Genomic DNA, 254,434 nt, shown 5'->3' on the forward strand with positions numbered 1-254,434 from the left:
TTGTGATGCTACGTTGCTAGCGTTTAAATATATCAACTACAATGTCAGCAGATGGCCTTACATGTTTGTCATGGCAGGAGAATGTCTGCAGTCACACACACGGAATACTCATACAGTATACTCCGGTTTACCGTACATTGTGACCGTACATATACTGCATGTAGCTAACGAGGCTAGCTGTATGCTAGCGCAAAACAATGTATTCATGCAAGTTACATTGTATGGTAGCAGAATACCCGTATACGATTGCAATTATAAACACGTTATTGCTAGCCTAATATGAACCACTAGCTTTTGTTCATAGTAGTTTTATTACACTGCATTATAGTTGCCTTTCCTCCAAGCTAACGTTCATATCGTGTTAGCTACCAAGGTAAACAAAGCTAGGTTAGCATATTAGCAGGCAAGCTGTTCATTACACAACTACTACTAACGAATCTAAAACAACTAAGTTTCTCTAATATTTTGTGATTTGCATTTGATTTCGTCCAGCCAGATCCTGGCGGACAATCCATGACGGGGAAGGGATTCTACTACTACTGAGGCGTCGTGCTAAAAGGCACCGCACCGGCTGTGCGCAGGCAAGAGGAGGAGGAATGGATGATATACCGTGTATATATGTATATTTATGTTCATTTTGTACATTTCTAAAAATAAAGTTTAATGGAAATACTTAGTAGGCCTATCCTTTCTTCCCTGAATTCATATATAGCAAACCATGATTTGATTTCTCATCAAACAGTAGTAGTTTATAACGGGTAAAAATAACTTACTCTTTGTTATGAGCGGCTCGTAGGCCACAAAGACAAGGAGACATACACGAGTTTACAAAACCACGGCACATTTATTGTGGTAAATGCAAAGATAGGTGGTTGAGAGGATCGCAGAGTTAGTCTTCCTGCAGCCGCTTTGGAGAGAGACTGGGGCCGTAGTGTCCGGAGGTGTCCGTGATCGCGCTGATTACCCTCTTCAGCTCCACCCCATCGTAAGACAAAGGCCCTGGGGCCGTCACACTCTTCTATAACAACAGTTAAAAATATATATGTATATAAAATATACCGCTGTACCGACGCCATGATAAGACTGATGTTACGCTGAGAGCAGCCGGGAAAAGCACTGACATGGGCGCAGCCTCTCTGGTGGTTGACTAATCAGAACGAGTGGCCGAGCTGACCAATCGGAGCACACTAGGCTCACAGGGAGGGGGGGGCAAGAGCTCCAACGAGTCGTTTAGTGGAGAAAGTGAATACTGCTGAATACACATGCTTGACAGAGATGCTGTATGCGAAACCAATGTGAGTTTGGAAAATTGCACAGTATAAATCTATTTTAGTATACCTCAACAATGTAATTATGATCAGTGGAAATGGCCATGACATGGGCCCTTTAAAACCACAAGGGCACGTCGTCTGTGCTCCACCAGGGAAATCACACCCACACTGAGATTCTCCCTGTTTGGTGCAGGGATGATATACTTTCTATTCTATTTATTTTTGTGTCCTTGGACTTCACTTTGTCTCCCTACTTTCTGCCACATCTCATCCTGCTTACTGAGATGTTGCAGGTTCGGGTATCCCATGTCCTCTGAAGCTCAGTGGTCAGAGCGATACACTAACTCTGCCAGGATTAAGGGTTTTATTACATGTGTAGCTCAATAGATAGAGCATCGACCTGACACCACCAAGGTTAGGGGTCTGCTGCTGTTGTGCGACAACCTATCATCATCCTGATGCTTTAAAGAGATTAGTCTGTGTATAAGAAAACCACATGTTTTCACATATCCATATAGAATGTATTTTTCTCACATAGCTGCCAGTTTCCAATGGCAAAAGGTTTTCACATGGTAGTGAGAGTAGCAAAAAAGGCCATGGCATTCTGTCTTATACTGTTTATTTGTACCTGATATACACTTTAAGAATCTGAATAGTTTGGAAAGAATAGCATCCTTGTGCTCATGTTTTTTCTTTTTTATAAAACAAATATGCCATTCTTCTGGTTCCCCAACACCCTTTCAACTACAAATAGAGGGTGTTTCTCAATGTCGAGGAAGGCTGCTCCAGAGCCACTATTTCAAGGATGCTTACGTCATCGAGTCCCGCCGAAGGACTGTTCCAATGTCCAGGATACTTGGAATTCTACTGAGGCCGGCGTCCTTCGTTGCGGGAAATTTCGAGGTTGCACATGTGTATCCTCCGCGGTCTTACAATCCCCACAATGCTTTGCGCATGGACCAATTTCCAAATCTTTGGCGGAAATGACGCTCCATTTAAGGCGGGGCCTCGCATATGACGCACACCTGCACACCTGTTAGCCTGTTCCACCAGTCTTCGTTTTCCGAGGCTAGGAAGGATTCTTGCCTCGGTTCTGAAGGAAGTGACTCGGAGGGACTTGTCCTACCAAGGAAGCGTCCTCGACATTGAGAAACACCCACAGTATCACAACCTTCCACGTTATTATTATTTATTTCACGTGTTTCAAGTATGTCGTTTAACAAAAGAAAGAAGGGAATGACCTTAACAATTTAACGTGCAACACAAAAAAGGCTAAGAGTTTGATAGGAAAACTAAATTCTCCTGACACATCTGTCACATGTTGCCCATGATTTCTAGTCATAAATTACATTAACAAAACAACAGTCCCTGTATTAATTCCATATTTAAAGGGGACCTATCATGCAAAATGCACTTTTGTATGTCTTTTATACATGAATATGTGTCCCCGGTGTTCCAGGGAACTCACCAAGTGTCAGAAAACACAACCCTCTGTATTTTCCTCCATACCCAAATCTCTAAAAAAGGGGCTGCAACGGATCTGATAAAAACTGATCCAGATTTGAACACTGTCCTGACGCTACGGCTATTGGGCCAACTCCACCAATCAGGAGGAGACAACCACGGCATTGCCGTTCGAAAGCGCTGGAGACATTGTAGTACATATGCCAGGCCTCTAGATGGTGCTGTTGCTCACAGAATCAACCCTTGCTAAAACAGATCTAAAAAATGTCAAATTGAGCAAAATGAGGCATGGCTAAAATGCATGATCTGTTTGGTATTTTGAAAAAAAAAAAGTATAAATATGCCTTATATAGGTATGGTCCTACACTATATTATTCAAATATAGCATGATAGGTCCACTTTAAGAAAGTTTCTTTTAAAGTTACGGTTGCTGTCTTGTATTTTCCTAATAGACAACAACCCAGTTAATAGCACAAACTGTCTTTTTGTGAAAAAGGAAGTTGGAGATGTTAATTTAGCGGTGCTTAACTCTACATGTTCACCTTAAGTTAAAGCTTCAGCAGTCAAGTGATCGTGGTGTCCAATTACATTAACACTAACAAGTACAGTACTGCTGCCATTCACAATCAATTTGGAAGACCTTTACCTGCTGCCAAGCCCCACTAAACGCCATCAATAGCACTGCGGCGTCTCATGCTATATTCTATATCTGTCGGCTTGTTTACCAACCTTTTTAAATTGAGTCCTGTATGAAATGTGGGCAGCGTCAAAATATTCATTGCCATTGTCACTTTGAATAGGATGCTTGAGATGTGTATGGTAGAAAAACAGACAGATTTCTCCCGCTTCCTGCACCGAGGAGGTTGGAATTGGCCGTTTTCTGGAGTCTAACTAGGTATTTAATGATCAGTCAGTCACACATCAGAGACGACACCCGGGTAGGAGCGTTCCTCCTCACACTGAAGCTTTCCCCGCTGCAAGGAAACAATTGGTAATGGTTGAACACAGGTAATCGGAAACGGAAAATATAAATTTAAAAAGGGGAAAACAACACCTAAGTGCTTTGTTAAAGAAGACATTCCTAAGAGATAATGGCACCACCTTGTTATTTTTTATTATTCCGCTGCTGGAAATAGTCTCCATTACATTTACTGTGTGCTCTTGTTTGAGTTGGAACTGAACGTGCTTCAGTGATTTTTTTATTATTCAACTAACTAAATCGAAACTATGACAATAAACCATTTGAATCCTTTTTAAATCAAAAAGTAAAAAGTAAAAAGATTAGCTGGTTTTGAATTACTTAATGATTGTGAATATTATATATTTGGGTTATAGTGGGCTTTATCAACAAAATCAGGCATTTCAGGACATCCTTTATTTTTTACATTTAATAGAAAAAATGATCAATGAATCTTGTAAATGATCCTTGTTAGGGAATAATTTCACCCTGCATGTCCTCCGTTGCCCTCTGACGCAGCTGACCAACCTTGAGCAGCCGTTATCTCCCTTAAAGGAAACCTATCATGCTATATTTAAATGATATATTGTAGGGCCATACCTATATAAGGTATATTTATACGTTTCAGTTTTCAAAATACCAAACAGATTTCGCTCTATGTGCTGTTTGCTGTCTACGGGTCTGATTTTGCTGACCACGCCCCCCTGCAGGAGAGCGGAGGCGTGCTCTGATCAGCTGCTGGGCTGTCAGAAGAGGGGGAGAAAAATAGATCTCCGTCCTCCGTGTTATTATAGGCCTATAGAGTCGTTATTCATTTGTTTTAAAGCTCAATACATAACAAAGAAGACCTTTGACCGGCACTTTTCTAATTTTGTCCGGAAGATTTAAACTTTAACGGACATCTTGACCGGCGAAAGAAACTGAAACTGAAACTCTGCCGCACAGTCCCCTCGTTCCTTGGAAGAGGCGGAGAGGTGGGTGTTTGTCATCTGCTGGTGGACTAACCGGAGATAATTACAGTGCTTGCCTCGACGGGGAGGGATTGCATTGAATTAAAGCAGCAGGAGCAAACGCTTGCCTCGGGGAGGGAGAAAGAAAGCCACAGCGGAGAATAAACAGAAGGGTAACCATGGTAACCAAGTCTTCTTCGCTGCTTTTGTGGCAGACTACAGCGCCACTTACAGGCCTGGCATATGTACTACAGCGTCTCCAGCGCTTTCGAACGGCAATGGCCGTGGCTGTCTCCTCCTGATTGGTGGAGTTGGCCCAATAGCCGTAGCGCCACCGTCCTGACGTCAGGACAGTGTTCAAATCTGGATCAGTTTTCATCAGATCCGTTGCAGCCCCTTTTTTAGAGATTTGGGTATGGAGGAAAATAGAGAGGGTTGTGTTTTCTGACACTTGGTGAGTTCCCTGGAACACCGGGGACACATATTCATGTATAAAAGACGTACTAAAGTGCATTTTGCATGATAGGTCCCATTTAAGGAGGGGCTGCCCTAGCATTTTGTTGTTGTTACCAGTTTATGACCGGGCAACTCTCGGTCAGAGATAGTTATTGTTGTGGGACACCTGGAACACATAAGCGACAACAAATGTGATTCAGTGTTCTCAGCTGTTTAGTCTTTCTATTGAAGAATGTTGATTATTACACTCCGAACTAGTAATCAGAATTGATTGTGGCATCTCAACCGCGTGGTCAACTCGTGGCCCGTGACATACAATAAACCGTCAGTGTTTGCCATCGAAGCTCCAGCTCTCCTCGTGTCTCTCTGAGTCCTATTTCCAATTGCTTCAGAGGTTTCCCCCACAATCATCAATTATTAGATAATAAACAATTTGTTAGCTGCATCCTTGTTTGAATATGGTTTAAAGCTACAGCGCAAAGCATTTTAGAATTAACTGAGGATATATAAAACAAAATACTTAACCGTTTAAGAATAGTGAGAATATTGCATTGCTTGTTTAGTTTTTTATGGAAATGCTGATTTTGAAAAACACAAAATAACAACACCCTAATCTTTTTAATATTGTCCAACAGATGCTGAGGTTTGCTGAAACATTGATAATCCAAAGCATGTGTTAAAGGGAAGATACATGTATACCAACAGTATATATAGTTCCTGGCAGTGTGTCACATCAGTAATGTACTGTAGGCAGCACCATGCCCATGCAGCTGCATGCATGCACTTATAAAAACACTTTATGTTCATCTCTTTATGTTCCATCTCGCTCCTCTCCGGCTCACTCCTCACTCTGGAAAGCTATTGATTGAGATTACTTGATCCTCAGTGCTTTGATGTTTCTCATACTGCCGTGTCCTGCAGGACATCTTTGTCTCCTCCACCGGATGCTCTCGTCAGCTCCACCCTGTTGAGAGATTATCTTCCAGCAGGTTTCACTTTTCATCTCACAGACACTTTGCTTCATGTGAGAAGCAACGTGTTCAAAAATAAAACCGATGACGTTCGGAGGCAGCTTATGCCTTACGGTGCTTGACATTATAGTAATTGTATCATCAGTTGTAGCATAATTAGAATATTTAATACAAAGGAAATGTGTTCGTGGCAAAAGTCATTATGGGAAAAGACATCTTAATTAGAATCACTGATATACTGCAAATGAAAAAGCAACAGTGGAAGAATCTAAAATGCAAATGGTCATATTTTATTTATCTGTTGAAGCATACACCACAAAATCGGTGTCTAAAGTTTTTGTTTGATTACCCAAATTCAGATGGGAAATGCTTTGCAGCAATTTCTGATGAGCATACAGTAACCATTGAGTAAACTATCATATCATGTAAATGTAGAGTCTGCTGTGAGTGAACATAGCTTTGATTTATCAAATTCCCTTTCAGTAAATCAAGCGAAAGTACGATCACGCTTTGGGAATCTTCTTGGCGGCCTTGGATTTGATGATGCCGTTGTCAGCCCCGCTTGTTTTACGATGGGGTCTAGATTGGGTTTTGTTGGTGAGCCTTGATTACAACTGCAGCTCTACTCATTTCACAAATGAACAGCTCAGCAGACACACCACACCCTGTTGTATCATCGATGATGGCTAAAACTGCAAAAAGGTCCTACTGTTGTGGAACAGCACCAGCTGGTCCTTAAATCTTCTTTTAGTTGTCAAATTGAATAGTGCAACAATGAGTCTGTACACCTTAAAATGAATTGGCATGTTACCACTTCTGGTTTCCTTGTCTCAAAGTCAACATGTTCTTGGTCAGATGCCTGAAATCAGATCTATGGTTTACACAAGCTTAAGAGATTTTTATGTTTTGTCTATGACACAAAAATACATCAGTACATAGATGTCTGGATCTTCTGTGTCATGGTAAAACAGCAGTTGCTAACAAATAGCCAAATGAGACTGTTTTAAGTCATCACGTCCCACATTAGCTGCCTTTAGCTCAGCTTAACAGAGGTGACGTGAAGTTTTTCATCCGTGTTGCAGCTCATTTATAGCCCAACGTTAGCATTTTACTTCTAGAGGTTGCATTTATGCTTCAAAATCTGGTTATGGGACAAAATGTGTAAGTATTATACGTGTTTACCAAACATCATTTTTTCTTCAATATTCCAAGATCCACTGAAAAACATTGCTTTTGTTGACAGAACCCATGCTGTGCAAACCTCCAAGTCGGCCTGCACATATGTTTTCACTGCACCACTCTATTGAAGATGTACTGTATCCAAGATCAAACGTGACAAAGGAAGAGAAAGACATGTGTTTTTTTATACACCTAATGTGTTGCAAGACATTTCAACAACTCCTTCAGAGAGTTTGGCGTTTTGTCTCAGGAGTCCTCTATAGCTGTTGGACATGTCACTTACTGCCTGTGTTTATTTGCTTCAGTGTAAATGGTATGAACAGCCGGTTATGAGCTCCCACCCTCTAATCCACTGCTGGAGCTATTTCTACTGCTGTGTTGTCACTGTGGATCCAATCTCACCAGGAGTCTGAGCTCCAAAAACAGTAGTCATTGTCATTGTCAGTCTGGCTCTACATGCTGTGCCTTGCTATACTCCTCACCCGCCGAAAATACCTTATCTCTCTCCAACACATACGGCGGGGATCGAGAAAGAATAATGCTCCTTTTTAAAAAAACATCATAAAGACAAATCTGATGTGCGTTTGACCTTTCAACCCAGCCCAAGGTGGCAAGACAAAGATAGAGAGGGCCTGTTGGAGCTGCAGTTCATAAGCAGGCGAGTTGAGGCTCAGATATGGTGTCTGGGGAATACAAGTCTCCGTTTGTTCCATTAGTCTCCTCCCTTGGCACATCCTATTCCTTCTGGGAATTAGCCTGTCGATAAGACCGCATCAAACCCGCAGCAAAGGATGGAATCCATTTAACCAGCCCTTTGTTTCCGACATTTTTCAGCCGCCATCTGGAAAATGTCATGGCAACCTTATCAGAAAAGTCACACACTGTAGTGTCGACATTCGGCATCTGACAGATAGAAATTGTTGGAAATAATGTGACATGTCAGTTCAAATATGCTCTAACCGAGCTCTTTCCATTTTCCTGAGTTTGCCTGAACGGGGGATGAGTGATAATGCTTCCAGCAGAGCAGCGAGAATTGTGATGTTTGGTTCATACAAAGGGGCTGCTGTGGCTCTTCTCCACAGGTTGTAGTGTCCTTGAGCAAGACAATGAACTCCAAGTTGCTCTTCATGAGCAGGCCGGCGTCTTGTAGGGCAGCTCTGCTACCATAGGAGTGTGAATGGGTGAATGAGAGGCAAATTGTAAAGGGCTTTGTCCGGTAAGAAAGAAAGGCAGTATATACATACAGTCCATTTACCATTCACATTTTGTATCATTGTATTGTGACCTTTTGTAGCACCTATTGACCTTGAATGGTGATTAGAGTTGACTGGTATTAAATGGACTGTATTTGTATGGTTGTAAATGGACCGTATTTATATAATAATTTATTATAAAAACAGAGCAGGAGCTTCCCATGGAAGATGTCACCTGCTCAAGGAAGCTGACATTCACCAACACAGTGTTGATCATGCCATCGGTCAAGTTTCTTGCTCAAGGATACATTGACATGTTGACCGTAGGGCTGGGGTCGAACCCACAACCTTTTGATTGGAAGACAACCACACTAACTTACAATCACAGTTATGTTTATAAAATCCAAATCCAACCGAAAAAGTAGTAATAGCAGTGTATGTACACTAGTAGAATTATACCCTATGCTGGCATAATTACATGCACTAGCAATGGTAGCAGCTAGTAAACATATTTGTGTAGATGTAGTGCTGATTGTAGTAGTAACAGTAGTGGTGGTAGTAACAGTAGTGGTGGTAGTAATATCTGCATGAATATGAATGGATCAGTATACAAGTTGGTAGAATAATAAAGCTGAAATTGTTAGTAAGTTAAATGAGTAAGTTAGGTAATTAGGTTACACACATTCATACACTGTTTTCTTAGTCAAAATGAGTTTTCTAGGTTACTGAACAATAAAAAATCAATGCAGATTTGGGGACTACGACTTTTAAGTGCAAGCCTAAAAACACAATACAACACACACATACAGTAATTGTATTGGAAGCAGGATTAGTTATAAAATAGATGTTTTTTAATTATACTAATGTGCAGTGGTAATTGCAAGTATATTTTATATTAGTTGTATAAGCGGCGTAAGTAATATTGGTGCTTCAACAAAATAGTTGTAAAACTGTTGACATTAAAGTATTAGTATTGGTAGTTATTTGATAATTGTATACTGTGTGTTGTTTGTTGTGCTACCTAAAATAGCTGTATTACTGAGAGGAGTGTTTGTAGTAGCAATCATAATAGTGCTAGTCGTAGTTAGTCTGAATTCCTTGCTGCCTGGCTGTGTTTCCATGTAGTGTATCATACGGAAAGGTGTACTATGTTCTTTTGACATTTCTAAGCTATGTTGGGGAAATGAAAAGCTCCGCACAGCCCATGATGTCTCTATTTCAAACCGGCAGCTCTTGAAGACAGCGTCCCCTTTTATTCTTTTTTTTTTAAAGTGAGTCCTCCTTTCAGCAATTGCAGTATGCCACGGTGCAGCAGACAAGCAATTAGCTCACAAAGGCCAGACAATTACAGAGACTGCAGCAACACTTCAAAGAGTCCAGGGCATAAATCCTTAAGGGCACAGTAAGCATCCCCGCGCACATCTTCGCTGGTTGGCAGTTTGTTATTTTGTCTGCAGCCTGTGCAGAGAAGCAGCTGGGAAGTGTCAGTCTGTGGCTCCTCTGTGCCCTAGGCGAGATAAAGCGGCGCGATGGACCTGGAAACACGGAGAGAGAGACCTGTCAGTTGTTTTGGAGGAAGGCTGCCTCCCCTGTGCGGTTAGCGTTAGCTTTCCTGCTGCGGCTCTACAGACTTAGCCTGTGCCGCGTCTGACCTCTACTCGATAGACAATTGCATCCGATTCAACTGATTCTACCTTTACACAACATTTCACTTATGGAAATCAAGTCAGTGTTGTATTCAACTTAAGCATCATTCACATGATACTCGGAAAAACAGCTCTGTGCTTGTGTTGCCGTTGTGTTTCAATGGAGAGAGTGGCTCCAACCGACTGTGCAGTAGCGCTCAAGGCTCAAAATTGTTGCCAAGGGCTTGGAGTTCAAATTATTTCAATGTTTAACTTGTTTACTGCTGACCTTTCCACGTGCAACCAATAAGATAACAGCTATATGTAGCGGGGCAAGCTAGCAGGGGAGATAACCATCAGGAAAACGAGACTTAAAGTGGACCTATCATGCTATATTTGAATAATATATTGTAGGGCCATACCTATATAAGGTATATTTATACGTTTTCTTTTTCAAAATACCAAACAGATCATGCATTTTAGCCATGCCTCATTTCGCTCTATTCTGCTCTCCTCCACCCGGTCTTTGCATGCGCTGCAGCTGACCACGCCCCCCTGCAAAGGAGGGGGCCGAGTTAGAGCGTCGTGTTACCATACTGTTACCATGCCACAGCAACCTCTCATTCCCCTGATAGGTCAGCTCCTCCGTCCTGACGTCAGAGAAATGTTCAAATCTGGATCAGTGTGTATCAGATCCATTGCAGCCCCGTTTTTAGAGATTTGGGTATGGAGGAAAAGAGAGAGGGTTGTGTTTTCTGACACTTGGTGAGTTCCCTGGAACACCGGGGACACATATTCATGTATAAAAGACGTACAAAAGTGCATTTTGCATGATAGGTCCCCTTTAACTAGCTGTTTTCACCGCATAGCTCTGCGGCCAACCTCGAAGTGCAAATAGCGTATCATGGGAACGCAGCTTCAGTGCTGCACGATAAATATAAATGTTATCAAAATCCCAATATGTCTTAATATAAGAGAGCGCAGTATTTGGTCTACTCAAAATATGTTAAAATATAATTACAAATGAAGTCTTGTGGTGCTGCAGAAAAGCCCCAAACCTGCAAATGTATCAACCGGACTTGATAAAAGATCTTTGTTCGTTACTGATCCTCTTAAGAAATCACCCCCCAACAAAAGTAATGTACTTTTCAATGATCTGTCAATAGTGTTTCAAAAAAGATAATTAACTCTAATAATCGAGTCATACTGCAACTGCAATATCAGTCTATATAATTACATTTAGTTATTTCCGTTAATCTTTTTGCTAGATGTTTGCTGACTCGCATCCAGTTTCCCCATTGTTGTGTAAATGTATTGCAAAGAAAAGGATATAAGGAATACAGCTAGGGACGTGACAGTGGGGGGGTGGAAACATGATTTAGTTTCCCTGTGATTTAAAAAAAGAAACATATAGTTGCATCTTCATGAAATCAAGAGAACAGTGTGGTTGTGTTGTTTACCTTGAGTAAAAGATTGTGAGAAGGAGAAGAGCTGACGATGATGAGAAGCTGCTGCGCTCAGCGTCTTGCCAATTGCTTGATTACACTGTTGTTGATTGGAGGAAAAACACTATCATTAGATCAAATTACCCTGATTTGTTCAAATTGCAGTCTCTGCTACGTTGTCAAGTATTTGAGGTGAATTATGTCGCATAAAGATTGCTGGAAAGAACTGGAAAAATGTAGCGCTCAATATTTTTAACAGACTTGGAATTTGTGAGTTTTCAAACCTTCTGATACCTTGTGTTCTTAATCCTCCTGTTCGGGTCAAATCTGACCGATTTACTACTTTCATCAAACATAACTTTTTTGTTTTACATTCGATTGCATTAAGGCTTTATGATATCCTTCACAGTAGACATTTGAACATATAAAATTGCTGATCACCACTTTCATTGAATTTTGGATGATTTAGTCAACTTTGTAACAACCATGGTGTTCCCGGTCAAACATGACCGCCATAAAGAAAAGGAATTAGTAACCATCCGGATCAGATAAAACAACACACACACACACACACACACACACACACACACACACACACACACACACACACACACACACACACACACACACACACACACACACACACACACACACACACACACACACACACACACACACACACACACACACACACACACACACACACACAGAGAACAATTTGACACATGTCCCGCTCTTATGTGCCCATCCCCCCACATGGATCACACCTGGCACACACAATACATGTTCAGTGTCTATTCTTTGTATATGTACTGTAGTTGTTCATGTATACCAGTAGTCTGATACAATATTTACAGTTTGAAAGGGTGCTAAATGAAATTTGGTGATGATTAATGTTTTTTGTGTTAATAGCAGTTAAAACAGGACCGGTATAATTTGACCGCAAACACCAAAGTAAGGGGGGGGAAACGAAGACAATAGGAGGGTTAAAAAGTCTGTCAATCAATGAACGGATACAAATATTTAGATATTTAGAAATGTAGTGATATGTGGGGTTTTCCCAATACAATAGGGTTGAAATATGTAAAAATGTTCGAACTGGCCACTGTCAGCAATTGCATATATTTAGGTTTGTGTACAGTATTTCAGATAACATATACATAAAACATATCTTGCCCTAATCTCAACCAGCAATCTATTCTACTAGCGTTATGAGGTTGTACGAACTTAGTTTAGATCATAGCTTAAATCCTAATTTATCTTTTATTCAGTGTCAACATGTTTGCATAACGAAGCCAAACAATCTCCAGAACATTCACTGCTGTATTTTCCCCACTTTAATGAAAAAGCAGTACGTTTTTTTCACATTTTCTCCAAGCTCAGTAACTTGGAACTGTTACTTCCTATCTGGAGCCAGACTTTTGCAGTTTTGTTGTGTGCATCTTATCATGCAGGAAGACCCTTTTTTAAATGGGCTTAGTTGGGAATAGTTGTGTTAATTGTCGGCATCTGGCCTCTTACACGGCTCATGCGCTGCTCAGGTTTCCGGCTTCATCGAGGTAATTGTCTGTCACATTGCTGCCGTTTAGCTCTAATGTTTCACTGTGGATAGTCCATGCCAAGTTCAACACAGTCATGGGAGTTTAAATAGATGAAGAAACTTTGCATTGAGTGGATGGAAGTTATACTGTGCTAATATATTTGGAAACATTTGAATAAAGGGAAGGGTTGTGACACTGTTCTCCACCCAAATCAAGTGATAAGTAGTTACTTCCAGTTTTGAACACATTTGAAAGGGATAGTTTTGTTTACTTTCTTTTATTTGTGTTGTATGTATTACCTAGACTAGAGTAAATCACTGCACGCCTCAGATTTGGAGAAGCAGACAGGAAAACCATGATGAAAGATAATCAGTGTACTGCTGTGGACCGGGGCTACATCAAATCTTATTTTAGCCCCCTAAAGAAAGGCCCACCATAAACATAACAATTAAAAATAGTATTGATGTATGTTACCACTTTACCTTCTTCATCAGACAGCCCTTTCTAACGGGAACCTAAGCTAACATCTACTCTCGTTTCAAAGCCACCAGACTCCATTGACACAAACAATTGTTTTACCTTGCATAACACAGGAGTTGCTGTTCTACCCCTGCCTTGAATGGTTAATTAGGTTGGGTTCATTTGTGACTTTGGTGAATCCAAACTAACCTTTTGAAACATACAGGTCACACTATACCACAAAGTACCACAAAATACTGTTTCTGTCAAAGGAGCCTGGTGGCTTTAAAGAAAGCACATATAAAGACATGAAATGGCTTTCTGAAAGCAAGGTAAAGCAGTTAAAGTGTTCAAAATATATCGTACACTTAAACTGAAAGAGATTTAAGAGGCTATAATAGGTTCTTGGATCCAGGTTGCTTAGTAACTCTGAATAAGTAACTCACACAACACTGCTTCAAAAAACTTGAACCATCCATTAAGATTTTGAAATTGAGCACTCACAGTCTTGTTAGTGTATTTAAGATTATAAAGACTCTTCTCAAGTACGCCGTGCTTTACCTAATGTTTCACTATTATACCTTCAGCTGAGTGGGGACAGTTTCAGGTTTCTTTATAAAACACATATTTATCTTTCATGTGATCAATATATCATAAAAGATGCCATGTATTGTATACAAACCTTGAGAGCCATCGTTTTATTTCCACATTTTATTTAACTTATCTCATTGTCCTTAGTTTATACAAGAACTAGAAGAAACCTGAGTATAACATTGCAACTGTTCACATTATTCCATAACAAATACTCTTATTCATCTTAAAGGTCCCATGTCATGGCCATTTCTACTGATCATAATTCCATTGTTGAGGTATACTAAAATACATTTATATTGTGCAATTTTCCAAACTCACATTGGTTTCTCATACAGCATCTCTGTGTAGTATGTGTATTCACTCTCTGTCCTAAACAGCTTGTTGGAGCTCCTGCCCCCCCTCCCTGTGAGCCCAGTGGCCGTCTGCGAGACAGCGAGACACAGCAAAACCCAGCCCGAACACACACACACCCGCAGCCTGGCTGGGAGTTTGTGTGTGTGCCCAGGCTGAGTTCTGCGGTGTCTCGCGGTGTCTCGCTGTCTCGCCGACCCCGCAGCAGCGAGCCTCGCAACGTCCCGCCGAGTGTGTGTGTGTGTGTGTGTGTGTATGTGTGAGGAAGTCTGCGGATTGGTCCAAACGTAACGGCTCCGCGGACGTAACGTAACGGCTCCGCGGATTGGTCCATTTGATTTTATTTGGACCAATCTGCGGAGCCGTTGCGTTACGTTACGTCACTATACCCGAAATACGTCACTATACCCAAGAAGTAAACATTGGAAAATGAGAAATCTCCAACGAGGCGTTCTGGGGCAGCATAGACAGGTCTTTTCTGTGTTAGAGTTTTACTCGCTACAGGGTGTACTTTGAGGGTTTGCAACTCTGCAGACCGTTTACATGCATGAAAAGCTACATAACACACAAGGGGACGTGTAATAACCAGAAAAGCATGACATGGGACCTTTAACCCATCAATAGTGCCTTTTCAATGTAAATCAAGTCTGTGTTCCTTTAAAAGACTTTGGCATTTAAGCCAAAATAACCTTTACAACATTTCAAAATAACCCTATGTCAAATTCTATCCACGTTTGAACTTCCATCTAAAAACTACACATACAATTGTTCTCACATAAATCCTGTTAATGGAGGACAAATGTAATCCTCTAGATTTGCCAGAAATGGCTCCAAGTCTAATTCAACATGAAAGTGCTCAGTTTAGAAAACCGAAAATCCATTAGGAAGCAAAGAAGTGTGACATGTTTTAATTTGGACAAAAATTGAATATGTAAACAGACTTTTAACATCTGAAAATGCTTGTTTAGATGATAGCAATTGTATAGTGTGTGGTGCCAAAGAGCGGATTTTTAGATATAATTAAATACCTCCAGTTGGGCTTTATTTGCTATACTAAATACTTCAGATAAAACCATTCACCCACCAGAAAATAGACCCATTTTCTCTCTTTCCTTTGTTCTCCTCTGACTGCTTGATTGTCACAGTGGTGCAGTTATCATGTGAAGGAGCTGCATCCGATAACGAGAGTATTCAGCATAAAGTGTTGTATAAGAAATTATTACAATTAATCCAGCTCCCGGAGGGCAGATATCTCGCCAGGAAATTAAGCCACTCCAGAATAGAAATCCCATCCGTCACTCAGCGGAGACTTAATGTTGACATTTTGGGTGGTCCCATTATTTTGACCTTACCTTGTATGTAATCTATCATAAAAGGCGCCCTGCGGATCAGATAAGCTGTCGGTTTCAGCTTTGAAACATATATATCAAAGAGCTTTTCTGAAATCACTGGAGTGCAAAATTACAGCACCATTTACCTGACAGAGGCCTATCAAGTTTGTGATTAGGTCTCAAACCTGAATGTGAACTGATATCGAGTTGTGATTGTTCTCTCAGCAAGCGGGCGACACTTTGTTGATCATATGTCTCCTTTTAAATACAGATGTGTGTCCTTAATAATTTGCAACATTTCCATCTGACTCATAGTTAAAGGGGTTTAAAGCAAACCAGTGACACTCTGAATATTCAAAGGGACCGTGATGCTAATGTTCAGGTTTCATATTGTTATTTTCTCTACAGTGATATGTTCACATGCTTTAATGTTCAAAAATATATTTATTTTTCTCATACTGCCTGTGCTGCAGCACCTCTTTTCACCCTCTGTCTGAAACCAGAGCCCAGTCTGCTCTGATTGGTTAGCTTGCCGGCTCTGTTGTGATTGGTCAACTGCTTAGATGTCCCGCCCCTAAGCCTTTCATGTACAAAAGAAACTCCCTCTGGAGGAAGCTCGGGGATTTGAGCCTTTGCAGGCCATTTTCATTTTTAGAGTAAATTCAACCTATTTAGAAGTACCCTTTCATCCTCCAAATACCATGTGATCAATTTGATTCACTCCTTGAATTTCTGCCGTGTTTACTTTAAAAGAAATCCCATTTATGTCGACGTAGGTCCTCTTAAAGCCAGCACAAATCATTTTTCTCACAGGTTAACATCTTTATCTATTACCGAGATGTTGCTATTACCGTTGTCACTCCATACATAATTGACCGGAGAAGCAGAAAAAGGGAATACTACTTCTCCAAACTGCTAAAATGAATAGTCGTACATCTGAGCACGGTGTTCTGCTCGACTGGATTTGTCTGCCTGGTTGCCTTTGTCAGAGCCCGACAGAAACCACGAAAGAACGAGAACAAATGTGGAAAGCTAACGCTGCCAAATGCTCCACCTAGAAGAGACAAAAGGAAGAGCCAAAAGGGTTCAGGGCAGCGAGATCATTCCTCCTATGTCCTCACCTCATCTTTCTTCACTGTCCTTTTCACATGCATGGCAGATGTATCGTCATGAGCTTCAAAGAAGAAGAGAGGAAGTGAACTGTAGCTTCCTTGGGTTCCCTGGATAAAAGCTAAATGAGAAAACCCTTAAAAACCCAATTGTCTAAGAAGAACTAAGACCCTGACAACCAGTCTTTTACCAAAGAGAGGTGTCACACTTTGGGTGGTGGTTTTATTTTGTAATTAAACCCTGATTACCACATGGGCAAGCTTTTAACAACACAGACTCTCATTTATTCAGTTAGAGCACCATGTATATTCGATTAACAGAAACCTGTACCATTAACAGTGCATTGTGGGAAGTGGTAAAGACAGACTGTGGTAATAATTCGTTTTTCCCGTTGCTTTCTAATGACTTTCAATGAAAGCAAGTGGAAACACAATAAATTAAACCAGCTCCATTGAGATTAGTAGAGGTTTTTCTTTGTCTGGAGTTGCAGGATAGGCAACAATTCATCATTAACATCGGCCGACCAGCAGAGTTGGAAGTTGCCAGTGGAAATCTAATTTAGGGTTATTTGTTAGGCAAGCACTAACTTGCAGTGCAGAAGTAAAGTAGGATTAGTTTGGAGAACAAACGAGTACATAGAGCAGATGAGAAGGTAAGGAAATGTCATAATGAGAGAAGATAAATAGATCGGGAATACAATGAGACGTGGGACTACTAATCCTATATACTAAATCAATTTCAATGTAAGGCGCTGCAACCCACAACTTTTTTAAATGTCATTAACTGTTGCATGTTTTTGTTATAATATTGTATGTAATTTGATTCATTCTAAAAAAGGGAAAATACACCTCAAGTGATATCTTTAAAGATCGTGGGTTTGTATGTCCCAAAAACCCAAAGTAATGAAACTTCCAATGATATGAAGCAGGAAAAGAGTTCCAAATGGTACAAAAAGGGGAGGCTGAAAATGCTATTTTAAATATTTTTGCTTCTGATACCAATTACCAATCCTTTTTGTTGATTCATTCAGTGATAAAATGATGAATCTGTTCATCCTTGTCAGCTTTGGTAATCACCTTTGTATAGTATCACTGATCAAAATTAGATCCGTATCAGTGTCATTATAAATCAGTGTTCCCACAATCAATCTTTTAATTACATTGAGCTACCGTTAAGTTTGGAGCACCAAATCAATCTCTGGCATCCTTACCTACAAATTATTGAAATATGATGCACAAGGATATCTGATAAAGACTTAAAGTTCACTTATTGTGCAAAATCCACTTTTCCATGTCTTTTATACATAAACATGTGTGAAAAAGATTCGCTCACTTTTTGTCCTGATCCATTTATATAAAATCCTGTCTGAAAATGAGCTGATCAGATTTTGGCCACTTTATGATGTCATAACGATGTTTTGGCTTGTGTAACCATTAGCCAATCACCAACCAAGGTAACCCCCCTTATCACCTGAATCTCCTCCTAGAGCACCATTCAGTTCTTTTTAACCAAATCTCTCTCATACCCCTTTCACACCAAGGCTTTTCCCCTTCTAGCTCCGTGCTAGAGCTTTTCTGGTTCAGAACCGGTTCTTCGGTTTAGTGCCGGCTCTTTTCACACCGCTCAGAGCCCGACTGGTGCTGCCGCTGCTGCGTCATGACGTCACAGTTTACGTCGCTGATTTTCTCCCCAACGGAGCTCACCTCACAACAACAACGGGCCGGGGACTGCGTCGGGTCGATGATCGTGTTGCTTTTAATCATACGAAGCCAGATTAAATTAAATAACGACTTCTCCAACCTTATACTTTTCTCCAGAGTGCCGTGGTTCATTGTTTATTAATGTGTTTCAGCGGCATTTACCGACCGCTGCAGTGCTGGCTGCTCTTCAACGGGAGTGTATTCTCCCGTTAGCTCCGGGTTAGCTCACACGGCTCTAAAGTATTCACTGTCTGACTGTCACACAAGCAGCTGATACATATCCCCAGTTCCCCTTAAGTGAATGTGTGTCAGTCTGAATTGACGCTGTTTGGTGTCAGTCTGAATTGACGCTGTTTGGCATCACAACGCTGGTATGAAAGTTTCTCTGGTATAACATGGGTGATGTTAGCATAGCAACCGAAGCTAAACTGACTACTTGCTAAGCCGTTTTCTACAGGCACTTTTTACCGGCGTATTTTTCATTATGATTCTACTTGGGATAGTCGGACATGACAACCTGTGCAGCCCATGTATTGATTCCATCCGATAGCTGCTATAATAACAAACAAAACGTCTGCCTGCTCTCCACAATGATCAATAACAGCGAACGGATGGTCAAAGTAAGGTACAAATAAACAGAATCACACGAAGCCTGGTTAGTGTTGCCTGACTTTATAAAGCGTGTTTTTTTTTTACAAGTGTGTGGTTGCCTTCTAGTCACTTTGCTCAGCACTACTGCTGGTTACAACTTTTATTTGCCGTACTCGCCTTAACTGTTAGCTCAGGTTAATCTCGCCCCCCTCCGACGTAAGCGTGACGTATGCGGTTCTTGCTTCTAGACGGACAACTTTTTGGTGCTCGAAACGAACCGGATTCCGGAGCTTAGAGGCTGCTCCGCTGCGGTGTGAACAGGAAAACCCGGTGCTTTTCAAGCTCCAGCTCCGAACCGGCCCTGAAACACCGTTGGTGTGAATGGGGTATTAGAGGGGCGTGGGGAGGGGCTCCTTATGTTCATCTAAAGTAACAGACAGAGAATCAGCACAGGAAACAGGGCTGAAACAGAGGGGATTATGGGATGCTGCAATGATCTGTTTGGTGTTTGGAGCCAAACACTTCAGAGACATGTTTTGTATATATCTGAGACCTATACTATATTGATGAAAAACAGTATAATAGGGGACCTTTAAAATGTAAAATAAAGACAACATGATCTGATCAATACTGAAAGGCGAGATGAGGAAATTGGGATTTTGTGAAAGAAAGTTGTATCAAAGTGTAGAGGAGATGGAAGTAGGTGAAATGAAGGGGGAAGTGAAGAGCAGGTGTGAGGACAGGAGGAAAGGAGGAAAGGAGGAAAGGAGGAGAGGAGGTGCTACAGGACATATTTTTGGATGTCTGCCCTGTTAAAGCAAAGCTGCCAAATCCCCTCCTGGACCCATGTGCTTCTCGAACAGCTGAGACTTACTGTGGGAGGTTCTGGGACACGGTGATCCATCTCTACTGAGGGCAAGGGAACATCAACAGCAATGATGAAGAGGCAGGCTATCGTTTTCATCTGGATATTATTAGATTATTCTAAAAGTGATGCATTTCACACAGCACTTTCTAAACTAGTCAGATTTCATCGCACAGGCAGGAAATTAAAATGATCATCCAGACAAGCTCCGGTTTAATCGTCTGTGTCTCTGTGGAATTGTCAAAGCGATATTTATTTATGACCGCTTCATCTTTGTCAACAGAACGCATGATAAAATGCAAGATAAATGCTCAACCTGACATCTTATGATCAATGGGAGTTTTCCTCTGAGGAGTGCTTTCACCAAACAAATGGTAGGCACATCTGGCACATCTAGCACATCTGGTACTGCTCTCCAGCTAAATTGGTTGCTTTTAGGCATTTCTTGAATCTTGATCCTGTCCAATATTCTTGTTATACTGTTTGGTTTCATTTAACCAGTCCTCTCAGACAGTGCCGATTCTAGAGTCTGTGGGGGCCCTAGGCAAACATTCACTGGGGGCCCCTCGAACCAGCTTTTCATCACCACGCACAGCCGACAGCACCGCCCCCCCCCCAGAGCGGAGCAAGGAAACAAAATTTAAAATAAGAAGCAGCATTTTATGGCGCGCTATGCATGGGGCCCTGCTCTCAGACCTACTCTAATGATATGGTCCAAGATAATCTAAAAAAGTATGGTTCAGGTTCTTGTACGTTACTTGATTTATTTTCTATGTTATGCAACGTTATACTTTTATGCATCTTTGTACCTAAGTGTACAGTTTCTTTGCCAAATATTGTATTTGTCCCACTTGTCTGACAGCTTTATTTGCTTATAAAATGTAATCTCTTTTGTCCGGGGTACATACACATTTTGTAATTTGTAATTTAGATATCTCTGATGATGAATTTAGATTTGCTCCATTACATTTAGCTTCTAATATATTATATTTCTGAGGACTTTAAACACCTACAGCAATAAAATGAAGCATACAGTACACACCCCAGTTTTATATATTCAAAGAAATCATAAATATTGGTATAACACTGAACATGGAAGTGCTGATAATTCTTACACACCTTTTAATTAAGAAATGCAGGACTTTTACTTGTAGTGCAGAATTTTCACAGAGTGTTAAAAATACTTATTTCTTAAGTAAATAATCTGAATTATTTTAGGAACCAATGCTCTTTCAGGTAAGTAAACTAAACACTTTTACCCAGGAGACAGCCTTTTTTTGTGAAACCAGCAGTTAAAGTTGCCTCTTTTAAATGTGTCTTTGTTACTTAAATGACACGCATATCGATTGAATTAAATCCATGATCATTTGCTAAACATAACCAAGTAGTTTTGTTTCAATTCACAACATTCCTAATGATTAGGTTTGGCTTTTCACAGATGTGAACCCTCTTAACAAGATGTTTAAATGATAAACATTGCATTGTGAGAAGTGGCCACAAAATACGTTTGGGAACCTACAATATCTAACCCATACAATATATATATATACTGTGTTGTCAAACATTGGCAAACAAGGGTACCATGAAATTATGCTTTGGTATTTTACAGTTTCACAGCATTGTTTTGCCAATTTCATGTTTCGTTAAGACTACGAAATAAAATAAATTCCTGCTGGTCGATGCAATATTACATTACATTACGTTACGTTACGTGTTACTTGTTAGATGCTTTTATCCAAAGCGACTTACATACTCAATACTGTGAGCAATCCCCACAGGAGCAATTTGGGGTGAAGTGTCTTGCCCAGGGACACAACGACATGCTGACTGCAGTGGGGTTTGAACCTGTGCTCCCCTGATCCCAACACCAACGCACTAGACCACTGCGCCACACACCTCCCCAACATATATCCACAACAGAAGACCTTTTGGACTACCCAACTAATTGATATTCCATTCTGATAATCATCCCATTAGCAGTGATCTTATGACATCTCCGCAAAAACCTTTTAAATTCGCCTCAAATGTGATTGTGTCTCACTGACTTCATTTTTGCATTGACTTCTCTCAACCAATCGTGATACCTACACAAGCAACAGAAGTTCAAGAAATCAATAATTTACCTCATATATGATCCCGTGGTACTTTCTATTTATAAAGGATAAGGTCGGCGACACTGATGTTTCATGAATATCACAGTATCATTACACATTTATGTAAAGTCCTGCAGACAAATGAATTTTTTAATTGAATATGCTTGCAGAATAGATGGAGTCAGAGCAGGTTTATCAGTCAAAGTCTCCTCCAGTGTGTAATGAGTTTCATTGATAGTGGATTCCAGATCGGCCGGTTGAAAAGCAGATGTGCAGCCATCATATTTACTCTCTTCAGCTTCCCCGTCGGTCCAATAAAAGGTGATCAGATGTGTTTCATGCATGCATTAAAACTTTAGATAAGCACAGTAACCGTCACACAAGACTCAGGAGACATTTTTAACTGTAGACACAAAAAAGTTTACGCATAATAGGACAAATAAGAAAAGGGAAATAAAGTGAATAGTATGTACTCTACAGAGACATGGCTGGATGATAACATTTAAGCAAAGATGTTACTTATCCTCTGCAGTTATATCAATTTTAAATGTTTTACTGAATTGCAATATATACTGCAAATGATCATGAAAACCTTTACCAGCAATAATGCGTTCTTTTTGGATAACTATACTCAAAATAGGCTTCAGCTGACAATTAACCAAAGCTATCCTTAATTTTAAGCTGTGTTTGTTTAAAACAGTAATGTACCACAGCTAACTTTCCTGAGGGAAAATGTGCTGTGCAAATGATAATTTATTGCATTTCTCTTGCAACTAAAGCAACTTGGCAGTGACAATCAGTCTCATCACTTTCCAGCTCTTACGTTTCAAACTAAACAACAAGGGAACATATAATGAGAACTTGTTTACAGGCTTGAAGTGAATTTATTCAACAAAGAAGCTGCACAACACCCGATTCTCTGACTGTCTGCCTCTGAAGCGTGATAGTGACAGTTGATAAGGATTATAAACAATATGTGTTTTGTCTGGCAGCTCAACAAGGCTTTGAAGAAGTTAATCTCAAGTGATCTTAAATTATATTACATTCACAATGGAGATTCATGATATTAGTAGCATCTACAGCTGACACACGATCAGTCAATTATGTTAAAGGGCCCTATTATGCTAAGTCTCAGGTTCTAATTATTATGTTGTGTCTCTACTGTGACATGTCTCCATGCTTTAATGTTCAAAACACTATTTATTTTTCTCATACTGCCTGTGCTGCAGCACCTCTTTTCACCCTCTGTCTGAAACCAGAGCCCAGTCTGCTCTGATTGGTTATATGGCCGGCTCTGTTGTGATTGGTCAACCGCTTAGAGATGTCCCGCCCCTTAGACTATAACGAACAATGTGTTGGAGCGCTAGCCGATAGAAGTGTGAGTGTTACATACAGTAGTGATGTCATTATGTTAAAATAGTAAACAAAGGAGTCCAATGGAGGCGTGCAGGGTGGGGGAGTGTGTGGGATAAAAACTCACAAAAACACACACAGGGATTTTAGCCTCTGCAGTCCATTTACAAAAACCTTTATGACACACTACAGAAAAGGGGAAACTATAAAAAGCATCTTTAAATGACCCAATCTATGACTTATTTGACTGCCCTGTTTCAACCCATGCTTGTGCTGCAGATCACGTTTGATGTAACCACAATCAGATTAAGATGTGGAGTTCTGTTCTGGCCTCACTAAGCTACCCCTAAATCCTTCATGCTCAAGAGGTTTCGTTAGAAAGCATTTGTTAAATACCGGCTGATTCCAGTAACCATCTGCTACAACTTATCAGCAATATGCTGCTTGTCAGTTTCTTCCCAAATGCCAAAGAAAGACAACTCAAAGGAGGTTTAAAAACTCTATCTTAATAGTAGTTTGAAAATATGTGAAGTAACGCTTTATTGACCAAACCGTCCACCCCAAGCTTGTTTTGCAATTTCTCTAAATGCCCTGACACACCAAACTGACACCAAAGAACACGTCCCGACGGACCTGATTGTTGTGTCGCCTCACGTCTCCTGCGTCTTGGCCAACAGTCGCACTGGAACACACCGCAAAGACTTCAGCCGACGGCCAAGAAGCACGTACGCAATGCGCATGCGTGAGTGGCAATAACTCTCCTTACCAGCAGGCGGCGGTAGTGTGTATTCGTCAGCCAATCAGAGTGATTTATTTTGCCAACAGCCTCCGCTGTCGATTCAACATGGCTGTCGGAATGGCCGAAAAGACACGACAGTGCGGAACACACCAATCAGAGTAGGGCGACAGGACGCTCATCGACGGCCAGACATCTATCGACGGCCGAAATCGGCTTGGTGTGTCAGGGCCTTAACAATACTCAAGTGCTAATTATAACCAAACCTCCAGATTGAGTCTTGGTAGTGATGAAGTCAGGTGGGATAAACTATTGCAAAAGAACAGGAAACAAAATGATAACATCCGCAGTCGAAGCTTTTACAGAGAAAACATTGTGGAAAACGTTCATGGAAATATTGTATTTCTTTTACTTTAATGTTATTTTTAAAGGATTTATTACTCATTGGTCCACGTATATCTGATGTCTCTTTAGTTCAGTGTTTCTCAAAGTGGCCCCCTGGGGGGGCACAGAGGCATGACAGGAGTCAAGAGACCAGGAGGAAAAATTGTTATGACAAATAAAATAAAGACAAAAAAAAAATAATAATAATAATATACTACAGTACAGTACAAGTACGTCTGGGTCTCTGTGTTTCATTCAAGCTCGGCTGTGTGTGTGTGGAACGAGCCATTTTGTGTGTGAGAGAGAGAGCGAGAGAGAGAGAGAGAGAGCGAGAGAGAGAGCGAGAGAGAGAGAGAGAGAGAGCGAGAGAGAGAGAGCGAGAGAGCGAGAGAGCGAGAGCGAGAGCGAGAGCGAGAGCGAGAGCGAGAGCGAGAGCGAGAGCGAGAGCGAGAGCGAGAGCGAGAGCGAGAGCGAGAGCGAGAGCGAGAGCGAGCGAGAGCGAGAGCGAGAGAGCGAGAGAGCGAGAGAGCGAGAGAGCGAGAGAGCGAGAGAGCGAGAGAGCGAGAGAGCGAGAGAGCGAGAGCGAGAGAGCGAGAGAGCGAGAGAGCGAGAGCGAGAGCGAGAGCGAGAGCGAGAGCGCGAGAGCGCGAGAGAGCGCGAGAGAGAGAGCGAGCTTTTTCAACAACAAGGTGGAGGAGAGTCCTAACTTTAGTCTAAGTTATCTCAGTGGGTCTCAAACGGTTTGGTCACGATTAATGTAAACAATTATTTCCGAGGCACACCTTCATATGATCGTTATAGGTATAAAAAAAACAAAAGAATAAATGAAAATACTATATGACAGTAAAGCAAGAATAAAGTTTAAAAGGGGAGTGATTTGTCAAATATCCATAAAGAAAAAGTAAATCTGTTTACAGGTCTGTTTCAAATGGGTGTTGAGAGAGGTATTCATAGACCTCTTCATTTTGCTCTCAAAGTGCACCAGATTGATGCGTTTAACTTCAATATTTAAAACAAATCTTCCCGGGGAGCTTGCCCCCGGACCCCCCTAGAGGATGTTAGGTCCACCATCCACTTATAAAAATAGCACTTTACCCCTGCTTACACCTATATGCCGTGAGCTGATTATCGAGCCTTCATTGTAACAGTCGCGGGTGCACTGTGTGTGTGTGTGTGTGTGTGTGTGTGGGGAGTGTTGCAGTAGAAAGTTCCACTGTAGCGCCCGGTACCTTAATGGGAAACCCTAAATGTTTGAGCACCCTCTATGAAACGTCAAGCTACCCCACAGCACCCCCAAAAGAAATCGCTGGCGATTGCAACCCCGTTTTGAAGAAATGTGCAGTGCAAAACAGGCTCATTGCAGCCACTAATGCTGTGATAAGACACACTCTTTTGCCAAATATCAGCATTTTCTTTCTTTTCATTTTCTGTGCAAAGTATTATAACTTATTGTTCTAGCAAAGGGATTGCACAATTATATTATGTATTTATTTTTTTGAGCACACAGACTTATGGAGCATTGTTTTATTATCATTGTTCTAGCAAAGTGATTTTTTAAAAAATGTTTAAAGGAATGCTCACGTTCATATTGATGTATTTTAATAAATGTTAACATGGCCCATTACGTGACTATTTGTGTTGGGGGGGGGGCCTGACTTTTTTTTTTTCCGAAAGGGGGGCCTGACAGAAAAAGTTTGAGAACCGCTGCTTTATAGCTTGAGTGACGTGTAATTAGCAAGCTTCATGTATTTCATGATTTATTTACTGTTAACCTTTGCATGTTGTTTTCAACCAGAGTACCACCACAAACATACAACAGTTTTTGCACAAATGCACATGAAAACAGTTGGATGAAAAAGCACTCAGTTGCTTTGTCACCTTTTCTATATATAAAGGTGAAACTAATTAATCTCACGACTGCAGGGGAGCGCTTGTTAAAAAAGAAAAAGGTCTAACATAGGTTGCTAACTTTCAACGCTGACATTTCTCTGTGAAAAGTTAACTTACAGGAAGAAGTTTAAGTAATGAGTCAAAAACACCTTTTCTAATGTTCTGCACTGCATATATAAAGTGAAGCATGCATGACCTTTTAATTGCATGACCTATTTCATGCCTCGTTTAGATCACATTTCACAGTTTCCATAGGAGCATGGGTTTCAAGTTATAAGAATTAGAGATAAAGACCGGTGACAGAAAAGTACATCCAGGCAGTTGTAGGAGGGACTCGTGTTCAAGTCAACACCTGTTGTGCCTTAAAGGGGACCTATCATGCATAATGCACTTTTTTATGTCTTTTATACATCCCCGTCCCCGGTGTGTCAGGGAACTCACGCAGCGTCAGAAAATAAAACCCTCTCTCTTTCCTCTGTACCCAAATCTCTAAAAACGGGGCTACAGCGGAGCTGTTCCAGATTTGCGTCCGGTATGACGTAATATCGGAAATGTAGGCTGGCTTTACACCCACGGCCCTATCAGAAACGTTGCTATCAGAAACAATGCCTGACTGTTTTGGATGTAATATGGTCGGTGTTTACATTAGCATCGCTAACACTCAGAGCTAACCTGTACTGGAGAGCATGTGTGTGAAGAAGCAGGAAATAAAAAGGAACTCACCTTGTGGTATAACCGGCAAGAGAGAAAGCCTTTGAGCTCCATACTGTTTCAGAAAGAATCCTTGATAATCCATGATATGGCGTTTCATCACTGTAGTATTTAGTTTAGACCAGGGGTGTCAAACTCAATTTCATCGCGGACCACATTCGCATAAAGTTTGCACTCAAAGGGCCGGTTGTAACTATATAAATATATAATATATATGTAAAATAATGTATTATATTACATTATTGCCTCTGAATTGGATTATTATCGGATAGGATAATAACTTAGTAATTAACTACGTCTGAAAGCAGAAGTCCAGGGCAAATAATTGCAAATCTCTTCAATGCGCATGTCACAAAAACGAGATGCATTGTGGGACATGTAGTTTATGGGCAACCTGCTTCTGTAAAGTGTCATGTAACCGTATAATAAACGTATTATATTCTTTGCAAGCTCTTGCGGGGCCGCATAAAATGAAGTCGCGGGCCGGATTTGGCCCCCGGGCCTTGAGTTTGAGACCCCTGGTTTAGACAGTGGCTGCCGGGTCCCGCATGAGCTCAGCCCCCTCCTTTTTTTTTATGATCAATTTCCTTTTTTAAAAAACCTTTTATACCCAAAATCAGCACCTATGAAACAGGAAGTGAAATAGAGGGATATGAGGCATGGCTAGAATGGGTGATCTGTTTGGTATTTTGAGCAAAACACTTCATAGACATGTTTTTTATATATTTGTATATATCTGAGACCTATGCTATTGCCTAAAAATAGCAATATACTGAGTGAATGATTGAGAGCTTGTTATAATAATAAGAATGATTGGAAATCAAAGTGTAATTCTTAGCAAGTATCTATGTTTGCATATATTATGTTACATTTTCAGGAAATAGTTCGAGATTTTGTATTTTTGCCTTCAAGTGAGTTAGAGCAGTAGTCTGTATTAAATTAATGTCGAGTGCCCTCCTATGTCTTTTGGCTCCATTTTATCTGCAATCAGATCCAGTAGCAGTAATCCTCAGAGACACGATGGCGAGGCATTGCACTCAGAAATGATTTTCTTTTTTTTATATATGAAATGGATTTCACGCCTGACTTGTCAAGTGAATTGAGGATTATAATTTACATGGCTCTTCTTTATTCATAAACCTCAAAATTCAATTAATTCAGCAAACACCTTTTTAGAAAAATACATGTAATATATTCCCTAACCGAAATGGCTGAAACTGTTCTTGTACGGTTATAGAATCTTACTGTTGATGGTGATATATTCATGATTACCAATCCGACTTTGTTTGTGACTGAATCTGAAAAAAAGACCCAGAGGCTAAAGATGTTATGGTTGCAACCTGCTACTGTGTATTCTTAAATCATGCATAGTTTTTCAACGCCTTTTCATCTTTCCGGCATTTATGGTTGCCAATCTCACATGTGAGTAGGGACTGTATGAAGCAGAGCTCTTAGTGTCCCACTGAGTTAACGATTCACTTTTCTCCTTTATGCGAGCAGGGAATCTCGAGGAAGGTGTGATTCAAGTTCTTTTTGAGCAACAACACAATTATTTCAATTGTTTTTTTTGAAAAGAGATTATTTCTATGTTTGTCCTTTCTAAAGCATGTTGCCAAGAACAAAGAAAGTGTGGAAGAATCTGCGCCTTCTGGTTTCATGAGCCTATGTTCATTTTTCATATTCTGAAATGTCTCATAAGGAAGAAACAACATTTCTGTGTTAACTATGCACTCAGTGTCTGAGTCAGACTCACACTGTAATGGCTGGCACATCCTTAAACACAAGAACAAAGAGGGTAACCAACGCAATGTTTTTTCTGTGCTTTGGCAAAAATGATGTGTCATTTCCAGCGTATCCTCGTGTAAACTGAGAGAAAACACAAAAACAAACACCTTAGGGTTTTTCTTGAAGCAAAACATTATTATTTATTTGTTTCTCCTTCTGCGCGAGTGAACATGTTTGGGATTTCAGTAGTGTCCTTCCAATTGTAGCTTACCAACCATTAAGGCATCACACACAGTATATATCTGGTTTTGCATTTCTCTAATACTCAAACAAATCACAAGAGCTAAATGATAAAGAACTTGGATAACAATGCTCGTATCTGCTTTAAAACCTGTACTGCAATCATTTGCATGTTCAACTAACTAGCTAACTAGCTGTAGTAATAGCTAAGCATTATTTCCAAGGTCATACAATATCCTTCACTAACGAAACTATTTTGTGAAGTTTCAGGATTACTCTGTTTACTACTAGCACATCCACTGTGAAGTTCCCCCAATGTGTTTAAGCCAATCCTGGATGCTAACAGAGTTTAAGCTAAAGCTAGCAGTTATTTCCTGCTTTTTATTGGATTTGGCGAAGTTAATATGCTAACTCATTAACATTACTTGAGACATCGCTTGAGTAGGACCTTTTCAGCTTTTAGGTATGGATACATTGTTATTTTCTCAAAGGCTTATTTTCTTGTAATGTTACGATAAACATACAAAAGCAAGTAAAATAATTAGTCCATAATAATACAGTATGATCTTACATGTTTTCTTATCATACTACATACATAATAGGTCTACACAAAAAAGTAAAGCTGCTCCTTTTATTCACATGTCTTCTTTGTGGATAATCAGCTGGTTATAATGCTGACTGTTAGCTTGGCAGCTGTAGCCTCAGTAATGTAGCATTATATCATGTAACATCTGGTTATTCTCATTAATAAGTCAGCTTGCAACATTAAAATGTCAGCCGGAGATGGCATTTTCAACAAACTCATAAAGCTAACATTTAATTAGCCTGCTAGCTGCAATATTGACAGCTGAAAATGAGAATCCTGCTTGTGTTGAGTGCTCTCTGAAATCAAGCAGCCATTGTACAAAAAATAACAAAGAATGTCAAGTGCTACATCCAGTGCACGTGTACACACACATGTGAAGTGCAAGAAAAAAAAGCTTGACATGCGTAGCAACATTCTCTTTTTGTTATCATCATGCTTCCAGAATCAGCAGCCCGTTGACGGATTCTGCGAAATAAGCTTGGTATTCATCCGTTGTTTTCTGCTGCTTTATCACTCCAGGAGTTAAAGTCTCAAACATGGAGTCAGACAATGCATGTCTATTATACTATGTGAGTAGTAAAGATAGGCTTTTGCATTATTTGCATGCAAATTTTCCTGACGCAGTGAATGAAATTGGCAGAGAAAATAGAGAGCGCCAACCTGGCAGCAGAATCTCACGCCTCGGTGAACTCTGAGGTGTGTTGAGAGCGAGTTGGCAGAGCCCTGATTTACATTCAAGGCTGAATGCGGCCAATTCTACTGAAGGATATACAATTCATATAAATTCATTGACGAGAACAAGTCTAGATAAATGCCAAAGGGATGAAAACTGTCTTCATGGTGCCAGAAGTTTTGCAGCACTCTGGCATCAATTCAGCCGGTGTCTCTACATGTGATGTTATTCAGGGATTTCACTTCACTGAGATTATCAGAGTGATTACGAGCGGTTGTCAATACTAACACACTTCTCCAGGATCTGATTCCTATTTGAAAGGATTGCCATATCCATAGACAAATATGTCTTTTCCATTTAATGCAACCCTTATGTGAGCCATTCTCCTGACTGGAGAAGCTGTTTTTATTGGTATTGAACTAGCACAATTTGAGCATTATTGCGATCTGAGAATGATTAAATGGTCTCTTTAAGTGCTTGAGGGAAAAACACCAGACAAAATGAAATCCTACCCTCACCTTCTTCACACTTCAACAGTTTGGTTTGCTATCAAAATGTCACCCACAGTGATTGACAGTTTCTTCTGTATCTGCATTTGGACGTTTTGTGATAACCAATGCACAAACAGTATATTCAGATTAAGGTGGAAAAAGAAATTGCTCTGGGAAATTGTTAATACATGTACTGCATACTGTAGCTATGTTTCAACTATGCATGTTCAGGGTTTACATAACTATAGAACAATACACAATTAAAGGCACCAAGCAATCAACCATTCATAAAAAACAAGACAATTTATTTAGGAAATCTAGTTACAATACCAACAACAATGCAGTGCTAATGAACCCATTAATGTCAATAAACCCCAAATAGGACAACAAATAGAATCAGTGGGCTTAATAATCCACGTTCCTGAAAATATTATCCCGGGAAAAATAATTAGGTTCATGATATTATCCCAATAATGATAATAAAAGCTTACTTATTTTGTTAAGAAAACACTTTTTTTTTATCACCCCTCTTTCAATGAACATCCCTTTTATCGAAAAACAATAAATCACTCTTAAAGTTGGGGTAGGTAATTTTGGAGAAACCAGCTTGAGTGCGCTAGAATTTGAAAATACACAGCCGGAAAAAATCTGCCACTTCCTTACAGAGCCCCTCCTCCAACACACGAACGCGCACATGACCAATGAGGGCACGAGATAAATTTGTGCCCCGATGGAAGGCTGACAGGCAGGTAGGCCATCCAGTTATTTTAGCCGGGCCGGCTAAAATGATTGGTCGTGCTTTTTACAGCACTACGGCTTCCACAGATGACATTTTTTTATGGATTTTTTGTCAAAGCACTTAAGATATTTATTGCTATCGGGATGTTAAGAGCATTCCATGGAATATAACAAAAAGTGTATCTCGAGCCGGTTTCTCAAACTTACCTACCCCACCTTTAATGAATCTTTTATAAATCAAAAGGTCCCCCTTCCTAAAATATGTATTAACAATCAACAACATTGTGTGAGTCTGTTCTTTCTTACATAATGTATGTATTCAAAAAAATATAACAAGCTAAAAATATTTTTCAATTCCCTTTATGTAAGGACTTTCACGGATATCCCAAAGGGTTTATCCCGATTAGTGATGACATCTTTTATCGCCCGACGCTACACCTATTTGTCCCTGTCATATATTTAAAAGGGTGAGAGTAAAGGAGCAACAAAGTTTAGGCGCTCAGTGCTGCTGTCATGTTGAAGGTATTTATTAGATTACTTTAAAACCCACAGTGCATACAGCTACACATTTCCCCGGCTTACAGACTTTAATTTCTGCCATGTTGCTGTCATGGAGAGTTGAATATTGTGCAGCCATCCTCTGGTGGAGTATCCAGGGCTTTAGATGTGCTTTAAGGGAGTTGTTATTCCTTTAGACGAGATGTTTCAAGGAAGGGAGCTTGAAATATGACTTTTAATTTGGACTGATCTCTTTATACGCCCTCATTAATCCACAACTCTGCCCTACAGTGACCCATTAAAGCTTCTGGTGCTGAAGTAAAGAGCGATAGGCCGCTGTTTAATTTGTAGAATTGTATCTGACTTTAAGGAGAACATATGGAGGGAAGTGTATGGTTGGGTTTGCTTTCCTTGTGTATAGTGTTCAACTGTGTACTTCTCATTATCTCTGTAAATGGGCTCTCTGTGTGATAATTAAATGCAATTCTGCAGCGGAAAAATGCAAATGAATGGGACAAACAGAGCAACAAGTCTTGATGGTTCCCAACAAACATGGCAAGCCAGGAAGTTATTTAGAGGCAACAAATGAAGCTGTCCTCATCGTCATATAAAGAGAAGAGCTCTTCACATTTATCCTGTCCTCTGCTCTTGAACAACATAATGAACTACTTCACTTTGTTTTGTAAAGCGCAAGCATCGACTTCCTGCACTCGTCAAAACAAAATGAAGTGATGTTGTTTTGACAGTCAGTGTCACAATAAAAATGATTTCAAGAACGCCATACATTTTCTGATAATCAAATAATACTCCGCTTAAGGGTTTTAATCCAAGACCCATTTCTAGTAAGCTATTCCGCACGATGGGCACAGTAATTCCCCCAAGGTCAAAGTAATAACATAAAAATGCAGGCTTCTCGATATGCATGCAAATAGCAGAAACCCATCATAGTAAATGTATTTTGCGGTACACAGACCCCTGGGGGGGGGTTGTGAATTTCAAAAGATTAAAATCGACAGCACAGCCTGTGAAAAGTGAAACAGATTTTGACAGATGATGATCGTCAAACAAATGTCAGTTACATTAAAAGACAATAAGACATGACCTATCTTCTTCTGTCGTTTACTCTCTGTGTCTTAAGACAAAGTTTGGCTTAACTTTTTAATTTCCTTAAATCAAACTCACATAAAGGTTACACACTGTAAGTTAAAGGGTAAGGCTCAACTTGATTTATTTGTCACTTCCAGTATTGTTTTTGGTTGAGATGAAAAAAGTGGTTAATGGTGATATGTGAGACACGCTATAAAGCAAGACAGAACATTTGGAAATAACCATCCATTCTTACGGAAATGTGGCACTAGGAACTACTTAATCTAAATGTAGACTTGGCACAGACAATGACAGAATTACGTTATAGTCTATATCCCTTATAAAAACCGTCTTTTTTCATCACCATAACATTAAATGTATAGTAACGGTGATCACAGTATCTGAGTTTCTGATGTGTGTCTTTGATTGTTGAAGTCAGTACTCTTCCTGATAATATAGGATATAGTTTCTCCATCCGACAGTAGTGACAAAATAATTCATGCAGGAACCAACTTTAGCAACTTTTAAAGAACAAATACTATTTCACAATGTCTGTATCAGACTTTAATTTAAATGTGATCATAACTGTTAATCATCATAATGTGTAAATGTATGTTATGTTAGGAAAATGCATTGCACACAAATCCCCTTTCTTGTCTCCATTGACATCAGGACAGCAGAAAGCTTACACATCTTCCGGCGCAGACTAAAAACTCATCTCTTTCGACTCCACTTCGAGCGATAGAATTACTAACAAAGCACTTATATACTAACTAAGCACTTATATACTAACTAAGCACTTATATACTAATAAAGGACTGGCTTATCTAAAGCTAGTTGAGTAGCACTTGTTTTGGCTCTATGAAACCTGATGTACTTATATGATTCTGTCTTCTTCTAGTTTGTATCTTGCTGGTCGAATGCACTTATCGCTTTGGATAAAAGCGTCAGCTAAATGCAATGTAATGTAATGTTCTTTCCACTGGTATCTTAAAGAATAAGGTCTAAGTGCTCTGGTGTTGTCGTTACTTTTTTTTGTGCTTATTGTGCGAGATCAACAAGATGAATTGTCACAACACTTAGCATTCATGGTTACAAGAGGATGAACGGTAACGCATGTAGTTATTTTCAGACACTCCTCTAATGCCAACGTTAGGTTATGGTTTTATGGTTTTATGAGCATTGTTTGAACTATTATTTTAGATGGATAGCCATGAAATGTAAGACAAACAATAATGTTAACCGCTGAATTTTAATAACTGTGTTAAGTGTTGATTAGCTCATGTTTACAGCCTAAACTAAGATAGTGAACATGGCACATCTGCTATGATACATCAGCATATCTTCAATGTGAGCTTGTTAGTATATGATAAAATCCAAGAAAAAACCCATCAAATAGAAAATAGAACAACAAACAACCCTGCCCTTTCTTTCCCATGCATGCAGCGTGAAACAAAAAAGCACCCAATTATATTACCTTTCACACATTTCCTTTATATATGATCCTTTTTATGGGATCACCCCTTAACATTTACACACAGCTGTATAAAATTGCAGACCTAAGAACTGGTCACCATATCATTTCCTGAAGGCTGTTGTAGGACTTTGCAATAATAGATCATGAACATGCAGCCCTCAGAGGTGCTTATGTGTTCAATAAATTCCAAGGAAAAGCACTCAAATCCCACGTGAGGGGTCACAAGCTGCAGAAAAATGCAGGAAATGTTGGTTGACGTTTATTATTTTGGGAAATATAATCTTGCTTGCTCCATTGAATTCAAATTGCCACAAACTCAACTGTGCATAGCATTCTCCTGGAGCGAATAACTGTCTATACGTGTGCCATATGTGCTTACCATAACAAAAACACCTTTATATTGAGCGCTATAAAACGTAGCTCTATTCTCTTTCCAGTGTAAGAACTATGCCTTGGATTGCGATGTGTGAGACAAAGGATTAAGACGGTGTTACAGTGTCAAACATCTGACAGCTTTATGGCTGCAAATGTAAATCAAACGTCCCTAAAAGATTTGAATGCCAAGCACAACCAATTCCCCTACTTTACTGCACAACAGGCTGTCCTCACTGCCTTTACTGGTGCTAGTACTTCACCTTCGGGTGGTTAAAGCAGGTGTCATGTAACTGAATTCAACAAGACAACTGGCTGTAGAAGAGACACACTCGAGACAAGATGTGCATCCTTTTTACAAGGTTCTAGTGGTACAGCAGATATGTGTCGACTGCCTCTTCCTACTGTATGCATGCAGTCGGACAGAAACAAGAAACTCTGATACCCATAAATAAACTGTACGCATCAGATGATGTGTGCTCTGGTGTGAGCGTGAGCATCAAGACGCTGACTGCTGCTCATGTAATTCCTCCCGTGTCATTAAAGATTAAGATTTCTGATAGTTACACAGAGAACTTCTAAGGTAAAATATCAAAGAGGACACATTATGCTCCTTTTCCGGTTCATATTTGTATTTTGTGCCTCTATACTGTGAAATGTGTACATGCTTTAATGTTCAAGAAGGTCTTTCCCCCATTCTGCCATACTGTCTTTTCACCCTCTGTCTGAAACCAGAGCCCAGTCTGCGCTGATTGGTTAGCTGTCTGGCTCTGTTGTGATTGGTCCAGCGCTTAGAAATGTCCTTAGCCTATCAAGTGCAATGTGTTGGAGCGCTAGCCAATAGATTTGCGAGGGTTACATAGTGATGTTAGTGATGAAACTCCCTTTGGAGGGAAGGATGTTAGCCTTTGCAGACCATTTACATGCACATGCAACACCTTTAACTGTAACACACTACAGGGAAGGGGAAACTCCAAAAAGCATAATAGGGCCCCCTTAAACATATCTCAAACTATTGTTGTCTAGATTAATTTTTGCGATAAAAAAACAACAATTTATCCGTTAAAAATAAGGAATTGTGTTACACTTGCGGATGTATAGTCTGCCAGCTGGTATGGAAGTAAGTTCAGTTATCGTCATGAAAGTAAAGATCTTCAGTCATAGATATGTCAGGGTAAAGATCATAAACCCACCGTCTGTGCTCAAAGATGATCTCTGGTGTTGAAGTGAAGAGGACCTTAGACTTCTTCACTTCTGGTCTGGTGTGATGCTATCTGTGTCAGTGAGTGTTCACACACTGCTGTGGAAGTCTCTCTCCTGGGAAGTCCTGTCTTAAGGTACAGCATCAGATACAGTGATAGTGTTAAATGGCTGTAGTGTAATTGCCTATTCATGGTTTATTGAGCATTGTTCGTATGCTGATATTTGTAATCTGGTGTCAACTGTTGCCTGGAAACAGCTGCTGTAAGCATGCGATAACAGAGAGCAGGGAGGACAGACGAGGGAGCGAACAGGACAGCGGGTGTCTTTGAGAAGTGGAAATACTCTCATTATTTTGAATTACCTTCACCGAAAGATGAGAAAATAACTGAGATACAAACCCGACAAGCAATCCACAAGCTTAATACACCTCTGAGATTTATTCAGGGTCCATCCATTACAAATTAAATTATTTATATTGTGGTCTCCTCCTTCGCGTCGAAAGGAGCCAGTTGAGGTGGTTCGGGCACCTAGTAAGGATGCCACCTGGGCGCCTCCCTAGGGAGGTGTTCCAGGCACGTCCAGCTGGGAAGAGACCAAGGGATAGACCTAGGACCAGGTGGAGGGATTATATCTCTTCGCTGGCCTGGGAGCGCCTTGGGATCCCCCAGTCAGAGCTGGTTGGCCAGGGAAAGGAACGTTTGGGGCTCTCTGCTGGAACCGCTACCTCCGCGACCCGACCACGGATAAGGGGGAGAAGATGGATGGTTGTAGCTCTCCTTTCTTTGATTTTGAGACCAGTAAAGCATTAAATTGGCTTAAAAACAGTCCTATTACACGGTTATTTTAATAACTTCTCTAGGGCCTTTTATTATTTCACATGTTTGTTGTTGTTGTAGAAAATAGCTCTTTTTCTCAACTGGTCAGAAGTGAACTTTAATCCTCAGCTTGAAGCCAAGGTGTCCTCAAGAGTACTAATCCTCTTTTGTGAGTAAGCAAAGATTTGTGCAGTACATTTTTGACTTTACGTTTTAGCTTTGGCCAGCTACTCCATTGGTTGGCCTTTCCACTAAAATGTCCCCACAAGGTTCGCCCTAGGAGGCTGAAATTTGGCAAGGAGGTCAAGTGTGGGACTTAAGGTGTGTGTCTGTGCCAGTTGGCAAAAAAAAAACGCATCTGGCATTGAGAGTGTCCTTTATCAACAATATGCACAACTTGTAAACATATTTCTGTACCATAGTCAAACTTATGTGACATTTGTTGCAGACTCTTCTTGTGAGAATCATTATTGGTCTCAACAGAGAGTTACTGTGTCAATGGTAGGTTGGGGCGCCAGGATTTGGAACCTGTATTGCACCTTGGGGATTTTGATTTACATGAAAACAGCGTTGAAGAACGTGTGTGTGTGTGTGTGTGTGTGTGTGTGTGTGTGTGTGTGTGTGTGTGTGTGTGTGTGTGTGTGTGTGTGTGTGTGTGTGTGTGTGTGTGTGTGTGTGTGTGTGTGGTGTGTGTGTGTGTGTGTGTGTGTGTGTGTGTGTGTGTGTGTGTGTGTGTGTGTGTGTGTGTGTGTGTGTGTGTGTGTGTGTGTGTGTGTGTGTGTGTGTGTGTGTGTGTGTGTGTGTGTGTGTGTGTGTGTGTGTGTGTGTGTGTGTGTGTGTGTGTGTGTGTGTGGTCTTTCGAACAACAAGCAGAGTAAAATTATGAATAAAAAGTAAGACAGTAATGTAAGGTAATTATAAATATTCATTAAAACAAGAACATACCTTTATTATAATGCTACTTTTGGTTCAGGTTTAGCTGATGCTTTTGTCCAATGCAACTCACAATACTTACAAAAATACATAAGAATACAAACTCAGCACAACAAGAAACATGCAAGTATATTCTCTTCAAAAAAGCCAAAGCATTGTAAGTGATGGTGCATTAGCTTCAAATGGGCTTAACCTTAAGTGCTATATTATTTTTCTTTTAAAAAAAGTTTAATTGTCAAGGTACAAGCAAAACAAGTGGGATTTTATTTTGTGAAGGAAGATATGTAGAATTTCTATTTTCCTATCAATCATTCCACCATTTTTTAGCCAGGATAGCAAACAGGTGTGTTTTTGTTGAGGGGAAGCTGGCTCCAACCCACAATGAGGCAAGCCAATTGGCTGATGCAGCATGAAGTGCATGTGCTGAAGTGTTAAGTTGAACTGTGCTGGATGTATGAAGCCCTGGGTCCCTTCACAGCACGATAGGCTGGTACCAGTGTCTTGAAGCGGTTTCGTTCAGCCAGTGAAGGCAGCAGAGCAGTGGTAGTATGGGAGAATTATTATTAGTAGTATTAGGAAGATAAAATCACTCGAGCAGCTTCATTGTGAATTAGCTGCAGACGTTGAAAGGCACTTGCAGGTAGACCAGCCAGGAGGGAGTCGAGTAGTCAAGACGTGAGACGGTCTAATGTTTCACCGGATAAACCTTTGGCATGACTCTGACATTGTAGGAAACTTCCAATCTTGCAAAGCACCCTTATTTGATTTTATTTAGCAAAAAATAATTAAGCACAAAGATGAATCACTCTGAGGAAAACATTTGTATGTGTTTTTTTTGTCTTGTATTAGTTCCACCTGTCAGTAGCTTTATTCACTGAACCAATGACTCGTGATAAAGTGCAGAGAGAGAGATACGGTATATAAGACAAAGGTGAACATCCTCCTCCACTTCCTCTTCACTGGAGAGCGTTACATGTTGGAGGAGTCCCTCTCGGGCCAGAGAACCACAGGACTTCTTCTCCTCTGCACTCAGACTGCCTCTCCGAACAGCTGGCTCTGTGGCTGAGGGCCGTGGAGCTGCAGAGATCCGTGCGATGTTTCCTCCTGGCAGTGATGGAGCAGCTCTGCAGAAAGCGTCCCCTCGGTGCGGGATGCGTCTCGCTGTGTTTGGCAGCCCAGGAGACGGCTTCACATCTGGTCCTTTCACTCGGCAGCGAGGAGTAAATTCTCCTAATGACGAGCGGCTGGCCGACGGCCCGATGCGCCGGGCGGCTGTAAAGATGTCCTCCTGCTCTAGTAGAGGGAGACATCTAAAGATGGAGACCGTCCATGATTTGTGAAACGTTGAACACATGTCACAGGGTTTTATGGCCTGCATGGAAATGAGGACGGCTTGAAGCAGAGCATGAAGCAGCGAGTTGCTCTCTATTGTCTGACATTTCACTCTGAGGGTTCATTTTCTCCAAGGTCACACAGTGTGGACTGAGAGAGGTGGAGCCAGGTGGACAGTGAGCCAGATAGAAGATGGATGCTAAATCTCTAAATGATTAATTCAAGACCATAGGGATTTATCTTACAGCCAGTTCATAAAGATAATTACAAACACGCTTTTGCCAAGAAATCAGTACGCAGTTTTCTTGGCTGGTGTCTTTGACTTGTGTTCTTATTTGTTCATCGTAATACCTAAAAAGGAACACATAGTATCTCCCCGTTAATGTATACCACGGAGACTGCATATTTAATATTGATTGAAGAAGCCATGCTGTTATTTCGTTGCTGTGAGTACAGTCTCTAAAAATAATTTGCAGTCCCGCTTCAGTTCCAATGCATTGTGGGGATTTTGTGACCTGATCGCTGGATTTTCAGTTAAAATGTTGTTTAGAAAAGTCGTTAAGAAAGAACAGCTTGTGTCTCCTAGCATGGGAATGGGGAAACATCCACCCGAAGGCCAAAAGCTAGACTGCTGTCTCCACAAACACATCCGAAAACAGTTCCATCTACTTAAAACAATCTGCAGTACGTATACTGTACAACGAATATTTCCTTACAAAATTGTCAAGAATGTTGTTTTCGCTAAAATACCTGTTGATACAGTGGAAGCAGGATGATTTTCCTTAAACATTATCTGGTTAAATAAATACAAATAGAGTTTGAAATGTGCTTGATCAGCTAAACCTGAACAAAATGAACAACAGAGTTTCACTTTCAGAGAAAATCTAACATCAAAGGCATTGCCTAAAAACTTCCAAACAAACAAATCAAACACTCTTAGCAGAGTACCAACATATAGACAGCTCACATACATCAACCTCATTTCCCACAGACATCCCAGCTGGATATCTGTGAAGTCTGCGGTGATGAGATACTGAAGCACAATGCACTCATGTGGCTACAAATGCATTTCTGAGAATGCTGCAGAGCTTGCTTACAGAAAGCGATGGTTATTTCATGCTTTTCTACAGATCCAATCCTGAACACACCCTGAACTGCAGGGGGCGAACTTTCTGTTCAAAGGCTGCATGTTCAAAGAGTCTGTACAGATGTTAGGCCAAATCAAATACAGATTTTATTTTATTCTGCAGCTTACATGTCTGTGTTCTGACTCTGGTTGAACTCTTAGATTGACAGAGTACATACAAGTTTGAACGACAGACATAAATATCGCTATTACAGTTTTAAATAGCCAAAATGTCCTATTGTTATATTAGGGGTTTTATAACGTTGTTGCTGTGGGGTTTAGAAGGGCTTTTATTATATTGTCACTCACACAATGCATCACAGCTGAAACAATTGGTCAAAAAGGATTAGTCAGTTAACAGAAAGTGATTTTACAATTAATTGAATGCCAGAGGATTTTCTGATTTTCATTGTTATAAATTTGAAATGCGGTGGTTTAAGAATTGTTTGTTAATTCCCAATCAATGGGGATTTATTATTCAATAAATAATGATTTGATTTAAAAAGCAGAATTGAATTCACAGATGTTGAATATCCTCCACAGTGGCAGACGTATAATACAGTTAAGTTATATTATTCCAAATGATAATATAATATTCAGCAGCAGGTCTGGGCTTTGTCTGAAAATCTATACTTTACATACAACACTTTGTGACGCTAACAATAAACACACATTTGTGATCCATACGAAGCCTCTCATGGCCATCTCTAGCAACAATTACTTGTGCAGAAATCTATTGTGAAAGGATGTGAAGCATGGCTTTACAGAATTTTAAAATCCATCGAAGTAGTACACAAGCATTATTGATGCAATACGTTACAGTATACAGAGGTTATACATGTAAATATATAAATATGTATATTAAGAGGGTGATAGGAGCTAGAGTTTGAAAATGCATACATATGTATATTAAGAGGGTGATAGGAGCTAGAGTTTGAAAATGCATAAGTATGTTTGGGGAGATGTGAAGGGGCTCAGTCGTTTGATGCTGTCTTCAAAGACATACAAATACAGTAAGATTGAATCTTTTACCTTCTGGAGTGTGTGGGTTGTGGACAGGAGTTGTGTAATCTCTCAGCGCTCAGGTTGAATCATGGGAGTGAGAGTAAAAACCCAACAGGATAAAACCAGTACAGTGTGAAACAAACAAACAGCGTGCTGTGTTTGTGAATCCCTGCTCTCACAGCACCGATGTTTCCTCCAAACAGACAGAGCGAGGCAGGAAAGGCTTAGAAACAGTTGACCTCTGGGTTTAACTTTAAGACTTGTTTCTCTTTCTCAGGTCGACCTTAGGGAGCGCTCCCTCGCTGCCTTTTCGCCGCACACTGAGCAACAGAAATACAGAAAGGTTGTGTGTGAAGCGAGGTCTGCTGCTCCTGTCATGGTCGACCTGGGTATTCCTGTCACCGCTGAGTCTCCACAGCCCTCTGAGCATTTCTGGACTAAACACTAAACACATTTGTGAACCTGAAAATGTGTATTATATTTCCTCTGTATAGTATTGCAATGTAACTTGGTGTTTGACATTCATGGTCCCCAGGAAATGACTTTGTTTGACCTCTAAATGTTTACCTTGCCATCCAGTTGATCCACATTCATGGTTCTCAGATGATGTGTTTGACCTTTCCTCAAGTGGACATGCATTAGATGCACACCTTTTAGGAACATACCTATACAACTGTTGGAGAAATGGTCATGAAATGTGGTTCACACTTTGATGTTACCTGTCAGGCTGAAAACAGTACAGCAAGACACAAACCAACACTGTGCTGTGTTTGTGAATTTCTGCTCTGAAAGCCCTGTATTGCACAGATCAAATCTGGCAGGAAAAGGTGTAGAAACAGTTGACTTTGAGACCTGTTTCCTTCTTGTTTCTCTCTCTCGGGGCGACCTTGAGGAGCGCTCCCTCGCTGCCTTTTCGCAGCACGCCGAGCAGCAAAAGGACGGACAAGTTGCATGCTAAGCGGAGTCTGTAGCTCCTGTCAGGGTCGACCTGGGCGCTATCAGGCCGCGATCAGTGGGCCGTGTCTGGATGGCAGGACGCGTCCCCGTCACCGCTGAGTGTCCGCGGGCGAAGTGTCCCGACAGGAAGCTCAGCGTGACGACAGGACGGCTAAAGGGGACGTCCGCTGTCTGCAGCTCACATCACCATCTGTCCTCCACTCTGCATGTTAAAGACTCACCTCCAAACTCGGATAAACATACCAGAAAAAGCTAAAAATAATCATCATTATTCAGCAACTGCAGTCAGCATTAAACTGTGACTTTATAATGTCGCAAAGATTTATCACATGACCTTTTTTAAAGTTCTGTCTTTTGCACAGACATGCGTCCAGACCGGCTTAATGAGCCCCTAAAACTCCCATCTGTTGAATCAAGGAGGTCCAGATGAGACCCCAGGAGAAAGTGAAGGTGTTACATTTTCTCAGGAGTGATGAGGCTATTTTGTAAAAGGACATTTCACATGAAGAAATGATTTGTTAATCAAGTAATTGATCAATAACAACTGAGGTTAAACTATGTGTAACGCTTCATGAACTGTAGCAATACAAAAGGTAATCCATCAAAACACTGATTATCCAATTCTTAAAATGTTTAAGGAAAGGAAATGTTTAGCTTTTTTGCTTCATGAATACCTAATAGTTTGAATACAAAGAAATATCAAAAAACTCCAAGGCACTTCAAATGTGGTCCAGACTAAAATGTCTTAAATAAATTGCAAAAATAGCATTGCCATGATTTAACGAGATATTCATGGTTCTAAGTGGATGACTTTGTTTGTCCTCTAAATGTTTCTTTAATGCCACCAGAAGCTTAATACATCTTCCCTTACTGTGGTGTTATGGCAGAATCTTTATTTCAGCGTATTTCAGGCATATTCATTAAAGTCACATGGTAAGCTATATGATGTGTGTTACTGAGTTGGGTCACACAGAGTTAGAGAGACAATGGTCGTTCTGAATTATCAATGGATGTATTCATTTTAAGTGAGCTGACACGAGGTTGAAGTTCAGAGAAGGCCTCAGGTTCTAAAAACAGTTAACCTTTGTTAGTTTACTACTCCTAAGGATGTCATGAGATGATGACTTTTCAACATATACAAGTATGGCTTTCAGAGAGAAAAACATGTGACCTTTGTGTGGTAGGCTGCATGATAACATGTGTGTGCGTTCATTGCAGTGGCTATATATGCTGTATGATTGTTGCTACTGTTGGGGGGCATTTCCGCGATTGGCTGCTGTGGCAGCAGGTGATGTACTCCCCATTGTTGTTTGTTTGTTGCAACAACGAAATAATGATTACTGATCAACTATATCTGTGTTTGTGTTTTATTGATTCCTCTTGTTTCATTCTTTCCTGTTGTGAGTGCTGGATTGCCACAACAGTGGGAATTAATGGCTAATTTATAAAAATGGTATACAACAATCTATATTTTCCACATGATGAGTCATGCAGACTTTTCCTCTAGTGGACTCACCAAGAGATGTTTGACTTTTAGGAAACATACTTCCATAGCTGTTGGATAATTTGTCATAAAATATGGTTAACACGTTCACTTCCCCCCTCAAGATTAATTGTAATAACTTTAGTCTTCCCCTGACTACATTTTAATTTTCCCAGTGCTTTTTATTAGATTAAATTCATGCAAAACTAATGACATTCCTATCAGCTCTACTTAGTGTGGGGATTGGAGCTAAGGGCTAAGTTAACACAGTCTAATGATGGATACGTTTAACACTCTTTTAAGCATTAATAAGTTAATCAATAAAAGTTAATAATCCCTCCAGAGAAGACAACAATTATATATCCTGTTAAACTAAAACCCTTGAAATAATTGGCTGTTATATCGATTATCGATAAATATTAAAAATTATTTTCTTAATGCAAAAATGGCAGAAGATTATGTTTTCCAGCCTCTCTGTATATATATATATATTTCCAATTAAAACAAACTATATGTACTGAAACATGAAGATTTTTATTTTAAAAAACAGTAATGATGGGGATCGATCCCTTAATTTTTATTTATTTTTTGGTTAAATGTTCTATTTAATGTATTTATTGTGTTATTTACTTTTTTCATATTTTCTATGCTTTTTGAGACCAACAATTGTTTTTGACTATAGTACTGCCATTTTCTAAATTGGCCAATAAAAACATGAATAATACCAAAACAACTTCATATACATACCGAGCAATAACAACCAACACAGTTCACTGATCATTCATGTAATGCTTCTTTATCTACATAACCAGATGATTTTGGAACTGAGGAAAGGCTTCAGTCCCTGAGATCAAATCTATTATCTCTCAGCGATCATCTGATCTCCTCACTGATTGTCCCTGAGGCGGGCGGACCCTCACCGTGCCCTCAATCAGTCTCCGGGGGGGGGAGGGGGGGCAGCATGATGAAGGAGCTGACTTTGTGATTACGCTGCGATCTTTATGAATGGAATAACAGAGAGCGGTGTTAAATCCTCCTGATGGAGGCGAGGGTGTGCTGGGTGGAGCCCCTCCCATGTGACGGAGGAGATAAAAGACTGGAGATAATGAAGCAACTGCCTCGACTCTTTCTCTACTCACACGGCTGTTTCATTAAAGGAAGTTCTGTAAGGACACATATAATATAAACTACCAGCCTGTGTGCCTCTGAATATAAATTGTGTGTGTGTGTGTGTTTATCAGCAGCGCAGGGGGGCGTGATGATGGCGGCTGCTCACTTTTACACCAAAGTTTCTGCTCTGATGGTCTCTGGGGAAATTACTGAACTCATGAACAACTGAAGTTACTTTCAGGCTTTACACATTTATACTGCCCTTTGTACACATTTATACTGCACTATGTACACATTTATACTGCCCTTTGTACACATTTATACTGCACTATGTACACATTTAAACTGCACTATGTTCACATTTATACTGCACTTTGTGCTTTAAAAAAATATGTATAAACATTTAAAAAACTGAAATAGCCTTTTCTGTTTAAGTTCAATAACGATACTTGAAGTCTATTTTCTTTTTATTAAAATAACTTCTTTGCTTTAGCTTCAGTTTTCTGTATGTGAGAAGGCATGAGTATTGTCTAAATATTGAATTATATTTTAAGTTATTCATATGTGTATTCATTCATATATATCTCTTAATTTGTGCTTATCTTTGTATTGGTTTTGTGAGTAGAATGTGCAAACAGGAGTTCAACTGTTTTTCATTCACTGCAAGTACTGCAGTTTTAACACAAATATTAAACAAATAAGTTAATGTACATGTATACATATATACCAGAGCAATACAGCGTACCAACCTGGACAATTTCTTTATCTTGCCCTTTTTTAAACACATGTCTTCTTCAAATGCCATGATTGGCTTTTAATGTCACTATTCATTTCAAAAGATGTCGGTGTCTGCTGGTGGTCAGACTAATGGTGCTATAATAAGTGACTTCTGAAAGATATTGAGTCAGATTAAACAATAATCGACCTAGCTATAGAGCGGCTTTAGTGGTGGCAAAATCAAACGATCCTGCAGTGAGTACAGAGGAAAGTGTCGGACGTTGTAAATACAGCAGGTTTTTATTACCGGTGTAACATGTGTATCTGTTGGAGGAGTTGTTCACATGGAAGCATCTCTCCACGTGGATCCAAAGATAAGTGTGCAGCCTCGTGCAGTTTGGAGGATGCTTTTATCCAAAACGCCTGACACAACCTGCAGCCACATATATTTTGTAAGATGAATAAACCCGGAGAGGAGAATAACACTCGCTCTGAAAGTGTCATTGACTGAAACATGTTGAAATGTTTTCAGCACGGAAATGTTGCCTGAGCATACATCCTTGAGAGAAAATGGCTTGCGATCGGTGAGGCACTGAATGTGTTCTTTCATGGTTGTGAATTTGGAAAACATGCAGTGGATGTGTGACATTCTTTTACAGATGAGTTATTTTGAAATGTTGTAATGTTCACATCTGACCTTGAAGGCACTAAAGAAAGTCTCCTTGTGAAGCTGAACTCTTTGTCAATGAACTGGGTATGCTTTTTAAAAACGAAAAGAGAGAAACATTAAAGAAGAAACTGGCTTGGGTCAGGTTCTTTGTTCTCAAATATTATAAACATATCTGGGACACACAGTACACATATATTATGTTAGACCCCCCCCAAAAGTTATATTTTTATACATATGCATGATATAGACTTACAACTGTACTATGACTTCTATACTGTGAGTTAGTAGTACCAACCATAGTATAGTATGTCATAAAAATATATTGATATCATATCATATACAAAAAAAAAGTTATATTATAGTAAAAAAACATAATATACTATGACTGTTTTTTTCATTTATATAATATACTTTAATTTAGTTTTATCCACATATCATAAATACTATAAAGAATTTTCTTTATGAATTATTTTACAGTGATTTTTTTGACATACTAAACTCTTCCACGCAACTATTTATACTTCAATATGACTTGTTCAATGACATACTATCTTATGACTTTTATTTTTTATAGAAACCCATGTCCTAATAATGTCCTTAAAAAAAGTCACATTAATTCATACTATACTATTCATATGTAATGACATTCTATAAGATTTGGAAACTGTAATGACATACTTCACTTACACCCATTTATTGTTTCATCAATTTATGACACACTTTACCGTTTTCGATGTTATGACACTAGATACTATGCTGACTATAACTTGTTCAGTATATATTTGACAGATGTCTTTATATTATACTGTTCCATACTCCTTTTATGTAATTCACTTCAGAAACACTTTTTGTTATATTCCATGGAATGCTCTTGAATAGCAATGAATATCTTAAGTGCTTTGACAATAAATACATACAAATATTTCATCTGTGGAAGCCGTGGCGCTGTAAAAAGCACGACCAATCATCTGAGCCGGCCCGGCTAAAATAACTGGATGGCCTACCTGCCTGTCAGCCTTCCATCTGTGCACAAACGTATCTCGTGCCCTCATTGGTCATGTGCGCGTTCATGTGTGTTGGAGGAGGGGCTCTGTAAGGAAGTCTGGAGGAAGGGGCAGATTTTTTCCGGTTGTGTACTTTCAAATTCTAGCGCACTCGAGCTGGTTTCTCCATTCTTACCTACCCTACCTTTAAGAAAGGTCTGTCATAAAGACCTCATTAAAAAAAATCACAGTATAACATGGTTTCTTATAACTTACTCTGACATTTCTTGGGACATACTATACCATGCCATTTTATGCCACTCGTTTATTTAAAATAATATATTATATTTGTATGACTTTTTTTCAAAGACCTAGTGTACTAATATACTAATTGTTTGTGACATCCTTAACCAAGTCATGTTTTAACGACCTATTAATTATATTTGTATAACTACAAATGAAAATAAAATACAAAGCGCTTACTGTATAGTGATCAAAAGGCTGGAGAGTTATTCTGTTTAAATAACTTGCTCATACTTATCACTTGTGGGTGAGCTGTAGTTGAGTTTGGTTCAGAAGCATCCTCAACAGTTCAGGGTTTTCCTACATTATTTAAATATATTTGACATAAAATGATAAGCTACTATCACCCATGCTGCCCTGCTTTCTTTGTGATTAAGGTTAGAGATCTTCATGTTTAACAATTGTATTTCCTCTGTTTGCTAATTATAATTATACGTCATGCCTCTCTGCAAGATACACAGACCCGAAGGCACAACTGAGCCTTGACCTTGTTCTTGAAGCATAATAATTGGCAACCGGCTGTTTTAACTCCTAAAGGAAACGTGTCAATGTGTGATTTGTGTTCCAGGATTTAATGAGGAAAAGAAGAAACAATAACACACTTTCTTTCATGGTCTATCTTTTATTGTTGGGTAAAATGACAAGCGTGTTTTCTCTATATAAATAACAATCACATGAAGGAACGTACAGACATGGCTATGTGGCGGTGAAAGCGGTGATAGTGATCACAATGTGCCCGTACAGGATGCAGATAATGAAAGCTGTGTGTTGTGTTTTCATTTCTTAAAAAGGAGAGTGTTGATTGTGAACAGAACCTGCGTCAATCAGTACATACAATGGGAAAGTAATGGACTCACGGTCCACCGCTATGTACAGAACATAGAGAGAAACGGTCAGAGGTCATCATCAGCAGTACAGTACAGTCAGGGAAATCAAATTAAAATATATTCGAGTTAAGATTAAACAGGAGAGACGGAATTACTAATCTGTACAACTCAAAAGTCCTTACTAAATGTGAATACAGTTGCCCATTGTGATTCACAGAGTCAGAGTGCTAGGGTGAAAATGCATAGAAATGTGTCCAGCTAGGAAACCGCTTCACTCTCCGGCTACGTGTCTACAGCAGGAGCTTCCAGAAAGAGTTGTTTGTCAAAAGACCCTCTACTTAAATACAACTACCCCACCCTCATTACTTCACATCAAAACATGCTGCAAATGCACGTCATCAAAAGCTCACTCTAAATGCCTTTCCTATCTTCTTTTCTTTTTGGTCCAGAGATGTTTAAAGTTATGATTTTCTTCCCACACACTAGTGCTCTAAATCCCTAGTTTCACAATGTGGAGTGTATAACGCTGGTACGATTAAACTAACACTGCCACCGACTGTCATGTTTCTGCTTTGGACTAATAAAAGGGAAAACAATAAAGATATCATTCAGAACCGTCCAACGCTGGTTATACATTTTGGATTAAAGGTTACAGAGCGTAATGACCACTCGGCCTCCACTTCAAACGGGATAGGATCACAGCGAGGGCTCGTTTTAATTAGACTGAATCAGGGAGGGGCGGAGAGACGAGAGCGGTGGGTCTGTGAGGAACCACGCTCACCACGAATGGAGGGTCAAAGGAGGAGGTGCAGTCGGCAGTCACACGGGGAATAATTACGCTAATTCCTCTGACGGAGGGGAATTTTCCTTGAAGGCACAGGAAAAAGTTGGGATGGGAAAACTAAAAGTACAAGAGTAAATTCGCACATATACAGTTCATATATATATATCTATTTCTGCCAATTCAGATAGATATTAGTTTTGTTTAGAGATTATCTACAGCATTCCCACACACTAAATATAACCGATTGTGAATAATAATGCAACGTTGCACATGTTTACCAATTTTCCTGAAAAAGATCACCAGCAATAACTTTATGTTGACTTTAATGTGAACCACCCATGATTAACTTGGCTTTAAGACATTAACAATCAATTACTCCCTCATGTGTATTTTCTTTTTATACAAATCGTCAATTTGGTTTCTGAATCTGTGGTATCCACTATCACGTTCCCACAAAATTAAAACATCTGCAACAGAATTCAGTGCAACAGTACCTTTTGAGTGAAACAAAGCTCATTGGGCGTTCTAAGACTCGCCGACCCACACCACCACGTTGCCTTTGAGGACGTCGGTGATCTCACAGTTGAGCTTGTTGAGCCGTCCGTCCAGAACGAAGAGGGAGTCTCGGGAGGGGGTCATGAGGTACTGTCCGAACAGACCGCTGCCTGCCATCACCCTGTTCCTGCCGCTCCACGGCCACTCGAACGCCTTGGTGGCCTCCTTCAGGCTCTTGATCATCTTCACTTTGCCGCTGCTCAGCTCCACGAACAGAGCGTCCGTCTGGCGTCCCGAGCTGCCGAACACGTTGTACTGGTGGAGCTCGGTGAAGGAGCGCTGGAAGGCCAGGTCGGACAGGTGGAGGTTGGTGTGGATGTCGAAGGGCTCCTGGATCTCTCCGCGCTCCGAGACCACCTGGATCCTCATCAGGCCGTCGCTGTCGTCCACGGTCACCAGGTAGTGGCCGTCCGGAGACACGTACGGCGTGCCGGTGACGTCTCCGTTCTGTCCGATCAAGCTGTCTGTCACACTGTCCACGATGAGCTGCGGCTGCGAGGCGCCGGTGGAGTCGGGCCTGCAGTTGACGAAGTAATAACCGCCGAGGTGTGTGTAGGCTACGGACTTGGGGATGCAGTTGAACTCCCGTAGGCTGATGTTTTTCACATAGGACATCGTCTCCAGGTCGATCTTGTGGAGGACAGGCTCATTTCTGTGAAGAATGAGGCCATATCTGTAGACAAGAGAAAAACAGAGACAATTATTTAATCAATATCACATTTTGACTTCTTGTGAAGGCGAAATTGTGACAGATTTTCCGCCATGTTAACATCATGGCTCTAGAGATGGCAATCGGTTGAATGACCTCTTTAGTCCAGAACAAGTCCAACATATATTGGATCGAGAGCCATTGAATTTTGTGAAGAGATCCATGAGAATGATCCTTAATATCCAATGTTATATGTTTAACATATCTGATCATTTAATGAGTAAAATACCACCATCCCATCATCTCCGTTTAGTGCTACCTAGCATGCTTAACAATCTTAACAAAGAGAGTACAATGGGAAACATTTTACCTCTTAAATCTTACCTTGGCTGAAGTGTTTAAGAGAATCTAACAATTAAAAGACAGCCACACTTAACAAGAAACACATTGAACTAAAATACATTTTAATTGTGTGCAACAACACTCTTCTTAGACAAGACACCAAAGTTAAAGTAAAAGCAATCATGCATTGTGTTAGAACATCCACTTAGAAGTCAGGAATGTGTCAGAAAAAAAGTAGTGATTCATTTTGCTTAAAAATAAATCCACACATCAACTTGAATTACCTATAACTTTTGCTTGGTATTGTTGGGCTGGCAACCCTTCTTTAAAGACATGTTAAGGGAAAAATCCAATAGTTATCTGAGAGATCTATTAAACTAATAGCAGTGGTCCCTTTCAATCTTCACATTGACAGTCTAGCATCATCTACACGTTCCCCTCTAATAGAATTATTGCAGTTTTATATGTGGCCATGGATCAGTGGGAAAAGTATTCATTACAAAAACCCAAAGAATCCTAATGGCACATTATCTTTTAACAGCTGAACAAGTAGACGGGTAATATGCAAGGAGCCGACATGCCTCAATTAAATGTGAATACCAACTGATCGATGCTGACAGCCACTTCAATCTTGCCGTCATTCATCATTTTTCATGCCATTTGAACACCAAGCTGTCTGTACCTGCGAACAGAAAATGGCTGTTTGAAAGCCATATTATTATCCCCGCGGAGGGAACCATTGATCCAGAGATCGTTCTGACCACTGGGTCCAGACAGGAGGCAGCGCTGAGCTGATTCAGACAAAAATGAGGAGACGATAAAGGTGATCTTTAAAATGGTGTGATGCCAGGTAGATGTTTTTCGGATTACGTCCAAATTGTATTCCAAATGTCTTTTCCCTTTCTAAGAATTGTTGTCCTTGGACTATCTGGTGGGTTTCTGGCATGTCAAAAAGTGTGTTAGGATTTCTTGCAGTTACAGTAGTTCTGTGATTTCCCACAAACATCTGCTATAAAATATAGTGAGCTTGTTTAAACAGTATTGGAATATTTCTCCTTTGTTTACACTTAAGAAATTGAACTTAAAGGGGACCTATCATGCAAAATACACTTTTGTACGTCTTTTATACATGAATATGTGTCCCCGGTGTTCCAGGGAACTCACCAAGTGTCAGAAAACACAACCCTCTCTCTTTTAGTCCATACCCAAATCTCTAAAAACGGGGCTGCAACAGATCTGATACAGACTGATCCAGATTTTAAATTGTTCTGATGTCAGAAACAGGGAGCTCCGCCTATATGGGCAACTCTCCACCTATCAGGGGAATGAGAGGTTGCCGTGGCATGGTAACACGACGCTCGTGCCTCGCCCCCCTCCTTTGCAGGGGGGCGTGGTCAGCTGCAGCTCATTTGCCACAGAATCAGCCCATGCAAAAATAGGGCTGGAAAAGAGCAAATAGAGCGAAATGAGGCATGGCTAAAATGCATGATCTGTTTGGTATTATGAAAAAAAAACTTCACAGACATGTTTTATATAGGTATGGCCCTACAATATATTATTCAAATACAGCATGATAGGTCCACTTTAATGAAGACATTTAAAATAGGAAACTATAATTGATGATTTGCTTTTAGCTAACAGTGCTAACCTGTGGGAGAATCCAGGGTTGTGGGTTCTGCTTTTCTACATGACTCCCCTTTATCTTGTATAGCTAGGCTGTGTGTGCCGCTTTAATAATGCTGTGAATGACATAGAACATTTAACAATGAGGAGGTTGTATGTCTTGACTTTATGTGAAAACCAACCAAATTGGCTTTATGTGACTGTTATCTGTCAGTTGGAATAAATCCAAACACAAGCGCTCTGACACTTATCAGGTTATTGATTGTAGTTTACCCCTGCACCTTTATCATTATAAAAAGCTTGAAAAGACAAATATTGTTTTATTTTTAAATGTCCTGTGCAGTTTAAACCCGACATCTTTTTCCTCCACTGTTAAAGACCAATATTCCCGCTCCGTCAAACTCTGCTGAGGAAGCTTTGCCATGGATTGGATTTAATCTGTTGTGACAGATCAATGGGCAGCACACACTTACTGTGATATAAGCAACATGCTTGGAAGTTAAAAGGTCAATGCTGCATTGATCCTGCTATGAAAAGATTATTTTCACCAGCAGCAGGATGTGTTTTCATGTAAATTAATAATCAGACATTGTTTGGCCTCACACACAGCTGGGTTGCTTGGTTGGCAGACGCAGATTGCTCTCAGCAAACTGACAGCTGTTGTTTGTCTTTTGTACCGATGATTAATACATGAAAGGTTTAACTAAAGACACATCTACATGACAATATTTTCACTTTACGAAGTGACTGGGTCTCAACACTTTGGTCTGCAGTTCAGTTACTGCTCCTGAGGGCTAAATTAATAAACAGGGAATAACTGCTGCATACTTAAAAATATCGGTAACACAGCAATTCTTGTTCAGCTGGTGAAAAAATAAACGGATTAACATCTCCCCCAGCTTGTTGTGTCGTGAGGCAGGCGGAGGAAAGGTGCATCCAGCTGCAGGGTGCTGTACAGCCAGTACAAATAATAAACAACAGGGTTTTCTGCTGACATGCAGAGTTCCCTGACTGTAGGTCGATGGTTTAATGAATGACAGCCCCCAGAAGTTCCTGCTTGCTTTATAGTTGCTGCTGAGGGAATCCGAGTCATTAAACAATCCCCGGAAGTTGCTGAATATATGTCTGCTGCTCACACTCTGCTCATGTTGCTAAATCGCCTAATCAATGCTGCGTTCCTGCCAACAGACAAATGGCTGTCTGGGTACAAGACCCGGAAATATAAAAATCTTGCCCACGAGGCAGGACATTTCAACTTTTCAAAATGTCTGCAAAACAACAACATCCATGCACACATTGATCTAAAGCTCTATGTGTACTTCAACTGCATACTTTTGAATGTTCAGAGTAAATATACAGATTATGTCACCGTGTAAAAGAGTCTAAATTTGTAACAACATTGGAACATGCAGAGCCAACAGCGTCTAAATGTGCTTCCTCCATCTGCCTCGGCATAATGCAGCGAATCACATCATGAACAGAGACCCAAGCTAGTCAGAATAAACCATCACTGAGGACATGAGGACATGAGGACATGAGGTGGAAACGTTTCTATAACTTTGACACAATCCAAGAAAACATCCCTCTGAAGTACGGGCCAAATAAACCGTTTTATGTACTTTATGAAGAAACACTTCATATTGCAGGACTAGTGTAATGTACAGTATGTACTACATTACTTGGTGTAGGTTGTTTTTGTCATTTTTTGGTCAACTGTCAGTACGTTTTTTTCATGTTTTACTTTAATAGCTTCCAAATAATGAGAATTTGCTGTAAAATGAATATCTTTAGAATTTATACTGTCAAACTTTTGAAAGGTTACAATGGCAATTTTCTGACTAAACTACAAAACGTAATAATTTGTTATTTTCTGTAAAATAAATACAAACATTTGTGGGACTTTTGTGACAAAATGACCTAATATCAGTTGAATGTTGCTATTTGGTATTCATGCTTGTAAGGTGAATACATCAACTACCAGGCAATGAGCTGACCCATGTAAGATGCAAAACATTCAAACAATGTAAAAGCATTGTGATTTACATTTTGCCACTTAAACTTATTTGAATGGACCTGGCAGTAGCAGTTAAAAGATATTTTCTAAGAGCTTCGAAAATGATGAGCAACTAGTCGGTAAAAATGGCCATTTCCAAACACCACTGTTTTGTTTCCTGCAGGTCTCACTGGGTCTGATTACAGTCGAGGCAGAAAACCCCCCACACCACCCTGGACCCTCACTAGGGGAACGTTAACATCCGGAAGTCCTGCAGACCTCCTGCTTGTTCCTGGACTCTCCGTGACCTCAGTCTAACGTTAGGGACCGACTTTACTGTCCAAGTTTAACCTGAGTGAGACGACCTCAGCAGAATGTCTGTGCTCGATTAACTGAAATGTCAGAGGAGGAAAAGTGCCCACTGTCCCCGTGTGGAAACATATAGCTTTATAATTAGGGAAATAAACATAAATAATTAATGCAAGACTAAGTGCACTAATGACCTATTGAATTACTTTTATTGGGAAAAGAACCTGCCTCTAACCATATGCCAACAAACCTCAGCATCAGCACTGAGGAGGTGTTGTAATTCAATCAATGTGTCTCTGATAATGTTTAAAAGAAAAATGCCAGCAGCTATTCACATTCTGTCTAATTCAGTTTTTCTTTGAAAGTTTATAACAACTGCGTGTGTATGTACATTTAAAGAACGAGCAAACACAAACCTGCATGGCTTTTGAAACGAGGCAGAGCTGAGTTACTGCTGCATGTACTCATCATTCTGGTGCTTAGCAACATAATTGCACTGCCTACCTTTGTGTTATAAGCATAGCTGGTTACAGCAGTGTGCTCAAACACTGAGAACCTTCTTCACAGCACTCAGGTTTCTCACAAAATAAAACCAAAAAAGAAAATGGCAAATAAATATCTGCAAATGTGCCATTATGACCTGACATTTTGAAGACTAAGAAATGAATGAAGAAAATAGGCATTAGCCGTAGTCTTTGTGGCTTAAAGATCAGTCTTATGAACACCTAATCTGTCTGAAAGCTTCTTATGTTGAAGGTTGTTTTGATTTTTTAACCTTCGCTCAGAGGAAGTTTTCATCGCTTAGATCTAACTATTCTGATTCTGATAGCAAAACAATAACAGGTGGTGTGTTTAGCTTAACTCAAACAACCTTTCTGTGTCTATTTGGAGAATTGTGCACGAAAGCAGCTCTAAGAAATAGATTTGTTTCTTCGATGTGATACATTTTTAATCAAGAACATGTTCTATGGGGATCAGAGTTAGTAACTGGCTTCTGGATTTAAAAATGGGATATAAAAAGTTAATTCCACAGCTAATGTAACTAAGGGTTTATTTTTAGATCTTTTCCAGGTGATTGGCTACGGTTTCTGCAGCCCAGACGACCGCTGGGCCGTTCTTCAAAAAACTCCCATTAACGCCGTAACAGAGCGGCACACACACTCCGTTTCACACCAAATGCCCGTCCAAATCATTATCACAGTATTGAGTCTAGCAGAAAAAAAATTCAATGAAATGCCAATGGGGTGAATGTAATTTGCAAATCAATTTGCATTAGCAGCGCTCTTGGATCCTGCCGGACGCACCTGATGTGGTTAATGATGAGGCTGGAGGCGGGGAGGAAGAAGTCGTCCACCCGGTCGAAGCGTCTGCCGATGGGCTGCGTGTGAACCGTGTGATGGGAGACTCGCCCACTGGCCTGATTGATCACCTGGTGAGCACCAACAAAGAAGAAGGTGGGCGTTAAATATGAGCGTGATGAATACAGTCAGTGCTGCAGGTTTAAGTCTTTAAGTCACACTGTAGCTTATCACTTTTAGCTTATGAGTTGATGTAGTTGAATATACAGGCAAAAAACTAGGCATTTATTAGGTAATTCACCTGCTAAGAGAGTTATTATTATGAGGGTATCAACAACATACTGTACATGTTTTGCTAAGAAAAAAACGGTAAAATCTGTAATGGAGTATATATCAGCAGTAATTAACATACAGCTTAGAAAAGATCATGATCACATATCTTAAAAACTGAGGAGGTCTTATTCTGCTCATTTTCAGGTTCATATCAGTATGTAGTGTCTCTCCTGTGACATGTCTCCATGCTTTAATGTTCAAAAAGCTCTTTATTTTTCTCATACTGCCTGTGCGCACCTCTTTTCACCCTCTGTCTGAAAACAGAGCCCAGTCTGCTCTGATTGGTTAGCTGGCCGGCTCTGTTGTGATTTGTCAACCACTTAGAGATGTCCCGCCTCTTAGCCTATCACGCACAATGTGTTGGAGCGCTAGCCAATAGAAGCGCTAAGTGTTACATAGAATTGTAGCCTTTGCAGACTATTCACATGCACACAAACCTACATAACACTCTACAGGGAAAATGGAAACATATAAATAGGGCCTCTTTAAATTATATATTTTTTTGTCCCACTATGGATATCAGCACTTTATCTAACTCCAAATGTGCTGGAGCTTAAACAATTGGAAATGTGTCACTCTCCAAATATTTACCCAGTGAACTGAAAGTGATTATTAAGCGCCTCTCATCAAGCAAGACAAACAAATCCAGGATTGGAAATCCCTGAGAGGCTGCAATGATTACTGCAACATTCATTCCATATTGGAACAAAGGGAACATCTGGTCATTTTAATAGTTAGTTCCCTGAGAAGACAGTCATTTTTCGGGTGATTTGAAATAAACTGTACCTGTGTTGCTGAGAAAAAGATGTTGCAGGTAAAATAAAGTGTGAACGTAACTAATCATTGTGTTTGTATGACTATTACATTGTTTTGTTGACAAACCTTTATATCAGAGTCTATGCAAAGAAATCATTTTGATATTGTAATCAGCGCTTGTCGACTGATGTGAAATGTTTTTTATAATGATGGTAATCTATTCAAATCAGTACACGTCATGACTTAATCGTTTGAGTCCCTTTTGAAGCAATGCCAAACGTTTTGCTAAAATAAGCTTAGAGGAATACTTGTCATTATTTTTGATGTCATGTAATATTGTCATTCTTTAAAACCAGTGACCAGTTAATTTATTGCTATTATGTAGATTTCTGATGTGAGATACAAGCCCTCAGTCTTTCTCCTTATTTCTGAGCTGTGTGAGCTTCAGAGTAGGGCTGTGCGATTATGGCAACAATCATAATCACGATTATTTGGGTCAATAATTGATATCACGATTATTAAATACGATTATTCATTGACTTTGAAAAAATCCATTTATTGAACTTTAAAACAAATTCAAATAATAATTTGAACAGTATATTTTTAACTGTTGATTACTCTGAACGTATAATTCAACTGAAAAACCAATACAAAAATAAATAAAATAAATGATACATTTAAATAAATAATATCAAAATAATAAATACCAATAAACAAGATCAACAAATATTTTTGGAGCGCACTTCCCCAAGCTACTAAACATATATAAATATGATAAATACAAATAAATGAGACCAAAATTAATTAGATCAAATATGTTGCACTGTCACAACCTAGCAAAGCTAAATAATTGTTTTTTTCGATTATGTTGTTTTCGTAATTGTGGCAGGCCAAAATCGTGATTGCGAATACGATTAATTGCACAGCCCTACTTCAGAGTGTGCGCTGTTGTCACCACTTTCTACATAACACTTGTGCATGCAGAGCAGACATGTGCAGGTCTGCTTTGATTGTGCCACAATGCACAAAGCAAATTTCCACAGACCAAACCTTGCATTATGAATTTCTGTGCAGGCGATGAAAAGCTGAATTTGTTAAGCAAGTAAAACCACTCGAGCTGCATCGAGATGACCCTCAGAGGAAGAAAAATATGTTTTTATTTGAAATGTATTACCATTTCATTACATATTTATTGATTCTATTTGTAGCATGATCTTCAAATCTGTATCAGGGTGACACAGTCTGTAAGTGTAAGGACGGTGACTCTTCTATTCAACATGAAGTTGTTTACACCAATATTTAGATAACATTATATGACTTCTAACCATGTTTTTGACCTGCTGAAACATATATAAATATTTAACTATTTCCCTATTCGGCTATCATTGATGTGACCACTATGGTGGACCGCTATGCTGGGTAATTGGACTTGTTGATGTTCTAGAGTTTAGCAGTAAATTGTCCTTTGTTTTTCTCCGGCCAGAGAGAATGAGGCTTTTGTTTTTTATTTGATGCAAAATCAAACCCTCCTCCATGTTTACCTGTTGTCTTGTTAGATCAGTAAAGTGTCCATTTCCACATCACCAACACAATCATTCAAATGTGACTTTTCTATTTCCTAAACAATAAACTCTTCCCTTAGACTTTTAATGTAAAACGTTTTGAGTATTGTTGACATCCGTTTAAAATATTTCACAGGCATGTTTAAGAAGATACAATTAATTTGAGTTTGGAAACTTTATTTCTGAGTCACTTTTCAAGCAAGAATGCCAAACTTTTTGCTAGTTCAATTTGTGATTAATACTTGTAATGAAAGATTTATTGTTGATGTTAAGATTTCATTTGCTGATTATTGTGTCATGGCTTGACCTTGATAAATAAAGAATTCAACATGTTGATATTGTTAACAGCACTAGATGGTGAATCAGTTGAAACATTTGAGTTGTTCAATATTTGTAGGACATTGCAATCTAAAGCCATCACTTTGGCCGTGATGGACATTTGTTATCACTCGTGAAAATAATTAACATATTTTGTGATATTTTGTCAAGAAGACACTCTCACATATTCCAGCCCTTTACGAATTAACTTTTGATCAAATCCTGACAATGCTGAACGTCATCATATCAGTGCTTGAGTCTCATTCTCAGCCTTTTCACAGGGATACATCTCTGCAGAGATACTGTATATATCTAGTTAGAGCGGAGCACGACTCCTGACTTTTCCTTGTGTTTTTATTTTTATTTTGTTTTTTATATATATCTGTTGTAATTTATTGTCGTTTATTGTGATTGTAGTAATGTGTTTTTATTACATGTACAGCACTTTGGCTCGACCAAAAATCGCTTTTAAATGTGCTATATAAATAAAACCTGATTTGATTTGATTTGATATATCATGTGGGGGTTTTATTCAGGACATTGTGGACTCACCTGGAGAGTGGGGAAGTTCTTCTCCACGTCTCCCCAGCTCAGCAGCCACACCTGGTCATGAGATTTGTCGTAGTGAAGCTTCACGGGATAAGGGTCGGTGCTGAAAGTCTGATGGGACACACACACACAAACACACACACGATCAAATCAAACCAAAGTGAGCCTTTAAAGACAGCAGGTCCACAGCATAACAACTCAAGGCAATCTAGACTTTGCTTTTGAAGAGATCCTTCTTTGATGTGCAGTGGTAATGCTTTTGGAAAGTTTTCCTGCAGACTAATGCATCAGGGGTTGACAGGAGCGGCGCTCCTTTAACAAGGCTGTGTGGAGGTGGGCTTTTTATGTAGAAGGTGTTTTTGGTGTCGAGCTGCATAGCAAATCAAGTGGTGACAGACACAATTTCTTCACCACACTGAAATAATGGCTTTCAGTATTTATCCGACACACGGTGGAAATACTCTGAGAGAGAACAATGGATGAGTCGCATGTGACAGAAAACCCTCCTCATGCATTATGTCCACCTGAAAGCAGACAGCTCAAAGAGAATAGGCAGATCACAGGGGACAAGCATGCATGCAGTAGCTAACCACAGCGAGAGAAAGCAATCATCTTTTTTAAAAGAAAATTATTGCCAGCCTGTATTCCCACAATCCCCTTTGACTTACTTTATTTGCTATTTGCTTCACAGCGCTAATAGTATTGTTTACCTAGCCAAAATATATATTGTATCACTGAGCGCTAACAGCCCCTCAGAGGTTTATTGCACATAAGATGAGGATATCTGTTGAATCCTAACTAATCTCTGAGCATGTAGTCATCGGAGGAAACAGGTGTTCCTGTTGTTCTTTTCTCTTCACTAACAACTTGTTTCCGGCTGAGGAAGATTATGAAGATCTGCATCCAATATGTTTGTGTAACTTTACGATCTGACAGCGAAGAAGAGCGGAAAAACTCATCACAGTGCCGTCAAACATTTACCTGTGTGCACTTTGCAATTAATTGGTAATAAAATACAATCTGCTCATTAAAAAAAAGTCTTCACAGAGCATTTAGTTGGTTACAAATTGCAGGATGCTATTTGCTCATTATTATGACTTTACGCACGTCAATCATATTAATAATTCAGTGAAACCTGGAACTGGAAAACCAAAACTCGTGTCTCTCGTACTATTCCAGACGAGAGGCGGGTTCAGGTGGTTAATTAACAACTGCTAATATAATGCGATGAAGCTAAAGCTCCAGGCACCTGAATAATGAGCCTGTGACAGTCTCTGGGAGCCAACCTGTTTACTGGCAGGTCCCCGAGAGGCTGGCAATCTTTAAACAGCCAACACGGTGTCAGGAACATCTGCAGGGATCTGTGCAGCCCTGGATTACCATGGCACTCCCTGAAATGTACTGACACCCAGGATTTAACTCAGCGCTGCTCGCTAGAACTGTGCTGAATGTTGTCATGTAGGAAAGGAGCTCCTTCCTGAGAATGCCTCGCAAATATAAAATTCCCTCAGGAAAATAACTAACTCTCTGCAGGGAGGCAGAGAGTTAGAGGAATTGCTTCTTGCTGCAGTTGTTAAAATATCTATGAAGGGTTGCCAGGTTACTGTATCCGTGCGTCTTGGGGTTACTTGGTTACCACATCGATGGGGCGGTTAAGTGTAGGTCCTGACTTCAGTGGTAAGTATGAAACCGGTCAGGTGAACTAACGGATGAAAAACGGATCTTAAAGCTGGATAAACAGCACTTCAGATCGATACCCTTACAGGGCTTTGGAGTGGAAAACAAAAACACATTATAATGCGGAAAAATCCAATAGATGTTGAACCTGACGAGACAAAATCCTGTAATCTGGTGTCCAACTAGTGTAGGGGTTTATCAAACCTGAATTTATTTTACATTATTATATTAAATTCATAAGGTCAACATGGGGAGGTAAATACAATTATACATCAAACACATTTTAACAATAAATCATTATTGAGTGGCAGCCTGGTTAATGTGTCGGAAAATGGGATGAGCAGCAGCAGATGTAAAATGTTGATTGAATGTACATCACATGTTTAGTGTTTCCCATACATTGATTTATTTGTGGCGGGCCGCCACAATTAAATATGGTCCGCCACAAATGGATCTCGTAAAAAAAAAAAAAAAAAGGTCTAATGGATAGTGAGGTGGGCTGATGATCGGAAGGTTGCGAGTTCAAATCCCGCCTGGAACACCACTACTAGTGTGCCCTTGAGTAAGGCACTTAGCCCTCAGTTACTCCAGGGAGAATGTCCCTGTAATTGGTCATTGTAAGTCACTTTGGAATAAGGCGTCTGCTAAATGCCTAAATTGTAAATTATATTTTTGGGAGAATAAACCCCACAGATCCTCAACTCCGGTGTGTCTCACTCATTAACAACGCAACACAGAGCAACAAGAACGTTGTCTACAGTAGCCATGAACTCGCATGTATCTTCTTATTCGAGGGGGGGGTGGATGCGTCGGCCACCCGAATAGGTTAAGGGGCCTTTGGCGTTTCTTGCCGGGGGGGGGTGCGGTGCCCCCACAAATAGAATCAAATTCTGTGGGAAACACTGACGTTATAATAAAAGGGGACTGTATGCATTGTAAGGTCCAAATACTAGAGGTCTTGATTTTAGTGTGACATTTTGATATTTAAAGCAGCAAAATTGCAGATTAAAAACTTGCTGCTTTTTTTCTACATTGCTAAAAAAAAGGTGAGCTGTTACGGAAATGTTGCAAATAAGAACAGCGCTTAATGACAACAACATTGTGACATCTATCAGTATCAGGTAGAGCCTCTAATCTGATATCATTGGCTGGAACTGAAAGAAAATGTAAGATTATTTAGCCATGTGTCGTTTTAAGTCGACCACCATGTCTGCAGCACACTACAGCACTCACTCTTATTTATGAGGATCCTACTAAATTATAAAACAAGTAGAATTTTTGAAGTGCAAGCGTAACTAATGTGCAAGCTGTTCCAAGAAATACAAAGTTTGATTTGCATTTTTGGTAAAAGTTTGAGCAAGCAGTTCAACATTCTCAAATCATAGTGAAGGACAATGTATTGTATCAAAATGAATCCTCGAGTCAAAGGGGACCATTTTGTGAAAACAGTGTCCTTCATTCCTTCAATGTTGTGTTTAAGAAATGTGGCCGTGGGAACATATGGGAGTTTTTTATTTGATTGTTAGAATAAGATGGAGAGAAGTAATACACTTTCCTCCTCCAACCTTGAGTTTTTTTTTACCCATATGGAGGCCAAACTTAAAAAAAAGAAAACGGAAATACTTTGTGTAAAACTCCTCCATCATCAAACATTGTTGTGCGGAGCTGACAAATCTGCCACGGACCTTGTTTTCCAATTTATCCTGAACCGTACCTGGATAGCCTTCTGAGACTGGATGTCAACTATGAGCACTCGATCCAAGGTCGGCTGCGTCACATAAATAAACTTGTCCTTGATGTTGACCGCTGATGACCACACACACCTCTGAACCTCCTCTCCTGGCGAGGTGGGGCACACCTCCTCCTGGAAGAACAAAAAACACACACACACATTCTCAGTTAATTGTTTTTCATATCACAGGGAAACACGTCTCATTAAAAAACAATTATCTTCATCCAGACGTTACTGTGTTGTTTACGACGAGCGGTCTTATCTCCCGTGCTGATGTGAGTCGTGTTATCTTGGCAACTTAGATAAATGAGCTTTGCAGGGTGCTGAAAAATCTCTGTAATCGCTGCTAGTTGTCCATATATAATCCACACGGCACAAAGCCTGCATACGACGGTTCAGCTTTCAGTCCTGGCAGCTCTCACGTTCCCGGTCAACAAGAACCTCAACCGGCCTTCTGTCTCTGGAGCTTTCCCTCCCCCTCCCCTCCCCTCCTCCCCCTCCCCCTGGTTAAACAAACCTTCAGACCCTGTAGGACGATTTAGCGAGCTGCTGGCCAGGAAGGATGAATGGAGTGCTCCGGCATTGAAGGATGAACTCTTTCTTCCATATTTACAACCTCACAGTCAAATGACTTTCCACAGGGCGACAACACCCATAGGGTATACTGTATATGAAAGCAACCCATCTGGGTACTTTCCCTCTACATCAGGGCTCTGACCCCTTTTTGGGTGAACATATCTTCTGTCATTTGACTGCCGGTAAATACAGTCTCTGAGGTCTTTGCCAGTTGGGTACAAAAACATTAACAATATGGTGCCCACTAGTCTCTCAGGCAAACAATTTCACAATGTTATTAAGGATCAATGATTAGTGTCAAAACATGGTGAAATTATAAGTGATATCACAGGGGATTGATGTCCAATCAGTCTGTCGGTGGAGGAGTGGACCAATGACCCGAGTGTGATGTGGTTGGTTTTTAACATTATAACAGTTTACTTTGACGAATGACCTCATTAGCATCCTAATTAACCTGTGATGAGGGTTTTCCCACAGATGTAACGACTGACTGACCCATTGTTTCAGATTGTTGTCCTCTCTGTGGATGTCCTAACGCCACACATATTTTCTTTTACTGTCCTTATCGCCAAGTGAAAGTAAAGAAAAATCTCTGGACCTTTTGTTGTTGTTTGACGTGCAATAGATGACACTGCAGATTTTTTTAAATTCTTCATTTTCACCCTCACGATGCCAGGCAGTGACGCAGCACTATTGAAACATTGATCATCATATATTTCTTCTTTGGTTTGCCCCCTGCTTATGTTTTATCTGTTGAAAGGAAGGTTCATTTGGGAAGGCATGCAACACTAACATCTAGAGACGTGGTGTTGTTCAGAATACTAAACGATGGCAGTGCTTTGGCATTTTTGGCTTCACAACAATGTCAACAGTGTCCATTTGTAGCACCATCTGTTAGTGTTTTAGATCTGAAACAAGTTAGGAAGGTCTGTTTTTAAATCAGATAAATCCCTGCTCCGGCTGAAGTAATCGTTGAGTCACTGTTATTGAACCCTGTGAAGCTCCTGCAGTCCCACACTGTGGCCATTTTGTGCTACTTGGCTGTACATATCTGACTTTATGCACCTCAAGAGGAGAGAAATCAAACATCTGATACCCAGCTGAGGGTGTGAACGGAGGCGGCTGTAATATTTCACTGTTGGTGTTAAATATGTCTGTAAATGGGTGGGAGAAATGCATGTATATGATTCATGTGGTGACTGACAGCTTCTAAAGAATGCATATATGTATTATTTTCCCTTTATTATGGAAATGTCCTTAGAAAAAAAGCACTGTGTATATTTCATGGATTCACTTTAATCCATACCACATACGGCATTATGCAGCACTGGAACCATGCCAGGGAAAACACAATGCTGCACTGTACAGTATTGTTTGGAAAAAAGAAATCGTAAATGCGTATAAACTAGTGCTTTATATTGCTCTCACTTGTAAATGTGATGATATTTAAAGAGCTGTGTTGACAAATATGATGTGTTCTGCTTCTCCCCAGCTATGCCACTGGATGATTTGTAGTGCTAATATATTTGTCACACAACATCAACAACGTTATCTGCGGGGAGGGAAACTGCAGTAACAAGTGAAACGGCAACATCTCAAATGTCAGAAAGAGGAACTTAACAGCAGCAACACTCGCTTTTATTTCTTGTTTCTGTAACGTCTCGATCCAAACTGCTGTAAACTTGCAGTATGATGGGATGTGTCGGGTTCAGAATATTTCAGCATGTGCTGTTTGTCAAATGGGTGACATCTCAATTGGAATGTAAGCTTACAACCCTAATAACCACATTTTTAAATAACCCTAACCCAATACATAATTACCAGACAGAAGGCTATGTACACGACGATCATTGTTTATAGATTTACACCCTGATTCTTCTTTCTTTTTTTGTTCTATACTAAATTGTGAATCACCACAATGGAAACATTAGGAGCTCAGAAAAAGCTTCTGTTGAAATTGATGGGTAAGAGCACTTTTTTTCGGTTAAGCTACAACAAGAAAAACAGCGTCTACCCATTAAAATGAAATTTAAAAATGTACAATTATGCTGTATTTTTATTTAAATTATCATAATGCAAACTTTCTGTGATTGGACCAAACAGATTGTATTATACATGGTCAACCCTTTTTCCTACAATTAAACTGCATTATTGACTGCGTTTCGAGTTTCATTTTTAACACACGTAAATTGAATCAAAACAAAACCGCATCAAAACGACTTGGTTAGATTTAGTATAACATGAGGGTGTGGCTTAAAACATGTACGTTAGGAAGCTGACTTCTGGTTGCACACAGGACATGAATAGCGGCCTCTTGGGTGAGCGTGTTTGTTGGACCCTCTCATCCACCCCAACCTCCTTCCTGCACTTTGATTTGATTTAGGTTTTGGGAAAGTCATTTTTATGAGGCCAGGCTAACATGGTACATTTTCAATACATACCCACCATACTTCCAAATGTCTGACTAATAAAGAAAACCTTTGAACATCAAAAGAGGACTCCACACAATGCTGTGGCAGCTTGAAAACATGGACGCCTCTTATCGGTCACAGAGGGATGAAAGACAAATATACCTTCCGGACCGACTTTACCACAATTGGACATCACAGTGTTTTTCCCCGCTACTGTGTGTATCGCAGTAAAACACTCTATATGGTACTTAAGGATAATGGATTGGCTGTGCTATTACCATAAACAAATCAATCAATGCTCCTCGGTGATGGAGGAAACGTGAGCTCCATGTGTTCGTGAAGCAATCCCCACATGACAGAACTGGAGCTGGCATCACAGCGCTCGCAGTGATTGATATCCTAATACAAGCACACCTCTCGGAGGAACGCTCCGCTGATTGTTGTGCATTCATGGCATCGCTTCATGTATAACAGCCATCCAATCAGCAGCCGGCTCCTAGATGGGAAGCTGCTCAGGGGAAAGCGTCCATTCAAGAACACATGTAAATCTAACAGGTATCCATCAGCGACTCGCTTTGAATATTTTTCTGCTTAGAGGCTTCGGGGATAAACTGTGTTTTGGTGGGGGAGGCCGGGTGTAAAGACTCCTCTGAGAGGTGAAACCGCCTCTGACTGCCTGTGGTCTTTAAATAACAAACACACTAGTGTACGGTGGCCTCCGAGTCCACTGGGCTTCGTTTTCTGGAGCTAGCAATATGAGACAGAAGAACTTGTGACGATCTGCCCGGGGAAATCAGGTCGGCTGAATCAGTGATTACATTATACGGGTAATATATCACATTTCTGCATGGACATTTAAAAAAACAACTAGTCTTATGTTTTATAATATGTTGATTTAAACTTAGATTATTCCAAATGTATATATAACAATTTTCAAACCCAGAAAAACGAAATCTATTTAAGCTAAAGGTACATTTCATTTATTGTCCTTTAAGGGCGTACTCTTTTACCTGTTTGGACCTCGTTATGCTTGTCACATATAACTTTACTTTTTAACAAGGTAGGATTTAAGTCATCAGACAACTCTTATATATGTATTATATATAGAAATGACGTGAGCAAATTTGGCCTTTAGCTAGTAGCTGTCTCATACCGGTTCACGTGGAAAACACGTCTTTTTTAAGAAGCACAACTGCTCTATTTTTCGTTTACCAACCCTCCTGTTGTCTTCGGGTCAAATCTGACCGATTTACTACTTTCATCAATCATAACTTTTTTGTTTTAGATTCGATTGCATTAAGGCTTTATGATATCCTTCACAGTAGACATTTGAACATATACAATTGCTGATCACCACTTTCATTGAACTTTGGATGATTTAGTCAACTTTGTAACACCCATGGTGTTCCCGGTCAAAAATGACCGCCATAAAGAAAAGGAATTAGTAACCATCTGGTTCAGAACACGAACACACACACACACACACACACACACACACACACACACACACACACACACACACACACACACACACACACACACACACACACACACACACACACACACACACACACACACACACACACACACACACACACACACACACACACACACACACACACACACACACATGTTTTCCCCCCCTTATGTGCCCCTCCCCCCACATGGATCACATCTGGCACACGCAATACATGTTCAGTGTCTATTCTTTGTATATTTACTGCAGTTTTTCATGTATACCAGTAGTCTGATACAATATTTACAGTTTGAAAGGGTGTTAAATGAAATGTGGTGATGATGAATGTTTTTTGTGTTAATGTAATAGCAGTTAAAACAGGACCGGTCAAATTTGACCGTGAACACCAAAGTAAGGGGGGGAACAAACACAATAGGAGGGTTAACCAGCTCTCACCATTTGTTTTGGAGAGGAGGAGACGTCTGCAGATAATTAAGCTCCCACTTTATAGCTGCACTAATCAATAGTTTTAAAGTGTACAGAAACATTTACTACGCATTATAAGAAAGTGGTTGCTTGTAATGACAAACCCTCTCAGCTCCATCATACAGCTCTATGGATCTTCTTAAATCTACAGCGCACTTTAGCATCTTTCAGGTCATTCATTTGGTGTTAAACTTTAAAAGGTTTGCTTCTGTCTGACCCCGATCAACAGTAGCAGCTTCCATATAAATAATAATTCTGATAAACCCACCGAACAGCCAGATATATCCCTCAGGAGTAAGGGAAGACCGAAAACAAACAGCGCTAAGAGTGAGAGAGTGAACGTTGGAATTATAAGGCGGACATAAACAAGACACAAAATGAATGCTAATGTTGCTCTGGGTCTGCTGGATGTGTATAGGGCTAACAGGCAACACACACACACAATAACAACTTTATAATGTGACATTTCTATATTATGTATCTGTTTGCACCGACTTCTCTGTGCAGCCCTTCTTTCAAAACATACACATGTTAACGTTAAATGTCTATATTGTGTGTCTGCAACACCCTATGTGTGCAGCCCCTTTTTACATAAAGCTGAACAAAAACAAAACAACTTTTCAAATAGTTTTTAATAGTTTCATAGCACTTGGGTGTTTTAGTATTATAATTGTTTTCTATATATATTTCTAGTGTTCTATATCCTTCATCTCTGTTTGATGGAAACCATGCATTCCTTAAATCCACAAAGGAACATAATTTGACTTGTAGATCACAACATACATTATTTTCATTAAAGAAAATATTGTTATTCTATGTGGTAAATGGTGCCACACCCTAATGAGCTATTTGTATAAAGATTTCCAAACTCGTTGATATCATATCAAACAAATCATGACACATTCATTGCACTTCAACACATTTACGTGTGTGGCGCAGTGGGTTGTGCGTTGGTGTTCGAATCAGGGGGTCACAGGTTCAAACCAGTCAGCATGTCGTTGTGTCCCTGGGCAAGACACTTCACCCCAAATTGCTCCTGTGGGGATTGTCCACAGTATTGAGTATGTAAGTCGCTTTGGATAAAAGCGTCTAACAAGTGACATGTGATGTGATGTAATTTACAGATAGAGATCATGCAGGTTCTCTTAATAAATAAAACACATTTTCTGTGTGTAAATCATATCTGTATGCACTTGTATATGTAAGCTGTTGGCATGATGTTTAAAGGCTGTGACTACATTTACAAGTGTACATCAATAGCAAAGTGTTTCTAGGTCAGGACGCTGAGTCTTTACCTGCTCGGCTGCATTAGAATAGGAATCCCAGTATAAACTATATTGACGCTCATGATTGATTTCAGTAGCTGTTACTGGGTCAGCCAACAGGACGCACGTCAAGGCCAGCGGATAATGAATCACACCGGTCACACATTAACATATTTTACCATTCCCAGTTAACTGTTTACTCACAGTGGTTCATCGTAAAAGAAAAGGATTTATCATAAATGTTTTAGTATTTATTGCTTCATAGTGCAACATTTAGACTTTCTGATTTATGCCAGCTCGCAACACATCGCTCACTTTTTCATGAGATTTTCTGGTTCTTTTACAAGGTTTTCTAATGCAATTAAATAAAGATTGTAATGGGGAGTTTTTGCCAAGCATCAATAATTCAATTTCTTTGGACGAGAAAGATGTCCATGTGTTTTGCACACTGATTTCTTAGATACAGGGGAGGCGTGTGGCGCAGTGGGTAGAGCCTTGGTGTTGGGATAAGGGGGTCACAGGTTCAAACCCCACTGCAGTCAGCATGTCGTTGTGTCCCTGAGACACTTCACCCCAAATTGCTCCTGTGGGGATTGTCCACAGTATTGAGTATGTAAGTCGCTTTGGATAAAAGCGTCTAACAAGTAACATGTAATACAGATTATGTTACAAATGCTTGTCTGATTTTCTTAAGATATCCACATTTCAGGTTTTAAGCAGTAAATGTGCTGTTCATTGTGTTTTGATATAATGTTGAATATAATGCTTGAATACTAGTGACACCAAGGGAATTGTCAAGCTAAATATAAAAGTCAAAAGCACCAGCCTTGAACAAATGAATAACAAGATCATTGACACATATTCCCCCTGTCTGCAAACAGCTGCTGTGTTACAACCCAATATGCTCTCTTCACGGTCTCCACTAACTCCCAAGAAAACATTTCTTTCTGCTGCAAACCTTTCTTTCTGCTGTCAGGTAGCATACTGTGGGTTAATTAGAGTTTGTTCTTGTTGTTGGTTATACAAGCAACACAGAAATGAGCTGAAAAACTAAGCTGCTTAATGGAAATGACAGAAATTGTAGAATCACAAACAGGATGTTGGTTAAAAACCATCAGAGCTTAACATGTCTGTTGCATGCCCGAGTAAAAGAGGGGACATGTTTAAGTATGATTTGTAAAAAACCTGAAGTACATTATTTACATGTTTTAAGGTTATTCTTACATTAATTTCAAGGTTCAAGGTTCTTTATTGTCAAACTAATGTAGCTACAGAGTAATTATGTCGTTGAAAATCTTAGGTCACAGGCTTCTCCAACAATGCAACACAATAATACAGATAAGCAGACAATATTAAAACAATATTATATTAAAAGTAATACAAAAAAGAAAAATAAGTTTTTAAAAAAGTGAGAAAAAAGAAAAGAAAAGTGGAATAGTGCAATACGAGTCTATATTCAAGTTATTGGAATTATATATTAGATAATAGATAAATAATTACTAAGTAGCAGATGAATGTTATGAAATGTCTTTCTAAACCATAACAGCTGAGGATCATGGGTACTGTACCAAACCAAATCCAACCAAATGAGTAGAACGTGACTAATAACAAACTAACTTGAAATAATAAAGATTGATAATCAAAAACAGAAGTTAAATTAACCAGGTGACTGCTGTGTTTCCTGTTAACTTAAAATAATATAAAATAAACAGTAAGATATGGAAATAATAACATCAGTAAAAGATGATTTATGTGAAGTGCTCCTCACAGCCTCCATTTACACAGATGACTAAAGGTATTTCAGTTCAGAAGAATCACTATAAACACAACATTAACCCTCCTGTTGTCTTCGGGTCAAATCTGACCGATTTACTACTTTCATCAATCATAACCTTTTTGTTTTACATTCGATTGCATTAAGGCTTTATGATATCCTTCACAGTAGATTTGAACATATACAATTGCTGATCACCACTTTCATTGAATTTTGGATGATTTAGTCAACTTTGTAACACCCATGGGTGTTCCCGGTCGAAAATTACCGCCATAAAGAAAAGGAATTAATAACCGATCAGATCAGATCAGATCACACACACACACACACACACACACACACACACACACACACACACACACACACACACACACACACACACACACACACACACACACACACACACACACACACACACACACACACACACACACACACACCACACACACACACACACACACACACACACACACACACACACACACACACACACACACACACAAGATGTTCCCCCCCTTATGTGCCCAATCCCCCCATGTGAATCACACCTGGCACTCACAAACACACACACACACACACACACAGAACAATGTGACACATTTCCCGCTCTTATGTGCCCATCCCCCCACATGGATCACACCTGGCACACGCAATACATGTTCAGTGTCTATTCTTTGTATATTTACTGCAGTTTTTCATGTATACCAGTAGTCTGATACAATATTTACAGTTTGAAAGGGTGTTAAATGAAATGTGGTGATGATTAATGGTTTTTGTGTTAATGTAATAGCAGTTAAAACAGGACCGGTCAAATTTGACCGCGAACACCAAAGTAAGGGGGGGGGGGGGGGGGGGGGGGGGGAACGAAGACAATAGGAGGGTTAAGGTCTAAAAACCTTTCTTTAAAAAAAAAAGCCTTTTTATTAAACTTGTGTTTCTTTCCATTACGCCTCTTGTAGAACTTTGGGATTGCTTTTAGCAATGAAAGTTGCTTTACAAATACAATTTATTATTATTATTATTAACTCATCTTTAAAAAAAAAAGAAGAAAAAAGCGGACTCACCTGCAGAGCTAGCAGCTTCTCACTGGGCTTAATGTGTCGCTGTATCTCACACGCCACAGGCTGAATGACTTTAATACCATCTTCATAGAACACATAGAACATGTTTCCAATGCCGAGACCTGAACAAAAAAGCAAAAACAGACTTGTCACACACTGTGAAGACCCCAAAATAGCTCATGAGACTGCACATTGTGAACATTTGCAACGGAAATAAGCCGACAACATTGTTATCTACGTTCAAAGCATCAAATCATTTAATCCCTCTCATCACAGTTCAGTAACCCCATTACAAAAATTCAATTAACTCAGATTAATGAATCCTATAGTGAAGCAGAAGCAGTCTAGACGTACCTTCTTCTCGCCACAAAATGTTTGCCACTGTGAGGGAGAAAAAGAGGAAAGCGTGGTTAAAAATCAATGCAAGAATCAATGGGGTCCCTTTGTGAGAGCTACCCGAACACTAACTCCTATTGAGGCAAAGAGGAGAGCGGGCCGCATGAAAGTTTTATGGAAACTGTCTCTCTGACACCACACCTCGTGGAACAAACAATCGATAGAGCCCTCTGCTTGGAAATAATTTGATACCAAACACTGGAAAACAGAGTGCAGTCAACACAATACAAGTACTGTAAAGCGTTTATGGTTTGTGCTGCAACACAAGTATGCTGAGAGACATGAAAATAGACTAATAAATACTAAATCTAAGACATCAGATCATCAATATGGGCCGTATGGATAAGACGCCTTAGACACCCATGAGTAGTCCACAGGCTTCAAGCTCAGATGATTATCATACGTCATTAAGAGGGATTAGTGTGTTCGTTCTTCGGTGGCAAACCCAGTTCCTGCTCCTATAGCAGGTAATTCCTCATTAAATTCACTTAAAGGTGACTAATGACGGGGAAATGTCGAATGAAAGCCGCACATAACAACCTGAGTGCTTTAGTGGCTGACCAGCAGCTGTTTGATTTCAAAAGCAGCCAATTACTTAAAATTACATGACTAAAGGGTGATGTGCTAAGAAGAAAAAGTAGAGCCATCATAAAGTTATTTTGCATGTGAATTCTGCTGCTCAATCATTCTTATCCTCCGCCACAGCAGCTGCAGTACTATCCTCTCACGCTGGCTTTTTAACCGTGACCTTCTCTCTCATTGTTCATCCGTCCCCCCGGCCTTCCCTTTGCTTCCCCGTCTTCGGGCATTCTCAGGCTACAAACCAATCTCCAGCTCAATTCACATCCGATTCTAATCGCGCCTCTATTGCAATGCTCATTCCCGCAGCCTCGTGCTCGGGTGGACAGATGCAGAGAGGGAAAAGGGGAGACAAAGCCGAGCAGACACCGTCGTGTCGTTAGTCAGCCTTAATCTTTCAAAAGTGCTTTGTCAAGTGTTTCCTGTGCACTCGTGCATACCTTTCAGCTCATTAAAAGTTACACAAAAAAGGAGTAGGGTCTATAGATAGGAGGGACAGAGACGGAAGGAAGGGAAGGGAAGGGAAGGGCAAAAACAATACCATTTATTTGAGATGTGCCAAAAAATGGAAAATGGAGAAAATGGGAAAGAGGAGTTGAGATGAGATCTCGTGTGCCCGGGTCTTTTCCAATAGCCCACAGTATTGATGCTATTCATCACTTGGCAGAGAGACTGTGGCTGTTCTGCTCATACAAGCAGCCCATACATCAACTTCATCATCCATATAACAAAACAAGCCGGCTGCCACTGTAGGCGGTGAGTTCACTCTTTCTGGCCGTAATAACTGTGTTTCCACCGGGGTCCAAACATTGGGAACGCCACGCTCTGCCCGGACTCTGCACTTCCTGCCCGTCGGCAAGGTTACATAAATCCAATTTGTTTACGGGAGCAGTGACAGTGGGCCAAAATGCCTTTGGTGTTTACCATAGTGGCATGGCAGGAAGACAGCGGATGCATAATAAAAGGTAGAGTGATTGTGTCGGAGTAGACGCGTATGCAGAATGTAACTCTGGAGCCTGCGGTGTGAAGGCTTTCCACGTCTTCCAGAAGTTTCTTGGAAATGTTCTGCTTTAATCATAAGGACAGATACTTTATTATAGAAATACTGCAAGTGCTGTAGTCACTTTCTATGATGAAGCAGAACAGAAATGCAACTCCAACGGGGAAATAAATATCTCTCAGTCTTTTTGCTTTTTCCTCATCTGCATTGATACAAACAGAGACTGTTTCAGTGCAGTGACTCATTGCATGCAGCCCAGGTAAAGCAGATATCCATTTCTACAGCAATGCCAACAAGATTTCAGATGCAGCTGCCAGCGCCCACTTAAAGCACATTGGATTAAAATGCCTCAGGACCCCCCGCCTTGGGTTTTAGCTAAAGCCTCTAAACCTGAACATCAGCAGAAATGTGAATTTATATCAATGTCTTGTCTTTTTCTAATGTTCTCACTATTGATTCTCTATAAAGAAAGTGTCCTGTTTATATTTGTTCTTATTAGAATCAAGGATTAAGAGGACTGACTTTCTTAAGAGCTGTGCAAATAAGCTTCTTACTAAATGCAATGGGGAGCTACAATAACACAGTTATTTCACACATATATCGCGCATGTGTGTGTCTGTCTCTCTCATTGTGTGACTATAGTGACAACATGTGACATTACAATGAAAAAGCTGAAATTCTGATTTCACAATTGTTGTGTGTGTGTGTGTGTGTGTGTGTGTGTGTGTAGGTAAGTTGTATGCAGTGGGAGGTTATGATGGAGCGTCCCGTCTGTGTCTCAGCACGGTGGAGGAGTATGACCCCGTTGCTGATCAGTGGTGCTACGTGGCTGACATGGGCACACGGCGCAGTGGAACACACACACACACACACACACACACACACACACACACACACACACACACACACACACACACACACACACACACACACACACACACACACACACACACACACACACACACACACACACACACACACACACACACACACACACACACACACACACACACACACACACACACACACACACACACACACACACACAATCTGTTAAACTGGTGACTTATCAACGTTGCCTGCGAGTTTATGAGTGTTATACCTGAGGATGTTTTACCCCAAAAGTTTACTTTGAACTTAGACATGTTTTTTTTTCATTTTATAGAAAAATACTTTGATTTGAAACAAAGTTTAAGAGGCTTTCAGGTATACAACTGGTGATACCATGTTTTTTTCTTAGTAATAATAACATTCATAATGATTACAATTATTTGGAGGCACTTTATATGACACCCAAGGACAGCATACAGTTCATAAAAACTCTACAAGACAAAAACACAAGAAGGGCAACATAAAAAGACATTCAAGGCAGACCCAAATGAAGGGAAAAGGAGAATAGCATTGAAAGGAAACAGAGAATGATGAATATTACAGTGTCAACCAACCCTAACGATCATAAGTCACAATGTGCCGGTCCATACCTATACTATTTATTCTACCCTGTATGTTGCTTTTAACCCCAAACCCATTGGTTCCTACAGTTTTTAAATATGTCTGGGCTTTGTAGTTTAATTTGACTTTACTCAAACTGCTGTTAATATTGTTTTTCTGAGGACTAATGATATGAATATTGACTATTTGTCAGACATTTTTTGAATATTTTTTTTAACAATGGCACCTTTATTCAAATATTTGTATATAATTAGACGCACATAGAATATCACCAGCCTTATCTGAAAAATAAAAACTGCTTATTATGTAGTTTACAAAAGGAAAGGTAGAAAATGAAACATCCAGTGCAAGGAATTGAGAATCATAATAAAGCATTGTGAAGTCTTTCTTTGCATCAACTTGAAAGCACCCTGATTAATAGGGGGTCAAACAGGAAGTCATGAAACTGTAACTCTCCGAACAAAAGCAGAATTACAAGGTATATTGTCCTGCATGATTAGCAAATTGAAAGAGATAGTTTATACAGTAGAGGAGAAGTCTCAAAGGGTAATTTAAACGGGGAGATATTTCATGCCCAATTCAAAGCGTCCACCAACTGCTGGTGGCCTTTCTAGTGCGAAAGCGCTTCACTACTTTATGCTTCTCACCTGACTTCCTCTCTCTGCTCCACATAGTCATGACTCACATAGTGATCAAGTCCCCCTTCTGACAAAAGTCTTTCAGCTTTTATGTACTACCCATCCATTTCTCAGGCAGAACATTCTTCAATACTTTTCTCATTGCTTTTAGCACCTCTGGAAAGATTGAGGGCCAACTTCAACGGCAAGTCCCCGGCAGTACAATTTACAGGCAGGTAAGAGTCAGGAAGCTTTCAAAAAAATGAACTAGACTGACTGCGCTAGAATTAGAGCCGGAAGCCTGTGGAGGACTGAGGGCTGTATCATCTTTTTATGAGGACAAGTATTCAACAGACTTAATCCTTGGAGAGAAATGCCGGAGAGTTATAAAAAATATATAAGCTACTGGAGAGAGTTTGAAACATTGAAGCATGAACAATAAAGTCTCTGTCATCACAAACGTAAAGTGCAATAGGAGACACGGAGAGTTAATATGAACCGCCTTACAATGATAGGAAAGGCCAGATTTCTTCTAACAAGAGTGGATTTTCAACATTTCAAGTCACAATATCAACATGACCTTTTAGCCAGGTTATGTTAACGTTATTTCTGTTTTATTCTGTGTAAAGTTATCATCATAAATAAGGATTTGTACATTTTTCTGAGATTGTTGTGTGCTTGCTTTGTCCTCCCTGCTTTATGTTTAGCATTGATCAATTCGTTTTGGGAGTATTTTACAGAATGCATGATCAAAAATGTTCTTAAGCTACGCTGCTGTAACCGGGGATTGCATGCATTTTAAACTTCCTGTTGGATTTACAATATTTATTTCGCAAAGCTCGTAGGATGAAACTCAGCCGACAGTCGGAGCTGCTGGGACTCCTTGTTGCTGACAGCGTGTCCAACACCGTGTGAAAGCCCGATGTGATGGGGAGGGACGCCTCTGATGGGAACATGGACGCTATTTTGGCACGAGTTGATGTTTTCTATTCAGAGGATGAGGAGCAGACAGCATGGCGGACAGACTAAAACAGAATATTTGAGCAGACTTTAGAGTGGAGTGGTGGTTTTCATCGTATCTGCCAGAGTGATTGCATTGTTTTCTCCCAACCAATCACTTCACCAGCTGATGTCCCTGATTAGATCTTCCTCTCGGCCTGGATGTGTGAAATTAAACTGTTTGAAAATGTACAAAAAGGTAAAATGTAAAAAATAAAAAGGTCTGTAAAGACGAATGTAATGGTGGAAGAAGTACTCAGATTTTCTTGAGTTCAAGAAGTCCTGAATGAAATTGTGTTCTTAATTATAAGCACAAAATGATTTGCTTTCAAATCTACCTAAATTACCAAAAGTACTTAATATTCATTATGGCACATTAAGGAATCCTACATTTAATATTATTAGCTTTTTTTATTATTGATGCATTCAAATGTGTTTATCACTTAATTGTTGCAGATTGAGCTCAGTTGTATTACTTTATATAATGCTGGGTAACGTAATCTTTATCAACAAACCATTAATGAGGTTGTATCAATAATATGAATCTGCAAAAACTAGTAACTAAAGATGTTAAATTAATATAGTGGAGTAAAAAGTACAATATCTCCATCTGAATTGTAGTAGAAGTATACTCAGGTAAGGTCAAATAACCTCAACATTGTATTAAATACAGAACTTTATTAATGCCATTCGTAACATTTCAGCACTGGGCAGGTGAAGTATGTCGAATATATATTTGGGTAAAGTATAGAGAACACATAGCAAAGATTTCATAGTGTATACGAAGAAAACAATAAAAGGCTGAAACATGATTCATGGTTGAGGGAGGCGGGAGGGTTACATATCAATAATAGTGGTCCAACAGTTATTTGCCAAGTTCATACAACCAGCTAACCCTTGAAAATATATATTTTTGTTTATTAAGTTTCATGTGTAACCTGTTTTTAAGTGTCAGTACCTTCACATAGAACAAACCACTCAGATCTGTATTTAATCAAAACCTAAAATGGCTAAATCGTTGAAAAATCACACATAATCTGCAGATGTAATGAGACTTGTAAGTGACTCATGACTCAGTGGGGATGTTTTGCAGTGCAGCTCTTTCCAGCCCACTAGAGTTGAAGACTTTGTGTTCCAGCCGAAGAACATAAAGGTCATATATTACTTAACGGGCCTCTACAGTGAGTCATGAAGCATTGAGTAAAGAAAACAGAATAAGAAGTGAAGAGTTCATACTGCAGTCGTGAGTGGAGACCAGAACAGGATATGAAGCAGTTCTCTCCACCTGATGCCCGCTGACCCATAAATGTATTGTTATGTTATGCACTAAATCTACAAAATAAGCTATAGTTAAAGGTGGGGTAGGTAATTCACTTCAGAAACACTTGTTATATTCCATGGAATGCTCTTAACATCCCGATAGCAATGAATATATTAAATGCTTTGACAATAAATACATAATAAATGTCATCTGTGGAAGCCGTGGCGCTGTAAAAAGCACGACCAATCATCTGAGCCGGCCCGGCTAAAATAACTGGATGGCCTACCTGCCTGTCAGCCTTCCATCTCGTGCACAAACTTATCTCGTGCCCTCATTGGTCATGTGCGCGTTCGTGTGTGTTGGAGGAGGGGCTCTGTAAGGAAGTCTGAAGGAAGGGGCAGATTTTTTTCGGCTGCGTACTTTCAAATTCTAGCGCACTCGAGCTGCTTTCTCCATTCTTACTTACCCTACCTTTAAGGTTAGAAACATTGTACTTAACGGACAAAGTAAACCGGCAATATTATATTTGATATAAACCATAATTATATTGCTGCTTAAAGGTTTCCCAAAGAAGCGTGAGCTTTCACAACATCCCCAAACTGTTTGTCTCTTTGCATGTGTTACCTATCATAATATGCATGTATCCATCAACTATTTATAAAGATACATTAACCTAAGGTAAAGAGACAACTCATTAAAATGTTTCAGCAACTATGAGTGCCCAGATGTCTAATGTAACGTGGTAAAGTCATTAATTAGCAACACAAACACTGAAAACTTCCTCAAATCTAATTAAAGTCTTCATTATTTGCCAGAGTTCAAAGGTAACGGTTACAGCACACAAATACAACACTAGTGCTGTTGCCATGTGTCCTCTATGCTACACTAATTACCTTCGAAGGACACCAATTAACAACCAAACGGCCAGATAGTGAAACCTAGGGAACATACTCAGTAAATCACCTACATAATAAGAAAATATTATATTGAGATTATTCATACGCAAATACAATACGTCTAAGTAACAGATGGAAGGGTGGCACTAAAGACCATGATATTCTCATTTTAACTACTGTTATGAGACTTTCACTTACAATATTGGAATAATGATATAACCATCACATCTTTAATTGTTCCAGAAGGGCACTCGAGCTAAAGAGAGCAGAGGGGCATCTGATTGAGCCAGCATATACACCACTCAGTCCTCTGAAGATCCCTCATGTGAGGCATGAAGAGCAGCATAATGTACATTAAGCGGAGAAACTGAAGCAACAAACGCTCGTTCTGAGCCTCGCCGATCTTCTGACGCTGCAGGAATAATTGGCACATTTTTGAAGGGCAGATATTTATGCCAGTTTAGCGGCAGACTGTCAGAGATGGATGGTGCTGTGCTAGCTGGTGACAGACGTTGTTAAAGAGATCTCAAGAGTGGTGACTGCTCAGGTTTACCCAAACAATGAAGCAGTCGGGTACATTTGAGAGAAAAACAATTCACTTCAGAGGTGAATTCATCTAAAAAAGATCATTCTTGCCTCTCTCATCAAATCATGTTTTTCAGTTCATCTCCGGCCTAATACCTTATTCAGCCCTTTGACAACGGGCTTAGTTAGATATTCAGCCCCGTCTCCCATCCAGTGTCTGAACGAGGAGCCTCGGTCAGGTCATAAACACAATGACTTTCGCACAATGAGATCATTAGTTTCCACAAAGTCAGATTTCTCCAATACTTCCAAGTACAATCGCAATGTGCCATTTGAATCTGCGTCTGTTTCAGATCAATGGTATTAGATCAAGGGAAGTCTGGTGCAACAACATGCCCACCAGCATCTCAATGTGTGTTGGATCAGAGCATCAAACTCTTGGTTTGAAGCATCCTGGATTCTGCGACTTAAAGGCAATGCCACTGTTTGAAGACAATTTAAGTTAGTACTTGTGAACATGGAATACTTTCTGCCAAAGCTAGAAAACCAAAGGGACTAACACTTCAAAAACATATGGGGAAGTAGTAGTTCTTCTGACAGATGGATACAGTTTGAAGCTTTGTTTTGGGTCTTCTGGGATGTGATTACACGCCAAAAGTCAATGACTGTCAACTTTCTCAAAATATGCCCTTTTTTCCTTTATTGTGAAAAAGAGAGTATTCCTATTTAGCTGTCGACATGAACATTATAGAGGTATATGACCATAAACATGCAGCCATGCTCAAATCGCTTGCATTTGTTTTTTATTCCATCCAAAATGTCCATTGGTTGCAAATGACTTTGAACGTGAAAAACCCAGCTGCATCTATATTTCTTCAACTCATTTCTTAAAAAGGTCAAATTTAGAGAATTAATCAAAAGTGCTTATTATAAAATGCAGAAGCCTGATAATGAAGTCTGTTATGATGTTTAAAAGAAGGTGTGTATATGTTTTCCTTCTGACCAGATATTTGGATATGCATCACGACCCGAGCCTTCAATCTGTTGGCTTGTCGGTTTTGTTTACGACGCACAGACATGACCATAAACAAGAAGGAGGGAGTCTGTCGCAAACTGGGTGCTTCTGAAATGTGCTGTTTACATTTTCAAAGACGGATCTTAAAAACTCATCTCTTTCGACTCCACTTCGAGCAATACAATTACTAACAAAGCACTTATATACTAACAAAGGACTGGCTTATGTAAAGCTAGTTGAGTAGCATTTGAAATGTTTTGGCTCTATGAAACCTGATGAACTTATATGATTCTGTTTTCTTCTAGTTTGTATCTTCTTGGTCGAATGCACTTATTGTAAGTCGCTTTGGATAAAAGCGTCAGCTAAATGCAAAGTAATGTAATCTTAAAGGTGGGCTAGGTAAGTTTGAGAAACCTGCTCAAGATACACTTTTTGTTATATTCCATGGAATGCTCTTAACATCCCGATAGCAATGAATATCTTAAGTGCTTTGACAAAAAATCTATTAAAAAATATCATCTGTGGAAGCCGTAGTACTGTAAAAAGCACGACCAATCATTTGAGCCGGCCCGGCTAAAATAACTGGATGGCCTACCTGCCTGTCAGCCTTCCATCTGTGCACAAACTTATCTCGTGTCCTCATTGGTCATGTGCGCGTTCGTGTGTGTTGGAGGAGGGGCTCTGTTAGGAAGTGGCAGATTTGTTCCGGCTGTGTATTTTCAAATTCTAGCGCACTCGAGCTGGTTTCTCCAAAATTACCTACCCCACCTTTAAACCCTATTAACATCAGAATATACCACATCTTAATTAAAAAAATGCTAATATTGGAGTTTATAGTAGCATAACACAGGTGTTACACAACACCTAAACACTGACTGTGCTTATGCATTGCACAGTCATTGTTTAGGTGTTATGTACGTTATGGAGGATTTGGGGAATTGGCTTTAAACGTGTGTAATGTTAGATTTGTTTTGTTTTGTTTTGTTAAAATCCGATCTTTGTTGATTGCATTTGTTCCATAATTCCTACCCTGTAGCCTCTCCCTGAAACCAGGATGTGACCACATGTGGATCTACAGACGGGCCCTAAGTGGACCAGTGATTTAGAGAGCCTCTCTGGCCAGAACATGACGCCATATGGAGCTCATCCGGATCCACACTCTGCATGTACTCCAGCCTGGGGGGGTCCAGATGAGCATTTTGACCAACTGTGATTTATGGGACATAAGTGGGGTACCCAGATGTTACTTTTTGATTACATTTTTGCAGTCTTGATTGGTGAAACTGGCCATTTAATACATTTGAAATGCCATGGCAAGTGTACGAAAACAAACTGAGTAGAAAATGGTGCTGTATATCGGAGGAGGATACTCAGCACAGGTGACGTCCGCCCTGATTGCTAATGTGTATGTCTCTGTCGGCGAACAACATTACTAATACATTAGTTATTTCTAATTTGATTTCAAGTGCATTCGCTGCGTTTTCCATCTGCTTTACAAATGCAGGTTATCTCTTCTCCATCATGGCCAGACACATTTCCAGGAAGGTAGGCAGGACATGGAAAAAGTGAAAGCGGGAATAGCAATACACTTTACAGGCCTTGATGGACAATCCCATACTTCAAAGTACACATAAAGAATTTCCAAGGCTCTGAGCGGTGATTCAGACGGTGCTTGTAGAAAGAGATAATTAACGGGTGACCTAAAGCTCAATCAATCTTCCTACTTGTTCTGTTAAGGTCAGGTTACTTTGACAAAGAACAGCATACACTCATATTTGAGAAGTCTGTTTGTTTTTGTATATTTTTATAATTAACTATATAAGTATTGCAATATCTGTATTTTAGCTTTAAAATGTGTTCTTTCTGTTTATATGGATGACCCTGTCTTAAAGGTGGGGTAGGTAAGTTTGAGAAACCGGCTCGAGATACACTTTTTGTTATATTCCATGGAATGCTCTTAACATCCCGATAGCAATGAATATCTTAAGTGCTTTGACAAAAAATCCATAAAAAAATGTCATCTGTGGAAGCCGTAGTACTGTAAAAAGCACGACCAATCATTTTAGCCGGCCCGGCTAAAATAACTGGATGGCCTACCTGCCTGTCAGCCTTCCATCTGTGCACTAACTTATCTCGTGCCCTCATTGGTCATGTGCGCGTTCGTGTGTGTTGGAGGAGGGGCTCTGTAAGGAAGTGGCAGATTTTCTCCGGTTGTGTATTTTCAAATTCTAGCGATCTCGAGCCGGTTTCTCAAACTTACCTACCCCACCTTTAAGTAAGTAAAACATATTTGATTCATATGTCATTCTGTTTGCTGTATTCATGTAAGTTACTAAAAAGACCTTGCGTTTTTAAATCAGACATGTTTCAAACGTTTGGATCATGACTTGAATGTGGGGATTACATTTAAAATCATTATTGAAGATCTTTTTTTATCAAATAGAATTTAAATATTTGAACTTGGAAGAAGAGCATAACTACAGTGGGGAAATATGCATGAATAATTGTGAGAGATTCACAAAATATCTGAAGCGTTTCTTCACAGCAAGATCATGCATTTTTGATATGCCACTGGTGATTTTATTTTTTACATTTTTGTCAATACAGCTTCTTGTCATACATATTAATATCCATAAAACGGACAAAACACTCAGGTAAAAACAGCTGCTGTACTTAATGAAACGTGTTGTGCCGGATTAATTATGCTGTGTTAACAATGAACAACAGAAATCTGTCCTGGACTTAAACTCGAAAGTATTGACGGCAGCTGGCAGCTTTCCTAGAAAATCTCACCCTGGCGACCTCTCATTGCAGAGCCCAATAACAGATACATGTCCATCTCCAGGGGCTCATCAAATGCCAATATAATGCAAATGCAAAGAGAGGGTCAAACATCAAACCTGCAGCTTGCTCATAGAGTTAATACGTTTTGTGTTTGTTTGAGTTATATGATTTTAACCTGAGAGAGAGGTTGAACAGCAATAAAGAAAGCTGCATTAACATAATATATTCTGTTTATCTTCTTACCACACAGATGTATAGGTTGAAAGTACACACTTGGACACTGATAAGGGTCAAAAATCCCCCCCAAGGTACAATACAATAATAAAAAGGGGGGTATAGCCAAGAGGGTATCTATTTAACCCTCCTGTTGTCTTCGGGTCAAATCTGACCGATTTACTACTTTCATCATCATCGTAACTTTTTTGTTTTACATTCGATTGCATTAAGGCTTTATGATATCCTTCACAGTAGACATTTGAACATATACAATTGCTGATCACCACTTTCATTGAATTTTGGATTTAGTCAACTTTGTAACACCCATGGTGTTCCCGGTCAAAAATGACCGCCATAAAGAAAAGGAATTAGTAACCATCCGGATCAGATCAAACACACACACACACACACACACACACACACACACACACACACACACACACACACACACACACACACACAGACACACACACACACACGCCTGGTTTATCCAATTCTAAATGCCACAGGACATACTAAGTTCAGTCTTTGTTATTTTGAACTTTTTATCCTGATGTTTTGTACTTGACATTTAGACTAGCTAGGCAGAGTAAACTTTTTGAAATTAATTCAAACATACCTCAATCACAGGAACAAACATTGCTACAGAGGCGCGTTATATAAGATTGGATGCCAAATAGCAGCATGTATCATCTGTAAAGAAAGCCTTCAGATCAGTTGTTTCATATGTAGGATTTCAAAGCAAAATGAGACAACAGATTTCCAAAGAAACTAAATCAACTTTGTAACGCTCTTAGGTCAAACAGACACACCAACGGCAGCACACAGCAAAACAAAGTGACGTGAAGCAGGGGAACGACTAAAGCACATGAAAACAGGCAGAAACATAGACCTGGGAATAAAAACAGGATTCACATCCATGTTGGCCGATACAGGGTCTCTCTTTAGCAAGACACCTGAACAACTTCTAGGGTTTATCTTGTTTTTAAGGAAAATGCTACATTCACCTTTTAGAAGGTTTTCTGTAAGTAGTGACCATTTTTTTTAAATAAATGTTTTGTGCCAGAAAGCTCCTTTAATGGAGATACAGCTTTAAAAGTGGGAGATAGAGGGGATGACATTGCCTGAAGCTTCAGCGCACTCAGGAGGCGGACATGGTATACATGCCAGCTTTAACCACTTAGCTATCCCACGGCACAATAGTGACAACTTTGAGCCTAAAATAGTAAGTTAAAGTTGATCAAAAGGAGTTAACATTTAGTACAAATAAATACAAAATTACATTTGAAGACTACCTTCAGAACTAAATGGCCTCTGGGATATAATTGTGGGAGCGGAGGTGAGGGTTTCAGAGGTTGAGGGCTGCAGGCGGTGTGAGATGACACCAAACATGACAGTCGAAGAGACAGATAGTAGAAAGTCCTCTTCCCTTAGTTCACTTCACTAGTTTCTGAATTAAGGTGGAATCCTCTTAGGAAAACCAGAGTGGGTCAAGTATGCAATCAGTCAGATATTTATGCCAGACTAATATCTTTTTTCTGTCCCTCTATCTTCGTGATAAAGTAGTGCAGCCACATCTGTGTGTCTGCTGACATCCCTTTGAACTCGTGTCCTGTGGGGTTACTCACACCAAAAATGGTCTCCAATGTCCATATCCCAGCCCTATTTTAGCCCGCGGTGGAGCTTCAAAAGCTTCAAAGCACACGACTGACTTCCGACCTCGGCGAGAATGATCCTCTGATGCATGTCAGGCAGGGTGCAGGAAGTGTCGTACTTCCAGGATGACATCTAAGCGCGTCGGGATGTAGAAGAGGCGCAGGAGAGTGTACAGGTGTGTGACTACACTGCAAAGTTGCAGAGAGTGCTGTTTGGGAAGCCTAATTACCCAAAGGAAAGAAGAACAACACTAACAACTGGTCCTCAACCCCAAAGGCAGATTCTGACATTTCAGAGAAGGTCAGAGCTAATTACCGTGCAAGACTGTTCATACAAGAGGAGATTGTTTGTGTGGAAAAATGCTTCTAAATTTGAAGAAGGTTCCTGGTGTCACAACCTTTATGTTTCACGGTGACATATTGACAATGCCAAATACCACCTAAATCAATTGATACACGTGCCAAAAATCACTGATGTGATGTGACGGAGAGGAAACTGTGGGTCAATTAGTCGATAATTAACTGACAGTAGAGTAACTGACAACAACTTTTATAATAAAATAATTAAGCATCACTGCTAAACATCTCACCTCATCACCTTTTCTTTTAGCCAGTGCCTTTATTTGAGAGATAGCTATGAACGGGGGGGACAGAGGGAATGTGGCACATAGTGCTGGATACAAACCCGGCTCCTCCGCTTGGGAGCTATACGCCGGCCAATATCACCTATTTAACAATAAGAAGGATTAGCTCCTTTTCCCTAATTTAGTTAATTGTAACATGAACATCTGTAAGGCTGTAAGACAACAGATGTCCTCAGGGTATTTTGCCAATGGTATTACTGTAAATGGATATATTCCAACTTTTTTGTACATTTTATAGACGTGAGGATTTTTTAATTGAACATTTAAAAAGCATAAGTAATCAAGAAATGATGTCTGCAACTCGTGATTATTTGTATAATTGTAATATATATTTACAGTTAGATATCTATATTATATTTCTCATTATTTCAATAATTGTTTAGCAAAGAATTGTCAGAAAAGTGTGAAAAAAATGCAAATTATAAATTGCCATGGACCAAGATGCAGAATACTTTTGCTGTCTGTGTAACAGGCCAAAAGAAAAAGACATCCACTAAAAAATATAGTATCTGTTGACCAAATGATAAATGAGTCAACCTATCGAGTCATTTATAATTTAGTGCATGAACAGTTCTTCCTGCTTCTTAACCCGGAGACAAAGAGTTAAGATAGTATCTCCATGACTTCCCTCGCAGAGGCTCTATCATTGCATCACAGGATATAAACCATTAGGATCTGACAGGATTCATTATTTAGAGCTCCATTTGCATGGCTCCATTATCCCTTGGATAGAAACAGAGGAACATCATGACTTATACATACGAGTTTTTCGTGCAGAGTCCTCCACAAATAGCGAAGAGATGTCTTCGTCTATGCCAGCATCATTTTTGGCGATGCAGGTATAAGCGCCCGTATCCTCAAAGTGCACGTTGCTGATGTGAACCTCACTCCCATTAGCTTTGAGAGACAACAGAGAGAACAGACAAGGAATGACTTTCGGAAAGAGATTAAAGGAGACCTGCATGCTACCATCACTCGGTTACACAAGACTTCTCTAATATGTTGGGAAGGGAGGTGAGAGGTTTGTTTCTCTGAGACTATGAGGAGGTAGGAGTTCAAAGTGAGAATGTGGCACATGTCAGCCACATGCTGTTTGTGTGAGCACTGGGACAGGTCTCTACTTTAATGAACAAGCTAAAAAGGGAAAACATTTGGTTTCAGTGTTGATTGAAAACTACATGAGGCTTTATTCCACAATACTTGATACTTTGAACAAACCAAATGTATCAAGCAAACATATTTCTTGATGATTTAACATATTGGAATTTAGAGCCAACATCTTTAAAACGAAAAAAAGCCACAATGAACAATGACCCAAAGTTACACCGATTAATCAAAAACAGGCCAGCGTCATTGACTGCATTAAAACCATATTAGGATTGAGTCAAAATGAGAAAAGGATTGCATGCACTGATAGAAAATAAATGGTTGCATTTAGTGTTCTTGATGGCCATTCATTCATCTTGACATAGATTTGAGTTTTTATCGCCAGCACTGTTTTACACACAGCAATAGCGTCAGTCATAGTAGTCGTGGTCATATAGCGATACGATAAATGTGACATTTATTATACTGATAGTGGCAGCAATTGTAAAAGTAACTGCAGCAGTTAAGTGTAAGTAAGAGGTGCAGTGAAATAATAATGGAAGTAGCAGTGGTGTGAATAGGAATAGGAGTAGCACATGATAACAAAGGCCCTACGTAGCTGTGTACGTAACAGGATGCATGATTACCTAGAAGAGCATCAGGACTGTTTTAGGCATATGATAGCTATGTGACAATGATTAACATGATGATTCAGCCTCTATGGAGATAGACATATGACAAGCACGATCATTTCTGACGTGGGTCTTAGCCAATCTAAACTAAACATTGTATACTGCTTTGAACCGGTATTCCTCCATCTTGTGACTGTGTAACTCCCTCTCTTGTATATAAGCATTTGAAGGACACTGTTCAGGAACTAGTTGTACCAAATGCTCTGTATGTGATGACTACTTCCATTCTTGCAAGGATAATAAATATGTATCCTGTTATTGAAGCTCAAGCCGGTGACGAGTGATATTTTTTTAACACACGTGTAGATGCAGAGAGCAGTGAAGCAGGAGTACCTTGCAGGGTGAGTTGTTTGGACAGCTTGGAGGTGATGTCCATGCCGTTCTTCAGCCAGGCCAGCTGCGGGCTGGGGATGCCCTCAGCGTGGCACCGCAGAGAGGCGGTGACGCCCGGCTCCCTGGCCTGGCTCTCTGGGTACACCCGGATGACGGGGGGAACTGAATTATGGTAAAAAAAAAAAGAGAGAAGGAAACAGAGAGAAAGGAATGAATGCAATACAATGGTTTGTTTAGTATCACTTGAGGAGGGAGGTAACCTTATTGAATGAGAAGTTGCCAAGCTTTAACTTATGGGTTGGCATTAGCATACACTATCAATAAGGACGAGTGTTATTTTCGGCAATGCCTTAAGAAAAGGTTAACATTTGGTAGACATTGATTTTATGTAACCTTTTTTGTCAGGCAGGGAATGAGGGGATAGAAGTGGAGAAAACAAAATGTGTGAAGGCAAAAACGAAACGTCGCTCACTGCTGCAAACTGTGCCAAAAGCTGACTGCACACATTCCTGCACATTTTACCCTACCCTGAAGGAAAAACAAACACACATTAAGAACTATCCTACATACTGTATTTCTAAGAACCAAAAATCAACATGAATCAAAAAAACACACAAAAACATGAATAATATGCATTTATGCAATGGCTGAGGATATGCCACAAGTGTTGCTTTATACCCGGTGGCTAAATAGTTGGAGTCTTGCTCCACAAAACATGGAAAATATCAAAAGAATGAATTTGAATAATCCTTTAAAAGGAAGCAGCCTTCTCTGGGTAGCATAACAATGATAAAAACCTTTCAAGAAAAGGATAGCAGTATCTCTGAGGACACTCTCCCAAAGAAATGGTGACAGAAACTTGGACTGTGACAATTAAATGTTTACAGAGCGACCACAGAAAGAATCTTCCTGTCACATATAAGACGACATCCTGGCAGGGGTTTAAGAAGGGACGTCACATTTCTCTATCTTGCCATCTTGTTTTGAGCACTTTCTCGTAGCCTCTGTGGCCCAAATCAGTGTCCTCCTTTCAGACTTCAGAGACGTGAGATGGCAGCGAGCGTCTTGGCAGGAGGTGAGAAGGCGGATGACGTGCTGTAGAGACCATTTCCTGTGGGCGCTGGGTCAGAGGAAGTCTTCTAGGCAAGGTGAGCGAAATGACTGAAGATTGTTGCCACGGCCATCTGGTAACTACGGCACTCCCGGGCTTTGGAGCTCGTGTCAACCTGACTGCCAACACGCCATCCAGAGGGGGCCACCAAGGACTCTGAAGACACTCAGGTTACTTTACCAATCACAGTGACGGAGACACTTATACCCTCAGCAGTAACAATGTTCACCGTAGAGCCTATGGAGACAATTATTTTCTACGATCTTTTGAGTGAAGATTATGACTGACACTAAATATCTTTACACACGCCTGTACGAGAATACAACACTTTCTATGTGTGTGTGAAGCTAATATCCTTCCTTTTTTTCTGTGTACTCTGTGTTTACTGTAAATCACTTAGTGACAGCCTTGATCGTTAGAATTGCTCTGTGGATTATTTAGCTTGAATCTATAGATGCATTGTATGTTCACCAATCACCCTGAAAGCACATACAACAAAAGCATGCATCTCAGCATTTCTATAAGGGTTGTATACTTCTAAAGCAATAATATTCTGTGATTTAAATGTCTTGTATTTTCACCGTCAAGGCCAAGCATACATCCAAGAACTTGCCTGTTTCTTGGCAGAAAATGTACTACAAGCAATATCCAACGAGCACGTATATTCTCACTATAAGGGAACCTGGCAAATTAGATTGGCTAGTTACCTAAACACATAAATATGGTGAGAAATTCTGAAATGAAGCTATCAAATGAAGTTTGATACTAGTAATACAGACTATTAAGAGCTGTAATATTAAGTCGAGGTTATTAGATGTCCCCTTTGAAAGTAACTGGTTACGTTCTGATCATTGATTAATTATTTGATTGACTTTTAAGTAAAAATGCCAAACATTTGCTAGCTCAAACATGATGATTTGTTACTCTACCCTGTATTTTATGGAGGTTCAATTAGAACTTTTCAAAGACCCCCATCACCCCAGCCACAAACTGTTCTTTCTGTTGCCGTCTGGCAGACGTTACCGCAGCATCCTGGCAAAGACAAGAAGATTTGGAGACAGTTGCTTCCCGCGGGCAGTGAGACTGTTAAACAATTGAACTGTTGAAACAACTTCAAAACATTCATCTGCTACTCAGTAATATGTATCTAATATCTAATATATATCATTCCAATAACTTGTATATAGACTCGTACTGCACTATTCCACATCATCACTTTATTTTATAACTATTTTTCTTTTTGTATTGCTCTTGCTATCTGTATTGTTATTATGTTATTATGTTGCATTGTTGGAGAAGCCTGTGACACAAGATTTTCAACAACATAATTACTCTGTAGCTATGTCAGTTTGACAATAAAGAACCTTGAACCTTGCACTTTGCTGTCTTTCAACTTTAGTTTTTTTAGATTGGATGAAACAAGTACGTTGAAGACTTTAACTTAATGTTGTTCACATGAAAAACAAATCCACAAACGATTATCTTCAGATTAATCCATAATGATTGCAGCCCTTCAGAGGATCACTTTCATTCCCTTACATTACTGAACATAGCGAAGCTTAATACATCCAGAAAAGTGTTAAAGAAACTAAATATTCCTCGACTGTTGAGCTCACTCAATCAGTCTAAAATGTTACAGACTAAGCTGCACCGACCCAAATGATCACAACCGAGATAATAAGGTTCCTCTTTGCACAACAACTAAGAAAGTACAGTCAATATAAAGTGCTCATTATGAAGCCAAGGCAACACTTCCCTTCTCTTAGGCTCTTTTAAATTCAATGAATTAATCAAACTATTGCAAATTGATGGGAAGTTATGAGCAGTATTTAAGTATTTTAAGATGAATGATCATTTGTTAAATGTCACTGTACAAGACGACATTGTAGAGGCACATTTATTTTCATAATTGTTTCTGTGAGTATGGCAGTGATTGTGGGGAGAGTTGGGGGTCAGGGCACACATGGCATTAACCTATGTTGCTGGCCCACAACCACAACAGCCCATAAATCAACAGCTGTATAGATTCTAGCAATACCGGCCAGACTCCCTCGAGCGCCTCATTAATAAAACCTCACAGGCAATCTAACAATGTTGCATTAATTAGTGTGTTTGAATTAAACCACAATACATCAACAAGAGTTTTTCTAAGTCTAGAGAAACTGTTTACTGTCACATTGGTCAGTATCGGTTCATTTGTCAGTGACAGACACTTCCGTTGAACAAAAGCTTAAGCACAGATAAGATATATAAAATAAGCTCTATTGATCTGGACTCAACGTGTTTCCAAGAAACTGCATTTGAAAAAAGCAGGTTCATGTTACATTGAAGTATTTAAATACATTTTAATTTTAATTTCAAAGGAATTTGGTGAATATTTTGAAGGAAAAAAAACGGGAAATGTATCCTGATATGAGAAAAATGTGGGTTTAACACACTTATTTGTACAAGTACATTTTTACCAATAAATACTTTCAAGTTCAAATCATTTCTAATAAATACATAGGTTTGTGTGATTGCATGTTTTTCTATCCTTCAGAGTCTATCTGGAAACAGGTGAGAGGGGTCTTATGATCAGGATGGTGTTTTGTAGGGTCCTACACAGTATATAGAAACATCTTTCGATGCTTTTGAAACTGATAGAAAATAGATAGCATGGCATTGAGCCCACACCTCATCTCATACACCATGTTGGGTCAATTGCTTGTGAGATTTGAGAAGATAGAACTGGTTGGTACTTTGTGCTGAAGATCACCAATCAGAGCTCCAGGTGTCAGATAGTTCGCAGTAAAAGAGTACGTGCAGTGTGTGGAGAGGTGTAATTACAGAGCACGTAAGTGAGGTGCAATCAGGGCTGTGAATGAGTCTACGTTTGGCTGAGGGAGAGCAGAAGTTCCAGTCCTCTGTAGATTTCATGGACCTAATGCAACATCTGTGATGGGAGGGTCACACGCCTGCCAAAAACTCAATCCCAGAGTAGTTCCATGAAACATCCAAGAGAGGTTCCTCCGCAGTTCAGCACGACATAATGACGCACATAACTGTGTTGCTAGGTGTATACACTGTTTACATATGTGTATGAACACTGAGCATATGGGGTAAGCAGAGGGGTGCCTGATCTGGTTTATATGAAAGATTCTGTATTATTAAAAAGGTAATAGGTGTGCGGAAAAAGTGAACATTACAACTAAAGGTACATTTAAATGTTCTTAGTATTTGGTTGGGAATTTAAAATTGCTTTCGCAGAAGGATGTATGCTAATTATTGAGCATTTTCTTTGAAATGTTATGCTATTCAAATAAGCCTGTTTTTTGTTTTAAAAGAATGCTGGGGATAAGCTTTTTTAATCAAATAGTGACAGAAAAAACTGTGAATGAGATTGACAGACCTGTAAGAGTTTGTATAAGTCAATTTACAAGGATAACAAATAAATCTGAATTTACTCTGGTCATCGTAAAATGTTTTAGAAGAGCCCTATTATGCTTTTTGGGGTTTTCCCTTTCCTGTAGTGTGTTGTATACTTTTGTTTGAATGGTCTGCAAAGGCTAGAATGCCAACGTTACCTCCAGAGGGCGATCTCTTACACACACCACCCCCCCCCTTCCTGAAACGCCTCAATTGGACTCCTTTGTTTACTTACGTTACATGATGACATCACTATGTTACACCTGTTGGCTAGAGTTCCTACATATTGTACGTGATAAGCTAAGGGGGCGGGACATCTCTGCAGCACAGGCAGTGAACATTAAAGCATGTAGAAGCACAACATAAACATATGAACATACAACTCATAATATGTCCTCTTTAACCCTTAGGTCCATAAGTGGGTCTTTTTTGACCTTGTGAGGTGGTTTTCTTAGAGTATCTTTGTAATTACATTTTTTTATCATTTCATATTCCAGCTATTCCTCAAAAAACATGTTTTGGATATCATGCCATTCAAATTTTAAATATAATTGTATACATTTTAAGAAATTGTAGTTTTCGTATTACTACCCCAAGCTTCCATAAGTGGGTCAAAAATGACCCGCATGCATTTTCTATGGAATTTCGTTTTTTTTTCAAAATGTGAAAAAAATGTCTAAAATTATAAATAGTGAAAAATGTAATATAAATATTTCTAGTGTGAACCAAAATATAATACTAAATATTATACAAGTGATTTTTCTTAACCAAAATGACAAAAATGGCATAACAACACATTATTCTAATACAGGTCCTTTTTGACCCACTTATGGAAGAGTGTAGGGTCCAGTCACTCGTGCATCTAAGGGTTAAGTGATTTTAGCAGGCTGTACAATTGTATGTAGATTATCATTGATAAACATCAATGGATACATTTTCACTAAGTGCCGAATGTCTGCCTTTGTAAGAAAACGCTTCACTTCTCACTTTAATGTTAAGCCTGAGAAGCTTTTTGAAATAGATTTTCCTGTCAGGTATTCACTGTGAATATCTAGCTTACCTATCGCTACAGTGAAAATGTGACTGATGGTGACTCAGGGGGATGGGATGGGAGGGGCTTGTCAGAGACTTGTCTAGAAAGAGACAAGTTTTATAAATGTTGCTGAAATCCCACTCTAGCTGCCCATTGAGCTCAATAAAGGTCATTCCTTTGTTATTTGAGGAAAAACTCATGTCAGTGAATTTCCCCCATGACTGTGAATAAGGGAGAGAAAGTACATCCTGAGCTGCTGTGGATATCTATTGATTATATTACATGTAAACCTGGACACTGATAAGGGTCAAAAATCCCCCCCAAGGTACAATACAATAATAAAAAGGGGGGTATAGCCAAGAGGGTATCTATTTAACCCTCCTGTTGTCTTCGGGTCAAATCTGACCGATTTACTACTTTCATCATCATCGTAACTTTTTTGTTTTAGATTCGACTGCATTAAGGCTTTATGATATCCTTCACAGTAGACATTTGAACATATACAATTGCTGATCACCACTTTCATTGCATTTTGGATTTAGTCAACTTTGTAACAACCATGGTGTTCCCGTCATGACCGCCATAAAGAAAAGGAATTAGTAACCATCCGGATCAGATAAAACACACACACACACACACACACACACACACACACACACACACACACACACACACACACACACACACACACACACACACACACACACACACACACACACACACACACACACACACACACACACACACACACACACACACACACACACACACACACACACACACACACACACACACACAATATATGTGTTCCCCCCTTATATGCCCAATCCCCCCATGTGAATCACACCTGGCACACGCACACTATAGATGTGTTCCCCCCCTTATGTGCCCAATCCCCCCATGTGAATCACACCTGACACACACACACACACACACACACACACACACACACACACACACACACACACACACACACACACACACACACACACACACACACACACACACACACACACACACACACACACACACACACACACACACACACACACACACACACACACACACACACACACACACACACACACACACACATTTCTCACTCTTATGTGCCCAATCCCCCCATGTGAATCACACCTGACACACACACACACACATACAGAACAATTTGACACATGTCCCACTCTTATGTGCCCATACCCCCACATGGATCACACCTGGCACACGCAATACATGTTCAGTGTCTATTCTTTGTATATTTACTGCAGTTTTTCATGTATACCAGTAGTCTGATACAATATGTACAGTTTGAAAGGGTGTTAAATGACATTTGGTGATGATTAATGGTTTTGTGTTAATGTAATAGCAGTTAAAACAGGACCGGTCAAATTTGACCGTGAACACCAAAGTAAGGGGGGGGGGAAACGAAGACAATAGGAGGGTTAACTAGAAAACTAAAACAGAGAGACATTAAGGCTTTGAATTACTGTAAATTAAAATGTTGCCTTAAATCTTTAATGTAAGTTCAAAACAAATTGAGCCGATGTTATCAGGAGAATTGGGATAATTGCTGTTAGTTTAGTATAAGCACTGTTTCGCTAGCTAAAGCAATTACTTAGACAGCATTTTACATTTTGTTGAGCTACATTAATGGATGAAAGTTAAATGAAAACAAAACTAAAATGAAAACAATCATTAATAGAGTAAAATAAATGTATTAATATGATTTTATTTGCGTATTAAAACGTAGTGGTCCACTGATATCTAAAACGTGTAACAGTAGAGGGAAAATAGGAGCATTTGTTTTTATTTCAGTCACAGGTGTAGGTTGCTTAGATATAACAGGTGTGCCAGCTGAAGCTCAATTAGGCCAATGAACTGTTTTCATAACATTAGTTCGGATTTGTTAAGTGATCAAATAAAAATGACAGTGAAACAGAAGCCAGAACGTCTTCATCTTTTAGTAAGAAAACAGTCTTTCAGATTTAATTAATCTAAAAGAGACATGGTCTAACAAACGCAGACTGTAGGGCAGCATCGACACCTCCCTTTCGCACATATGTCCTCTCCATAAACGTATATTTGCGAAATCAAACAAATACACTCACCTCCTAAAAGGCTTTTCCAACTACAACAAACCACAAGGAAGGTATGGTTTTATATGATGGGCAGAATTAGCTAGTTGCCCCAAATCCTTTTTGAATATATGATAATTGAATATATATGCCTCAAGATGAGTCATTCAAAAACATTTAAGAGGAGAGAGTAAGTGGATTCTATTACCATAATTAAACCTTGCAATTACAGTATATGCCTCGAGCAACAAGTCAAGCTGCAGTTTCTTTCAAATATGTATTCATAATTTTAACCTATTAACATTTTTTGTGAAATGTTTATTATTTGCGTATGGCGTATGGATGGCCAATTTCTTGAGGTCAGAGGGACCTTAGACAAAAACAAATAATCCCATCCTTCATCCATTAGCTCCAAATGTGAAGAGTTTCCTCAAATGAGACGACAGTGGAAGGCAGAGACCGCAACCCGAAAACATAAACCCTTCGTCCTTGATTTGATTTTCGACATATTTTTCACCAATTGGGAAACGAAAACAATTGGCAACATATTCGATCTTGAGAAAGATGTCTCACTGTGTCTTGGCTCTAAGGCTTAAAGGGGCTCATGTTGTTCAAAGTGAGTTTGGCGCTTCAGGTGTTGATTGGCCTGTGACATCATCAGACCTGAGCAATCAGCCGGCACCCCGCTGTCTCTGAGCTCTACACCTCTACCTGCCGATAATGATGGCTCGCAGGGAAACTACCGATATGCCTCTGAAGCTTCCAGTTTTTAAGCTTGAAGACATCAATAGCAGTACATCTGCATTTTCATAAGCCACCATGAGAACCATGAAACTCTTCTTTTCCCCTCTCAAAAGGAAAAGTGTATTCCCTGCCTTTTGAAAATGCTTCACTTCCACACTCCACCAATGTGCATGTGTTAACTCCATTCCCTATTTCATTTGCCCGGACAGTGGTGAATATGAAAGGGGGCGAGACGGTCGGTGGGATTTTTCCACTCACAACTAGTTTCAGACAAGATGTGAGAGAAGCTTCATTCTGATGTGTTTCTGAGGGTGTCAGGAGAGCCACTGCCAGGAGAATGCGACACAGCGGGGCTGACAGCTCCATCATAAACCTCCCCAGCCAGTCGTCAATCACTCAGCAGGGCACCAATCGGCCATGGTGCTCTAGAAGATGAGGAAGCATGCAGACACAAGTGAAGAGGACACACAAACTCCACGGCAGGACACAACTTCCCCATCACAATACTGTAAGATGTCCAGCTAAGCCTTAAAGACGTGCTACAGCGCTTTAAACAAATTCAACTCAAGGCGAGTTTGTGAAAAACATGTCTGTCATCACCATAGGATTGTGAAAGCTGACCAGGTAACCGTGCAGAATGCAAAAAAACACACACGATCCAGTGTCCTCTCCATCACATATATACAGACAATCAATCAAACACTCCTATGACAGAGTGTACACACACAGTGACGTTCGCAGACACACACTATGACTAATATGCTCACATAGTGATGAAAGCCTCCCCTCTCAGCTGTGATCACTCTCTCACCTGAGCGTCATGCCTCAGAGGGAGGGACATGTGGGAGTAATCCAGCTCTTTTATCCACAGAGCCAGAATCCAATGCATCACGTTGCTGGTGGAAAAGTACTTTTTAAGGATTAAAGGTCCCCTGTCATGGCCATTCACTACTGATCATATTTCCATTGTTGAGGTCTACTAGAATAGATTTAAATTGTGCAATTTTCCAAACTCACATTGGTTTCTCATACAGCATCTCTGTATAGTATGTGTATTCACTCTCTGTCCTAAACGGCTTGTTGGAGCTCCTGCCCCCCCCTCCCTGTGAGCCCAGTGTGCTCTGATTGGTCGGGACGTTGCGAGGCTCGTTGCTGCGATCTGCTGCGAGGAGCGGACAGGTTTCCGGGTCGGCGATACAGCGAGAACAAGTGAAACTCATCCTGAGCACACACAAACACTCACAGCCGAAGTAAAAACAATAAGTGTGGCTTGATATTGAGTAAGAAAAAGATTTATAACGCTGTGAGAATGGGTCTGCGGAGAACATTTCTCCGCGATCCCAACTCGTCTGTTACCAGCGTTCAGGGAGCTCTATGCAAGTCAATGGGACTCCCTGTTAGTTAGCCAAGGGATCCTGGTGTGTGAGGTGCTCCGCGGATTGGTCCATTTGGGCCAATCCGGTCATTTGTTGTTGATTTGGGTGTTCACACGTCACAGAACCCAGGAAGCAAACAATGGAAAATGAGAAATCTCCAACGAGGCGTTCTGGGGCAGCATAGACAGGTCTTTTCTGTGTTAGAGTTTTACTCGCTACAGGGTGTACTTTGAGGGTTTGTGACTCTGCAGACCGGGACGGGTAATAACCGGAAAAGCATGACATGGGCCCTTTAAGAAACTATCGACTCCAATTGAGAAGTACAATTGATCTTCAGGGAATACCACTGCCAAGGTGTCGTCTTCAGTGTGTGTTAATTTTCTGTTTTTCTGTAGGCGCGTGCTTACATGTATAATAAGACATGGGGAAAAAACATAGCTTAATATACCATAGAATGAAATATTCATGATTCTGATATATAGAGACCCCCTCAATTCACCGCTTGTACTGGATATAAGCAGGGTTACGATTGTGATAATACTTCAAATAAGAGTATTTATTTCAATAAAATATGATGGGAGTGCAAATATAAAACATTTAGAAAAGTATTGGACTCTTGCCTATTGGACTGCATACAGTGTTTTTGTTTGAATAAGCCGAGAGAAATGACGAATATTATCAAGAAATGTTTTTTTATCAATTTAGCAATCAATTGGCATGGCGACACATTTGTGCTAAATGTACCAATATTAAAGCAGAAATAAAAAAATGTATTGGCTTTAGAAAGCGATGTAAATATACAGACTATATGTTTTTGATCATTCCCAGCAGGAATACCTTTAGTTCAATGTTCAAAGTGGTGATCACTTGAAAGCTTACAGTCCAACACTAAGGCTGCAGGTCCATCATTGAACATTGGCCTCAGGTCGTCTTCTGGCAGGTAAACTTATGAACTACTTTATGTCTGAACATGTTGTTTATATTCGACCGCTCTTGTCTGGTGAGAGAAACTCAAATAACCTTGGGTATATACAGTATCTGGCAGGCTAGTTTTGCACTTTATTATTCATTGAATTTGCCCGTTATATATATTTCATGAAGTGTCATACAAAGAGAATATAATCACATTTGAGAAGTTGGAACAACAGAATATGTGGCTTTATTCCTCGAGTAATGACTATAAGGTAATATATAATCTCAATAGATGCAGTTTCAACGCACATTTACGTTATCTCAATTTCTTTGCCGTAAACCAAACCCCCCTTAAAAAAAAAGTTTCCCAAGTGGCTCACACTCTCTTAAGTAAGTCTACTCTTTTTCGGTGTCTTGGCAAGGTAACACTCAGAGCCCTCCTCTAATGCAATATGCCGTCATATGTGGGCAACCGTCTGCTCTCCGGGGAAAACTTCAAGACGAGTTCAGCTGCTAGAGACCGTCCTGCCCTGTGTGAGGATTCTGGTTCTTGAGCTGCTGTTCATTCAGGTGAGCTCAACTACTGTATATATGCTTTACTGTATATGGCTCCACCTGAAGCTCTGGCCCCTTCCCAATAGTAATATGACATATTTGGAGGGTGGCGGGACTCGCCTCAGTCAAATGAATGGAGGGGGAAAATAACTCTAAATAAATAATAATTAAAATTACATTTCGGCTTCCATCCCATTTTACAACTTTTAGGACCTAATAATGTAAATAAGGGTTATTCAAGTCTTCCTACTGGGTATAGATATATATGCTGTGAGAGATAAACGTCTCGTTCCCAGTGTAAGTCAATGGAAAAAGTATGGGACCAATGACGTCACAAACTGACACGGAAGCACCATTTGTCCAATGCAATTCCTGGGGGCTTGGTATAGATTTGTCCACAAGGCCCATTTGGCCTGTATAACACTTCTAATGAGCCCCACACCTCACTTGAGAATCCAAAGAGATTGAAGCGGCATGAGTGCAGAGTTAAAGGGGCTCACATCCCCCACCAGGATAAGGTGGTTATTCTTTGAACAGTATCAATAGATCATTCTCAAAAACAGTGAGAGGGCGATTATGTATGACATTGACAAATAACTGCACATGTATGCTGCATCGGTAATGTATGTGTTATGTATCATTTATATCTGCAAACTGAGCTTGAAAGATGATGCTGCCATGCAGAAGTAAACACAATATTAGGACCCATATTGTTACATTTTACCTATCACAAACACTTACATTTCAAATTATGCTTTCAAAATGAATGCAGCTCCCTAAAGTAGAACACTACATTGTTTTTGCAGCAGCAGAACATGTTGGTGTATTTGAAGATTGAACGGAGACTTTCATTAATTGACCTCAAACAACAATTTATTTTTTGCTAAAGTGGCCGGCAGAGTGGACAAACTTTGCAGCCGCAGTACAAATTAGATGCAACTTTATTGATCACTGTTGCTTAAGTGGGGTCACTGCAACAAAGAAAGGGCAGTACATCATAGAAAAAGAGCAGAAGATAGTAAATAATCAAAACTAAATTAAAAAGATAGTGTGTAACGAATAAAGCGTGAGTGTTTTCATCAGCATGAGGTAGAAGATATGGACAACACACAAAAAGCATGTGTAAAATCCACAGGGACATAGTGATGAGTCAGCATGTATAAGTGGCACAAGTAGGGATTAAAGCTTGGAAATGCAGGATGATCCTCACACTTCACAAGCTTACAGCACAGACATCTCTCTTCCTGCTGATAGGAAAATCAAAAGTTTCTTCCAAAGAACTTCCAGTCTCATTTTTATCCTCTCTTCTGAATAAAACTCAACTTACTGTATATTCTGTCATTTTCATGCGGGCTCCGAGGGATGGACAGCACTCTGAATCCAGTTTCTCACAATTACTCTTTCAGCTGCTTCTTAATTGAGTTTTTAGAAATTCTCTGCAGTCATGGCAGGGTGATAGGATGGTCCTTGGAGACTTTAGCCAGACTCCAAATGTGAAATTCATAGTCTGCCTTAACAAAGGTCAGATGGAAGTTTCAGTGTCAATTACCACCAAAAGTCACGGGGTCTCATGAGATTGACTCTGTTTTCTTAAACACAATACTCGGTATAATAAGACCAGTAGATCATTGCAATTAACCTTGGAGTAATCCTTATGAAGAATGTTAATGAACTGACTGTCTGTCAATTGTAATGAGGATGTAGAGCTTTCCACATCGACACATTGTAATTTCTTCACATCCGACTCATTAGGACAAGAATCGGGCTCTTTCACAAAAAACTCAATCCAGACTCTTCACCTTTGCCCTCTTTGTACGCTCTACATTACGGGTTCATCATACTGAAGACCAACTAATCAAAAGAAAGTGGAATATGAAACTCATTACACAGATAATGGGCATAGACCAGGGGTGTCCAAACTTACATACAGAAAAATATACGAAGGGCTGGGCCACTCACTAGAGGTATATTGCCTCATAAATTCAGTTATAAGTTAGCAAAATCAATCAAATGTATGTAAATGATGCTTGTGAGTGTTGGCAGCTCATCCCTTAAAACAGAAGCCTCAGATTGATTATAATAAGGAGAAATATGAAGGGTGTATTTCAAGCTTGTTATGTAAATAAGTCATTGGGCTTTTTTCTTATCAACTAAGATATGTTAGAAAATGTTTCCAACTTCAATTGACTGAATTTATTTGAAAAGCGGTCTTATTAACACATGAATACTACTGTGTAATATTTGTACATTTATATTTAAGAAGTACAATATAAGAAAAGCACAAGTTTCATTTGTGGGCCGTATTCCATTATACTTTTTGAATTTGCTGAGGGCTGATTCAAGATGGTCCGCGGGTCGCATTTGGCCCCACGGCCATAGTTTGGACACCCCTGGTAAAGAGCCTGACTTAAAGTACAGCCCTTCAGTCAAACAGATGTGAAGATATGGGTCCAATGTAGGGCTGAACGAATAATCGATTTTAAATCTAAATCACGATTTGAAATGATGCGATTATCAAATCGCAAAGCCTGCGCAAAAAAAAAGAATTACATTTTTTCTTGTGTGTCAGTCATCCACACCAATCAGAAGTGCTGTGCTCCACATGTACCAGTCATTGTTAACCAATCAGAAGTGGCCCATGATAGAAGGTGATAGACAGATTGATCCAATCACCTGCCAAGTATTTTTGAAAGTGCCTGCCCTTTCCAAATGGCTTGCAATGGAGCTTTCCTAGATGGTTTGGTGAAACAAACCATCTGAGTCAGGTTAGTAATGCTCCATCACATGTTTTACATCTATTACAGGGTGAATCTTAAACTGAAGCTTGACTTTAAAGCAACCCAATGGAAGTTTCATGTAAGTTTAGTTCTTTCACTCGTAGCTCGGGCTGCGGGGGGGCTAGAGACGGGAGCACGGAGATATTCCTAGCCGGAGATATGGCCGCATTTTACAATAAACTTCCGTTGGGTCGCTTAAAAACAAATATCGCAAATCTAATTGCAATCGCAATATCTGTCAGAAAAATCGCAATTCCATTATTTCCCCAAATCGTGCAGCCCTAGTCCAATGTGGGTGAGAAATAAATGTGAAGCATGGACGACTAGACAATAAACATGTAAGATCAGTGCTGCAGTTTCTGGTCTGTAAAGGTTATATTGCAAAGAACAAGGCAGTGAGACAGCGCTAAAATAATGACTTGTTCTTTCCGGGTGGCTATGGCTGTGAGATAGAGTAGTCATCCAATAATCGGAAGGTCAATGGTTTTATTCCCAACCCCCACATACAATATGTAAATGTTACCTTGGGCAAGATGGTTAACCCCAAATTGCTTACATTTTGAATGTAAGTCTCCCTGAGCAGTATTTCAGCCTCAACCTCTGTGTGGATGCGTGTGAATGCTGAATGTATATGTAAAAGCCTTTGAGGGGTTGTGCAGACTGGAAAAACGCAATATAAATGATACATAAGATCATAGGTTTCTATAGGATGACTGTGCAATTCAAAGCTAAAATAAGCCAATGGTTGACATTTGTTTAAATTGAAGAATCTTTTGGGCTTTAATTAATATGTATAGAGGTTTAAAAAGATATAGTGAATCAAAGTATTGTCGCGCAGAAGGTTAAAGGGTTAAACACAGAAGGTGTTGTCAGTAGTTGATTTAAAGAGGGAAGGTCACACATAATGAGAATCCAAATATCCATTTCCATCTGTCAGTATATAATGGCAGTTATAAAACGGACAAGTCAAATCAAGCAATCTGATTGGTTCTTAGCCGCGTCGGGCCGAACCACGCCCCTTAGCTGTGATATAATGAGCATATGCCACGGCCTGTCGTGAGCTATTGCTTAATTAGAATCCATACATTGATCCAATACACATTAATGCCAATGTGTTTTTCATAGTATTTATTGATTATTGGAAGAAAAGGTCTTTAGGGAAATATCAGAATCACTCATTTTCACCCTGAAGGGGAGTATCAGTTTCTGGTTTGAGTGACAGCAGCTCGTAGTCTTCTCCGGAGGGATTAGAGACATGTTGTGTCCATGTTTGTAAATCAGATAAGGATGGATTTTTTTGCAGGAACGCTAATGCGAGTTGTTGTTCTAGGCCGATGGCTGTTGTGTGCTTTCAATTTTCAAATGATAGAACAATGAGGCTTCTGCTTTGTGCAATATTTGATCAGCTTGTTAAGGTCTCAATCTTTGAGAGCAGAAAGAAAGAGGATGCCATCTTTGCACATGCACATTGTTTCTGAGCTTTTTACTCACAGGAAAGCAGGAGTAGTACAAATGATTGAAAGCGCTGACAGGAAAAGGGAAAAGGATGAGATATACTTGTAACGAAAGGTCATGCACCTACTGCAGTGGAGTTCGTTATAAACAAAAAAAGGTGTATTTTATATTTGTAGCAGCATCTTACCATTCACTTGAAGCGTGTGGATCTGAAAGAGTTGCTCGTAGCCATCAGCGTGACAGGTATAGTTCCCGATGTGGGTCGTGGTCGCCTTGGTGAAGTACAGTGATCCATCGTCCCCAAAGTCCTACCAAGAGACAGAAAGATAAACGTCTTAATGACTTACAGAGTGGTCTTTGTTCCCATAGTGCAGCAGTGAGCTTTGAAGGCATTGAAATCTGGAAATGAACGGTGTGCAGATGATGAGAAGGTAAACATGTTTCATAGCAAAGAAAATGAAAAACATTACAATAGTCCAAAAAGGCACATTGTGGAATAATGTTCATCAATCAAAAGGCATACGTTAAAGCTATGTGGTGCCATGTAAGACAAATGAGAACCGTTAAAGTCACAAAATTGTTTTCTGAAATGTGTCATTTTTTACAATCAGAGGACAGTGATCTAATGGAGGGACTGAGGTTATAATTGATTAGCATGGAAGTTACACAAGGTCAGCTGCTTATAGAAAACAGGGCAATTTAGTGCCGCAGACATACAGTAAATCAAAATAACTTATACTGCTCATTTTAAATGTCATTGTCCCCATTTTCATTAACATGTCTGACAAATACACAAAACATGTTTCACTTTGGTTCTCATGTGGCCTTTTTAAAGCAAATCAAAAGATGGTATTACACCAAAATCTATGATGTCCATGATGTGAACGTGTGCAGAGACAGGATTCATTCATGCTGTGATTTTGAAGTGAGTTAACACAAAGGAGAAGGTGCTGGACGCAGAAAGAGAGCAAAGTGGTGAATACATTCTTCAGAAGGAAGCTCCTAAAGCTAATGAGCCCACAGATGGTGTGCTGGTGAGATGAATCCGTCTGACAGAGAGCGAATGTGCGCCACCTTTTTAGGATCACACTGCAGTGAAAACCATCCTGGCAAATCATTGTAATTACTTTTGTACATGTTATAGTGTTATCTTGATATTATTCTCATGGGAAGTCATCAAGAAGGTGTTGATTGTTTCAGACAAAGAGTCCTCCTATTCTGTTTTATAAGAAGTAAACATGTGAAATGCTTACTTCTACCGAGAAACTTTAGAATAACATATATTTTTCAACTTCTAACTTAAAGTGGACCTATCATGCAATATTTGAATAACATAGTGTAGGACCATACCTATATAAGGCATATTTATACTTTTTTTTTTTCAAAATACCAAACAGATCATGCATTTTAGCCATGCCTCATTTTGCTCAATTTGACCATTTCTGGCTCTGTTTTAGCAAGGGCAGGTTCAGTGAGAACAGCACCATCTACAGGCCTGGCATATGTACTACAGCATCTCCAGCGCTTTCGAACGGCAATGTCCGTGGCTGTCTCCTCCTGATTGGTGGAGTTGGCCCAATAGCCGTAGCGCCACTGTCCTGACGTCAGGACAGTGTTCAAATCTGGATCAGTTCTTATCAGATCCGTTGCAGCCCCTTTTTTAGAGATTTGGGTATGGAGGAAAATAGAGAGGGTTGTGTTTTCTGACACTTGGTGAGTTCCCTGGAACACCGGGGACACATATTCATGTATAAAAGACGTACAAAAGTGCATTTTGCATGATAGGTCCCCTTTAAAACAAGTGGGTTAAAAGCAGCGTCCTAAATGACTCTAATACAGAGAATATGGGGAATACACCTTTTGCGACGTGTTTTGAGATAACTAAAGAACACAGCATTGGTCGTGATGACAATTTTGTTTTGTTTTAAGCAATGTACAATAAGATACTTCAAACCTTTGGATGAACTTAGTTTTCAGTGTAGGGTAGTATTGATTTTGTTCACTTTCCATGCATTTTTTGTATGTAGACTTCTCTTCCATGCTTGAGAGAGGCTTCATTTTATTTTCATTTAAGCCCAATTGCTTTAATTGTATCCCTGTGTATAGATGGATGTATTATATTGTTTTATATTATAATTATAATAGATTGCTGGTAAGTTTCTACAGGAGGAGAAGATTTTGCACAAAAATAGGGCAATTTAATAGGAAAATAGCTATCCCTGCCTTATGTGTGATCAATGTATGCTTTCACTCTTGAGTCACTGAGAAATAAAGGTTACTCACTTGTATACACACTAACTTACTTAAGAGTAACGGACCGTCCACACAGCAGCGTTAAAAAAATCTTGGAGGTGGGCGTATCTGAAGCTTGGGGATTTTTTGCGAGCAAGGCACCAACAACCAATCACATGAATCTCCCGCCCCCGACATACGAAGCAAAAAAGTTTGAAGTAAACTGGATATAAACTCCCCAAACAGGCGAAAACCTACCACTGTCTCTGCCACCTCCCTCCATGCCTGGCTCCTCCGGTTTATATCCCAGTAGGTAAATAGGGACTGGTCATAAAGCACCGGGTGATTCCCTACCGCTAATTTCTCCTCCATTTTTTGGAATATGAGGAAATGAACTGCGGTATGTCTCTCCCAGCATACACGCCGTTTGATTGGCTAGAGCTTGAACGGTCAGATTTGCGTACACGGGATTTGATTGGCTGACGCTTCCACCTCAGCTTCAAAAGTTGAACATTGCTCAACTTTGAATCCTGAAAATCCTGAAAATCTCCGCTCGCCTGCCCACAATGCAGTTCGGCGAAAAGTGAGGGAAAGTGACGTCACCCCATTCAAAGTGAATGGGCAGAAGCGTTTCAAGATTTTTTAACGCTGCTGTGTGGACGGTCCGTAAGACACTTAATTATTTTCCTTTTTCTAAAATGTTGTTTTACTCTTACATTGGCCTTGGTATGGTTATCACAATTCAATGTTACAGTAAACTCACTTAATACTCATAGCAGATAAAGCAATATTCAGATACAGAGTGTCCCTGCATTTCAAATACAGTATGTTCTTTCCTGACTATATCAAGTGATTATATTATAAATCTCCATGGACAAAACAATAACTGCCTGTGCTCACAACTATAGGTTTTCCCTACTTTTAAAAGCACGGCAGATATTCAAGAGTGATCTCGCTCCAGCACTCTGCCTTCATTAGTCTTCTTCAGTGCCCACTAACAAGATGAAGGCCAAGTGCAAAAACGTGTTCATTCCTGATCGCTGCCATGCATAGAAAATCATTCAGGTTTCCCTTAATGTGGTGACCCTTTGCTCTGAAGCATGACGGAGATTCTGCCCCGTGCTCCTCGTTGCTTATAACTGAAAACAGCTTTCTTATTAAAAAAGACTCAGGCCTAATTACCAGTCCTAAGTCAGGAGAGCTCATTAAAGAAAAACTGAATTTTCTCATTAAAGGGCATTGAACACTTTGATCACATCTTTGCTTTCTGTTTACATCTTGGCGTTCAGCTTGTTTTTAAATATCTGTAGACAGGTGTGGAGCCCTCCGTCGTGTTTACAGGAACATGGTGTGTTTATCAGTTCGTCCCGGTGTGCTGCGATCTAACCTGAGAGCTCGGTAACAGCTCGAGCCGAGTGAAGCATCAGAGCTTCACAATATGAGGGGAAATCGATGGTGCGTTTTGGCCCCTTGGGCTGAGAGCATATTGTGTCACCTTCTTAAATGAAAAATGAATGGGGGTAGAAATGAAACTCAGAGGGTGGAACGAGCCACGACGGGGGCTGTCGACATGATTCCTCCACCTCACCTCACCACCCGTGCTTTAGCTATATCAGCAGCACCCAGCTCTCTGCAGAGGGAGCAGGCCGGTGTAGGAGAAACTCAGAGGGAAGGGAGACAAGGGCAGGTAGAGGTGGATTTACAAATAGGCCATAGCCCTCAAGAAACTATAATTAATAAAGCTGTCAGTGCCGGGTCAACTGAAAGGACACTAAAGAGCCACCTTAGAGTGCAGCTACACTGACGAGGCATTTCAGAACATAGCCTCTGTAGAACGGCCTTTTGAAACTTTGTGACAGAAGTGGAGTGAAAATACCCTTCGCAGTGAGAGAAACATGTTTCCTTCAAAATAAAGTATACTGAGGTAACAAAGCATGACAGAGGGGTTTGACATTATAAGTCAGGTTTTCACAAACTACAATAGTCACTTTTTCTCACTGGTTTCTGGTGGTATTCAACCACACTCAGGTGCTAGCATTTCGCCTGCAACACAATATAATGGAGGAATGTAATGTGTGGTGCTCACAGCTTTAAAAAAAATTGCATTTAAAAAAAGATTCAGCAGCATATTTTTTCAGGAAATGATGTGTCCCATTACTCTGCCTGAATCATTCACAGCCCCCACTGTCACCCACACACATTGCAACTACTTGTACCAATGTAACAGTCCCAACAGAACGTGTCCACAGTGTTTACGTATTGCTCACAGTATTATGGATATATTTATGCTGTGAGCATCACAAACACAATTCTGTGTACATGAATGAGCCACACTATTGCACAGGATTACATGTTCCTCCACTGTTTGCCAAGCTGTTTAGGAAATGATTTGGTATCATTTGAACATTTCAGTCTTGAAGGAGATTGAATATGCTGCGTGCCACAGAGATCTGATTGGTGTTTTCCACAATACTTTTTGACAATAACTAAAATGCACGAATATCAAGCAGGCCTCGTCCTTCCTCTGTTAGGTTTAGCATGTTTTGGATGAACAGTATGCAGTCACTGTAGAACAATGAGATGTTCAATTGATGTGATGTACTCAGCTTGTTCATTTCTGATAACAGCATCATGCATCGGTTGTGTTTTTTGTGAATGGAAAATAAATTAAAGAGTGAAGCGATGTCAGTCGGCTGTGAAGAAAAACCAAATACACCCTACCTGGGACGGGGTCTGTTGGGGAGTAAAACAGAGGTCAAACGTTAGGAAGTTTAGTTCATTAAAAGCAGAAGAAATATAGATTTGAAAGCAGAAAGGTCACAGCAGTGTTGGTGTTGTGGTCAGGAATGGCATGATGTTAGAGGTGCATAGCTCAATGTAGATATAATGTCAGGATAATACAGTTTAGAAATAGTAAAGAATAAAACATGGTGGCCCTTATCAAGACCATATGCAGAAATGATGAAAATTATTTAATGGTACTTAAGTACATCCCCACAATTTAAAGATACAGTTATATTCACTGACACATAATTGCAGATAAAAACAAATATTCCAGAGGACAAGGTTAAACCGTGTTTATAGCTATTCCTGTTGAGGGAATAGTTTTTAAAATAAATGCCCTAACTTTTAATATTTCCATTTTAAGGACAGTGTCCAGAGATGGTGGTCCTTCACAAGAAGAAATAAATCAATAGAGGCACAACAAGTTGACTGACTTGTACAAATGATGACAACAAGTAGCCGCTTAAAACAAACTTTCCACAACATAAACTTTGGCAGAGTTGGATTTCCAATCTTTTACAAGAATTACAAAAATATCAAATGTATTTTGCATCTGCAGAATTATTTCCAGCACAGAATCAGGATCCCCAGGCCCACAATGGACACACACACACACACACACACACACACACACACACACACAATACACACACACACACACACAACACACACACACACACACACACACACACACACACACACACACACACACACACACACACACACACACACACACACACACACACACACACACACACACACACACACACACACACACACACCACACACACACACACACACACACACACACACACACACACACACACACACACCACACACACACACACACACACACACACACACACACACACACACACACACACCACTCAGGGAGGATTGAAATACTGACAGACTTGGATGATGATGCAACAGCGAGCAACTGTCAACTTCACGGAATTACGGTAAGCTGCTTTGTCAAAAATGTTGAGGCTCTATTGAACTCCAGGATACAAGCGCACCACTGGGATTAATGTGCGCATCACTAAGTCTGGATGTCCACAGCATTTTCAAAAATAACCACGTTTTTAAAATGGGAAGGTCTAGCAACATTAGACTGCATAAAGCTCCCATGTGTACTCACAGGAATATTACTCTAATTAAGGCTGGCAGTGGATGCTCACAAATATTAACAGCCTGCAATTATACAGAAAGTGTCTGCGAGGCAATTGAGAATTAGTCTGTGGATGCCAGGTGCGGGCGAAATCCACTCTCCTCTCTGGAAGGGACAACAATGATTGACTGGAAGTCTGAGAGCCAAAAATAAATCTGGATTAAGTCTGCGTGCAGCTAATGCTCCGTTGGTAATTTCTCTCTGTGCTGCGTGGCTTGCACACAGTTTCCTGACGAGCCACAGGAGACCCATGCTGATTCATGCTGGAGCCGTTTGGGGTTCTGGAGGTAATCTGTGCCCTAGCAGAGGTTGTAAACTCAGGCTTTGCTAGACACCAACAAAAAAAATGTAATCTGACAATGGCAGACCTCCAGGGTCAAAGTACAGCGCGTTCTCTCAGACTGAGGAGATGGATTAGTCCCTGTAGTCGTTTAACACAGCCTCACTCCATGAAAATGCACTGGCATGTACCCAGCATGCCCTCTTGCACCGCAGAGAGAGGGATGGTAATTTTATGCAACAACATTGAATCCAGGCAATATGAGGATCCTGAGGGTACCAAAGTGGTTCGGGGTTAATTAAAATGCAAAGTTAGTTGCATCCTTCTCTCTGCTCTGTCTCCATCTTTGATGTATAACTCGTGTTATGGGTTCATTGGAGAGAAATCACATTTGGATGTTTTCTCCAGGTTGTTCCAAACCACAAAAGGGCCAGCTTTGATTGATTACCAACACAGCATATTTTCTTTCCTCTAAATAAAAGGAGAGAAAAGTAAGCCTGTATGACTCCACAGAGAAAGTGTGAAAAAAAAGTGTTTTAATACCAAATTATTGTTCAAGGATGAATCGTCCTATTCAGGTCTATATGCTTTCACTAGTCCAAGTATAAATGAACTGAACACAACGTTTCTTTAGCTACAATAGATATTCTGAACAGCATTTGTCAGCAGAAGCTTTCATCCCTGAGCTGACATTTGAATTCAAATACACCCGAGCAAGATCTGATATGAGACACCAGGAAACTGATGACTGTGTGTGAAACAGACAAAGACCACCCTCTGAACTCTGCTTTGTGTTTTCAGGCAAAATCAAGAGATGAAACACAAGCTAGATTTATCGAATCTGTAAAAAAAAGAACTAAACAGTTGCTGAGGAGTGGAATAGCAAGATAGATCAAAGTGTGTGTTGACCTTACAAGACCTCACACCTGTCTTTTCCTCCTAGAAATCCTCCATAAGATATTGAGAGCGTTTTCATAAAATAATCAGACTTTTTTTCTTTTTCTTTTTTCTTACACCCAGCACTTGTATTCATCTTTTCTGAAAATACGTTGCCTGGAAGCAGTCATAATATATTATATAAATAAATGACTGAAAAATGGTAGGAAAGCTACCAGAAATGACTCAATGGCTTGGACGCCGCCCTTTTAAGGGAATCACACATCACCATCAACCAGAAGCACTGGTTTAGAGCCAGTTGATGGTGCCAAGGATGACTGGCGACAGCTGGGCGCCTCTTACTCATTTTAAGGGTCATCAACATTTAATGTTACATTAGTGGCTTCACTGGGTCTCCCTTTATCTACTGCGACAGTGTTGACTTAATTATGCACAGCAGTATCACACTCATCTTGGTCAGCAGTGACACAGAGAGCATAAAGGGGTGAGGGGAAGGAGAGGTCTGCCTTTTTCTGCACCTCTCCATGTTAAGTGCCCCTGCTCCGTTTGATGTGGATGAAAGTGACACACAGGGCTGTGCATGCAGATTAAAACAGAGAAAGACACACATAGTCTTTCACAGAGTTGTAGAAGTAGGTCCCTCCTCTAGGGCTGAAACCCTTTGGTACCCCCCCCCCCCCCCCCCCCCCCTTCGTCTGCTTTCATTTCTTGAAATCCCTGTCCCTCCGAGCCGTCTCTAAACACCAAGAACACAAACTGACATCCTGGATTACCGTCAGACCCACAATACACAAGCCCGGCGCCAACAGTCAAATAAAAAGTGGTGACAATCTGAGCCACTGCCAAAGGAATAAAGAAGAAATATGCTGAGAGAGAAATATAGGAAGATATCATCTGAAATGTACAGCTCTTGCTCTGTCGTTAAGAATTAATGATGCATCACAACATGAAAACACAATAATCAGACCTGTTCGCTGTATTTGTTCGAACCATTCCACTTTAAATTCCATTATGTATGTACCTTCATATATAATGTATCCGTGCATCCACGACACATTCACTTATCTACCCATGTATCTATCTATAAACAATACAATCAGGGGGCCTGATGCCGGCTCTTACATTGATGTCTGCCAGGTTCAGGGAGTTCAGATATTGATGGTTTCTCTTCCACAGTATGGGAGGCCTGCGCTCTCCTGTGATGGCACACGTCAATACGGCGCTCTGGCCGACTGTTACTGTGGTGACGCTCACTTTCTGATCATCGGGGAGGGTGAGCAGGTACACATCTGTTGAGAGGAGAAAAAGAACACAATGTCAGACAGTTCGGCTTAAGGACACGGACTCTAGGAAAAGTGAAAGTGAAAATGTAAGTTTACTGTAAAACTTTTAACACGAATTCGTAATATACTGTGTTCTGTTGCTTGAAACAGCTCATAATTCATAGAAATAAACCCACTGAGATGCTTTACAATGCATTCATTTACATGTTTCTCCTAATGAAGCCTGAAAACATGAATAAAGACCAAAACACTGTCTCAATTAGCTGCTGTTGTGCTGTACAGGCAGATGTGTTTTTAGTTAAAGATGCACTGAGCCAGCACACATATTGCAATTTGCAACGTAATGGGAAGGAATTCAGTTAAATGTTCTGCAAATAGTTTGCATAATTTATATAATAGTGCTATAGTGGAAGTTATACTTTCTTTATTGTGTCTCTCTGAGGGCCCTTGGTTCACCACCACACATAAACCTTATTTTGTAGCTAACAGTAAAGCAGAAGCACTATCTGGAGGCACTAATGCTGGTCTGAGGACTGCTGAAACCTCCTCAGTACGCCGCTTTGTATCTAAGTTGGAATAGTTTAAAACAAGCTAGGCTCTTCACATTGTTGTAAAAGCCCAGAAGTGAATTCTTTTTGATGAAAAGTAACATGCAGAAAAATGCCTGCACAGCAGAGAGGCTCTCCACAGAGACATAGCCCTAGACCTCGACCATTTCCAATTTGGAATTCCAGCAATACCTCAAAATAAATGTTTCTTGTAATGATGAGATGAGCTTTTGGATCTTTGGTTGATTTCTACTTATTACTGAGAGAAAACATTGCCACAAATAAAATCCAGGGTTGGTTAGTTAGAGGTTAGCGCGGCTATGGCTGCCTTTTGTGTGTTTTGATGAGACTACAGTGTACACTTCTGTGGTATTATGCAACGCTGCCTGTGTGAGAAAATGCCTTTTAATCTTTCTCTTGGGTAATGAGCAAAAGGAAACAGAGACTCAATTTGCTCTGCTCCTGAGGGCATGAAATACAAAACCTAATGAAAGGGCCGGTCCAGTGTTAGCTCGCCACAGCCCGGAGAATCTGGATGAGATCACCTTTAATTACAGCGTAACCCTGGTGGGCCGGTACCGACGGCTTCTGAATGCTTCTTTAACCTTCTCACTCATTTCTGATGCTTGGTCCTCTTGTTGTGTGAACAGGCCTGATAGATCCAGACCAATCACTCTGAGCCGTGAGACAACTCATATTCTTTTCAGCGAGAGCTCCAAGTTCAGTCTTTTAATCCCTCATTTGGCCCGATGAAACCCTGCTTAAACCCTGGCAAATCACTGCCAGGATTACATCAAAATTAGAGGATTAATAACAGCCGTTTCTTCGGAGTGGAGTACAACTCGAAATTTGGATGACTATACTGTTAGTGGAGAGTTGATCCAACTCTATAGTTTGTCTTGATGTTGAGTTGCTTAAAATAAATCCAGGAGTTTAACTGTTTGTTTTGATTTGATTACATAAACTGGTGGATTAAAACCAAACATCCAAATAATCCTGATGAAAATCTGATTTAACACGAGTGACTGGACCCTACACTCTTCCATAAGTGGGTCAAAAAGGTATTAGAATAATATGTGTTTTTATGCCATCTTTGTCATTTTGGTTAAGAAAAATCACTTGTATAATATTTAGTATTATATTTTGGTTCACACTAGAAATATTTTATATTTAATTTTTCACTATTTATAATTTTAGACATTTTTTTTACATTTACATTTTTGACGCACTTATGGAAGCATGGGGTAGTAATACAACAACTAACATTTCTTAAAATGTAAATTTAAAATGTGAATGGCATGATATCCAAAACATATTTTTTGAGGAATAGCTGGAATATGAAATGATAAAAAAATGTAATTACAAAGATACTTCAAGAAAACCACCTCACCGGGTCAAAAAAGACCCACTATTTACAGCACACATAATGCTAGAAAAGTATGGATTGTAATCAGCAGCTCAATCACAGTTTTGTTTTATATTCGCATGTTCCATGTCTCTCAGTTTTATGATTACACCTTAATATAATAAATAATACTGTATTCTGTGATAATTGGTGTCATCCTGCAGGCACTATAATCAAGGTGTTAACTGCTTTAGCAAACGCTGTTACTTTTAAATTACATTGTGTATTTATTTGCATAAATATATATTTAGGTAATACCTTTTTTTTGTGAATACCCAGAAGGCCAAATAACAGGAACAACTTCATAAAATTAAAGAAAGCAGCAACAGCTTTGCGGACCAAAACACCTTGCAATGTAATGCAACAACCCATAATTATGACCTCAAGAAGCGAACAGTGTTGCTCCTGCGACAGATTTGACAGAAGTTGAACATCATCATCTCCATGAAGTCAGTGTATATTGCCGAGCTATTGCATCAGATTGTGTCATATGTTACAAGTGTTCATGTTGCTATGCCCACTGCCATTTACACATTGAAATATCAAATAGCTTTGAATTAATTTTATACTCCTTTTTAGCTTGAGTGATGCACCTTTTTTGTTTAGAATAATCAAATGAAATTTCAAAATGTAATTCCGCACAACAAGTAATCTTAAAGGTCCCATGTCATGCTTTTCTGGTTATTACCCGTCCCCTTGTGTGTTATGAAGGTTTTTCTTCATGTAAACGGTCTGCAGAGTCAAAAACCCTCAAAGTACACCTTGTAGCGAGTAAAACTCTAACACAGAAAGACCTGTCTATGCTGCCCCAGAACGCCTCGTTGGGGATTTCTCTTTTCCATTGTTTGCTTCCTGGGTTCTGTGACGTGTGAACACTCAAATCAACAACAAATGACCGGATTGGCCCAAATGGACCAATCCGCGGAGCACCTCACACACCAGGATCCCTTGGCTAACTAACAGGGAGTCCCCATTGACTTGCATAGAGCTCCCTGAACGCTGGTAATAGACGAGTTGGGATCGCGGAGAAATGCTCTCCGCAGACCCATTCTCACAGCGTTATAAACCTTTTTCTTACTCAATATCAAGCCACGCTTATTGTTTTTACTTCGGCTGTGAGTGTTTGTGTGTGCTCAGGATGAGTTTCGCTTGTTCTCGCTGTATCGCCGACCCGGAAACCTGTCCGCTCCTCGCAGCAGCGAGCCTCGCAACGTCCCGATCAATCAGAGCACACTGGGCTCACAGGGAGGGGGGGGGGCAGGAACTCCAACAAGCCGTTTAGGACAGAGAGTGAATACCTGGTGAATACACATACTTTACAGAGATGCTGTATGAGAAACCAATGTGAGTTTGGAAAATTGCACAATTTAAATCTATTCTAGTATACCTCAACAAGGGAAATATGATCAGTAGAAATGGCCATGACATGGGACCTTTAACAAACCGGTTAGCAGGTTCAAATATTCAGTAATGAGCCAATCAGTCTTTCTTTTTTTACCGAAAAGCAAACACGAGCCCATTCCTTTAAATGTCTCTTTCATTGATTGATGATAAAAAATGTCTTGTGATGGCCTGCACTGAGGGAAATTCCTCTTGTCATGAACATAACCCGTCACTGGTATTGATGTATGAAAGGGGGGGGGGGGGGGGGTTTAAATGGTACATGAAAAGAAATAACCAACTTCATAAAGCGACTGAAACATTTCCCCGGGGGACCTCAGAATGTGACAGAGATCATTTGATGGAGCGTGTTTGATCGGTTAAGAGCTGTTTGTATCTAATAAAGAATTGACAACGGCAGACATCAGGGGCGACGTGAGAGCCAGCATGGACAGAGAGAACATGAATGACTGGAAGGAAGTGAAAAATGATGAAAGACTTCAAGTTTCTGCTTTAACAGGGCATCACTAAACCTACTTTTTTTCAAGTGAGGCTATAGCGGGGCAACTATAATTCAGTTCATGTTGAGCAACCCTTTTCAAAGACGTGTTTACATCGATTGTTTCAGGGTCTAAAGATATGCTACTGCACATAGCTGTGGTTTGATCACATTGACCCTTAAGGCCTCAACAACCTGAGTCTGCAGCAGAGAACGACAACACATCGCCCTCTTTGCTGCAAGGAGTGAACAAATCAAGCCCAAACTGTCTAACTGAGGTGAGTAAGTGCTCCTTGCAGAAGGGCGCTGAACTAAACAACATCAGACCTTTGGATTCTTTCGTCTCACATCACAGGCTCACTGAGAGGGCAAACATATTGTTTATCATCACAACTTCTAAAGAACTGTTAGGTTATACTTTCTGTAGCTGTGGCTAACAGGTCTGTGTTTCAGATAACATTGGACAGTAAAGGTTGTGATATTGGACAATGGCAACAAACAAGTTGTTCAATTTCCTTTACAAGCAAAATGTTTTGCCAGATGAGTTACTTATTGTTAATAAATGTAAAACCAAATGTAAACGCACATGTAATGTTGCTAATGACTCATCATTGCCCAAGAACAGCTGCGGTAAGTAAGGCAGGTTGAAATGTAACCAACAAGTCTGACTTATCAGACTTGTTAATTTATCAGAATCATACAAATTCAACTATATAGAATAAACATATTGGTATAAAGATAAGAAGTCAAAGTAAAAATGTATACATAATGGATGTATAAAGGATTGTGGGTAATCATTTCACTGGTGATTCCATTTCAGTTTCTCATCTTGTCACGATGGTGGAAGTCAAATAATTGAAACCAATCAAGATGTCAAGCAAACAAAAACCTAAGCTGACCAAACAAGTCAATAAATGGCAGAATGAGGAAAACAGCACAGCAGGGGAAGCAAAACACATTAAATCAACTCTAATGCAGAAAGTGAAGAATTAAGGGAAATGGATCTTCCATCAGTCACACATGGCTAATCCATGGTCCTCCTCCTCCCCTGACACTGATCACACCACAGCCAGCCCATCAACACGCCATGCAGCCACTTGGCGCTCTTCGTGAGGGGGTGATGGTGGTGGGTGGATACGCTGACAAAAATCTCCCTCAATAACGTCCTAACCATTCAATTACAGCCAGCTTGTATCTTAATGCTTTCGGAATACCCTGCAAGCAAGACACTCCCATTTGTCCCGTTTCCTCCGAGATGATCGAAATGTGAGGAGTTAAAGGAGGAATTTAAAGAAGAAAGTGGGCAGACTGAGGACCGGGCAGGCTCCATCATAGCTGAGGCTGGTGGATGAAGGGAGGGAGGAGAAGGAGGGAGGGCTCGAGTTCGACCTGAATGAGAAACTCCCCAGAGAGATGGAAAGTCTGGGCTTTTGGAGCCGACTCAAACACTTTGAGTCCAGCGCCTTCGCTGTAAGAGATTTATCAGAGGATGGAGTGGCCTTGGCTCCTCTTTTTGGTCTGATTTGAGGCCTGAGGGACTCGGCCCCCTGGGAAGGATCAACCTTCACCATCCAACCTATAATTACTGATTAACGGTGAAGTCCAGACTTTTGATTTACTCTGCGCTGCTCCCAGAATGGGATGTTGGTCAGTGCCACGGCGAGAGAGGTAAATCACCTATTGCACTAGAGGCAACAAGCTTGTCAGGGAAAATAGCCTGGGGCTGCAGGATGTTGCGAAGGGGGACGGCTGCATGAAGACAAATTGCACTAAGGTTGCTTAGCCAACCCCCTAACTCCATCCTCGATCATGCTCTGTCGCTCGCTTTCTCCAACACTTACCCGCTTGCTCTGTCTCTCTTCACCAAGTCGCTCATTCTCCCGCTCCTTCTCAATGATGTTTAATATTAAGGCTGAATGGTTGTATAACCCCAACTGCTTTGAGTTTGACATTTCGTAGAGGAGATATAAGAATGTTCCCTGATGCTGAGTGTTCATATCACACATGCAAAGACTCAAAGGGGAGGAACACATGCCAAAAAAAAGACACTTGTGAACGTCCTCTGATCTTGGATGCTTGATTTGTTCAAACTTTCTCCCAAAGCAACGGAATTTCAGTTTTTGATACCAAACATAGCGACTCTGTGGACACAAATGTTTGACAGAGAAAAGGAACTTTGTTTGAACGTTGAAACACACATCCTCCCCCTTTGTCTCAAAATACTTCTCATTCCTGCTTTCAATGTTGAACTGCTGACGAAGTGCACCCCTGCTAAATAAAACAGTAAGAATGTCAACAATTATAGGGAGGTGTTTCTCACAAAACATTTGAAAGACTATATGTTGGGACCTTGGACCCTCTATAGGGGCCAACATGCTTTATGTATTTTAAGTTTCCTAAAGCATGCAGTGTCTAATGTTCACTTGAAAAAGTTCTTGATGAGACCATTTAAGCTCTAGTAATTGAACCAGTATATTCTAGTTTGCTATACCTTGTTAAATACAAAACAGACTAACCGTCACTGAGAAAACGAGACAGGAAATATACAACATATGTTATCTCAACATCACAATACATTTTACTTGTTAGACGCTTTTATCCAAAGCGACTTACATACTCAATACTGTGGGCAATCCCCACAGGAGCAATTTGGGGTGAAGTGTCTTGCCCAGGGACACAACGACATGCTGACTGCAGTGGGGTTTGAACCTGTGCTCCCCTGATCCCAACACCAAGTCTCTATATACTGCGCCACACCCCTCCACATAGCTGCAGTTAGCATCTTCTACGCATTTTCAAAGGTAACATCTAAAGTCAACACTGCTGAGACACATCTTCTGCATGAGTCTATATATCAATGTAAATATATGTGTGTCTGTGTACATGGAAAACTCTGCAGCACAACATTAGGTAAAAGAACGTTGGCATCATATTGAGGGCAGAAATACCTTTGATGTGGATTCGGAGCTTTTCCACTTAAATGAGATTACGTTATAATGCTCTGAACGGTCTCAATCCAAAGAAAATACCCCAGGCACAGCCATAGTGACCAGTATTTCCAATATCTGGTCCCATCCTTCTGCAACAAGCCAGCCGGAAGAAAATAATACTGTTTGTGAAGCGTTATGGCTCTAACACGTTTAGAAATGCAGAAATTACAGGTGTTGATAGGGCAAGAGGATAATTATCACTCCCTTCCTCTCTCCTCCCACAAACATCAAGCTGGCTGTAAAACATTAACAAACGGCTTTGGTGAGAGCATTACCTCCGGCTGATCAAGTCTGTTTCTAAAGCAGCTGTTGGGAGAGATCCTGAGGGATGCTCAGCATTAGTATGCACCAGAGCCTAAGAGGAGCTCTAATTGGATTATTTTTTATCACAGCTACCTTGTGGAAAACAACTAATGAAAAATTCCTTTATCTTACTGCGAAAACTAAATCATAGAGCACTTAAGATCACACATAATGGCGGCGCTTATATTGTTCCTTCATATTTCACACACATAAGACTTCATTGCATTGTTTTTCTATTTTATTGAGGGTTTAATGTTGAGTGACATATGCTACTTTGCTATTCTGAGCAACATCAGAAACCTGTTTGCGTGTTTATGTGCTTTAACACGACAGTATATTGAGCATATGCATCCATTAACGTCACCTATTACAAACTCAGAGAGAGTTACAGTACTTTACGCTTCCAAACTACTGTCTTTGTTCTAGTTTTATCTCAGCACACTTGGATGGCTTCACAGCAAAACATGGTGGGTGCCAACAACTTCCACTGGATGACAAGAGATGTTAAATGTTGAGAAAAGAGGATGAATGCAGCAATTTGTTTACACTGAACTGTTAAACAACCCTGACGGGCAGAAAAGCACATTGGACCTCTCTCAGTCAGAGGGCACTCAAATATATTCAGAGCGAAGGTTTCTTCGTACTGTGAATTTAAACCAGAGCTGTCAATGGTGTGTTAGCAAATACCAAAGTGTTCATTCTTTGAATCCACAAACACCTCTATACTGGATCCACTCTATTCAGAACAAGTAGAAGGACAAACTTTCTTTATCAGTCAAATTCAACAATTAAAAAAAGCTTTTCAAGTGAACTCCTTCAAATGGATGTTTTCACCTTGGCTTTATAACTTGATAGGAGCCACTACTGGGATTCACTATTGTTTGAGTTATTCAATTCACAACATAGAAAGTGGAATTGGGATTTGTGGGATTTCTACAGTTCCGATGGAGAATACACTTCCCAAAGCATGCCAGAGGAAAAACATAGACTTTGAGGTATAAGAAATGCAGGAGGTTGTGTTGTATTTCTCTGTGGAGTGGATGTGAATTGTTAGGATGCTGGTGTGAATTGGCCTTGTATTGGATGAATTCTTCTTTGAAAAAAAGCTATATTTTCCTAAATTCTAGCATCTATATTTCAGATGAAACCCCTAAATAAACTCCTGTTGTTACCACTCAAAGTGCAATATCATCATCATTTACTATTAGGATTGTACCTATGCAGAAAGGTGTTAAAAGTGGCTGGTTTTATATATATATATATATATTTCCCTTTGGTTTTTGTCAGGTGTATTGGCTTTTCTACACTTCAACCACAACAATGACAGTGTACAGTTTACATCACTGCTTCCCGTCAGTGACCAAGACAATAACAGAATGCATCAAACTGCCTGATATTCTGTGTTATCATTCATTTGTATAGATGCATCATGTGTTTTCCGGTAATACATGGCTTAAAACTGTTCACTTTAATATCCAGAGCCATCCAAACCATCATCACCAGTTAGAATCCATCTTAACCATCATTTTATTGCATGTTAACTGCACCGTGCTGAATTGTGAAATCGCTCCCTTCATCCAAAACAAATGAGAAGCTTAGAACCCAATCAGGATTATCTGTCTTAAATAACAGATATGGAATACTTTATTTGATCTCCCCACAAACATAAACAGCTCTGTGTGTATGTGTGTTAACGTCAACGTATCATTGTTAAAAATACACAAAGACTTCACTTTGTCAGAAAGTTCAAGAGGAAAGAACAATCCTCCCTTGAAAAATGTTGAGAAAATGTGCGCTTGTACTTCAGTTGAGGATTACTTGGAATTAAAGAAAAAAGGGATTCAACTTATTTAAATCTTTCTATAATATATTCTTGAGATATAAAAAGGCCCACGCTGGAATTATGAAACCATTTTAATACCACTTCTCGCGGCCTGTGAATGGAATACTCAGCAGGGGGTTTAACAAGTAAAAGCCTGAGTATCCACTTATTGTCGCTGTGCCATTGATGCTGAATAACAGAGAATGTGCCTTAATAGATGAAGCCTTTTTTCTTGAGGAGGCCAGGCGTTTGGTCTGGATGACTAATTATAATAATCACTGAAATAGGGAGTTTAAGTCAACCACATTTCGAGCTTGGACAACTTTCTGCAAGAATAAGGATAATAGCACGCAAGATTGGAGCTGCCGTCCACTAAAACAAAAGACAATGACAAGGAGGATAATGTAAAATGTAGAAGAAGAAAATCCAAGCTGTTCAGCAGCAATTGATACGTTCCACATATTGGCAAGTCAAACTGTTAATCAATAATGCTAAGTTCCCTTTAGCCATCAACTGGACACTTTCATAACTTCGACGATGAACACAAAGTACTGACGTTCAAAGTTCATTATTGTCCGAGAGACGGTGTCGAGAAAATAATATCCCCACAAAGTCAATTAAGCAACTCTAACTGTATTTTAAGGCTGTGACGCCACAAAATGGACATCAATTGAATCAAGCTGTTTCTGTCACTGTATGGACCATCCCTATACAACACAGATAGTCTGTATGAGCCATCCTTGTGATAGGTCCAAAAGACTTTCCAACTGCCCTTCTGGTTGGGGTCATTTTATTGTGATAGTGACTCAGTGCAAAATGAAACCCAACCCTAACCCTATGTTTGGTATACTGTAGATGCTTCCTTTGTTAAAAACATAACCCAAGGTAACTTGGACAAACATTTGTTGCTAGAGTGCAGGAAATAATTGTCAAAAAACTATTGAGTTTTGCAGGTACATTGAATATAAATGCTAGTGGATAACAAGGGTTTTAGGCGGAGGTAAGAATTTACACTTTTTTACTATGTTCCATCTGAATTCACTCTGACACAGAAACATCTATATTGATTTTGACACTTCTACATCCATCTCACAGATGTAACCTTGCTTTGAGAAAAAAGATTATTAATTTAACCCTTTTAGAAGTGAAGTTATAGTCATTTGTTCTGGGCATGTCATTTTCGAGCCTGAAACCTGAAAAACAGGCTTGGGGTCTAACAGGTTAAGGTCCATGTACCAAAGCATACCAATGTTGCCAACGGGCAAAATACCATCTCAGTCCCAAAACAAGAGGATACTGTTGATGTACTAGCATCACTCTATGCTCAAAATAAATGAAAAGAAACCTATCCTAATGCATTTACAGGAGAACAGAACTCCTTAACCTAAACTGTGACTTCTGTGCACTGTTAAACCCATATGCTAGGACATGAAGAATCATCCCGTATCAAACTACACCTACAATGCTGTTGTCCTTAAAAAACACTGGTAGTCCCAACCTTGAACTCACCACTTCAACATCACAATATGATGGATCACATTTCAGTCCATCTAAGTTTTCCAAGTAGCCCCACAGGACTCTGACTGGCACACCAAGGCTTCTAGCCTCAGCAGAAATCAAAGAGTTGCATCTCCCAGCTGTGTGTTCTGTCAGGGTTCAGATCAATATCTTAGCACCCAAGAAACAAAAAGCAAGGGTGATATATGTCCCACAGTGCAGCATAAAAAACATTACCACTCTACTTGATGCGACAGTTAAGGTCGTTACTGTGAATCAGCTGAATAAATAAGATGTACAAAGCTGACAGACAAGCAAGTACTTAAGTCATAAAAAAGTAGTACGTCAAGAAGGACAGAAATGTTACTGTGAAAGTGTTTAGATGTATTGACTTTGGATGAGGCGTTTTCATGTGTGAAAAAAGCAAGGTGCATTGAGCAGACTTGCTATGCACGGGCCTGAGAAGATGTGTTGTCGGAGGATGAGATTCAAGCCAGCCCGAGGGAGCATTCAGTCAGAGGATACTCTCCAAACACTTGCACATTCATTTTCTTTGTTGTCTGTAAAGTGGCATGTCTAGAGGCTTAGAAAATGCATTAAGTAGGTGTACCCAAACGAATAACATTTAAACTGTGTGGTGCACAGCGTGATTGTTCAGCCAACTTCAAAGGGCTTTAAAGGACATTGGCAAAAGGTAGTGGTCACAGTCTGCCTCTCGTGAAGCAGCTCTAAAACTCTCTGTCTGAGTGCATCTGAACCTTAGCTTAGCGCATAGCCTGTCTTACACTCACTGGCAACTCAAACGTCAAGAGTACAATGTTGCAGGTTCCCTCTTTAGAGTCGGGTTGAGATATTACTTGTGGCAAACTGTGAACGTGACCTTTCCATACATTTATTTTGCAGTTATCACAGATGTTGACTGCTCTGCTGCAGATGGCAGACCTCCCTCCAAGCACTCACTGCACAGAGTGGTTTCAACTATCTTGTTTTGGCAGTGTGCACAGCTGCAGAGCAAACCAGGGAAAGGAACACATGTAAACACGTACAAAATGTATGTTTTTTTTACATGCACCTGTATTATTTTCTCCTACATTCTACATTATCTTTCTGAACTAGAAATGTGATTTGTTGTATGTATTTATTATGACATTGTTTGAGTGAAATAAAGGACATTATATGTAAAAGTAAATATAGTGGTGTGAGGGTTTTATTCATAGATGTACAAGAAATGTTTGGTTCTGTCGTGACATTTAGGATAATAGATAGATGCAGAATGAATGCAGGTTACTACATATGAGAGGCACAATAATGATGGCTTTTCCAGTCACATTCAGCACAGGGTAATTGCTATTTCCATGCTAACCTATCGAAATAGTGAAATAAATATTGCCGCTATAGCCACAAAACTGAGGCACAGTACTACTGCACTATACCCAAACTCATTCTAATGTTGTAGACTACATAGGGTGATTGCTTTATGTTGGTTACTAAATTATAAATTCATTTTCACAAAACTCATGCTGGAGTAAAGTATGTTCAAGGTCACTGCCCTACTGTAATGTTCTCATGTACTTTCTGTGGACTGCAAGTAAATGTCTGACAGTCAATGCCTCGATGCATCCTGACACTCTACGACCAAACGTTAATGACACTTTATGATAGATGACTCCTTATCTGTTTACCCATGATGCACTGGGCCATCAATCACCAAATTATTCAACGATGACAAGGGGCTGACTATCAGTAGCGTGGCAGACATCATTCATATCTGTAACATCATCTAATTAAAAGACATCACTTCTGCCAGACAGTTGCCTCACTGCTGGCTGAAGCAAATTGATTCTCAACCCCCTACTAGTCTATGCAAAGGAGAAATGAATAATGCATGGATATTAAAGTCTTATCTTCTGTCCTGACAAACAACGCTGCCACGCTTTGAATATTCTACAAAGGTGTGCGAAGGGTCCTTATTAGCAAAGTAGTCAGACAGGTACGGTTTCATGGGGAGTCACTCTGTGTTTACTGCTGTTCGTTTCCGAGCAGAGACATAATTCTGGACACTGGATCACCTGATTGACTTTATGGCGCTGCTCATTTTACAACAGCACTTAAGGTATCTGATGAATATTTTTATAGCTGCCACTCACAGATTATGCCGGCAATATAATGAAAAAACTATAACTTCTGGCCACAGGCACTGTGACTATTGCCCAAAAGGCTAAATGAATCCACAGTCGTGAAATTACATGTTCAAGGTTCGAGTCGCCATTGAAGAGGATTTAAGAAGCTTTGCGACTCATATCAAAAAGCTGCAGGTCCAACTCTGTTAAATGGTTCTATAGCTGTGTTATAAAATGTGTGAGAGAAAGACAACAGCCACGCTCCGTGAATCTGATTGACTAGCCTGTTTTAGTCAACCCAATAACATCATGATTAACACAATAAAAAGCATATTTTTAAAAGTAATGCTTTCCCATTTAGCATATATTTGTTGAAGTGAATTAGATTAAGATAGATGATTTTGAGCATCAGGGCAGTGTACCTATGCAAAGCTGTAATCTGGTGATAAGAGCAGTTCAAATTCCATGTTGGTAAGCATCTTACTTAAAAGTATGGATTATAGTTATAGTTTTTGGTGATTATCGTCCTGGTAAAAACTCCTTTAACCTGCTTGGTGTCCGACCGCCTTATTGTTTGCCAATGTACATTGAGTTGACAGAGGAGGGTGCAGAAGCTGGTGAGAGAGAGAAAGAGGAGGGGTATGACATTTGGGGTTTTATGGATTTAAAATATAATAAATGGCTCCCCATGATTTCATAATACTAATACTGCTGAATCCAATGAGAATCAACACGACAAGTCAAAATGTTTTGACAAATCGAGGTCCCTGTGGTTTTTAAAGGCCTCAGATCATTTGTCCCTCAACTGTATCTTCTTTGGTTGATCAGAAAAGTTCTTTTAAAATCAGGTGAACTGAAACGTTCGATAGAGTTGTTAGCCTTTAGACTTTAAAGAAGGTGCCTTTGTGACCTTTTATCAGTGTTTCTCTCTCAGCTGCCTCACAGGCATACCAGGGGCCTATCTTTGAAGCACCAGAGCATACACAGAGTGAAGCACGTCTAATGATGAATAAAGTGAAGACACCAACTGAGAACACCAATGACCTCCAGGAATGTACAATTCTGAAATAAATGTGTTATTGGGTGAATAGAGGTGAAATGCTTTTAATGTTAGTTTGCATGAAGTTCTTGTGTCAAACTGAGGAGTTGGCAAAAACACAAAATATAACCCTGAGCACACTCCTGCTTGATTGAACCAGCTACATATTACATAGTACTTTATGGAAATGGGAAGAAGAAGTCAAAGAGCGGAGTAAGACAAGTTGAAAGAAACTCCACCACAGAGTGGGGGATTTACTACCATTAAATATCCCATTTCCTCGTGAGGAGTTGAGCTGGAAGCTTGCTTAAAAGATCTGAAAGCTGAAGAGGAAGTATTTGGGAGTTAGAGGAACTCAACTCTTCAAGGATATGCAGCTCTCTCTCTCTCTCCAGATTGGCTTGGGTTGCTTCATTTCCATGTTTTGCCAAAAGGGGTTTGCACCCACACATTCACGTATGATGTGGAGAAAGCAACCAAGATGAGACTCCTGCACGTTGCTCTCATGATTTTGTCTGCTCTGAGGAATGCTTTTACACAAAGGGCTGATGAGATGAAGGTTGATTATTAATTCTCTTCCCCTGCTAAATGTGTCGAGCCAGCCAAATGTCAGAGGATATTCTGTCAGAAGATATTGAGCTGACTGAAAATGTCAGACAGAGAGGAACGTTGAAAATGAGAACGAGGAGGAAAGAAAAGGAAAAAGCCAGTGCATGTGTTGGTCTCCGACGTGGTAGAGTACCTGTCATATTATAATAATGAGGGGTTGGGTTTGAACTTCTGTTTCCCATTAGTCATGACCTGTTTACTCTGGCATTAACTCCATGTCGAACGCCTTTATCCATCTTCACAAGAGAAGCAAACATTTGAAGACAATACAGTTGGCATCAACGTGAAGTAATCCTTTGGCGAGAAATCTAACACTATTCCAAGATTATCAACATCGTGACATTGTAATGACCCGCGTTCCCAAGGTAGGGAAACAGACTGATTAGCACAGTGAAACACAATCACAACTACATTAGATAACCTTTCTACCTTTTATGGGAGGAACCAGGAAGAGAAGCTAAGTATTAATCAAATATAACATTTAAAAGGAATAAATGGAAATGTCATTCAAAGTTTTCTGTTGAGGCCAAAACGTTCGTCACAATGATCACAGAGTAAGATGATGGAAGCAATTGCTTAGTACAACTGAAACATCTCACTTCTTATCATTGCTTGTCGTCTTTGTTACATTTGGGCACAACCATATGCTGCCTTAACCTACTGCTGGGACATTGTTAAGTCTTTTCACACTTCACAAACGGTATAAAACTTTTACCCAGAAAACTTTGCACTTACCCAAAGCCGTATAAAACTCCTCTTTTGTCAGGTGCTCGTCGTCGTTGACGTCGTTGTACTTGAGCAGATCGAACAATGTGCACTCGGAGATATCCTTGGACAGACCTTCTTGCTTGATAACCTTGGAGGACAAAGAATTGATGTTTTGTTAAAGACTGCAGGCAGCACTTCTTTTTCAACAGTGAGAACATGTTGAATATAAATGTATTTGGCAAGTCTCAAATACTGAACATCTTAAGTAAAATGTTCCCTGACAACATATTTTACGGCCTTAATATCTGATCTGCAATGTCATATCTGCTAGTAACAACTACAACAACCATTCAAGTTTTGAGAGCTATATTTAGGAACATGATTAGTTTGAAGGCAAGATTGTCACATGGTTTAATTTGGTGGACACTTTTGTATCTACTCATCAAGTATCAGATAACATAAAAACTAAGCATGCTTCAAAGTTTAATTAGAATGATTTGAATGTATTTCAAGGATACATATTTCTAATATTTGCATTGAGTGTCTGAACCCTGATGAAAACAGTTTTGTTGAAGTCTTCTTTAAATACTATTAAAGGTAACACATTATCCTCTGAAGAAGAGTAAAACCATGTAGTAGCATTAAAAGAAAATATACAATAAAGTAAACACTTAATACAAGTATATATTGTACATTAGAAAAAGTACTTAAAGTTTCCTAACTCTGTGTATTCTTAAAATCTACTGTTTACTTTGAAAAGTTTGGATACGCTCTCGGTATAAGTCAACGTTAGGTGCCCAATCTCACCGTGTTGAATGTCAAAGTTGATAAAACACAAACAGTATTTGCTGTCATCCAAACTGAAGCTTCGTCAAACCAGACGGAGACTAGGCCCCAAACATTGTGCAGATTTTATCCTCATCTTGCTAAAGCTTGGTCCCACTTATCCCCCTCCGCATGGCCCTGGCAGTGAAACATCCATCATATGAAATCAGCTGTCAAAATGCTGATCACAACAGACGGCTTTATACATCATGCATCGTCCGTCGGATCGCTGCACTTCCCTTCCCTGAGGACCGACCAAAATGTAGGGGTCACCTGTAATGGCATATCCTCCATGTATTCTCACAAATAACAGTGGTATACACAAGAGCTGTGTGTTTCTTTCGTACATGAATTATTAGCTGGTAAATGTTTTTTCCTCTATCTGTCTTCATAATATTCAGTTGATCCAACATTGAGTTAGTGGAAAGGAACACTTCAAATGCTCTGCAGATTCCTCAGGTATTGAAACTCTAAAATATTCTTGACTCCCTAGACCTTGCTTTGACTTAAAGTAATGTAGGTGGCCTTTGAGAGATTTGTAAGTGGTGTAGGAGTCGCATGCTTTGATGCTTAAACTCCATTTCTTAAATATTTCCTGACATGACATTAGTCCCCACACACAAACTTTAGATTAATGTTGGTAACTGCAGATATTTGCAATAACTTTCTTTCTGTGGCAAGCGATTATTCAACCACAGTAGGAGTAGCAAGGATATATTTCCCGGCATAAATCCGCCTCCTCGAGCGGAATAAAACTGAAACACATCAATGAAGCCTTTAACAAATGTAATGTTTATTGAGAATGCAAAACTAAGCATGATTTGCAAAGCCAATAGAGCATCGGCAGGTTAGTTGAATACAACACATGTCTAACACATACATTAGTATTGCTTCATAACATTGTATAGTCATTTGAGTGATACACAGCACTTAGTTGGCAGCATAAGCATGTACTATAGCCACAAGTGGGTGTACAGTATGTAATTACAAAAAAGAGGACTATTTCTATATAAAACCATTTGATTCTGAACCTGCATTGTTACTAAGCTTAATAATATAATTCTGTTCATTCTTTAAGATCAGTTGATATGATACAAATGTGTTTGTCTCTTGTCCTTTTTTACTCAAATTGAACAATACCCTAACAATTCAACAACATTTCAAAGTCATGCTTATCAAATGTATCCCATTTTACTGTAGAAAATGTCCCCTGTGTTAAACCTCTGCAAAATCCCACGCATGGTTAAGAGCATGTTGAAGGACGTTGGAGTGCACACCTCGTCTGTGGGTCACGTACATAGAGTTTTTTCAAATATTTTGCGCATTCATTACCATTTTTCTGGTCTAGACAAGGGCCATGATTACCACCGTAATTGCTCTGGTCAGGTGCTTAAAGTGTTGGGTGCACACTTATTTCATAATTAAAATCCAAATCTTTATCAAGATATGTGCAGATAATAATAAGGACAAACCAGCACTTTATTTTCAAAGCTGGTAGCCTTCTATTTTAAGTGTCTCTAATTGAAAAGTTTTAAAAAATAAATACTTCAAAAATAGGAAAATCAGATATGTGTGTATTACGATCTACATCATTATCCTCCTTGTTTTTAGAAACAGTTAGGATGGACACACCTCAGTCGCTAAAAGTTATCATTTCAGGCAGACCTTCGTTATGCAATGAAAGAAGAAAGAATACGTTTTGACATGCCATTTTAAAAGGGCACCCAAGAATCAAAGGGCAGGGACAATTGCTCCCTGTGCCCCTTCATGTGCACACTCTCGCAAGTCAAGTGAGCCAGGGTGAGACATTTACATCCCAGAATTTCAAATGTGAGAAAAAAACACTCCAATTATAAAAGGGCGCTTCAGGGCACGGGGGCAGCTGCCACGGTTTGATTCTTTGCACTGGTGATAAGAGTGTGATTTTCTTCGCAATGGTTCTTTTTTTAGGGTTTGTCCACAACATTTGATTTTGCATAAATACCCTTTCAACTTTTGTCAATAAGGCAAAACTCTGCAGTACTATGCAGATGTCCCTGACAATACAATCTAGGTGGATCTTTAGACATAGTGTATGATGTGTAAAACTCACATCCTCTGAAGAGGAATGAAAACTGCATGTCCTGAGCAATTAATTACTTTGAAATTACATTACGTGGGAACATTTTAATACACCAACAAAAAAACTCATTAAACACCCATTCCATAATTAAATCCAGGCGCCCTTATGTGGAGGCATTATCTAACCGCGTTTGTTTATTACCAACGTGTAACAGATTGATGAAGCTATTTTGCTTAGATATTAATCATGCAATAATTCATAATTTATAATGCAGTAATTTGGATGTGAGGTGAAAGCAAGCAGAAGCTCAATTTCTCCAACAATATTTAGGCTATAGATGTGTGTAAATAAAACCACAAAGCTTATACCCATAATCTTGATTTGAAAGCTAAAGAACATCATTGAAAAGTTTCTAACCCAGTGTTCCCAAACAGCTATGTGCACCTCAAAGTCTCAGAGGGCCATGAATGTATTCATGCGTGCAAAAACAACTTTGAGTCAGTTGGAAATCCTAAAAAGGGCCACATGCAATCTACTAATATTTAAATACTCACTTATCTTCCTCTCTCTGAGCATTTTTGTATGAAGTGTATGAAATCTGCCAACATTCCCATATGTGTCAAGGATAAAAAGGGGATGAGGGCTAAAAGCAGCCCTTGAGGAGCCCCCAGAAAAGAGATTCTCCATCTGGATGTTTAGTATTACTGACTAGCTCGTGTCTTTCAAACATCTCGGGAGAGCGACACAGCTTGGCATGCAGGAGAACGAGTGTAATATCCAAAAGCTTTTAAGGGCATATTCAAATTCACATTGAGGGCATATTGATAATATTATTCCATAAAACACAGCACAACATGGTTTGTTGACTTTGCATTTCATTCACTAAACATCGATTTCTGTCGTGCAGGCGCGGGGCACACAGTAAATGTAAAAACATGTAAAAATATGTAAATAATATGACAAGAATATCACTACTTTTGAAGTGCTATTTGGATGCTTTGAACCTAAAATACTGAAATATATTCAAATGAATCCAAGGAGAGCTCCCCTGTTGAGCAAGATGAGGGCACTGACAGAGCTAAGCAAGGTGACCCCCGTGCAGATGGGAGATCCTACTGGATCAGCAGGAACCTGACCTCAGGACAGGAAGTGGTTTCATGTTTCTGAAAACCACTGTAGGTTGCTTACACTTTCAATTATTTAAATACTTTCTGCATTAAGTCAGTCCTCAGGTACTGGGGGATGTTATTTGTTATGCAGAGAATCTTCCTTCCTTGTGGCAGACACAAAAGACTCTTTCTAACCGTCCCTCCTGGTCAAAAGGCTGCAGCCTCCCGTGAGCACAAGGCTCATTTTACCCACATTGCTTTTCAAAAGATTTACCTAGAGCGGCGCACCACTGCGACCAGAGGGAAGGGTAAGAGGAGTAAAATGGACACAATTATGGCAGGCATCAAAGCTGCTTGTTTAAACACCGGAGCACACAGATGTTTGGTTCTTTTGTGTTCTCCATTTGGAGGGATGTTAAATTATAAATGAAATGTGGTTTTGACAGACTATAGAGGGGCTGTGTAGTGTTAGTAACCCTAACCCCTAACCCTAAGTTTCTATTTGGGGGACACAATTAAATTAAAAGGTCTCCTGTGAATAAATAATACATTTGAAAATCTCATAAGATCAGCTCTAGTTATTGTATATTAACTTAATGCCATTAATTGTCTGAGTACTATTTTAACTTTCTTTTTTTTTAAACAAATAGGTATTGTCTTTTAAAGCTAAGGTAGTTAAGGTAATTGAGAAAAATGTTGGCCTATTTGTAATACTCTTTATTATACATCCAATCATGTTACTAAAAGCTCTGTTTAAGTTGTGGCTTGCAAGCTGTCAGGGTTGCCAATTGTGCGTTTTTAACAGCTACTTTCTTTGCAATAGAGTTGGCACATGTTGGGCTGGAGAAAAAAGGAACTAGCTCACTCTTGCTGGCTTCTACCTAGCCAAGCTTTAAGCTCTTCTTTTGTTTGATAGCCTTACCTGTGAGAGCTCGCTGGCATCGATTTGACCATTGTTATCTGCATCAAAACGTTTGAACATCAGATCAACCAGGTGCTTCCTGGCTGCCATGTTGTCCTTGTGGGCCCCGTGGATGTTAGACATGTATCGCTTGTCATGCAAATCCAAGATCTTGGTTTTCAGTCGACGGTATTCACTCAGTCTGCAGTTGTCATCTGGAAAAGACAAAGAGGGAGGCAACATGGTTAGAAGAGACAGAATATTCGTTACATACATTTAAAACAAGAACTGTTAAAGCTGAGAGTGAAGTTTGTTGTTTTTTTGTTTGTATAATTAAAAATGTCTGTATTTTGTCAGGATGCATACAAACAGATATGTTATGAATATGTAAATAACTCCCATGTGCTGAAAAAGCATTGAACTTGTGATTTCTAGAATTGGATGCAATGTTTCAAATGTCAGCCAATTAGTACCTTTGAATACCAGAATCCCCTTGAAGACGTATATGACTCAACAATAAGCTGCTGTTTGTATTCAGCAAAAGCTAAATCTGAGCTTGTCTATGATTGTATGAATCACAATGACAAATGCTAAGGATTATTTTCCTGAGGGTAGCACAAACAGTGACAGTCGTGCAGCATTTCTCTGCTTAAAAACTAAGAGAGCAGCACCACAAAGAAACGGATGAACAGATCCATCACCGGGTGTCAAGAGCTAACCCTGACAGCAACAGAAAACATGATGGCCTTGTATTTACAATCCGCCATCAAAGGCTGCAGATAAAATAAGTCAACTACAAGAAAGGTTCAGCGGGGTAGAGTCGAGGTGAAGAGAAAATAATGACTAGAACCACAGGTTGACACATGTCACATCAAGTTTGCATCGTTAGATCTGGAAGTGTTTCTCCTCTAATAACGGTTGTATTAGCTGATGTCAACCAACCCACAAGAAAAGCTTTGTTGTTCACCGAGATGCTTCTCAGATCCCAGAGGAGGAAGGTGACATTACTGCCACTTCCTACGTACCTATTCGGGGAAATAAGAAATAATAACTGCTGTATGGAGTCTTCTGCAAGACTAATGAACTTTTGTGTGGGGTGATCAGGGGAGATGGGTTTAGTGAGAGCGGTAATGAGATCTTCACAAAGTAGAACTACAGTAGGAGCTGACTGAGAGCTGATGACTAGTTAGGAAGAATCAGAATGACCCTAGAGACGAATCACGTCATTATCTGCCGGGTAGGATCTCATTTTCGCCATACAAATGTCTTTCCTTATTCCTTCAGTGAAACAACTTGAGAAATCAGCGTGCTTTTAAATGAGACTTAATCTTGGTGGTAACCATCACTGGGGTTTCAGAGGCTGATAGAAGTTCTCCTATCATTGTGTCAGTAAAATCAATGGGGTTCCACAGAGGCTATTTCCAGCCATTTTCTTTTTCATTTCTATTCTGTGTGACCTTGTCAAGTCCAAAGGTGTAAAAACGCCATTCACTGGTATTGAAATATGTATTATTGTGGCCAAAACAGGTGTGATATACAGCAGCTATGAGCCCTTCTTTGAAGCTGAAGATAGTATTGAAAGCATTTGTGGATCTTTTCATATTCTACCACACATAGACAAAGACCTCACTGTATATTAAAACTGATTTGAGATGAGTTAGCAAGCTTTCTCTGTTCTGCAAGGTCAATAGCAATTTTGAAGAGGGCAAGCGCAGAAATAGTGCCAAACGCTTTAAGTTACAGTTGGGTGAAATACAAAGTAAAAAACCTGAGTAAAAGAGTTGAAACACGGTGAATGCAAATGACTTGACACGCGAGGGCTCGCTGAATGGTTTGATGATTTTGAAAATGATGTGAATCATTTGCCATGGCCTTTTGCAATCACCGGCGTTCAATCCAGTTTATACCCTTGGGAAATGTTCACTGACAATGCTCTCTGCTATCATTATCAAATGAGGGAATTTGTTTTGGAGAAAAAGTGGTAATTCTGGAGTACGTATAGTAAAGCCAAGGAGCATTGGAGCTGGTCTGGGGGCTTATGGTGGCCCAACAGCTTATTTGGGTACTTTGGTATGGGCCTTTTTTATGTTTTTTATAAAACAAGTTGTTTCTGGGCTGTTGAAATGATGCTGAAAATGGAAATCACATCTTGTTATGCTTTGTTTTCTAAAAGCGACTTGGTAAACTGATTAATTGAAAGCTCACATAGCCAGGTGGAGAGTATTAAACATAAGCAAGGAGCCCAGAATATTTCCTCCGTTAGTTTTTGCGGGTACACCTGTCATTGAGACCCATACTGAGTTGCTGACAGGTGTTGGAGCTGCATGCTCAGTCTGAAGCTTCATGGAACTAGCAGTGTGAACAACAACAGTGGTGACTGGTGAGCTTGTCTTTTCCATGAGCGACTGCAGCAAACTGATAATAGGAGGATGTACTAAATCATACAATTATATTTTGACTGCAAGAGTGTCTAGTGAAATCTTAGGAATGGCATGAGCAAGTCTAAATTGTCATCAGCTGTTATAGCGCAGGCCGTTCACACTGCAGCATATCATGGGACGGGGTCTGTTTTGACAAGCGTCAGTGCCAGAGAAGCTGCCTTGGTCACAAATGGCAGAATGAATAAAAGATAAATGGCTGCTGGCATAACCAGGGGAGATGAAGGTCAGCGGCGCACACACACACACTTACACACACAAGTACACCAATACGCTTGCACTTCGCACACACATGCTCTTAAATACAGTCCCCCAGCCCCACTGCATCTGAACAGTACATGTCCACACAGGGGAGTAGCAGCATTAATTAAACAGTGGCTTAAATAATTTCTCTCAAATTTAACTAAACCAAAAATGTCCTTAGTCCAAGCAGGCATTTAGGGGAAAAGTCAGTAAGCTTTCGAGCAGCCTGCCTACATTCATCACTTTAGAAAAACGATGTCAGTTGATTTTATCGAGGATGCTTTTTGACAAGCTAGGGCTGCAATCGTAATGTTGATTGATTGTCAGTCTGTCAAGATGCCAAGATTTAAACCTCAAATTAACTCTGTCAAATCATCTGCTTTTTCCTGCTGTGTCATTGTGCAGACAGCAACAGACACATGATGGTAGGCTGCAAACATCTATCAAACATGTCTCTGGGAATCACCAGTAAACCACTATCAGGACTAAAATGATGTTTTTTTATCTTTCTTATGCAATGGATGTTTTGAATGTTTGGTATTTTAAGAAGCAGAAAAAAGTGTGGCAGCTGTACAGTATGTAACTAGAAGTGTTTGTCTCTTGCATGTCATGACACCTCATCTGTCTCCTGGCACACAGATTTAGCCCACATGAAGGACAAGTGTGATTTTGGCAGGAGTTGAGAAATATCATGTTGTGTTTTCATACACATTCACTTCTTACAAGCTGCTTTAAAAAAAGTCCAGTCCTACTTCATTTAGCCACAACCTGAAGAAGAATGGCTGATATTGAAATGTATTTGTGTCTGTGTGTAGTTGTAGTTTTCCCTAAAGGCTATAAAGACGTGAGGTGGATTTTCATTCAATCATCGACAGTCTCCAATTTGTGTGTGTTGAATTACGGTAGCTTAATTACCGAATATGACCCAATCTTTCCTTCTCCCCAAAGCAATCGTAGAATGTTCCTTTCAGTCATCCGCTCCTTTTGTAATACATACTAATGACAACTCGGCTCTTTTATGCAACATCCAATTACAAGCTGTAAACACCATTGGAGACGAAGTAACAGTGTTGTAATAGAACCATCAACTGTAAGACTCCCACAGGAACACTTGAGTATAATGCTGCTTTTGTCAACATTATTCATGGGTAAAATGACATTTTCCAGGGACGAAATGTTCAGTAGAAAGGAGCTGAAACTGAATTTGGTAGTTTAGTTTGAATATGAAATTACTTACAGGAGCTTGTAGACTTCATAGTTCACCTTCGTCTTCACAGTTTAGAACATCTTTGGAATAGTACATTTTAAAACTATCTTTAGGACAAAGCGTATGTTGCTATTTTCACAGGTTAAAGCACGTGAAGGACACAGACGTGTTGTTTGCCTTTGACTGCTCAGTGACCTTGCTTGTGACAAATGTCTGTGGTCACATAGGCTCCATGTGGCAAGCGGCCGGCCAGGTTCCACTGTGCAAAACAATCGCCTCCTATTAATTGCCTTGAACTGTTCATTTAATGTGGAGGTCAAGTCCCAACCTGGATAGACATAAAAGTCAGAGTGAAAGGACTTGTATGCGCTTTGCAGATTGTTAGCAAACCATATATCTGATTCAAGCCATTTGTCAAAATAGCAATACAGTAGCAGCAGGCTGCTCTGCTGTAAGTAAAGAGCGTTGCTATATAAATGCAAAGCCAAGAGTTAATAGCTACTGTCGCCAACACTCACTTTTATTGATATGCTTGTTTACTTACTTTAGCTTGGACTAAATGTGGCTTGACTCAGTTTTTCACCGTTTAGAAGTGACTTAACCCTTATGTTGTGTTCGGGTCTCCCGTGACCCGTTTCAAGTTAAAATTATATAATAACTACACTCTAGTTTTTTGTATCTGAACAAGCTTCATGATATCCTCCACAACAGCTATATAAACACTACAAAACTGATTTTGACAATTTTTGCCAAGTCTGAAGGTCTCTAAATAAAAAAGTGTATAATTTGGTGTTCAAGTCTGGGGAGACCCAGCAGCATTGTTGTGGGCGATTCAAGGTCAAATTTGGCCCAATCAAGATTGATCTTTGACTTTAGACTGTGTGTTTATAGGTCAAGAAGAGATGTAGTACTGCATCGAAATGTGTGGGATAGAAAAAAGACGATAGCGTTGATTCTGCTGAGTCTACCTTTTTTGTTCAAACAGTCCATCAGGAGTCTGACAATGTTATAGCACTGCAATGTTATATCAGGGAAGTACTCTTTTTAAATACCACTGATACAAGCTACAAACAGTCCCATGACTAGTGAAAGCCCATAGGTTGAATTTGAGACTGTTCATGAAGTATAATAACATGATTAGAATAAACCAACTAGGTCAATCCAGATACTTCTGATATAATGTGTAATCCCACAGGTTCATTTGTAGCGTTTTATATTTGGTTTTGTGTTCACTTGACGGAGAAATATAGCCCTTAAATAACCCTGGAACCCTTTTAAAACAAGGAAAGAGATCATGGCATGCAAACCAGAACATGATGTCATTCTCCTGGGAACAATATCACCTATCCACAGGCGAAGGCTACCACTGTAGCTAACCACAATGTTTGCTTTAAAGGATTTGTTTTAAAAAGCATTTTCAGATATGTGAGTATTGAAATGGAAAAGTTATCAGCGTGTAGAGGAATATTTGTAACATTGGCAAGATGACAGCTCCTGCTCTCTAACCACCGAGAAGAGCGCCGCTGTGCCGCAGGAATCTGCAGCCATTTTATGCACGCTGTGCCGAGAAGCACAGACGAGCATCTCCTGCTTGAACCCATATCACTGTAAATACAGGTGGCACCGGATACTGTGTGGTTTCCACTGCTTTGAAAACTAACCAAAACTGTTCTGCAACTGGCAGATTTCTGCTTATGATTAGGGATGAAAAGCCAAGAAAGCTTCATAGATGTTTGATTCCTTGGATTCACATTCCTTTGTGACAATCGAGTCTTCTTATCGATGCTTTTCCAAAGTTGCTCATGAACAATGATGTAACGCAAAACAGATGCTATGTCATGTTTGTTTAGGAAGGAGGCTATTGCCAGATCTTAAACTACAAAACCATTTCTTTTTTTAAAGGAGCTTACTGCTTACGTCCACATAGGTTCCATTGAGTTAGATTCTCATACTTTAACCCTCCTATTGTCTTCGTTCCCCCCCCCCTTACTTTGGTGTTTGTGGTCAAATAATACCGGTCCTGTTTTAACTGCTATTACATTAACACAAAAACCATTAATCATCACCAAATGTCATTTAACACCCTTTCAAACTGTAAATATTGTATCAGACTACTGGTATACATGAAACACTGCAGAAAATATACAAAGAATAGACACTGAACATGTATTGCGTGTGCCAGGTGTGATCCATGTGGGGGGATGGGCACATAAGAGCGTGAAATGTGTCAAATTGTTCTGTGTGTGTGTGTTTGTGTGTGCCAGGTGTGATTCACATGGGGGGATTGGGCACATAAGGGGGGGGGGAACACATCTAGAGTATGTGTGTGTGTGTGTGTGTGTGTGTGTGTGTGTGTGTGTTGTTCCCGGTCATTTTTGACCGGGAACACCATGGGTGTTACAAAGTTGACTAAATCATCCAAAATGCAATGAAAGTGGTGATCAGCAATTTCATATGTTCAAATGTCTACTGTGAAGGATATCATAAAGCCTTAATGCATTCGAATGTAAAACAAAAAAGTTATGATTGATGAACGTAGTAAATCGGTCAGATTTGACCCGAAGAGAACAGGAGGGTTAAAGCTTGGTGAAGTATAATTGAACATGGGCAAAGGTAAGATATTACGTTATCATGATGTGTTCAAATGTCATCTTGTCAAATGTAGTATTTGCCGAAAACGTAACGATATCAGTTGTTTGAAGGAAATGTTTTCACAGCAAATAGAACGAGATATCAGAGACAGAATTATGACCTATTTAACACAAATATACAAAATGTGTAATACATCATTAAAACTGCTAGAGGTGTTTTAAAGAAAAATATTTATGACAATATTTATTTCATAATCATCTTTTATAGGCTTTATAACCACGAGGGAACCCCCCCACACATGCCTCCACCTGCCTCCTTAAAAGCACTCCTGTTTAATTTATAGAAAGAAATGGTCGCTCAGCAAAATTGCCGCAATCCACTCAGCTAAAACTGTCCCATCTTTGCTCCACAGAGCCTGCCCCCCATCACCTTCCTCCAGCTTTCCCATCTCCGTCTCCAGGGCCTTGGCCATGGCTCACAATACATCACGACAGCACAGCGTGACAACTGGGCTACCCAAATCAGAGGTCACTGATTGCAATCTTTAAGAGCAACTAGAGGTGTCACTGCCGCAACACCTGGCTGAATCTGAAATGGATATCTGGGCAATAGGGCGGCAAACTCCTCACAGCCGCTCTGCCCGGGATGATAGGAATGCAAAAAGCTCACAACAGACCTCAGGCACAGATAACAGACTTCTGCTAATACTCCAGACTTAAGAAGAAAACTTTTAGTCTCTGACCAGCATGCTGAAGAGCTGTGCATCTTTACAAAACCTGAGAGTGAAGACGAACAAAATGGAGGTTCAAGGTTCATTCTTGACCTTAGAAACAGCTGAGAGAATCTTAATAAAAGAGCTATTTACTAGTTGCCCCCTATCTGTAAATGGCATTTTGGATATAGCTGATGCAGTTTTTACAAACAATATTCTCACCTGCTGAGCTGATATTTATATATAGTCTCTGAATGATGATTAGTCACATGTCAAAGCGGCTCCTGGAGAAGATCATTTAAACAAACAGATTTGCAGCATTTGGCTAGTGTATAAATATCCAAACAGCAACCAACAACATTGAAGCAAAAATATGGGCAACACGTTTGCTCTCTAGATTTTAAATGTGAATGCATGGGTAGTCAAATATATGGCAATTAACTAATGATAGGGAAACAACCACACCAAGTCCTCTAAGCTAATTTAGAAAATTGACAAACTTTAATATGAGCTTTCCAGGATCAAACTCAAACAACCTGCTCATACACTTTATACAACCCAAACTCTTCTGTTCTAATACCATCCCTGAAACCTAGAGAGAACATCACTGTTTGCACAGCTGCACTTGATTTATTACCTTAGTAAACATGCTCCTAATTAGTTGATCGCTGTTTGTTGTTGCTCATTTTATAAATGATAGTCCTTTTCAGAGTAATAGTGAAGATAAAACAAGGTATGTTTTAGGGGGATGCTACCTTGTGATTGACAGGTCTCTATCATGGCATTTTTTTGTTGAGGGTGCTCTCCGTGTTTCTGTCTTATGACTTTCACCGTGTCACAGTATGTTTTCTGTTCACTGAAGCTATTATTTTTTTTTTTTTACCGAAAGTGTTCAGTTGTACTTAAAGGGGACCTATCATGCAAAATGCACTTTTGTACGTCTTTTATACATGAATATGTGTCCCCGGTGTTCCAGGGAACTCACCAAGTGTCAGAAAACACAACCCTCTCTATTTTCCTCCATACCCAAATCTCTAAAAAAGGAGCTGCAACGGATCTGATAAAAACTGATCCAGATTTGAACACTGTCCTGACGGCAGGGCTACGGCTATTGGGCCAACTCCACCAATCAGGAGGAGACAGCCACGGCCATTGCCGTTCGAAAGCGCTGGAGATGCTGTAGTACATATGTCAGGCCTGTAGATGGTGCTGTTCTCACATAATCAGCCCTTGCAAAAACAGAACATGATCTGTTTGGTTTTTTGAAAAGTATAAATATGCCTTATATAGGTATGGTCCTACACTATATTATTCAAATATAGCATGATAGGTCCACTTTAACTTAACCCTTTCATGTTCCTTATGGTTAAACTAGTGATGGGAATTACGGTTCCTTTCCGAGAGCCCTTCAAAAGAGCCGTTTTTCTTTTAAGGGGGCGGGGTTACTAGGTTTATCTGCGAAATAATCACCATGATAATGTTTGACTGTATTGCCAGAAATCTACTTTTACTCACAGAAAAATGTATAACTTGCTACATCTCTCAGCCAGCCAAACTACTACTCAAGCAGCATGCGTTATGCCATCATCTACAGTATGGCAAATGTGCATTCAGGAAAGCAAGTTCACGTAAAAGCGAGTGGATTTATGGCAGGCAGTGAACCAACTATAAAAAGAACGGCTCTCACCAAGTACGACTCGGTTCCCTTTGTTCGTACCGAAGAGCCATTCAAAAGAATCGGATCGTTCGCTAACGTAACATGACTAGGTTAAAAATACATGGCGACTGAAGAGCGGAGAACTTGAGGCTTTAAAGCTGTGGTCCATAAACTAATGGATGATGTCACGGTGACCATGTCCACTTCTTATTCACAGTTCATTGTTGAACACAGTTTAGACAGCACTTTCTTTGGGAAACTTTACTTAGTTTGAGTCAAACTTTCTCAATGTTTAGTAAGAGCTCAAGACAGACTCCCTCCCTTCATTCTGTCTCTGTCACTACGGTTACCTCCTCCGATGCAGCTGTAATTCTCTCCCTCCCATCTTTCATCAGGGTTGCTGCTCTTCCTCATGTCTTTATCTTTGATGTATTACACCCCCCCACCCCCTCCTCTCTCACCTTGAAGTGGATCATTATCATCCAGGAGACTTTACTCCAACCTCACCACACACATCGCCAACCTCACCACACACATCAACCTCAACCCCCCCCCTCATTTTTCATCAAGGCTCCTGACAGAATCCTTCAGGGCAGAGCTGCACGATAATAATCAACATAATGATACCTTTTATTTGATCAATATCAGGATCACTATTATAATTTTAATGCACTTTAATATGACAATAAACTAAGCACTTTTTAAGGCACTGTTTTCACTTATTATTGGTATAAAAACAATGGTCCCAATATGTCCCTATAGTGCATATCTTATCCCTTTTTCCCCCAATTAAGCAGAGAGCACATTTGACACGTCTGTATAGCAGTTGATTATGTTCAAACAATTGTTCGAAGAATAAATGGAGAATTTTTGGGGTTTTATTTCGGCCTTCAAAACTATCTTTTTGAGAAAACAACACCACTTCCACTAAAGTATGCTTTTGTTTAAACATTTGGGATAAATTATGTCTATGATGTGAGTTCTGATGGATCATGTACATTTGTACTGTACATTGAATGGAAAATATGTGATGCATCTTGATGGTTGTGATAACAGGATGCTTTGAATATGCTGTATGCTGGAGCTCATATTGAATTATCAAAATGCATGCATAAGTTAGCTAAGCTTTAGATGGGAACAGATTTCAAAACTTTCAAGTTTAACTTATTTATAAGCCTCAAGTCATTTTTGGGGGGGAAGCACCCGGATTTTAGAAAAGCAAAGATTGGTTTAAAATAATTTTTGTACTATAGATTTCAGACACCCACACAAAAGAAAGTGAGATGGAGGTGGACTGAGTTACAGTCAGACAGTGAAGACAAAGCAAGAAGAGAGGCTTTGTTCGCTTCTCAAATCTGATCCCGATAGACTTGATTACATCGAGCTTACTCCTTCAGTGGCAGGCCTTGTTGATGACATGATAGAGGACAGTGACCCAGGGGCTAAACACACCTAGGTAGAGATATCAAATCAAAACACTGCCTTATGTCTATATTTGGTATAGTATGTGTGGGGGAAACTTCTGAAGCAATTGGAGTCAGGACTCAGAGAGACACGAGGACAGCTGGAGCTTTGATGGCAAACACTGACGGTTTATTTGGAGCTTCGGCCGGAGAATTCACAAGACATGTCACGGGCCACGAGTTGACCACACGGTTGAGATGCCACAATCAATTCTGAAGACCCCTCCTGTAGCTCCAGGTTTTAACTAGTTCAGAGTGTAATAATCAACATTCTTCAATAGATAGACGAAACAGCTGAGGACACTGAATCACATTTGTTGTCGCTTATGGCTCGAGGTCATATACACCCCGAGAAGGATGTGTTCCAGGTGTCCCACAACAATAACTATCTCTGACCGACAGTTGCCCGGTCACAAACTGGTAACAACAACAAAATGCTAGGGCAGCCCCTCCTTAAGGGAGATAGCATGCTGCCCAAGGCCGGGCATCTGCGTCAGAGGGCAAAAGGTAAACATCTATGGAAATCATTCCCTGACAGTATGTCACTTCTCCACAGTCAGGCCGTACACGTAGACAAACGGTGGTTTTACCGTAGGCATGGAAACATCCGTCTGATTAAGAGTTTGGGCATTATTGATGTCACTAGTTGTATATATCACACTTATTTTGCTATTTACGAAAGAAAATGGTAACCTGCCATGATTCCATAAACAAAGGTGATGATTAAACAAGTTATAGTGGCTCACAGTGATGGCCAGTTAGCAACCTTGCCACAGTGATTGGATTGGTTTCCCATTTTCAGACTTGATTGTGTTTCACTTTGCTCCGCCTATTGGGCACTTTATTCACATTTCCATGGACACAAAAAACTTCAAAAGGGGCAGTGTAAGAAATAAAATCAATGTGTATATGGCGTAATTTAGATTAAATATATTCTTATAATTAAAGCTGTTTTATTTTTGAAAAACCGGAAGTTCACACAACGACTTCCTGCGAGTAAATATGGTTAGCTTCAGTTTTAGGTTAGCATTAGCATGTGTCTAAAGACTACGTTTTGAAACAGTGAATTCAAGGTTAAATGACACATAGTGTTGCACACTAAAAACACTGTCTTTAACTCTCACTTATTGACGCGGCAATACTGTTATTAGGGAATGTTTAAATAACCAGAGACATTAGAATATTATCAAATCAATGAGAAAAACGACAGGATTTGCATTGGACATGCCCCCGTCGACGCCGGCCAATAGGAGAAGACCACAGATGACAACAGGAAGAGCAGGCCAAGATTCATGCTCTTCCACTCTACCCCACCGGCCAGGCAAACAACATAACATTTACACCCAGCTAGCTTCTTTTACTCAGCATATGAGTGTTTACCTCAACCACTGATTATATGTTGGTCCCTAGAGCAGCCTAGTCTCTGAGAAATGTGTGTCGCGCATGCATAAAATTACAGTTTGACACAAGCCCATTTTGTGGTCTAAAGGAGAATCCATCCAGCTTTATGTAGCAGGTAGCATTATACTACAGACACTAATGGACACACACGCACACCCACAGTCTTCTACTCAGAGTATAAAGCAGATCCTTCCACTGACCGGCAGTAACGCTCTGATTATCACAATTCCTCCTGAGCCCTGCTTTTCATCCCACAGCGGGGTCAGCATTAGGTTAGGACTCTATTATCATCCATTAAGCAGCTGGAGTCATAGCTGGGAACCATAACGTTGACTTCCTTTAAGGTCTGCTGCCTCAGATATGGCATACTCTAGATCCTTTATTGATTAGGTCATAACGCATGCAGCTTCACAAGCAGGGACTACTTTGTCAAAACAGTCACCTGCCCCTTTTTCAGCACCCATACAGATGTTTTTTTCAGTTTTAACTGCAAATCACTTCTTACTTTGACACATTTGTATGTTTCCTTCTTGCAGTGCATTGTCATCATTTTGGCCATCAGTAAGGAGGAGTAAACAGATCCCGGTCAGCTGGATCGTAAAGCATTTCTTCGGTGTCCAGAACATCTTTCTTGCTGATGGTTTTGTCAGGAATTGGGAATGTTTTCTGATGTATGGAGTAATCTACCACATTGGCAGCCTGCTCAGTCATGTCTGCTTTTGACAGACTCACATTCACGCTGATAGAAGCTGTGAAAGAAAATGCTCCTCGAGCAAAATTCAAAAAGGAATTGATGTGCACTGCATGTACTGAACAAACCTTTTGCAATTTTAAAACCAGGAAGCTACAATGTTTCAGCAAATCGTTAGAGGAATTGTAAAAGGTTGATCATTTTCTTAACTGAATGACATTAGCCGTGTTCCTTAATATTTAGCATATCCACCATATGCCACATTTAGCCATACATCTCCGAATAACCCAGCTTCCCCCAAATTTCTTTTTGGTGTCTATCTACGCTGGGTAGTGGCTGATCCTGAGTCCTGAGTCCTGATCTGAGTCCTGGATTTCGAGTTGTGGCTGAACCTGTCACTGTGGTCCTGCCTGACTCTCATCATACTACTTCCCTGATGGCTACCACAGGATTGTTGACATCCTCGTGGATTCATCTTCTTATTATAGACACATGCATTTCCAAACATTTGGTCTACCTATGTTGTAAATGTATTATCTTTTTGATTTACACACGGCATCTATTGCACGTCTGTCCGTCCTGGGAGAGGGATCCCTCCTCTGTTGCTCTCCCTGAGGTTTCTCCCATGTTCCCCTTTAAACTGTGGGGTTTTTCCTTTTAGGAAGTTCTTCCTTGTACGATGTGAGGGTCTAAGGACAGAGGGTGTCGTATTGTCATACTGATATTCTGTACAAACTGTGAAGTCCACTGAGACAAATGTAACATTTGTGACATTGGGCTATATAAATAAACATTGATTGATTGACATCTATTCAGCAGATGTTCTAACAATTACTATCTGTATTTAAGGTCCATTAAACCCCCTTCTTCTGGAGCTGTCCACCCTTTTATACAGTCTTTACCATAATATACAATATTCTCGGAATAACGAAAAATCTAAAGCTACCATAATCGATATTTATAGTAACAATGTATTAAAAGCCAATGTAAAAGGGGTTCATTTTAGTGAGTCATCTACGGAGAATAATACCTGCAGCTTACCTCAGTTTTACTGCACTTGCAATAAAACAGTTAAAAACACAATGGAACAATCTCATATTTGGAAAAACAAATCATAGAATAGGTTGTTTTGTTTATCGTTAAATCACGCTGCCCATGTGTTCACTAAATGTTTGGCAGATCCTTTTTCCACAGGCCAATTAAAAACACGACCTTCATCTTGTATTACAAAGAGATTTTTCATCAGCTTTTCACTATTTATTTTAGACATCCGTTGAAAGCATTTGTGAAGTGTCCGTCACCTGAACATCCAACACATTTGTCACATCACTGGGTCGGATGGGTTGAGCTATACATAGAATGAAGTCAACACTTTGATATTAAAAAAACGCCCACGACGCAGGAACCCAGTCAACTTCCCCCCCCCACACTTCTCCTCTCTGTGTCTCACTCACATAAGACACCTCACATAAGACACAGCTCTAAGCACTGTTGGCAGCTATTGTTCACTTATTTAACCAAATTGTTCAAAGGCTAGATATCCAGAATGGAGAAAGTGGGTGTAAGCAGAGAGCAATGAAATGATAAACATTACAGGTAAATGGTTGTAACAGAAACATAGCTTTTAACCAATAATGTCAAGATAAAGCATATTGTGAATACTGCAATAATGCATTTGGAGCCATTTAACCCTCCTATTGTCTTTGTTTCCCCCCCCCCTTACTTTGGTGTTCACGGTCAAATTTGACCGGTCCCATTCCATTAACACAAAAAACATTAATCATCACCACATTTAATTTAACACCCTTTCAAACTGTAAATATTGTATCAGACTACTGGTATACATGAAAAACTGCAGTACATATACAAAGAATAGACACTGAACATGTATTGCGTGTGCCAGGTTTGATCCATGTGGGGGGATGGGCACATAAGGGGGAAAAACGTGTGTGTTTGTGTGTGCCAGGTGTGATTCACATGGGGGGATTGGGCACATAAGGGGGGGGAACACATCTAGAGTGTGTGTGTGTGTGTGTGTGTGTGTGTGTGTGTGTGTGTGTGTGTGTGTGTGTGTGTGTGTGTGTGTGTGTGTGTGTGTGTGTGTGTGTGTGTGTGTTGTGTGTGTGTGTGTGTGTGTGTGTGTGTGTGTGTGTGTGTGTGTGTGTGTGTGTGTGTGTGTGTTATCTGATCCGGATGGTTACTAATTCCTTTTCTTTATGGCGGTTATTTTTGACCGGGAACACCTTGGGTGTTACAAAGTTGACTAAATCATCCAAAATTCAATGAAAGTGGTGATCAGCAATTGTATATGTTCAAATGTCTACTGTGAAGGATATCATAAAGCCTTAATGCAATCGAATGTAAAACAAAAAAGTTATGATTGATGAAAGTAGTAAATCGGTCAGATTTGACCCGAAGAGAACAGGAGGGTTAATGTAAACACACTAAACCATATTTACTGTACGTGGCAGATTCATCAATTTTCTGAAGAGTTTTTGAATAGTTTATGAATGTACTAGAACATTTTAACAGACAGAACAAACTGTGGGTTTAACACATTCTAGTTCAAGGGGAAACTAATTATTTTTTAGATAAAAAAGTTTGCAAAAATAATCAGCCACTGCCAAATTCCTTCTAGTAAATCATTTAACCTCTGGTTGCTCCAGGAAAAGAGTAAATAACTGAGTGAATAACTGTGCAAAAATATGCTGGATTTATCCAGATTTACCCAATTATGCTTAAATGTTAAAGAATGTTTTAAATATGGGGTCTCATCTTTGTCACAAATTCCTCTTGTGAACATCAATGAAATGATTCTGCACTGTCAACTTCCTATTCAGCATTACAGGGGGGGGGAACATCAAAGACGTTTAATTGGCTAATTTGTCATATGATTGTTCGGGATCTGTGGCCCAACAATCAGCACACGCCTCTGATGGAATAATTGGCCATTTTAGGCACATAATGAATATGCAAATGAATATCGGATGCTTTGAAGCTGAGCAAGCTATAAATAAACCCATCGATCAAAGACACCACTTCTTTGTCTTTAAGTGTACCGACCCACAGGGATTTTGGCTTTGCCGACATCGGATGAACTATGAACTGTTTATGTATATAAGGCATGGCATTTATTTCGTTTTTTTAAATGTGGAATTTCAGATTATCCTTTTGAGGAATTTTCCCAAATCATCTTATTTCTTTGCAATATTTAATTCAAACATTCATTTCAAAAAGAATATGTTCATGTTTTTAAATTAAAGCCAAGCTTGTTATATTTTTTAGGCCGCATGCAAAGTCCTTGGATGTTTTATTCATAGAGCTTTTGTGAGAATGTCTTAAGTGCTCAATGTGTGAAGAAATAGTGGTTATAGATAAAAGAGTCGGGGATCTTTTGTTAAATATGTTTTCTTCCATTTTAACTTAGATACGTGTAATTTTTTCTTCAATTTGTCAAAGTCATGCTTATAAATAAGAACTCTAAACCAACGCAATTAACTACCGCAACCTCATACACAATAAAGCAAACTGCAATTTCCCAAAGGATCATTTGTTGGTACAGCTGGAGCTAATTGTTCGTATGAATAGGGTAAACCAAGCCTCTGGTGTTCACACTGAACACTACTGAGGAACACATACAGATAATAAAAGATAGGGAGGCACACCACCCATAAACACATGCTGAATACATTAGAAGTCTTTTCATGGAAAAACCCTCAAGGGTTCTTTCTTGAAAAAAGGACTTTCATACATATTATGTATGGTTACACCCGAATACATGGCAGTACTGGGACAAGTTTAATCAAAACTGTAAAATAGTTTTGATAACACGGTGTGCGTTCATACTCGGCCGATGGTGCCTCACCTCATATTTTTTGGATCAATGAACCAAATGTAAACAGCTCCCTATTCATTTAACTGAAAAATGTTCTTCAAATGACTTCATTGAACACACATCAGCAAATATCTGAGGATATACCTGGAATTGGCGTAAAGCTCACAGACGACAAAACAGATCCAGCACACTCTGCGAAGAGTCAACAGAACTAAATGAAATAAATGAAACAATGTGAAATAGATTTTCTAGCATACTGCATAGATCATTACGTGGGAAAAATAAACAGCTTATAGTGTATTGGTGTGATTTAATCAGCCTGAGTGTTGTCTAAACTACATGTTGCAATTAAACACAAATGAATACAAGCCTCACAGTGATAAGGTTGCTAAGTTTCCTGCGTAGAAACTCCCTGAACAATTAACGCAGGTCTAATCACTCTGTCATCAAATCAAAGCTGCTCTATAAAGAATTCTACCTGCAAGTCGAAACTTCCATGAAATCTCAAAACGGATTTCAAAAAGAGAGAAATGTAGGAATCCAGGAGCATGCCATTATCACAGATGAACTACTGGCAATAAAGCCCATAGATTCAAGGGAAGGGCATGATGACTAAGGATCAAATGAAAGTATGGGAAGACATCGGTAATGACCTATGTATCTCGTTATCACAGTGCAGTGCAGTATGGTTAATGACAGCTTTACATGATGTACAGGAAAAGGAAGAAGAGAGCGACATATAGTAGCGTGGAAGAAAAAACGGAATATCTTAGGAATATTTTGATTCTTAATATAATAGTCACAGTAAAGATCCACCTGCCCTGCACCAAACAGATCAACAGGTTGTTCAAGGCTTCATTAGTTTCCCCATTGTCATTCTCTAATTGTATTTATTCAGACAAAAGCATGCCCTGCTATTCATGTACTTTGTTATGTTTGCAAATGTTCAAATGATGTTTTTCATCTCTGTTTAACACAAAGCATCAGTGGCCCTGATGAGAGTACTAGAAACAGAAACAAAGAAACTCACATTTTGTAAAAACTATCTTTTGAGAGGTTTGTAACCTTTTATGAGAAGCAGCAATTAATTTTCAAATCTCTCTAATGTCTTTTTAAGAACATATTTTGTTGAGATGTCTTTTGAAAATACTTAGCCAGTGTAACGGGTAATTGGGTTTTAAATTTACCCAAACTGCAAGTTTTGGAGGGAACTTACACAAACACAAGGTTATTATTCAGACTCTACAGCTGGAATATGTTGGGTTCAAACTCAGGTGCTGAGAGGTGACAGTGCTAACCAATAGGAACAATGAGGCCGTGGCACCCAGTGTTAAAGGACCTGTCAACGTTGGAGTGACAGGAAGTGCCACATTTGTTTTAAATGTTAAGGGTATGCCTATGCATTTACATTAGGATAATGGAGTTGTGAATTTTGGGGAAACAGGCCTTCAACAAAAAGAAGGTGAGCACCTAGAAAACTGCAATTTAATGTTGCTCTGAGGGCATCGACTTCTGACAGGGGAAGCTGTATAAACCTATAACTTGTGGCTAATTTAGGTGACATTTTGGGGGTTCAGCTTTTTGTCCCTTTGACAGGAGTCAGGGCTGTGAATAAACAAACTGAACCTGCAGCCTCTAAAAAATGAAACCCCTGTAGCTTCTCATCCTTGTCGTACAGCACAGTGGATAGCAGCTCCAGGCCGTGTCCTTCAGTAAATATTAACCGTCCTCACCATCTGCCGTAACTTATAACCCTCATTCTCTCTTTGAAACCCCATTGTAGAATCGAGCTCCATATATCGTGTGCAGCTTAGCCTATGATTGCAGGTTTCAGCAATCTTGCCTTTTGATCCAAAAAACAAGGTAGACAAATAAATCTGAATGCTGGTGGCTGTAGGCCTGGGCAGAAAAGTGGAAATATGTTGTCATACTGTACAGCACAACATAAGTGTGTAATAAACAGTGAGTGCCTTACTCGGGGAAAACAATGAGATTACAGGTTTTCAAATGTGTTCAAGTGCGAAGTCCTGATTCACCTTGACATAACATTTCACTCGCGTCATATTTTTTATTTCGGCACCTAATTTAATGTGTATTATTATTGGTTATTCGCTTTCCTTGCCGTCTCCTGCATGAGAGGAGCTATTCCTGCACGCCGAGACACAAAGAGTGATGAGACCATTGTGCTCTGAAATTTCCCTGACCATATCAGTTTTCAGCAAATTGGCCGGCGCCACTCCCTACAGCTATGTTGTACATATACACTGTTTTTCTACTGCATCTGTCTGCATTCAGCGATAATAGAAGAGGCTAACAATGCCATGTATTTAGTGATATGACTACCATTAGCAGATGCCCGTGTCAGAGATAAAAAAGGACGAAAAATCAATGGAGGAAAGAAGTGACAACATCTTGGATTCTTAATACCAGAGAGGTGATTATAAGAGGCTTTATTCTGTTAGTCAACGCCTTTCAATTATCAGTTTGTGTGATCGATTCGTCCAACAGAAAGAGATGTATGAATGCTCAGCGCCATTACTCAAGGGAAGAGACCTTTTCAATGGCTTCTATTAAAAACATGGCAAAGTGAGTCATAGAGACACCATTCATTCATGTTCAAACCATTCATTAATTGCCTTCAAGCACTATATCAAGGACCAGGCCTTGTTTTTGCTCTATTCACTGCATCCTTTAATACATTCATTCTCTTATCGCCCATTGAAGATGGCCAATGAATTAAGCTTATGCAAGCCGGGGATTTTCAGAGCCAATAATATGATGTTCTATTAGCAACTCCATCTCTCAAATAATGGTTAGTATGCCCCTATGTTGTCTTTGTCTTGACTGACAATTTCACAAATACAATTATTTGGAGAATCAAACTTCCAAAAATATACGGTATCGTATAAACTTGTTTTTTTATTGTGTCAAATGACATACACACAAGAGAGTGGCACAGTCTAGTGCTCCCATGTGTGTGTGTGGCTCTTCTTAGTTACATAAAAACCCAATCCTGCATCAACTGATCTGATACACAGCCGATGAGCTCATAATCTGGATAGATTGAACTGGAACATTAATCTCCTCAGACTTTGACTGCGGCACAATTCAACAGGAACATCCAGCTGGTTGCCACAGCTTTCCGTCTGTATATCCCAAAGGTCATAACTAATTTGTCAAAAAAATAAATTGATGTGCTTCTACAAGATAGAAAGGATTCCCTGTAAAAGTCACATTGATTTAGCTAAATAATGAATTTAGTTATTTAGATTCATGGTATACTGGTGTCAGGTAAAACAATCTCGTTTTGGCAGAAAATGCAGATTGAATTAGAGCAGATCATGATGTACAAGGACTCTGAGTCGACCAACACCCTGCAGCTAACAATGGTTTGGATGCCCTTGCAAACTTAATGATCCACAGGTCTAGATTTTAATGAGCAGCTTGTTCTCTGGCACTGCTGACGATGACGGTGCCAGGTCTCCACAGAGGTCGCAGCATCAGTGGCGCCACAGAGTCATTAGAAGAAAGCCAAAACGCACAGGAGGTTCAGAAGCCCTTTACTGTACACACGCTGATCTCAGTGGAACGCCTCCGGTGGGGAAAGACACACACACACACATATCGCTCAGGTAGACGGTCTCTTGAGGCCAGAAGCTTGATGCTTCATGAGCATGTTTTTCTTGTTGGAGCCCAGGGGATTCGTACACAAAGAGTTTGCTCTGCTGAGATTACAGAGAGGCAGCCGACAACAACAACACTGCGGTACACCAAGCTCTACTTATAGACACAGCAATAATGAACATCTGTAATCAGGAGGATGTGCCTCGTTTGGTGCAAGATATAAATGTAACTGTGCTGTACAGTAGTGAAATACAAATGGTACACTCAGACAAAAATAAAAGTTCTCAAAAAACACAGATTTAAATGTGTTGCAGAAACCATGCCCACATATTTTTGAGTATTACTTTCTGCAACTATCACCAACACCCTAACCCTAAATATATGATGAAATGAATGTTAATCGCAGAAAAAATATATTAACATTTATATTAAATATCTGTAACGAATGCCTGCTTGATACCTGAAATCACATACAAGGCCGAAACCAACCAGTTATTTTCCATAACATCTGAGCTAGTCCAATTACACGGGAGAAAGTAAAGATTACACCCTGTGACCGCTCAGGGGGAAAGTGAGGGACATGCCCCCATCAATGTCCAACCTCTATTGATTTTCCCTCTCAATGATTATGCAAAAGCAGAGAGGTTTTCCCTCTGAGTAATTTCTCGCCCACAAAAGGGCTCAATCTTCCTCTAACCCCTCTCTCTCTATTTCTGTCCATCAGATCGCAACACCACACAATTATATTTCCCATACATATTAACCTGCAGCTATAGTAAACAGTTCAGACTCTGCAATGAGTACTGCAGCGGTGATTAAAGCCTTTAAATCCCAGCTGAAATAATACGTGTATTAATTGATTAGTTATACATGGATTAAAAAACAATTAGGCAACAACATTTTAAGGTAAAATATCAACATCATGTACTTAAATGTGAAGAAGTACAGCTTTCCCCTAGTTGTAATGACATCAAAATATGTCGTTTCTGAACTGTTGCTCTGCTAACAAAAGCCATTTGAAGATGTCACCTCTAAGGCGAGCCCTAATGAAGACTATTCACGGTCTTTCTGGAGTTTAAAAGACCAAACGACCAGCTGTTTAATCAGAAAGTCAATCAGCAGACTAAGGTAAAGTAAATTGCAGCCCTACAGAGATAACCGACTAATAGATGACTCTCAGAGGCTCAGAGCCATGAGCAGCAGGATGCAGGTGAGATCATTAATGCAGCAAAGGTAGTCAAGCAGCAGCAACAGCAGTGTAATTATGAAAGTGCTGTTCTAGCTTCTACGATATTACTCATTAATCACCTTTTGGCAGTAATTCTAATGTATTCTCAGCAACCCATTCCTAAATGAAACCATAACTGTAATTACAAACTGTATTATAGCACTACCCATCCCTTTATGAATGTAATAAGCTTATGTATTACCTTTCAAGTACATCTGAAAACTATGTGACTTTTCTTTCACACATTATTTGAAACCCTGAATGGCGAGTGATTCATGGTAGTGATCTGAAACTCTACATGAATGGTGCCTGTGTTTGTTTCTCTTTTAAAGATATCTTGTTTTGGCTTGGTTCTCTAAAGTGTCAAACCCAATGTTTTACGTGACTACAGCTAGTTTGCAGGCCATTTGATTTCATACAGGTATGATGTAATCTAACGCCACCAGTACATTTTAGTGTTGAAGAAGATCCAGTGTAAAGCTTTGATCCATGTCTGCCAAAGTCCTGATGCAATGGTCAAATAAATGATGCAATGCAACCAAACAGCAAGTAGTAAATACAAATTGAGAATATCTGGGACAGAAAGTTTAAGCGGAGCAAAATGTCTGAATGTTTTCTAAATGTATGATTCCCCTATAATTGGATGTGCTGAATGCAGTGAAAACACTTGCCTGATGTGCCGTAACCTTAGCCCTGATTGTCTCCGCTCATGACAATTGCCTGTTGCAGAGATTGCTCGCCATAATGCACACATTTCCCTCGCAGATAGGACAGACTTTTGGGCACCACATCATTTTCAATCAGATCCGATCCCGGTTAAGTTGCCATGCAGTGCGAGGGGTAAATTGCAGGTCATATGTTCTCCCCAAGTGCTAATGAGAAGCTTCAGTCAACACATGGCTGTCATTCTTTATCCTGTCTTCCATATATGAGTTACAGAGAAGGTATGGCTGACAAGGCCACACCGACCCGCTGGGAACAGAACCAATAATGGCTCGGCTTCTTTGCATATGTGTGTCTGTCCAAAAGCAATCATTTCCAACCGCTATAAGTTTAATCTTGCCCAGGGGACTAATTGTCTGTCTATCAAATTAATATGAGGCAGAATCTTTTCAGTGATCATCAGATGCCCTGGACCTGTCGGCTGATGAAATGTGGTCTCATTAAGACATCACTGAGACATTTTAATACATTAGCTAATGGTACAATATTAGTGGTTCTGCTAAAGGGGACATATTATAAAACATTTTTGGAAAAAGTCTTTTTTTCAGAGCACATATATTTTGGTGTCTGAAGTGAAAACTGCCCCACAACCTGTGATATAAGACAGCTTAGTTGGTTGGTGGGTTGGCTAGGGTTGCGGTCGGATAATCCAAAAATCAGCTCCTAACGTCTAACCCTATCGTCTATTCCTTGACCTCTGAGTGGAACGTCACGGGGTTAAGGGATAGTGGATAGGAGAATTCAAAAGGACTTAGGAGAAGAGACTGCGGTACTTTAGAGAATCCGACTGCACTTTCACTATCCGACGTGTTTATGATGCGCCAGCGGACGTCATGAATGTGCGCCTGCTGCTGTGGGGAAACCATGGAAACTACAGTTTTCTATACAGCGGACTACAACATGGATGTTTAATAAGAACGAGGGACTACTGTAAACTCATCTAGAGACTCTGCACCGTGCTCTGATGCTGTTGTTTTATGCTTTATGAACGTGGACAACAGAGAAACATATTCTTCATGACCAAAGTTGGAATTGAAATAAAAAAGGAAAGTGAAACTTATGCTCGTCACCCTCTCCCTCCGGTCCACATTAATACAAATGATCCCAATACGTATGAGTGTATGAACTATGAAAAGATCTTAAAATAAATACAAATGTATTTATTATAAACGTTAGTCCTTAACATCTATCACTGTGTATATCACCATTCAAACATCTTTTAAAAGTTGAACAAACCCCACACAGCTCAGTAAAGACTGTGAAATGTTGACTTTATTTGATCATTTCAGTAAAAACTAACGTTCATATTTCTCTTTTTGATTATAATACTGATGAACGTTCAAAACAAAGCACTTTGGCAACTTACCACATACGTTTTAAAATGCTTAATAAGCACCGTAACTTTCATGATATAATTTCTCGGTCATAATCGGTTGTTTCCGTGAACGGCCGACTGTTGTGTGACGGCAAATGCTGCGGCTGCAAGGCATTGTGGGGCAGCATTTTCTCCTCTCCGTAAAGGGAGGTCCAGTGGTTCCTAAGCTACAGTAAAGGAGGTTATAAAGGAAGTTTGAAACCTCCTTTCCTATCATCTAGAGCAGTGGTTCTCAACTGGTCAGGCCTCGGGACCCACTTTTTACTTGGTCAATACATCGCGACCCAACATTTTGAAGCACTCAAATCCATTCAACAAAAAATCGTGCTGTAATATATACGCTTTTGAGCATACAATATTAATAAAAGTGAAGTACAGTGCATATATCCCTTCACAGAACTAAAGTATGCTTTTAAAAAAGGTTTAATGAGATGATGGAATCAAAGCTGAATTATATAAAAAGGCACACATGCTGAAACCCAACCCAGCAGGGGGGTCTGGGGGGATTCTCCCCCAGGAGATTTTTAGAAATACTAACATAAACTACGCATTCTGGTACACTCTGAGAAGAAAATCGGGCCTTCAAAATAAAAGTTTGACTTTTCCCCCCCAAAAAAAAAAAAAATTCCAATTTTTTTTCTTCACTCACACATCCGACCCACTCGAAACGGGTCCGCGACCCACTTTTGGGTCGCGACCCACCAGTTGAGAACCACTGATCTAGAGAATTCGAACGGCACTTATCATGGCTGCCACTGAGGGACTTCCGGGTCATTTCACTCCGTTAGGAAGGTTCCTAAGCTAAATGGACTATTCGACTTGAGCCTAGGTCAGAAAACATGCGTTGCAAACAACCGTTCAGATTTAGCGGACGTTCCTATGTCACATGGAGACTCTTTAGAATATAATCCACCATCTGATTATAGCCACCAATGGATTGAAAACTACCACTGCAACTTTTCTTGCTAGCCAGACAGGGCAGACTGGCCTTGTTTGGTCGGCAGGCTAAAAGAGACAGGGGCGAATATAGAGATTTTAAGACTGGTGAATACAGGTATATAAAACAGTTTTTTTGTTTTACTTTAAAAGCATGTAAACAGGTAAATGAACATTGTAAAAATAACCATTATAAGTCAACGTTCAAGAACCCTTTCAAAATAGCATGTTAAAGGCATATCCTGAATTGCTAGCAATATCTTACATACCAAACAAATCTCATAGTGTGAATACACTATTAAAACATACTACTATTAGTGAAATGTGTCTTGCCTTTAAACTTTTGTATTTGTTGCTGAATACTGGATGAGGTTAATCAGCAGTAATGTAATGGTTTTAGATCTATTACACACATATGGGTCTAAAATAAGTGAACTTGTACATCCATAATTAAAACCCGGTTTGCACTGATTGTTTGGCCCCTGGATGCTTTGTGGTGTGAACGAGGTTGATAAATGATGGAAATGGACGTTGTATTAGCTTCTGTATATCCAACAACAAGGAAAGTATGAGGCAAAGGAACCAGCATGTCATCCATCTAGCATTGACAGTTTTGGCAATGGCATTGTTTACTGAATTTAACAGCCAAAGTATTTCATGTACTGGACAAGAGGAAGACCTTGCTGCTGTAATGAGAAGCCTTCCATGCGGTACATGTGTCAACAACCGAGGGCCAGATATACTGATGATATTGATGCTGTTGTTTAGGCATCTAAATCTGATCCGAAGCACATGTACCCATCACCTTTATATGGTAAACAAAACACAGGCGAGTCCAGGAAAGACGACATTACTAGAGTTGATCGATTCAGCCTTGATACCAACCTTTGGATCTGCTACGCAATGCACTTCTTGACACGAAAGAAGAGCATTACTGATGGACTTGTCTTTGGTTTTGCATGTATTTGGTAACAAAAACATTAAACAAATAGGAAATGTACCTAGACATAAGGTCAGGGGACAGTAAAGGTTAATTCAAGTACAATTCATGGTAATGGCTAATGTACCAAAATTGCTTTTTTATTTGAAAACAGTGTTGCCAGAATATAGGTCAGGCGATTTCCAAAGTGAGTAGGCTTCATCTTCCAGGAACTCACTGTCCGCACAAAATGTAATGACATGTTGAACCTAGTTGTTGAGATGTTACAGTCAGGGCCAAAGTAGAGAACAAACTAACCGACTGACAGAGCTGCTAGTGTGACTGTAAAGTAATTACTGCTGCTTTGCCAGTGACATGACCTTCTACCAAATGTAATTGAAATCTGTTAAGTAGATATCCTGGTCACTAACAGACTAACCGACAGAGGCAGACATGAGACGCAACCATACCTCAGTGGTAAAAAACGAATATTTAACTGAGGGGAATTCATTACTATGCTGTGATAATGAGTACATATCTCCATATTGCAAGGTAAAGTGAGCCTATTACCAGGAGGACAAATAATCAAATGACATATTTAACATGGCGTTGAGGGTACTTTACCCACTAATAACACCTGAATCATAATTACATCTAGATGTGGTTGTAAGCTATATTACATTTGCTCAATTATGTAATTCCTCTGATTGCCACGGCGCCTTTTGTAGTTGCAACAAAGAACAAGTCCCCAGTGACTTTGTAATATTTTCTGTTTACCTGTACAGGGATTTTTAAAGCTGGACAACATTTATAGAGTTTATTGTTTTAAATATATTTGAAAATGCCTAGAAGAAAACAATTCCTTTAGCAGCAGGCCCACGTGTTTTCTCCCTGGAGCTTTCAACCAATGAAAAATTGATTTGATTTTAGTCACAGTTTGAAGAAAAAAACTTCTGGATTGAGCGAGGGAGGAGATGAGAGAAAAAATTGTTATTTTTTATTTTTCTTTCTTTCTTTTGGCTCCTGTTGATCTGATATTGATCGCTTGACATTGGTCAAATATCCCACTCTGCATTGCGGTCAAATGCTGACTGAATGTAGAGGAGGTCGGGGGGGGGTACTCTGACAGGATAGGGGACATGAGAGAGGCCGATTAGGAGTGTCACCCACCCTGAGATCTATCACTGATCTGAATGCCTTTTTCTGTGAGTGGGATGAAACAGATGCTTTGATTGTTAGCATTGGCTCACCGACACTGTTTCTGCAGGCTGCTCTTTATCCGTGCCAAGTCATGAGGCTGCTGTTTTTAGTTGTTTTGTATGTTGGCTCTTGTTCAGTATAGTGAAGGGAATTGCTGTAAAAGCACATGTTCTTCTTTCCTCTTGTTCATGTCTAAATTGAACATTTCAGTGGCGACAAAGAGTTGTTTGAGTGAGATGGATGTGCTCTTAGTTTTCGTTTGTTGTGGCTTTAAAATCCAGAAGAAAAAAAACCCTCTGTAGGAAGGACCGTAGAGAGTTTCATCAGCTAAAGGCTACAGATCCAAAGCCATTCCCGGCCTCGAAAGAAGTTTACGTTTTCAAAGCGAACAAGTTTACTAAGAAACCATGTTGAATACATTCAGAGACTCATTCAATGGCTCATGAATATTATGAATACGCCGTCTGTGAGTACTTTGCAACCATAAACCCCTTTGCCCTGAATGAAACTAAGGTGCAGAGTGTCAGGATCTCTTACTTCAGCGACACCTTGGGTTCACCAAAGGGAGAGTAACCTTGTTTTCGAGGGACTGGGAATAATTGGCCTGTTTATACAATCAATGGTAGAGAGAAGGCAACCTTCTCTGGGGAAATATGAACTCTACAGCACCACCACCTGCTCCTGACTCTAAACCCAGCTGTGAATTTCACATGGAGCTACATGAGTGGTTTTATAGTGTGTATTCTGTTCTTTATGTTGCATCCCCCATGAATGTTATACAGGTTTTGTCAATATTTCATAACATTGATTCTACACATTCCTGTCAGTGCTAGCTACACAGGATGTTTGTGTTACACTTGTATGTGCTATTTTGTATTTGATGTATTGTATGTGCTTATATTTTGACATTTAGTATCTATATACAAGATGTATCTATTTCAGAGTGGCATTTTGTTGCAGAGAACATTATGATATCTGCATCAAAGGTAAACATGGATTTGTTTAACTTCTGCTGTTCATTTTGGTTAATTTGCTAACTATCTTAAGCTAATGGGTAGGGCAATACCACTGAAAATAAATACATTTAACTACAAACACCTCTATAATCTCATTCAATAACATGTCATATCATGTTTGATCAATCCACACCAAAACACAAGTGTGAAAATGACAACTTGCGGGTACACAGTGGGTTATGCATTGTTATTTCATATTTTTGTTGTTGATGCCGATACTAAATGAAGTTATTTCCAACTGGTTGACTATCATCTATTCAATTTAGCAAGCGTAGTGATCAATGTATTTGTTTACTCAATTCACAGTTTGTAGGTAATGTTCATATTTATCTTCTCGATACGCCATTCAGGTCATGGGTAGGATTTCCTTAGAGCCAAAATAGAGACTTTTACTCTTTTACCAACCAAGTAGCATTGGATTATTAGGGCACTTTTTAATGTGTTTGCTTAATTGTCAAGAGTCTGGTGCAACGGGCCAGCCGTCAAGATTACTCAGAGGTTTCAGTTTGAGGGTGTCAAAACGTACCGATAGTGAAGATAGTTTTAAACAGAATGATGTTTAAAAATGTAAGAATGTAAACATAAAATCTTTGTTGAAAGGAGAGCAAGTTAACGCTTGCTGTTGGAGGCTGCTTTAGTATGTTATGGTCAAACACTCTCTACCTCTTAAAGGTGGGGTATGTAATTGTATGTAAACACTTTTTGTTATATTCCATGGAATGCTCTTAACATCCCGAAAGGAATGAATATATGAAATGCTTTGACAATAAATACATAAAAAAAGTTCATCTGTGGAAGCCATGGCGCTGTAAAAAGCACGACCAATCATCTGAGCCGGCCCGGCTAAAATAACTGGATGGCCTACCTGCCTGTCAGCCTTCCATCTCGTGCACAAACTTATCTCGTGCCCTCATTGGTCATGTGCGCGTTTGTGTGTGTTGGAGGAGGGGCTCTGTAAGGAAGTCTGAAGGAAGAGGCAGATTTTTTCCGGTTGTGTATTTTCAAATTCTAGCACATTTCGAGCTGGTTTCTCCAAAATTACATACCCCACCTTTAACAGTCGTAATTTGACTGTAACTCATTTGCAAATATGAACAAAATAAAGACAAATTTGATTTATACTTTTTCATATTTCCTATTCATATTGCTATACAGTATATATGGTGACAACCCAATTTCAGTCATTCCTCTTCTTTGACGATGAAAGAAAGACCTTCATTTCCCTATTTCTTTAGATCATAAGTAACCTAGATGCAGTCCTGTGTCACTGTGGTCAGACATGGCACTAAGAATGCCCAAGGCCGAGCATTTATGTCCCATGGAGGGACAAACTGTTTGGATCAAAGTATCCCTGACCTGATAAGCAGTATGTTTTGTAGGTCATTCCCCTTCCTTCCAGTAAAAATATGCCACCTTCAAATGTGAAGTTGTCAAAATCCCCAAACCTTATGTGGGTGTTATTTTCCAAATATTTTTAGAACCTGTCAAAGCGGGAAGCAAACTCTATTGAATAAAATCCCGCAGGTTTCAGGGCCAACAGGACCTAATAAACATTGCAAAGGGTACGGAGCAAGATGTACAGTATTCACTGGACCGCACACATCCTCCATTAGAGAAAGGTCACATGAGCTCTTACTTTTGTAGAAGCATTCCTCGCTGTGCATGATGGTAATCCTGTGTCCTTGGAGACAGGAGGCCCGGTGGAGCTCACAATGGTTCTGGTACAGCTTTCCATCTGAGCCGCACACGGGTTTATAGTGCGGTTTACAATGATCCAAGCACTTGCACTCCCCTTGGCCAGTCTCATGGTTAGCCACGCAGTGACGCCCCAAGCCACAGTACTTGTGTTCACATGGACTTGGATTGACATTGTGTCCCATAAAACCTGTGAAAAACACACAGAAAGAAAGCACAAGTTACATTGTTGTCTGAACACAGACCATTAGTGAAAGATGTGTATCTACTAGAACAGATGGAGAGCACAACTTAAAGGTGGGGTAGGTAAGTTTGAGAAACCGGCTCGAGATACACTTTTTGTTATATTCCATGGAATGCTCTTAACATCCCGATAGCAATGAATATCTTAAGTGCTTTGACAAAAAATCCATAAAAAAATGTCATCTGTGGAAGCCGTAGTACTGTAAAAAGTACGACCAATCATCTGAGCCGGCCCGGCTAAAATAACTGGATGGCCTACCTGCCTGTCAGCCTTCCATCTGTGCACAAATTTATCTCGTGCCCTCATTGGTCATGTGCGCGTTCGTGTGTGTTGGAGGAGGGGCTCTATAAGGAAGTGGCAGATTTTCTCCAGTTGTGTATTTTCAAATTCTAGCGCACTCGAGCCGGTTTCTCAAACTTACCTACCCTACCTTTAATGAAAGTTAAAATGCTGCATTACAAACAAGAATAAAACATTGCTTTATTTGCCTTTCCCTGTCTTTTTCAAACAAATATTATCATCATCCATACAAAAATGTAATACACTTGTGACACGTTTTACTTTTAGATTAATTCATTGAAAAAGTTGCAGTTTAATTTATTTACTTATCAATGAAAATAATTTGTCGTGTACAGATTAAATATCACATAACAAGTCTACTCATGGATCATATGTTCTGAAAATCCAAATGTTTAAAAAAGCAACATGTATTTGTCTATAGCATGCTAGAGGTGTTAAGAATGATACACATATAAATATGAAACGGCAGCATTTCCATGAGCTATAGCAAAGAGTAGTGGCCCCAACATGATCTACTAAATGTGGACGAGGCTAGAGTATGTTTACAGTGGCCAGTGTGCCCCACAGTTACCTCTCCACCTCTTACATTTCATCAATAATACCATCCACGCTGTGAGTGTGACTTCAAGTGAATAACTCTCCACAGTGAATGACTACAAGGGGAGAGAATGATTTGGGTTTTGCAGTAAGGAATACTTTCTCATACAAAGTGGCCCTGAAATGACGAAGGCTAAAACATTATCAAGTATTCAATTGATCCAAGGGCTGAGCGCTGACATGAAAAGAAATGCTAAATGAAAAATGGGTAGAGTGTCCTTAAGCAAGACCCTTATTCCCAGCCTGCTGCTGGGGTGAAGTCCTGCAGCAGAACCTGAACCCTGACCACTTTGAGGGAGACGGCGAGAAAAGGAGAATTTCCCTTTGGGGGTTAGTGGAGAAGCAAGTAAAAATAAAAAGGGATAAATAACAGAACAGCTTGAATGGTGCTTTAGACCAGGGGGGTCCAAACTTTTTTCTCCGAGGGCCACAAACGGAAAAATATACGAAGGGCTAGGCCGCTCACTAGAGGTGAGGTATATCGCCTTATCAGTTAAGTTATAATTTAGCTAAATCAATCAAATGTACTGTAGGCAAATTATGCTTGACATATGCCTACATCACAGCTCTCCAAAGGGTTGAGTTTATTTTATTGACAATATTTTGTTATAAGAGGAAATATGAAGGGTAGATTTCAAGCGAGTTATGTATATACGTTATTGGGGTTTTTTCTTATCAACTTAGATTTGTTTGAAAACATTTTCTACTTGAATTGACTGCATTTATTTGTAAAATGGGCTTATTAACACATGAATGCTGTGTCATATATTTGTACATATATATTTAAGAAGTATAATATAAGACAAGCACAAGTTTCATATATGGGCCATATTTCATTATACTGTTTTTATTAGCCGAGGGCCGATTCAAAATGGCCCCTGGGCCGTAGTTTGGACACCCCTGCTTTAGACAGAACCTGTACACAGCATTATAAAGAAATGTGGATGTGCTGCAGGATTGTGAGGATGACTTCATTCATAAATGGTTTTATGAGATCGAGATTTTCCTTTAAGAAATGATTAGAGTGATTTTCTCTGAGGGAAGGATTCTGTTGTGGTCAGTATGAACACTAATAAGTCTTGACAGGCCACAGATCGGTCTGTACTGTAACTCATCAACCATACCAAATATATTGGCTTCCTAAAAGCAGCTTGCTCACTTGTAGATTGCCCTTTGGAATACTCCTCAAGAGAAGGGTATGAGGAGGGAAAAACAACTCAACCACCATCAGAGTGGAAACCTCTCAAGGCTGCGCTGCTACATACAGTTATGGATATAAGGGATGACTGAAAATACATAATTTATTAAGAAATATTATTATGGGTTTGTCCACGGCTCATTATATTTGTGTATAGGTCCCTCTATTTCTACGTTTTTTTCTACAATTAAAGAAAAAGTGTTTAAACATACATCCTCACACACAGACCAGACCACTCCTCACTTCAACAGTGCTTCTGAATGAAAGCTCTGACAAGTGAAAATGTATATCAGGGTGTCAAATGTTGTGAAATAGTTCAGAGACAACCTGTGCAACCAGTGCCATGGACGTATAAAGGGATAGCTCAGAACAATTGTCTTTGCAAAATATTATTATAAAAATATCCGTTTCCCTTTACTCCACCCCTGAAAACTCAAGCAAGATTATTATGATGATGATTATGTTGAGGAGAACCAAAACATGGTTAACTTGAGAAAGAGAACAAAGTCATAATACATGTATGGATCGTGTTATCAGAAAACGAGCCTTTGCATATGGCTGTAATTCATGGAACCTAGGGTTGTGCTTACAGAGAAGACTTAACTGAGGCACATACTGTATACAAACTGGCATCCACAAACTTTACTCTCACAAAGCACACTGTTCTTCACTGATCAATACATATTGACTAGCGAGTGGTGCTTCACAGCATTAATTAGGATCAATGATGGCTTTAAACATAATAGTATGCTGATATTTCAACTAAAACAATGAGCAAGACAACATCCAGAGTTCACAGACAGGCCTTAGCAAATGTTTATATCATTGCATTAGAGAAATGGGCTTAGCTTCGTAGCTCAGATCCATCACACATTGTGAAGTTACTATCAGCGTCTGCCTCACTTACACAACAGTTGTTACTTTTCCACTTTTTCTACAGAGTTCATTATATACTGTAATGAGCTACATCCACATAAAAGGAGAGTTCTGTTTTTCTATTATATTATACCACTGAGAAAGCAGGTTATATAAATCACTTTTCTGAGGCATGCATCTTTCAATTACGAAAAGAGCTATGTTTTTGCAGGTTGCTGATACAGTTAACAGTGCAATGTAAAGTGTTATACCTCATTCATATCCCTAACATCTCCCCGCACTCAGTGCTGCCGTCACAGAGGGTTCAGACAAGACATGAGTGTGTACACTGTGACCTGATTGGAGACAGTCAATTTGCTAGTTTATTAAATCCCTGCGGTAGCCGGGCATAATGATTATTCAGTGAATTTGTGTCGCAGAGGCAGGCATCCTCTGCCACCAGCAGGGTCAGCGAAGGGCGCAGTCATTTGTTATCAGTATGCACATCCAACGGTCCGGTCATCAGCTGACAAATGAGGAGTTGTGCACAGCCATTCATTTATTGATGACCTATTACTTTCCCAGAGCGTGGACAGAAATACATGATGTTCAGAGTTGGATGTGAACCTGAGGGTTGTTATGAGCTTTAAGTGCATTTGTAAACACCTGCTAGGGGCATAGATCATGGTAGGGGGGGGGGGGGGGGGGGGGGGGTCAAGAATGTCATATTTACAGTCTGCAGAATATATCTGCAACTGTCCTTATTAAATTAATACAATTTTCTGTGACCAAAAGACAGTTTGATAATCTATAACCTTATTTTACTAACACTGTAAACTTAATTTAATTGTCTCATTAAAAACAAAAGCAGGAATAAAACACGCCCTTACACGGGTAAACTGTTAACCTTTAGTCAAATCATGTAGGTAACACCAAGGTCCTGACATGTGTGGCTCCAGTCCATCATTTGAAGGGCATCATCCTTCCTTCCATGCAAGCATAATGAGGTAAACACTGTGTAGAGAGGCGTACATAAACATGGCCATTGGCGATGGATTAAATCCTCGCAATCACAGCAAAAGACAGAGAAAGTCACACAAACAAATATAATGTAAACTGCTCTTTAGAGAAGTGTAACAACCAGGTCGCTTTGAAAAGCCATTTGTACTTCCTTCCAACATTTATTTTGCTCATACTGAATCTAAAAATGGTTAAAACCACTTTAACAATATTCCCCAATGTTTTGAAGAACATTCACTCTTAGATATGCGTCTTGTTTCTTAACAAGCTATACTGCGTTTCCTATTTCTGCCATGGCTTTCTCCTCTTCCCTTCCTAAACTAAGAAGGTTTGCCTGGTATCCATCTGATGTTTTCCATTACAGTGGCTCAGAGTCCTGGGGGAGAGAGCACAGTGTGGTAAACAACAGTCAGAGGCACTACGCTCACTCGGTGCACAGTTAATCTGGCCCACAAGGCGCACGATCGAGTACAAGGGGATGCAAATCTGAATAAACAACTGCTAAAACAATGCTGAAACTTTACATTGCACATAAACAATGTCACTTTCCCTAACACAAGCTGACACTTTGCTCCATTTAGTTACTTGAAAGTCCCAGCAAATGTTGAGCCGGTACATAGGGCTTTTGTGTAGCAACAACAGGGAAAAACAAGCAGTCATATAGTGTATTTTTAGCCAACCTGTTGTCATGCAAAGAAACTGTTTAATGTATGCCTTCATTCTGCCATCACGCATGGTTTTCACCCACAGTGACTGAATTAAACGGAGGCCATTAGCAGTGTCTCAGGGAACTGCAAGCGGCTGAATGTCACCAATTTGTTTACAATAAATTATTAGTGACATATTTATGGAGAATTACATTTAATGTCTCGAAGCCCGTTTTATTTTCAGCCAGTTTTAGTAGTAGGAATGCCGAACCTTGTACCGTATATTTTTTAAACTTACATTAAAAGGCCAAGTAGTAGTTTAGACACATGTAATTATCAGGACATAATAGGCAGAAATATATAAAAGATGTCTTAAGCACAGCAAATTCCATAATTATCGGTAATAACGTAAGTGTGTGTTTGCACTACATTCGACTAAGTTAGTGAAAATGTCCTTATTCATTTAGAAATCATTATTTTTCTTTCGGCTCAATGTATATACCCTTGGGCTAGCAATTCATAATCGCTCCCGGAGCAACTTCAGCGCCAAATGATGCAAGTTCATGACTTTCACATTTTACTTTAAGAGGCTACTTAAGGGTTTAACGGTTCAAAAATGTACAGCTCTAATGGAAAGAGTCATGCGTGCAGTGTGTACATGTGCAGAATTATAACTTTGTCACGCCTTAATTTAGAAAGCCCCTCTGTGCTGATGTATGGAGACGAATGCAGCTGCTTCACTTTTAGTATTCTTGGCAAAGATCCTCGTGCGCAAAAAGAAAGTTGTCTGATGGTGTTGAGAATCAGAAAGACAGCCAGTTGAAGCTTTGTTATCTTCAAATGACAAATGTAAAGTTCATGACTTGTTCTCTCTCTGGCTTTAAGGAGTCAACTGAAGAGCTTTATCATGGATGAAGCTCTTCAGTCGACTCCTTAAGGCAATGTTACGGAGGTGTCGTGTTATCACCTGCTCAAATTCACCTGCTCAAATTCACCTCCTCTACTTCCTCCAACGTATGCTAATTGCAGCACTGTGAAAACACTTCTCTCCTGGTGGCATAAACACGTCGTGAACATTTTATGAGAAGCTATTTGAGGCATAAGAGCTTTTTCAACCCTTTGGAGACGAGCCCACGCCTCGCATCAAGCCCACGATGTTTAAAACATTGATGACTTTACTTCCACCTCAATGAGTCCGCTCCATAGTACTTCCTCGGAAATACAAAGTGAAGTCTTGACAAGTATTGTGGTGATTTGACTTATTTTAAGTAAGTACACACTCAGTTCGTCAATAGTCATGTAACAATTAGTAAATAATATATGAAAGTCCCAGTTTCACACTGTAGCAAGATAAGATAGTGTTTTGTTTTTAATGTGTGTGGTGTCCCCGTTTTATTTTTTCCATTTTCATTTAATTAAAAAATGAAATGCAGTGTACTTGAACAGTTGTGCTGGTATAATTAATAGCAGGTATTTTCCTTTTAAATGGAACCAGATCTCTGCAACCTGCTGATCTGAAACGATGCCAGCCTTCGTCTGCATCCTTGCTTCCTATATGTAAAACTAAAGCAGTTACAGTCACGTTTTAGACATGTGCTTCTTTTACAAGATGTCCAAACAGTAAAATGCAACATCTCGCTTGACAGTAGAATCTGCCACAGTTAAAAAGTGTGAAAGGGTCAAAGCCTCTATGTGCTGACAGGAGTAGTAGCAGCACAACATAGTTTGTGTCTGCCTTGAATTATCACCTTTGATAAAAAGAAGTTAGATAAAGAAATACAGCAAGGGGATTTGTAATACATTTTTTAAACAAGACAGGAACAATTTCATTTAAGTTATAGAAGGCAGATATGGCATAGAGGAGTTTTAACTACTGCACATCCATCTTGTAGCTCTCTACAAACACAGCTGTCAGGACATGAATACACTGTGCCGGGTCTTTGCGAATTCTAACAGAACAACACAATCAAGTCACGTCCAATATATTCATAAATTGCTGGCTGACACATTCATCACACAGCACTTCGCAGAGTACAAAGAACATACTGTAAATACTAATTAAAACCATATAAATATACTGCATGTGGAATATTCTCCAGCTTGTCATTGGCTCGGGAAATATATTAACAGCCCCACAATGACTCTCCTCTATAGCGTCTTTTAAAAAGCTATGAACTTCTTTCATATTTGATTGTTTGATAAATATGCATGGGAAGCACATTCACCTTTGACACTAATCCCAGAGGGCGATAAACACTCTTTAATGTATTGGTAAAAAACATCTCTATGAAAATAAAAACAACACATTTGTATGTCTGCACACATTAATGCCTGAATACACTTTGATCCAGGATATGAATTATGCCCATTATTTCTAAACTGCAATGGCTGCTGCAGGATAATGTTTATTTATTCATACTAATTGCATGTGGTTCAAACACTGGAAAATGTTGATTTGAGGAAATTATCCTTTTGAGAAAGATGTGTGCTTATGTACTGTGTACTACAAAGATTATTTTTGTCATTTCCTCCCTAAACCTAATACATACAGTGCATCCGGAAAAGTATTCATACGCCTTCACTTTTTCCACATTTTGTTATGTTACAGCCTTATTTCAAAATGGATTAAATTCATTGTTTTTCTCAACATTCGAGACACAATACCCCATAATGACCAAGTGGAACATTTTTTGTAAATTAATTAAAAATAAAACACTCAAATATCACATGTGCATAAGTATTCACACCCTTTACTCAATACTTTGTTGAAGCACCTTTGGCAGCAGTTACAGCCTCAAGTCTTCTTGAGTATGATGCTACAAGCTTGGCACACCTATCTCTGGGCAGTTTCTCCCATTCTTCATTGCAGATTGTCTCAAGCTCCATCAGGTCGGATGGGGAGCGTCGGTGCACAGCCATTTTCAGATCTCTCCAGAGACGTTCAATCGGGGTAAAGTCTGGGCTCTGGCTGAACCACTCAAGGACATACACAGACTTGTCCCGAAGCCACTCCTTTGTTATCGTGGCTGTGTGCTTAGGGTCGTTGTCCTGTTGAAAGGTGAACCTTTGCCCCAGTCTGAGGTCCAGAGCGCTCTGCAAGTTTTCATCAAGGATCTCTCTGTAAATTACTGTATTCATCTTTCTCTTTCTAGTCTCCAAGTTCCTGCCGCTGAAAAACATCCCCATAGCATGATGCTGCCACCAACATGCTTCACTGTAGGGATGGTGTTGGCCAGGTGTTGAGCGGTGCCTGGGTTCCTCCGGACATGATGCTTGGCGTTCAGGCCAAAGAGATCCATTTTGGTTTCATCAAACCAGACAATTTGGTTTCTCATGGTCTGAGAGTACTCTAGGTACTCCATGGGGGCTTTCATGTGCCTTTGGCTTCCTTCTGGCCACTCTACCATACAGGCCTGATTGGTGGAGTGCTGCACAGATGGTTGTCCTTCTGGAAGGTTCTCCCATCTCCACTGAGGAACACTGGAGCTTTGTCAGAGTGACAATCGGGTTCTTGGTCAGCTCTCTGACTGACTGGCCCTTCTACTCCATTGCTCAGTTTGGTTTGGGCAGCAAGCTCTAGGAAGAGCCCTGGTGGTTTCAAACATCTTCCATTTGCAAATAATGGAGACTACTGTGCTCATTGGGACCTTCAATGCTGCAGACATTTTTCTGTACCCTTCCCCAGATCTGTGCCTTGATACAATCCCATCTCTGAGGTTTACAATCAATTCCTTGGACCTCATGACTTGGTTTGTGCTCTGATGTGCACTGGCAACGGTGGGAGCTCATATAGACAGGTGTGTTCTTTTCTAAGTCATGTCCAATCAATTTAATTTACGACAAGTGGACTCCAATCAAGTAATAGAAACATTTCAAGGATGATCAGTGGAAACGGGATGCAAGTGAGCTTTGTCATTATGGGGTATTGTGTGTGGGATGTTGAGAACAAAAATGAATTTAATCCATTTAGAAATAAGGCTGTAACATAACAAAATGTGGGTATGGGTATGAATACTTTCCGGATGCACTGTATATTCTACTGAAAACCTGCAGCAGAGATTAGAGAAGCAGGCAAAACAATGTTTTTGGTCGATAAAAAGAAGTCATCCCGTGACTGTTTTATCTTAACAATAAGCAAGGCTCCAATGAAATGAATGACGCAACCACCGAGCTAAAGCTAATCAAGAATACAAAAAAGCATTAAAAGCCACAAGTAAGGATGTCATTATACCAGGAACTAAGTATTTGATACCAATACAAGGAATATTCAACAATTCTGATACCAATTTGCTACCACATTAACACAAAAACTATGTTAGATATTTGGATAACATTGAATCACTCTGCCATATCCCTTCACAAGCACATTAGTACAATGCCATGCTTGATTACTACTACTTCTGAACATCCACTTGCTCAGCTAGTCTTTACTTTTTGTTTTACTTTAAAAGCTCTAGATGACACAATGTGGCCGAGACATCAGCTAATGGAAAAAATCCACACCGCATATCAACCACTCTAATGTGCACCTGCTTTTTATTGAGTTACTTTTTGCTTCTCCTTTCAGCTTTTACAATCCACTGATACAAATAGTGTTTCCAACACTTACATGTGCCTCAGCAGATGCTTCAATGTTTTCATTTATTCAATTTGTGCAACGCTTTCATACTGTAGAGGTTATATAACTAGAATGGATTTGATTTGTAAATGCAGCTGCGTCAGATACTTAGTCATTATGGACAAAAGGATCCAAAACCGTATTGAATTGCAGTAACAAGACTAAAAGGAATGTGTTACTTCCACCCTCTCACAGTGTGTGCGTGCGTGTGCGTGCGTGTGCGTGTGCGTGCGTGCGTCTCTGGCTGAGTGTGTGTGCTGCAGAGTGGATATGAGAGCACCTGGCAGCCACTTGGCAACTTTCCGTCCCATTTCATCCCCCCCTCTAATGAGTGAACGTGGGCCCGGCTCCCCTCTTATCCACATCAGGATGCACAACTGAGAGAGTTTCCACTAACAACCCCATTGATCAGGGATTGCCGACTAATTGTAAGCACCCCACGCTTCTCCCATTACTACTTCACGTTTAAACAGAGCGGTCTGGTTGGTAGGCAGAAAGTTGGGAAGTGTATCTTGCCTATTCTGAATTAGTTTGTTTACTTTACTCGTTACTTTACTCGCAGGGCCGGCCCGCCCGCCCCCTCCCTACAGGCAGATCACGCAGACTGCGCCGCACCTACAGTGTAAGCGCGCCACAGTTTTGTCTCTGCGAGTCTCCACTTGCACCCCCAATTACTATTGCAATAAGGAAGACATAACACAAGTCTTTCTTTGTATATGCTCTTTAATAAAATAGGCTACCAGCCTACCACAACAAGCTTGCAAGACAGCTTAGCATGTGTTCTTTGCAGGTGTTTGTTGAGGTTTGACGTGGTGTTTACAGCAGTGGATAACAGCTTCTGGCCAGGACACAGTTTGCACCTCACCGTCACATTCCTGTCTATTCTTCGGACCATCTCAAAAATAATGGGCATACCTCCACCCCTCGAACGTTATCGCTGACTCAGCCATGTTTATGCAGCACTGCACGTGGAGATGTGGACGCGCAAGTCGCGCAGATTACGTACATATAAACCTGCGGCGGAAAGCCCTCTTGTCTGTCAGTGTGATGACTGATTTTATAAAAGTAACGAAGTAACGCGTGTCGGGGCAATGTTAGTAACTGTAGTGTGATTACTGAATTATAAAAGTAACGCGTTACACTACTCCGTTACCGACAAAAGTAATATTATTACAGTAACGCGTTACACCCAACTCTGGCAAGCACATACAGTACATGTTGGTTAGGAATAGATTCAGGATAGCTTATTTGGGAATACAAGAGACAGCTAACTGGATGAATTGCCTTCTTTGTTAATACCATGCATAGGTTTAGTTAGAATTTGATCTGAGCACTCAAAGTAAAAGTGACTTCCAATGCTGAATGCATTCAACCAAAGCATTGAAAGATCCCTCCGTGTTCAGAGTAAAGCTGCTGTGTGTGCGATTTGAGGGTATGAAGGTTAACAAATTAGATATAGAAAATGATCATAATGGAATAGCTGCTTTCTTTGGTTGAGAAAGCAATTTTTATGGTTTCTATGGACACCAGAAACTTATTTTTAGAAGAGGACCTCTTTGAATTTTAGATAGAAAGTCAATTAATTTAACATAATCCCATTTTAAATGTATGCATATGGTGTGCATCCCAGCTTTTTTCAGGTGGTACAACTATTACTACTACTATGGTCTACTATTTAAAATGATGAGATCAATGCTTATTCGTAAAGACTATGTTTTTGTGTCCAAAAGTGATTTTATCTGTAATGAAACTCATAGGGTTATTTGTCTCTGCCACAAGTGCAAAAGCTAGACAAGGATCAAGGCTTTTGCTACATAGCCTCTGAAGTGTTATACCGTTTTAACTCAGTAGGGGCCTTTATCAAAGGGCAAAAATATAAAAGAAAAAGTCGCCCAAAAAATAGGACAAGAACTGAATAGTGAAGAGATTACAGCACACATTGCGCAGAGATTTTTTTTCTTTGCCATGATGAAACACATAAAAGAACGTCTGATTCCAACTCAAGAAAGACAATAAAAATAGCAGTTTTTTGGTTGTCACAAACAAGCTAAGCCCCTGCTGAGTACAAGATCATACAACAAGACAAGAGTCTTGTCACATCGACTTGTTATAGCTCTCAATGATCCCAACAGTACAACATAAAAGTAGCTTTGAAAGATAATGTGGAATCTGAGTGAGTTAGAGACACTAAAGCCTCAGTTGTTTATCACTCATATGGTATATTGAAGCTTCCTACATTTACCCAAAGTGCCGTCTTAGATAGTACGGCTGCTGTTACTGCTGTGAGGAGATTTATGTCGAGCTCCTGGAAGAAGTTGGATTAAAAACTCCTGAGAAATTATTTTAAGATTCATTTTTGTACAGCAAGCTGCAAAATATAGGAGGTCATTTTCATTTTGGACATAGTGTACAATCAAATGAATAGAATAGCTCTGTAAAAATGGGTTTATCTCTTATTGAGTCATTTAATGTTTGGGCACTGATGCGGTCCTGCCATTCAGATAAAACAAAAAACACATTTAAGTGAAACTTGGCTGAGAGTAGGAAACGTTCCTCAAGATAATGTTCCTCCCTATGATCACTGTGTTGACCTTCAGATGGGAAAGAGGCACTGCTACAGCCAAGCCTTCATCATTATCCACTGTAAGTACCAAGAGTTCACGCAGATCACCAAGAATTATTGATGAATCTCAATTAGATTCGTCTCACTCCGTTTAATTCTACATATTCAGGATATGGTTTGCCAAAAGTATGGTTATCAACATCCTGGAAGTCATTTGTACGGTGAAGATGAGTGTTGATGGTAAAATTGTTGATCTTGCTAAGTATGCAGGACATTATGCTTCGCTTTTGCAGTGCTGATGATCGCCATGACACTTATCACTCTTGCTTTTTACCCTTGTGCGTGTTATTTATTTTCAAATAAGCACTTTGCAAATTCATTAAGCAATTCAAAGAGCTGAAAATACATTGCATGCCATAACAGTATACTACGGCAAAGGCTCATAAATGTTAATATTAGGGCCGAGGGTGATCAATCATTCAACGTTTACGAGCATTCGTGACTCCATCCGAAGTCAGGAGACTGACAACTGTTTTTTTGAACTTTTTGGATGATCAGGATTCAAAATCTGTAGAAAGATAAATAATAGATGGTAATTCATAAAAGGGCTCAGAGGTGTTTGGTTCCTGGAGAGATTACAGTGAATTTCCTACAGCAGAACTGATAACAGGACTGGAGTCTGGAGCTCATTTGGTTTTCAAAGAATTCAAATGCCACAGTAAAGTCCACGGAAATCAGTCTTTCATCACTTTTCAGTGGAATATCTTTTGACTTTAAACAAGAGAGTCAAACAGCGATCTACATTTTGGTGCGAAAACAATTAGAGAAAGACTGGTAGACAACCAAAACATATATTTTTGAAGGTGTGTTTTCATGTCATGCTGCTTTCGGATAACTTAAAAACCCCTTATCCGAGGATTTAGATAACCATCTTCAAAAAAATAGGAGCAACAATTGAAAACGAAGCATGGACACCCTAATGCTGTTTAAAGTGCAGCGTGACCATGAAAGGTATAGCCGGATTTCTCCCCTGAGGAGGTGTCGGAGTTGTACTGTAAAGTATTTAGGACACACACACAACTGTCCTCTTATGGCTTAATGGGTCAGTTACCCAGAAAAAGTCCTGTGGGGAAAATCCTAAAGGCCTTCTTGGGTTTTTTTTACTCTGAAACTCATCTAAGGCTAGCAGTGTCCGCTCATAAGCACATGGTGCAGTGCAGTCTCTCCTCCCTGCCAGGAAAAAGACTCTTTGAAAGTACAGTTACTTGATTAAGATTCACTGGATGAGAGCTTTTCAAATTAAATTGTGGCAAAACAATATATTGGAAGACTGTGTTTCTATCCTCTCACTGTGAGAGAAAAGTGCAACGCAAGGCAGGATTCACTGCTCTTCTCACATGACGTCTGTGACGAGTTATTAAAAGTGTATCCCGGGCCCAGGGGCTGGAGTGTAATTTTAGAATTAATGTACAATTTAGCGCTTGGTGTTTGCAGCCTGTGAATTATTCATATGTGCTTCAGCAAGGGGCTCCGGTCTAGTTGTGGTAAGGCAGATGTTATGCATACAAATGAATATATTATGTCAGTAAATGAAAGAATGGGAGACGACATAGATTAGGGGAGACGTAAACATTGGTGCCAGGCAACAAAACCAGATGTTTGCTCCCCGTCAAACCTTAAAGGTTGTACCATCCCAATGGAGATAGTCCAAGGTTTATGATTGTTATTTATTGTCATTAGTTATATATGTATTTGTTGCCGTGGGAAAATCTGTCGTTAGTGGCCATATATTCATGCTTGGTGATTTCTGTATTTCAACTTCTTATTTCCCAAATGTAACAAGCAGAAAGTACTTTTATCTTAACACACACAATATCACTGTTGTGGTATGGATTAACTGTGTAAAGCAAACTTGTAGAATATTGGTGAACAGCTTAGTTAAGAGAGATATAAAGAGTTTGGTGCACAGCAAACAGCTAATAAGATAGCATCCACATTAAACAGCCTACCGTGTTTTAACTGGATTCAGTTAAGTTAAACAGGTTAAAAACTAATGCACCAAGATTGAAACAAATGTCCTTCAACAATCAGACCTCTTAACAAAAGCTGCCAAAAAGCTGTTACATCAAGTGAATGTAAACAACCACAGCAAAGCATGAGGAATATTCATATTTATAGATAACATACATTTTGTTATTCTCATCGCCATATATAAAGTAATCCAAATTCCTGTCAAAAACGATTACACTGCAAGGCTGATAGAGGTATAGTGTCACATTTTGTTAGTATGCACTGAAAATGTCACCGGCCATCCAGCTCCAGTAATATGAGCGTGTTACATTGCAGTGATGAAGATGGACTGCTTTGGCATCGTCCACTGGCCAGCTGCGACCCAAAAAACCTGTTCAATCTCCTTCCAAAGCAGATTATGGAGAGCATCTGCAGATATCACAATATGCCTGTTTTCTGGTATTACTATCCTACACCATACCTGTAGAACAAATCTGAATTGTTTATTTCTTTAAAAAGGTCACCTATTATGCAAAATCCACTTTTTATACATCAACATGTGTCCCCTCTGTGTAAAGAGATTCTGAAAGTTTCAGGAAAAAAGATTCTCTCTCTTTTTGTCCTGATCCATTTATATAAAAACCTGTCTGAAAATGAGCTGATCAGATTTGGCCACTTTGTGATGTCATAACGATTTTTGTGGCTTGTGTAACCATTAGCCAATCACCAACCACCTTATCACCTGAATCTCCTCCTAGAGCACCACTGTGTTCTTTTTAACCAAATATCTCTCAGAGGGGCGTGGGGAGTGGCTCCTTATTTTCATCTGAAGTATCAGACAGAGAATCAGCACTTTTGAAACAGGGCTGAAACAGAGGGGATTATGGGATGCTGCAATGATCTGTTTGGTGTTTGGAGCCAAACACTTCAGAGACATGTTCTGTATATATCTGAGACCTGTAATATATTGATGAAAAACAGTATAATAGGGGACCTTTAAGTGTTTAGAAATGATGCTCGGCTCTATTCACTGAAGTTGTATTCAGGTTCCCAAACCTTCTGAAACATTAATATCAACGACTTCCAAGGCCCAATTCCTTCAAGGATCAAGGCTAATAAGTGTTACTGTATGACTGAGAATGTTTATAATGAGGCAGGCTTAACAGAAGGCCACAGAGAGCAATTAAAGAGAAAGAGAATTGAATGGGTGAATGTCAAACGAGCACTTACTTCTATTCTGCACAAAATATATATAAATTGTCTATTGTCAATTTTAAAAAAAGCTTAGAAGTTATTGATTCTTTACCCTCAAACTCACACACTTTCAAGGATTAAATATTGTCTAGTTTTTCTCTCAAACAAATATGAAATGAAAACCTGAGCAGTCACCTGGTAGCATAATAACCTGATTTACACCAGATGTGTCAGTTGTTGAAAATAACACAAGTTGCAGCACTGAATGTTGTCGTAAACACCAGCTTTAACGGTGTCTTGGTCTCTCGTTTGCACCCCATTCCGATCATCCTTCATAACGGTTTTGCCATCGCTGACAGGTTTTACACGTAATGAGGAAGGCTAGATTATCTCGAAAACTTCCATCAGGTATTTCATATGGCCAAATCAGTCAATTTATTACGTAAAATTGCATTTCACCGGCAGCCCAAGGTCTCGCTACAGCCTTCATAACAGGCTCGGTTAGTGTGGCGCTCGTTCTGGGACTCCAATTACAGAGCGAGCTGGAATCCGGCTGGCATTTGTCTGTCTTTGTCTCCTCCGTGATGACATTCAGTTTGGAGAGTTTATAGGGCGCTGCATTTCCCGGATCTATAATTATTTTTTGTTTTCCTCATCCAGACTAAATGTAGGAATATAATATGCTCCAATCCATTTTCTAAACGGCTCATCCTGTTCAGGGTTGTAGCACACATTAAGTGAATGATTGCAGTTGGGCGCTCCATGGACAGGTTGCCAGTCTATCGCAGTGCAATGAATATTACATTGTGTCGTGTGTGCAGTGTGGACATTTCAACACATTGAAATTATAAGATAAGATAAGATGGACATTTATTAATCCTCGTGGAGAAATTCAGTAGTTTAACAGCAACAGGGTAAGATTGAAAAACAGGACAGCACAGATTCACACGGATTAATACAATTAAGGATAAAATCAAACATAAAATAAGAAATTAATTAAAATGAACATATATACATATTTAGTCATGTGTACGTGTATGTGTGTTTCGAGTACAGAGCAAGATTGAAGGGGAATGAACTAGCCTAAAATAAAACAGGATGTCAACTGGTTATGAATTTAAAGAAGCAAAGTATGTTAGAAGTCTGAGGAAGGCCAATAGTTCATACAGAGTTGTGATATTGCTTTTAGGTTATGGACATGAAGGTAGCCCACAAATATCATGAATTTATTCTGCAGGAGTTTGAAACAAAGACCTAATTCTTACCTTTTCTGCACTAGGAGTTCGTTCGCAAGTTTTTTTGTACAAATTAACTGTATTACTGTACTGAGCTCAGCTGTTTCAGAATCAGAATCAGAAATGGGTTTATTGCCAGGTAGGTTCACACGTACGAGGAATTTGACTAGGTGTCATGGTGCAAACATAAAAATAAAATAATAAAATGTAAAAAAGTACACAGATAGCAAACTATATTAAGAACACTAATAAAAATATAGTAAGATAGCAATAAAATAAAGCAGTAATTTACATCGAAATAGAATGCAATAAATTATAGTCTTCTCTAATTTCGGTATAGCTTGATGTCCATTTGAAAACGACATTGTTACGTAGCTTGTAAAATTGAAGTGTTAACACTAAAACTCAGTTGTGTAATAATGAGAAGCCTCCAATGTACGGGGTGATGCTTGAATTATTTATGATTTTCTCTACACTTCGCTCTCCTTCTCGTTAACTGGCCTGGAAATTAGTTTGCTGAAAACTGGCCAAAGTGAGATATCCCTTCTTTTCTTTTTTCGGCTTACAGAACATGGCGCATTAAAGTGAATCACAGCAGACAGCTGGGGCCGCCCTTTATGGTAATGCACCCTCTACAATTACTGCTTCGACCTTCCCTGGTGAAGAAAGATGGGGAGACGTCCATTTAGCGGCCCTTTCGAACACTTAGTGGCAGACATGTTGGGCAGAGGGATCACCTTTTGCCTGACATTGACTCTTGTTTAGAGGAGACAGAGAAGACATTAGAAAGGTGGCAGGTTGACAGATGAGATGCATCCCTCAGACAACAAGAGGACTGAAGCGCATTAATGCCTCCACACCGCCCTGTGCCACGGGAACATAAGGCTGGTTGGGATTATAGTGCCAACTACACCTGCTACTGATGGTTATCTTCATTATAGGTGAATCCATCTTTTGATGATGTTAAAGTAACTGTTTTAAATGACAATAGATAATGGTGGCTGATGTAGGCTATTCCTTAATTTTACAGAATGTGTCAATGATAATGCTGTTTCTGACGGTTTGTATTGCACCAGTTTAATCTTGTACAAAAAACAGAAATCGACAGAAGTCAAGGTATTAGTATTTAGCGAATTAACGTTTCCTAACAAAATTGTATAAAGTTAAGTAGGAGTTTCTGATGGTATCTTCACGGCACAAATTGTTTTTGTTTGGATGTGAGCTTTTAGAGGGGAGATTGTATGTATACGCAGATGAACAAAAACGACGTTGTATTAATGATGATGAGTTACTGGTTTGCATTTACAAAGATAAACCAAAGCACTAATTCAAAAATGTATGTTGTACTTTACACACTAAAGCACAAAACCTCCATTCCCATCAAATGTGAATAAATGTTTGCCACTACACTGCTGCTAAACTGATACAAAGGTACATTGTGTACAGTATATCCTTGAGCTTATTTAAAAAAAAAAAACATTGTTTATCTCTGATCCCATCCTTACGGCCCCTACACACGGCGGCGTGCGTTGAAGCTTCAACGCTTCTGCCCATTCACTTTGAATGGGGTGACGTCACACTTCGCCGAACTGCATTGTGGGAGCAAAGCGTAGAGCAATGTTCTACTTTTGAAGCTTCGACGGAGGCGTCAGCCAATCGAATCATATGCCAATACAAGCTCTAGCCAATCAAACCGCTGCTTGTGTGTCTGGGGCGGGAGATTCATGTGATTGGTTGTTGGTCGAGCGTCAGACATGCCCGCCGGCAAGCTTCAACGCACGCCGCCGTGTGTAGGGGCCGTTACTCGCTCTCTTCAACTTGTTCCGAGGCCCGTTAGACAAATACTCATTGAAGTCGAAGAGATTTTACGATTTTTATGCTGACGTGTTTAACGGCCAAAACACAGCGATGGTTTTCGAAATCTGTCCAAGCTTGTTCACTACTCATACATGTTGCAGTACAACACATTACTGTGGCATTAAACTATGTCTCAACAAATATCACGCGTCAGTGGCTGGTAATTGTTACTGTGGGAAACTACATGAATGCTTTTTTTATGCATTTAGAAGAACCTAGTAAGTGAAAACCAGCATAAATCACCATAGGAAATGTTTGCCCCGGAGCATGGTTGGTTGACTTGTGTTTCAAAATGTGATTATCTTGTGAGATCTTCACATGGAGGCAGAGGGGGAAGAAGATAAAGTGCTGTGCTCCAAATGGATTTCCTAGAGTGGAGATTTTAGTTAAAGGTGCTCTGTATGAGGTGTTTTCTGATGTACAAAAATGAAATCCTTTACATCAAGGGTAGTCCAAAGGATCCTACAGCAGATGTGTTAATCCAATGGTTAATCCAATGTGTCTGTGTCACTTTGAAATGATTACTGATAATCCATCATTCCATTTGTATTTCAATAACGGAGATTTCATATTAGCTGCTATGATAGCTACTATGGAGTATGACAGCTTCCGGTTCCGGGGCATTCTTGCTACGCATCACTCATTCACCAATGGGTAATGTTTAGATGGATTTAGGAACTTCCCCTTGATTCTATTGGCTCTAACGGTTAAAAACAGGTGTCAATCATCAAAATCGACCGAGGGGGGCCAAAGATATGGAAAATCCACCCAAATGACCCCAGAAGTGGTTTTTTTTTTTTAAACCTCTCTAAAAAGGTCAAATGTCACTTGTTTTGCATCAATCTTGATACAGGGTACTTATTATATGTTGTACTTTGGATTCCTAAAGCGTTTAGTCTACTATCCCATCATTCAAGGGTGGTTTTCACTATAAGTAATGTTTTGTTTTTGGACGTAAACTATAATTTACATTTTTTTACTATGTTCAATCTGAATTTACTTTAAAATAAAAAAATTCTATATTGATTCTGACTTTTCTACATCCAACTCACAGGTTTATCATTGCTTTGAGAAAAAAGATTATTAATGTAACCCTTTTAGAAGTGAAGTTATAGTCATTTGTTCTGGGAATGTCATTTTCGAGCCTGAGACCTGAAAAACAGGCTCGGCTCAACAGGTTAGGCCTCCATCAGACACCAACCCTACACCCAGCCTCTATTGTGTACAATGCATGTTGGGTATATTGCATGTCATAGGAGAAGAAAGAAGAGCAAGAAATGAGAAATGGAAACTCACCCTTTATCCTCAAGCTCTCAGGGATCCCATCCTACAGGAACAAGCACAAAAAGAAAAAAGGACAAGAGATAACAGTTATTAAAAAAAATCACAGGATTACAGCATCGACATGTTTTCATTTAAAACAGGGGGAAAACCTTGGTGCTGTAACGTAGAAATTGTATTCAACAGCTCAGTGTTCAAGTGAGATCGTGTCTGTGCAGTCATGACGTTCAGATCCAATGACCTCACTCTGAATGCTACAACTTGTCTGACACATTGTAGTGTTGTCTGTTTGAATGGCAGTTTATGCTCGCATACATCGGAGATTAACGTGCCATTATATTAGCTGGTATTTGCATCACTTACATACACAATGATAAACCTTTCCCATTGTCACATCACCTCTTTCGTATTTTAAGGATTAAGGCAAGGCAGGTCTTTGTAGAGCACATACACAAACCCTTTTAAAAGGCTTTACATAATGCATACAAAATATAAAATAATCAGAAAAACAGCATAAAATGATTAAAATAACAAAATATTTTGTGTAAAGAAATATTTCAACATTAATATGTATCCTGATTCATACATACAGGATATGGTGCAAGATGGTTCATTATGAGTTTTTAATGATCAGCTGAAGGCAGTATATGTAGTATTTATATATATTCAAGGATATTTAATAATTTCTTAACATCTTTTCTCCAACACAAATTAAAAGTTACATTTTATCTCACTCGCAGTGTAAGGATCTCGAACATTATTGCTGCTATTATATTCTGTTATTATTTTTTGTATGCATTTGAGTGGATGTCCATATATGGCTTTCAAAGTCTTGCACCATTTGATCATATTTGCAGTTCAAAATGTTCCCAAAACACAAGAAATAGTTGACTCGTAAAAAATATATTTCATAGCATAGAGACGTATAAAGAAGAGCAAATAGCCATGACCCTTTGAGAAGGACCGCCATAAAATCAGCTGCATTTAGAGCATGCATAGTGATTACGGTCGTGAAAAACGCGGTTATAAGGACGACTATTCTGAGAAGCTGCTCCCCACAGAACCATGAATATGAAAGGAAGAGGCATTCATATTTGATTTCTCTACAGTGAAATCTGCATTGCTCATGCTTCTCGTTCTTGTTCAGAAAATTCTGACTATCTCGAGCAAGATGCCGTTATGAAGTGGATGCATTATGCAACAGTCAATATGAACAGCGGTCCCTGCGTGCCTACTGAAAATAGCTGATTACCCAATCCCTGGGTCTGAACAGAAAATGTGAATACTGAATATTTATCTCAATACGATAAGCTTGATTTGACAAAAGTTAGTATGCAATGCATTTAGAGTATTGTATGGATTTTTACACCCAAGACATCTCATCCATTAAAATGTAATCTTGACTGCAAGACTAATTTAAATCACCTTTTTTTTCTTCGCTTGTTATATTGTGTCAGTGATACTGTCTGTACCATTTTCTCCATATCGTCCTGCTTATACAGTTAACACTGTACCGAGTATTTAGGGCTGATATTTGCAAATAATATAACATTACTTTCTAATCAAAATTAGATTGGGTCATTGAACAAAGCTATCAGCTATACAAAGAGCCATTTCTTCTGATCAACAGTCCAAATATAATACATTTACTAACAGTAAATAGATTGCGGTAATTGATTTCAGTCAATAAATACGTCAATTTATCAACTTTTTGTGCCAGCACTAAAAGTAAATGATGTTGGTAATTATATATATTTGGAATAAACAAAGTAATGACCACAACTATGTGTGAAGCCATGCTATACGATCCACAGCCACAAACTGTTCTTTCTGTTGCCGTCTGGCAGACGTTACCGCAGCATCCTGGCAAAAACAGTTTCTTCCCGCGGGCAGTGAGACTGTTAAACAATTGAACTGCTGAAACAATTTCATAACATTCATCTGCTACTTAGGAATATATATCTACTATCTAATATATATCATTCCAATAACTTGTATATAGACTCGTACTGCACTATTCCACTTTATTTTAGAACTATTTTTCTTTTTGTATTACTTTTACTATCTGTATTATTATGTTGCATTGTTGGAGAAGCCTGTGACCTAAGATTTTCAACGACATAATTACTCTGTAGCTATGTTAGTTTGACAATAAAGAACCTTGAACCTTGAACTCACTATGTGTTTTAATTTAAAAGTAGGTTGATAAAAAGTCTAACTAAATCTATGAAACTAAAAGAAAGCCATGATCTAGTAAACAAACATCACATCATCTTTCTTGATATTAAACAAAACACTGTTGACCAACAACCCAGTAGGCACAATTAAAAGAAAAACACAACACCTGTGGCTGTGTGACATTCTTCGAATCCCCCTGCCCTCCGGAAGGGTTTGACATTTAGAACAGTACAGGTAGAAAAGATATCAAATGGTGCTTATTTGCATATGGCAGAGAGTGTTCACACTTCATTTGTTTGAAGAGAATGATTTCCCCAGGGCAGCTGGCAGGCCTGTCTCTGCTGCCCGGAGACTCTGGGGACGAGGAGGCACCCAGCTGTACAACCCGCGGTTCATCTGCACCTGTCACAGCTAGCTGGCTGACCGCCCACATTCTCCTCTCGCTTCTCTCTCTCTCTCTCTCTGGCTTTATCTCTCAACCCCTCCCTCCTTTTCCTCTCCTTCGCCTGCTTCAGTTCTCACTTCCCTCACTCCTCCACACCATCAACTTCCAAGTACACTTCAACTTGAAACGGATGACTGCAAATTGCTTCATACCTGTGTGACAAGAGAGTAGAATTGACATTACAACTCCAAATCAGCAAGTTGTGAATGTGTCTTTTATATAGGATTTTTTTCACATTCACCAAATCAAATGTGTATGATTAGATTCGCAATTTGATTTAAAACTTATATTTCAGAAGCTATGCCATTATTCAAGTCTGCATTTTTAAAGGTGAACAGATAATGGGGATCGCCCACAGTATTGAGTGTATGTAAGTCGCTTTGGGTAAAAGCGTCTAATTGACATCATTTGTTGTATGCCCCTACAACTGTCATTACATTTACAAAACAAAGTAAGAAACTGAAATAAGTGAGGGGAAAAAACAGTGGTTCATATTTGAGAAGCAGGGAACTACCGTCTCATTTTGCTTTGTTGGAGTTGTAGTAAGAATTACTGTATAGTTGACGATGGTATATATATATATATTGTTATATTAACTGCCTTTTTCTTTTCTCCTATTAGAAATAACAGAGAGCCTGCCCTGCACCTGTCCAGATACAACAACCTTTGAACCAGCATGAAAAGAGCTAACATGATTTAAAAATCACGTTAGCTCCACCGCGTCCGTGTTTTGCTTGGCAACCAGTTAGCTATGTGGCTGAAGAATAACATTGCTTGGCAAAAGAATGATCACTTATTATCAATTAATGATTGAGTTTCTTGTTGCTGTGTGTTTATTTTATGAGATCTTGCCAGGTATGTGTAGTAATGGTTTTATTAAGGCATGTTAGCCTATTGAGGCCGTATTGCAGTGATTTTACAACAGCTTAGGTGCCTTGTCAGAAAAGATGTGTGGCTTCCTGTGGATGTGGTTATACAGAGGAAGTCAAAACATTGCATCAATCAGAAAAAAATACCAATCTGCAGACACCCTCTCCTTTTCTTTTGTCTGCCCTTTATCATCCTCTATCCAATTGGAGTTTCGACCCATCCACCTTCTTCACCAGTGGAAACCATCCTACACCAATGCAGACCTTATTATTGACAGCATTTTATCATATCAATAACAACTAGGAGGGCACTGAGAGCTCAGACATCTCACATGTTAACGAGCGTGAAAAATCCTTTCTGTATACGCCCGTGACTCATATTCGATCTAAAATATTATTGGTCCCCATGCTATACCATTCTACCAAGTTTCATTGAAATCAGTCGTTTTTACAACATCCTGCTGACAACCAGATACACAAAAACGTAACCTCCTTGTTGGCATTACCTACACAAAGTCACCAGCCAATGAACATGCACACAGCTGAACAGACTTGTGAAAAACACACCAGGTTTAACGGCTGCATGGACATCTTGTTATTGTTATATCAGATTGGCTCCATACAGAGTCTGCTTCCTCGGCCCCTGTGGAGACTTTACAGAAGCTGGTTACCTCGGCCTCAGGCTGGCTGCCATTTGAAAGTCGACAGCTCATCAAAATGAGTGACAAGGGTTGGGGGTAAAGCTGACCAGCTGAGGAGGAGGAGGAGGGTGATTATAATACTGACAGAAGTCACATGTGAGGAACACATTGTCTTTGCAGATTTAACTTAAGCTACTGTACATCGAGCCATGTTGAATTGTATGATTTATTTCTGCTATTCCTTCAATTGGAACCCTGTCTCTTTATCTCAATCTCATTTGCCCTACCCCCTCCCACTCATTCTCTCTCTCTCTCTCTTTCTCTTTCTCTCTCTCTCTCTCTGCTTATCCCCTGTTAATCTAGATTTGCCATGTGGCCAAGCCAGTCCTGGATGGATGGGGCTTTTCACACAGTTGTCCTTGCCTCCATTTTGTTTGACCTGACATAACAGCTTGATGTCAGGGCGACAAACTCTCAGAAATTGCTTTCGTCCCTCGTGTGGAGAAAGCCTTGCCACTATTCCACACATTTGATCAGATTACACATCAGCTTCAGAGAAATAAGACCGTGTCAAATATAATCTACATTCCTGTTATGATGAAACATAATCAAAACTGGATTATGGTGGCTGGGAACTGCGTCCTATTCTTGACCCCATGTGGAGGATTTCACACTGAATTTCTGAAACAATACCATGGGAATTATGGGAAGAGCATGTCACCAGCTGTTTACGGCCGAATGCCTCCTGGTGATTGAAGTCTTTGTGATGAAAGCCTATAAAAGGTCGTATCCGATCCTGTTACCCTTGTCAAACACTGTCCTTCAAAGCAAAGGAGAGCGCATAGCATAAGCACGGCACAGTATCACAGCTTTAGGCGCTGAGCGTAAAGGACATTCAGCACGTATTACTGTATGTGCAGATAAGGAAATGTATCGATTAGAAGAAGTATTATTGTTCTGCACTATTTTGTCCAGTTTTTGATACACATTTAATTTCAAAGAAGCTTTAATTGTTGTTTGTTTGTAACTTGAGAGTGTGAGTACCAATATCATTTTATTTCTGAGCCGTAAGCCATCATTTAAAACTTGTTATTGCTCTTCTACAATCTGTGGATATCTCCTTTTGAAACAACTGCGTCGATGAAATCTAGACGAAAATTAAGAAATGAGAATCCTCGAAGCAAAAATAAATGCATATTTTGGAGAAATGGCCTGCAATGTGGCCATTTCTCACCAAAGGGTTTTTAATTTCCACAGTGTTTCTGGACAGGCGGAGAGATGAGCGGAGTTTACCTCTGTCCTCTCTCAGGATGAATTGTAATAGTATGCAGATGCGTTAATGACATTCCTCTGCCATGTAATCACAGCGCCTGGCACATTACTTTCATTAGAGTGGAAAAGCACATACATCACTTTTGTAGCTCTCGTCAAGTCCCCGCTAAATGTGGACATACATTACTTTAATTATTAAAGTCACTTTGCTTCCAAACCAGGCCAATGAAAAGAAAGTCAAAGCTAGTTAGTTTCAACAAGAGATAAATTATATATTGGTTAATAAAGAAGGTACAGCGGTATTAACACCTCCTTCTAAATGTGCCTTTGGGCGAACTAAAGCTACTTAAATAGAGTATAGCTTCATTCAAATGACATGGCAATGCAATAAGAAGCACACTCTTAGCGCAGTACAGAGAATAATGTGAAAGCAGGGATAGTGTTGGGGGGGGAGAAAGATTAAAGCACAAGCAAGACTGGTTTCAGGGGGGGGGTGAAATGCACATTTTGAAGTCAACACAGGAGAGCTAAGATGAGTGTCTCCATGTCTTTTAAACTAACGCTGAGATAAGCTCTGAGAATTGGTTTTCCAAAATGTTTTAACTACTGAAAGGAAAGGAATTATGGAAGGATGTTTTAACACAAATTCTGACTCTTGTTCTGCTTCTGCTGAGCCCAGGGTATGTAGGATCTGTAGATGTACTAAGTGATAACAAAAGCAAGGTACAACACCACGCTGTACATAGAGATAAGGTTAAATAAACAAAACAGCTATCTGGTCCTTTAAGAAATCCAACACTGTCCAGGCAGAGGCGGTCTTTGGATGGTCTGCCTCCCCCTTCCCTTTGGTATAAAGCATCCCACTCTGACAGATGTGCTATCTCCGCAGATCATATTACAGGATGCTTGGATATTGAAGTTTAAATCTCTTCACTCCCTAAACACTATTTCCAGACTAGCTCTTGCTTGAAAGAAGCAGAACTCTTGCATAGCGGATAGCTGCAGTCTGAGTGTTAAGAGCCAACTCTCGGAATAAATCTTGTTCAAAAGGTCAGAACGCGGTTGACCATTTTGTCGATTTGACAGCTTTGCATCACTCCCGGCCCCCCGCTCATCTCGGATACGGTCCAATGACATTCCTCCCATCTGTTTTCCTCTGTATCACTCTCCATCTCGACCTCCTTCTCGCCATCTCTCAAATCACCCTCCCTTAAAGTGGACCTATCATGCTATTTTTAGGTAATAGCATAGGTCTCAGACATATAAAAATATATAAAAAACATGTCTATGAAGCGTTTTGCTGAAAATACCAAACAGATCACCCATTCTAGCCATGCCTCATATCCCTCTATTTCACTTCCTGTTTCAAAAGTGCTGATTTGGGGTATAAGCTTTAAAAAAAAAAAAATTGATAAAAAAAGGAGGGGTCTGAGCTCATGCGGGAGATTCTACCGGCAGATTCTGCGGTAATGAAACGCCTTATCATGGATTATCAAGGATTATTTCTGAAACAGTATGGAGCTCAAAGGCTTTCTCTCTTGCCAGTTATACCACAAGGTGAGTTCCTTTTTATTTCCTGCTTCTTCACACACATGCTCTCCAGTACAGGTTAGCTCTGAGTGTTAGCGAGGCTAATGTAAACATGCACCGACCATATTACGTCCAAAACAGTCGGGGCATTGTTTCTGATAGCAACGTTCTCTGATAGGGCCGTGGGTGTAAAGCCAGCCTACATTTCAGATATTACGTCATATCAGACGCAAATCTGGATCAGCTCTGTTGTAGCCCCGTTTTTAGAGATTTGGGTACGGAGGAAAAGAGAGAGGGTTTTATTTTCTGATGCTGCGTGAGTTCCCTGACACACCGGGGACACATGTTTATGTATAAAAGACATCAAAAAGTGCATTTTGCATGATAGGTCCCCTTTAAAGTGCCACTGCCTTTCATTCTAGTGCAGACGTGACTAGAACAAATCTGAAATTAAAAAGTTAGTAGACAGCCTTGAAGTATAAGCAAACGCAACACATCTTCTTTATTGTCGCTGCTACATTTTGTCTTGGATTGGGTAAAGAGGACAAGTGTTTACTGGTGGGCAGAGTTGCAAAGGGGGCTTATGGGAAATGTGTACTGAAGGAGGACAATCCAACTAATGCCTCTTGACAAAACACTTTGCTTTCCTCAAGTCTTGGGCTGCCAAAACAGTCAATTTATAACCCAGTCCAGCTCTAATTGATCCATCTCTCCCACTCTGGTGTTCTGGAACCGATTCAGAAAAAAACAGACTAGTTAGAGGGAAAAAAGTAGCTTGATAAGAGCAGCAGATATAGATTTTGGGGCCTACCCTTTATCGCAGACTCAATAAGGATTAAACTTCATCTTGTACTTCCAACATTCAGCTTAAATGACATACATTACATGTTTCATACAAACATCCTCACATCATTCAGGGCCCGTCTTTAGTTCTGCCCAGCTGTGGCTCGTATAAATCCGATGGTGTCTTTGAAAAGACAGTCCCCTGGCACAGAGGGAGGATAATGATTCATGGAGTATTTTTCAGTGGGCAGAAAAACAACAACAAACTCGGGGGGAGTCATCTGATGGATGGAGAAAGTGCCACTGTAATTAGTTTCATAGTTGGCAAAAGCACAAAGTCCTCTTGTTACGGAAAGCAAATAGAAAAAAGGCGGCGATCAATACCTTGTGTCGGAATCTCACGACTGGTCGATAGAGCGGCGACCTGAATTCCTCCTTGTTGGGTCTCCCGTCTGCGCCGAGCACAGCGAGCCCCAACAATAAAATTGCCGCCGACCACCATCCTGCTGTCTTCATTGGGCTTTTCCTGTCAACAAAACAAACGGGAAAGGTGAGTGCTCTTCTCCGAAACCCTGGAGGTTCAACACCTGTTGGCACAGATAATGAATCAAGTCGGCCGTAATTAGTGCAGACAATGGGAAACACAAAACTGTCGCTGGTTTAAACTAAAGCTATCAATATGTGCCCCACTCTCTGCGAGAAGATTAGGATCTCCTTTTGAATCAATTAACGGGAAGTAGATGTCATGAAAAAAAATCAAGATAAAGAAGACAGAGCCAATATATTAACGCAATTAGAGTGAGGGCTTTGGATTAATTAGTGTGAGTGTCTAAGTCATCAACTGTGATGTAGCGGTGAGATTACATCTTAAACGGTTTCCTCCCAACCTCACGGAGATGTAGCCCAAATATATGTATCTAAAGGGAGAGAGAATACTCATTCTTCACCCCTAATGTGCATTTTAAATAATTAATTGCGCTGTAGAAAAAAAGTTTGACCTTTGCACAACATGAATTAAACAACTCTTGTTGTTTGTGGGGAAAAAACATGCCCAGTGAATGTTCTGTGTCCTACAAACAGCAAGAGATACACAGAGAAGACGTATACATGCAGTACACATATGGAGGATATGCTTTAGTCAGTGCTTTCATATTGCCTAACGCAGGGTGTAAACACACACTGACAATACACAAACACATGCACACAAGCTTAATGTCACAATCTGGAATGCGTTTGTTCCTCCCTTATTTTTATCCCGCGTCTTTATCTGCATTTATGCCTTCAGTTCTTTGTCGCAAAAATCCCCCTTTGTTGGAAGAGCTGTATAAATAATTTTCACTCAACTTGACTTGTTGATTTTCACACGCTAACACCCAGCTGTACTTTCTAAGCCGTGTCAAACCACCAGTGCCTGCTCGTCATCCTGCAGCAGAAGATTGACTGACAGCAGGATGGTGACCCTGCTTTCTTGTTCTTCTGGAGTGACCCTGAGTCAGACAACAATGGCTGTTGTGGCAGCTCGGTGGGCCCACATGCTCGAGGGTCAGGAGGTCATGCCGGCAGAGCAGCACTTCGCTGTGATGTGCCAGACGAAGAGGGAACATTAAAACTTTATTCCTCTGACTTTATGTGACTTTTATTGCCTTCCTGAGCTGCCTGACACCTGGAGATCCCTGCACATCTTCTCATGAAATTCCATCTCTTTATTTGGTTTTTCTAGAAAAGATATGAAGAACTTGGTCTTTTCACCCTATGTTATGATACGTTCAATTAAAAAGGAACACACATTAACAGCAGGGTACGTAATGTAATCGTCTGCCAGATTCAATAGTCTTTTTTCCAGACATTTTACTTAACCTTCAGAAACATTGACATTTAAAAATCTATGTTCTTTGTCAAAGGCAACCTGCTGTACCAACACATCCAGCTCGCCCTGTTCAATTTACATAAAACACTCAACTCACATTTGCACAACTGAGAGAAACAAACTAGTTAATAAGAACCCATTTTTTTTCAAAGGAAACATCTACAAAGAAACAAATATACAGTTTATATGCAACACAACAGAAGCTTTGAGCCGTGGTCTTTGGCCTTTCTTCCTTCAGATCAAAAGCCTTTAACCTTTGTAGATGAAAGGTCTCGGCTACCAGTTCCTCACTCCTATTGCTGCCTGTGTTGTGGGCAGGAGGCATTGAAAATGACTTGATAAGGGAGTTTTTTTTCTACATTATGAGCCTAGAAATTCAAAAGACATTTGAACCTGACAAAGTAATCGTTAAAACTCTGGTAGTGATCGACAGTCTGCCCAACCCCTGCAGACATATAATGGTGGCTTTGGGCTATGGGGAACTGAACTTCTTCCTTATTGCCTTTTTAATGTGATCATATTCATGCTGCATTTCTAAACTCTCCGGATCCAGGTAGGAAGCCTGCCTGCAGCTGCTGCTGCTGCTGCTCCACTTCTCTGCTAACACACACTGTGAGCCACACCAGGTGCATTACCATATCTGCAAGCGCAATCAATCAACTTCTTTGCGGCGTCCCAGAGTTAAATGTGTTATTAATGGACTAACTTTTGCAGGATGCTGTGTTAGAGACCAAGAAGTTCTACTGTGCCACACAGTACAGCTTCCCAGGCATTTAACTCATTATGATTAGTCACGACTTAAACAACTTTACAGTTCTTCTTCTACTACAGACTCATTTGTAATCTTCCTCGGAGCTCTGGGTTCAGTTCCTAAACAGCAAACTCTACTTTTCTGTATTTTATTCAAAGAGAACAGAAGCCAATAGCAAAAACTGTCTTTACTGTGGATTAAACAATGGACAATGAAATAGTTTCTGTTGCACATAAGACTTCACAAAGAGTTTTTGTGGCCATTAGTTATCTAATATTCTTGTCATTGACTCAAATGCTTCTTTTCATTTTGTGAACCATTACAGTTCATAGAGCTTTTTGGAACATTAACAAACTACACAGATGGAAAAGAAGCAAGAGCAAAGGTTTGTCAAAGGCAAAACCACAATGGCAAATATTACTACTAGCTAACTCAACTCAGCTTTTTATTACCAAAAAGTCTTGGGCTATCTTCTGTCCATCCGAATCAAATCATCTGTTATAAATCCAAACACTACCTCCAAATAATATCTGATATGTATTTATAATTTCTAGTGCACTTGTGCTAACAGTGAATGCAGCCTTGTTTTGGACATTTGTACTTCAAGCTAATATGATGCAACTGTCACAGAACATAATATCCCCCTGGGTTACACTTGTAGGTTTTTTTTAATTCACACTTTTTAAAGTAAACTGAGGGAACAACTTGTAAGGTTTTCTTAATAAAAAAGCAAAATACAGATATATTTAGAAAAAAGTAAGATGTCTTAGCGTAAATGGTCTTTAATTTAACAGACAGCAACTCTAGTGTAATCTATAAGCATATGCACAAGTTGTTGTGTGTGTGAGAGTAAGTGTATGTAAATAGTTGTATTTAGTTGCCTGAAAAGCACAGGAGGCAGGAACAGTCTGGAAGTTTTCACTGGACTCCCGGCCGTCACGGATTTTCATCATAACTTTGGCTCATGGTTTTAAATTCCCTGGAGCACGTCTGAGCTTTGGAATTGACTTTCAAATGAAGACTACCTATTTCCCACTGTGTACACAATGCATCATGTCTTGACAAGCTCCCCGCCGCTGTCCGTACCCCCCTATCTGTCTCATTCTGCAGAGTTTCGCCGGTCACTGGACGAGCATTACAACAGAAGTGTGGAGCTCGACTTACAGCTACTACATGTATATATTATCCCCTGCCTGCTACACACTGGGCATTCATTGGGTGCAAACACATGCACACATTGTAATTTACTATCAGCTGTCATGCATGTTTGGTAGGTTATAAGTCTGGAAAATAGCAATACATAATTAAAATATGCTATACATTTTCCTGGAATTATGCATGAAGAGCCTTAATTCAGAAATACTCTTCCACCACATGACTATTACTAGTCAGCTTAGGCTTTATTGCTGATAACTCTCCAATTTACCACTTTCTAATTAAAAGGCAGCTTGCTTCAAATATAAATGAACAAATTCTGAATATGGTCCACTGAGAACACTTTGTATATTCAGTAGACAGCAGAGATGTACGCGCTACAGTAGAGTTCATGACTTCTAAACAAGACGGAGAAAAAATATAGTTTCAAAAATCAGAACAACATAACTTATACTTTAAGATATTTCGACCTTTTGCAGCCGATGCTTTCCTCAGGCATCTGTTTTGCACATCATGCCGTCTGCAAAGTTTCTCACAACAACATGATTGCTTATAACTTCTAAAACAACTATAAGAAAAACAGTCCTGAACAAGGAGCGTCATTTTAAAATGTTAAGAAAAAAATATCTGTACATATCGGAAATAGTTACAGGTTTTAATCTCCAAACAAAAGATAACTCTTTACCGCTATTTAGTTGCACTTTAATAAATCATTATCATTACTATTATCCTTAAAGCACGCCTGTTTAACTAAATCACAGTGTGGTGCAGCAACAGATACAAGTGTCCAATTCACACAATAAGAGGCTAAAATTATTGAATTCACCCTATTTCTAACACACAAGCTTTTTTTTATTTCGTTAAAAAACATCATTACGTTTGGGAATGTTTTTCTTTGCTTCTTCCTCACCCTGTTTATCATGTTGCAAACCCTCATATGCATCTTGTAACCCCTCAATGATGATGACTCCTCTAAGGTCAGTAACATAAACATGGTGTGAGCAGTTAGAGGAGACATTATTTATTTCAATATTTATGGCTTCAACATTGAAAGTATTTCCTGATGCTTTTTAGAGCTGAATGTATGCAAGGCAACCAGTTTCTACAGCTGTTAAACCTCTTAAGTTCTAATTAGTTTAATAGTAAACTCTGGGTGTTTCTCAATGTCGAGGAGGCTTCCTTGGTAGGACATGTCCCTCCGAGTCAGTTCCTTCAGAAGCGAGGCAAGAACCCTTCCTTTCATTCGGAGAACGAAGAATGGGACAGGCTAGCAAGTGTGCAGGAGGTGTGCGTCATATGAGAGGCCCCGCCTTACATTTTCCGACAAAGATTTTGGAAAGTGGTCCGTGCGCAAAGCATTGTGGGGATTTTAAGACCGCGGAGGATACACATGTGCAGCCTCGAAATTTCCCGCAACGAAGTACGCCGGCCTCTGTAGAATTCCAAGTATCCTGGACATTGGAACAGTCCTTCGGCGGCACTCAATGACGTAGTATCCTTGAAATAGTGGCTCTGGAGCAGCTTTCCTCGACATTGAGAAACACCCAGTGATGCACTTTGGTTGCACTCCACAGCTGCTGAGTGTGAGTGCAGTGCAAACGAATGATCAAGAATAAGGTCACTTTGCTGTTTGAATTATGTCCCATTACATGAATAGTGCATCAGACTTCATCATTCTGATATACTGGATATAACATACTGCATATTATCAATAAGGTAAAACACATGCTTTAAAACAAACCAGTAAATATTATGTTGTGTCTGTGTCACTTCCTTCAAGTGCGAGCTACCCATTTATGAAAACCCAATGTCACACCCTGGGCACATTAGCTTATTTTATTTCTCTTCTTATGCTGCCACAAAACAAACAGATATAATAGAAAGATTTAGCGGAAAAGGGTATGAGCCTCCCGTGCAGATCATTTGAAAATCAAAGCCTGTTCTGCTTGATAGACAATTTTCTTTATACCTCTATTATTCTGAATAGTGTCCTCAAATGCCATTTGAGCAACGGTGTGTGAAACACATCAAGTGTTAAAATTACATTTAAAGCTTCATTCATCACTTTCCTGTCGCAGCAACTTTTCAGCACTTTAGCAGGTATATCTCCATGTTTGTATTATAAAGTGCAAAGTGTCAAAGGACAAACAACTTTTTCCATTTGTACACTGTTATTTATCCACTTTGCTGAGCATGCATGCTGGGGGTTTGCAAGCACTCTGCTTTAAAGTCAGCCAGTTTTGCAGATTCACACCAGGGATCAGTCCAGTAAAACATGTTGTGTAGCTGAGCTGCTTACTAAAGCTTTAAAGCCTTGCTTAACAGTTTCCCTGATTATCTTGGCAATGACCAATCTTTGTACAAAAGTATTAGCATCAAACTATACTTAAAGTACCACAATTAAGGTACTTATTGTGTGTAATGTCCCATTTTAGAATCATATTTATGTAATACCTATTTTGATTATTGATGCATTAATGTTGTTCATCACTGCTGGTAAAGGTGGAGCTAATTTTAATTACTTGATATACTGCAGCTGGATATCTTAACCGATCATTGTATATCATCGTTTATGTATTAGTTTATTTATATTTGCTTATAATGTGAACATTTAAAGTAATTTGTAAGGAGTTTCGTTAAATGTAGTGGAGTAAAAAGTACAATATTGGCTTCCAAAATGTAGTAGAAGTATAAAGTAGCATAACTTGGAATTACTTAAAGGTGGGTTAGGTAATTCACTTCAGAAACACTTGTTGTTATATTCCATGGAATGCTCTTAACATCCCGATAGCAATGAATACATGAAATGCTTTGACAATAAATACATACAAAAATGTCATCTGTGGAAGCCGTGGCGCTGTAAAAAGCACGACCAATCATCTGAGCCGGCCCGGCTAAAATAACTGGATGGGCTACCTGCCCGTCAGCCTTCCATTTCGTGCACAAACGTATCTCGTGGCACGATATATATGAAATTAAAATGAAATATAATAATTAACACTGAAATAAAACGTAAATTACATCTGGAGTAACATTCACAAGCTACCCTGCAGCATTCAACGAGATTAAAATAAGCTCCGCGTTTATCAGCTGTGAAAAACACGTTAATGCATCAGTAGGCTAATTATATTAAACGTAAGCTAATGCGTTAGGATGTACACAGTTAGATGTTAGCAGCTGGACTGGACTTACCTGTCATTACCGTTTGTTAGTACATCCAATTTCAGCCATTTGGTGGTAATAAAGTTGATTTTGGAAGGAATTTAAAAAACATAAAGTCATAGAAAAGCAAGTTTATGTGCAAAAATACTCCCAAGAGAAGTCGAGTCGGTGTGTAAACTACTGTAACAACACACTGCAGGTGAATTCAATTAAAGAGAGCAGTGGAAAGCCAAGATGCGCTCGGTGCTGCCACCTGTGGCCAAGTGCTAATACATCAACAGTATAAGATACAATATGAGGTGCATTTTATATGACATTATATTGTATTATTGTAAAATATATAATATTATATTATATTAAAGTATATTATATCAATTATAATATATTATATTACTTTAGCATACCACATTTTAAAGGTACTATGTGGCTTAAATATATAAACCGTCAATGAGAAATCTGATGACAACAATTAAATGACTATCTAATGATGTTGTTAAAGGTTTACTCCAACGAGGCGTTCTGGGGCAGCATAGACAGGTCTTTTCTGTGTTAGAGTTTTACTCGCTACAGGGTGTACTGTGAGGGTTTTTTACTCTGCAGACCGTTTACATGCATAAAAAGCTACATAACACACAAGGGGACGGGTAATAACCGGAAAAGCATGACATGGGAGCTTTAATGTGAACATATGTGTAAATGTGTCTGTTGATTGTATATATATATAGGATATACATACTTTATACATATATTCGTATACATATTTGTATATTTGTATTATTGTATTTTTGTATTCGGGATTGTTGGAAACGTTATTTTGATCTCTCTGTCTGTACACACAAACTGAAAGATTGACATTAAAGTTGACTTTGACTTTGACCATAGAAATGTTGAACTATAGCAAACAGTGTTGATATTTTTTGGACAACCAGAAATGATTATTTTGTTATTATTTGTTTTGCTGTACGCGTCAGACCAATAATAAACATGTGAAAGTCAGACTAGATGAGCAGACTTACCTAACCTTATTAATGTTTCAACATCCTTCTGCTTCTTCCCTACTGTAGAAAATATGATCTTCCCCAGGCTCTATCCAGTCAAAATGATTCCCACCTGTACAGCTGAGATATTGCATTGCAACAGTGGCACATGGGAAAGTAGCAGGGAAGCACTGGCGCTCCCAGTTTGCTCTCTAAACCAATGATTTCCTAGAGGCTTGTTTGAATTTATTCAGAAAGTCATCTAGGTCACTGGAGGGGAACTTGAAGTCAGCAGATAAACGGCTCTGCTTTCCCCTCTCTCCATATGCTTCAGCTGACACAGTCCTGACCTCCCGCTTGCACATCTCTGTAAGCGCGCTCAGCGGTATTTCTATGTACAGATCAATTTGGTTTGAGTATTACAGTTTGTCTCTGGGATATCTGGAGAACACTGGAGCATCTGCTGCGTGTTTGCTGCCCAAGCACCCTGCTGCAGCATGTCTTATTTGGCAGAGTTATCACGGCACTTCTCATACCCGTACATCCCCGGCAGCACTGTGCACTGATAAAGGGCTCCTTCAAGTTCAAAGCACGTCCAAAACCACGGGCGACACTCTTAACCCCTAGGGTAGTGCTTCCGTTTTGGTGCCTTTTTCTTCCCTTACAAATGAATAAAATGCTGTGCTAATCTTACAGAAAGAGCAGTTCCTTACAACAAAGGAACACAGGGATCCCTTTGAATGTCATGCCTATAAATGAGCATCTGAAATAGCTTTCATATTGCATGTCCCTGCATAGGGTCTGGAGGAATCATTTTAAAGAACTCCTTAGATCATACGGCGACATTATTACAAGGAATCAAGGCGACATCATCCATATCTGCAGTCCAGACGTTTATGATGTGCATGAAATGGTGGTTGAAAACGGTTTATGGTTCTGCAGAAATAAAGAGCTCAAACCACTCAAACAAACCATGCTACGTTTCTTTGTGCAAGACCTGCAGTCAGGGAGTCAGTTAATACATGGTGAGTGGGTTCATAAAAGGGACAGCAAGACTTGCCTAGAGGTTGGAGACCTCGGCTGGTGAATGTCAGGTTGTAAGCTTATATGAAGCCCATATAAGCTCGGAGAAGCTGGGGTTCAAATATTGTTTCTTTCAGAATATACTGGCGAGTTTCCTCCTGGGCAAAACACTCAACCCCAATCTATGAAGCTACAAGATGGTCAACAGCATGAGGAAGACATTGAGCTTTGCCTTCATGTTTACAGAAAAGACGATAATCCTATATTTCACCCATGTGTTACACGGTGCAGGGTTTTAGAATAGTATAATAACGTTTTTATTTCATCCCATATATCCAGCCTCAGGCGTCATTACTTTAAACTATAAACTGTGTAGAGACGCTTTGTGAAGTATTAACCATAAATTAAATTGAACTTATATGGCCTGTAAAGCTTTTTAAGGCTCAAATCTTTAAATTCACCTTTTAAGAATGGATCTATTAAAAGTATTAAAGGAAAAAAGATTTAAACATCGCTCCCCAAAGCTCTTCAATTCAGCTTCAGGCTGCCCAAATCAAAGTTGCTCATTTCAACAATTGCAAAAACAATTACCTGTTCATTGATGGTAATATGAAGAATACATTTAGTTAATTTCAAGAACAACTGCCAACCTTTTCAATGTGCTTAACTGATTTTTGCCCAATTCTAAGTATAGAAATTCTAACAAACTCAAACAATACCAACTCAAAGTCCATGTTGGCTCAGAGGTATAGTTATTTTTATTTTATTTGATGTATTGATATAATTATATTTTTTCCATTTATTAATTCTAGAAATTCTTAAAAGTTCCATGGAAATAATAACCAATATGTGATATAGTTAATAGTTTCGAAAAGGCATATAAGTGGACATTATGCAGCTGGAGTTTGTTGAGGTAAAAAAAGATGTTCCAATAAAATAGCTTGCGTTTTGCAGTTACGTGGTTTTAAGGATATTAAATAAAATGGTGTCTTACTTTGCAGTTTAAGTCCTGGTTGTTTATCACTGAGTTTATCGCTGCGCATTAAAGGAGACTACTGATCTACCTTTCTTATCCTTTTTGGCAACACCTTTGAGATACGTCCTTCATTTGGCAGGATTCTGGCACTGCAAAGATAACTTGCCTTCTAAAATGTCAGGCTAATACTGTCAGACTTTTATTGATGAAGTGTGAGGTTGTGGTTATGTCTTTCCAGGTATGGTGGCTATCATCTCACATGATAACCGCCAGATTTCTGTTTATTCCAAGCTGTTGCAGCAGCTGGAAACATAAAATGCATTACTTCCTGTGCGCCTGAGGATCTTTCCTCAGAAAAAACAACAACAACAACTCTACTATAAACCAGGTGCTTAGAGCCACCAATAAACTGAAAGCTGTCATGAATAGAATATTCACAATTCTGAGATATCAATTGGCATACGGAGTAAAACGCTTTTTTTCAGCAGGAACCTTTTCTTGAACCCAGGAATATTATTAGAAAGTATTTTGACTGCAGCAACCCTGGATCACAGTCCCTGCTCCTGAGGTAGTACTATCTGACGGGTCAGGACTTTGAAGTGGTGTTTGTACTAAAGGTCACTGACACAGGTCTAGAGGCTGGTGCAGCATTCATTCAGGCTGACAGGAAGCAGTCTGCCTGTATGAGGCATTGGTTTTGTTGTTTTTAATGTGTAAATCACAGCTGATTTTCCCAAATTGTATAAGGAAATTAACTTAAGCGGCAATAGTTTTTGCTCTGCAGATGCATGACTTGCCTTCTGATTGCAAACCATGGATATACATAAAGAAAACTGGATATGGCGTTGGAGGCATGGTCCAGTTCAATCCTATGAAAGTTGTGCGCATGAATCCAAAATGGCCTGTCCTTCAAGAACGAAAACACCCGGATATAGGCCCATAGAGTGATTATGTGAACCTGCTATCTCCAGCGTTCAATCTGTTGTTTCACGGCCGGTATCGACTATGAATTGAGGGGTAAAATAACTCTAGATTTGGCGGTAAGCGCATTTTACAACTTATCTAACGATTTAAATTAGGGCTATTTAAGTGATCGTAATGGGTAGTTGATTTAGCTCAATAAAAATCATCAACTGATTTACAGAAGTCTCTTTCCCAATGTAAGTCAATGGAGAAAGTATTTTCGGGCCCAATGACGTCACAAACGGACAGGGAAGTTGAAGAATCAGTGTTTGGCCACTATATGAAAATTCCCTTCAGCTCCCTGCGCACTTCCTGGGGACTTGATTAAAACTCCAAACAACAACTTAACACCTCAAAACCCTTCTTACCGTTCTTAAGGAAGCGTAAACCAATGACACCACAATAAGTCTAAGTTCCTTAAATAGTTCCTGCTTTTGGTGTCCCAAAATATCCTGATTTTAATTAACTGAACTGAACAAAAAGTCGTTTTTTCATCTGAGTTTGTATGGATTTCAGATCCTGACAAGATCTCATAATTTCCCCTTTTTCATTAGGACAATTTGGCAACATGAACAGTCTTGTAATCTGCCCAGAATTAGGTGATTCGAGGCCACCTTCAACACAAAACCATCATTTTGTAATCACCAGCTATTCATCTAAAATGACACGGTACCAGATGTTTCGGTGAGGGGTTGTACGGCGTCTTTTTGCTAAGAGAGCACTTCCTCTGCAGACGCCCAGCTGTGCAGGCAGCTGTGTCTGCAGACAGCTAGCGTGCATTCTGCTTTGTGTGCAGCCTCTCAATTTCCTGTCATCTCCATAATTGGAAGACAATTTTACATTTAGCATATTAAGCTTGTGTTTCTTCATAGACTCATGTGACCTTTAGATTATGCTCCAGGTTTACTTAATAAGAAGTCTCTGCTGATGTATAAAAAAACCCGAGGAGTTAAAACAAAGTCATTTTCTTTACTTTTAACCTTAGAAATAAATAAATTACAGAAACACCTCATACAGACTTATGCTCAAAGGGTGAAATGCCAGCTGAAGTGTTCATTAACTGTATCCTGATATTTGCAGCTAAAATAATGAGCTGTGAACACGACATGAGAAAATAGTTGAAAAGGACCGCTTTTTTACAAAGTGAGGCTTCGCTGTATTTCTTTCTTTTCATCTGAGGAGCAATTTTCACAAAGTGGGATTCCTTTGTGGAGCTTAAAATGAGTCCAACTAGTTGAGCCAAATCTGAACAAGCTTTGAAAAAAGCAGAGGTCCAAACCTGGCACAGCCTTAATCATCTCTCAAATATTCTGGATCACATCCAAAAAGAGGCACTTGACTTCCTAATGTCTTTCTATAATCACCGTGATATATTAATATGACCACTAATGCTAATGGTCTAATTCATTAACTTAATGAATGAGTTAGCTTGAAATATTAGCCTTAATTTGTGTATATTTTATGTCATCATAATTGTCATCATATAACATTTGGGTGTTAAAAACTACACTACTGTGTGGTGTTGTGAAGCATGGAGGAGTTAAACTAATTTGAGTTTGTCCGAATTGGTATGCAAAAATATGCATCGAGGTGCTCACACATTTAACCACACCATTCAATAATCCACAGTATAAATATGAGGTATAAGACATCAGTAGTTGTGGAGGAAGTATCCAGATCCTTTACTGTAATGAAAAGTGCCAATACAACACTGTCAAATAGTACTGCATTGAAACTGATAAGTAGGTACAAGTACTTGAAGACGTAGCAAAGTGTTTTACTGTTCGAAAAAAGGGCAGGGTGAATAAGTGTGTCTTTAAAAAGTGTCCAAATATCATTTTTATTATTTTCGTACTTTGTTATTTAAAGGGGACCTATCATGCAAAATGCACTTTTGTACGTCTTTTATACATGAATATGTGTCCCCGGTGTTCCAGGGAACTCACCAAGTGTCAGAAAACACAACCCTCTCTATTTTCCTCCATACCCAAATCTCTAAAAAAGGGGCTGCAACGGATCTGATAAAAACTGATCCAGATTTGAATACTGTCCTGACGTCAGGACGGTGGCACTACGGCTATTGGGCCAACTCCACCAATCAGGAGGAGACAGCCACGGCCATTGCCGTTCGAAAGCGCTGGAGACGCTGTAGTACATATGCCAGGCCTGTAGATGGTGCTGTTCTCACAGAATCAGCCCTTGCAAAAACAGAGCTAGAAATTGTCAAATTGAGCAAAATGAGGCATGGCTAAAATGCATGATCTGTTTGGTATTTTGAAAAAAATATATATAAATATGCCTTATATAGGTATGGTCCTACACTATATTATTCAAATATAGCATGATAGGTCCACTTTAAGTAAATAAATCAACAAATGTGAGTAGCAGGGTATCAAATATGTGTGTCTACCAAGAGATTATGATTTTTTCATGAACTTTTACAGAAGTATTTCATCGATAATCTCCTCATCTTTCTTATTAAGTAATTGTAACTTAATTGTAAGTTACAATTCATAGTAATGCAGTTGAAGGCAATGAGTATGTTTATGATTCTTCGTTGGGTGAGAAACTCCCAGGGATTTTAGCCTTTGCTGACCATTCACATGCTAAAGAACACACAACAGGAAAAGGCCCGAAAAGCTAATAGGGCCTCTTTATTAATAAGCCAGTGTGATCCAAGAAGCTGCCAAAATAAAACTGAGATGGAGATAAATGTGAGTGTGACAGACTGAGGGACCTCCGCTACCTCATTACCTGCTGTTGAGGTGCACTTAACCTCCCAATGGCTCCAGAGGGGTCGCTCAGTGAAGTAGATAAAAACTTTGGTTATTCAGGGCAGCTCTCAGGTGTGACTGTGTCTTATGAAGCATGCTGTTGCTTTCACACTCGGCGAACCTCGTCTACAAGTGTTAAAGTTAAAAGCTGCTGACATCAGAGACTTTGAGAACAGATTAACACATTGTTCTTCTTATCGCTTTAATTTTCAGCAACATTATTTGTGAATGGCAAATGGGTTTCACGTGGGACACAGCACTCACCCATCACAATGGCAATTAATCACACGATTGGCAATTAAAGGTGACAGTTAAAATGTTCAGAACAGAAACTAAATGGACCTGAAAGGTGAGATTGTTTTGAGCTGCATCCAATGAGGACTTGGGGAAGCCAGTGAGGGATCACACGCTTGTACTAACAGATATATATACTCTATTCTGATTCCATTAGGATATATCAGAGTTTATTAATACTCGCTAACACACCACTGCTAAGCAGCATTCATATAAATCCACAGAAAAGAAGCATGGCCGATTAAACGTCAGCTGTGGACAACAAACATTCATTTTCAATAATCAGAAAACAATGTGGAGTACTTTTTGAACAGTCAATATTTGTGAAAAGCACAAACTTTGGATGGTTAGAAAAATCAACAGAAGAAGACACACAGGAAGGAAACACAAACACGGTCTGGCCTTGTTTGAAGGCTGGTAAATGAAAAAGAAAATGAGAACAGACTTGGACAGTTGCAGAAAACTTCGATCAGTACTGCAGTCAGTTTCAGTTGCGTTGTTGTGTCGTAGTTTCAGCCGTTGGTGCGCCCTGGAACTGACTTTCTTTGTGGATGAATACGAAAAAAATACAATAAAATCATTTTCAATTAATATTGTGAGTCAAGTCGTTGGTTAATTTACTGTAGTATGCGGCCTTGAAATAAGCGGGACAATGTGCAATTGTCAATGCTTTAAATGATAGTTGTATCAACTATGCCTGCCTAAAACGTGGGAAATCATCCGGACGGCCCTTTAACTGTTGAACACCGGCACAAAGGAAATTCAGAGAAAAACTTGTCTCATCATTCAAAACCCCTAATATCAATTACATCACAGACCCTACTGTGCATCTACAAGTCTGAGTTCACTGCCACACTACATAATTAATGCAGACTTCTTAGGATTTGTGAACCCTCACTTCCACATGAGTTCAAAGCTTGTACACCTCTCCTTCTGAACACTTAAGCAAACCGCCGCTCCGATATCCCTACGACTCATTAGACGGGATGCCAAGCTCCAAATGCCAAGCGGATAACAGCGGAGCATCCCCTGCCACCAGATAGCAGATAATGATGGAGATAGGCCCTTGTGTACATTTGTTGGCAGCGTGTTGTGATGACATAATTCATTATCCCCTGTCCTTTTTATGAGGCTGTTATCTGTTTCATTCAGATATCCGAAGGCATAAAATGTGATTACACTGAGCTTTGAACTTATGCTGCTGTGTTGTGTCTTCCCACTAAATCCCTTGTGCATCACAGTTACATGTTAGCACAAATGCATCCAGGGAGTGTGTTCTTTTTGTGTGTGTTTTTAGATAACGCCTGTACAGTGATGTGTATGCCTCCATGATTGTCAATCATCTCTTTGTACACTCTAATTTGTTTTTTCATATACTCCGCCAACGCTAGGGTCACACAAACAGATCATATATTGCATTGCTTGGAATATTTAGTAAATGTGGGAATATGTGTGAGCCAGTGGTGATGGCAAAAGCGGATAAGAAAACTGTAGCAACTGCAGAAGCTGAGAGCTAATTCACTTTCAAAGTTAATCTGCTTTCAATCCTAGCAGGCAGCCCAAATCTAGGCAGAGACACTTCTGAAATCACACGTTGAATTTCAATGATCCTCGTGCTCAGAAAGCAGGTACTTCACAAGGATTTAACGACAGTCTCGGGGACCAAAACAGGTATTCTGACACCTTGGGTCTTGTATGACTCGTATAGATGGGATATGAAAAGACTTGTTGGACCCACAGACACTTCACATACGATGGGAAGAGGCGGAGGGATTTGCAGCCGTGAAAACATTAAGATAGTCGTGAGGGTAACGGGAGTTCAGCTGGTCAATCACCAGAACGCTAATGAGCCTCTGATGTCTTTCTAACTCAGCAGCTTGCTTTGTTCTCAGCAGGACTGTGGATGTTTTGTGTTACAGACTGAGCTTTTCACTGAGTGCTGGAACAGCATCTTGCAGGGACTCAAACATCCTCTAACAGGATGCGCCAGTTGACAGTTTCACTTGCACATTTTCCTTTTTCAGCTTCACACTTTATCTGACATAAACAAATGCAGAGAACATGTGTGTTTTGATCGCTGGATTACCGAATACATTAATTATTTAAGATGTTTACCAAACTTAAAGGTCACCTATCATGCTATGTTTAGGCAATAGCATAGGTCTCAGATATATAAAAATATATAAAAAACATGTCTATGAAGTGATTTGCTCAAAATACCAAACAGATCACCCATTCTAGCCATGCCTCATATCCCTCTATTTCACTTCCTGTTTCAAAAGTGCTGATTTGGGGTATAAAGCTTTAAAGATTAATACAAAATTAAAAAGGAGGGGGCTGAGCTCATGCGGGACCCGGCAGCTACTGTCTAAACTAAATACTGCCGTGATGAAACGCCATATCATGGATTATCAAGGATTATTTCTGAAACAGTATGGAGCTCAAAGGATTTCTCTCTTGCCGGTTATACCACAAGGTGAGTTCCTTTTTATTTCCTGCTTCTTCACACACATGCTCTCCAGTACAGGTTAGCTCTGAGTGTTAGCGATGCTAATGTAAACATGCACCAACCATATTACGTCCAAAACAGTCGGGCATTGTTTCTGATAGCAACGTTTCTGATGGGGCCGTGGGTGTAAAGCCAGCCTACATTTCAGATATTTCGTCATATCGGACGCAAATCTGGATCAGCTCCGTTGTAGCCCCGTTTTTAGAGATTTGGGTACGGAGGAAAAGAGAGAGGGTTTTATTTTCTGATGCTGCGTGAGTTCCCTGACACACCGGGGACACATATTTATGTATAAAAGACATCAACAAGTGCATTTTGCATGATAGGTCCCCTTTAACAAAAATGGTGGCAAGAATAAATACATCTCAACTAAAGCTTTTATGCTGCTATTAAAACTAATGTAACACAATCAACATCAAGCTATTGGTCCCCCTGCAATTGTTGTACTAAGCCAAGCTAATCAGCTGCTGGATGTGGCTTTATATTTTCTGAAGATACATAAGAGTGGTGCTCATCTTTTCATCTAACTTTTGCCAAGAATGGGAATAGGCGTATTTTTCAAAATGTCAAACATTTCCCTTAAAGCTTGACAGCTTGTCAAACTGTATCTGCTGATGTAGATTGAGTGATACGATTCAAGATGAAGTGAGTTTTTCAATAACATTGGTACTGTTGAAGGGGTCCTTATATGCTCATCTTCAGGTTCATATTTGTATTTTGTGCTTCTACTGTGACATGTTTACCTGCTTTAATGTTGCTGCAGCACCTCTTTTCACCCTCTGTCTGAAACCAGAGCCCAGTCTGCTCTGATTGGTTAGCTGGCCGGCTCTGTTGTGATTAGTCAGCCGCTTAAAGATGTCCCGCACGTTAGCCTATCACGCACAAAAACCCACCAGGGTGGTTGTTGCGAAGTCCATAGGGACTTGGCTTGGCAACTGGAAGGTCACCAGCTCAAGTCCCGGAAAGACCAAGTGCTACCGAGGTGTCCCTGAGCAAGGCACCATTCCCTAAAACTGCTCCCCGGGCGCCGTACATAATGGCAGCCCATTGCTCCTAACACTAGGATGGGTCAAATGCAGAGAAACCGTTTTGTTACATAGTACCTGTACTACGTAATGACAATAAGTTCATTCTTCAATCTTCAATCTTCAATATTGAAACTACAGGAACGAATAAACCTCAAAAAGCATAATAGGGCCTCTTTAATTAAGCTACATTTTTTTGTTATGTAGATTTTAAATATTCTCTAAATTGTATTAGCAGCACACTTGCAGGAAATGTGTGTCTTGTTAAAACGGTCTAAACAAGGATAACACCAAGCCAAATGTCTGCTAAAGGTGGCTGTATGTGTTCTGCACAGACAGGAGATTGATGCTCATCTCTTCATCTAAGTTTTGGCAAGAAGGCGAATAGGCGTATTTTTCAAAATGTCCAAAAACGTTTCCTTTAAACTTCCTGACAGCTTGTCAAACTGGATCTTCTGAGAAGGCTTGCTTCTTATAATTGAAAATGAGTTGTTTAATGAAGATGTGTCCAAAACACTGTTCATTTTAATCAAGTTCAAATTTGTTATTGCAAATTTAAACCAAAATGTGTATAAAGTGAATAAATAACTAATGACTAGGATCTTCCTTGCAGGTAATTGTTGTATTTTTGGAATGGATGGTGCTGTGTCAAGAGGATGCCGTTTTTTTTCTCTCAGACTATATAATTTATCTTTGATCAGTCCTGTAACGGCTCCCTGTGACCAGTGCTCGGCTGCCAGTTTGTACTGTATGATAATTTGAACAAATTCATCCTCAGAGAGCGTGCACATTATTCATCAAAGCACAGAAAAGTGATTCTTAAATATATCTTTTGTCATAAACAGCGTTTCTGTCTAGCTTGGCAAAACATCTAAGATGTATAAACGGCCAACTGTGTACCATCAGCTCTGACTTCACCCGGGGTTTCTTTCACAGTTATTAACAATTAAAATGAGTGACAATTACAACACCGTAAAGTATTTAACGGATGTTTTACACATCAGAGGGCCGAGTTCAGAGAGCACCTATAAGTCCTCCTGAATGACAAAGGGTTGACAGCGGGGACTTGGGCGTTATATGGTCCACATTACAATCATTTATGATCGCAGGAGTCTCGACATACGAGGCAGTGGCAGGAAAGACCTTGACTCTTCTTTTATAGCCCTTTAATTTATAGGCCATTTCGAATGTCCTGAGGTACAGGCTGTGGCTACAACTCTGCAGGAAAGAAGCCTGGCAGAGGCACATTGGCCCTCCCATTGTTAACAATCATTACATAATCAGCCCGATCTGATCTACTGTACTGTGCCCGGGAACAATGCCGTCACACTTGGCCCACAGCGGCAGTGAAAACTGAACCGCGACCTGCCATTAAAATGCAACGCATGGCCAGCACCCGCCTCCTAAAGTGTCAAACACTCCAAATAAACAGCAAACAACAGCCGTACTATATCAGAAACCAACAACCCTACCAACTGAGACATATTTTATAGTACAACTCCTCAAGCCACACTTGACAGCAGTAGACTGACAGGATTAGTGCAGAAACCTAGAGCCGGTTGACCCTTTAGTGTTTCTGCTACTTCTATTATCGTCTGACCATCTGCCAAAGAGCACTGAGACAGAAAAAGAGCCGTCTCAATATTTCACCCGGCCTCGGCTTTCAAAGTAGCCACGAAAGCGTTGTTCTGAAATGGGTTATGACAATAACAATTTAACAATCCACTCGGAGTTCAATCAAGACATGGAGTGGAGGAGGTCATGCTTCAGAAATCCAGAGCTGTTTGAAAAGTCAGGACTCAGAGGCTCGTACCGTTGAGATTGATCATGGGAGCGAAATGAAAGGAGAAATCGGCTGTGATCCAGGGGAAACGCCTGACTTCACTGCACATAGTAGACTTTCTCATATATCATTACAGCAAGTTAAGCACCTGCTAATAATCAAAATTGCATTATAAGTGTTCTCATCTGTAACTGCAGAGAGGTTTTCTGTTGGACTGCATGCTACAACCGACAATGCACTCATATGGAAAAGAGAAATGCGTCGTGCCCAATTGAGGAAAAAACTGGATTTCACTTCATCAAACAAACCATTGCCAGCAGACATAAGGATGTCAGGGGGTAGTGTCGCCTAAATATGGCAGCATGATAACATATCTCAATGTGTGTGGGTCTGCACAATAAAGATTGCACATATTGGAGAAGGGAACAACAAAGACAGACACAGAGACACAGATGGGAGTTGGCAGCGGTTACAGCTTAGCTCAGAGTGGGAAGAGGGGAGACGGAAGAGGGGAAAGCAGAGTAAGAAGTGTTATTGTTGAGGTGGGTGGGGGCCGAGCTATTGAGACATAAAAACATCAAACCTTAAAGTCCGCCTCAAGACACGATTTCAAATTTGTAAAATGTCCCTGCTATGATTAGAAATTCATATAAAATGAGTTTTACCTATAACATAACTTTAAAATGTGTCTGAAAGCACATGAACTTCCTAATTTCTCCCCCATTGCTCGCGCTAGTTTAGCTCCGGAACAATGGGTTTTGGCATCTGTTGTATTTTCTCCATAAGAGGAAAGCTGACACAGCATTTGTGGCTGTAAAACATACAATAATATCCAGTGGGATTATATGATCGATAGTGAAAGGAAGCACCAGGGTCCAGTTTAATACCAAGAACTGCACACTGCAGACAAAACGTTCTTCCTGCTAGAGAATACTCCTGCTCTATTTGGTCATATCCGTTCTGTGACTGCTCATATTTCTGCATATCATTCAGCTATTTCCTTTCAAATATGTGAGTTACCTACTGTACCTAATTTGACATGGGTCTCTTTGAATGCCAGAGGAATGTCAAAAACAACTTTTCAGTGACGTGCCTTCAATTGAGTGTTACAACAAGTCAAGGTCAGTTTGGGTGACATAATTCATAAAATCACATTTTGAGTGGAGGGGATCTGTGACCTTGTGAAATGTGGCCAATGGGTCGCTTAGAGTTATGGTTACAGAAAGAAGACTGTCAATGTGGAATCAGTTCTTCCTCAGAAAATCAACTATGGAGAATTCAGTGTCAACAAAGGTTGGTTATTTCAATGAAACAAATAATAAATAATAATTGAATAATAGAAAAAAGTTTGATGTTTTCTGAAATGTGCTTATTAACCTTCTCGCTAAAGTTAGATGAAAGGACTGATAACGCTCTGGGAGTTTTCCTACTTAACTTGCATGTGAAAATTAAAATGTGTGCATTTTGTTGTCTTTGTGCTGTAACAGCTTCTTGGCAGCAGCTGGATCAGTGACCTGTCCTCACCTTGAGGTTGCCAGAAAAACATTCGGAGGCTGCAAGTTGCCAAAACATTGCCAGTTATTTTACGTAAGCGAACATCTTCATATCAAGACTTATCTCTGTGTAACACAAATAAGATGTCAGTAAGTGATATTCAGAGGTGCTGCGTAGAAGTGGAAATAAAGCCAGAGTTTCTGTTTCCAGCTAAACGCCTTCCGGCTCTGGGCACGGATATGAGAGAAGTATTGATCTCTTCATTTAACTCTCAGAAGATGGTGCATTTTGGAAAGGGTTGAACTATTCCTTTAACGGTTGGGTTCACCAAATTTACAAAATAATTATGTTTTCACTCAGCTCCAGTGATTTAGTTTTGGTTTTATGTGGCCAAGTCTTGAGATTTATATTGCCAAAATACCTGCCAATACGACAAAACAAAGGAGGTCCATTAAAAATATCATGTTAGGGAGGCGTGTGCGTAGCGGAGTAGTGCGTTGGTGTTCGGATCAGGGGGGCACAGGTTCAAACCCCACTGCAGTCAGCATGTCGTTGTGTCCCTGGGCAAGACACTTCACCCCAAACTGCTCCTGTGGGGATTGCCCACAGTATTGAGTATGTAAGTCGCTTTGGATAAAAGTGTCTAACAAGTAACATGTAATGTAATGTCAGGCATTTTCAAGGTACCAATACAATCAACAGAAATATGTCTTAATTCCAAACACTCTGGATACTAATCTACCAAACTCAATGTCTACAGGTTTGACTGGAAATACTGTCTACCAGTACATTGATGACAATGTGAAAAACAATATTCTATTTAAGTTAACTTAACATTTAAATGTCAACAGCATCCCTGGCTTTCCAACAGTATGATATGATGAATTCACTATCTGAGTTTCTAATGTGGAAAGTGTTTTAAGTCTCCATCTTCAAGGACCTCTGAAGTGCTTTTCACTTAATAGATGCAATTATACTGCCTTATATAATGTACCGTATAGATGAAAGGCATGCCGTCTTATTCCATTATATTTTCTTCACATTGAGTTCAGTAGCGGTATGGTGATGGAAAAGCACCTAAACATATTGGACTCTTTAGATCCTGAAGCATCCTGAAGGTAGCAGACAGAGCAGCTACAGAGGTTTCATCTGCACACTGGTTGGGTTCAGTTCTGCTGACCTGCTTACTGTAAGTCTGCAAATGTACGTACAGGCGGAAATATGTATAAGAGTATATGTGTGTGTATGTATATATATGAACAAGGGTATGGCTATGTACATAAAATACGCCATCTGTTTGTACGACCTTTGATAAAGCATTAATTGTATGAATTGAACAAAGTGGTATGACTGGAAGACATACAGATAATATATCCTTATCCCCCTTAGATGCATATCACTGGGTTGAATACCGGGTAGAGATTTTTTATTTCTATTATTTGTAATTGTTTTTGTCATCTAATTATAGATTTGTTTTGTTTCTTTATTGCGATTTGCCTATACTTTACTGTAAAAACATGATTTTGTATTCTGAGTGAAGTGCATCTCTCGACAAACTAATTAGATACAAACGTGGTTTCATCTCCTTTTTGTTCAGTGCCAGAGTAGAAACGACCGGGATCTTTAAATAGATAGCACGGTAGCCAAAAAAGTGTTAATGCATGATCATAATATTAATGGCCAGGAATGGAAAAGCCTTTCGGACCTGACCTAGCATTGAAAAGTGAAGCTGCTGAATGTGGATGCATCTAAGATATGTGCAGAAAGCCATAAAAGTATAATATGCTTCTAAAGAATCATCATAAACACTTTTCTGAGGGTGATAAGTACATCTATTTAAAAGGTTAGGGCATCTGAGATCATCATCAATACTCTAAAGCTGTGTTATTTTCAGTGGCAGTGCATGTGTCCTCCTAAAGATACAGCCTTATTGTCGTATTCTTCCAATCTGCCTTCACCTGCTACCAGCTGCACTGGCACTTTGTAGTTTTCCTCTCACATCTCAAACGCTTTGATCAGTTTCCCATCATTAATTTCCTTCTTTCTAGTGAAAAGAATTATTGACTGAAAAGCCTTTGCCTCCCCGTGGTGCTCCGAGAAAGTCATTGTAATGAAATGAAAAGCAGAGCAGCTCCATTAACACCGGTACCTGCTCAGCCGGCACCATCTCCTACCTGTTGTTAAATGGCTTAATTGGATCTGAGATGGGGGGGGGAAAGTGGGAAAAAAGCTTTTTCTAGTGGGTAGAGTGTTTTCCCTGTGAGAATATTGTGAACAGTTGTTTGGCTTTGTCCTTGTGAGCTTGAAAATAACTTAGTGCTTTAGTATCATATTTATGTGTTATATATTGAGGCTAGCACCACTATCAAGTATCCTCACTATATTCTGCACAATACATACAGTATATATATATATATATATATATATATATATATATATATATATATATATATCACATAGCATCTATAGCTTAAAGGTCCCATGTCATGGCCATTTCTACTGATCATATTTCCATTGTATAGTAGAATATATTTAAATTGTGCAATTTTCCAAACTCACATTGGTTTCTCATACAGCATCTCTGTATAGTATGTGTATTCACCAGGTATTCACTCTCTGTCCTAAACGGCTTGTTGGAGCTCCTGCCCCCCCCTCCCTGTGAGCCCAGTGTGCTCTGATTGGTCGGGACGTTGCGAGGCTCGTTGCGAGGCTCGTTGCGAGGCTCGTTGCTGCTCGCCGCTGCTTCGAGCTGCTGCGAGGAGCGGACAGGTTTCCGGGTCTGCGATACAGCGAGAACAAGCGAAACTCATCCTGAGCACACACAAACACTCACAGCCGAAGTAAAAACAATAAGTGTGGCTTGATATTGAGTAAGAAAAATGTTTATAACGCTGTGAGAATGGGTCTGCGGAGAGCATTTCTCCGCGATCCCAACTCGTCTATTACCAGCGTTCAGGGAGCTCTATGCAAGTCAATGGGGACTCCCTGTTAGTTAGCCAAGGGATCCTGGTGTGTGAGGTGCTCCGCGGATTGGTCCATTTGGGCCAATCCGGTCATTTGTTGCTGATTTGGGTGTTCACACGTCACAGAACCCAGGAAGCAAACAATGGAAAAAGAGAAATCTCCAATGAGGCGTTCTGGGGCAGCATAGACAGGTCTTTTCTGTGTTAGAGTTTTACTCACTACAGGGTGTACTTTGAGGGTTTGTGACTCTGCAGACCGTTTACATGCAGAAAAACCTTCATAACACACAAGGGGACCGGTAATAACCAGAAAATCATGACATGGGCCCTTTAAATATTGATCATATAGTACTCAGTCTCTGTTTTGTATTCAAGTGCATAATCAATTAGGGAGTGCAGCCTTGAAAAACAGACCCACTCATTCATTCAATGCACCACTGGAAATAGATTATATTTTGTGGTTTCAAAGAGCTTTCACGGATAAAGTGAATGCATTGTGGGAATAAATGGATTGAAACTGGATTGTAAAAAGCACACAGACGACTGAACGTTCAAACTGCACGGATTCTGTAGGATCCACACTAATATTGGCGGCATCAGATGTGTTTTGGTGCATGGTTAATCATGAAAAAGTCAAGTAAACACAATATGTAGAGTGCACTGCTGTGTTTGTTTTAATGAACAACCAGCACATTTTTTGTCTTGTTGTCACCTTTACCTGTTACTGTAAATACATAAAGCTGTCAGCAGACTAACATCTGGAATAATGAAAGTCACCATAATATATTCTTACATTAATTGATGGAGGCACTACATTTATACACTATAAAAAACACTGTATTACAAGGAAAAATCCCATGTTTGAAATGTACTTTAAGTGAAAAGTAAAAGCGTTTAATGCAGAATAATGACTTTGTGAGTGTTACACTCATTACATTAATGAATAAATTGCATATTATTTTCAATATAAAGCTCAAATAACCACTAATGGTGAGATGAATGTGAAAAAAGCCTCATTATTTGCATAAACCCATGATTTTTTTGTATAGTAAAGTATTATTGGTATAGTGAAGCAACACGGAACTAAATATGTCAAATGATATTGCTTTGAAATGTTAAAGTGTTTTAAACAGTTGCACAATCACCTCAAATGAGTACTTATGTGAGTAAAATGTAAGTATTTAGTTACATTCTGTAGCTTGCAGTTAGTGTTTCTGGGGGGATTTTAATACTCGGATGTGTTGTTGTATAAAGTGTTTTTAAAATATATCTATAGGAATTCAGTTATAGGATTTTTATAGGCAGCAAAATATGTGTTCCCGGACCTACAGATAAGGCTGCTCTATATCCATCAACAGAGAGCTCCTCGCAGGATTTCAGGCAGTAAATCTGAGTCGTATCGATGGCAGAACTTAATCTGGCTTTACGATAGCTCTGACTCCATCTGCTGCACGATCGGGGCGATAAAAACACCAAAAAGAAACCCTAAATGTAATTCGCAAAGCATCAAACAACACAATTAATGTCCAACCCCCTTTTGCGATGGAGCCTATAATACAGTGCCAAATGAGTCAGGCGCAAAATTGAGGATGAAAAACAAAAGTATAATCCCTCTGCTGCTAACGGTGTCACTCAAGGATTAGTGTGGCAAGGAAAAAATAACACACTAAGTACTACGCGGATGAATTAAAAGCTCTGGGCATCGTGGCGTGTCTCCAATCGTTGCAAACGCATTGATTGTATTACAGTGGGAAGGAAGTGACAGTAATCTGAACTTCACATCTCCTGATATAAAATGATTTGAGCCTACGGGACCTGGAGACAAGAAACTGAAAAGCCTGAGGTTGCGAGATATTCCCTGAGTTAAAGAGAGTGACCTGGCGGATTATTGGAGAAGAGTTCGCAGATGATGAGGGTTAAACGAGCCAGAGGGGGGACGTCTATCTAAAACACAAAGTCAACAACAAATAAAACATGTATTTACCTTTGTGTCCTGACGTTAACCATCCAGGAGTATAATCCAAGCGAGTTTAGAGGTGAAAAGACCCACAAACTAGTATTAATCTCCTTCAAATCCACGACTGGTTGTGTGTAATCTCCGATGTGTTTTAGAGAGGTGAAGTTTGCACCTAAAAACAGCCAAAAAGAAGGTTGTTAATCCCGTCCCAAAAATATCACCAGTGCACAGCAGAGCCGATGTAGGAGGACGAAGGGGAAATAGGGCGATGTGGAGTTCAGCACCGGCACAGAGGACAGCTCCGGAGGCGCAGTGATCTCACCTCGGCCACGCTCGGGTCTCTTGTGCGCGAGGCAGGAGCCACCAGCCCCAACCTCACCTACCGGCTCAGTCCCGACCGGATTTACATACGAGGGGAGAAGGAGGGGCAGAGGGAGGAGAGAACCAATCACAAACGTCCCGTAGTAGGCAGTAGAAACAACCAAACCAGGGTAGACTGACACCCGGAATGTGAGGCGTTTATGTACCAGAGCCAAACTGCACTTCACTAAAATGATAGATAGATAGATAGATAGATAGATAGATAGATAGATAGATAGATAGATAGATAGATAGATAGATAGATAGATAGATAGATAGATAGATAGATAGATAGATAGATAGATAGATAGATAGATAGATAGATAGATAGATGGATAATTCATGCTAAATTTGGAAATTATTTTGTAACAGCATTGTGTTCAAGTATTAAAATAATAATAATAATAATAATAAATACATTTTTATTTCCAAGCGCTTTATCAGGTGCTCAAAGAGACTCAAATAAAACAAGAAAGATACACAGTTTAATTACAAATATGAAAACAACATTTAGCACAACGATTTAAAAGGTGGTATAAAGTATGAACATTATACAATTAAAATAAACATAAACAGCAAATATATACATACAGTTTAAAACGACATATATTACAAATAATACACAACATCAAATATTCTGGATAAACCAATATACTACAGCAGCAGAATGAAGGACACATAGGATAGGATATAAATGAAATATCAATTGCGAGGGGGAGGAAAGAGAGTTTTATTATTGCACACACACACTTGCACATACATGCTTTACTGTTGAATAAAAAGGTGCTGTATGCACTGTTTTATTCAGGAGTACCGTACCACACTGTACTGTTACTGTATGACCTCCAGGGGGTCATCACGAGTGAGACTGACAGCTAAAAATCAATATTTCTTTTTTTTATTGATTGTTCTTAAATAGAACAGATTCACAACACGATCACAAGGCAAAGTGCAAGCAAGAAAACATATAAATCCAAGATAGGACAAAAGCAGTGCCCAGACCAAGACAAAAGACACATCAAATATAAAGAATAAGACCATATTTGTGCGTAAAAATAATAATCTGTGAAGTAAAAAAATCTGTCAAATATTTTAAATGGAGTAAATACACAAATAATATAAAACAATTATAATGATAAAATGATAAAACATGAATTATATTTTAGAATATTATTTTATTATTAATGTAAATTGAATCTGTAAAGAAACAACATTTGTCAAAAATATCTAATAGAGAGCAGTGAGTTTAAAATGAAAAACATAATATAGAAATACAAAGTACTTGAAAATAGTTCTCAAGTACAACTACCTTGAGAACATGTACTTTTTGTTCACCCTCTTTCAATTGCAAATAAAGACTTCCTATTATCATCAAAGGCTCTTCAAATAAAATTGAACAAAAACATCCAACTTTTTGTTATAAAGAACCAACCAGAAGGACATTTACCTTAAATCATAGAATGGAACGCAATAAAAATAGAAACTTATTGAGTCAAATCGTATTACCTCAAACAAAGCCTGTCCTCTACACCAGATTCTGAAAACAAACCATTTATTCGTTTTTTCCCATTTATTGAACATGTCAGATTCCTTTTTCTTTTTCATAATAATAATTATAACAAAGTGCATGTGAACATACTTTAACAATCATAGCCCCCTTTAAGAACGGCCTAAAATAGCTGTTTATGACGCATGACTTTGTGCTACATTTGCATCAAAAGTTGTATGTGTCTTGTGCCAATGTAGCTGCATTTTATCATTACTTATTCATGTATTTATTTCTGTTTCGCCCATTGTTTCATCTAGTTTCTATTCAAACCTTTTCCCATTCACCATTCACACTTGAAGCCATCAGATTATACATTATTCTACAGGTCGCCCTTGCTGTATTGTAATTTGATGAAGAAGGTATCCACTACTATACTATGCTTTGTATACTCGAACACCTCTTAACCAAGATTCTGTCACTGCCCTTTTTCACTTGCTTATGGAGAGGACAGACCATATTTTCCACAAAGGTCAAACATTTCATTTTACTGTAAGCATTTGAGCATCCAACCGATGGTGCTGTTTTCTGGTGAATATGTCATGTTTACCAGTGAACCTGAACTTGACATGACCTGAGGCAAGGACAGGAGGAGGCAGCTTCCTGTCTTTTCAGAGACAGTATTTTATCCAGCTATTTACTTGTTCAAAGCGTTGATAGTGACTGAGAGTGTCTTTATTCACTTGTTGAAAGAGCTCAGTTGATCTAAGTGTGTTCTGCATTGCTGTGATAAGCAGCGTTATTGTCGTGCATTGACCTAGAGAGCAATCTCCCTAGCTGAGGTCTTCTTTCTTTGGCACCTCGTCTGTCCCCGAAACAGCTTTAGTGGACGTCTTGTTCTTCCTACATCCACCTTTATATCATTATTGAAGAAGAAGACCTTTATACGACAGAGTGGAAATTCAGTTTCCAATCTGTCGTACACACACATGCGTTTTTTTTAATACAGGTACGATACGATACGATATACTTTATTGTCCCCGTAAGGACATTTGTTCTGGACTCCGTCCTGCAGTTCCGCATACATGTACATATACAAACATAGTGGACATTAAGAGACATACACATATCATCAGTCATACACCGTTTGAACAAACACAATACACAGACGCACATACTGACAATGGCGACCTATTGCACAACCCTCATGGCCAACATTTAAAAAGTACATTTCATTACATTTGACTACATTTCATTTCATGTGAATGTTAAGAAGCTTAATGGACATAGGTAGGAATGAGTGCTTATAGCGGTTCAGCCTGCTCTTGGGAACCCTGAATCTTCTACCAGAAGGTAGGAGCTGGAATTCTGGTTGGAGTATGTGGGTGGGATCAGATCAGGTACATACAGTACACACAGTACACACTTTTTACAGCATGCACATACATATACAAATACACACACAGTTATATGCACACATGCACATGCAGTTGAGAGGTCAGAGCGGAGGCAGCCAGTCTAGCCGGCACCAGTGAGCAGTTGGGGGTTAGGTGCCTTGCTCAAGGGCACTTCGGCAGTGGCCCAGGAGGTGAACTGGCTCCTCTCCAGTACCAGTCCACACTCTGTATTTTTTTGTCCGATCGGAACAAAAGTCCAATCCCCTACAGAATGAACCACTGCCGCCCCACTGAACCACTGCTGCCCCATTGTCACTTTACCTTGCAATTGTTGTCTCCAAATGTTCTCCTTTAGTCTTTTATTTTCTATTCTATCCATATTTAGGTTGTGTACTGTACCTATTTCAATCTAAAAGTATATTTTCAGCCCTTGAAATCAATACATCTTATTTTATAGGAAGCATGATTCCTTTCTACTCCAGACAAGATGTCAAAGTGTAACATTAATTAAATAGCTGTAATGTGTCATGTATACTATAATGACAATTTATCACAAGAGCTGTTGCCCAAATTAAATGACAACACGCTTTCATGTAAATCCTGGAAAGCATGTCATGAGCGTTGTGCATCATGTGTAAATATCCTGCCGGAGACGCATCACCATAATCAAACATGAAGCACGTGCTCCCGCTCATCCACCACATACAGCATGCACACTGTGTGGTTGCTCCTGCAAAATGAAGTTATAGCATGATTCATTAAGGCGAATAAGAGGCGGCCCTCCCTTGACATTCTCCCTGCGAATCCAGAGATTATGTTTTCACATCTGTGCTTATAAACAACCCGAGTGTGCATGTCACATGGGTGCTGCTGAAATGGCTGTGATTTATCATGCAGACAATTAATGCCCTGCATGTTAAATAAGGAAGAGAGGGAAGGAATTCTCTCTGTAGCATGTTGTAGTGGTTTGTTATTCAAGCAGGGAACTCATTTAGTGTGTGTTTCTCTGTGTAATGTGTGCAGGCTTATGAATTGGATGATACAATAGTTTGTGGGTGTGTGTGTGTGTGTGTGTGTGTGTGTGTGTGTGTGTGTGTGTGTGTGTGTGTGTGTGTGTGTGTGTGTGTGTGTGTGTGTTGGTTTGGAAGTCTGCACAAAATGGAGTGGTAGAAAGTCCATTTATGTATGTGTGTGGGATTGAATTCAGTTATATGCATGTGTAAACCGGCTTTTGTGTGCATTTACACAGAAGCCTGGCAGTGAAAATAATCAGTTTGTGTGTGTGTGTGTGTGTGTGTGTGTGTGTGTGTGTGTGTGTGTGTGGTGGAGACTGTAATAGATTGTGACAAATTGAGCTTCAGCAGAGGCGCGCTCGCACAGATGTGATATATGACCAGTTTTGCACCCCATTATGTGTTCAACTTTAGGGGTGTCGTGCACGGCTCTACATTGCAATGTCACCTGGATGCACATTCACTCAGACTGCTGCATTAGGACTCAGCATACGACTCCTACTCTCCATTCTGCAGGCCTTGACTCAAACAAGGTGACATTAGTTTGGACCCATCTTCCCGAGCTGAGGCTTTCCATTCGAACTCTGTGAATTAAAGCAGCTGTGGTGTTGCAGATCTTCGTCTGAAAGCTAAACATGTGAGAGTTTTGTCGGCAGATTGAGATTCTGGCTATCGTTGCACAGTCATCGTTATGCGACTGGATGTCAGGTCAAACTATTTAGCAGAGGGTAACAGAGTAACGGACACCATATTATGCAAAAAGTTTAAAAAGTCCAAAGGTCTGATGCAGTTACATCCCCTCAAAGTAACACTGTGAAAGAAGTTGAGTGCACATCACTAACGCTGACAGTGGACATTAAGTCAGATGAATCCCTAAATGTAATTCCAGCTTTCTGTTTCCAGGCCGCCATGATTCAGTGCTCTCCAATGCTTTCAGCAGACCTCCCTCACGCCTGGTTTCAGCTCCAGTCACTTATGCACAGAGTGATACTTTGAGAAAAGAGTGAAAGTCTTTGCTGAGTCAGGGCTGATGGAAAACTCTGCGGGAACATTCATAATGCAGCAGTCACGCCACTTTGACTGAAAGCTTTTGTGTCTGGCTCGCCGAGGTCAGAGGGAAAACATTTCTCCTAAAGCAGAAGCTTGAAACACAAACAGCCCAAGAAGTCGGACATGCCACCACGCTGCTTCCAGGCCACCTCTGCTTTTGTTTGTGGCCAGTGTTTGCTACACACTCAAATCATGGCACCTTGCCAAAGGCGTCAGGCCAGCATTCATAGCGAAATGAATCTGTGCACAACAGATTTAATACGTATCCTAATTAGGCCGTGAGTGCTATAAAGGGAAACAAGCAGACAGTTTGCATGCTTCTTATAAGAAGGATGATTATTCTTGCATATTCAATTACTCCTGGACATCATTATAATCGCAGACACATTTGAAAGTGTTTCGTAAACATCTCAACACCTTCTACTCTCGCCAAACACTTATCCCAGAGGGTGAGGAGTTACTGATCAAAACTTTCTCGTAGATACTACAGCGTAGCCTTTTGAAGTGCTTCTTAGCCGAGCATTGTTTCCCAAAGGATGTGGAAGCAAAGTAAAGTGATTCGCAGGATGAAAAACAGTTATTTGACGTAAAGAGACATGGTCCAGATTTAAAGCAGGTCAAGAATGAGATCCTTGGCAGAAAGTAAAACAAAATGTTACTTGAAATTAGATCGGAAACAAAGTTTGGGCAATATTGTAAATACTTGCATTTCAACTGGAAAAGCGTTCTCTATAAACAGAGGAGAACAGAAGAAGTCACAGTTATAAATATATACCACTACACAAACAGTAAAAGACAAATGTTAGGCTAATACAATGCAATCGCATAGATCCCTTTAATACTCGCTATAATCACCTCTCCCTAGTTAGTGCAGTGTGTATAAACCCATATAATCCAAAAGTAAATGCCCCCAAGATGCCACACAAACAACCTCAGAGATATACTAAATCATTACTCTTAATAACAGCAAATATGAAATGCAGCAAGTCTCCCAAATCAACACACACTGCAGAAATAAAAACAGTTATGATGCAAAAGAAACATAAGACAGGGTCTCGAGATTGTAGCATAAAAGAGACGGCCAGAATAAGGGTCATGACAAAAAGTAAGCTTAAAAACGTAAGAAGATTGAAACACGGACATATGACAAATTAAAAACACATTTTTGAGTCATATTTAAAGCCTTTAGATCACATGTGTCAAACTCAAGGCCCGGGGGCCAAATCAGGCCCTTGGTGGATTTAATTTCAGCCCGCAGGATAATGTTTAATTACTATTAGATCTGGCCCGCCGGTATATTGCACGCACACTTTCACTCAATCCTGAGGGTCTCCTCAGCTCAGAGCCTGAGCCCAAACATTGATGAACTTGCACCCAAGATGAGATGCCAAGTATCTGGCATCACAGAGCAGCACACTGAGTTTACATGGATGTTTCCTTCTGCACTTTCTTTCTGCGACAACAGGGCATGTTTGGTTTTTACTTTGAGGGAAATAGTTTTTTTGAAGCTGTTGTTGGCCTGTGGAGAAATGTAATCATAAGAAATGACTCTGGAAAAGCTGCAGATAGAGCCATAAGAAATGAATGCAACTGATTATTTAATGTTTTTATAGGCAATAATTTAAGCTTTGTTAGTTCCAGGTTTAATATGTGCAATAAGTTCATTTCAATACGTTTTGCAATAAACATTGAACCAGTCCGGCCCTCGACGAGTACCGATTTTTAAATTTTTGTCCACTGTGCATTTGAGTTTGACACCCCTGGTTTAGATTATCATTTAAAATCTGGATTTTTGTCAATTAGATTTGATTTGGCAGGTTATTCATCATGACCTGAAGACCTGGTTTTCATCACGCAGTGCAATGAATTTAGATTTCCTGCGCAGCTAATGAACAATCCAATCACGCCTTTACATCTATGATTCATATGCATGCCTGCCTCCTGTCCATATTGTGATCAGATCTTATTATGCAGAGCAAGCGAACATGGCAGCCCTTGCTGTTCAGTCTGGATGTACTTCAGCTGCGAGGGAACCCTAAATAACTTACTTCTGTTACTTGCTCAAAAACAAAACAAGCAACAGAAGTGCTGACAGGGCTCGTTTAATTTGCTTTTTCTTTCGGGAGAGAAACGATCTGAGGTCGAGTTGATGATGTTTCTATTTGAGTGACTAAACACCAGGCGAATGATTTAAGTCCATTACAAACAGGACGCTTGATCTCTCTTTGTAGGAAGGATGTAAAAAAGCTCTTCTGTTGGTCGCTGACTGAGAGTTGTTTCCATGCTTTGTCTTTTTTAAAACAGAACTCGGCCAAATATCATGATGATTGGAGTCATGTACCTACATTACTGGTGATGAACTTGGGGATGCTTTGGAAACTTGTGATGTATTAACTGTATGTATGCACAGTTTGTCGAAGCCCCACATTTTGACCAGCTACAACATTACCTAAACCTTCATGCATCACTATTTACATTCCAACAATATAATATAGGTTTATATATTATTCACAGGGGCCATGTTAAATCATCACATTCTTTTTATATTTCCAGTACATTTGATTAAAGGTGTGGTAGGTAAGTTTGAGAAACCGGCTCGAGATACACTTTTTGTTATATTCCATGGAATGCTCTTAACATCCCGATAGCAATGAATATTTTAAGTGCTTTGACAAAAAATCCATAAAAAAATGTCATCTGTGGAAGCCGTAGTACTGTAAAAAGCACGACCAATCATTTTAGCCGACCCGGCTAAAATAACTGGATGGGCTACCTGCCTGTCAGCCTTCCATCTGTGCACAAACTTATCTCGTGCCCTCATTGGTCATGTGCACGTTCGTGTGTGTTGGAGGAGGGGCTCTGCAAGGAAGTGGCAGATTTTTTCCGGTTGTGTATTTTCAAATTCTACCCCACCTTTAATAGGCTACTTTTGTGTTTTTGCAGGACTTTTGAAAAAAAAATGTTTGTTGTTGTATTAGATATTTTAAAGGGGTCTGAGTACTTTTTTCCACCATGGCTTTTTAATTCCCAATTTCTGTCCTTTCGCACCTTGAAATATGCAGACTTGCTCTTTGGATGAAAACTTACACCTGGCGTATGGCTGGATTAACCTTATAGGAGGCCCATTGGGCAAAAAAACAGTCTGCACCGCACCCATTAATCCTCAAATCCTCCACTCTCTGTGCAGAGTGAGCAGTTTTCTTAGCTGGGATATGGCCCCTGATTTAATTTATGCAACATTTAAACTGTAAAAGGTCTTAAAATTAGATTGAGACCAAATGATACCCTTAAGATATGTTATAAAGGGCATTTGTATGTCAGGTGACATTCTGCTTTAGTGGTGCACATCCCCAAAGTTTTCGTTAAAGCACCACCTCCAGAGGGAGTTTCTCTCCAAGGCACTGCCCCCCTGCCTGCAACGCCCTCAATTGGACCCCTTTGTTTACTTCCGTAACATGGTGACATCACTATGTGACACTCGTGCTTCTATTGGCCACCCTACACATGTAGTGATAGTCTAAAGGGCGGGACATCGCTAAGCGGTTGACTACAACAAAGCTGGCCAGCTAACCAATCAGAGCAGACTGGGCTCTGGTTTCAGACAGAGGGTGAAAAGAGATGCTGCAGCACAGGCAGTATGAGAAAAATAAAGAGCTGTTTGAACATTATAGAATGGAAACATGTCAGAGGCCAAAAATACAAATATGAATCTGAAAATGAGCATTATATGCCTTTTTTAAATAGTGCTTATTTTTTGGCTTATCATTGTTCTGGCATCTGGCAGCAAGCAATCTGAAACAGCAGACACCTGAATCTACAAAGCTGTTTTTGGGTGATATTTGGCTGTAAATGTCAAACCTCAGTCAGATTCCAGGGCGTTATCTTGTTACGGTTTCTGACTGTGAACAGAACATCAAAAGTTCAAATTAAATCTTGTTTTATCAGTCGAAAAAACCTTAGCCCTTTGCGTCCTTCGCTTGGTAAAATTCATATTACTAGATTTGATTCTTGCAGTTTGTTGCTTCTGCAGCAGAGACTGTATTTATGTCTTCTCCTAAGTGCTAAATGTCCCTGGAACAGCCATATACTGGAATGCATTCTTACCAATGGTTTGAAAAGACTGCACATAAAAATGTAGTGGCTTTTCGTTCCGAATCGATTCTAAGATGTATAGAAGAAGACCGTAGACGTATGGTGACATTTCTTGCGATAATGTTTTCTCCAAGAATCCTTATTGTGGGACTGAGCAGAAAACGTTGCTTTTATTGCCACATTTCTTATAATGATATCTCTTCTGAACACACAATCTCAGTTTTAACGTCTCAATGCCTCCTTTACTGAAGTGTAACATAATTCCACCAACACATTCAAGTTTATCTATGAGCAAACTGTAATCAAAGCAAGCATTTCTTTTATCACCTAGTCATTACAAACTAAAGTAGCCTCATCAACCAAGATGTAGTGTTGCAAATGAAAAAAACTGATGGGAGGAATATGCTAATGAAACTGATGAAACTTGATGGTGAAATGTGTCTAAGTTCATCAGAAGATTTAAATCCGAGTCGACCAGAAGTTCATGTTTCTGTTCTATCATGCAGTGTTGGAGAGCATAACTGCCTGGTATGGTAACTTGACAGTGCAGTCAAAGTCACAGATCGCTCGCCTGCTACAGACTGCTATGAAAATGATGGGGGTTAAAAAACACCCATCTCTTCAAAACATATACGAGCAGTCCATTATCAGACAGGCAAAAGAAAATTGGTGTCTGATCCCACCCACATACTCCACCCAGAATTCCAGCTCCTACTTTCTGGTAGAAGATTCAGTGTTCCCAAGAGCAGGCTGAACCACTATAAGCACTCATTCCTACCTATGTCCATTAAGCTTCTTAGCATTCACATGAAATGAAATGTAGTCAAATGTAATGAAATGTACTTTTAAAATGTTGGCCATGAGGGTTGTGCAATAGGTCGCCATTGTCAGTATGTGCGTCTGTGTATTGTGTTTGTTCAAACGGTGTATGACTGATGATATGTGTATGTCTCTTAATGTCTACTATGTTTGTATATGTACATGTATGCGGAACTGCAGGACGCAGTCCAGAACAAATTTCCTTACGGGGACAATAAAGTATATCGTATCGTATCGTATCGTAAGATTTAAATCAGATTACATTAGTTCCAACTTTATTGTCGTTGCAGTACAAGTACTAAGACAATGAGAGATATATGTGTGTTGTGTATAATATTCAAGTATTCAATTATGACGTATAAGAAAGATAAAGTGTAGTATATATTATGTATGTGTATACACACTACAGAGAGAATAAACATTGAATACACTTTTGAGCTGTTATTAAATAAAGAAACTATAGACCATTATTAACACTTTTGTAAAAAACATGAATGAATATGAGCACTTTATAGAAGATGGAGCTATGTGGACATGCAGGGGATGTGATGTTAATGCTTTTGGACTTAATTAACTACCATGAAGTCAAAAGGGAACGTCATCTGGCACCTTTTCAGCACAATCTCCTTCCTCCTTCCAGCCCAAAGTCCCTGCACAGATGTTTCAATCCCGCTCTTGATTTTTTCCCCAACTCCATCTTGATTGTTTCCTCACACCCATGAAAGTAAAACCTCAATAAACCACCTGCACAGACGCCGGTGATTCCCTGGGATTTAACCTGCAATCTCTCTGTAATCACAGCTTTCACCCTCATCTGAAAACCTTTCTTCCTCACAGCAGCCTCTACAGTATCACACTATCACAGTGTTTGCTTCACCACGCTGATCTTAAGTCTAACTCCAGGCGAGCTGTACGTTTATCCCACATCAGCCATCGACGTCTCTTCCTCTGTCTACCAGCAGATTACCCCGGCCACCTTTTTTTTCTTCTCCCATCTCTCGCCGAGCAGTAAACGCCTGACACCAATATCAGTTTCATAATCCACTTTAGGGCGAGCTGATGTGAGATCTGAGACATTACACCCCTCAAGCTTCACCGTGTAATCCTCTGTCTGGATCAACTGACCCACAATACACAGGGTTTTGTTTTCAGAGCTCATACTTTCTCTACAAGATGTACTCTTTTGCACTCCTGCATTTAGCTGGATATTTGAGTTCCCTTTAGCAATGTCTGGACGCTTGCTTCTCTGTGTATCGTTTCATTTACATCTCTTCCTGAAGGCTTAATAAAATGCATGTTTATTATCTAAATTATGCTTTTGTGAGTGAAAGGCCCAGAGCTGGAGCTGTCTCGGTTATATCAAATGCTCAGAGGGACATCTAGTGTTGGCTGAGGAAAGAGGAAGAATAGTGTGTTTATTATTTTCCCTGCAGGGCGATCATGCATTCATATTTCAAACTGTTGTTAGAGCTAATGTGAAGTGCTAAATCTTCATCCAGAAGGGAAACAAGACACATTTCTTGTCAGGCAACATGAAGAGAATTTATTTCAGTATGGGTAGCTCATTTATTCACAAAACAAAAGAGGAAATCATTGGAAAATAACGATACAACACAATATAAATATTTATAAAGACATTTTGGTCTTGCATTAAAGCAGCTCCATCTGCGATGTGAACAAGTACAAATGTTTTAGACGCAAGAGAACAGATATTAAACATATCATTACAATCACTGAGGGCAATTTGTTCAAGACACTCTAATGTAGTCTGTATTTAATTGTAGGCTGCACAAAAGAGTGCTTCTGTCTAACCGTATTGAACTGGGGACCATTTATGTCTGATTTAATGGTAGCAATTCAAATTTGCTGTTCATAAAGTTTCTTAAAAGGTTAAATAACAATCTCTGAGCAGATTTACAATTGGTAGAGCAGTTTTGACTCTTATAAAGGTGGAGAAAACACCATGTAGTATTGCAATTGTACGTAAGAGAATTAGGGCCACACATTCTGAAAAAAGTCAGAATTCTGAGTTCTGACTTTTTTTCTCAGATTTATAATAAACACAACACTATTGGTCAGATCTCGAAAATAAATTCACATGTTCGCCCAATTCCTCTTCGTACAATATATACCATGATGGGTATATGTACAATATACCATCACCCCAAAAAACCTAATCCGGTGCAGAAAATCAATTATTTTGTATTGTTTTTTTGCAGATATATTCAATGTGGCCTTTCCAGGACAGTAGGCTACAGCTGGTCTATTATTACACCCAAGTATTTATATGACTGAGGTTGAAAACGATTTGTATTATGCTCCATCCTTTATAGCGTGACACATTTGTTTGTGTCTTCATGCAGGGAGGCATTTCTGTAACGCAGCCCATCGTCATTGATATAAATCGGGTGGACACAATTATAGAAACACCTCTCAGTATAATGCACCACAAACTGCAGCCTGCAAAAACGAGCACACAGTTTAATCAACACCTCTTAAAAACAAATGGAGTATACAATTCATGAATGTAGGGATTTATTGCAGGACTGTTGTATTAGTCTGCATTAGTTTTAACCACCTAATAAACTGGAAACTGAGCAGTGGAAGCATGCAGCTCCCTCTCCATCTTGCTCCTGTTATCTGTCTCTTTCCTCCCTCCCGCTCCCTGCTTCCCACCGCTTTGATTAGCTCCCATTAAGAAACCACTCCAAGCCGCTCAGCCTCCCAACACATTAACAAGTCATAAAGCGTCGCAATCAACAAACTCACACCAGGCCCAAATTCTCCCAGTGCCAATTTTGGGAGACATGCCACAAAGAAATGAAGGAACTCAAATGGCAACAGAGCGCTGCTTGACACAGCTTGGGGATGAATGGAGAAGCGGCAGAGGATTTATGTCTTAAAAACATCAAAGTCTATGAGAGGGAGAGACCCCGGGGAGGCGATGGAGATACTGTGTGTCCTCCTTTAAGATTTAAGGGAATCATTCCAAACAATTTGGCTGAATGTTGCTGTCACAGCGGGAGACGCACACAATAACAACATTTGCCGGTGGTAAAGAGAGGGACTGCGGCTAAGTGATTTTTACAGGCACAGGAAGCAAATGTAATAAATTGTATATTGTGAAAAAATGCGTGATACAAGATTAGGTGTTGAAACCTCGTTTCAGAGCATAAAGGAGATCGATATAAGCTTGCTGAATGCATTGAGTGGAAAATAACTTCTCAGTGAAAAGAAACAAATGTGTGAAAATCACATTTATTCAACAAGGTTGCATCTTCAAGCAGTTAAATGTTTCCTCACAGCTCAAGGACAGAGAACTGGCAAGGGGAAAATGAAAGACTGGAGCACACTGATTGATTCGCAGGCTTTAATTGTGTAAACACATTGACATATTCATACTATACAACAGTGTGAGACAAACAGGTAACAGATAGTTAGTCTACAACAATGCTCATCAGATAACGGGAGAGTGGGTCCAACTGTAAAGGGTTGTGTCAGGACCCAGGTGCAGCACAATGGATTTAATATCAAAATCCAAACTTACAGAGCAGGGCAGGGCAGGTAATCTACGCAGAAAATGTAATTGTCCAATTAGATTCTGAGACAGGAAGCAGGACAGGACAATCGCAGACACAGGCAAACAGGAACCAGGACACGGAAAAACAAATGTCTAGTTGAATACAGAAGGTGGGGTTTACAACAAAAAGGTGAGTAACAGAAATACCGGAAGAAACCTCGGGGAGAGCAAGAGAGGAAGTATTCCTCTCCCAGGACAGACACACGTGCAGAAGGTGTCGTGAGTATAAATCAAAAAGATCATTTACGACATACTGTAGATAGTCTAAATGTCAGAAAAGATAATGCGTCTATACTGTACATAAAAAGAAGACAAAGGCGGATCCAGATGGATGTAAATGACTTTTGCACTGAATTGTTGAATTGTTGTATTTGTGTGATTTACTCCTCTGTGCCACACATCAACTGTGAATTGTAAGACCATCCTGTTGGATTTGAAACTCCTACAGTTGTCAACAGAAATTCCAGTTGCTGTATATTCCTACTATATCTGCCTTTCTAATCTTCTTAAACCAAATGTACCCATGTTCCACGTCTGAGTTTGTAGAATATATCGGCTCTATCTTCTAGTGCAATACATCTTTTAACCTGCATAAGCCCCAACAATGATTTATGTTTATTGTCTGTCGAACTACCTTTCTACTGTAAAACCCATGATAACCTTTCATTGAAGCTTGCAAAACAGTTTGTAGGAAAGAAATCTGATATCTTGGAACACCACACTCCTTGCATTGGAGTCAAAGTACAACAGTTCAGCATGTAATGTATGCATTGAAATGTAAGTAATGGCTTTATTCATAGCTACAGGGTGTATAGAGTATAAATCGCCTCTGAAGGCAGCAGTTTGCTCAAGCATGAGTTGAATACCTACATAAAATATAACAATGCTCCACCACTTAACAATAGATCTGTGATTATGTGTTTTCATGGGTCACAGAGACAAATAAAGTGCTGCACAACCAAGATAAATGTGCATAATAAACATTATCCAACAAAGTAAAGAGGACAGGAGAGCAATAACAAAGACATCATTAAGTAGGAGGGTAAGAGAGCATTCATTATGGTTATGGGTAAGGTGAGGAAGGTTAAAGCAAATCAGCAGAGTGGAATAGTGCAAGAAAATGTAATGACTTTAGCAAAGTAAAAATCTAAAAGTAGTCTTTGAAAATGGTTTAAAAGCCTCTGCACCTTCTACAGTTGTATCAAAAGGTTACACTTTGCATTTGGTCTCTTTGGTGCAAGTTCTTTAATGGATTTACTTTAGGATACACTCAAATTAAAGATGAAACAATGCTTAAATGTCACTTGCTTTTAGTATATAGATGAAATGTTTGGCTTGAAAACACAAGCTGGTGCTTTCCACTGAACCCTGACTGTGTGAGAGTCCTTGAAGTTTTTCGATTTGGGCCAGATTACTGACAGCTGCTCGACATCACATCTAAAATCATATTTAAGTCCGGAAGCTTGAGAATAAGAAGGAAGTGGAGAGGCACTTACTGCTATCACATTTTCAGACCAAGAAGAGGTTCAAAATACTTTCTTATTGCAGGGACAGTATGCTCTTCCAAATCACTGAGAAATGTACAAAGCACAGTCTCACTCAGAAATATTATCACTGAAAATCACAAACTTAATCCATGTGCTGCAATTGTTTCTTGGTCACTAACAGTCCGGGTGGTCTCCTCAAGTATGGGTGGGGATGGCATTCACGTAGATTTTATTTTCATAATGGCAGTGGTGGGATTCGAACACACGCCTCCTGAGAGACTGGAGCCATTTTCTCCAACAATTGCCACCTCACAGCAAAACAAACTGACCCTCAAGTTGAGCCACACCAAAATCAAGACTGAGGTTTTAGCTCGGCCAGACTACCTTCTTTCTATGGGAGAATGCACCTATTTAAAAATGTACAATGGGGTGAGCTTGATAGCAATCACAATGACATAAATCTGATAGCCCCTTCAGTGGAAATAAATTATCCAACAATTGGCAAGTCATACCAAAGCAAACTGACCCTCAAGTTGAGTCACAACCAACTCAAGACTGAGGTTTTTTTAGACTGTCTTCAGGTTGGGTGTGGTTTCCAAATATCACTTGATTCTTGTATATATAATGACAGTGGTGGGATTTGAACCACGCCTCCTGAGAGACTGGAGCCTAAATCCAGCGCCTTAGACCGCTCAGCCACACTACCTGTTTTCAAGCAGAAAATGCACCTAATTAAAGAATTACAGAAGAATGAGCTTGATTGCAACCAAAATGACATAAATGAAATTAGCCCTTCGGCCAGTGACAAGAAGTCAAGAGTCCAAATTCTCCAAAAATTGGCAACTCATCCCAAAGCACACTGACCTTCAAGTTGAGTCACACCCAAATCAAGACTGAGGTTTTACTAGACTGTCTTTAGGTTGGATGTGGTTTCCAAATATCACTTGATTAATGTATATATAATGGCAGTGGTGGGATTTGAACCCACGCCTCCTGAGAGACTGGAGCCTAAATCCAGCGCCTTAGACCGCTCAGCCACACTACCTGTTTTCAAGCAGAAAATGCACCTAATTAAAGAACTACAGAAGAATGAGCTTGATAGCAACCAAAATGACATAAATCAAATTAGCCCTTCAGCCAGTAACAAGAAGTCAAGAGTCCAAATTCTCCAAAAATTGGCAACTCATCCCAAAGCACACTGACCTTCAAGTTGAGTCACACCCAAATCAAGACTGAGGTTTTACTAGACTGTCTTCAGGTTGGATGTGGTTTCCAAATATCACTTGATTCTTGTATATATAATGGCAGTGGTGGGATTTGAACGCACACCTCCTGAGAGACTGGAGCCTAAATCCAGCTCCTTAGACCGCTCGGCCACACTACCTTTTCTCAATGAGAAAATGCACCTAATAGAAAAAAATAAGAATGAGCTTGATGGCAACCAAAATGACATAAATCAAATTAGCCCTTCAGCCAGTGACAAGAAGTCAAGAGTCCACATTCTCCAAAAATTGGCAACTCATCCCAAAGCACACTGACATTCAAGTTGAGTCAAACCCAACTCAAGACTGAGGTTTCATGACACTGTCTTCAGGTTGGATGTGGTTTCCAAATATCACTTGATTCTTGTATATATAATGGCAGTGGTGGGATTTGAACCCACGCCTCCTGAGAGACTGGAGCCTTAATCCAGCGCCTTAGACCGCTCGGCCACACTACCTGTTTTCAAGCAGAAAATGCACCTAATTAAAGAATTACAGAAGAATGAGCTTGATTGCAACCAAAATGACATAAATGAAATTAGCCCTTCGGCCAGTGACAAGAAGTCAAGAGTCCAAATTCTCCAAAAATTGGCAACTCATCCCAAAGCACACTGACCTTCAAGTTGAGTCACACACAAATCAAGACTGAGGTTTTACTAGACTGTCTTCAGGTTGGATGTGGTTTCCAAATATCACTTGATTCTTGTATATATAATGGCAGTGGTGGGATTTGAACCCACGCCTCCTGAGAGACTGGAGCCTAAATCCAGCACCTTAGACCGCTCGGCCACACTACCTGTTTTCAATGAGAAAATGCACCTAATAGAAAAAAAGAAGAATGAGCTTGATAGCAACCAAAATGACATAAATCAAATTAGCCCTTCGGCCAGTGACAAGAAGTCAAGAGTCCAAATTCTCCAACAATTGGCAACTCATCCCAAAGCACACTGACCTTCAAGTTGAGTCAAACCCAACTCAAGACTGATGTTTGATGACACTGTCTTCAGGTTGGGTGTGGTTTCCAAATATCACTTGATTAATGTATATATAATGGCAGTGGTGGGATTTGAACCCACGCCTCCTGAGAGACTGGAGCCTTAATCCAGCGCCTTAGACCGCTCGGCCACACTACCTGTTTTCAAGCAGAAAATGCACATAATTAAAGAATTACAGAAGAATGAGCTTGATAGCAACCAAAATGACATAAATGAAATTAGCCCTTCGGCCAGTGACAAGAAGTCAAGAGTCCAAATTCTCCAACAATTGGCAACTCATCCCAAAGCACACTGACCTTCAAGTTGAGTCACACCCAAATCAAGACGGAGGTTTTACTAGACTGTCTTCAGGTTGGATGTGGTTTCCAAATATCACTTGATTCTTGTATATATAATGGCAGTGGTGGGATTTGAACCCACGCCTCCTGAGAGACTGGAGCCTAAATCCAGCGCCTTAGACCACTCGGCCACACTACCTGTTTTCATTGAGAAAATGCACCTAATTAAAAAAAAGAAGAAGAATGAGCTTGATAGCAACCAAAATGAAATAAATCAAATTAGCCCTTCGGCCAGTGACAAGAAGTCAAGAGTCCACATTCTCCAACAATTGGCAACTCATCCCAAAGCACACTGACCTTCAAGTTGAGTCACACCCAAATCAAGACTGAGGGTTTTTTAGACTGTCTTCAGGTTGGGTGTGGTTTCCAAATATCACTTGATTATTGTATATATATATAATGGCAGTGGCGGGATTTGAACCCACGCCTCCTGAAAGACTGGAGCCTTAATCCAGCGCCTTAGACCGCTCGGCCACACTACCAGTTTTCAAGCAGAAAATGCACCTAATTAAAGAATTACAGAAGAATGAGCTTGATAGCAACCAAAATGACATAAACAAAATTAGCCCTTCGGCCAGTGACAAGAAGTCAAGAGTCCAAATTCTCCAACAATTGGCAACTCATCCCAAAGCACACTGACCTTCAAGTTGAGTCACACTCAAATCAAGACTGAGGTTTTACGAGACTGTCTTCAGGTTGGATGTGGTTTCCAAATATCACTTGATTCTTGTATATATAATGGCAGTGGTGGGATTTGAACCCACGCCTCCTGAGAGACTGGAGCCTTAATCCAGCGCCTTAGACCGCTCGGCCACACTACCTGTTTTCAAGCAGAAAATGCACATAATTAAAGAATTACAGAAGAATGAGCTTGATAGCAACCAAAATGACATAAATGAAATTAGCCCTTCGGCCAGTGACAAGAAGTCAAGAGTCCACATTCTCCAACAATTGGCAACTCATCCCAAAGCACACTGACCTTCAAGTTGAGTCAAACCCAACTCAAGACTGAGGTTTGATGACACTGTCTTCAGGTTGGGTGTGGTTTCCAAATATCACTTGATTAATGTATATATAATGGCAGTGGTGGGATTTGAACCAACGCCTCCTGAGAGACTGGAGCCTTAATCCAGCGCCTTAGACCACTCGGCCACACTACCTGTTTTCAAGCAGAAAATGCACATAATTAAAGAATTACAGAAGAATGAGCTTGATAGCAACCAAAATGACATAAATGAAATTAGCCCTTCGGCCAGTGACAAGAAGTCAAGAGTCCAAATTCTCCAAAAATTGGCAACTCATCCCAAAGCACACTGACCTTCAAGTTGAGTCACACCCAACTGAAGACGGAGGTTTTACTAGACTGTCTTCAAGGTTCAAGGTTCAAGGTTCTTTATTGTCAATCTGACATAGCTACAGAGTAATTATGCAGTTGAAAATCTTATGTCACAGGCTTCTCCAACAATGCAACATAATAACATAACATAATAACAATAAGAGCAAGAGCAATACAAAAATAATAATAGTTATAAAAATGAAATAAAGTTATGATGTGGAATAGTGCAGTATGAGTCTATATACAAGTTATTGGAATGATATATATATATTAGGTATTAGATACATACTACTGAGTAGCAGTTGAATGTTTGAAGTTGTTTCAACAGTTCAATTTTTGTGGCTGGGGTGATGGGGGTCTTTGATAATCCGTAGTGATTTCTTCCTGAGCCGCTGGGAGTACAGGTCCTCCATGGATGGCAGCTCCGTCCTGGTGATGTGCTGTGCAGTTTTCACCACCCTCTGTAAAGCCTTACGATCGAGGTCGGTGCAGCTGCCGTACCAGGCCGTCATGCTGCCAGCGAGGATACTCTCTATCGTGCACCTGTAGAAGTTGCAGAGTATCCTGGAATCCATTTTGAACCTCCTCAACCTGCGGAGGAAGAAGAGCCGCTGTCGAGCTTTCTTAGTGATGGTGGTGGTGTGAAGAGACCATGTCAGGTCCTCAGTGATGTGGACCCCAAGGAACCTGAAGCTTTTGACTCTCTCCACCGTAGTCCCATTGATGGCGATGGGGGCGTGTCCCTCTCCCTGCTGCTTCCTGTAGTGCACAATCAGCTCCTTTGTTTTGCTGATGTTGAGATGGAGGTTGTTCTCCTGGCACCAAGATGTCAGGTTTTCGACCTCCTCTCTGTATGCCGTCTCGTCATCGTCTGTGATCTGGCCGATGACGGTCGTGTCATCAGCAAACTTCACGATGGTGTTGGAGCTGTGTGTGGCCACGCAGTCGTGGGTGAACAGGGAGTAGAGGAGAGGGCTGAGCACGCAGCCTTGAGGGGCACCGGTGTTGAGAATCAGGGTGGAGGATGTGATATTTCCCACCCGCACTGCCTGGGGTCTGCCCGTCAGGAAGTTCAGGATCCAGTCGCAGAGGGCGCTGTTGAGTCCGAGGTCTCTGAGCTTGATGGCCAGCTTGGAGGGCACAATGGTGTTGAATGCTGAACTGTAGTCAATGAACAGCATTCTCACATATGTGTTCCTCTTCTTCGGGTCCAGGTGTGAGAGGGCAGTGTGGAGGGTGAGGGCTATGGCGTCGTCTGTGGACCTGTTTGCTCTGTAGGCAAACTGCAGGGGGTCCAGAGATTCAGGGAGGGAGGAGGTGATGAATAATTTGACTAACCGCTCAAAGCACTTCATTATGATGGAGGTGAGTGCTACTGGGCGGTAGTCGTTGGGGCAGGTGATGATTGTCTTTTTGGTGACAGGAATGATGGTGGAGTGTTTAAGACATGTGGGGACTACAGACTGCAGCAGGGACCTGTTGAAGATGTCTGTGAACACCTCTGCCAGCTGAACTGCACACACCCTGAGAACACGGCCAGGGATGCCATCAGGTCCAGGAGCCTTGTGTGGGTTAACCCTTTTAAAGGATTTACACACATCTGCCCTATTTAAAACAAAAGGGCAGTGTAGCTCCTGGTCCCTCTGTACCTCCACAGCCTGGCTGCTCTCAAAGCGTGCAAAAAAACTGTTTAGCTCATCTGGGAGAGATGCGCACGCAGACACTCCCGCAGCACCCCCCGCTGCTCCTTTGTAGTCAGTCATTGTCCTTAGTCCCGCCCACATATTCCTAGTGTTACAGCCTTTGAAGTCAGATTCCACCTTCTCTTTGTACTGTCTCTTTGCATTTTTTATTGCTCTCCGGAGATCATACCTAGACTTCCTGTACTCCTCCAAATCCAGGTTGGATGTGGTTTCCAAATATCACTTGATTCTTGTATATATAATGGCAGTGGTGGGATTTGAACCCACGCCTCCTGAGAGACTGGAGCCTTAATCCAGCGCCTTAGACCGCTCGGCCACACTACCTGTTTTCAATGAGAAAATGCACCTAATAGAAAAAAAGAAGAATGAGCTTGATAGCAACCAAAATGACATAAATCAAATGAGCCCTTCAGCAAGTGACAAGAAGTCAAGAGTCCACATTCTCCAACAATTGGCAACTCATCCCAAAGCACACTGACCTTCAAGTTGAGTCAAACCCAACTCAAGACTGAGGTTTGATGACACTGTCTTCAGGTTGGATGTGGTTTCCAAATATCACTTGATTAATGTATTTATAATGGCAGTGGTGGGATTTGAACCCACGCCTCCTGAGAGACTGGAGCCTTAATCCAGCACCTTAGACCGCTCGGCCACACTACCTGTTTTCAAGCAGAAAATGCACCTAATTAAAGAATTACAGAAGAATGAGCTTGATAGCAACCAAAATGACATAAATGAAATTAGCCCTTCAGCAAGTGACAAGAAGTCAAGAGTCCACATTCTCCAACAATTGGCAACTCATCCCAAAGCACACTGACCTTCAAGTTGAGTCAAACCCAACTCAAGACTGAGGTTTGATGACACTGTCTTCAGGTTGGGTGTGGTTTCCAAATATCACTTGATTAATGTATATATAATGGCAGTGGTGGGATTTGAACCCACGCCTCCTGAGAGACTGGAGCCTTAATCCAGCGCCTTAGACCGCTCGGCCACACTACCTGTTTTCAAGCAGAAAATGCACCTAATTAAAGAATTACAGAAGAATGAGCTTGATAGCAACCAAAATGACATAAACGAAATTAGCCCTTCGGCCAGTGACAAGAAGTCAAGAGTCCAAATTCTCCAAAAATTGGCAACTCATCCCAAAGCACACTGACCTACAAGTTGAGTCACACCCAAATCAAGGCGGAGGTTTTACTAGACTGTCTTCAGGTTGGATGTGGTTTCCAAATATCACTTGATTCTTGTATATATAATGGCAGTGGTGGGATTTGAACCCACGCCTCCTGAGAGACTGGAGCCTAAATCCAGCGCCTTAGACCGCTCGGCCACACTACCTGTTTTCAGACAGAAAATGCACCTAATTAAAGAATTACAGAAGAATGAGCTTGATAGCAACCAAAATGACATAAATGAAATTAGCCCTTCGGCCAGTGACAAGAAGTCAAGAGACAAATTCTCCAAAAATTGGCAACTCATCCCAAAGCACACTGATCTTCAAGTTGAGTCAAACCCAAATCAAGACTGAGGTTTGATGACACTGTCTTCAGGTTGGGTGTGGTTTCCAAATATCACTTGATTAATGTATATATAATGGCAGTGGTGGGATTTGAACCCACGCCTCCTGAGAGACTGGAGCCTTAATCCAGCGCCTTAGACCGCTCGGCCACACTACCTGTTTTCAAGCAGAAAATGCACATAATTAAAGAATTACAGAAGAATGAGCTTGATAGCAACCAAAATGAAATAAATCAAATTAGCCCTTCGGCCAGTGACAAGAAGTCAAGAGACAAATTCTCCAAAAATTGGCAACTCATCCCAAAGCACACTGATCTTCAAGTTGAGTCACACCCAAATCAAGACGGAGGTTTTACTAGACTGTCTTCAGGTTGGATGAGGTTTCCAAATATCACTTGATTAATGTATATATAATGGCAGTGGTGGGATTTGAACCCACGCCTCCTGAGAGACTGGAGCCTTAATCCAGCGCCTTAGACTGCTCGGCCACACTACCTGTTTTCAAGCAGAAAATGCACCTAATTAAAGAATTACAGAAGAATGAGCTTGATAGCAACCAAAATGACATAAATGAAATTAGCCCTTCAGCCAGTGACAAGAAGTCAAGAGTCCAAATTCTCCAAAATTTGGCAACTCATCCCAAAGCACACTGATCTTCAAGTTGAGTCACACCCAAATCAAGACGGAGGTTTTACGAGACTGTCTTCAGGTTGGATGTGGTTTCCAAATATCACTTGATTCTTGTATATATAATGGCAGTGGTGGGATTTGAACCCACGCCTCCTGAGAGACTGGAGCCTTAATCCAGCGCCTTAGACCGCTCGGCCACACTACCTGTTTTCAAGCAGAAAATGCACCTAATTAAAGAATTACAGAAGAATGAGCTTGATAGCAACCAAAATGACATAAATGAAATTAGCCCTTCAGCCAGTAACAAGAAGTCAAGAGTCCACATTCTCCAACAATTGGCAACTCATACCAAAGCACACTGACCTTCAAGTTGAGTCACACCCAACTCAAGACTGAGGTTTGATGACACTGTCTTCAGGTTGGATGTGGTTTCCAAATATCACTTGATTAATGTATATATAATGGCAGTGGTGGGATTTGAACCCACGCCTCCTGAGAGACTGGAGCCTTAATCCAGCGCCTTAGACCGCTCGGCCACACTACCTGTTTTCATTGAGAAAATGCACCTAATTAAAGAATTACAGAAGAATGAGCTTGATAGCAACCAAAATGACATAAATGAAATTAGCCCTTCAGCCAGTGACAAGAAGTCAAGAGACAAATTTTCCAAAAATTGGCAACTCATCCCAAAGCACACTGACCTTCAAGTTGAGTCACACCCAAATAAAGACAGAGGTTTTACTAGACTGTCTTCAGGTTGGATGTGGTTTCCAAATATCACTTGATTCTTGTATATATAAAGGCAGTGGTGGGATTTGAACCCACGCCTCCTGAGAGACTGGAGCCTAAATCCAGCGCCTTAGACCGCTCGGCCACACTACGTGTTTTCATTGAGAAAATGCACCTAATTAAAGAATTACAGAAGAATGAGCTTGATAGCAACCAAAATGACATAAATGAAATTAGCCCTTCAGCCAGTGACAAGAAGTCAAGAGTCCAAATTCTCCAACAATGGGCAACTCATCCCAAAGCACACTGACCTTCAAGTTGAGTCACACCCAAATCAAGACTGAGGTTTTACTAGACTGTCTTCAGGTTGGATGTGGTTTCCAAATATCACTTGATTAATGTATATATAATGGCAGTGGTGGGATTTGAACCCACGCCTCCTGAGAGACTGGAGCCTTAATCCAGCGCCTTAGACCGCTCGGCCACACTACCTGTTTTCAAGCAGAAAATGCACATAATTAAAGAATTACAGAAGAATGAGCTTGATAGCAAACAAAATGAAATAAATCAAATTAGCCCTTCGGCCAGTGACAAGAAGTCAAGAGTCCAAATTCTCCTACAATTGGCAACTCATCCCAAAGCACACTGACCTTCAAGTTGAGTCAAACCCAACTCAAGACTGAGGTTTGATGACACTGTCTTCAGGTTGGGTGTGGTTTCCAAATATCACTTGATTCTTGTATATATAATGGCAGTGGTGGGATTTGAACCCACGCCTCCTGAGAGACTGGAGCCTAAATCCAGCGCCTTAGACCTCTCGGCCACACTACCTTTTCTCAATGAGAAAATGCACCTAATAGAAAAAAATAAGAATGAGCTTGATGGCAACCAAAATGACATAAATCAAATTAGCCCTTCAGCCAGTGACAAGAAGTCAAGAGTCCAAATTCTCCAACAATTGGCAACTCATCCCAAAGCACACTGATCTTCAAGTTGAGTCACACCCAAATAAAGACGGAGGTTTTACTAGACTGTCTTCAGGTTGGATGTGGTTTCCAAATATCACTTGATTCTTGTATATATAATAGCAGTGGTGGGATTTGAACCCACGCCTCCTGAGAGACTGGAGCCTTAATCCAGCGCCTTAGACTGCTCGGCCACACTACCTGTTTTCAAGCAGAAAATGCACCTAATTAAAGAATTACAGAAGAATGAGCTTGATAGCAACCAAAATGAAATAAATCAAATTAGCCCTTCGGCCAGTGACAAGAAGTCAAGAGACAAATTCTCCAAAAATTGGCAACTCATCCCAAAGCACACTGATCTTCAAGTTGAGTCACACCCAAATAAAGACGGAGGTTTTACGAGACTGTCTTCCAAATATCACTTGATTAATGTATATATAATGGCAGTGGTGGGATTTGAACCCACGCCTCCTGAGAGACTGGAGCCTTAATCCAGCGCCTTAGACCGCTCGGCCACACTACCTGTTTTCAAGCAGAAAATGCACATAATTAAAGAATTACAGAAGAATGAGCTTGATAGCAACCAAAATTACATAAGTCAAATTAGCCCTTCAGCCAGTGACAAGAAGTCAAGAGTCCAAATTCTCCAACTATTGGCCACTGAACCCAAAGCACACTGACCTACAAGTTGAGTCACACCCAACTCAAGACTGAGGTATTATGAGACTGTCTCCAGGTTGGGTGTGGTTTCCAAATATCACTTGATTCTTGTATATATATATTCTGGCAGTGGTGGGATTTGAACCCACGCCTCCTGAGAGACTGGAGCCTTAATCCAGCGCCTTAGACCGCTCGGCCACACTACCTGTTAACAAGCAGAAAATGCACCTAATAAAGAAAAAGAAGAAGAATGAGATTGATAGCAACCAAAATGACATAAATCAAATTAGCCCTTCAGCCAGTGACAAGAAGTCAAGAGTCCAAATTCTCCAACAATTGGCAACTCATCCCAAAGCACACTGACCTTCAAGTTGAGTCACACCCAAATCAAGACTGAGGGTTTTTTAGACTGTCTTCAGGTTGGGTGTGGTTTCCAAATATCACTTGAGTATTGTATATATATATTCTGGCAGTGGTGGGATTTGAACCCACGCCTCCTGAGAGACTGGAGCCTTAATCCAGCGCCTTAGACCGCTCGGCCACACTACCTGTTTTCAAGCAGAAAATGCACCTAATTAAAGAATTTGAGAAGAATGAGCTTGATAGCAACCAAAATGACATAAATCAAATTAGCCCTTCAGCCAGTGACAAGAAGTCAAGAGTCCAAATTCTCCAACAATTGGCAACTCATCCCAAAGCACACTGACCTTCAAGTTGAGTCAAACCCAACTCAAGACTGATGTTTGATGACACTGTCTTCAGGTTGGGTGTGGTTTCCAAATATCACTTGCTTCTTGTATATATAATGGCAGTGGTGGGATTTGAACCCACGCCTCCTGAGAGACTGGAGCCTTAATCCAGCGCCTTAGACCGCTCGGCCACACTACCTGTTTTCAAGCAGAAAATGCACCTAATTAAAGAATTACAGAAGAATGAGCTTGATTGCAACCAAAATGACATAAATGAAATTAGCCCTTCGGCCAGTGACAAGAAGTCAAGAGTCCAAATTCTCCAAAAATTGGCAACTCATCCCAAAGCACACTGACCTTCAAGTTGAGTCACACCCAACTCAAGACTGAGTGTTTTTTAGACTGTCTTCAGGTTGGGTGTGGTTTCCAAATATCACTTGATTCTTGTATATATAATGGCAGTGGTGGGATTTGAACCCACGCCTCCTGAGAGACTGGAGCCTAAATCCAGCGCCTTAGACCGCTCGGCCACACTACCTTTTTTCAATGAGAAAATGCAACTAATAGAAAAAATAAGAATGAGCTTGATAGCAACCAAAATGACATAAATCAAATTAGCCCTTCAGCCAGTGACAAGAAGTCAAGAGTCCAAATTCTCCAACAATTGGCAACTCATCCCAAAGCACACTGATCTTCAAGTTGAGTCACACCCAAATCAAGACTGAGGGTTTTTTAGACTGTCTTCAGGTTGGGTGTGGTTTCCAAATATCACTTGATTATTGTATATATATATAATGGCAGTGGTGGGATTTGAACCCATGCCTCCTGAGAGACTGGGGCCTTAATCCAGCGCCTTAGACCGCTCGGCCACACTACCTCTTTTCAATGAGAAAATCCACCTAATAGAAAAAAAGAAGAATGAGCTTGATAGCAACCAAAATGACAAAAATCAAATTAGCCCTTCAGCCAGTGACAAGAAGTCAAGAGTCCAAATTCTCCAACAATTGGCAACTCATCCCAAAGCACACTGACCTTCAAGCTGAGTCAAACCCAACTCAAGACTGAGGTTTGATGACACTGTCTTCAGGTTGGGTGTGGTTTCCAAATATCACTTGATTAATGTATATATAATGGCAGTGGTGGGATTTGAACCCACGCCTCCTGAGAGACTGGAGCCTTAACTTAGAGGACATTATTCAACTTCTGAAATCCTCCTCCTGCTGCCTTGATATTATTCCAACAGGATTTTTCAAAGATGTTTTTCCTTGCATGGCCTCAGATCTACTTCATATAGTAAACACATCTCTTCACTCAGGTATTTTTCCAGAGGCCCTGAAAACTGCAGTCATTAAACCGCTCTTAAAAAAGAATAATCTAGATGCCTCAGTAATGAACAATTACAGGCCAATATCAAACCTGCCATTTCTAGGTAAAATCATTGAAAAAGTAGTATTTCAACAGTTGAGTAACTTCTTGCATTTAAATAACTGTTTGGATGTGTTCCAGTCAGGATTTCGTCCAAACCACAGCACTGAGACTGCTCTTGTAAAGGTCTTCAATGACATCCACTTAAACACAGACAGTGGCAGAACTTCAGTGTTAGTATTATTAGATCTCAGTGCTGCATTTGACACTGTTGACCACAACATATTACTAGACCGACTAGAAAACTGGGTGGGACTTTCGGCAACAGTTCTAAATTGGTTTGAGTCCTACTTAAAGGACAGAAAAAACTTTATTTCTATAGGTAAATACACATCTGAGTTGACAAATATGACATGTGGGGTACCTCAAGGCTCCATCTTGGGGCCTCTTCTCTTTAACATCTACATGCTACCACTGGCTCAGATAATGAAAAACAACAAAATAAGTTACCATAGCTATGCGGATGACACACAAATTTACGTAACAATTTCACCAGGAGATTATGCTCCAATTCAAACACTGAGTAAGTGCATTGAACAAATCAATGACTGGATGTGTCAGAACTTTCTCCAATTAAACAAAGATAAAACTGAGGTAATGGTTTTTGGAGCCAAGGCAGAACGTATAAAAGTTAGCGCTGAGCTTCAGTCTGCAATGTTCAAAACAACAGATAAAGCCAGAAATCTAGGTGTAGTCATGGACTCTGACCTGAGTTTCAACAGTCACATTAAAACAGTTACTAAATCAGCCTACTATCACCTAAAGAACATATCTAGGATTAAAGGACTAATGTCACCTCAGGATTTGGAAAAACTTGTCCATGCTTTTATCTTCAGTAGACTCGACTACTGCAATGGTGTCTTTACAGGCCTCACTAAAAAATCTATTAGAAAGCTGCAGCTAATTCAGAACGCCGCTGCTCGAGTCCTCACTAACACTAAGAAAGTGGATCACATCACTCCTGTTCTGAAGTCTTTACACTGGCTTCCTGTGTGTCAAAGAATAGATTTCAAAATATTGTTGCTGGTTTATAAAGCTTTGAATGGTTTAGGCCCAAAATACATGTCTGACCTACTGCTAAATTATGAACCATCCAGAACCCTCAGGTCTTCAGGGACTGGGCAGCTTTCTGTCCCCAGAGTCAGAACTAAACATGGTAAAGCAGCATTCAGTTATTATGCTCCGAATATCTGGAAAAAACTCCCAGAAACCTGCAGGTCCGCTGCAACTCTTACTACTTTTAAATCCAGGCTGAAGACTTTTCTTTTTGCCGCTGCTTTTAATTGAACTATTCACATCTTAAACTGCACTGTAACTTTTAACTTTTATCCATGTATTTTTTCTTTTAATGTTTATTTTATTATCTTTCCTTTTTAATGACTGATTTTAAATGCCATTTTTAAAATGTCTTCCATTTTTGTAAAGCACTTTGAATTACCTTGTGTTGAAAGGTGCTATATAAATAAACTTGCCTTGCCTTGCCTTAATCCAGCGCCTTAGACCGCTCGGCCACACTACCTGTTTTCAAACAGAAAATGCACCTAATTAAAGAATTACAAAAGAATGAGCTTGATAGCAACCAAAATGACATAAATGAAATTAGCCCTTCAGCCAGTGACAAGAAGTCAAGAGTCCAAATTCTCCAAAAATTGGCAACTCATCCCAAAGCACACTGACCTTCAAGTTGAGTCACACCCAAATCAAGACTGAGGTTATTTTTAAATATCTTCACACCCAACTCAAGACTGAGTGTTTTTTAGACTGTCTTCAGGTTGGGTGTGGTTTCCAAATATCACTTGATTCTTGTATATATAATGGCAGTGGTGGGAATTGAACCCACGCCTCCTGAGAGACTGGGGCCTTAATCCAGCGCCTTAGACCGCTCGGCCACATTACCTCTTTTCAATGAGAAAATGCACCTAATAAAAAAAAAGAAGAAGAATGAGCTTGATAGCAACCAAAATGACATCAATCAAATTAGCCCTTCAGCCAGTGACAAGAAGTCAAGAGTCCAAATTCTCCAACAATTGGCAACTCATCCCAAAGCACACTGACCTTCAAGTTGAGTCAAACCCAACTCAAGACTGAGGTTTGATGACACTGTCTTCAGGTTGGGTGTGGTTTCCAAATATCACTTGATAAATGTATATATAATGGCAGTGGTGGGATTTGAACCCACGCCTCCTGAGAGACTGGAGCCTTAATCCAGCGCCTTAGACCGCTCGGCCACACTACCTGTTTTCAAGCAGAAAATGCACCTAATTAAAGAATTACAGAAGAATGAGCTTGATAGCAACCAAAATGACATAAATGAAATTAGCCCTTCGGCCAGTGACAAGAAGTCAAGAGTCCAAATTCTCCAAAAATTGGCAACTCATCCCAAAGCACACTGATCTTCAAGTTGAGTCACACCCAACTCAAGACTGAGGTTTGATGACACTGTCTTCAGGTTGGGTGTGGTTTCCAAATATCACTTGATTCTTGTATATATAATGGCAGTGGTGGGATTTGAACCCACGCCTCCTGAGAGACTGGAGCCTTAATCCAGCGCCTTAGACCGCTCGGCCACACTACCTGTTTTCAAGCAGAAAATGCACATAATTAAAGAATTACAGAAGAATGAGCTTGATAGCAACCAAAATGACATAAATGAAATTAGCCCTTCGGCCAGTGACAAGAAGTCAAGCTTCCAAATTCTCCAAAAATTGGCAACTCATCCCAAAGCACACTGACCTTCAAGTTGAGTCACACCCAAATCAAGACTGAGGTTTTATGAGACTGTCTTCAGGTTGGATGTGGTTTCCAAATATCACTTGATTCTTGTATATATAATGGCAGTGGTGGGATTTGAACCCACGCCTCCTGAGAGACTGGATCCTTAATCCAGCGCCTTAGACCGCTCGGCCACACTTCCTTTTCTCAATGAGAAAATGCACCTAATAGAAAAAAATAAGAATGAGCTTGATAGCAACCAAAATGACATAAATCAAATTAGCCCTTCAGCCAGTGACAAGAAGTCAAGAGTCCACATTTTCCAACAATTGGCAACTCATCCCAAAGCACACTGATCTTCAAGTTGAGTCACACCCAACTCAAGACTGAGGTGTCATGACACTGTCTTCAGGTTGGGTGTGGTTTCCAAATATCACTTGATTATTGTATTTATAATGGCAGTGGTGGGATTTGAACCCACGCCTCCTGAGAGACTGGAGCCTTAATCCAGCGCCTTAGACCGCTCGGCCACACTACCTGTTTTCAAGCAGAAAATGCACCTAATTAAAGAATTACAGAAGAATGAGCTTGATTGCAACCAAAATGACATAAATGAAATTAGCCCTTCGGCCAGTGACAAGAAGTCAAGAGTCCAAATTCTCCAAAAATTGGCAACTCATCCCAAAGCACACTGATCTTCAAGTTGAGTCACACCCAACTCAAGACTGAGGTTTGATGACACTGTCTTCAGGTTGGGTGTGGTTTCCAAATATCACTTGATTCTTGTATATATAATGGCAGTGGTGGGATTTGAACCCACGCCTCCTGAGAGACTGGAGCCTAAATCCAGCGCCTTAGACTGCTCGGCCACACTACCTTTTCTCAATGAGAAAATGCACCTAATAGAAAAAAATAAGAATCAGCTTGATGGCAACCAAAATGACATAAATCAAATTAGCCCTTCAGCCAGTGACAAGAAGTCAAGAGTCCAAATTCTCCAAAAATTGGCAACTCATCCCAAAGCACACTGACCTTCAAGTTGAGTCACACCCAAATCAAGACGGAGGTTTTACTAGACTGTCTTCAGGTTGGATGTGGTTTCCAAATATCACTTGATTCTTGTATATATAATGGCAGTGGTGGGATTTGAACCCACGCCTCCTGAGAGACTGGAGCCTTAATCCAGCGCCTTAGACCGCTCGGCCACACTACCTGTTTTCAAGCAGAAAATGCACCTAATTAAAGAATTACAGAAGAATGAGCTTGATAGCAACCAAAATGACATAAACGAAATTAGCTCTTCAGCCAGTGACAAGAAGTCAAGAGTCCAAATTCTCCAACAATTGGCAACTCATCCCAAAGCACACTGACCTTCAAGTTGAGTCAAACCCAACTCAAGACTGAGGTTTGATGACACTGTCTTCAGGTTGGGTGTGGTTTCCAAATATCACTTGATAAATGTATATATAATGGCAGTGGTGGGATTTGAACCCACGCCTCCTGAGAGACTGGAGCCTTAATCCAGCGCCTTAGACCGCTCGGCCACACTACCTTTTTTCAATGAGAAAATGCACCTAATAGAAAAAAAGAAGAATGAGCTTGATAGCAACCAAAATGACATGAATGAAATTAGCCCTTCAGCCAGTGACAAGAAGTCAAGAGTCCAAATTCTCCAACAATTGGCAACTCATCCCAAAGCACACTGACCTTGAAGTTGAGTCACACTCAACTCAAGACTCAGATTTTATGACACTGTCTTCAGGTTGGGTGTGGTTTCCAAATATAATGGCAGTGGTGGGATTTGAAGCCACGCCTCCTGAGAGACTGGAGCCTTAATCGAGCGCCTTAGACCGCTCGGCCACACTACCTGTTTTCAATGAGAAAATGCACCTAATAAAACAATTACAGAAGAATGAGCTTGATAGCAACCAAAATGACATAAATGAAATTAGCCCTTCAGCCAGTGACAAGAAGTCAAGAGTCCAAATTCTCCAACTATTGGCCACTGAACCCAAAGCACACTGACCTTCAAGTTGAGTCAAACCCAACTCAAGATTGAGCTTGTTTTTAAATGTCTTCACAGCCAACTCAAGAATGAGGTTTTTTTAGACTGTCTTCAGGTTGGGTGTGATTTCCAAATATCACTTGATTCTTGTATATATAATGGCAGTGGTGGGATTTGAACCCACGCCTCCTGAGAGACTGGAGCCTTAATCCAGCGCCTTAGACCGCTCGGCCACACTACCTGTTTTCAAGCAGAAAATGCACCTAATTTAAGAATTACAGAAGAATGAGCTTGATTGCAACCAAAATGACATAAATCAAATTAGCCCTTCAGCCAGTGACAAGAAGTCAAGAGTCCAAATTCTCCCACAATTGGCAACTCATCCCAAAGCACACTGACCTTCAAGTTGAGTCACACCCAAATCAAGACGGAGGTTTTACTAGACTGTCTTCAGGTTGGATGTGGTTTCCAAATATCACTTGATTCTTGTATATATAAGGGCAGTGGTGGGATTTGAACCCACGCCTCCTGAGAGACTGGAGCCTAAATCCAGCGCCTTAGACCGCTCGGCCACACTACCTGTTTTCATTGAGAAAATGCACCTAATAAAAAAAAAGTAGAAGAATGAGCTTGATAGCAACCAAAATGAAATAAATCAAATTAGCCCTTTCAGCCAGTGACACACCCAAATCAAGACTGAGGTTTTTTTTTAAATGTCTTCACACCCAACTCAAGACTGAGGGTTTTTTAGACTGTCTTCAGGTTGGGTGTGGTTTCCAAATATCACTTGATTCTTGTATATATAATGGCAGTTTGTTTGTTTGTTTGTAGCCTTTATTTATCCAGGTTAAAAATCCCATTGAGATCAACGATCTCTTTTACAAGGGAGACCTGCGGTACATTGAGTTACACATATAAAAACAAACAGAAAACAAAAAGGACATCACAACATAATTACAGGGGTATACATTAGCATCTATTTACATTTACAGGTATCCAATAATATTTCATCCAGTCGTGCTTTAAAATGATGCAAGGGAATCAAAATGCTGAGTTTCAATATTTTTTGCATAGTGTTCCAAGCTAGAGGAGCAGCGCACATAAAAGCTTTAGCACCTAAAACAGTCCTAGCACTTTGCACATGTAATAAAAACACATCCTGTGATCTCAGGCAATAGCTACTTGCCACTCTCCGTGAGATCAAGGAGCAGATATAAGAAGGTAGTTTACCCAGCATGGCTTTGTAGATGAACATGTACCAATGACTGAGCCTCCGAACAGTAAGTGAAGGCAGACCTGCCTTGGCATACAGGGTACAGTGATGAGTAAGTGCTTTACAGTTAGTAACAAATCTCAGAGCACTGTGATAGGCGGCATCTAACCTTTCCAGGCAATGGGCAGGTGCATTCATGTAGATCAAATCACCATAGTCTAGCACAGGTAAAAAGGTCACAGTGACTAGCCTTTTCCTGGCTTCAAAAGAGAAACAGGACTTGTTTCTGAAAAAGAAACCTAATCTAACCCTCAGCTTTTTAAGCAGATTAGTGACGTGAAGTTTAAAAGTAAGACAATCATCAAGCCAGATACCAAGGTATTTATAATAGCTAACCACTTGGAGTACTTGTCCTTGCATAGTCACAATATCCAAAGCAGTCTCTGGAGTCTTTTTAGCTTTAGAAAAGAGCATTACCTTGGTTTTCTCAACATTTAAAAGAAGCTTTAGTTCAGAGAGCTGAGTCTGAATAATGTTAAAAACAGCCTGTAATTTAACAACAGCCTCCTTAATGGAGGGACCTGCACAGTACATCACGGTGTCATCCGCATAAAAATGCAAAGTAGCTTCATCCACATTTTCACCTAAACTATTGATGTAGATGGAGAATAAAAGTGGACCTAAAACAGAACCTTGAGGAACACCATTAGCAATGTTCAACCACTCAGAAGACAGCCCATCAAAGTGAACACATTGGGACCTTTCAGAGAGGTAGTTCACAAATCACCCCACTGCATGGCTGGATAAGCCAATACTGAGTAGCCTTTGCTTTAAGATGTGATGATCGACGGTATCAAACGCTTTGGAAAGGTCAATAAATAGAGCTGCACAACTCTGCTTTTTATCTAAAATACTTGTAATGTCATTCACCACTTTCATTGTGGCAGTGATGGTGCTATGTTGCTTCCTGAAGCCTGACTGATGTTTTGACAGGATGTCATTTGTACATAAAAACACCTTTACCTGTTCACTCACTAGGCGTTCAAGAACCTTAGCCAGAACTGACAATTTAGAGATGGGCCTATAGTTATTTAAAACAGTTGCCTCCCCTCCTTTCAGCAAAGGCAGGACATACGCTGACTTCCACAGTTTTGGAATTGTGTTTGTGCTGAGGGAGAGGTTAAAAAGAGTAGTGAGAGGTGGAGCAATAAAATCTGCAGCTATCTTTAAAAAGAAAGGTTCCACGTTGTCCGGGCCGGCCGGTTTCTTAGGATCTAACTTGGTTAAAGCTTCACGAACAACATCAACAGTAAAAGGAGTAAAACTGAAAGGGTTTTCCAGACCACATTGTTCAGAGTCACCGACTGTGGTGTTCACAAAAGCAGAGTTAGTCACAGAATCAAACATAGAACCGCAGGACACAAAATGCTCATTAAAACAATTTAACATAGTAGCCCTGTCCGATATAGAGCCAGATGCTGTGGTAATGCACGGAGGTAGCTCATTTCGGATCTCACCGGTGGATAGCGATTTTATGGCTTTCCAAAATTTCCTAGGATTATTTAGGTTTTCTGTAGTAACTGACAAATAGTACTTCGACTTAGCATTTTTGACCTGTGAAGTGAAGCTATTTCTTAGTTACCTAAAACGCAGCCATTTAACCTCTGAGCCTGATTTCCTACCCTTTGCCCAGGCCTTGTTTCTCTCATGTAGGAGACTGGACAGTTCAGCAGAAAACCAAGGATTGTCTCATCCCTTTACTCTAAAAGTACGTAGGGGTGCATGTCTATCTATAATTTCCATAAAACCAAGATAAAAATAAGACCATGCAGTTTCAACATCAGCACACAGATCGATTTTTCCCCAATCAAACCCAAACAGATCATGAACAAAACCCTGCTCCACAAAATGTTTTATGTGTCTCTTAATAATAATACGGGGTTTAACCTTTTGGACCTTAGTGTCCCTAATTGTGGCTACAACACAGTGGTCACTCACATCATTTGCAAATACTCCCACAGATAGGTATTTATAGGGAACATTAGTTAGAATGAGATCAATTAGGGATGATCTATTAGGGGACTTAACGTTAGGGCGAGTAGGACTGTCAACAATCTGAGTAACATTCAAAGAGATACAAAGGTTTTTTAAATCCTCTGATACTGCAGTTAACCAGTCCCAGTTAAAATCTCCAAGTAGCACTATTTCCTTGTAGTCTAGTTGTGATAAAAGTGTTGCTAGTGAAGACAAGGAGTCCTTGACAGCTGAGGGGGGTCTGTAACACCCTACCACCATGACTTGTTGCCCCTTTGCCACTTCTATATTTAAGGCTAAAAATTCGAATTGCTTACTGACAGATTTGGAGATCAATGTGGTTACACTGAACTTATTCTTAACATAAATGGCAACTCCACCACCTTTATTAGGCCGGTCGGTACGATACACATTATAGCCATTTAAGGATATGTCAGAGGCCAAAATAGTTTTATTTAGCCATGTTTCTGATAACACAATGACGTCAGCGTCAGTCGAGCTTGCCCAAATGCGGACAAAATCTAGCTTACCTAACAGACTGCGCACATTCAAGTGGATGAAACCCAACCCAGACCTAGCTTTAAAATCAGCAGGAGTAGCGATCTGACTACTACTACTGGGCGGACCAGGGTTAGGTTGAACATTTCCTGACAGTAATAATAACAAAAAAAACAGGCATCTTTTCCTCTTAATCGACACACACACATTGTCATCTATTTTAGAATCACCGGAAAAGTCTGCGAGAGTGTGATTTGAGCTTAAGAAGCAGTCCTGAAGTACCATCATCGCAGGCAAACAAAAAAGACAAACATATTTTGTCGAGCAGATTGTCTGTGACAAGGTGACCGGTAACTGTTTGTGTAACACATCCGACCCTTTGCAGGGGATGCCTACTGCGGGTGGCAGAACAGACCTGAATCCAGTAGGCTTCTCAGGATGACTAGAGATCTTCTCATAGTCCAGAACAGTTAACAGGCACAGCAGAATCACGATATGGGCCATCCTCCCAGACAAGCACACAATATCCGTGATGTTCCCGGGGCAAAAAAAAATCCTCCTCCTCAACAGCAGCAAAGGACAGGCGAAAGCAGCAGCGAGGAAGCGCACCGGTCCCTCCGTGGTATCCCCGGGATAAGAGGTCTCCTCAGCAAGCAGCACACGACACTGGAACACACGACAGGTGGGAGCAGGCCTCCGTAACAGCAGAACCAGGACAGGTGGAGAGCAGGCCCCAGCCGCGGCAGATCCTCCTCCGCACAGCAGCACACGCCCGGTGAAAGCAGGCCCCAGCCCGAAGCGTGGAGCCACTCTACAGGCGGGAGCAGGTCTCCGTAGATCGTAGATGACCTGATTGTGGTTTCAGTAGTGTGTAGGGTGTGAGAGTAATTCACAGATATTGCCCTAATTCTGCCGCTTATTCATGCGACGAACATCGTCGAGAAAGTCTAAGGACAACGTCGTGGCAAATACTACTGTATAGAAAAAGGCACCTAAATCACATCAAAAACGTTTTAAAGTAACGAGCATATGGATGCACGGACAAGCGCTGAAAACTTGCATTCGAATCTTCCGGGTGCGTAACCGGAAGTGGAAAGTGAAAGCACCTGCACCAATGTAGTGAAAATCACACTTTGTGTACATGACTGAAATGTGAGTCACGGAGGAAGCAGACTTAACTTGTTCATTTCCCTTTTGTGCCAAAACAGAAAGCAGGAAAACCCTCCCAAGTAAGTGGTGGGATTTGAACCCACGCCTCCTGAGAGACTGGAGCCTTAATCCAGCGCCTTAGACCGCTCGGCAACACTACCTGTTTTCAAGCAGAAAATGCACCTAATTAAAGAATTACAGAAGAATGAGCTTGATAGCAACCAAAATGACATAAATGAAATTAGCCCTTCGGCCAGTGACAAGAAGTCAAGAGTCCAAATTCTCCAAAAATTGGCAACTCATCCCAAAGCACACTGACCTTCAAGTTGAGTCAAACCCAACTCAAGACTGAGGTTTCATGACACTGTCTTCAGGTTGGGTGTGGTTTCCAAATATCACTTGATTATTGTATTTATAATGGCAGTGGTGGGATTTGAACCCACACCTCCTGAGAGACTGGAGCCTTAATCCAGCGCCTTAGACCGCTCGGCCACACTACCTCTTTTCAATGAGAAAATGCACCTAATAGAAAAAAAGAAGAATGAGCTTGATAGCAACCAAAATGACATAAATCAAATTAGCCCTTCAGCCAGTGACAAGAAGTCAAGAGTCAACATTCTCCAACAATTGGCAACTCATCCCAAAGCACACTGACCTTCAAGTTGAGTCACACCCAACTCAAGACTGAGGTTTGATGACACTGTCTTCAGGTTGGATGTGGTTTCCAAATATCACTTGATTAATGTATATATAATGGCAGTGGTGGGATTTGAACCCACGCCTCCTGAGAGACTGGAGCCTTAATCCAGCGCCTTAGACCGCTCGGCCACACTACCTCTTTTCAATGAGAAAATGCACCTAATAGAAAAAAAGAAGAATGAGCTTGATAGCAACCAAAATGACATAAATCAAATTAGCCCTTCAGCCAGTGACAAGAAGTCAAGAGTCCAAATTCTCCAACAATTGGCAACTCATCCTGAAGCACACTGACCTTCAAGTTGAGTAACACCCAAATCAAGACGGAGGTTTTACTTGACTGTCTTCAGGTTGGATGTGGTTTCCAAATATCACTTGATTCTTGTATATATAATGGCAGTGGTGGGATTTGAACCCACGCCTCCTGAGAGACTGGAGCCTAAATCCAGCGCCTTAGACCGCTCGGCCACACTACCTGTTTACAAGCAGAAAATGCACCTCATTAAAGAATTACAGAAGAATGAGCTTGATAGCAACCAAAATGACATAAATGAAATTAGCACTTCAGCCAGTGACAAGAAGTCAAGAGTCCAAATTCTCCAAAAATTGGCAACTCATCCCAAAGCACACTGACCTTCAAGTTGAGTCACACCCAACTCAAGACTGAGGTGTTATTTTAAATATCTTCACACCCAACTCAAGACAGAGTTTTTTTGAGACTGTCTTCAGGTTGGGTGTGGTTTCCAAATATCACTTGATTCTTGTATATATAATGGCAGTGGTGGGATTTGAACCCACGCCTCCTGAGAGACTGGAGCCTTAATCCAGCGCCTTAGACCGCTCGGCCACACTACCTTTTCTCAATGAGAAAATGCACCTAATAGAAAAAAATAACAATGAGCTTGATAGCAACCAAAATGACATAAATGAAATTAGGCCTTCAGCCAGTGACAAGAAGTCAAGAGTCCAAATTCTCAACTCATCCCAAAGCACACTGACCTTCAAGTTGAGTCACACCCAAATCAAGACTGAGGTTTCATGACACTGTCTTCAGGTTGGGTGTGGTTTCCAAATATCACTTAATTAATGTATATATAATGGCAGTGGTGGGATTTGAACCCACGCCTCCTGAGAGACTGGAGCCTTAATCCAGCGTCTTAGACCGCTCAGCCACACTACCTGTTTTCAAGCAGAAAATGCACCTAATAGAAAAAAAGAAGAATGAGCTTGATAGCAACCAAAATGACATAAATGAAATTAGCCCTTCAGCCAGTGACAAGAAGTCAAGAGTCCAAATTCTCCAACAATTGGCAACTCATCATAAAGCACACTGACCTTCAAGTTGAGTCACACCCAACTCAAGACAGAGTTTTTTTGAGACTGTCTTCAGGTTGGATGTGGTTTCCAAATATCACTTGATTCTTGTATATATAATGGCAGTGGTGGGATTTGAACCCACGCCTCCTGAGAGACTGGAGCCTAAATCCAGCGCCTTAGACCGCTCGGCCACACTACCTGTTTTCAAGCAGAAAATGCACCTAATTTAAGAATTACAGAAGAATGAGCTTGATTGCAACCAAAATGACATAAATGAAATTAGCCCTTCAGCCAGTGACAAGAAGTCAAGAGTCCAAATTTTCCAACTTATCCCAAAGCAAACTGACCTTCAAGTTGAGTCAAACCCAACTCAAGACTGAGGTTTTATGACACTGTCTTCAGGTTGGGTGTGGTTTCCAAATATCACTTGATTCTTGTATATATAATGGCAGTGGTGGGATTTGAACCTACGCCTCTTGAGAGACCGGAGCCTAAATCCAGCGCCTTAGACCGCTCGGCCACAATACCTGTTTTCAAGCAGAAAATGCACCTAATTAAAGAATTACAGAAGAATGAGCTTGATAGCAACCAAAATGAAATAAATCAAATTAGCCCTTCAGCCAGTGACACACCCAACTCAAGACTGAGGGTTTTTTAGACTGTCTTCAGGTTGGGTGTGGTTTCCAAATATCACTTGATTAATGTATATACAATGGCAGTGGTGGGATTTGAACCCACGCCTCCTGAGAGACTGGAGCCTTAATCCAGCGCCTTAGACCGCTCGGCCACACTACCTGTTTACAAGCAGAAAATGCACCTCATTAAAGAATTACAGAAGAATGAGCTTGATAGCAACCAAAATGACATAAATGAAATTAGCCCTTCAGCCAGTGACAAGAAGTCAAGAGTCCAAATTCTCCAAAAATTGGTATGTACTGATGCATCGGACCCAATGTTGCCATCACCAGCCCCGCGTTGGTGCGGAAGTGGGACCATCTGACCCGGTGGTAACCCAATACTTCCCTTCGTCCATGCACCATGAATTGATGCATCGGACCCAGTGTCGCAAACCACCGCTCACGCTAACGCATATAAACGGAGAACTATAACATCATTTTGATCAAAATCATTATGTGTGTTTCAGGAAGGATGTCATCTGAATGCCCGGTGTGCA

The 254,434-nt window shown here is 40.0% G+C and overlaps 1 protein-coding gene and 42 non-coding genes across 43 annotated transcripts; all 43 read right to left on the reverse strand.

The window, feature by feature from the left end:
• Positions 1 to 48,346: 48,346 nt before the first annotated feature.
• Positions 48,347 to 214,423, reverse strand: fstl5 (follistatin-like 5). The gene is made up of 17 exons (XM_034140696.1): positions 214,130 to 214,423; positions 188,814 to 188,955; positions 180,727 to 180,757; positions 161,034 to 161,282; positions 132,159 to 132,352; positions 127,268 to 127,388; positions 112,160 to 112,326; positions 108,627 to 108,638; positions 103,861 to 103,981; positions 88,231 to 88,392; positions 86,882 to 87,016; positions 72,435 to 72,461; positions 72,084 to 72,202; positions 63,034 to 63,183; positions 59,646 to 59,753; positions 56,131 to 56,255; positions 48,347 to 50,583 (listed from the first exon to the last, which is right to left on the reverse strand). Exons 1-17 carry the CDS (start codon positions 214,150 to 214,152, stop codon positions 49,881 to 49,883), a joined length of 2,589 nt encoding a protein of 862 aa, XP_033996587.1. The 5' UTR covers positions 214,153 to 214,423; the 3' UTR covers positions 48,347 to 49,880.
• Positions 214,424 to 230,349: 15,926 nt separating this feature from the next.
• Positions 230,350 to 230,431, reverse strand: trnal-uag. Its single transcript has one exon. It is a non-coding gene; the product is annotated as a tRNA-Leu (tRNA).
• Positions 230,432 to 231,024: 593 nt separating this feature from the next.
• Positions 231,025 to 231,106, reverse strand: trnal-aag. Its single transcript has one exon. It is a non-coding gene; the product is annotated as a tRNA-Leu (tRNA).
• Positions 231,107 to 231,363: 257 nt separating this feature from the next.
• On the reverse strand, positions 231,364 to 231,445 carry trnal-uag. The gene has a single exon. It is a non-coding gene; the product is annotated as a tRNA-Leu (tRNA).
• A 254-nt stretch (positions 231,446 to 231,699) lies between these two features.
• trnal-aag lies at positions 231,700 to 231,781 on the reverse strand. Its single transcript has one exon. It is a non-coding gene; the product is annotated as a tRNA-Leu (tRNA).
• Positions 231,782 to 232,038: 257 nt separating this feature from the next.
• On the reverse strand, positions 232,039 to 232,120 carry trnal-uag. The gene has a single exon. It is a non-coding gene; the product is annotated as a tRNA-Leu (tRNA).
• A 261-nt stretch (positions 232,121 to 232,381) lies between these two features.
• trnal-aag lies at positions 232,382 to 232,463 on the reverse strand. The gene has a single exon. It is a non-coding gene; the product is annotated as a tRNA-Leu (tRNA).
• Positions 232,464 to 232,720: 257 nt separating this feature from the next.
• Positions 232,721 to 232,802, reverse strand: trnal-aag. Its single transcript has one exon. It is a non-coding gene; the product is annotated as a tRNA-Leu (tRNA).
• Positions 232,803 to 233,059: 257 nt separating this feature from the next.
• trnal-aag lies at positions 233,060 to 233,141 on the reverse strand. The gene has a single exon. It is a non-coding gene; the product is annotated as a tRNA-Leu (tRNA).
• Positions 233,142 to 235,262: 2,121 nt separating this feature from the next.
• On the reverse strand, positions 235,263 to 235,344 carry trnal-aag. The gene has a single exon. It is a non-coding gene; the product is annotated as a tRNA-Leu (tRNA).
• A 254-nt stretch (positions 235,345 to 235,598) lies between these two features.
• trnal-aag lies at positions 235,599 to 235,680 on the reverse strand. Its single transcript has one exon. It is a non-coding gene; the product is annotated as a tRNA-Leu (tRNA).
• A 257-nt stretch (positions 235,681 to 235,937) lies between these two features.
• On the reverse strand, positions 235,938 to 236,019 carry trnal-aag. Its single transcript has one exon. It is a non-coding gene; the product is annotated as a tRNA-Leu (tRNA).
• A 257-nt stretch (positions 236,020 to 236,276) lies between these two features.
• Positions 236,277 to 236,358, reverse strand: trnal-uag. Its single transcript has one exon. It is a non-coding gene; the product is annotated as a tRNA-Leu (tRNA).
• Positions 236,359 to 236,614: 256 nt separating this feature from the next.
• On the reverse strand, positions 236,615 to 236,696 carry trnal-aag. Its single transcript has one exon. It is a non-coding gene; the product is annotated as a tRNA-Leu (tRNA).
• Positions 236,697 to 236,952: 256 nt separating this feature from the next.
• trnal-aag lies at positions 236,953 to 237,034 on the reverse strand. The gene has a single exon. It is a non-coding gene; the product is annotated as a tRNA-Leu (tRNA).
• Positions 237,035 to 237,291: 257 nt separating this feature from the next.
• Positions 237,292 to 237,373, reverse strand: trnal-aag. The gene has a single exon. It is a non-coding gene; the product is annotated as a tRNA-Leu (tRNA).
• Positions 237,374 to 237,630: 257 nt separating this feature from the next.
• Positions 237,631 to 237,712, reverse strand: trnal-aag. The gene has a single exon. It is a non-coding gene; the product is annotated as a tRNA-Leu (tRNA).
• Positions 237,713 to 237,968: 256 nt separating this feature from the next.
• Positions 237,969 to 238,050, reverse strand: trnal-uag. The gene has a single exon. It is a non-coding gene; the product is annotated as a tRNA-Leu (tRNA).
• Positions 238,051 to 238,307: 257 nt separating this feature from the next.
• trnal-aag lies at positions 238,308 to 238,389 on the reverse strand. Its single transcript has one exon. It is a non-coding gene; the product is annotated as a tRNA-Leu (tRNA).
• Positions 238,390 to 238,646: 257 nt separating this feature from the next.
• trnal-uag lies at positions 238,647 to 238,728 on the reverse strand. Its single transcript has one exon. It is a non-coding gene; the product is annotated as a tRNA-Leu (tRNA).
• Positions 238,729 to 238,982: 254 nt separating this feature from the next.
• On the reverse strand, positions 238,983 to 239,064 carry trnal-aag. Its single transcript has one exon. It is a non-coding gene; the product is annotated as a tRNA-Leu (tRNA).
• Positions 239,065 to 239,303: 239 nt separating this feature from the next.
• Positions 239,304 to 239,385, reverse strand: trnal-aag. The gene has a single exon. It is a non-coding gene; the product is annotated as a tRNA-Leu (tRNA).
• A 261-nt stretch (positions 239,386 to 239,646) lies between these two features.
• Positions 239,647 to 239,728, reverse strand: trnal-aag. Its single transcript has one exon. It is a non-coding gene; the product is annotated as a tRNA-Leu (tRNA).
• A 261-nt stretch (positions 239,729 to 239,989) lies between these two features.
• trnal-aag lies at positions 239,990 to 240,071 on the reverse strand. The gene has a single exon. It is a non-coding gene; the product is annotated as a tRNA-Leu (tRNA).
• A 257-nt stretch (positions 240,072 to 240,328) lies between these two features.
• Positions 240,329 to 240,410, reverse strand: trnal-aag. Its single transcript has one exon. It is a non-coding gene; the product is annotated as a tRNA-Leu (tRNA).
• Positions 240,411 to 240,667: 257 nt separating this feature from the next.
• On the reverse strand, positions 240,668 to 240,749 carry trnal-uag. The gene has a single exon. It is a non-coding gene; the product is annotated as a tRNA-Leu (tRNA).
• A 2,702-nt stretch (positions 240,750 to 243,451) lies between these two features.
• On the reverse strand, positions 243,452 to 243,533 carry trnal-aag. Its single transcript has one exon. It is a non-coding gene; the product is annotated as a tRNA-Leu (tRNA).
• A 257-nt stretch (positions 243,534 to 243,790) lies between these two features.
• On the reverse strand, positions 243,791 to 243,872 carry trnal-aag. Its single transcript has one exon. It is a non-coding gene; the product is annotated as a tRNA-Leu (tRNA).
• Positions 243,873 to 244,129: 257 nt separating this feature from the next.
• On the reverse strand, positions 244,130 to 244,211 carry trnal-aag. The gene has a single exon. It is a non-coding gene; the product is annotated as a tRNA-Leu (tRNA).
• A 257-nt stretch (positions 244,212 to 244,468) lies between these two features.
• trnal-aag lies at positions 244,469 to 244,550 on the reverse strand. Its single transcript has one exon. It is a non-coding gene; the product is annotated as a tRNA-Leu (tRNA).
• Positions 244,551 to 244,804: 254 nt separating this feature from the next.
• Positions 244,805 to 244,886, reverse strand: trnal-aag. The gene has a single exon. It is a non-coding gene; the product is annotated as a tRNA-Leu (tRNA).
• Positions 244,887 to 245,143: 257 nt separating this feature from the next.
• trnal-uag lies at positions 245,144 to 245,225 on the reverse strand. Its single transcript has one exon. It is a non-coding gene; the product is annotated as a tRNA-Leu (tRNA).
• A 254-nt stretch (positions 245,226 to 245,479) lies between these two features.
• Positions 245,480 to 245,561, reverse strand: trnal-aag. The gene has a single exon. It is a non-coding gene; the product is annotated as a tRNA-Leu (tRNA).
• Positions 245,562 to 245,818: 257 nt separating this feature from the next.
• trnal-aag lies at positions 245,819 to 245,900 on the reverse strand. Its single transcript has one exon. It is a non-coding gene; the product is annotated as a tRNA-Leu (tRNA).
• Positions 245,901 to 246,512: 612 nt separating this feature from the next.
• Positions 246,513 to 246,594, reverse strand: trnal-aag. The gene has a single exon. It is a non-coding gene; the product is annotated as a tRNA-Leu (tRNA).
• Positions 246,595 to 246,851: 257 nt separating this feature from the next.
• Positions 246,852 to 246,933, reverse strand: trnal-uag. The gene has a single exon. It is a non-coding gene; the product is annotated as a tRNA-Leu (tRNA).
• Positions 246,934 to 251,665: 4,732 nt separating this feature from the next.
• trnal-aag lies at positions 251,666 to 251,747 on the reverse strand. Its single transcript has one exon. It is a non-coding gene; the product is annotated as a tRNA-Leu (tRNA).
• Positions 251,748 to 252,001: 254 nt separating this feature from the next.
• On the reverse strand, positions 252,002 to 252,083 carry trnal-aag. Its single transcript has one exon. It is a non-coding gene; the product is annotated as a tRNA-Leu (tRNA).
• A 254-nt stretch (positions 252,084 to 252,337) lies between these two features.
• trnal-uag lies at positions 252,338 to 252,419 on the reverse strand. Its single transcript has one exon. It is a non-coding gene; the product is annotated as a tRNA-Leu (tRNA).
• Positions 252,420 to 252,716: 297 nt separating this feature from the next.
• On the reverse strand, positions 252,717 to 252,798 carry trnal-aag. The gene has a single exon. It is a non-coding gene; the product is annotated as a tRNA-Leu (tRNA).
• Positions 252,799 to 253,041: 243 nt separating this feature from the next.
• Positions 253,042 to 253,123, reverse strand: trnal-aag. The gene has a single exon. It is a non-coding gene; the product is annotated as a tRNA-Leu (tRNA).
• A 254-nt stretch (positions 253,124 to 253,377) lies between these two features.
• trnal-uag lies at positions 253,378 to 253,459 on the reverse strand. Its single transcript has one exon. It is a non-coding gene; the product is annotated as a tRNA-Leu (tRNA).
• Positions 253,460 to 253,973: 514 nt separating this feature from the next.
• trnal-aag lies at positions 253,974 to 254,055 on the reverse strand. The gene has a single exon. It is a non-coding gene; the product is annotated as a tRNA-Leu (tRNA).
• Positions 254,056 to 254,434: the final 379 nt, after the last annotated feature.

The sequence above is a fragment of the Trematomus bernacchii genome, unplaced genomic scaffold, assembly GCF_902827165.1.
Source record: "Trematomus bernacchii unplaced genomic scaffold, fTreBer1.1, whole genome shotgun sequence".
In the NCBI taxonomy this organism is placed as follows: domain Eukaryota; kingdom Metazoa; phylum Chordata; class Actinopteri; order Perciformes; family Nototheniidae; genus Trematomus; species Trematomus bernacchii.

Bases quoted from the DNA above. Each gene is read 5' to 3' on its own strand.
- fstl5 (XM_034140696.1), bottom strand. From the start codon at position 214,152: ATGGTTAACGTCAGGACACAAAG. The intron at 127,389-132,158 runs GTAAGGCTATCA...TTGTCCTCCAAG, and splicing joins ATGCCAGCGAGCTCTCACAG to GTTATCAAGCAAGAAGGTCT. The intron at 87,017-88,230 runs GTACTCCTGCTT...TGTCTCTCAAAG, and splicing joins CAAACAACTCACCCTGCAAG to CTAATGGGAGTGAGGTTCAC.